We start from the raw sequence: 260884 nt of genomic DNA, 5'->3' as shown, positions 1-260884 counted from the left end.
ATGAAGTTGCTTGTAGGTGGCAGGGGAGAAGAGGGCCTTGGTGGCCCCCAGGCCAGCAAGACCGCTAATAGGGTTCCCATGGACCCACATAGGAGCAAGGAGCCACAACAACTGAAAAAAAGGAGCCACTCTTAGGACGGTGAGTCATCGCAAGGGACCAGAGCTCAGCCCATCCCATGGGAAGTGTTTGCAGCAGGGGTGGTGGGGGAAATGGGCCCACCAGGAGAACACTGGGGCACAGCAGGGACAGCTGATCTGCACCCCAGTCAGTGAAAGACCACTCAGAGGATATTAGTCCATGCAAAGCTAGGGCTAATGTCGAAATCCTGCTGACATAGCCAATTGTAAAGCTACACAACTACGCCAGGTAAGTCAAATCATAACTAAAGCCAAAATGTTTCATTATTTTAGTTATACTAAGTTTTCATTTACATTGTCAGAGCTAGGGCTCAGACCCTTCAAACCCTTTGTACAGACTGGGTCCCCAGAACCCTCACACACATGTCCATGCTAGGTAATTGGGAAAGATCCTGGGAGCCATTGGCAGATGACACAAGCTCAGTCAGCAATGGCAGCTGCAGCTTACAGGTCTGGAGGTGATGGCAGCCTTTTGGAGGGTCCTGGGGTCACTGGGAGCAACAGCCTCCAGCAACAGTAGCGGCTTCCCCATGGCCCCCTGGGGGCATTCCAGGAGGTGGGGGGCGCTGTGGATCAGAGTCACTCATCCTTTATACTTAATTCCACAACCCAGGACACCTGGGTGCACATGCACAATTACATTAGACAATAACCAAGGAACACCTGGGTGCATGTGCATATTTACATCAAATGTCTGGCAAGATTCTGAACATCTGAGGGGCCCTGAACATTTTCCTATATTTTCCCAACAGTCAGGAATACAGAATTGCATGGGGTGCAGTTTGATGAAAAGACTCAGGCCCAGACCAGTGTTTCTACACAACCCAGGTACATTGGATTTCTCGAGAGCTGGAAGTACCTATAAAGTCAACAATTAAAACCTGAACTGCACAAAAAGCCTTTCCTCAGGAAATCAGCTCAAAGCAACAATCTAACTCAACCACACAGCTCAAGTACTGGTCCCCACAGGAAGTTCCCCCATTTTAGAAGTAAGCAAAGGACAACAAATTAGTTCCAGCACAGAGTTTAAATGGTAGGAACAGCAAATAATCCAACACAGAAGTGAAAGAAAAAAGAAAGTACCTGCAACCAGAGACAAAGTTTCATATTAACTAGTAAAGGTCTCATTTCACCAAAGAGCACCTATAACACCTAGAACGACTGGAAGTCCCCTGGGCTGCCAAGCCAGAAAGGGGGAAGGGCCAGGGGCCTCAGCAATTTTGCCCGACACCCACATCCAATCCCGAGGGCGGGGCCTCAGGCCTTGGCCACACCCCCCAACACCCCAGCCAGCCCAGTAGCAACCACCAGGCTGCCGAGGGAGCGCCCTGGGTTCCCAAGCTGGGAGGGGGGGGGCCAGGGCTTTTGCCATACCCCCTGACATCTGCACCCAGCCTGGCGATAACCAAGCCACCTCCAGAAGCCTCTTGGTCTCCCCTGTGGGAATGAGGGGGGCGCCACAGGCCTCAGTCCCGTGCCTCCTCATTCCTCTTCTTTCCATCCATTTCCTTCACATCTCCCCTCTCCCCCACCCTCCCATCTGCTCTGCAACATCCTGGAATGTAAAAAATAATATCAATAAAATTACCTTTTCTTTTAAAAAACCAAAAAAAAAAAAAGACAGACAGGAGACACATCAGACAACTTTTGTAATCCAAGACAAGATGTTGAGCTTTATCCTAAGGGCCATGGGGAATGGAATCAGATCAGACTGCCACTTTTGAAAGGTTATTTTGGCTCTATTGTGGAGAATAGGTGTGCAAGACCAGAGGCAGAGGCACAGAAAATTGTAGGATAGCGCAAGTGAGAGATGATGGGGAACTGCATAAGGGAAGTAGCAGAGAGAGGTGGGTGGATCTGAAACATATTTAACATATTTAAGAGTAAATGTGGGGCCGGCCCATGGCTCCCTTGGGAGAGCGTGGTGCTGACAACACCAAGTCAAGGGTTAAGATCCCCTTACCGGTCACCGTTTTTTTTTTTTTAAAAAAAAAAAGAGTAAATTGGCAGGACTTTATGATTGATTGGATGAAAGAGGAGCCATGACTCTGGTTTGGGCAACTAGATGGATGGTAGTTCATTCACTGTATTGGAATAACAGAAGAGCAGATTTCTAGGGAAGAGGAAGGGGATGAATGTAATCTGAGATTGCTACGAGATATCCATGATGCTGTTCTGTTTGTAGTTCGATGTATGAGTCTGAAGCCCTGAAAAGAGATCTGCCTTAGAGAAATGGATTCAGCCTGAGGGCCAACAAGTGAATTGCGAGAAATGCCCTCACCCATCCAATGCCAAAGGATGGACACGGAGACACGAGGTGCAGCGAAGCAAGACTTTAATGGCTATCTTGCAAGATCAGGGGTCCGATGAACCAGGCACACCCCAAATGGTTACATCGTGCAATTTATTCCTTAGTGCCCAAGTTCCTCCCCCAGTTCCTCACTGGCTGAGTACTACGGAGTGTACAATCTTCCCAATTGTCACTTAAGTTTTATTACTTCCTTATAAGTCATTTATTGTCCCCTTCCCTCTGGTGGAAAGGGGTGGGCTCAGGACAAGCCCGTGAAAAAGGCCTGCAGAAATCCTGAGGAGGAAGAAGAACCAGGAAGTAAAAAGAACAAGGTGACCAGCCACCACCTTGAGAAGTCACCCTTGGGAAAGTGCACTTTCAGGGGCTATCACACCACAAGTTAGTCAAGCAACCCTTGTTAAGCTAGTCTTGAAAATGAATCACTTAGGCTATTTTCACACATGAATGAGATCTCCTAGGAAGCCATGACCTGGTTGGATGAGAAGATACATTTAAGGGATAGGGTGGAAGAGAAGAAACCTATAACAAAGACTGAGAGAAAGAGATGTTGGGGGAAAAAGTCATAGAAAAGTGGAAGAGACCATTGGCACAAAAATGAAGAGAAGAGAATGCTTTATGGAGAGGTGGGACACAGTGACACGTTACTGAGGAGGAAAGTAAGTTGAGGACTGAGAAACGTCCATTGGATCGCATTACAAGGAAAGTGCTGGCGACCTTGACAATAGCATATTCACAGAGTATGGAAGCAGAAGCCATACTCTGGAGGTTTTGAGAGGATCTTTAGGGATTAAGAAGTGGAGACCCAGAAAAGTCCAGCAGTTTGACTATGGTGGGGAGGGAAAGGAGAGGGAAAGAGTGACGAAAAAGGAGAGGAAGGCAGCAAAGGAAAGGAGACAAGGAAGACAAGAGAAAAGAAGAGAGAGGAACTGGCAGAGGATGCAAGGGTTAAGGAAAGAGTGTTTTCCTTGTTTTGCACATGAGAGCTACTTGAGGCTGTTTGAAAGCTGAAAGAAAGGTGCCAGTGGAGTAGGGGAGGAAGATAATGGATAAAGGGTAGTCCCTGAGCAGGAAGGAGGAGATAGGATCCATAGCACGGGGGAGGAATTGGCCTTAGGCGGGCTCGCTTCATGGTAACTGATGGAAAGGGGGAAATGGGCATGGATACAATAATCTCGGAGGGAGGCAGTTGAAGGAGGAAGATCTTATCTAATGTTTCTTGTACTTTCTCTCTGAAATAAGCAGAGGTCAACTGTTGAGAGGGAAGTGGGAAGGAGGAACGAAAAGTTTGAGGAGCAGGAAGAAGGCTTGAAGTGGCTGCTGAGAGAATTGGAGAGACTACTGGGCAGCACTGAGGGCCCAGCTGAGCTTGGAGAACATACGTGATATTAGCACTGACCTGCTTTAGTCTTGTGACTTGACCATCAGCATTTAGAACCCTCAATATCAGGATGGAGAAGCAGTTAGATTGTTGCAATACTGTTATATCGGTTATATTTGGCTGCAAATAAAAGAAAAGCCCAAATAACAGTTGTTTAAACATGAAAGAAGGGATTGCTCTTACATAAAAATCCTGGTAGATGAATAAGGCAAGAATGGAACTCTATGGTGTCAGGAATCCAGATTCTGTCTAGCTCCTTGCTTTGTCATCTTAGGATTTGGCTTCCATGTTGTGGTCCAATATGGTTTCTCCAGCTTCATCTATTTTGTTTGCATTCTAGCTAGCAGGAGGAAGCACCAGAACAAGGGCGTATGCCACTTCTACTAAAATCCATTGACTATAGCTTAGTCCCCTGGCACATCTAGCCATGAGGGAGGCTGATAAATATAGTCTTTATTATGGATGGCCATGTGCCTAGTTAAAGTTCTGAGGTCCTATTTTCAAGGAAATGGGAAGGGGAGCCCTGGGAGATATTAAGAGTTGCTGCCACAATAGGGTTTTTCTGGGTCGGTATAACCGAATGGGGCTAGAAAGTAAATGACACTGTCAAGAGGGTAAAGTCACTGATAATAGCCTTAGTAGGAATTAAAGACAGAGGGAGCCAGTAAAGATTAGCAAGGAGCTCAGTTGGTTAGAGAACAAACATCAAAGTCAAGGGTTTATATCCACTTATTGGCCAGCCTCCAAAAATATATATTTTTTAAAGATTAGAAAGGAGCTAAGTGGTCTAGTCATTTTTGTTCAAGTATCCAACTCACTTCAAGTACCTCACATGGCTTAGGTACTTCAGAGAAAACTGAACCCCAGCTTCAGGGGTGTGCCCCAATGGTCTAGGCCAGTGTTTCTCCACAGGGGCACTATTGGCATTTTGGGCAGGCCAATTCTTCGTTGTATAGGGCCGTCCTGTGCATTGCAAGGCATTTGATGCTCCCAACAGCCCCTCATGCCCCCCACTAAAGCCAGTGGCACTCCCAGTTATACCAACATTGCCAAATACTCCTAAGGAAGTAGTACGGCTCCCAGTCGAGAACCCCTGGTCTAAATTAATCATGGTAATCTCAACTTCCTTGTCACTGTCACTTGCTCAAGGGCAAACAGTTCGGTTCAGAGCTAAGCAAACTAGGACATGGCACTCTTCTAGTCACCAGGATTGACTCAAGCTGTTCCAATGAATGAAAAATGAGGATTTTTGTTGGTTGGTTAAAGACTCGCTCCTTCGCAGTCCCTCGGGACATGATGAAGAAGCATGTAAGCCCAGTTGCTGTAGACATCCAGCCTATGTAACCACTAGGGGAGCCGGTCCCAGAATAAAGCTGACACGGAGGGGTGGAGTGGAGACACGGAAAGAAACAGCATCCTTGGTACGTCTGAACTGCAACCAACCCCAAGGCCTTTGCCACAGCTGAATTTTCAGTTACTTAAGCCAATAAATCCCCTTAATGTTTAAACCAGTTAGGCTTGAGTTTCCTCTTACCTGCAAATGAAAACATGCTAATAAAAGAAGAGAGCAAAGAGAGGTTGAGTGGAGGGAATGACATACAGGGAAGGATGTAAGTGAGAATAAGGGGTGCCATAGATGAATGAAGGGACTTATGTCTTGGATAGAAACTGAGGAAAACAGGGAGAAGAGGTATGCTGAATTTGGCGGGATGCAAGATTTTGCAAAAATTAGTCTCTGTTCTCTTAGACTGGGGGTTGGGGTTCATCAGAACAGTTCTAGCATTGTGCTGGTATATCCAGTGAGGTTTGTGTTCCTCCAATGTGTAGAAGAAGAAACTTAAGACTCACCCAAGGACCTAAAGCTAGTAACTGGCAGAGGGAGCCCTAATAAGTTTGACTCCAGTTCCCAAGTTCTTTCTACTACTTCCACTTTACTGTGTGATGTCAAAGGGGTGGAAATAACCACAGGGGACAAAAACCCCATATCAATCCTTCCCACACTTCAATCCAGGACAGCAGGCAAGACTGATTGGTTCAGTGGGATTGTTTTCCCCTGTAGAAAGTTTGTCTCATTTAGAGGACGTGTGGTACTGTGTTAGGAGTACAAAGCACAAATGGGTCGTGGGCTAGCTGGGAAGTAAGGACAGACAGCTTTCAAAACCAACGTCGACACAAGTGAAAGGAACAACCCCAAGGTGCACTGAGTAGGACAAGTGGCTCAAACATTCTGGTGAGATGAAAAGTATTTAACGTTAATTGTCAAGTACTGAATATCAGATTCTGTGCATCTGCATTTTTTTTTATTACAAAGACTTTTATTTTTCCCATTTTAATTTGTTTTTTGAATAGTTAATGTCTGCACCTGGAACAAATGCAAAAGGTACAGAAGGGGTACAGTGAAAAATATGTCTTTCTCCCTCCTCTGCCCCCCAGTTGCCCTCCCTGGAGGCAACCACTGTTGACAGAATCAATCCCCTTCCTCCCTGCCCTTCCTCCTCTCTCTATTACAGGCAGAGGTACATCAAGCTGAGTTTTCTTCATTTGGTAACAATACTTCCTAACATAGCAGGTTTGAAATGTACCTACTAAAAATCAGATATACCAAAAAAAAAAAAAAAAATAGTAACTTTATTGTCTATAATGAGTTCTCACTGGAAAGCTCCCATTCCTGATGTAGGTGGAAAATGCTTGGTCTTGCCAATTAAAAATATTTCAGCCTCTTGTGTAGATGTACCACATTTTCCGTATCCACTCATCCGATGATGGGCATTTGGGCTGGTTCCAACTCTTGGCTATTGTAAAGAGTGCTGCGATAAACATTGGGAAACAGGTATACCTTCGACTTGATGATTTCCATTCCTCTGGGTATATTCCCAACAGTGGGATAGCTGGGTCGTATGGTAGATCTATCTGCAATTGTTTGAGGAACCTCCATACCATTTTCCATAGAGGCTGCACCATTTTGCAGTCCCACCAACAATGTATGAGAGTTCCTTTTTCTCCGCAGCCTCGCCAGCATTTATCGTTCATAGTCTTTTGGATTTTAGCCATCCTAACTGGGGTTAGATGGTATCTCAATGTGGTTTTGATTTGCATTTCCCGGATGCTGAGTGATGTTGAGCATTTTTTCATATGTCTGTTGGCCATTTGGATATCTTCCTTAGAGAAATGCCTACTTAGCTCTTTTGCCCATTTTTTAATTGGGTTGCTTGTTTTCTTCTTGTACAGTTGTTTGAGTTCCTTATATATTCTGGATATTAATCCTTTGTCAGATATATATTTTGCAAATATTTTCTCCCACTCTGTTGGTTGTCTTTTAACTCTTTTAATTGTTTCTTTTGCTGTGCAGAAGCTTTTTAGTTTGATATAATCCCATTTGTTTATTTTTCCTTTGGTTGCCCGTGCTTTTGGGGTCGTATTCATGAAGTCTGTGCCCAGTCCTATTTCCTGAAGTGTTTCTCCTATGTTTTCTTTAAGAAGTTTTATTGTTTCAGGGTGGAACCAGCCCAAATGCCCATCATCGGATGAGTGGATACGGAAAATGTGGTACATCTACACAATGGAATACTACTCAGCTATAAAAACGAATGAAATACTGCCATTTGCAACAACATGGATGGACCTTGAGAGAATTATATTAAGTGAAACAAGTCAGGCACAGAAAGAGAAATACCACATGTTCTCACTTATTGGTGGGAGCTAAAAATTAATATATAAATTGACACACACACACACACACACACACACAAACCGGGGTGGGGGGGGAAGAAGATATAACAACTACAATTATTTGAAGTTGATACGACAAGCAAACAGAAAGGACATTGTTGGGGGGGGGAGGGAGAAGGGAGGGAGGTTTTGGTGATGGGGAGCAATAATCAGACACAATGTATATCGACAAAATAAAATTTAAAAAAATAAATAAATAAAATAAATAAATTAATTAATTAATTAAATTAAATTAAATTTTAAAAAAAAATATTTCAGCCTCTTTAGGATTAAAACAGTCTCCCTTGGGAAATCACCTCGTCTTTCAAAGTTTCTTCCTTATCCAAGTGGTCTCTTCTCCCCTTCCCTTTCCCAAGATGTCATCCAGGTGCAGAAGTCTGTCTGCCATCTTTCAGGCCCTCCCAGCCTCCCTTGGTGAGGAAACTGTTCTCTTGAGCCTTTGGGCCCACATTGATTTCAGCTGCTGACAGCCGTGGTCCCTGCCATGGCCCCCAGGGGTAAGGACTATAAGCCTTGCACCTTCTTGGCCCAAGACCAGGAATCTTCCAGCCCATTCATCCTGTCAGCCTTCGTCATTCTCTCACTGGGTCTCCTACAGACCATGCACAGGCCCCAAGGAACTGGAAGCTCTATCACAAAGCCTGTCACTGCCTAACCATAGCATTTCCACTTCTCTGTAGTTGCCCTGCTTCCAAATGCAGAGCGTGGTACACACCTCTTCTTCTTTAGGGCTCTCTCTCCCCTTATCTGGGGCGATCTTCTGCTCATGCTCTCTGAATCTCCCAAATTCCTTCCTGCTGCTTAAACTTTTGTCTTCCTTTCCAGTCATGGGAAAATGGCACTGACATCATATCCTGTGTTCTTCTTGGCTCTATCTATGATCTGTTCAGCAGCAGTCCTCCAAGCTCTGCCTTACTGGTGTATACAAATACATTTTTTTCTTTCAACAAAGTCTGGCTTTTGCTAATCAAAAGCACTTGATTTCAAACTATTGTCTTGCTATGAAGTTTTTAAAAGCCTACTTTGAAACTCTAAGCTAAGAGAGACTTACCCATTCTCAGCTGTTTTTTTTTTTGTTTTTTTTTTTCTCCCTGTGACTCAATGCATGCCATTGACTCAAGGGGTGGGGGAGCCATGGGGAAAAGGTTTACTTGGAAGGCAAATACGTTGGTTTAATATCTCATAAATGTTATCTCCATTACATCAGCGCATGGTTTCAAGTGCCAGCTGAAGGGAAGCCAACATCAGTGCAGTAAATGCCACTGAGTTTTCACACTGTAACATGGGTACACCCAGTATATGTGAAAACTCACGGTCCTCAAAGTGAACATGAGCAAAACTGAACTACTGATTCCATCACTATCTACCCAATTATTCAGGTCAAACTTGAGTCATTCTGGATTTCTCTCTTTTCTTCATACTCCGCATTTAATTCATCTGCTATTCAGAGCCCCTAAAGGGAAAAGGAGCCTTTTTCTAATCTTCTCGAAGGCACTGTATGGGCCAGCAGCAGCCTCATAGCTGAAACCCTAGGCCAAGCCATCAATGTCTGTCACTTGGACTGCTGCCATAGGCTCCTCCCTGGTCTCCTCACTTCTATATTTGACCTCCTACAATCCATTCTCCACAACGTAGCCAGAGTTATCTTTTTTAAAGTAGAAATTAGATCATATCGTTTCCCAGCTTCCCTGCTTTAAATCGTCCAACATCTTATCAGTCATTGATCTGCCTCTGCCTCTCTCATCCTGGCTCTTGTTCAGCCTCATCTCCTCATCTCTTTCCTTCCACCTGACTCTGCTCCAGCCACACTGTCCATCTTTCTGCCCTTGAATTCATGAGGTTCATTTCTTCTGCTTTAGGGCTCTCCCTCCACTTTTCTGGGGCAGTCCTTTGCTAGTTTCTTTGCTAGTAGAGCTCTTCCCCAGATTGTCACACTGTTGCCTCCTTCTCAGCCTTCAGGTCTCAACTTAGAAGTCACCAAGTAGCCACATCACACTCCAGGTACTATCTACCACATTACCCCATTTTATCTTCTTCATAGCCATTAGCTCCTGAAATTGTATTATTTATTTGTTTATTTACATATTTATTATCTATCTCCCCCTCACTCAGAATGCAACCTCCTTAGACAGAGACTTGGTTTGTCTTCCTCAGCACTGTATTTCTTGCATTAAACAGTTGTCTGGCACATAGTAAACACTCAGTAAATATTTGTGAACTGAAACCAACTAATTTCAACCAGAGGGGGAAAAGGAGGAAGACAATATTTTTTAACTCCACAAGCAGTAGTGGATACCATTTTATTTCTGTGTTAGGGAATATTAATTTTTATGTAAGGGAATCATAAGATTAATGTGTTTTTTAGTGAGAAACTTGGCTGCAAGACAGAACTAGCATTTATATTTATGCCACAGAAAAGCACTTTTTTCCAATAATCAAGTCAGATCAAAGTATAAATTGTTATCCTTATTTGCCAGGTACAAAATTTGAATGATTTGCATGTGTGTTGTTGTGTGCTTAACCTGCTGCAGATAGCCTGCTATTTTAGAGTCTCCTGATTGCTGAAAGTTGTTTACTTGATTTCTTTCATTTTAAGTACGGATGAGGAGGCAGGGCTGATCAGAGGCAAGAGGTAAAAAGAGAGGCAATGTTAATGATTTTTTAGGCACACAGTAAAACAACCACCAACTACCCTTTGATATTTCTTGTACTTTCAAGACTAAAAACTATGCTGTCCTTGGTATGTGCCTTAAAATTTTGAATAACTGATACACAGGAAAGTCCTGAACAACTGCACAAACACTGGAGCAAGGACTTTAATATTCTGCTCTGGGTGACATGTTTTAGAACAAAGATGTAGGAAACTTAGGCCTCATCTTCCATCCCTGGTGTGACAGTGTCCATAGTTTCTACCATTAGAGCTTCATCTTTTTATACTGAAGTCATCTTTTAAAATGCAAATATTCCTGACAATATACTACACCAATTTATGAAGGCATTGAAACTAATTAGGTCCATGTTCCTCACTGTGGGAGAGATTACTGGTAAGAGAGCCCTTAAAGAGAGAGAGAGAGAGAGAGAGAGAGGCATCAGGGGAGGCTAGAAGTACCAACTCTAACTTTTCCAAACCTAGAAAGGACCCAGTATAGTACAGTACAGCATATGATGAGCCACTTAGGATAATGATATTGTAGAATAAATGATTTTATGGGTGAGTTTTGTGATATGAGTTACTTAATCTGAGATTTTTTTTAACTTCAAGTGTTGCTATGCAATATTAATTTTGACTGATTTTTTTTTTTTTTTTCGAGTTAGGGTGCCAACAGGAAACAGATGTCCCACTTAAATTAAGATAATTTGAGGAGAGGGTATTTTCAAAGGGACTATTTACAAGGGAGTGGGTAGGGTGTACCGGAAACACAAGGGCTAGTCCAGGGACTAAGGATTAGAAGCAGCAGACTGGTTGATACCCTTAGGCCCCCAGGGAGTGATTATTGGAACTTGGAAAGGGAGTGTCATTTGGAGTGGACCACCCTGAGAGGAGCAGTGACCTTTACTGGAGGGACACAGCCAGCCAGAGGCAATATCACTGGGGAAAAAGCTAATGGGATAAAAATCTTTATCTAGTACTTCCCCCTTCCTCTGCTCTTCTGCCAGGGCTCTCCACTGGCCAAACCCAACTGGAAGCCAAAGGGAAAGGGGGCACATTCATATGGGTCAGCCTCCCAGGGCAGAGAGGAAGGTGGGGAAAGGTGGAGCGTGGATCTCGAGGAGCAAATGGAAGATCCCCAGCATAAGAAAACTCCCATTCACTTGACAAAAAGTGCTGAGGAAGAGCCGTCCACACCCCTCCCCTTCCCACCGCAAGCTTTCAGAGTGAAGCTGTCTTGGGCTGGAGTAGAGAGTGTGTCCTGAAAGTCAGATTTGGGGTTTCAATTAATCTCTTAATTGAACATTCTAATCTCTGCATTGAGACTCTTGTTTGTAACTGAAAGTGACAGTCTATGACCTCAAAGTGGCTGGAAAATTTAAGGGCTTGCCAGAATTTTCATAACAGAACAGAGGAAGATGACCACCACCACCCCCAAAACAAACAAACTTTACACACACACACACACACACACACACACGGGACAGTGGGGACAAAAAAAAAGTTGTATTTCTATTGTCAGAGAATTGTGCTTATTCAATGCACCACTTATGTATTTCCCAATTTTCTCATTTTATAGGAAGTGAAACTGAATCCCAGAAAGCTTGATTCATATGCCCCATTTCAGAAAGCTATTTCACACCCAAATCCAGACTAGAAGTATGAATTGAGGCATCTATAGGACATGCAGCTATTGGCTTACACAAGAAATTAGCACTGCGGCAAATTTCAATCAAGGTCAAAGACACTGATTAGCTATCTTTGCTCTGTCCCTTGGCTGCAGTATCCAGTGGTTCAGTATCTGGTGGGTAGGGAAGTCTCACTGGCCAGACCAGACTTCCTTGTTATGGTGACTTATACCTCTGCTCTGAGATTTAGACCTTAGTTTTGTGATTTAGAAATTCATTTTCATCTGTTCACCCAAGAAAAATCAGGTCCTGATGAATTGATGTACTTGCCAGCCTCACAACAGATTTGCTGGTAAATCAAAATGTTCATTGAATTACACCGAGAAATGTTATTGTCAAAGAGACAAGACTGATATCAGCTAGTCAGCACATTCTCTGGCTGAATTTTTTAGAGGGTGAATATAGACAAATCAGACATTCATTTTCACATTCAAGAAAAAACTCCAAATGTAAATCCCACTGATACCGGGTCAAAGGCATAAAATTTACATGTAAATGATGATATATAATAATAATTTGCTTTACTGAACATATGCCCTGAATTTTTACAGATTTCTCAGTGCTTTGAGTATATATATACCACAATGTGGTAAAACCTTGGCATCATAAAACTTTGATTAACCAAAATTTAATTATAACACTTATTCTTTTAAAAAAAAAATGTCCTTGATACATGTTTCAGTTATCAATTATTCCCTCTCAGCTCCAAATCTACCCTTCACTGCTCTGTTCTGTGATGCTGGAACTGGGTCCTGTAAACTTTTCTCCTTTGCAGGTGGCACCATGTTCAGCTTTGTCAGTAAAGAGCACCGGAGGGCCGCTGCGGAAGGAAAGTGTTTCTCTTCCTTGTTCTGAGTTCTTTTCCAGCTAGTGGGTGCTGGAATCCCAACTGCACTCAACCACCCAGTGAGTCCCACAAGTTCCCCAGTTGGCCCTGACTTGCAGCACCACAGTGAACTTCTTTTTTTGTTCTTTCCTTGGGTACTCAGCCTTAACCGTAGAGCAAGCATTCACAGTGAAGGTGAAAATTGGTTCTTGGTGGGAAGTATGTGTGAATAATCTTAGGTTATCCTCCAAAGGGCCAGAGCACATGAACAGACATATAGCGTATCTGTAGTATTAAAGTTTCATAAGTTTTTGAAAACTGTTATGAAATCTGTAGTATAAAGTTTCATAACTTATGGAGCACAGGTGTTAATAGGGAAAAAATGTCTGAAAAGTCTCCTTAGAGGGGCAAGAATGAAAAAAAAGTTGAAGAATATGGCCTAGAGGTAGTAGCTGCTCCCCTTATCTATCATTCCTATGTTCTTTACAGTTCTCTTTACCCCTTAGTAGTTAATCCCTTTTATAATATATTAAAGTTTCCTTGTTCAAATTACTAAGTGATTGTCTTCTGACTGGGTCTTAACTGATACAATGCACTTGACTTCTGTGATAAAAAAAAAAAAAAAAAAAAAGGCAAATAGTAATTGAGAATATGCTAAAATCAAAGGCTGAGTTAAAAAAAAAAAATACATTTTCCTAGCCAGTAGTGATTCATCTCCAGCTACATACATCTTGCATAGTGGGGATATATGTTCAATATGATGACCTTGGGACCATGACAGATGATGAATGTCCAAAGATGGGTTGTTAGTCTGAACTTAGTAAAGCAAAAGATTCATAAAAACCAGAGTTGAAACAATGCAGGTTTTCCAGATAGCCTTTGACTAGTATAAAGCATATGAGTACCACAGCTATTGAAAACATTTGTCATCTATAACTAACTTATAAGGGTCAAGCTCTGTAATAATAATGGTAATTCTGATCATAATAATAAAAATTAACATTTATTGAGCACTTAGTATGTGCCAGCACTGTTCTGAGCTCCATCACTCTGGCCACAGAACTAAGAAAGGATAAGAAAAAGCCAAGAATACAAGCATGGAAGCCAGTTAGGAGGTTACCATAGAAGTCCAAGCCTGAGACGATGGTGGCAGGGCGGTAGAAAGCATGCCATTGAATTGTGAATGCCCAGATCAGAAAGGGCTCTCTAGCCTCTTTACCCGCCAGTCTGCACCAGAGGCATCTTTCAATTCCCTACCAGAGAAACAGGACTAGAGATGGAAATAGAATTTTTATTTATTTAAGTTCCTACAGTGTGGCCAGTACTGTGTTACACAATGTTAGGGGTACCCAATAATAATTACCACATATTTTTGAGTACCTTATGACCTCCTATAAAGCTATAAAATCATAAAGATAAAGCTAAAAGAAGAACATGTAGAATATATTCAAGACTTTGAGATGGGGAAGAACTTTGTAAATCAAACCCAAAGAGCACAAGGCAAAAAATAAAATTTTGAAAGATTTGACTGCATCAAAATTAAGTATTTCTATTCAGTGAAGGCCATCACAGACAAACTTATGTGGACAGAATAAAGACTGTAAGTAAATATCCAAAAGGTATTTTAAACCAACAAGGAATTAAAATCAAGTATATATAAGGAGCTCGTATAAACCAGATAAAGTGCCCAATAGAACCATTGACAAAAAATGTGAATAGCCAGTTCTCTGAAGTAGAAACCCAAATGCCTAAGAAGCGTTGAAGAGAAGTTCAATGTCACTAGTAAACAGGAATGCAAATTAAAACTATTTCAGATACTACCTTATACCCAATACATTTATGAAATTTAGAAAGTTGGGCAATCTTGGCAGTCTTGGCAAAGATGTGGGAAACAAGAACCCTTATGTGCTGCTAGTGGGACTGGGCATAGATACAAGTATTCTAGAGAGCTCTTTGGCAGTATTCCATTGTGTGTGTTTACATGGGTGTGGTGGGTATGACTCAGGAATCCCTCTCCATACAGGTTCATAGATATGTACAACGATGTCTATCCTAGGGTTGTTTGTGGTGCAAGGGAGTTAGAGGCAGTCTGGGGGTTCATCCTTAGGGAAATGTGTATGTTGAAAGTACTAGACACATAATATGGAACATAATGCCGCAGTTAGAAGAAAAGAGCTAGATGTGCATAAAGAAACATGAACAGAACTTAAAAACGGCATTGTGTAAAAATGCAAGAAACAGAATGAGAGCCATTGACTATTACAAAATTCAAGCACATACATTCAGAAAACAACATTAGATAAAAAACACCTTGGGGATACATGCATATCCAAACACATCTTAAATACATTAGAGGGGCTGCCAATGCTGGTAATAAAGTAGGAAAATAATAAAGTAAAATAAAACAAGAAAAGGCCTCACATGGATGATCATATGCCATGATCTGAGGAGGATTATTAACTCAAGTCTTTGTACTTTAAGTCCAAAAGAAAGAAGAGAAAGATCTAAACCCTATCTTTCTTTCCTGAGTTTTTTCATTCCACAAATGAGATGTGATGCCTGCTTTTTGAGATAATCATAAACAGCCGTTGAGCAGCAACTCGAGGCTCATTCACCTAGCCAGTCCTTCCAGGTCTCTGGGGACACTTTAGCAAAGCACACATCCATGAAAAGCCGGAGGGTGGGAATAAAATAGAGCAGAGGATACCCTTGCACACTGAACTCTATAAACCAAAGCCTAAATGCAACCTTATTTATGAAACTAGAAGTGCAGCATGAGACCAAGAATAAACAAACATTGCCGGTGTCCCTAGATTGGCTGTTTCCATCAAGCAAAATGAAAAGTTATTTGAAATAGTACCTAACTATGAAAAGCAGAACAGAGGAGACAAATGGGTAGTTCCGCAACATCTGCAAAGACAATGTAGTTGGAAAGATTGATTACTTTTCATCATCAGGCAATATAAAATGCATATATATATGTGTGTTTATATACATTTTTTTAAGTGAATTGATCTCAGGATTTTATTTGCTTCATATTGATTTCAGCCAAACAGGAAACACAAAGAAGTCTGGTTTGATTCCAGGACTCTTCCTTTTTAAGGCAGCCAGGTCTGTCCTCTTGCAGGGAATGAGAGTGAACAAGGCTGAATATTTCTGTTTCTGAGAAGGGCTTGTCTGACCCAAGTCCTTGCAGCTGCCTACGCTACCTGGGGAATGAGTCTGTTTACCCTTTTTCAGTTCATTCTTTCTTATCTCAAACCGTCCCCATAGATAGATGATTGCTGGGAATTCACATGTCTTTTGTTCTCCTTAGCTTTTAAGACTTTAGCCACCTCACTTAAATTACACTCTCAATTGGCAGGAATTTGTTTTAAAGGGAAGCCTGGATGGTGGGGAAGTGACAGAGGTGGAGGGTGAATTCTTGATTCTTTGGTGCTATATTATCACTTGATTCTTCCTGAGTTATCTTTTGTACTTAAAATCCCTTTCTTTGGTCATTAAAGTAAGTGATTCTGTAAACTGTACTCACTCAGGATACTTAAATATTTGAAAACATTTTGGGGTACCATTTTATTTGGCTATCATTTTGTAGTGGATTCACCCACAGTTTTAACTAAAAGCATATCAAGATATCCTTTAGCAGTACAGCAAATTTAAAGAAAACTAACTTTAAAATGTATACAAAGTTAAAAGTACACAACTTTTAAAAAGTATTTAAAGACATACTATTAAACTAAAACTATCACAAAACCTTAGAATTTTGTAGGAGAAAAGAACCATTGCAGTTACTGACCTGACCAGTTCTCAACCTTTTTTCCTCTTCTGTCTCCAGACGGTTTACCTTTGCAGCATACTCAGTAAGAGCTCTTCTAGTAAGAGTTTCACGTGGGAAGAACAGACATATTATCATTAGAAAACATCCCTTTTCTCTTCCCCGTGCCAAGTTTATTAGCTTTTAGTGACCATTTGGTGCTAATTGATGATAAAAGTAACAGTGTGATTCGCAGACTCCCTGTTTTTTATCTACCAGACTGTTCCTCACTTTGAACTGTGTGACATAAAACAGGGCAATGGACACAAAACAGCTGAGTCCCAATCTGCAGAGAAGCACTGAGTACATGGACATTGTTTAGTGCCCTTTATTTATTTATTTTATTGGCAGCTGGCTGGTATGGGGATTCGAACCCTTGACCCTGGTGTTATCAATACCACACTCTAACCAGCTGAGCTTAGTGCCCTTTTCAACCTTATAATTAAATTCCATACTTCCCCTGCTATTGATTAAAATGTTTAGCACTCAAAAGTATTTTTATTGGCTATTAATATTAAAGTATTTACTATATTATCAAAAGACTATTAACAAAACCCAATTCACAATTTTTATGATGCAGTATCTAGTTTTTTTTTTAACTGAGAAATTTAACATCTATGTTAAAAAATTAACTTTCCAGGTATTACTGAATAATATTTAGCGATGCTTAGTCCACACTAATTACAATCTTCATCAAAGAATGAGTGAGAATGATTGTGTGAAGAAGAAATTTCATGTTCAGTCTAATATTTTTAAAAAATCAAAAGCCCAGTGGATTTTTCTCTAATCTTTTAGATGTCAATTAAAAGTCAAGAGTTGTCTTATATAGCTTTGGATTTTTAAATTTTATTATACAGATTCATGTAGAAAAGTTACAAAACACAGATAAACAGAAAAATTTTTATTATCTCACTACCTAGAGAAACAGCATTTTCTCATATGTATCTCTAGTCTTTGTTTTTGTCTTAAACAAGAATATTTTACTTCAAAATTTTCACCCAAATAAGATTTGTTTCTACAAAGGTGAGTTCCTGAGAAATCAACTTCCCTTGTACAGACAGCAGACTCTGCTCTAGAGGGAAGGAAATCGCTCACATCCTGGCTAACAGGGGATCATTGTTCCTCTATCAGAATTGGCATAAATCCTTTTTCAGCCAGAAAGACAGTTATGTGACAGAGAATCTAAGAGTTTGGACTTCCTAGGGGAAAGTGGCTTAAAAGCAAATTTTATTCACATTTTCCTAGAGCGTACTAGGCATTTTCCTTGCCTTCTTAATTATTACAACCCAGGAAGACATGGGTTTGAATCCCAGCTGTTCCTTAGAAGCCAGGAACTAGGAATAAGTTACTACAGCCCCTCTCTGCCTCAGTTTTCTCATCTGCTAAACAGGAACAATAGTAATACAGACCTCACTGGGTTCTTGCAAAGACCAATGAGTTATTAAGTCAGAGCTTGTAGTGGCTGGCCTGCAGTAAAGATTTCAACAAATGTCGGCAGCATTACGGTGGTTGTGGATTGGCATGAGGATTATGTGAGGTATACTCTATTTGAAACTGCTGCCGTACTTAGGAATTATTGTTACAATAACTAGTGTTACAGGGAAGGTTTGTTCCTAACCACTCACCTTTTCACTTGACAATACTCCCTGGTTTTTTCCCCTAGTCCAGTGCTATGCAGTAGAACTTTCTGTGAGGACAGATATGGCCAATAATCTGTGCAGTCCAATATGATAGCCACATGTGGCTACTGAGCTCTTGAAATGTGGCTAGTGCAACTGGGGAACTGAATTTTTAGTTTTAATTTTATTTAATTAATTTCAATAGCCACAGCTAGTCCCCTGATTTCTGTCTATTCCTATCTCTGTCTAATCACCACCATTGCCTTAGGCACAAGGTACATCCATCTGTAGGGACTTTAGTAAATATCTCCTCATTCACACTGTTTTGAATAATATTTCCTATATAGGACCTTCTTAATAAATAATTATAGTCCTACCATTAAGAAAGCAGAAACAAACTGGATATATTTCCAGTGTCAAGCTTCTCTGCCAAGTTCAACTTTCAAATAAGCACTTTGCAAATTTGAATGCAAATAACTTAATAAACTTAAAAAAATGGGCGGGGGCAGGTTAGTTTAAAAGATTGGTTTACAGATCTGGAACGAAACGGGTGTATTTCTGCTCTCAGACACCCTCCCTAACAATACACAGCAGAGTAATTCTCGATCTGCTTCAGTTCTGTCTTTGAGGCAATTCTGTGCGTGCTCAGAGCCCTGTTCTGAGCCTGAAGCTGATGCCTTCACCAGGTGGTGTCTGAACTTGACTAGACTCCCTGAGGGCAGCCACTGAGTTACTAACAGCCAGCAGTTGTGGGATTGGGCCCCGGCAGTGAGGAAGTGAGCCCACACCCCCTTTTTGCAGGGTCCAGGGTCCCCTCTCCTCTTCCTTGTGTGATAAAGCCAAGCTCAACTTCAGGTCCTAGATAAATCACCTGACACTTAATATCAAGGAAAAGCTATAAAACCAAAAACAATTTTGCATTGTCAGACTAGCTTCTTTCTTCTCTCCCGGGGAAAGGCTGCCACCTGCTGTAGTACATTAGCACTGGGCTATTCCAAGGTAACTGAATAACTACTTCCTCCATACAAAATTAATACATGCACAATCCCACTTGCCCTAATTTCTATGATTCAGGACTGTAATGAGAAGGGCAAACCAGGAGGCACTGATGCAGGACAAAGAGGCAAACTCATCCTTATGAATGGTGCCCAGAAGGAATTGGTGTCACCATAACTCTGAATATAAGAGCATCCTTTCTTTAGCACTCAACAGCAATGTTTTTCAAATTAGCTCATGGTAATCTTCAGAAAATCTCTGCTGTTGACAGACTTATTACTTCCTTGATCCTTCTAGTTCTGTGTATTTTTATTTATTTTCCACAGCCCTGGCAAGTCTTTGGTAGGTAAAAAGATTTGAGAAGAATAAAAATTGATCATTTTCAAGGCAGCTTCCCTAAGCCTTGATCCTGACTTCCTGCAAAAATCCCAGGTTGCTCTTTGGAGGCTGGGCCTAGGTCAGTGTCTATCTTACTGTTTAAAAGCTTTGTTTGTTTGTTCTCAGTCTTCTTGGTGGGGACAGTGTGCCCAAGAATAGGAGGAATATTTGCAATATTCAAAAAACAAAAGAAAAGGTGTTTGGCACATGCCACCCCAAAATATGCCACTTTGGTATATTGATTCTTTTGAGCTATAGGCACTTGAAAAGGGAGAGGCTTTCTCTGAACTTCCCTTATCTCCCAAAAGACAGATCCTCCAAAAGGAACTCAATTGTCATTAATCCCCTCCCCAAAAGTTTCACTCAACCAGGGAAGGTTGACTCATCACAGTAGAGTAGAAGTTGACACCACACCCAGAAAAACCTTGTCACAAACTATTTTATCCCCCATCTGTTCTGAGGGCCCACTCATCTTTCCCCAAAATCATTTACTCTCACCTAAAGTGCCTATATCCCTCCTCTCCTTTCCCTTATGAAGATAATATATCAGCTCCCAAATCTCACCACTTTTTGGATATTTGCCTTTCTTTTTCCTGTGATGCCCCTGTGCACTCAATAAATTTGTATACCTTTTCTCCTGTTTATAATCCTGTTAGTTTATTTCATAGACCTACCTATAGAACCTAGGAGGGTAGAAAGAAAGTCTTTCCCTCCCCTACAAAAGCAAGAATGAGGTGCTCATTCAGGGCCCATCACTTTACTCCCAGAACCCTCTTCTGCACTCTCCACTCCCACCCTGAGGCCATTCATTACCCACTAGCTGCTGTGGTCTACCCTCCCCCCGCCAACAATGTTTAAGAGTAGGTTTTGCTCCCCATTATCGTCCTGCAAAGTGTGCTCACCACTCCCACCCCCTCTCCATAAATTATACCTTTGTATCTGGGAACTTTCCAAACTTAAAGAATCACTCAAGATTCCAATGTTGAATAAATGCAAATATAAACAAGCCGACACCACTAAATATCCGGCATCCGAAAAGTCTGCAATATAAGAAAAATAGGACCAAACACCAATAACTTCTAAGCAGAAACAGCCAAAAGAAGAATGCCTGGCTGCCTGGTTTTAGCCTTGCAGCAGCCATAGCATTGTCATGGCTGATACAATTGTAAAATATCTGCATTACATTTGCCAATCGCTTGAGGAGACTGTTATTTTCTTCACTGTGAACCTCAGGAGAACTTTAAATTGCTACCCCAACATCTCCCACCTGCATTCACAGACAGGAAGAAACAAAAGCAGGAAAGGACAAAAATGTTTTTGTTGGTATGAGAGAAGCCTTTTAAAAAATTTTCATCAATAGCCAAAGAAATGAAAAGAACCCTTATAGTATCTGAGCCTGCTACACATTTGTGTGTGTTTGTGTATGGTTTTTTGAATAAGTTTTTTTTTTTTTTTAAAGATGACCAGTAAGGGGATCTCAGCCCTTGGCTTAGTGTTGTCAGCACCACGCTCAGCCAGTGAGCAAACCGGCCATCCCTATATAGGATCCGAACCCGTGACCTTGGTGTTATCAGCACCACACTCTCCCGAGTGAGCCACGGGCCGGCCCTTGAATAAGTATTTTTAAGGCAACATTTTATTTATAGAAATGTTATAACAATATTAAATGTTTAAAATTCCACCTCCTTATCTTTTATTTCATTTTTCTGCTTCTATGGGTTTTTTTTAAAATTTGCATTCATTTTACACACAATTTTATAATCTACACATTCTTAATGTCTTGACCTATTCCTCTGAGTTCTTATATCAAAATTTACCTAGTTGTTAAAGACTTAATTTCCCAAGTTTTTTATTTTAGTTAATACTGAAAGAAGTATCATTGTGGAAACCCTTTTTTCCTTACTATAAGTTAATCTAACATTCATTACAGTGAGAAGCCTGTGGCAAATGCTCAGCAAATACTTGTTATACAAGTAAATTATTTATAATAAATTGTCAGGAATGAGAATATGGGTTAAACATTAAAACAATTCTGGTGTAAGTCAATAATGTCTCTTGATATGGATTGTTAAATAGCTTTCTAAAAGAATTTTACCTATTTGCTATGTCAATAGATAAGTTGGGGATTTTCTGAAAATTTGAACAGAGAAACTCTGCACCAGTGGCAATGTCAGGGGTGACCTGGAGCATGAAAATCCTGTAGGTTGAGGCCGGGGCAGCCTGATCCTCTTGAAGGCATCTGCAATGCAGAGCCCACAGTGAGAGGTGGATTTTCAGGGAGAATCTGCAGAATGAATCACACACCCAGAGAGGAGAGGAGGTGGAGAGAGACAGAAAGATGTTCTTACCGGCTTCTACCTCATTTCAGTCCTCCAGAGGCCCATGTGTTTCCTGCCCTCCAGTCTCCGAGCTCTGTCCCCTGTGTCCTCCCAACAACCTTCCCTTGACTTCAGCCAGCATGAGTGGAGGCACAGGCTGGGTCCCCTGGAAGCCACAGATGGCTCTAAGCATGCACCATGTTTACTAAGGACTGCCCTTGGGATGGACAGCCACAGAAAGGAAGGGAAGGAAGCAGGTGTGAGCAAGGGAGAAACCAAGCTGGGATGAGGGCCCACAGCCCTGGCCAACCCATGCATGTTGGTTTGCTAGGGCTGCCATAACAGAGGACCACAGCCTGGGTGGCTTCAACAACAGAAATTTATTTTCTTACAATTCTAGGAGTCCTAGAAATCCAGGATCAGAATGTCAGCAGAGTTAGTTTCTTCTGAGTCCTCTCTCCTTGGCTTCTAGATGGCCATCTTCTCCTTGTGTCTTCACATAGTCTTTCTGTGTGTCTCTGTGACCTAATTTCTTCTCCTTATAGGGACGCCTGTCATGTTGGATTAGGGCCCACCCATATGACCTCATTTTACCTAATTACCTCGTTTTAAGGCCCTGTCTCCACATACAGTCACACTCTAAGGTACTGGCGTTTAGGAATTTAACATATGAACTGGTAAGGGTTGGGAGGGGGCACAATTCAGCTCATAACATCACTGTAAGCTCTGGAGTCAGAATGACCCTTCAAAATTGTACCAGTTAGTCCAAAATGGCCAAGTCTGTGAGAACGTGGGACTCTCTGGGAAGTGCATGACCTTGGGCGAGGCCACTCTCTACAGCTAGTCAGTCCCCAAGGAGTTTGACAGCTGAAGGTGGCCTGTGGTCAGTGTCCCCAGCAGCTGGGGCAATGGGTCCTGCATTGAAGGGGCAGTGCAAACAGGGCCCACCACCAGTGGTTCTGTTTCTTACAGTCAAATAAATCTGAAGACAAGGTTGTTGAGAGAGTTAAGCAAGACAATAATTCTCAGCTCACCAAGGGTGGGGACTGTGTGTTGGTCACCAGTTATCCCTCACCCATGATAGACATTGTTGGCTGCTGCCTCACCCAGCCCACCATGGAACAGGAAAGCTCAAGCTTCCTGTCTCAACCTTTCTTCCTGAGAAGGAGATGTTGCTGGGTGGAGTCTAAGAAAGCTTGTGCTCTGGTGACAACAGAGACACATGTGACTGATGCTGCCACCCCCCATGCAGACTTAACATAGAGAACTGAGTCAGCTGTCTTGCATGATGAGGAAAAACCCAGCAGAACTGCAGAGAGGTGAAGGGATAAACCAGGGCTGGTAGCTACCGAACTCCAGACTTCTTGTTAAGTGAGAAGAATAAAGCCCATTTTATTTAAAACGCTGTGTAGTGTGTTGAATGGTGTCTCCCCCATCAGACATGTCCCTGCCCCAGAACCTGTGAATGTGATATTTGGAGAAAGAGTCTTTGCAGATGTAATTAAGCTAAGGATCTAGATTTGAGACCACCCTGGATAAGGGTGGGCCCTAAATCCAATGAAAAGAGCCCTTATAGAAACTACTCTTCTTGAAGAGGAGAGGAAAAGACACAGAAAAGAGGTGTTATAAAGATGGAGGTAGAAATTGAGGTGATCTATCTACAAGCCAAGGATTGTCAGCAGTCCCCAGAAGCTAAGTGAGGGGCACGAAACAGATTGGTCCTGAGAGCCTCCAGAAGGCATCAACCCTACTGATGCCTTGATTTTAGACTTCTGGCCTTTGAGTGAGAGAATAAATTTCTGTTGTTTTGAGCTACCAAGTTTGTGGTACCCTGTCCTGGCAGCCACAGGAAACTAATACACACTGTATGTTAGGTTGCTTTTTGTTTGCAGACCAAATCCTAATTGTTGTAACCTAGCAGTACCCAACATAAAGTAGGAAAGTTAATATTTATTTATTCAATAAAATCTCAAATTAAAAAAAACATAAGTTGTTTAACACATCATTTCCATTGATACATCTTTTTAAATCTTGTTGATTAACAAGAGGTTAAGATATGACAACGATACTGTTCAAATCAAAGGAGAGTGAATCAATATGGAGAGTGTGGGTCACATTTTTAATTGTTTTTAAAGTCTATACTTGACTATATTTCAATTTTTTATTTCTTTAAATCCCCTTTCTAACCTGCAGTGCAGAACATGTAGTTGGATCATTTAACCACCCAGAATTGAACATCTTAAGTGGTTCGGATTTATTGGCTTTAGCCCAAAGGATTAAAGTGAGCAGAATTTGTTACAAGGTGAAGTGTGGGCTAGAGGGAAATGACAAAAGGCTACAGAACTTGACTCCTCAAAGTGTGATCCCCAGACCAGTTGCAGCAGCAGCATCTGGGAGCCTGTTAGAAATGCAGAATCATGGACTTCGGCCCAGACCTACTGAATCTGAATTTCCATTTAAACAAGAGTTTCAGGTGATTCTTATGCACATCAAGTTAGAGAATCAGTGCTCTAGACAGTGAAAATTGCTACTGTCCGTTGTCTAAGGGCTTTGGCAGAAAAGAGAGTCCACCATGAATATTAAAAACATGAATCTAAAGATAGCAAAGAGTACTCACTTCAGCAGCACACACACTAAAATTGGAACAATACGGAGAAGACTAGATGACCCCTGCACAAGGATGACATGCAAGTTTGTGAAGCATTCTATATTTAGTAAAATAAAATAAATAAAGATGGCAGAAAGACTTCTGTAATTTTAATTTGGCTGGATTTTTTTAAAACATTCTCAATAGTATAACCTGGCTTTTTAAAAAGTCAAATGTGTTATGGAGAGTTTTAAATATAAGCTTTAGTGTCTCACAGCAACTCAACCCCATTTCTTTTTCAATTATAGATTTTATTTAAATAATCTAAGCAGATAATGGACTACGTGATTTCTAAAATCCTCTAGAGATGATTTTTCAACACTCTTTGCTAAAATTCCACCTGCCACTAATTTAAAAACTTGCTCTTCTATGAGATTTAAGTTCCTCGAAAGCAAAGAACGTATATTAGTTTTTCATAGTTAGCTCTTTGATTTACTTGCATCAGAATCATTTATCCTTGGGTGACTATTAAAAATATAAACATTTGGGCCTTGACTCAGTCCTGTGAATCAGAATCTCTAGGGGTGGGGCTTAAAACCTGCATTTTAAATAAGCTGACCAGTTGATTCTAATATACAACGAAGTTCATCTTTTGAGATTTAGCAGAAAGCTGAACACCCGAGCAGTGGTTCTTAAGCTTGGATGAAGATGGAATCACCCGGAAAACTTAAAAACGAAACAAAATACTGACACCTAGGTTCTACTCCCCCAAATTTTTTATTTCATTGACGTGAATTTATTTCATTGATGTGAATTTATTTTATTTCATTGAGAACCACTGACTAGGGTGTGTAATAAATACTTACCTCATCCTACCTGTCATCCTTTGTGTGGAAAGAGAAGTCACCTGAGGTTAGAATATACACAGAGTCATAAATAGTGACAAAGGGCTTGGCTGGTTAGTCAGGGTGGAAGAAGAAAGATTGGAAGATCAGGAACAAGGAAGACTGGGGAAGGACGGTGATAACCAAAGAATCTGCTCTGACCAGGTCAGCTAAATTATAGTGCCTTGAGAGATCAAAGTCAGTAATCACATCCACCTGTCCTGGAATATGGTATAATAAGACCATTTTACTTAGAAGAAGTCATAATGGAGTCAGAAAGTCATAAAATAACCAAGATCATTTATTACCCTCACCCTAATCCCTGCAGGTAGGATGCAACCTAATAACAATCCCAAATCTATATGTCCTATACTACCAATAGAAAGCCTGATGAAGTAATTAGATGGGGTGTCTTTCTCTCTCCTTTGACCCTTCCCCCTTCTGGTGATTATAAAATGTTAAGCTCTGTTGGCCCTCTAGGGAACATATTTTCAGAGCTACCTGATCTATGTGTTTCCCTGGTTAAAATCATCATATTGGCTCAATAAATCATTGCTATATGTATTTGATCTCAGTTTCTTTTTAGGTCAACAATGGCCATATGGGAGTGGGTGCAAAGTGGGCATGGAGATTGCATGTTAACACCTACCAGAGAGCAGTCATCACAGAAGAGGCACTAAACAAAAGTGAGACAAAATGACTTGGCTGGTTAACTTCAGCTAGCCTCCATCATAAGCTCCTATTACTAATGTAATAGATATAAACAGCATATCATGATTTCAGAGTGTAGGCCATGCAAGGTCCCCAAAGCACAGGCTCTCCATGGAATCAGATGAAACATTTGTTGATACTGCATTACCACCCATCTTCTACATCTGTCCAGTTGTGCTTCTGCCTTTTCCCTTCCAAAGGTGTTGATCCCAACAGCACCTCCTAATAAATTTCCTGCATGATAATCTTCTTCTCAGAGTCTAATTCCCAGGAAGCCAACTTGCAACAGCTGACAATGCCAAGTGTTGATGATGACACAGGACAATTGTAACTCTAATTTGCTGATTGGTACAACCATTTTAGAAAATTGAAAGCATTTACTAAAACTAAACATAAGCATATCCTATGATCCAGTAATGCAACTCCTAGGTACACACACAACAGAAATGCAGACATATGTGCATCAAAAGACTGTACAAGAATGATCATAGCAGCACTGTTTGCAATAGCCAAAAATTGGAAACAATTCAAATATCCATCAGTAATATAGCTAAAATCCTATGAAATATTCACGCAATGAAATACTCTATAAATTCTATAGTATGTAAATATTCTGTATACTATTGTATGGTAAATACCCTATAGTTTGTATGAATATACTGTTACACATGACAACATGGATGAATCTTACAAATGTAATGTTGAGTGAAGTGACCAGACACCAAACAATATGATTCCATTTATATAAATAAAGTTTGTAACACAATTCTATGTATATAAAGTTCAAAACCATGCAAAACCGATTGAAGCTGATAGAAGTTGTTGACCTAAAAAGAAACTGAGACCAAATACATATAGCAAGGATTTATTGGGGCTAGCCAGTTAGCTCACTTGAGAGAGCATGGTGCTGGTAACACCAGCATCATGGATTTGGATCCCCATACATGCTAGCTCCCCCCGCAAAAGGATTTATTGAACCAATATGGTGATTGCAACAGGAGAGAGACATAAATCAGGTAGCCCTGAAAGTGTGTTCCACAGAGTTTAGTATTAGTAAATGCTTTCAGAGGGCCAGCAGAGTTTAACATTTTATAATCACAAGAAAGAAGAAGAGGTTAAGGACAAAGAGAAAGACGCCTCACCTAATTACTTCATCAAGCCTTCTATTAGTAGCACAAGACATACAGATTTGGGGTTGTTACTAGGTTACATCCCACATGCAGGGATCTAGGGTAGGGGCGTGAACGATTCTAGGTTATCTTATGGCTTTCTGGCACCATTATGACTGCTTCCAAATAAGATACTCTTATGATAATATATTCCAGGACAGGTGGACTCGATTACTGACTTATCCCAGATCTCTGAAGGCACTATAATTTAGCTGACCTGGTCAGAGCAGATTCTTTTGGTTATCAAGGTCAAGATAGTGTTTAACTTTGGGTAGTGACCTGCAGAGAACAAAAAGGGGGCTTCTGGAATGTTGATAATATTCTACTTCTTGATATAGGATGTGGTTACATAAATGTTTTCATTTTGTCAAAATTAATTAAGCTATACTTTTGTGTGTGTGTGTGGCTGGCCAGTATAGGGATCCAAATCCTTAATTTTGGTGTTATAACACTGAGCCATATATTTTAATGTGTTTTTTATACATCAATAAAAAAAGTTCTTACCTGTTAGAGAAACATACTAAAGTTTTAATGAGTGAAGTAATAATACCTGGGATTTTCTTAGAAAACTTTAGAAAAATAATTAGGTATGGGATAGATAAAATAAAAATATAGAAAATAATTTTTTAGCTGTGATAGATACATGAAGTTTCATTATTCTATTCTCTCTACTTCTGTGTATTTGAATGTTTTATAATAACAAGTTAAAAAAACAAACCATGGGTGAAATTTTAGTCTTAGGGTGGAGAAAGACATAAAACCCAAAAGTCACAAGTGAAAAAAATGATCATAGCTTCCACATCCATTCCAGCCACCTTCCCCCGCTCCCCCTCTCCCACCCTGCCTTCCACTGTAAAGGCTGTCGAGTGAAAAATGCTGGCATTGCTAGCCCTGGCACAAAGCCTGTCCATGTGACCTAAAACTGCTTAATGAGGTGTAGGCAGAAGTCATACATTCTGCCCATGCACATAAGCAATGCAACAATGAGGTGCCATCCATTTTTCACCTATTAAATTGATAGAGCTCAAAAAGTTTGTTATTACCAAGTGTTGTTGACAGTTTGAGGACAAAGTCATTCTCCATTCTCCACAATTGGTGGAAATATAAGTTTATATAAAATCCTTTGGAAGGGTAACTTGGAAATATCTATCAAAATTCTCCTGAAAGTGAGAGCAACGTTTGAGTTGTAAGAATGGGAATAGAAAGGAGGTAACAGGTATGAGAGCCTAAGCAAAGTCAAATTTAATTAGATGCCTGACTAAATATGGAGGAAAGGATCAAAAATTAGAGGAGTATTAATGGAAATAGCGAAGTCAAGCGGCACTAGTTTGGGCAAGCAGATAAATAATTCAGTCTGGGATATTTATATTTTTTGTTACTTGCCAATGAAGATGATTTTTTGCATTCTGTAATTTCATCAAGTATTAATTCAGGAACTCAACAGGAAGGGAAGAGAGAAAGCCACTTAGCCTCAGCTACAAGTAGGACCTACTTAAAGAATACACACTTCAAATAATAATGAGAATTTTTTTTTTCTTTTTTTGCTCAGCCAACTCGCAAAGATTTTAAAAAATAAAATAGATTAGCGAAGATATACTGCTGATGGGAGTTTAAGTGCTTACAAGTGTCCTTCTGGACACTATATGGCAAAAACCTAAAAAATGTTAGCCCTTTGATCCATCAATTCCGATTCTATCTGAAAAGTATAGGCAAATATTTTTTCATTAATTTTTAAATCAATGTAGTATATGTACATGGTATTTTAAAAATTAACTATTCTAAAAGACTTGGCTGGGAAAATGATGGACCTCTGCTCCATCTCTTACCCATATTGCTCTCCAGTCTGCCATTTTGATAAACTTTTAGCTGTTTTGTCTACTATTTACCTCTTTGTGTTTAAATAATTTGCTCATTCAGCTTTTTCTTGATTTATCGATTTAAGCCATTGTCTATTGACATCCTATTATGGTAGTTGAGGATTTAGCTCTCTACTCAGTCTACTCCTCCATCTCCCTTCTCCACCTCCTCTCACTGTAGTTCTATCCTAATCTTTAAAAGTCATACGGCAGGACTTTTTGGCAAAAACGTCATAGGGCAAAAATGTTTTGATTAATTCAGTAGTTTAGATTAATTCGTATTTATATAATTATGACTATGTAACCATTTCTAAACATCAAAGGGCTAGAAATACTTTTTCCAAACCTCCAAACACAAAACCATCCAAGACCATTTTTTCTCAAGACCTCCCTCCCATATCACTCTGTCCTCCTGATCTAAACAGGACTGGCTGCTTGGGGTGTGGTTGTTGTTCTAGGACTTCCCTGTCACTGTCCTCTAATTAGCTCCCCCATTTCCTGGACTCCTTTCTTGGTTAACTCTCTTGTATTCTGAAGTGGTAATTTCCTAAAAAAGGGTATATAAAGGTAAAATTTTGAGTCCTTGCATCTCTGAAAATGTCTTTATTAGAACCTTATATTTTATTGGTGGTTTGGTTGGATATAAATTTCTTACTTTTGTAAACATAATTTCACTTCAGAATGCTAAAGATAATACTCCATTATCTTCCAGAATTCAGTGACACTGTTGAGAAGCCTGAAGTTATTGTTTTCTCTTCCTTTTGATATGAATATTTTCCCCCCTTTTTGTAAGTTTCTATGATCTTTATTCCCAGTGCTCTGACATTTCATGATCATGTCCTTGGTATAGGTCTTTTTTCATTCACTGGGCTGGATATTCTGACCTGGAGATTTGTGGTCTTCAGATAAATTTTGTTGAATTTTTTAAATAGTTTTTTTCCCTTTGTTTTATACTTTCTGGAATTCCTATTGTCTGAACAACAGAATTTCTGGTTGATTCTTTAATTCTCTTCCCTTTTTTCTCCAGTTTTCCATTTCTTCGTCTTTTTATTTGACTTCCTGGGAGGTGTCTTCAATGAATGTTCTCTCTCTCTCTTTTTTTTTGGCAGCTGGCCAGTATGGGGATCAAACCCTGAAGCTTGGTGTTATCAGCACCACATTCTAACCAACTGAGCCAACCAGCCAGACCACTCTTTCTCTTCTTTTGAGTCTTTATTTCAGCAATTATATTTTTAATTTCCAAGTGCTTCTTTTAAAAAGTTTTCTTCCATATCCTACGTCATCTTGGTTTCCTCTGAGCACCTTTTGTTTTGTTTTTTACCTCTGATATTGTGAGCTTTTCCCAAGTGTCCAGTGACTCTTGGGTCTTTGTTCTTTTTTCTACATGAGAGAAATCAATTAAAACTGTAAATTGAAAGCCACTGCTGGGGTGAGACAGACAGGTCAAACGGCAGGATTTTTATCGACAGACTACCAAATGTCAGTTTATGAAGGTATTTTTTTCTGAGGCTGTTTAGTTTCTCCTTAGAAGAATTCTTCATTTTCCTATCTTAAGTCCCATTTTGTGAGCACGGTGGAGAGAAGGATCTGCAGGTCTGCTGTTCAGCCAGTAACATTTGATTTATTACCACTTATTGACCTTTTTGTACATTTAGGATGATATAACCAAGGAAATTCAAATGACATGTCTGTAACATGTACACCCACATGAAAAAAATTAATGTGGAAGAATATATACCAAAATGTTAAACTAATTATCTCTTAGTTGTGAATTCATGGGTGATTTTAATTTTCTTCTTTTTCTCATGTGTATTTTCTAATTTTTCTACCAAATTAATTATGTGGTTTTAGAAAGTACTTGAGAGATCTGGGATAAGTCAGTAATCACGTTTACCTGTTCTGGAACATATTATCATAAGACCATTTTACTTAGAAGCAGCCATGATGGGGCCAGAAAGTTATAAACTAACCTGGAATACTCCTTATTACCCTTACCCTAGATCTCTTCATGTAGGTTGTAACCTAGTAATAATCCCAAATCTATAAGACATGTATTACCAATAGAAAGTCTGATGAAGTAAATAGGTGAGGTGTCTTTCTCTCTCACCTTCGACCCTTCCTCCTTCTTGTGATTATAAAATGTTAAGCTCTACTGGCCCTTTGTGGAAAACACTTTCAGGGCTACCTGATTTATGCCTCCCTGGTTGCAATCGTTATATTGGCCCAATAAATCCTTGCTGTGTGTATTTGGTCTCAGTTTCTTTTTAGGTCAACACATCCGATTTAAAAATGAACGAAGTTTGAAATAGAGGTGGTGGTCACACAGCATTGTGAATGTAATTAATTTCACGTAATTGTATGTTTAAAAATGCTTAAAATGGCAATTCTTGTTATATATATTTTACAATTTTTTTCAAAAGTAAGTTTCAATATCAGCTAATTTACTATAAGGTTCTGGAATATGAAAAAAATAAATAAATAAAAATGAACAAAAGATTTCAACAGATATTGTACCAAAGAAGATATATAGACAGCAAATTGTACATAAAAAATGTGCAACATATTTAATCATTAGAGAAATACAAATTAAAACCACAATGAGATACTATTACACACTCAGAACAGCTTTGAAAGGCAAAACTTATACTACTAAGTGCTGCTAAAGTGCAGAGCAATATTCTCATTCATTATTGATGGGGACACAAAATGTTGCAGCCACTTGGGAAAACAGTTGGCAGATTTTAATGAAGTTAAACACACACTTACCATATTACCAAATAATCTTACTCCTAGATTTTTACCCAAGAAAAATGAAAGTATATGTTCACACAAAAACCTGTACAAAAATATTTATAGCAGATTCATTAATAATTGCCCAAAACCTAAAACAACCCAAATATCCTTCAACTGTAGTGCCTCTAAACCACAGAATACTACTCAGCCATTAAAAGGAATAAACAAACTATTGATTCATACAACAACATGGATGAGTCTCAAATGTATTATGCTATGTGAAAGAAGCCAGATTCAAAAGGCAACATATTATGTAATTCCATTTGCATGAAATTCTGGAAAATGCAAAATTATAGGGACAGAAAACATTTTGGTTGCCAGGGTTTGGAGTGAGAAGATGGGCTAACAAACAGCATGAGGGAATTTTGGGGGGTGATGGCACCTTCTGTCTCTTAATTATGTGACCCCATGCATTTGTCAAAATGTACAGTACTAGGCACCCAAAAAAGTGACTTTTACTGTACATAAATAAAAACGTTTAAAAATACAAATAAAAAAATCAAATGGTCCTTGTGTATTAAAATCACAACTTGCAAAATACTTAAATTAGGAGCTAATTTTTTCAGAGGGATCCTATAGATGAATTCTCTAATATAGAAATAAATCATGACTGTTATGCTTAAGGATCTAATAAGGGAAACTAACCACACAATACAAGTATAATCCATATTACTAGGCAGCAAATGACTAGTGCTGTATGAGAGGTATAGAAGAGGGATTCGTAGTAGAAGATTGCTTTTTCTTAGTAGTGAGGTCAGAGAGTACTGCCTGCATTAAACTGCTTTTTAAAAAGAGTCTTTGAAGAACAGGTCAAATCTGAATACACAGAATGGTGGAGGTGGGAAAGGGCCCAGGGAAGGCAATCCAAGCAGAGGAGAAAAACAAAACAAAACAAGATGAAACTCAGATAATTTTTCTTACAAATAATGGGGAAGTAGATGTAAACACACCAGCTATTATCATTAGCATCAACATCATCATTATTTTTTGCACACTATTTGACATGACACTTTGCTCACCAGGCTAATTTGCTACCAACCTTTCTTACCATAATAGCTGTTGTATTCTTCAGCAGGATCTTCAGGATTAACCTGAAAGTCCTTGGGTTCTAATCACCTGAAACTTGATTTCGTTGAGTTTGTCATTAAATGTTAAAATGTGTAATTACTCAGTTAAAAATATATATCTTAACGTCAGCCTTTTCCTCCATGCCCTCTTTGCCATTGTGAATAATATCCTTTTAAAAATGCCACATGAAATCACATTTTTCTGGTATTCTCATTAATATTAAAATTCATTTTAAATTCTCTTGTTCCTATATTGTTCAACCAGATGAAAAGGAGGAACAGATCAATTTTCATGTGCCCTCTGTAATTGCAGTGTTCAGTACCCCAATCATGCCCCTTTGTACTCTTTTCTCTTTTGCAGGCTAAATAATCACTTTGAGTCAGTTGCTGCAGTGAAACTTGAAACCTGATCATTGAAGAAGCCTGCAATTTAGCAGAAAACAAGGCACACTTCTGCTCCAGCTGCATATTGAAGATGGTGGTCTCTCTTTAAAAACACCCTTATACTTCTAGTTATTTTAGTTGCTATAATATAATTCATTTCTTAAACAATTTTTGCAAAGTTGTTTTTTAAAGAGTATACATTCACATTGTCCTACAACTGCTAGGTGGCTCACTATAGTCTTACAACATAACACTGCTTAACCATAATTTGTGGGAAATGACGTGTTGGTTATATGAATTTTCTGGTTAAACCCTTTTATCTTTAGATCTCATTGCATGATTCAGAATTTTGAGTTGCTTAGTTTCTGAAAACGATGCTGTTATTGAGAGCAGGACATGTGCTGCCATTTACTGTTTTGATATTATTTTGCTGCTTTTGTTATTTGTGGTTGTCATTTGTCTCTTTCTACTAAGGACAGATGTCCCCCTCCTCCTACCCTTGCACAATCCTAAGCTCAGACAACAGAGAAAATAGTTGGCATACCGAAAAGGCACCATGCTATGATTTTAATGTGCCCCCTGAATTTCATGTGTTGGGAACTTAATCCCCAAATTCATGTTGATTGGAGGTGGGGCCTTTGGGAGGTAATTAGGATTAGATAAAGTCATCAGGGTGGGGACCCCATGACTGGCACGCTCTTGCCCTCCTTGCCATGTGATGCTGTCTGCCATGTTATGATGCAGCAAGAAGACCCTTGCCAGATGCCAGCACCATGCTCTAGGACTTCCAGTCTCTAGAACCATGAGCCAAATAAACTTCTATTGTGTACAATTTACCCAGTCTGTGGTATTCAGTTATAGCAACAGAAAACAGACTAAGACACACCACTTTCACCATTAATTAATTCAGCAAATTAAAAAAAAAATCTACCACATGCAAATCACCATACTAGGGGCCATGGAGAGAACAGGACATGGTCTAGCAGTCTAATATTAAAACTAAGAAGTCCATTAATAGCTTGAACAGAGCTAGTGTGTCATAAACACCATTTCCATGGTTCAGGAAACAATGATATGACAATTTAGAGAAGGAAAAAGTAACTTCTGGCTACATGATAAGGTAACATTTCATAAAAGAGATGATGTTGATCCTTGAAAAAGGGATCAGATTTTAGTAGGCAGAGTTGACAGAGTCCAGCAAAAACTAAGAGGCAGAAAAGCCCAAGTCTGTTCAGGGGCTGTGAAGAAAGATGCATGAAGGTGAACAATAACAGAAAGGCTTAGAAAGGCAGGTAGGATCCAATTAGAGACAACTTTTGCAAGCTAGAATTTGAACCTTGTTCCGAATATATGAACTTTTTTTGCCAAAGGCAGTGGTCAAGAGCCCAGGCTTTGGCATCAAATAGATTTGAGATCCAATCCTGATTCCACTTAGCTTTCCATCCTCAGGTTGATCATCTCTATCGCACAGGGATGTTATCAGGATTAAATATGACTGGGGTATGAAGTACTTATTCATTCAGAAAGCATTTAGTGACCCTCCACCATGTATGTCTCAGACTCTGAGCTTTGTACTGGTGATACAGAGGTAAAGGCAGAAGCCGTGCCTTGAAGGAATCCATGAGCCAATGGTTAAGACAGATAAGTAAGCAGAAAATTACAGTACAGTGTAAGTAAGCACAGGTTCAGAGGACCTCAAGAACTCAGATCAGGGAAGGGTGTGGTAAAGAAAGCTTACCAGAGTGGGTAGTCCCTGAGGCATCTAAAAGGAGCCTCTAAAGGTAGGTAGAAATAGAATTTATTTTCCGAAGGCTGATTATTAACCCTTATGTTATATTGTAGTTTCTAACAGAAACAAACACTTAAAACTCTAAATGAATTTTTGTTGTTATTATTTTTCATATGTCTGGTTGATAGTTTTTGGCTTATTTCAAAGTCAGAAAAATAGAGATGGAGTAGAAGTAGCCTGTTTCTCAGCTGACCAAAGGGAAGAAGAAAAGAGTCTATTTTCAGTCACGCTAGCAGTGGAAGAAATATGCAAGTCAAATCCTTGAGATGTGTGGTAAAATACAGGGATGAAAGAGAGGTTGGCCTAAAATGAAGTAGCAAATCTGGGTTCCTGTTTGCAAGAAACCTGTTACAGACGTTTATTGTGTGTTCAGCCCACATTTATTTCCTCTTCTGAAAGGGGGCCACGGTTTTGTTTTGTTTTGTTTTGTTTCTGGACAACCATGCCATCTTTCCCCCTTCTCATTTTATGTGTTCTGGTGAAGTTGACTCCATTTGATTCTGGCTTCAGGAGTTGGCTGTAATTCAGGCCTGGCCAGTGAGAGCCTCACACTGGCTGCAGTGATTGGGTCAGGGGTGGCATGACCCAATTAGAGCCAGTGACGGGCAGTCTGGGACTTTAGCTGAGCCTGTAAGACAGGTCTGGTTGGCTCCTGCTGGTTTGAATATGGGAAGCCATAGGCTAGGAGCTGCTAGCAGCCATCTTCCCACCACTTGTCACCACTTGAAGCCTGTGACTGAAGCCAGCCCACATGGAGGAGCAGGGATCCTCATGGTAAAACACAAAGTACATGCAGGCAGGAAGATTGGCTTTATTTTTAAATCTTTTTATTGACACGTCAATCTAATATAGAAAAAATGCAGAAAACAAATGTTTGGGTTAAACATTATTACAAAGTGAATACAATGATTTAACTACCACCCAGATCAGGAAATAGAACATTACCACAATCATGCCCTCCCCCCGCTTCTTACTCTCTCTCCTTTCAACTATTAACACAACAGTTTTAGCAATTTTGGAATTTATAGAAATGGAATTAGATACTATGCATTCTTGTGTGTCTGGCTTCTGTCACTAAACATTATTATATATGTCTTTGGTGCATATACGCTTGCCTTCTATTGGGTATATTTCTACGAGTAGAATTGCTAGGTCATGGAATGTGCTCAGCTTTAGAATATATTGCCAAATTATTTTCCAAAGTGATTGTACCAATTTTCTCTTCTACCCTAGTATGCATCTGTTGCTCCACATCTTAGGCAACATTTGATATTATCACTCATTTAAGTGTGGATGTATAGAATCTTATTGCATTTCCCTAATCACTAATGAGGCTGAATACATTTTCATATGTTTATCGGCCATTTGTATATCTTTTTTTGTGAAGTGCCTATTTAAGTATCTGGACCATTTTTCTATTGAGTTGCCTATTTTTTCTTTTTTGATTTGTAGGAAGTTTATAAATCTTTTGTTTTTTAAAATGTCTTGGATATGGGGCCGGCCCCGTGGCTCACTCGGAAGAGTGCGGTGCTGATAGCGCGGAGGCCGCGGGTTGGGATCCTGTATAGGGATGGCTGGTGCGCTCACGGGCTGAGCGTGGTGCGGACGACACCGTGCGGAGGGTTGTGATCCCCTTACCGATCAAAAATAATAATAATAATAATCCCGGATATGAACCCCTTTTAGTTGCACAGCCTCTCTGTGACTTGCCTTTCCATTCTCTTCGTGATGGCATTTGATGAACAATTGTTCCTAATTTCAATGTGCTTGAATTTGCCCATTTTATCCCTTATGGTGGTTTTTGTACGTGTGTGTTCTAGCCCTAGAGTAAAATATTCTTCTATGCTATCTTCTATAAGCTTTGTTATTTTCCCTTTCACATTTAGGTAAACAAACCACATGGAATTAATTTTTGAAGTCGGGTGTAAGGTAGGAATCAAATTTCATTTTTTTTCTACATGGCTATCCAATTGACCCAATTGTTTATTTGAAAAGACCATTCCTTTTTTACTGCTCTGCATGTCACATTTTTCATAAACCAGGTGCCTATAAATTCATGGGAATGTTTCTGAACTGTCTTTGATGAGTCTATTTGTCTCTCCTTACTTATTAATACCTTACTACACTAATACCATACCACACTATATTGTAGTTTTATAATAAACATTGATAATCCATAGAGTAAGACCTCCTCCTTCATTCTTTTTAAGAGTGTTTTAGCTATTCTTAGCCCTTTGCATTTCCATATACATTTTAGAATCAGGTTGCTCTTTTCCACAAATAAACCTGTTGGGATTTTCATGGGGACTGCATTGAATCTGTAGATTAATTTGGGGAGATTGACATATTTACAATAATAAAACTTCTAATGTATCAACATGGCATATATTTAGGTTATCTTCAATTTCTCTTAATAATGTTCTATGGTTTTCTAAGTAGAGGGGGTCTTGTGCTCTTTCATTACATTTATTCTTTAGGTATTTGAAATTTTTTTGCAACTGTAAATGGTAACTTAAAGTTTTAAAAAAATTTCTGTTTCTTGCTGTTAAACAGAAAAAAATTGATTTTTTGGTATATTGACCTTATACTCATATACTAGTTTTCCATTGCTGCATAACAGATTATCACAAACTTAGCATCTTAAAAACACAAATTTATTATCTCACAGTTTCTATGGTTCAGAAGTCTAGGTACCCATTTGCTGAATTAGATATCTCCTTAGGATCTCACTAGGCTGAAATCAAGGTGTCAGCCAAGGCTGTGATCTCATCTCAGGTGCAGGGTCCTCTTCCAAGTATACAGGTTATTGTCACAATGCAGTTCCTTGCAGTTGTATGACTGAGGTTCCTCTTTCATGCTGGCTGTCATCCAGCAGCTATTCTCAGCTTCTAGAGGCCACTACAATTTCTTATCATGTGACACTCTCCATAACATGACATTTCACTTCTTCAAGACCAGCAGGAAAGCATCTCTTTTGCTTCAAATATCTCTGACTTCTAATGTCTCTGGCCTCTAAACTCTCTTTTAAAAAGTCTCATCTGATTAGGTAAGGGCCACCAGGATGATCACCCTTTTGATTAACTCAAATTTAAATGATCAGGGACTTTCACTACATCTGCAGTATTCCTTCTCCTTTGCCATATACCATAGCCAATCATGGAAGTGAAATCCCATCATGTTCACAAGTCCACTCACATTTAAGAGGAAGTGTGTGTAACAAGAGACTGGAATCTTGGAGGACAACTTACAGTTCTACCTATCACACCTTATATCCAGCAATTTTATTGGTTTTACTTATTAATTACAGTAATATATCTATAGATTAATTTGGATTTTAAAAATATATATTCATATTATCTAAATGTAATAAGTTTTATTTCTTCCCAATTCTTAAATCATAAAAATCTCTTTTTCTTGCTTTGTTGCACTGACTAGAAGCTCTCATACAATGCTGAAAAGAAGTACTGATAGTGGGTGTGCTTGTCTTTTGTACCATTATATATCCAGTGCCTAAAACAGAGCATGAAACATAGTAACTTTTCAATACATACTTTTATTTTATTTATTTTTTGTTAGCTGGCCAGTAAGGGGATCTGAACCCCTAACCTTGGTGTTATCAGCACCACACTCTATGGAGTGGGCTAACTGGCCAGCCCTCAATACGTATTTTTAAATGAATGATAGCAAAGCTGAGAGATGGGGAAAGATTGGTTCCTGCTTGATCATTTGAGCTTCTAAATGCCAGCATGTCTTAAGTCATACCTAACCATTGTCACCTCTCCCCCAGGGTGATGGAGATGCAAAGGATTACTCAAAGCCCATTTCTTCTGAGCAGTGAGAGGCCCCAAAGGGGTTAATTTTCCAGGAACCCTCAAGAGAGAAGCATTCCTTGTAAAAATAACACTGAACTGGGGTCTTCTCTCAGTATTTATTCTCCAGGCCAGATAGTTACAGAAAAGGAACATAGGTGGTTACAAAAGAACAGTAAGATAATTGTCATGGCAACAATCATTAGGTTTAGCTGCACAAAGGACATCTGCCCTTGGAGCCAGCAATTTTGCTGTGTTACAGTTCTTTACCTACAACAGAGACTTTAGCCTGGGGAAAGTTTCCTGTCTTTCGCAAGCTTAACATTTCTATGTGTAATTTTAAAAAGTTAGGCTATACGTGAAACTACAGGGCCTTGGAAGCGAGGCCCTGTAAAATACATTTGCTTTATAAATGTTAGTATCCTCCACATTTGCCCCCTTTTTATTTATTTTTTATTTTTTTAAAGCAAAAGCAAAAGCTATAGATCAAGGTTTCACAGTTAAGACAAAAACATTTTGTTAAAGCAAAGTTAGTATCATTCAGCATGGCAAGTCCTTTTATTTATTCCAGCTGGAGACTGATGATGTCATCATCTCTCATAGCTGTTGCATTGGCATCATTCCTGGTGGTGTAAATTGGGGTGTTATTGTTGAAACTCTGGAATGGGGTTCTGTTCCATGTAATAGTTGATTTTGAGTCCAGAGAGTTTGTTGGTGTTCACCCATCCAGGACATCACTGCTTCCAAAGCATCTAATCTTTGTAAAATTTCTTGATCAATTACAAATCTTTTGTTTAAGAACAAGATGTCTCATCCAAGTCATGAGCACCCCCTTTAAGGCCATGAAACTTTAGAGAACTGTTTTTGAAGACAAGATATTATTTCACCCTTTTATGATCAAAGCATTCCTCATAAAAGCATTGATGATCAATTTTCTGATTGAAACGATTTTACTTTTATTTGTATAGATCCCTTGGGACTGGGAAAGCTCATTCCCAGGTTGTCATGTCCCACGTTGGGGGGAAAGATAAAACAGCAGTTAGGCCAAATTAGGGCAACATGAAGAGGGGTCAGGAACTTAGAAGAGACATGCTATTTTATAACCAAAGTTTTAAATTATATCCTGTTATAAAGAGAGAGTCAATTTTTATTGAACTTATGAAAATAGCCACATTGCCATAATAATTATAAAGATATTCAAAGTTTTTAAATTGGGGGGGATCAAATAGGGAGAAAACAAATGCTTTTATCTGTGTTTTAAATTATATTTTACCTAACTGCTGTTAGTTATAGATAGCTTAAGAGAGTTTTCTTAAATCTGGAAAACAAGACATTAATGGGTGATGTTTCAAAATAAAATTTGTAAAAACCTATAATTCCTTTTAATCAGTTCATTAGCTTTATGTAATTAACTTTTGCTGTTTTGACCTTGGTGTGTAATTTCACAAATCCATCAGTTTTTTCATTAGAATTTTGGAAATTCAGTTCAAAGGTATGAACTCAAAGTTTGTCAGGAAACTGTACCTGTCAGAGTTTTTTTGTGAAATATTTGAAGACATAACATTTTAAAATTATAATTGAACCAAGATTATGACTGGGAGCATTTATATCAAGACACAGATTTCCAAGAAACTTACAAGATTTTGGAACACATATTAATAACATCTTAGTATAACCAAAGAAGGTCAAACATTATTTCTTGTTTTGACAATGTTTTTCATGTAGTCTAATTTATCAAATAAGCCAATTGGTTTTGATACATCTCCTACATATCCTTTGAGAAGATCCAGGGCCCTTGGAACCCCTCAAAGTTAGTTTAATTCAAAAGGTTGAGCTTTCGGAATTTGGTTTTGGAAAGTTTGTCAAATAACAAAGGCTTAAAACACTTAGTTAAATAAGATCACAAGTCACTACAAAAATAAAACCAAAATGACAAAGGATTTCAAAGGTAGAGAGCACAAGAAATTATGATAAAACATGAAATAAGTTTCCAAGGCCAGTTATCTAAAAGATAAAGAAAATTTCTTACAATTTTCTATTAAGAGCAGTTAGTTAAGTGCTTTTAGGAAATCTGGTTGTTCCAATGCAAAAGAACAAACTCTAAACCTGTATCAGAATACTTTTGAAATTGATGTTTAATTTTTAGAAAAACTAATACATAATTTGTTTTTAATTTTAGTCAATTTTTAAAATTTCTTTTACAAATTAAACCATACAAACCATTATCACGACTTATTCAGACTTTCTGTTTTTGTCCTATACTTCCTACTTCCTAAATAGCCAGTCATTTTACTCTAGGACAAAAATACACTGTACCAGAAGTTTTTTTCACATAAAAATATTTTCTTTCCCTTTAGCCTTTTTAATCACAACTACATCTTCACATCCATAGCTTTTTTTATATCACCTCTTTTTTACATACTTGTTTTTTCTCTATTAATGTTAAATTGGCCTAATTTGACTAAAAATTATATATAGAAAGGTTTTTCTGGTTTCAGCAGGGTTTACAACTTAAAAGCCTCTAGCAAAGACAAATGTAATCCTGCTTGATTAGTAAACCCAGGCAAAGATGTGTGCTGGTAAGAACATTTTTATATATTCTGGTTAGTAAATGGGCATCCATTTGTCAGAGCAGATTACACAAAGCCCAGTTTGAGCCTCAGCTATTTTTACCAAATAAATATTTATGGTTTCCCAGCCAAAAACTTGGTGTATTAAATCTATACCCTTATCAGAAAATGTTAACTAGGGCCTATGAGATATTGGGCATAGGTCTCCTTTCACCAGCCATCCTGGGTGCCAAGTACCCACATGGCATTTAGGGCCACGTGGAATCCAGAGAGGCCATGTGGAGCTTAAGGCAAAAGACAGCATTCACAAAGATAATGTCTAAGAGATATTGTTTCTCCTAGCACGGCCAGGAAGCAGAGCTGAGATAAGGATGAGATGTGTTGACCTAAAGACAAATTTAGGCAAAAGGTTTAAATCAAATTTTGAAAATATATTTATTTTATCAAAACTTTAGAAAATTAAAGTCATGTGAACTTGAAAAGTATACTTATTTATTTAATGAGCACACATTAATTATAAGCCAATTTGGTACCATGCAGACAATACAAACACGTATAGACACGAACATTTAAACATAACCTACATTTACGTACATATATATTTAGACATAAACAGAAACAATAAGGATTTTATAAGTTTTGTTTAAAATATAATAAGGAGACAGATAAAACAGAAAACTCACTAGTATAAAAGGATAGTTGGGTTTAAATTGTGTTTCTAAAAAATGTTAAAGCTTATCTGTGAGGCTTCACCCTGTTTTAGAGAAAGCAAGGTAACAAATTTACATTGCAAAGCAAATTATGGGAGGCTTTTCAAGGAGATGAATTTGCATTGCAAAGCAAAGTATACAAGCCTTTTCAAGGAGATGCAGAGAAAGTTTTCTTCTTTTAAAAAAATGGCATAGAACTCTACCATAGGATTTTGTGAAGAAATATATAGATGAGGCTAGAAGAAAATTTAGAAGTCTCTTCAAAATAACCAGCTGGATGCCAGAAAATTTGATACCATGTAGTTAAACAGGTAGATTTTAGTCTAGTTTTTGTTTCTCAAATGGGTTACTGAGCTTAAGGGCTGACCTATTAAACAGAGATAGATGAAGCCATTTGACTTTTTGGGGTTTCAAGAGAAAAGCAGCAGACCCAAAAGGAGGTCTGGTTGGTGCCAGGGCTGCATTTCTCATAAAGCCCCAGAGTCTTTGGAAAAGAAGAGAAGCACATGCAGTTAAGAAAAGAAAACATGCTCAAACAAAACCAAAATTGGAAAGAAATATTAACTTCTTTTACTTTAGTTTGTCCAATTTAAAGTTTTTTCAGTTACTGGCAAAGATTAAGTTTTATCCTTTTTTTGGTGACATAGACATGTCTTTGGTTTTTGTTAAGGTTTAGAATAGGTCTCAAAGGGACTTGACATAGATTCCAAACTGTTACAAGGGACGCCTTGATGAGACTGGTTATAAATTAACCAGTGACCAATTTGTTTCGAAATTTTTATGTAAAACCTTTTTCCGTCAGATACCAAGGACATTGTTGTTTAATAGCCACTAACAGTTTTACAAGCTGCCATTTAGTTACTTTATAGCCAGCTGCTTTAAGGAGACATTGGAGTTGTAATTTATGTTGAGTCTCCCTTTTTGTTCAAGAATTTTCCATATTTTAAAAGTGAAAGAAAAAGAAAAAAACCTTCAGATTGAAAGCTAGCTTGACCTGCCTTAGGCATGAAGTCACTAATTGAAAGCCACCTGTGATTCCCTTACCAGGATGTGCAAATATAAATGTTGGACGTCCTTTACTTTCCAAGCTTGGCAAGTCAGTCTCTGATCCATGGAATGCATCACACGGGGCACCATTTGTCACTTCTCCCCCAGGTGACGGAGATGCAAAGGATTACTCAAAGCCCATTTCTTCTGAGCAGTGAGAAGCCCCAAAGGGGTTTATTTCCCATGAACCTTCAAGAGAGAGGCATTCCTTGGAAAATCAACACTGAACTGGGGTCTTCTCTCAGTGTTTATTCTCCAGGCCAGAAAGTTACAGAAAAAGAACATAGGTGGTTACAAAAGAACAGTAAGATAATTGTCATGGCAGCAATCATTAGGTTTAGCTGCACAAAGGACATCTGCCCTTGGAGCCAGCAATTTTGCTGTGTTACAGTTCTTTATCTACAACAGAGACTTTAGCCTGGGGAAAGTTTCCTGTCTTTCACAAGCTTAACATTTCTATGTGTAATTTTAAAAAGTTAGGCTATACGTGAAACTACAGGGCCTTGGAAGCTACGCCCTGTGAAATACATTTGCTTTATACATGTTAGTATCCTCCACAAACCATGGACTTTTTAATGACATGAAATAATAAATTGTCCTCTCTTTTTTTCTTAAGACAGATTTTTTTGTCATTTTATCAAATAATATTAGATCTCATGTCCCACAGAATAACATGAGCAAAAATATATTTGGGGACAGTTAATTATTACACTCATTTCCAGGTAGGTATTACTTTTTTTTGCTTGACGAGTACTGCTGGTAGTCCAAACTTGTTCAAATATCTACCACACTAAGGCAATCCTCCCTAGACCTAATATCCCCTTCCACCTATCACTCCATCTATCCCCTCTTTTTTCTTATGACTCAGCTTCTAGAAACAGTCTATCCATGCTTTGTTCTTCCCCACATAACAGCTTTCAACAGCAGATCATAATCTGCTCCCAGTTCTACCACCTACCAAACATGTCTTGCTAGGTTCAGCAGCGACCTTCATACCTCTTAATCTGATGAACAGCATACATCTTATTTGCATAGTTGACCATTCCTAGCTTCTTCAAAAAAATTTACTTCCTTTGTCTTCTGTGACCCCGCAAACTTCTGGCTTTCCTCTTAGTTCTCTGGCTTCTCTTTTTAGTCTCTCTGATTTCTTTTCCTCCTCTCAGGACCTAGTCCATTAGCCAGAGGGATATGCTGACCACCTATAATCAAATCAGGACTATTGGCATGTATCACTGAGTCTGGTTTAATTATAAAGACAAAGGCCATTTATACAAACTTTGTGTTTGTTCATTGATTTGATTTATGCTTGTATGGATCTGTGGCCAGTCTCAGGTCCTCTTCTCTCTTTTTCTTTTCTCATCTATCTACACTCTCTCCCTTAGGAATCTCATATACATCCATCCTTCCAATTATTCACTATATTGACAACTTTTGAATTTACTTCATTCAGGTCTTTCCTCGAAGTTCCAGACCATATATCTAACTGCTCTTTAACATTTCCAGGTAGCTATTACCTAGAGATCCCAAATCTGACAGGTCTAGTACTGAACTTATGATGTCAAATCTTTTCCTCCTACGATGTTTCCTACCCCATCAAATGTCTCCACCCTCATCCCAGTTGCTCACATCAGGAATCTAGGAGTCATTTTTGTGTCCCCCCCCCACATTCATATGTTGAAGCCCTAATCCTCAATGAGATGGTATCTGGAGTTCAGGCTTTTAGGAGGTAACTAGGTTTAGATTAGGTTATGAGGGTGGGGATCCCATGAAAAAATTAGTGTCATTAGAAGAGGAAGAGACTGGAGCTCACTGTCTTTCTGCCATTGAGGACGTAGGGAGAAGGTAGCCATATGCTGGGCAGGAAGAGAGCCCTCAGCAGAAATCTGATCATGCTGACACCCTGATCTCAGATTTCCAGCCTCCGGAACTGTGAGAAATAAATTTCTCATGTTTATGCCACTTGGTCTATAGTATTTTATCATGGCAGCCCAAGCTAAGACATCTGTCTACTGCTCTTAGTCTTTACCACCACCACCACCTTACCCTACGACCTGGATCACTTGGATACCCTTCGTACTGCTGATGACACATTAATTCATTCTCCACAAAGTGGTCAAATGGATCTTCTAAGAACATGATTGCTCAAAACCCTATTATAGCTTATAGTAAAGTCCAAACTCCATCATGACCTATAACCTCTTGCATGCACCGAACCTCTCATACAATGCTGAAAGGAAGTAGTGACAGTGGGTTTGCTTGTCTTTTGTATCATTTTATCTCCAGTGCCTAAAATAGAGCTTGGGCCATAGTAACTTTTCAATACATATTTTTTTTTTTTTTTTTTTTTGTCAGCTGGCCAGTAAGGGGATCTGAACTTGTGTCATTGCATGACAGCCACATTGGCCCTTTCTCCATTCTCTCTGCTCACCTAGCTCCTTTGTGCCTCTTTCTGCTGGCTCTTTCCTCTGCCTGGGATTCTTTACCACCACTATGCTGCTTCCTTGGCCAGCTCTGATTCATTTTACAGTTTAAATGCTGCTTCCTTGGGCAAGGATTCTCTATTCACCTGCATTAAATCACAGTTTACAAGCTTTCACAGCTCCTACCTTTCCATGACACACATCCCAACTGTTGTTGAACAATTCCTACAATTGTTTAATAATTCTCTTCTCATCCCAGATTGCAAGTTCTATGACAGCATGAACTGAATCTTACTTACTTGGCTACCACTAGTATATAGGACCCAGAAAGTCCTTGACAAATATAAGTGTGGATGGATGTCAGGACGTCTATGTGAGAAAGAAAATATGTGCAGGGGGTTAAGGAAGATTGGTGTAAGAACATTTTTCCTACCTCTTCATTACAATAAATGATTTAGAATCAGAATCAAAATACTGGTTCCACCACCAAGAGGAATCATAATTTTGATGAAGATTAACCTCATTTTGGGGGCAAGTGGTGAGTAATTGAGGTAGCTTCCAATATACTGGGGCAAAATGTAGGTATCTCAGGCTGGCAGTAAAGAATCAGCAGACAGAGGAGAGAGCAATTTCCTTCTCGGATGCCGTTAAACAGAGAGATGTGCTGACCACCTGGAATCCAAGCAGCACTCACTGGCATGCATCAGTGAGCCAGTTTAATCATAGAGACAAAGCCATTTATACGAGCTTTTTGTTTGCTCATTGATTTGATATATGCTTGTTGTAGAGATTTGCGGGGGGAAAAACTTGTCCGTGGTCTGCCTTTCAATTTGTAATAAACACAGAAATACTTATGCTTTGTAAATGTGTCCTTATCCTCATTTTATCATTTCTTTTGCTGTGCATACTGATCTGCAAAGTAAAGTTAGGATAAACTTAAAAGAATAAAAATAGGCTTTTGCATATTTATAAAGGAGGAACACAAAAATAGGCTATACATTTTCTAAAATACAGGATTCTTGCAAAAAAATATGGGAACTGTCTCTTAGATTTGAGAACTGGTAAAGGATACTTAAAATAATTAATGGATTATTTCGTAAGATATTAAATACTTGCTACAAAACAAAATCTTCCCTACATGATGCTTTTTAAAAATAAGTAATGAGAAGATTTATATTTCATATTTTAGTGAGAGCCTAACTTTTCCTTAAGGGGTGGGAGGAGAATCTGGTATTTTTTGGATTTGAAAAATAAGTAATTCCATTTAACATAATTATTTACTTTTTTGGTATTTTGTTGCTGTAGCATTCCCTCAGTACAGTGTGGGACAAAGAGTACCAGACTGGAAATCCTTAAACCTGGCCTGTAATTGGAAATCGGCTGCCACCACTAAAACACTCTCTGTCTTAGCCCTTTGGACCTCCATTTCCTTGCCTGTCAAATGACAGGCCTCTTCTGCTCTAAGAGTTTGATTTCAATGATGTTTTCTTTCTTTTGAAAGAATTTTCATTTTATACAGAGCCTTAAAAGCTAATAAATGTAAGTATTGAAGGGAAAGATACTTTTCTAAATCTAAAGTTAGATTTTTGGAAGACTTCTAAATTAAAATCAGATTCTGATTGAGAACTTATTTTTCTTAAAGCTCAGAAATTCATAGCAATAAAGAGAATAAGGCTAGAAAACAGATATTTTACTGCTTGGTAGAGTGGAAACCAAAATGACCAGACAGTGGCATGAGAATTAAATGACCTTAATAATGCATTTTGGTATCCAAGGAAAGTCCATTATATAATTACAATCCATTGTTACATTAATTTTTTACTTTTGATTATGTTGTAAAATTTTCCTGCTTTCATGATACTCAATGTTGCTTTGTCCTGTTTATATTGCTTGTAAAATATTTCCTCACTGCTTGATTTTTTTTTTTTCTTCTATTAAAAAATAGTACATAGTGGTGTAAGAATTTGTATTCCAACTGTTTAGGGGGTTCTTTCTGAGGGATGGCTGGTATTGAGTCACTTACTCAATTCATGTATAAGATAGTTCTTGAGGAAATCCCTTGAGAGGCCAACTACGGCTTCTGTTTTTCTGGAAGTGTATGTCTTCTAAATTTCCCATAATGTTCCTAGAGAAGTTTTAAATAAAATTTCTCCTTTTCCTAGGGAAGTTTTAAATGGGGGTAATTTTTTTTTTCCTAATAAATGTTGGACCATTCTGTCCTTATAGTCCTACTCCATTGTAGAATTGCATGTTTAAAAAATAATTTCAAATAATTATTACTTACAATACTCCAATTATAAAATAGGCCAAGACTATCATCTTTATCATAAACCTAATAAATTAATAGTGGCTTACAAAAATCTTGAACCCTATAATATAGTGGCAAGTTGTTTTCAAGACATTAGACTAACTAGTTATTTATTCTGCTTAGTGTATGAAAGAAAGTAGTTTATGTTTATAAGAGCCAGTTTGTCTTTATCATTCATTCATTATTTCAACAAGTATTTATTGCCCTCTTATCTCACACCAGGCACTGTTGTAGGTGATGGGGGATGCTTTAGATTGAATGTCCCTCCCAAACTCATTCCATTGAAGCTTGGTTTCCACTGTGACTGCTGAGGGTGAGAAGTCCTATTATGGTGGTTGAAAGGTGGGGTCTTGAAGAGGCGATTAGATTGTGAGGACCATGCCCAAGTAAATAAATTAATCCATTGATGGTTTAATGATGGTCATGGGCATGGTTTTCAGGGCTATAAAGGAGAAGGAATGAGGAGTTAGTGCTCTTTCTTCTCTCCCATTTTCGCCATGTGACATCCGGCATTGCTGTAGAGTCACCTCACCTGATGAGTTCCCTGAACTTTGCAGTTCCCAGCCTCTGAAACTGTAAGCAATAAATATTGCTTCTTTATAAATCACCCAGTTTCAGGTATTTTATTATAACCAACAGAAATGGACTTATACAGGGGGTAAAGTGCTAAACAGAACAGACACAACTCCCTGACCACATAGAGCTTGTCCTCATGTGGGGACAGACAGACAATAGATAAGTAAAATATATAGTGGGTTAGATGATAATAAGAGCTAAGGAGAAAAGTAAAGTGGAAAAGCAGACAGAGCTTGGTGTTGCAATGAGAAATATGGGTATCAAGGAATGCCTTATTGAGAAGGTGAGATTTGAACAAAGACCTGATGGAGGTCTGAGAGTTAGCCATGTGGACATATGGAGGGATTCCAGGCAGAGGGAAGAGCAACAGCAAATGCTCTGAGGCAGGAGCATGCCTGGCATGTCCCAAGAACAGTGAGGAGCCCAAAGTGACTAGAGCAGAGTGAGAAACGGCGGGGGGGGGGGGGGGGGGAGCAGAAAGAGATAACGTCAGAGAAGTAAGAGAGAGATGAGATTATGTAAGGCCTTTCAGGGACTTTACCTTTTATTCTGAATGGGATGGGAGCTTCTGGAGAGTTTTAAGCAGAGGAATGTCATGATCTGACTTAAGTTTTAACAGGATCAAGCTGACTATTGTGTTAAGAACAGACTAATGGGGCACAAAGGCAGAAATGCAGAGATGGGCTAGGAGTCCTTGCAATAATCTAGGCAAATTGAATCATAGCACTGCACAACTCCAAGCATCATTCATCCTGAAGTTTCTGTGAATGGTGTTTTCTGTAATGAGCAGTGTGTTATAACCCAACAGATGCAATCCAGGGACCCTCAAGCGAGATGGCTTGGACCAGGGTGGCTGCAACATGAGTGGTAAGAAGTGTTTAGTCTGGATATACTTTAAAGTAAAACTAATAGTACTTGTTGACACATTAGATATGGTATATGAAAGAGTCAAGAATGATTTCAGGATCATCCATTAATTTCATAAATTATTAATATTCATTATACCATATACCATTTACTAAGGAGTAATTTATATTTATTTAATTCAATAAGCATATATTGGAAGTCTACTATGTAGTATACTGTTCCAGATTCTATGAGGAAATTTTAAAAAAATATAATAGCAGCAAGAGAAAATTCTGTCCTGCAAGTATTTATAATTTAGTTTGTTAGACAAAGTCTCCATAAAGAACCAAATGAAAGAGTAAAAAACCCAAATACTGCATAAAGCAATGTAAAGCAAAAATACAATACATCCTCTGGAATCTGGGTGGAAGCTGCCACGCCTCCACAGCTTTCATGTCCTGCTGGCCTGCAGACTTAACAAGACGTGGACCCCACCGAGGTTGCAGGCTTCTACTTTCCAGAGCTGCTGTACAAACCACACTTGGGGGCACCATTTGAGGCAGGGCTGCTCTAGCCAGAGCAGCTGGAATGCAGGGAGCAGGTTCCCTAGGGCAGCTGTGCCCCAGGTCTGTCCTCTGGGACAACTCAGTCCTTCTAGGCCTCAGGGCCTGTGATGGGTGGGGCAACCTCCCAGACTTCTCAAATGCCTTTAGGGCATTTTCCTCCATTGTCCTGGTTATTAGTATCTGGCTGCCTCATTGCCAAGATGCCAAGATAATATCTTTAGCAACCAGTTCATCTGCTTCACCATTGCATTTTTCTCCTGCTCTCCACTTCTCTACCTCATGGCCAGGCTGCAAATTTTCCAAATCTTTATGCTCTGCTTCCCTTTTAAATGCTGGCTTTACATCATGCCTTTGCTGCCATAACTCAGAGTAGGCTATTAAAAGTAACCATGCAGCTTTCTTAATGATTTGCTTATTGGAAATTTCTTCTGCCAAGGATTCTGGCTCACAGCTCTTAAGTCCCACCTTCCACAAAGTCCAACGGCATAGACACAATTCAGCCATATTACCTGCTATGGTGTAGCAAGGATGATCTTTTGTTCAATTCCCAATAAGTTCCTCACTTCTGTCTGAGACCTCATCATCCACATGGTCTTTACTGTCCACATTTCTATCAGCATTCTGATCACAACAATTTAACCAGTCTCTAAAATCTCCAAACTTTCCCTCATCTTTTTCTCTTCTTCTCCAAACTCCTCCAACCTTGGTCCATTACCCAGTTACAAAGCTGCATCTACATTTTTAGGTATCTGTATAGCAACACCCCACTCCTCAGTACCAATTTTCTGTCAGTCTGTTTTGTGTTGCTATAACAGAGATACCTGAGACTGGGTAATTTATAAGGAAAAGAGGTTTATTTGGCTTACGATTCTGGGACAGCCGCATCTGGTGCAGGCCTCAGGCTGCTTCTACTCATGGTGGAAAGTGGCAGGCAGCTGGCGGGTACAAGCAGATCACATGGTGAGAGGCAGCAAGAGAGAGAGAGAAGAGGTGCCAGGGTCCTACAAACAACAAGCTCTTGTGGGAACTAACAGAGCGATAACTCACTCATTACTCCCCCCTCCCCCAGGGAGAGCATTAATCCATTCATGAGAGGTCCACCCCATGACTCAATCAGTTTCCAACACTGCCACATTGGAGATCAAGTTTCCACATGAGGTTTGGAGGGGACAACACATCCAAACTCCAGGAGGTACTATCATCATTCCTATGAGGAACTGAGCTTTAGAGAGCTTAACTAACATGCCCAAGGTTACTTAGAAAGTGGCAGAGCTGGGATGCAAACCCAGAGCCCGTGATACTATTATACCATAACATGTTCTTTTGTACCTTATGCATATTGAACATGATTCAGGGGGAGAAAAAAGCCAATCCTACCAAAGTACTCTAAACTCTCAAAGCCTCTATGTATAAAAATTATTTTTCTAATGTTATAGTTTTATCATTTTATTCATTTTGCCAAACTTGAGTGGGAAGTAATATTTGCAATATCATCAATCCTACTTTTAAAGATACTGATACTACAGTTGCTTTTTGTTTTTTTGTTTTTTTTTTTAAAGATGACCAGTAGGGGGATCTTAACCCTTGGCTTGGTGTTGTCAGCACCAGGCTCTCCCAAGTGAGCTAACCGGCCATCCCTATACAGGGATCCGAACTCGTGGCCTTGATGTTATCAGCACCACACTCTCCCAAGGGAGCCACGGGCTGGCCCGACTACTAGAGTTGGTTTTGAATAGCCCTAGATGCTGGTATACACACACACATATATGAACTCTGAACACACGCTATAGAAGTAACAGTTGAAAGGGTAGAAATGCCAATGGGGACTTCTAATAGACCAAGATCAAAATAAAAAGAGAGGAGGAAAAGAGGGGGGGCAAAAGGAAGAAAACTAACACTGTTTATTGAGCATTTAATGTTATCAGTTACTGTATTGAAATGCTCATTTAATGTTTACAATAGTTCTATTATTAGCTTCATTTATGTGGGAGAAAAATAAAGTGTAAAGAGGTCATTGCCTCTATTTGCAGATGAACAAACTAACGGTTAAAGACTGAGATCAAAGTCACATAGCTAAAGTGTTAAAGCCAAGCTGAAAACTCAAGTTTACCCAAACTCCAAAGCCTGAGATATTAATCACTGTAGGTGTTAGAAAGACTCAAGGGTAGCCTCTCCATGATTCCTACCTCCTGCTCTTCACACCTTGTGTAATCCCCTCTCCTTATGTGTGAGTGGAACTTGTAACCTGCTTCCAAACCACCCACTATGGCAAAGTATATCATAGTATATCATTCTGTCTTGCTGGCAGCTTCACTTCAGAGACTTTAGAGACACTCCTCACTGGCTTGATGAAGTAAGCAGCCATGTCAGGAAAACCCACAGGATGAAGTGGCCTGTAGGAGCTGAGGGCAGCCTCTAGCCAGCAAGAAGCCAGGGCTTTCAATCCTGCACCTACAAGAAAATGAATTCTGCCAACAACTTGACTGAACTTAGATGGAGATTCTTCCCCAGTCAAGCTTTCAGATGAGAACACTGCCTAACTAATGCTTTGATTGCAGCCTTGTAAGATCTTAAGCAGAAGACAAGCTAAACTGTGTCCAGATGCTTGACTCACAGAAACTGTGATATAATAAATGTGTGTGTTTTTAAATTGCTAGTTGGTAGTAATTTGTACACACCAATAAAAAACTAATACACCACACTATCTTGGTTTTCTCTGTGCTTGGAGTGTAGTAAATTCTTAGTTAATGGTAGCTGCCATTACTATGATAATAAAAATGGAAATTTGAAATATCACAATCAAAGAGAAAGGTAGCAGAGAAATTTAACAGAGGTTAATAATTGCTTCTAAAATAACCAAGCAGCTGATATAGAAGACAGAAAAAGATGGTGCGTTGAAGACTTGTACATTACTTCCAACAATTATTGAGTGCCTTACTTTCACATGAAATGTTATAAAATTTCTACTGGTGCTTATACCCACATTTAGTTTTAGCATTTTACACCATACTCAAAGTAAATTGGAAAGTTTTCCTACATTAAGATAGTCTTACATTAGATATAAAGAAATAACAAAACATAGCTTCAGGTTAAGAGTTATATTGGTATAAATTATAATTTTTAAACATTGTAACATTTAAAAATAGCTAAAATATGATGTATAAAATAATTCAGGACATTGGATCGAAAAACCAAATCCTGACAAAACAACTGTCAGCATGATACTTTCAGTTCATGAGTGCATGTGGATTTTGCTTACCAAAGATAATTTACTTATACTAAACTCAATGTAATTACACATATCTGGCTGTAGAGTAGGTTAGAGAAGTTGGGTGAGTTTCCATTTGATTGATATCAAGGTTTGCTATTGTGAAAGGAAGAGGGGCTACTTGCTAAATTGCAAAATGATTTTTCTATTTATTCTTTGTACCAGTGCCTCCTTTCCCATCTGTCTTTATATTAGCATGTACGTGTATAGTTTCTGTCAAATGACTTATTAAAAATGGCAGTGGTCATTGATTGAATAGATATGTTAACTTTACTATTGCCACACACACAAATATGCACTGATTATAAAAGGGTACTTCAAAAAGTTTGTGGAAAGGGCCGAGCCTGTGGTGCACTCGGGAGAGTGCGGCGCTGGGAGCGCAGCGACGCTCCCGCCGTGGGTTCGGATCCTATATAGGAATGGCTGGTGCACTCACTGGCTGAGTGCCGGTCATGAAAAAGACAAAAAAAAAAAAAAAAAGTTTGTGGAAAAATAGAATTAAAAGATAATAAGAATCTTTCCATGCATGTTTTTGAAGTACCCTCATATAGTAAACATAAGCATAGGCCTTGCTATAGTTCGAATGCCCTCCCAAAATTCATATTGATGCTTGATTCCCATTGTAACAGTGTTAAGAAGGTGGGAATTGACTACGGTATTTGAAAGGTAGTGCCTTTGGGAGGTGACTGGATCCTGAGACTGCACTCACGAATGTATTCATCCATTCACTGATTAATAGGTTAATAGATAAATGGGTTAGCACGGAAATGGCACTGATGGCTTTATAATGAAAACAAGTGAGCACATTTACGTGCTTTTGCCCCCCTTGCCATGTGATATCCTGCACCACTTTGGTACTCTGCTGAGAGTCCCCACGAGGAATAAGGCCCTCATCAGATGTTCTCCCTTGACTTTGGACTTCTTAGCATCTAGAACTGTAAGAAATAAATTTTGTTTCTTTTTAAATTACCCAGACTAAGGTATTCTGTTATAAAAAACAGAAAACTGACTAAAACAGGCCTTTTATAGGTGTTATAGCATTAGAAATTTTGCCATCCTCTCTCTAATGAGACTATATGATCCTGATGACTGTCACCTTTCATGATTCTTAACAGGTATAGTAAATATGCCAAATACAGTGTTAGTGATATGGTAGCTAAATATTTTCTTTATATTTGCTTCTTTTGAAGGCAATCAATGATGGAATCTTAACTTCTACCAGTTTTTCTTAATTTTTTGTCATCTGTGCTTTCTGGAAATGAACACTAATAATACCTGTACATACTTATTTGTGATTTGCCCTTTCTTTCTAATACTGAACTTGTTCAAGTGATAGCAAGTGAATATATTAATTTGAAATTTATCTACCTTTAAATGAAATTACTTGTCCAGTTCACACAATCTCTCTCTCTCTTTTTTTTTTTTGCCAACCTGATCATCATTATGTATTTCACTGCTTAGATTCAAGATTATGAATTGTTCTGTGAAAAAGTAAAAGTAAACATTGCATTGGATCCCTGAAAAAACTAAGCATAATACTCAATGTGTATTTTCATCCTATGGTATGTTATCAACAGATGGATAATGAGGAAGCAAACCAGTTTGTCTTGTTCTAGTGTCTAGGAGATACACTTTGGCTATCATTTAATCCATGTGCCAACTAGAACAGCTTAGAGTTTTTTTTGGAACAAGGTGGGGTATAAACACAAATATTTTTTAAAAGGCCAAACCAGCCAGACTCAAGGCAATTTTTGAACTGCTGTTGACTTCCTGGTTTCAAAATATAATAACTTGCTAAATCCACTACTTCATATAATCTGTGAACTGATTCTAGACATGAAGTGAAATTATTTTGCTTTCTGGCCTTAGGTGAAATTTGGTTAATCCTTTCCTTAATATTTTCATAATATAAACTCATCTTTTTTGTTTGTTTGCTTTTAAGTTTTAATTAACAAATAATAATTGTATATATTTATGGAGTACAATGGGATTTTTTTTTTTCTCTCTCTTTTTTGACTGGTAAGGGGATCGCAACACTCGGCAGGGTGTTGTCTGTACCACACTCAGCCAGTGAGCGCACCGGCCATCCCTATATAGGATCTGAACCCAGGGCCTCGGTGCTACCAGCACTGCATTCTCCCTAGTGAGCCACGGGGCCGGCCCACAATGGGATGTTTTGATATATGTATATATTGTGGAATAATTAATTCAAGCTAATTGACATACCCATCAACTCACCTTTTTTTTTCTTTTGGCAGCTGGCCAGTAGAGGAGAGTGAGGATCCAAACCTGTGACTTTTGTGTTATAAGGTTGTGCTCTAACCAAATCAGACAACTGGTCAGCCTTCTCACCTACTTATTTTGTATGGTGAGAACATTTAAAATCTACTCCTTTAGCAACTTTAGAAAATATGATACATTATTATCAACTGTGGTCACCATGCTGTGCAGTAGATCACTGAAAGTTATTCTTCCTGCCTAACTGAAACTTTGTACCCTATGACTAACATCTCCCCTTTCTCCCTTCCCTCTCAAACACCCTCACCCCCACTTCTATGTAAACTCATCCGGTTTTATGAGAGATCAGGGATTTACAAAGATTTTATTATTTTATAGTTAAATTTATTTCATACTCAGGATTGATTTTCTCATCCTCCTTATTAAAAATGTTAAACAAAAATTAAAACAGGCCCTTGTTTTGGATTAAGTTCCTGCACTAGGCCCCAAAAGACCAGTCTAAAAATCAAAATGGAGTCACCCTCACTAATTTCCAGGTCACCAAATCTAAGCTAAGTTGTGGTCTGACCTTCCCAGAAATCAAGAGAGCCTATTTCTCAAACAGGTCAGTTTAAATCTTTATTAGGTATGATAATGAAGTTGCCTCAGCTTTAATCATTACATTAAAAGGAGAGCCTAATGTAACCTGATGTTAAATAATCAATTGTTTTTCTATTGCTCTGTCTCCCTGTCCCCACGTTACAAGGAACTTTCCTTTGAAATGACTTTGAAATAACCAATCTCCTTTTTGTTCTTTGTTTCTGCTTTCTTCAGTTTTTTCTGTCTGTAAAACCAATCTCCTCTTGGCTCATTGGAACACTTATTCTATTTTATGGAATGACATGTTGCCTGAATCTAGACTCTCAATAAAGCCGATTAAGTCTTTAAATAAACTTGCTGTAGTGTTGTCCTTTCACACAAAATTGTAGATAATTGAATTTAGAAAAATATAATGTAAGATTTTCCCCTCCACTGTTTTTGTTTCTTTCCCTTTTGTGCTTCCCTTCCCCCAACTTTAGCTCTTTGGTGAGTAAAGTATTATCTCACAAAGAGTTATGCTCACAGTTTTCAAAGAGACTTCTTAGAAGTGAAACTTGCATTAACTTTTTTTTTTCAATCCCCAGTTATAAGTTACATTTTCACTTTTGATTTGTTAAAATATACTGAGTGTCTTGGAAATGCTCGAAACATTTTTAGGCAAAGAAATGTATCAAAATAGAATGAAATCTTCCTAAAATTAAGACATAAGCACTCAAATGGGGACTTTTTTCCTCCTTTTAAAAAATATACTAAGACATTCCCTCTCTTGTGGGTTGTATTTTTAAAACCAGGCTGAATTGGAATACTTTTAAAAATCAGAATTAGGGGGTATTAATAAACGCACGCACACTAAACTTATCTCAAACAGCAAGAATAACAACTGATTTCAGTGCCAGGGAAGCGGGAAAGGTGCCTGGGAGGAAGGCCTGGAACTTGAGGAAGACTTGGAGAAGGACTGGATGGGGGAAAGGCCTCAAAAGAGAGACAATGCACTGTTTTCAGAGTCCAGTTGGCTGCAGGGGAGGGGCGACCTTTAACCTGTGAAGGGCATTTGTTTGGGAACTCCGAACAGCGTTTACTTTAAGGGGGTGAGAGATGGAATCTTGTGGAAGTATCTGCTTTAATAGGTCCCGGGTGATTTAGGGACGTTTGGAATCAGTTGGTGTGGGGGGGGGGGGTGCCAGGGCCACGCTAAGGGATTGCTTCCCCGTCCCAGGGAAGGCGGCAGATGGCACCTGGGTGTTCCTGAGAACGACTGGGGGAGGGGGGAGGGTTGTGGGAAAAGTGTTCAGCGCGGATTTCTGTCTTTGCATGTAGGACTATTAGAGGAGGTGCAGGGAGCCGTGCGACATATTCCCCGCCCGAGTGGAACGCCGGCTGCGCTCGCGGCTAGCGCGCCGGCCAGGGCCGAGGCCCCTCTCCCGAGGCGGCGGGCGCTCCCCCCGGCCAGGGCCGCGGCCCGCCCGCCCCGGCGGAGCCGCGCGGTGGATTGTGGGCTGGGGGCTGCGGCGGCCTCCGGCGCTCTCTCCTCGGACCGACCGGGCCAAGCCGGGCCGGCCGGCGGGGTGAGGGGAGCAGTGGAGCAGGGAACAGAAGCGCCAGGGGCAGTAGTCGCGGCGCGGCGGCGGCGGCGGCTCTCCTGGAGGCCGGGGATGTGGGAGAGGCGGTGGCAGCAGCGGCGGAGGCGGCGCTGCGGACCCGGGGGAAACTGCTGGCTGACAGGACACCCGGGAGAGACGTGAGGGAGCCGCCGCTGCCGCCTCTCACCCCCACGCGGAGCTGGGCTCGAGAGGGCGGCCTGTGCTCCCCGGGCCCACGGGCCAGCCGGAGCGGCGCGGGACGGGGGCGGGAAGCCGGGCTTGGGCTCGGGCCCGGCCGGGCTCCGGGCGCTGGGAGGCGGCGGCCGCGGAGAAGCAGCCTCGGAACGACGTGGAGGGCTGGAGGCGGCGGCGATGCACTAGGCCTCGCTCTGGGGCGGCTGCCCGGGACCCGCAGGTAGGTGTCGGCTCGGTCCCCCGCGCTTCGCGGCCCACCCTGACTCCGACCTACTTCGGAGAGAGGGACCGAAACCCCACCCCCTGTGTCTCCTCCCCAGCCCTAGGCGAACAGAGTTTCGGCCACAACTGACCGGCGCTTGAATCTTCCATTCTCCTCTCCGCCACCTCTTCCTCTTCCTTTTCCTCTTCTCTCCCTCCGGGATCGGGGCCGGCCACCGTGCTCCCCACCTCCTGTCGGCGGCCACAAACGCCGCTCTTGCCCCTCTCGCCTCTCTCCGGGATCCGGGCTCTGGAAATTCCACCACCTTTGGCTGCTGCCCCCAAACTTTGCCTTTCTTTTTCCAGTCCGGCCCTTAGTCCTCTTTGGATGCTTTTAAAAATTTAAAAAAAAATTTTTTTTTTCTCTCCTGGGAAGGCTAACCCAAAGAATAACTCGGTGTTTTGCAGTTTGACAATTTAGCTCACAGTAATTTATTCAGTAATTAATTTTCTTCAGTTCTGCCTCCTTCCATCTCTGCATAGATACACGGGCAGGCCATCCCTGCCCTCCCGTCATAGAGTTGGGAACTTTTGCCTGACCATTGCAATTAGCCACTTGGTCTATGTGCTGAGTTCTGGGTAGCATTTTTAGATTTTTGGCTGATCAGGGTTGCAAAAATTCTTTTTTCATTCCCTTTTAACCAGTTTGCTTTTCGGTTTTTATTGAGGCTCTTTTTACTTTCGAAGAATTAAATGGTTTGGAGTGTTTTTGTTTTTAATTGACTCTGAATTTTCAAACCTAGGGCAGTCTTAACAAGTAAATGCATACAAGACAAGTGATAACATGATAAATTACTTGTAGAATACTGATAAATGTGTTATTGTGGTAACTTAAACTGCAGATTTTGACGAACATTTACTTTTGTAAATCTGATGGGGAGTTCTAATTGGAAAAGTACCTGGAGTACCTAAATGACTTTTAAGCAGTTATGATGGAACCGATAGAATGACAGTATTTGTTTGATTGTATTTGTATTGCAGTCATAGTCTGATTTCCTAGAAATGGATATTGATAGTTCAACAGATAGAAATTGATATTGATAGCATAGTGATCATAATTGCCTCATGATAGGTTTGGGTAAAAATGATCAATATGTGTAATTGATAGTTGTGACTTGAGGGAATAGATGTTGCAATTTTACTGTGATTTGGCTATTTTTAAATTATGTTCTGTAAGTCTAAGAGATGTTACAGTATGAGGATCACTTTTAGAAGAAATGAAATGAAAAATGTTTTAATAGTTTTCTTTATAAAGGCATCACAACAGAACTGCCTATGTTTTGTTGTAAGTATGCATGTATTTTGTTCTTGTAGAAGTATTGTTACTATAGCATTTGGCTTTTTGAAATGTTTTTCATTGTTTTCAAAATTGTGACAGATAAGATTATCCCAAGTTTACTAGGAAAGATGATTAAATTTGCATATGTTTATGTTTTCTGGAAAAGTTAAAATTTATTTCTGGATTAGATAATTAAGTTTTTATGTCAGAATTAAAATCAAGTCTTTTACAACCCTTGAGATGTCAAACTTGCAAAATTTGTTTTTAATCACACTCCTTTTCCTAGCAGTAAAGTTGATTAAGATTCCTTTTCCTGCTCTTAGTTTTTTAAAAACAGCTTTATTGAGATATAATTGACGTACCATAAAGTATACCCATTTAAAGTGTACAATTCAATGGATTATAGAATATTAGCAGAGTTGTGCAACCATCACCATAATCTAATTTTAGAACATTTCATTACCCCCCCAAAAAAACTTTGTACTCATTAGCAGTTGCTCCCCATTCTCCCCACCTCACTGCAGCTCTGGGCAACCAGTAATCTACTTTGTATCTCCATATTTGCCTAATGTCTGCCTTTCAGGTAAATGGTATCAGCTCACAGCTACTTGAAACGTTTTTCTTATAAAATCAATTCACATTTAAAATTTTTAATTTGAGTTAGGGAATAAGCAACTGATGACCGGTATTAAAAGTGATGTTGTAAACAACTGATGAACTGTTTGGTTGAATTCAGCATAAATATAAAGTTTAGAGTAAGAAAAAAGTTAGCATGATGTCTTCAGAGACCTGAAGGGTTGGTTTGGTCAGCTGGGAGTCAATAAGTAAAAGTTGGAGGAGTACTTTTGCCATTGAATATTAGAGTATCAAGTTGTAAAGAATCTTAAAGGTCATTGGCTTACTTCCTGCTTGCCTCACAAATAGTTGGCAGGAACCAAATGAGGAAATCTGGAGTAAAAGCTTTAATGCATGGCTCAAGAACTACAATGTAGCCATGTAAAGCAAGAAAGGGGGGTGGTGGGGGTGAATGGGGGAGTTGGAAGTTAGAATTGTTTAAATTCTCCCATGTATGTATGTACTTGACATTTGCTAGCAGAGCTGGGAAAGAACTGACATTCCTCCAACTTTGGAGAAAAGTGACTATAATGGGTGACTATGATGTATCCACATATATGAAACCTTGTTACAAAATCCTCTAAACATGCTTTAACCTAAAGAAGGATTGCAAATACATTATTTACATATCTTGTACTATTAACATCTCCAAATTTTATTTTATTTTTTTTTTTACTTAGGCTCCGAACCCGAGGCCTTGGTGTTCTTAGCACCGCACTCTCCCGAGTGAGCCACGGGCCGGCCCAACATCTCCAAATTTTAAAAATAAAGTTAATTGTTTTTTGTTTTGTTTTGGTTTTGGGTTTTTTTTTTTTGGTGGCTGGCTGGTACAGGGATCTGAACCCTTAACCTTGGTATTATCAGCACCATATTCTCTGAAGTGAATTTTTAAAAATTATGATTTTTAACCAACAGGGTTGTTTGGAGGCTTCCTTTCTCAAAGATCCGGCACCCTAACATCTAAAACAATAGTTCTACGGGGGCGATTTTGCCCTCCCAGGGACATGTGACATGTGGCAGTGTCACAACTGAAGGTTGGCTGCTATTGGCATCTAGCCAGGGATGTTGCTAAATATCCTGCAATGCATGGGACGTACTCCACCCCGCCACACCCACACAACAAGGGAATTATCCAGCTCAAAATGTCAATAGTACTTTTCTAAACCTATGGTTTACATGATTCTGGTAAGGGCCTGAGCTAGTGTTCTGGTCCCCTACCAGGTGGGGAAATACTCTCAGTGGTCTCTGTTTGTGGATTAGATTAAAACTTTAGATCCTCTAACATCTCTCTTTCTTTGCGGGGGAAGGCAGTTGAGGGAAAAGTAAAAGGAAATCTGTTTATGACATAATGCAAATATTCTTAGTCTGTTAGTTCTCTTCAAGTCTGAAGAGAAAAACCCTTTTTTCTCCCTGAAAATGACAGCCTTATTGAACTGCAAATTTAAACTACTTTTTTTTTTTTTTTTGAGTCTCTTCTGGTTTATTTTTCCTTTGACTATCATATTGTCAAAACAACTACGTAAGCAGTGTCACTGCCCCCTTTCAGTAAAGTCAGCTCTTATGGTTTGCTCATATCTGCCCAGCTGGCTGAGTTTATCACTGTCTTATACTTAACTGTATATTTATGCATCTTTCAGAATCTCAATGTTCTTCTAGTGCCCACTGCAATACATTTTTTCTGACATTTCCTATTGTCTATATTAGAGTTGGCATATAGCGTGGGTGATTTTACCTTCTGTGTGTATTTGTTCATTGTACCTCCTAATCTGGCATTCAGTAGTTATTTTTCATCATTGACAATTGACTGCTCTGTTTTGAATATTAGAGAAAGAAAAAGTGAAAGAAAAGTAGGTGAGAATTGGTGATAACCCAGATTTAGGAGTGGTAACAGTAAAAATTTCTCATTAAAAATAGAAGAGTGAGAAGGATAGCAAAGGTATGCTGGAGGTGGGGGGTTCTGCATTCTTTCTACACATTGTTATTTGGGCTTTCTCATTGAAAATATGTCTCCTATAGTAATTAATACAGAGGAGTACTTTTGGATGGTTTGCTCAGATTTGCTCACCTTTAGAACTATGCAGACGTGACGATTGGCTTTGGTGTAACTAATTTTTTCCAAACTTTCCTTTTCTAGGTCATTTGTCTCCTCTAGAACTTGTTAGATGAATAGCTTTCTTAAACTCTTCAGCTTCACAAAATATTTGCAAACACATGTGCTGTGCACTAGGAGAGCAAGATAGTCACAGGCCGTGGCCTCAGGGAGCTTATGATCCATGCATGTCATGAGAGTGAGTTTGAACTTGATCCTTTCTGGGGATGGCTTGCTTGACTTTACTGGATCACAATTTCATTAGATCATGACTTTGGCAGTGGTGCTTAGGGTTTTCCAGGAGCCGGGAAACCCGTTATACGGAGTTTTGAAGGCTAAGAAGTCCACAGTCCATGGGAGCATCTGGTGAGGTCCTTGTTTTTCATGGGAACGAAAATTCTATAGTGAGGCAGGGTGTCACATGGTGAGAATGGCCTCAGCAAGAGAGAACGACTACTGTTATGTTTTGAATTGTTGGTTATTGTTGCATAGGTTTTTGAAATTGGAAATAAGCATATAGTAGTATCTTCTTTATCCAGAAGTGATTTTTTTACTGGCAGCTTCAACTGCTAAGAATGGAGAAGTAAGCTAAATGTTTTAATTAATCAATTAATTAATATGTGTTGTGAATGTCCAGAAAAATTCAAAGCTTACACATGAATCTAATCTCTTTTTTCCCCTATAGTCCCATTTTTGACTCTTATTTAATGCCTTTAATGGGCAAATTTGGTGATGAAAGATGATTGACAGTTGGGATCACTTTTGCTATTTGTCATCCTTGTGACCTTATACATAAGTTACTAAATCTTTCTGAACCTTGGTGTTCTCATCTATAAAATAGAGATGGTGATAATTCCTGTCTTACAAGGTTATTGTAAGCATTAAATGAGGTAATGTGTATTAATATGCTATGTTAACTATAACATATTGTGTAAGAATTATTTACTTGTTTCAGAAGAATCAAAATGAAAAGGGATATAGAGGTCATCAAAGGCAGAAATATAAATAGCAAGACAGAAGGTGACTGCAGACAGCTTCCCTAGGAAGGAGAGAAATACTACACACACACACACACACACACACACACACACACACACACACACACACACACACACACACGAGGGTACTTCACAAAGTTTGTGGGAAAATACAGTTGAAAGATAGTACTAATCTTTCCATGAACTTTTTGAAGACCCCTTATATTTGAAGGGTTTTTCTACCAGTAGTAATTCTTCAAATGTGAGGATTTAACTGAAGAACTAGGGGTTTTAAACCTACTCGCCATTTGTAAAATCTCATTTCCTTTTAGATTTCTTTTTCTGTTATTTTTCAATATCCTATTATACAAAAGGGGTCACTTTGATTTTTCTATATGTCCAGTAGTCCACAGTTGTGCTGTAGCATTTAGAGTTGAATTAATTGCAATATGTGAAGTGAGTGGGGAAAAATGTAATCCTTTATAATTTTGTTAACTGTTCAGCTTTCCTTCACAGTCATATAAAAGTAAGAGTGGAGGTAGACAGAGTTCCAGCTATTCAGTAAGATTTTTCTGGGGTAGCTTGGAATAGTTGGAGACAATATTCAGAACAAGTCATGTAGTGGTATTGGTAGTTATTTTTAAAAATACAATGAACTTTAAAAAATTGAATTTTAGAAAATGGTGATGGGGGGAGCTGGCTGGTTAGCTCAGTTGGTTAGAATGTAGTGTTATAACACCAAGGTCAGGGGTTCAGATCCCTCAGATCCCTGTACTGGCCAGCTGCCAAAAAGAAAGAAAGAAAAGAAAATGGGAATTTTCATGGCAAAAAATGCTGTGGATATGGAGAATTTTATATTTAAACAGTTGGCTTTTTGACTAAAAGGGATTCAAAGAGTGGATGTTTGTGTGTGAATATTGTGGTGATGCATCATATTTTGTGGTGTTTTTCTTCCATAGAGTGAATAAAGTAAAATTTTGAAATTATAATAATTATATCAAGAAAATCATGCTCTGCCCCCCCCCCCCCGCTCCCCCCAAACAACAGAGATTTATTTTCTCATAGTTTGGTAGTCTGGAAGTCTGAAATCAGTTTCACTGTGCCTAAGGCAAGGTGTCAGTTGACAGGGCCACCATCTTTCAAGAGGCTTTAGGGAAGAATCCATTCCTTGCCTCTCCCAGCTTCTGGTGGCTGTTGGCATTCCTTGGCTTGTAGCCATATCATACCAATCTGTAGTCACATTGCTTTCTCTTCTGTTCCTGGTCATTTTTAATGCCTTTTTGTAATTTGGTTAAACTGAGGGGCAGATTAGGACCAGATTATAAAGGGGTTTTATGAGTTTTTAGACTTGATAGATTTGATATACATTACCATCAAAGAATTCTTAAGGAGAAAAAATAAAGAATTCTTAAGAAGAGTAACCTAGTCAGATTTGAATTTTTGAAAAGATGATTCTGAAGTTGAGTGAGATTAGGACTGAGGAAAGACATTCGGCAGGAGACTCTCACAATAGTCTAATCTACAAATTAAGTTTCGAACCATAGCAGTGGCAGTTGAAAAGTAGAGGGATGGATTTGTAATGTATTTGGAGGTAGAATCCATAGGACAGTCCAAGATGGTATAGAAATTAAAGAATGTAGAGAGATGAAGGAGTAAAGTTGATTCTAGTGTTTTCCCACTACAATTTTATGTAGTGGGAAACTATATAGATAGTGTTGCCATTAACTGAGCTAGAGAAAGAGTAAGTTTTTGGCAGGTGGAGTAGGGGTGTAAACATTGAGTTTAAGTTTTGAATATATGAAACATGTATGTGAAGATGCTTACTTAGTAGGCATTTATCAATTTGGGTGTGGGACACTGAAAAGAAGTTAGGACTGGAGAAAGATCTGGAGTCTATCTGGTTTTCTCCCTCTCCTCTACCATTATCTGAGTTTGGGCTTACTTTCATCTTTCACTTAGATTATTGTGAATTTCCTAGCTGTTCTCTTCTAGTCTTGCTCTTCTTCACTCCATTGTCTGCTACAGTCAATGATCTTTCTAAAGGGTAAACCTAATTATATCATTCCTCTGCTTTATTTCTGACTTTCTTTTATCATCATGATGAAATTCACATTCCTTATTCCTTTAATTGATTTATAAATTCCTTTAATTTCTTTTTCCAGCCTAGTTCTCTAGCCTTAATGACTCTCCCCAACTTTCCCCATCCCCCAAATGTACAGTTTTCTCAGACATGTTGAATTATTTGTGGTTTCTGGCAACAGGCTCACTCTTCGCTTCACACCTTTGCACATACTGTTTCCCATTCTTGGAATGTTCCCCTTATTACCCCCTTCCTCCCCTCCATTTGTCTGGCTTATTTTTACCTGTTCTTCGGTCCTTGGTAAGCCGTCATTGGCTTTTTATTATTTTTTTATTTATTTTTGAAGATTTTTAAACCCACAGACAAGGGGAAAAAATAGTAGAGTGAACACATGCACGCACACTCACACACACATTTCTCTTTTGCCAAACCTAAAACAGGCATCATGATGAATCACTCCTAAATACTTAAGCATGTATCTCCCAATTGCAGGGATATTCTCCTTCACAGTCGCAATACAATTATGACACCTAAGAATATCCACATTTATTCAATAATATTGTTTGACATATAGTTCATACTTAAATTTTCCCAGTTGTCCCCCAAATCTTTATAGCTCCCCCACTGATGCCAAATTCAATCTAGGTTCATGCATTGCATTTGGCTGGTATATCTCTTGTTCTGTTTTGTTTGTTAGTGGGTGGCTGGTACTGGGATCCGAACCTGTGACCTTGGTGTTACCAGCACGATGTTCTCCCAATGGAGCTAACTGGCCAGCCCTTGACATATCTCTTTAAGTCTCTCCCAATCTGCACTAGTCCCAACACCTCCCTCTCTTCTTTAGGTTTATCCTTTGAAAAGTAGAGGCCATTTGTCCTGGAGTATGTTTTACAATCTGAAATAATGTTTCCTCACGATTAGATTCTGGTCAGACATTTCTGGAGAGACCACTACGTGGATGATACGTATATCTACTGCTGTATTACATCATGATGCACATGATGTCAGGCTGTCCCCCTATTGGTAATGCAAGCTTGACCACTTGATAAAGGTGGGACTGACAGATCTCTCTACTATTTAATTAATAAATGATTGATAGGGCGATACTTCATGGCCATATAAATATCCTGTTCCCCAACAACCTTTTAACCAATGGTTTTGGCATCCATTAATAATCCTTGCTTGAATCAATCATCACATTGGAGGATTACAAAAGGTGATTTTCTAACTTTTTAATTTCTTCACGTTTATTACTTTCATTGACTTTTAGGCAGTGAGGTCGGGTTAGATGAAGACAGAATATAAGCCATTGAATCTAGAAATCAGGTCATTCTTAACCTTTTCCAGAGTCAATGAGGGGTGAGTGAAGATGGAAGACATTAACAAAGAGATGGACCAAAGAGAGAATAGAGGTTTGCCAATGAAGGGAAGGCAAGAAGTAGCTAGAATAAACAGGGATGAGGGAAAGAACTTTAATTTGGTGCTTGAACTTTTTGTTGTTGTTGTTGTTCTTGTTGTTGTTGATGGACTGATGAAGAGATTGAAGATAGGAGAGTAGGAGACTCAGAATAATTAATAGAACAAGGTCCCAGATGCAGTGGAAAGAAGTGAGATCAAGAACAGCTGGTCAGGGGATTAACTCTGGAAGAGAGTATGCAACTGTTTACTCTTTCAGAAAATTAGGAGTTGTGTATAGATGACAATTAGGTGTATCTGGATATGAAGGGAAAAAGTCATAGCTGAGGACTTTTTTTTTTAAGACAGTTACTTTTTGAGCATAGGGTTGTAGGTAGGCTAGAGGACATGAGAGTGATGGAAGTATTTCAGATATTGTGTGGAATGGTAACGAGAAGTGTTTAAGATACATAAGCGAAAAGACTGCTCATCTGAGACTGGAACTCATAAATTTGTAATCAGCATGTTTTACAGTTTCCTCTGGCAGTGTTCTGCAGCCAGAAATAAAGCAAAGACATTATGTTGAAGAAGGATGAGGGAGGAGAGAATTCAAGATGTTAGGGATACTGTTGAAGTAATGAGGATGCAGGCTAGGTAAGCCAGCAAAGCAGAACTGGGCAAAGAGACCCAAACAGTGGGGAGGGGCGTAGAGGTAATTCCAAGCCGTTATTAATTAAAATACTAATTTATTGTTGGTTTGAGGTTATTGAGTAATGAACATTATAGTTATTTACTTTTTCCTTAAACTAACATTTAATATTTTCATTCTTGAACCACTTACTGACTAAATGCAGGTGAGTTTCTAGCTATTTTGCTTTATTTTCACTAAAATGAAAATTTCTTGAAAGCATCATCTTTATTGTTACTTAACATTTATTGAGTAGTTGTTTAGATTATTTAAAGTTTCTCCCTTAAAGGACCTACATATTTTATTAACAGAGATAGACTATCAACACTAGATTATTTCTACTCTGGAAAGAAACAAGGCAGGGATAACCCAAAACAGTGCATATATACAAGTGTTGTTTTTGTTCTTCTCAGGAGTATATTAATACATTATTTCTTCTAGCAATTATTTTTAAAGTAGAATAGATTGTATAGATTTATTTTAAATAAGTGTCTAATGGTTTACATAGTTGAAACGTATTTATACTTCACTAACTTGGTATAAGTGATTTTAAGATTTACTTGCTAATCTTTGGCAGGGACACCAAGAACAGAATACCAGTGTTCTAATCTGTTTCATTTTGATTGACAAAAATTTCACTGGTAATACAGTTATATCAATGGCCCAATGGAGTAAAATAAAGCATCCAAACTTTATTTATTTTGGTTTTCATTGATATTTTTACACACTAGAGACAGATTTTATCTCAGTATAGTTTTATCACTCAGATTCCAGGCCTATGACCCTTAGTTAATTTCAATGGCTGCTATAATATTATATATTTCTGATGAATGTTGGGAAAAAAAGACATTGCTTTTATTTTGAATAATATCTAGATTTAAAAATTATATATTATTTTATGAGGATAATTATTATTTTTTATTCCTGATAAGGATGTCACATGCAATGCCACTTGTTTTATAATATTTACATCTAATATTACAAATAGTTATAGTTTTTATCCTTCTAGCCAGGATTCTCTCTCATTGCTTTTTGTTGTCACTAAATCGAAAGTAAATAAGCAACTTCAGGAAGCACATGTGTTCAGAATTTTCTGCAAAGCACAGGGTCTTGTAAGTGTCAAATGGGGATGTAAGGAAAAAGCAAATTACATCACTACAACTTTTCTTATTTTCTGGGCTCCTCTAGTTTCTTCCATACTCCTTTAATGTTCTAGATGAGTATACAAGTACTTATTGATATGACAGCCTTAATTTGTTAGTATTTCTTGAAAATATGTTTAAATTTCAGTTTCATTGTTGATCCTTGTGAGCAATAATGTGTGTGATATTACAAGTTTTAGGTTGAGTATCCCTAATCGGAAAAATCCGAAATCCTCCAAAATTTGAAACCTTTTGAGTGCCGACATGATGCCACAAGTGGCAACTTCCAACACAGATCCCCGAGACATAGTTTATTTAGTGTCTCCAGATATTCTGGTGATGCCACTGCGCTGATTAGTTACCCTGAGCTCGTTTTTCACTGTATTTATGATATGTCATTTTTTACTGTTAAGTACTTATGTGTGAATAAGTGTAAGAAAATGATTGCTTATTGATAACATATACATCAGCATCGAGAATGATAGTGATGTCAAACAACTACAGATTGTCCACATGGGTGGCCAAGATAGTGCCACCTTTACTTTCTGGTGGTTCAGTGTACATAAACTTTGTTTTATGCACACAGTTATTAAAAATATTGTATAAAATTACCTTCAGGCTATGTGTATAAGGTGTATATGAAACAAATAAATTTCGTGTTTAGACTTAGGTCTTATTTTCATTGTGTATGTACAACTATTTCGAAATCCAAAAAAAAAAAACCTGGCCCCTGAAACCCAAACACTTCTGGTCCCAAGCATTTCAGATAAGAGACCTGTGTCTTTTTCCTTGGAGTCCTAGTCTTATAAAATTCTTATCACAATTAGATGTTAATTATTTCTATCATTTAATGAAAGATAGATATAAGTAATTGTTATGAGAGAAAATAATTGTTATTGGATCAGTAATTGATCTGATAAGAAGAAAAAAGAGGAAAGCACTGGGTATCTGAAATGGGTGGGAGGCAGTAGTGAAATAATTCAGATTTTTTTATTTGCAAGGCAGTGTGGCGCAGAGACAGAGGCATGGAATTTAGAATCAGAAAATCTGAATTCAGGGCCGAGCCCGTGGCGCACTCGGGAGAGTGCGGTGCTGGGAGTACAGCGACGCTCCCACCGCGGGTTTGGATCCTATATAGGAATGGCCGGTGCACTCACCGGCTGAGTGCCGGTCACGAAAAACACACACACACACACACACACACACACACACACACACACACACACACACACACACACACACGAAAATCTGAATTCAAATCCCATCCTCACAATTAACTAGCTAAATGTTCTGAAACCAAGTTACTGTATGGGGTACTGAACCCTTGACCTTGGTGTTGTAAAACCATGCTCTATCCAACTGAGCTAAATAGCCAGCACCAACTTACTCTGGAACCTGTTTCTTCATCCATATAATGGAAATCATTGGTTCATTCATTCACTGTTTCATTCAGAAATGTTTTTCTTACTAGGTTGTTTTGAAGACAAACAAAATAATCCGAATAAAAGCAAGAAATTATGAACTGTATAGTGCTCAGTGAAATGTTAGTGCTGTGGTTTGAATGTCCTCCTGAGCTCGTGTTGGAACTTAAACCCAATATGGTATTTGAAAGGTGGGGCTTTTAAGAGGTGATTGGATCATGAGGAGTAGGCCCTCATGAATAGATTAATATCTATTCATGGATTAATGGTTTGATGGATTATCAGGGAGGAGAGAATTGATGGCTTTATAAGGAGAGCAAATTACCATGTAAAACACCCAGCCCTCTTTATATGATACCCTGCATCACCATGGGACTCTGAAGAGTCCACACTGAGAATGTACCCCTGGGCCTCAGACTTTCCAGCCTCCAAAACTGTAAGAAATAAATTTCATTTTCTTATAAATTACTCAGTTTCAGGTATTCTGTTATAAGCAACAGCAAATGGATTAATACAATTAGTGATGTTGTAATTCTTACTGTCTTTTCCTTTCCTGCTATCCTTCCTTTTATCAATAACATATTTTCTCTGTACTTTTTTTTTTAACAGTAAGAAAATTTTATTATCTCTAACTGATAATAATAAGTTCTGAGGTAGGATGGCTCCAGTGTTTAATTTAGCTGCTCAGTAATGTCATCAAGGACCCAAATTCTTTTCATCTTTCTGCTCTGCCATCCTCAGGCTGTCTTTTCACTGTACTCTTGATCTAGCTAGGACTTCAGAGGACCTTCAGGACTGGTGGTGGGAGTGAGGCAATCCAGGTTTGCCCAATTCCTAGCTGATCTCCACCTCCCCAACACCCACACAGATAAAGGGCATTGGGCACAGGAGTAGAATGTGAGGCAACTTCTAGGTCAGCTTACTAATTTTCTTTGCCTGACAAAGTCCTGTCTTTCTCAAGATGTGGCATAAGCCTGAGGTACTTCATTGTCCCTGGGCTTAATATTTTTTTCTCTCTTTGCCTCCCGTTCTGTCCGGTCTCATCCCATTGCCATGATGAGTATATCTAATTCTGCCCATCTCCTTTCTCTACCACTTTTTCTTGCTCTTTAATTTCACCCTTTAGTTTGTTTCTTGCTGTTTGCCTACAAGTATGCTCAGGTCTCCCATAGCCTAAAAAGTTCTTGCTCAACTCTTAGTCTTTTTTCTTTCACCACCAAAGGTGTGTTGATCTTGTTACCTTTATCACTTCATCACTTACTTCTTACCCTTGGTGGTATGGCTTCTATCCCAACCAACCACTGTCCTGAAACTGTTCTTATCCAGTATCTTAAGTTAGTAATTTCCTTGACCTCTTTGCAGCATGTTGATGCTACTGTTCACACTTTCCTTCTTGACACTTCTTCCTTGGCCTCTGTATGGGTAGTATTTCTGATTGTGTTCTTCCTTTCCTCTAAATGTATTTGCCCCACCCCTTGCTCAGAGCTTTCATTAGCCCTCTCCTTCTGCACTTTCTCCCTTTGTAACATCACTTGCCTATGACTACATTTATCTATGCTATTATCATCCCTGTAATGTAATTGAACCTAGGAATAGTGATAGAAAATTCAGGGAGGCAGGATTCTATTCACTACAAGAAATAATTTTTTCCTAAAGCAATTATAATCGTTTTATAGTAGTAATTGCTTTTGAGGTAGTTAATTGTTCATTATTGAGGTTTTCAAGTGGAGGAAGAAAGACCTCTTACAGAAAGGATTCATATATTAGGTAGAAAATTGAGCCAGATAATCTTTTAAAGTACTGTCCAACTCAGAGATTGTAATCTTTATTTCATTCACTCCATTCTCATGGATTCAACTTTGACGTTTATTCAGATGTCTTCCAAAGCATTATTTCCAGCCCCTCCTCAGCCAACTCCTCATCCCTCTTCTCTCCCACAAGCACAGTTTTTGTCATCAAAATTGGTTTTGTTCTAGGCCACCATGTTTTCTAGCTTATTCATCACTTTCTGATGTTCTTTTTTATTTTTTCCTCTTTTACTGGCATGGCAATGAGGACCATAGTTCTATGCCTTGGCTACCTTTCTGATAGTAGATTATATCTGCCCACATTACTTTTCTGCCTCCTGCCACCCGCCCAAGGATTAGGAGTGCTCATACAAAGAAAAGGACACCAAAAGAGGAGGCTCAGGATCCTAATATTTAAACTTGTTTTAAAACTTTGGATGGCACAGTCGAAATGTTAATGCTTATTGACCATTTTAAAAGTAAGATGTTTATAATAATAATAATAGTACTATTATTTATTTATTAGTAGTTGCAATTATTTATTGTCTATTATGTGCAAAGTATTGTGCCATTAGTTCATATAAGTTATTTCATTTAAATGCAACATTCCTTACAACATTCCTGTGAGGTATATACTGCTGCTTTCCCATTTTTACAAATGAGGAAACTGAGACATAGGAAGGTAAGAAATTTGTCAAAGGTCACACAACTAATGAATGACAGAAATCTAACTCACTGTATGGCCAGTACTCTTAACCAGTATGTAATAATGTGTTACAAGAAAGGTAGAGATGTATGATTAAATTTTAGAAAGTCAAATAATATTATACAAACAAGAAAATATATGTTGGACTTTAGGTTTTTAGATTATTTGAATATACATAAACCTGTATGAGACATTGTTAGAGGCTTGTGTATCCTTACCTCCTTTTTCATGATATTCATTCATTTCTTTATTCATTCATTGAACATTCATGCAGTTTATTGAATGCTTAGACTCTGTGCCGGGTGTGGTATAGGAAAGTGAATGAAACAAACATAAGTTTACAGTATAGTGGGGGAGGCAGGAAACAGTCAGGAAAATAAATAATCAGTAACTTGAGAAAGTACTATAAAGTTCACAAACTACAATGTTAGTGGTAGAGAATAATGGGGGGGGTATGTGTATTGGATGGAGGGGATGTTGGGAGGATATGCTTAGAAATGGTAGTCAGGAAAGACATGTTTTCCCTGTTATTTAGGTAGAGATTACCACTGTTAGCATTTTGTTGTTCTCTTTTCCATATATATGTATAGCTATAAAAAGTTTTTATATTAAAATGAGATTGTACTATGTATTCCATTTTGTAATCCCATAATTGAGTCTCTTGAAACAATAGCCGAACATTGTTTTTTAATTTCCTCACCTTCATAACAAATGCTGGCGAGGGTGTGGAGAGAAGAGAGAACACTCCTACACTGTTGGTGGGACTGTAAATTAGTACAACCACTGTGGAAAACAGTATGGAGGTTTCTCAAACAACTACAGATAGATCTTCCATTCAATCCAGCAATCCCTCTTCTGGGTATATACCCAGAGGAATGGAAGTCATCATGTTGAAGGGATACCTGCACTCCCATGTTCATCGCAGCTCTATTTACGATAGCCAGGATATGGAACCAACCTAAATGTCCATCGATGGATGATTGGATAAGGAAAGTGTGGTATGTATATACCATGGAATACTACTGTGCCATAAAAAAGAATGAAATACTCCCATTTGCAACAACATGGATGAACCTTGAGAAACTTATGTTGAGTGAAATAAGCAAAACGCAGAGGGATAAATACTGCATGTGCTCACTCATATGTGGAGCTAAGACAGAAAGGAAGGAAGGCAAGAAAGACCACAGTGGTGCAGTAGTCTTACAGAGGGAGGGAACATTCCTAGGGCTGCAAAGTGGAGTGGGGGGGAGAGGGGTAGGGGGATTGGGGAACAATTGGGTGGGGACATGGGGTATAAAAGCAATTTCTGGTAATTTGTATCTCATGAATATTCATAATAATTAAAAATAAATAAATGTTTTTAAAAAGATTTTTTAAAAAGAAAATAATAATAATAATAATAATAATTTCCTCACCTTCTATTCTACTGTAACCTCTGCAATCTGGTTTTTGCCCCCACTGTTGGAGTTGACATTGCTTTCTGATATGACAGGTGGTTTCCTAATTGTCAAATCTGAAGGAGGTTTTTTCCCAGCAAATTCTGGGCTGATATTTCTCTCCTGCTTTTTCTCTGACCATCTTAGGTGTTCCTTCTTATCTTTTCACAAACTTTTCTTTATTCTTTCTTTTTCTTTATATTGTTTCTTTCTTCAGAATTTTTGGAGTCTTCTTACAGGCTATACGTGGCTCAGAGTGAAGAACACCAGTGTCTTAAGGTCTGTAATGACTCACCACAGTCTTGTGGATAAAGTCCAAATTCCTTTGTAAGATACCACCAAGTTTAAGGAATTTTATTTTTTATTTTAAAAAAAAGGAAGTTGACCTTTATTAACATTTTTATAAGAAATATACCAGCACCTTTAGTCAATAGTCCATATGTCCATATGTCAGATGTTCATATATCCAAATATTTCACATAAGTGAGCAAGCACAAAGGGATTAACAGTGGTTTTCTTCACTTAGTTCATCCTTGTGATATAATGTAGTTTACATAAGTGGTTTAAGTGGCTTTATAGATTATGTTATTTAGTTTTATTTAAACCAACTCTCACAAAATGTCCAATTAACCTAAAATGATTCCTGCAGAGAAACTTTGGATGAAAGATAATACTCATAATGGAAAAACAAGTAAACAATCAAGTACAGAGCTAGGTTCTCCTCTTACTCCTAGTACAAGCTCTTCAATAGCTATACATAAAAGTACTTAAAAGAGTTGTCAGACTTAATTATTTTATGTGGTTGGTTTTCTTTTTTTTAACAAAAAGAAAACATGTTCCAAGTTTGCTGATCTTTTCAGAGATGGCATGTGATTGACAATAATATTTGACCAAACAGTTTAAAAAAAGGACTTAATCTCTTCCTTCCGGGTGTTCTTTCTTTTTGTTTTTATTTTAAACAGTGAGTGAGAAAATAGTTGATTTTCTAGAGCTGCTCATGCTATGGTGAATGTAGTTTGAAAATAGAAGTTTGGAAATATTCCATCATTGTGTGATTTTGTTACTGAAAATGATGAACTCTTAAAAAACCCAGAAGTGAAATTTTCTAACCTGTTTTAAAAACCTCCAGATAGTGGGTTTAGAAAGTGTAATCAGTGATGCAGTGATGTATTTCTTCCATTTGGTTCAATATATACTTCTGAAATATCAGGGTTTTTTTTCCTACAATAGACATTAAAACCAGGTATTAAAATAAATTGAACTTAGAACCAAATCTTTGAATCACCATTTCATAAAGTGTTAAATCAAGATTTTAAATAATAACGAGGCATAGTCAGTCACATTGTTATCAATTAATAAAATAAAGATTAATTAATAAAATTAATAATTAATTAATTAATAAAGATTCTTTTAAAAAGTCTTCCGTCTCATATTTTTAAAGTTTCCATCTAATGTAGTTTTATATTGCTTATAATATATTATACAGAGGTACCCTATATATTTTTTTGGTGGCTGGCCAGGTATCATATATAATTTATAAATGATGTTTGCTTAAATATTTTTAAACTGATTGAGTACATGATCAGAAAAGTTTGTAGACTGCTGATATAGACAGCAAGCATTCAAAGTTCAAAGGAAGGCTAGTTCTATGTGAGTTATAGTCATTAGAAAAGATTCATGGTAGATGTAGGTATAAGGCTGAAGCTAAACTTTTATAATTTAATAATAGCACTTACTATATATTGTTCCTGATTAACAAAGTAATTCATTTTTATAAGAGAACATTTGGAAAATTTTAGCAGAACAAAAATTACAGGGCCCTCCCCCCCCAATTTTCTTGTAATTCTATCATTTGGAGTCAGCCACTGTTAATATTGTGGTATATATCTCTGTAATCTTTTTTGCAAGTATGTTTGCTTATTTTAAGTTAGAACACTGTATGTATTGTTTTGAAACTGTTTCCACTTAACAGTATATGATAAATATTTTTTATGTCATTAAATATTCTGCAATTCTATTTAAAAAGTTTTAATTGAATAAAATACACATAACACAAAATTTATTATCTTAACTATTTTAAATGCTCTGTTCAGTGGTGTTAAATATATTCACATTGTTGTGCAATCTCCAATACTTTTGCACCTTGCAAAACTGAAATTCTATACCCATTAAACAGCCCCTCATATCCCCCTCCTTTTAGCCCCCAGCAAACACCATTCTACTTTCTGTCTCTGAATCTGACTACTTTAGATACCTCATATAAGTGGAATCATACAATATTTGTCTTTTTTTCACTTAGCATAATATTCTCAGGGTTCATCCATGTTGTAGCATTTGTCAGAATATCCTTCCTTTTAAGGGCTGAGTAACATTCCATTGTATGTATACAACACATTTTATTTATACATTCATCAGTGGACACTTCGATTGCCTCAACCTTTTTGGCTGTTGTGAATAATGTTGCTATGAATATGGGTGCACAAATACCTCCTCAATACTCTGCTTTCAGTTCTCTTGAGTATATACTGAGAAATGGAATGGCTGGATTGTATGGTAATTCTATTTTTAATTTTTTTAGGAACTGCTATAATTCTTTTCCATAGTGGCTGCACCATTTTACATTCCCACCAACAGTGCACAAGGGTTTCAGTTTCTCCACATCCTTGCCAACACTTGTTGTTTTTTGTTTTTTGACAGCAGCCATCCTAATCTGTGTGAGGTCTGCAATCCTATTTTTAATGGCAGTATAGTCCATCATTTGTACTATTGCTTATTAAGCAGTTCCTTCTTACTTAAGAATTTGGTTCTTTCAACTTTTTCACTTTTGAAAATAATGCTGGGATTATTTTTATTCATATTTTGAATGTGTATTTTTCTTAGGGTATATAATCTAGAAATGAAATTTAAAATGACCTTTGAAGGGAGAAGAGGTATTAGATAGGTAGAAAGATGATATGAATTTTCCAGGAAGGGCACAGGCTTAACAAAGACAAGGAAGCCTGGATAGCATGATTAATTAGAGGAACAATTAGACCAGCCTGTCTGGAGTAGAGGTTATCTACAGGTAGTAGGAAATAAGGCTAGAAAGAAAGTTAAGTAGTAGGTTGTGAAAAGCCTTGTTTTGTTTGGGAGGTACTAGCTTAAGAAGCTTAGGATTTGTTTGGACGTAATGAATAATTAATCATTAAAGGTTTTTGACAGGATGAAAACTTTCCAGAAGATTAATCCTAAAGCAATGTGCAGAATGGTTTAGACTAGAAGCAGAAGACGAGTTAGCATGAAAAAGGGCAGGCAAGTTTAGATTTTATAAAGTATGATACACTTTTGATAAATAGGAGAAGGGAAATAAAATGTTTAGTTAATATATCTGTGTATATCTGGTAAGATATTTTGTATAGATTGGAATAGTTGGCAAAAAAAAAAAAAAAAAAAAAAGATCTTTTTTATTACCTTACCTATGTTAGGCAATCTCATGGGTAATTCAGAGTTGACTATAAATGGTTTTTTAATATCATTGTTCTTTGTAAGTAGTTACTATTACTGTGAAGAAGTAAGGAAAGAAATTTTTGTACAATATTGGGGAAATGCTTGTGCTAAGTGTTTCTCTGTTTCAGTTGCCTTCTCATTCATACTTTAAGAGATTCCAGTTTTTATATACGGTGTCATTCTTCTGCAAAGTAAAAATTAGATTGAGATCTATTGATAGTTTTTTTGCCCATATTTGAAGTTGTACAATAATGCCATCTTGAGGTAGATTAAGTAACAGTTACAAATTGAATATTTGTCCTTTTCTCAGATACTCATATTTTGCAATATTTATATTATTTAGTATTTGTTAAACATGTGAAGTTTCTTTCCCCCAAATTTTTACTGTGAAAATTTAAAAATATACAGAAAAATATCTTTATTTTAGCCATTTAATTTGATGATTAACAAAAAAGTTAAACAGAGTCAATCTAAAGTTTAGAATTGCCTCTACCAAGCACTTAGGATACAGGATTCTGTGTTATACAGTATTTTCTATCTTTAGATATTTGCTTTCTCCCAAATATGTGTGTGCTTTTATACAGAAACAACCATATACTTAATGTGTACAGGTGTAAATGCAACAAGCCAATGATGCCTTTGAACAAAGGCCCTGATTAATTTTCCCAAATATCATTTTTATGACAGTACTCTTTTGTCCCCTAGCCTCTGATGACTCCTTATTGCTTAGAAAACCAACTACAAACTAACCATTGTGTGTGTGTGTGTGTGTGTGTGTGTGTGTGTGTGTGTAAATATAATTTTATTGTCAGTAATTCTAATATAGACATTTCACTGTAGCCAGGTCAGTTTCCACTATAGTCAGTTCCATAGTCTTATGATTACCCCATGTTCATTAACCTTTGTTCATGTTATTGTAGGCTTTCTGTTTAAAGACCTTTTAGTAAGTTATCTTTGTGCATTTTCTTAGCAGCTTTTTTCTTATCTTATGGTCTCAGTGGATGAAATAATTGCTTGTGTTTCCTTTGCATTGAAAGTACTGAGATAGGTATGCAAGGAAGTCTAGGAAGTGTAATTTTTTGCTTTCCAACAAACCAGAAGGAAGTTAGAGTGAATGGACTATTTGTCACGGGTTCCAGCCTTATATCTCTGCTCCTTATTTCTTACTCTTATTTTTCTGTTTATTAGATTTTTAAAAAATGTTAAGCCAAGTAATCTTTTGGGGCCTTACTATACTTATCTCTAATGTGAGAGAACTTAGACTAGGTGATCTCTAAACATTTCAATAATAAGATAATAAAATATACATGTTCTTCATTATCTAGTTTCAGTATTGCTTCATTTATAAAGTCTATCTGACACTATAGACTATATTATGTTGTCTTGACCCACAAATTCTTTCAGCACTTGCTAAAACATATAGATGTAAGTTAAATTGTATTTTGCTTACATACACTTGTTTCAATTAATTAATGCAGTTGCAATCTCCTTGAAGAATGGTGCTTCTTTTCTCTTAGAATTTAATTACTATTGATTTTATAATCATTATATTACTATGTGGCAGTCACATAGTAATAATAATTACAATAATAATAGCCAAGATCTATGAATACTAACTTTGAGGCAGGCATTATTTTAAATGCTTTCCATATATCTATCCCCATAATTCTTACAAGATATTTATGAGATGGGATCTCTTTTCATCTCCATTTTACAGATGAGGAAAGGCACACAGAGGTTAAGTGAATTTTCTCATAGATGTACTGCTGGTGAGTGAAGGGGGTATGTGAACCCAGGCAGGCAGACTTCAAAAACATGCACTTATCCATTTTGCTGTAAAGCATAATTACTTGTTGAGTGGATGGAGTGTTATCATCTTCAATATATGAGTATATTGGGTAGAACATTGGTAGCTATTTGTACTTTAGATAAAAACCTAAATAAGCATGTTTCAATTTGGGAAGAAATTTTTTTAAAGAAGGGCAAAATACTTTCTTTGGAAACAAAATATGAATATCTTCCACAATTACAGCGAATATTCAAATTGTGTACTTTGAAGGATTTTGAAAGAGAGTTTGTGACATACATAATACTTATAGATGGATTTTGATTTTTATTAAGTGTCTTAATTGTTATTTGTTTCTTACTCATTTTCAGTTGAGTGGTGATTTTATGCAATGGCTTCAAGCCACAGTTCTTCACCAGTGCCTCAAGGAAGCAGCAGTGATGTTTTCTTTATAAAAGAGGTAGATTCGACAAAACACATTCGACCTGTGCAGTCACTGCCAGATGTGTGTCCCAAGGAACCCACAGGTAATGCTATTTGAGGATTTTTTACTGATGATTTATTTGTATTATCTTTAAATGAGTAGTCAGGTTTTATATACTTACTTTAAAAGAGTAAATTTTACAATGTTAAAAATAAAGAGATAAATAATGTGGTAATAAGTTGATTGAGAAATTGGAATATAATTATTTTCATGCATTTCCATAAGATAAGTTACTTATATAATGTGAAAGAGTGTTGAAAATGAAGGTACAGATTGAAAGCTGTTTACTTAAATATAATAGAGTCAGTCCTCATTTTTTGCAGATTCTGTATTTGCAAATTCTCTTACTACCTAAAATGTATTTGTAACCCCCAAATCAATACTTGTAGTACTTTTGTGGTCATTGGCAGGCATGCACTGAGCAGTGAAAAATTTGAGTTGCCTGACACACATTACTGGCTGAGGTCTACAAGGCAATGCTCTGCCTTCTTGTTTCAGCTCTCATATTGTAAATAAATGTTCTTTTTGTTATCTATTTACTGTCACATGTTTGCATTTTTGTGCTTTCTGTTGGTGATTTTACTGTTTAAAATGTCCTCCAAGCATAGTGCTGAAGTGCTGTCTAGTTTTCCTAAGTGCAAGAAGGCTGTGATGTTCCTTACAGAGAAAATACATATATAGCTTCATTCAGGCATGAGCTATAGTGCTGTAAGGCATGAGTTCAATGTTATATAATCAATTGTAATCATATATAATCAATTATATATGTTGAATAAGGTGTCTTATACAGAAACACACACAAAACAAGATTAGGTGTTGAAAATGTTGTGACCAGAGGCTTGCAGGAATCTAACTTTTTATTTCTCTTAGCGGCATTGGTTCAGTATTCCCTAATTAAGTGTTCATGGTGACTTTATAGAACAAAACTACTGCAAATAATGATAATTGACTGTATGTTTTCCTTTAATCTGTGATTAATGCCACAGTGATATTTATATCACCTAATTATTAAACCAAAGGATATTTGAACCAGGAGAGCCTGCCATAATATAATAGAAAAAAGACCTACCTCTAAAAAAAACCTGGGTATTAGAAGATAGAAGGGATATAATAGAAGGTAGCAGAGTTTTGATGCTGAAAATGATAGAGAAATTGTACATTAAGGAAAGGAATTAGTGAAAGACTTTCTTTACCATTCACCCCACTCTGCAACTACAAATCTCAAATTTTGCATAGCCTTTACCTTATGTATGTTTTTCACACTCTTGGCAGTTGATGCTGGAATCTGAAGATTATTTAATGAGATTGATTTTTATTAAATCATTTCCCATGTAAGAAATAGAATTAGGCATTTTTAGTTTTCTAGGATGTACTTTCAAACATAGAACCAACTTTACAAGTTCTCTTGTTTACTTTTTGCAGGTGATTCAAATAGTTTATGTGTTGCCCCATCTCTAGTTACAGATCAACATAGATGGACTATATATCATTCCAAAGTAAATCTCCCAGCAGCATTAAATGATCCTAGATTAGCAAAACGAGAATCTGACTTCTTCACAAAAACATGGGGCTTGGACTTTGTGGACACTGAAGTCATACCTTCATTCTACCTCCCACAGATCAGCAAGGAACATTTTATAATATATCAACAGGAAATCTCTCAGGTAATATCTAATCTTAAAGTTAGTTATAGTTAGATCAAAAGTAATAGAAATATTTTTAGTTCATTGTAGATTATTGACCAATAATCTTTGATGAATTTATCATATTCTTTCTTATTCATACAAATTCTACTGTCCTGAGTTGTATTTCATTCTTTGCTTAAATATATTTTAATACATTTCCTGACTAACTGTAGTGATTTTTCAGAATTACACATTTATAATAGTGTTAAAATTCAACATGAAACCTGTTGTACCAACCAAGGAGAAAATGATTCTGGTAGGCCTGTAAAACTCAGAAGATTGTGAGGTTTAAGAAATTAGCAGAGAGTTACTGTTTCTGTGTCCCTAATCCACTGCAGACAATTTAATATAACATCTTATCTCTAGCAGATAGCCTTAATATCTCCAGACATAATTATAACTCAATATGTTGCTTTAAAATTGGTCTCAGAGCAAGAACTGAGTGTAGTACTGAGTTTGAGGTGGCCTATTATTCATTTTTAGATTCATAGTACATGGCTGTTATGAATGTAATCCTAGTTATCATTTCAGTCCTTTAAAAAAAATCATTAAAATGGTACAAAGGATGGTTATTTATATTTTTGTAATTATTTCTTTTTATTCTTTTTTCATTAGCAAGCCTAATTTGAATTTAGCTGATTTTATTTTACTTGATTACTTTATTTTTTATGATTTGGAGGTAGGTTGAATATGGCTACACTATTGGCATTAATATACATACAGTATCTGGCTCATTTTTAGTACTATCATATATTTTTGTACAGAACCTGTACATTTTATTTACCTTTATATGTGTATTGCCATATACTGTCTAGAGTTTTTGTGTTATGTTTTCAATGATCCAAACTAACATCTGGATGTTAAGTGGATGAGCTTTAATATACCTTCTTTTTGATGATTTCTAACCTTACATTTTGTAACCTGTATTTTGGCTTTTCTATCTATCTGTTTGTTGATCAAATATTTACTGAGTGCCTTCCATGTGTCAGACACTGTTCTAAACACTAGGGATATATGAGGGATCAAAATAGATATCAGTTCCTTCCCTTGCAAAGCTTACATTTCTAGTGGGGATATAAAGAATAAACCCTAACACAAACCACTAAAATAGCAAAACAAATATTACAGCTAATAAGCCAACAGAAGAGAGAAGATGGAATCAAAAAAATTCTCAACCTAAACTAAGGCATAAAAAGAGTAAAATAGGAGCAACGAATTGATGCTCCTATTGATGTAAAGAAAATAAATATTAAGATGATAGGCTTAAACCTAACCATAACCAATAATTACATTAAATGTAAATGGTTTAAGCACCCCAATTAAAAGGCAGAGGTTGTGAGACCTAATGAAAGAACAAAACCCTTCTATATCCTATGTATAAGGAATACACTTTAAATATGAAGATACAAAATATTTAAAACTAAAAGGATAGAAAAAGGTATACTATGCTTCATACTAGTCAAAAGAAAGTAGGTATGACTATATTAATATCAGACAAAGTAGATTTCAGAGACTATTACTAGGGATAGAAAAGGTTATTTTGTAATGATAAAGAGGTCTGTTAATCAAGAGCACATAATAATTTTAAACATTTATGCCCCTAATAACAGACCTTCAAAATAAATGAAGCAAAAACTGATAAATTTCTGGAGAAATAGACATTTACAATTATAGTTGGAGATTTTAATACTTGTCTCTCAGTAAGTGATAGAACAAGCAGATAGAAAATCAGCAAGGATATAGTAGACTTGAACAGCACTGTCAGTGAAACGGGCCTGATTTGAAAGAACGTGTTGAAAGAGCACTGTATGCTGTACAGCAGAATACACACATTCATCTCTGGCCGACCCCGTGGCTCACTGGGAGAGTGTGGCACTGGGAGTGCAGCAGCGCTCCCGCTGCGGGTTCGGATCCTATATGGGGATGGCCAGTGTGCTCACTGGCTAAGCGCAGTGCGGATGACACCAAGCCAAGGGTTACGATCCCCTTACCGGTCACACACACACACAAAAAAAGAATACACATTCATCTCAAGCACTCATGAAGCATTTATTGGATAGACTATATTGTGGGCTGTAAAACAGGTGTTAATACATTTTAAAGGTTTCAAGTCCTACTAAGTATGTTCTCTGACCACAATACAATTTAATTAGCAATTAATAACAGAAAGATCTATGGAAAATTCACAAATATTTGGAAATAAAAAACTTTATACTTCTAAATGTGGGTCAAAGAGGAAAGGGAAATTAGAAAGTAGTTTGAATTGAATGGAAATGAAAACACAATAAATCAAGATTTGTGTGATGCTGCTTAAGCAGTGCTTAAGGAGAAGTTTATAGCACTAAATACATATATTAGAAAACAAAATGGTCTCAAATTAATGACCTTAGCTTTTTTGTGTGTGTGTGTGTGTGACAGGTAAGGGGATCATAACCCTTGGCTTGGTGTTGCCCACACCACGCTCAGCCAGTGAGCGCAACGGCCATCCCTATATAGGATCCAAACCTATGGCCTCGGCGCTCCCAGCGCCGCGCTTCCCGAGTGAGCCACAGGGTCAGCCCAATGACCTTAGCTTTTACATTAAGAAGCTGAAAAAAGAAGAGCAAATTAAAACCAAAGTAAGCACAAGAAATAATAAACAAAGTCAAAATTAATGAAATGGAAATTAGAGAAACAATGAAAAAAAATCAGTGAAACCAGAAGCAGGTTCTTTGAGAAAATCAGTAAAATTGATAAACCTCTAGCAGTACTGATCAGGAAAAAAAGAGAGAAGACACAAATCACCAATAAAGAATGAGAAAGGTGACATCACTACAAATTCTACAGCTGTTAAAAGGCTAATAATGAAATACTATGAACAACTTTATGCTAATAAATTCAACAACTTAAATGAACTGACAGATTCCTTGAATGACACAAAGTACTAAAGCTCTCTCAATACAAAATAGATAATGTGAATAGCCTCATATTTATTAAAGAAGTTGGTGTGTAGTTAATTACCTTCCCACAAAGAAAACTCAGGTTCACATGGTTTTACTGGTGAATTCAACCAAATACTTAAGGAAAAAATAATACCAAGGTTGTACAAATTCTTTCAAGTTTTGGTGAAGATGTGAGGACAGGGCCAGTACTAGGATGAGGCCAGTGAGATCCTAAAGTGGAAAATGTGAGGAGGTACCAGAATCTGAGAATGGGTGACTCTTTAAATATTGCACTTAAATACTTGCTTGGGTACCCTACTGCTGGCTCCTGTGGAGTAACTGGGACTTTCATATACGTTGGTGGGAATTTAAACCTCTTTGGAAAACAGTTTGGCACTTTCTTAAAAAGCTAAACATACTTCTGATCTTGCATATAAGGAGCTTGGAAATTGTCACTCCTGTTTTCACAATAAGAAAAAATCTGAACAAACTGAAAATCAGCAACTCAGAAGCACTTGTGAAGGTCACAGCCCAGGGGCACAGGCTCACAAAGACCAAAGCTTAATCATAAGATCATGGAGTATTTCCCCTACCCTGACACCTTACCACTACATTAGTAGGGTGCTTGAATAAAAACTGGGATACAAATGGAAAGAACTGCATGTTTCAGACCTTATTTAAGAAGTCTGTAGGGAAACCCAAAGATAGCAGGAGAGTTTAAAAAAAACAACACCAGAGGAAATTTTAGCCTCTGACACCTACAGCTAAAGCAGTCAGTAAATACAGCCTAATCCCTAGCCAGATAAACATAAAACCTGACACTAAAGACCTATTTTACCTTAGGTCTTTCTATTTATTATATCATATCTGGCTTTCAACAAAAAATTACTGTGTACACTAAAGAAAAAAACCCCACACTTTAAAGAGACAGAGCAATTATCAGAACTGGACTCAGATATCTCTGTGGTGTTGGAATGAACAGACTGGAAATAAAAAAACAACTATGAAAAATATGCTAAGGACTGTAATGGAAAACATGGATAACATGCAGGAATAAATGGGTAATGTAAGCAGAGAGATGGAAACTCTAGGAAAGAATCAAAAAGGAATGCTACCAATTAAAGACACTGAAACAGAAATGAAGAATGCCTTTGATGGTTTCACCAGTATACTTGAAATGGCAGAGGAAAGGATCAGTGAGCTTAAAGAAATGCTAATAGAGACTTACCAAAATTTGTGGATGAAATGAAAGCAGTGCTTAGAGGAAAGTTTATAGCATTGAATGCATCTATTAAAAAAGAGAAAGATTCTGCTGAGGTTTCAACACAATAAAAAAAAAAGAAACATTTAAAATTAATAATCTTAGCTTCCACCTTAGGAAATTAGAAAAAGAAGAGCAAATTAAATTCAAAGTAAGCAGAAGAATAGCAATAATAAAAATCAGAGCAGAAATCAATGAATTTGATGACAGTAAATCAATAGAGAAAGTCAGCCAAACCAAAAGCTGGTTCTTCGAGATCAGTAAAATTGACAAATGTTTAGCTAGGTTAACTAAAAAAAAGAGAGAGAGGGGATATAAGCTACTAATATCAGAAGAGAAAGAGGGTATTGCTACTGATCTCATGGACATTAAAAGGACAATAAAGGAATACTGTGAACAATTCTGTGCCCACAAATTTGATAACCTAGGTGAAATGGACCAATTCCTTGGAAGACACTATCTACCAAAACTTACGCAATAAGAGATAGATATTCTGAATAGGCCTATATTTATTAAAGAAATTGAATCAATAATAACCACTTGAAATAAAAAGCACTAGGCCCAGATGGGTTCACTGATGAATTCTACTAAACATTTAATGAAGAAATTATATCAGTTCTCTACAGTCTTTTCCAGGAAATAGAAGCAAAGGGGATACTTTCTAACTCATTCTATGAGGCTAGCATTAATCTAATACTAAATTCAGACTAAGATAATTTCAGGAAAAGAAAACTATTGGCCAATATCTCTCATGAACATAAATGCAAAAATCCTTAGCAAAATATTAGAAGATTGAACCCAATAATGTATAAAAAGAATGATATACCATGAACAAGTGGGGTTTATTTCAAGGCTAGTTCAGTATTTAAAAAGCAATTAATATAACACAATCACGTTAAGAGGTTAAGGGAGAAAAGTCATATGATCATATCAATAGATACAAAGAAAACACCTGACAAGACCCCAATACCCATTCATGATAAAAATCTCTCAGCAAACTAGGAATAAGGGGGCACTTCCTCAACTTGATAAAGAACATCTACAAAAACCTTACAGCTAAAGGTGGGAAACCTGATGCTTCCCTGTAAGATCAGGAACAAGGTAAGGACGTTCTCTCTCACCATTCCTCTCAACATTTTTTGGAAGCCCTAACTAATGCAATAAGACAAAAAAAGGAAATAAAGGGTATATCTTGAGAAGAAAGAAGTAAAACTTGCTTGCAGATGACATACTAATGTAGAAAACCTCAAAAAATCAAAAAGAGAAATTGCTGGAACTAATAAGTGATTATAGCAGGTTGCTGGATGCAAGATTAATATACAAAAGTCGATTGCTTTCTTACATACCAGCAATGAATAATTGTAATTTGAAATTAAAAACACAACACCATTTACATTAGTATCAAAGAAAATGAAATATTTAGGTACAAATCTAACTAAATATATGCAAGATCTCTCTGAGGAAAACTATAAGACTGATGAAAGAAATCGAAGTAGATCTAAATAAATGGAGAGATATTCCATATACATGGATAGGAAGACTGAATATTGTCAAGATGTCTCTTCTCAACTTGATCTGTGGATTCAATGTAATCCTAATTAAAATCCCAGCAAATTGTTTTGTGGTTATCGAGAAACTGATTCTAAAGTTTATATGGAAAAGGGAAAGAGTCAGAATAGCTAACACAGTGTTAAAAGAGAGGAACAAAGTTGGAGGACTGTCGCTACCCAACTTTAAGACTTACTGTAAAGGTATAGTAATTAAAACACTGTGGTATTGGTGAAAGAACAGACATATAGATCAATGGAACAGAATAGAGAACCCAAAAAAGACCCACAAAATTATAGGCAACTGACTTTTTGACAAAGGCAAAGGCAGTTTAATAGAGAAAGGATAGTCATAGTTTTTTGAAAAAATGGTACTGAAACAACTAGACAGACATGCAAAAAAAAAAGGAAAAAAGAATACAGACATAGGCCACCTTACGCCTTTCTCAGAAATTAGTTCAAACTTAATTATAGACCTAAATATAAAATGCAAAACTGTAAAATTTCTAGAAGATTGCATAGGAAAAAATCTAGGTGACTTTGGGTTTGGGAATGACTTTTTAGATATGAAACCAAAAACACAATCCATGAAAGAAAAATTTGAAAAGTTGGATTTTGTTAAAATTAAAGTTTTACTCTGTGAAAGACACTGTTAAGAGAATGAAAAACCAAGTCAAGACTGGAAGAAAATACTTGCAAAACACCTATCTGATAAAGGACTGGTACCAAAAATATACAAAGGACTCTTAGAATTCAACAATAAGAAAACAAATAACTGAATTAAAAAATGGACAAAGGACTTGAATAGACATTTCTCCAAAAATATACAAATGTCCAATTAGCACATGAATAGATGGTCAACATCACTAATGATTTTAAAGACAAATTTTATGTATATGTGTATTTTAACAAAATAAAAAAATGGGCAAATGATCTGATCAGACACTTCACTAAAGAAGATATGCAGATGGCAAGTGAGCATATGAAAAGATGCTCAACATCAAATGTCATTAGAGAATTGCAAATAAAAACAACAATGAGATGCCACTACATATCTATTAGAATGGAGAAAATACAAAACAATGACCTCACCAAATGTTGGCAAGGATGTGGAGTAACGGGAACTCTCATTCATTGCTGGTGGGAATGCAAACTAGTACAGCTACTTTGGGAATAGTCCTACAGCAACTGACAGTTGCTACCAGAACTTTGAACACTGTAAGCCTAGTGCTTCTCCTGTTACCACACTCCACTTTCCCAGTTGTCCCTTCAGTGCATCACTGAAAAGATAACAGTGTTTGTTAGTGGTCAGCTAATGTTAAATCAGAGTGAGATTTTTTTTTTTTTGACCCAGAGAGTGTCAATAACTGATTTTTATCTTCTTTCTGACATATATGTTTTTAAATTTTATTTCTTGATTAAAAATAAATTCTCCTAATTGACTTTAGTGATAAAGATTTTCCATTTGCTTTCCCACTTCATTCCACATATGGAGATTTTGCTATAATTGTATAAGATGGGATGAGTATAGGTATACAGGTGTTCATAGAGCTCATTGTGGTATCTGATTTATTAAGTACACTTGTTATTTGTATGTAAGTTCAAGAGGCTAGTGATTTCATATTAAAAATTGTAGAGCTAATGTGGTATTTTCTGATACCCTGTTGTGAAATGTTTTGTTGCTTTAAATACTCATATTTCCATATTATCATTGATCACATTGTTTGTTTCTTCATTAGAGAGAAAAGATTCATGAGAGATGCAAGAATATTTGTCCTCCTAAAGATACCTTTGACAGGACTCTCTTACATACTCATGGTATGAATATGTGCTATTTGTAGATAATAAAGCATAGCGTAAATATCAGTGAACAAAATCTTAATTGTGGGACCTGATTGGCTATCATATCTTTAATTTTTATTTCTAGTAAAATATTTATACCTGATGATTATAATCTTTTCTTAAAGTGTTTGAGAGAAAAATCATGGGTCTGGCAGTAGTGTAATTATATCTTGGTGCTTGGTATTTTGCTTATTGCTTAGAAATAGATGAGTAGGAAATAGTCTCAGTCCTCCAGGAGGTGATGATCTCCTCAGTAAGGTTAAAAAAATAAACCAATAATTGCAGCACTGTTTATTAAACAGTAAGTTCAATGTGGTGAGGTTGTATAGCTTTCCTAACAGCTTTAGAAGGCTTCCTAAAATTGATGACAATTACCTGTTTTTTAAACTAGTTAATGTGAAACATTTATGCACTAAAAGGCATGCCAGGAAAAGGGAACAGTTTACACAAAACTTTAGAGTCAAGAGAGGCATACCTTGGAGTTCAGTTCCAGACCACCACAATAAAATGAATATTGCAATAAAGAAAATCACACGAATTTTTTGGTTTCTCAATGCATATAAAAGTTATGTTTACACTATACTGTGGTCTATTATGTATGCAATAACATTATGTCTAAAATAATGTACCTACCTTAATTATAAAAAATACTTCATTGCTAAAAATTGCAAACAGTCATCTGAGTCTTCAATGAGCAATAATCTTTTTGCTGGTGGAGGTCTTACCTCAATGTTGATGACTGCTAACTGATCAGGGTTGTGGTTGCTAAAGGCTGGGGTGGCTGTAGCAATTTCTTAAAAATAAGACAGCAATGAAGTTTGCCACATCGATTGACTTTCCTTTCACAAAATATTTCTCTGTAGCATCTGATGCTGTTTGATAGCATCTCACCCACAGTAGAACTTCTTTCAAAATTGGTGTCAGTCCTCTCAAACCCTGCCACTGCTTTATCAACTAAGTTTATATAATATTCTAAATCCATTGTTATTTCAACAATATTCATAGCATCTTCACCAGGAGTAGATTCCATCTCAAGAAACCACTTTCTTTGCTCATCCATAAGAAGCAACTTCTCACCCATTAAAGTTTTATTTTGGGTGGGGGGGGAAGAAAAGAAAGCTTTAACATGAGATTGCAACAATTCAGTCATATCTTCAGGCTCCACTTGTAGTTCTTGTTCTCTTGCTATTTTTACCACATCTGTAGTTAATTCCTCCACTGAAGTCTTGAAGCCCTCAAAGTCATCCATGAAGCTGGGAATCAACCTCTCCAATTTCCTGTTAATGTTGATATTTGACCTCCTCACATGAATCAGGAATGTTCTTAATGGCATCTAGAGTGGTGAATCCTTTCCAGAAGGTTTTCTATTTAGTTTGCCCAGATCCATCAGAGGAATCACTATCTGTGGTACCTATAGCCTTACAAAGTGTATTTTTTAAATAATAAGACTTTAAAGTCGAAATTATTCCTTGATCCATGGGCTGCAGAAAGGATGTTGTGTTAGCATGCATGAAAACTGCATTAATCTTGTACATCTCCATCAGAGCTCTTGGGTCACCCAGGTGCCTTATCAATGAGCAGTAATATTCTGAAAGGAATCATTTTTCCTGAGCAATAGGTCTGAACAGTGGGCTCATTAATACTCATTAAACCATGCTGGAAATGGATGTGCTGTTATCAAGGCTTTGTTAGTCCATTTATAGAGCACAGGCAGAGGAGACTTGCCATACTTCTTAAGAGCTCTAGGACTTTTCAGAATGGTAAATGAGTATTAGCTTCAAAGTGAAGTCACCAGCTGCATTAGCCCCTAACAAGAGAGTCAGCCTGTCCTTTGAAGCTTTGAAGCCAGGCATTGACTTGTCCTTTCTGGCTTTGAAAATATTGGATGGAATCTTCTTCCAAATAAGGCTGTTTCATCTACATAGAAAATCTGTTGTTCTGCATAGCCACCTTCATCAATTATCTTGGCTAGATCTTCTGGATAACCTGCTGCAGCTTCTACATCAGCACTCACTGCTTCACTTTGCACTTTTATGTTATGGAGATCGTTTCTTTCCTTAAACCTCATGAACCAACCTTTTGTAGCTTCAGACATCTTCAGCTTCCTTACGTCTCTCAGCCTTAATAGAAGTTAATAGTTAAGGGCTTGCTCTGGATTAGGCTTTGGTTTAAGGGAATGTTGTGGCTGATGTAATCTTCTATCCAGACCACTAAAGCTTTCTCCATATCAGCAAAAAGGTTGTTTCCCTTTCTTAGCATTTGCGTGTAGCACTTTTAATTTTCTTCAACTGCTTTTCCTTTGCGCTCGCAACTTGGCTTACTGGCACAAGAGGGCTAGCTTTCAGCCTATCTCAGCTTTTGACATGCCTTCCTCACTAAGCTTAAGCATTTTTAGCTTTTGATTTAAAGTAAGAGATATGTGGCTCGTCCTTTCACTTGAACACTTACTGGCCATAGTAGGGTTATTAACAGGCCTAATTTCAATATTGTTGTCTCTCAGGGAATCAGGAGGCCTGAGGAGAGGGAGAGAGACAGAGGAATGGCCAGATAGAGGAGCAGTCAGAACACATACAACATTATCAATTAAGTTTGCTGTCTTACCTGGGCATGGTTTGTGATGCCCCCAAAACAATTATAATAGTATTGTCAAAGATCACTGGTCACAGATCACATAACAGATATAATAAACATGAAAAATTTGAAGTATTGGAAGAATTGCCAAAATATGTCATAAAGACACCAAGTGAACACATGCTGCTGGAAAAATGGCACTGATAGAATTGCTTGATGCAGGTTTGCCACAGACCTTCAATTTGTAAAAAAATGCAAGAATGTGCAAAAAAAGTGCAATAAAGCGAAGCACAGTAAAATGAGGTATGCCTGTCACATGTTGAAGGAATGTAAGAGTTTAGTACGTTAGTTCTACTGGGAACAACAGATGAGTCTAATGCAATAGGCAAGGGGTCAGATTATGAAGAGCCTTGTATGCCATGCTCAGGAATTTTACTTTTTCTAAAGGCAGCATAGAGCTATGAAATATTTTTAACCAGACATGATCAGATTCATGATTATATGTTTTCACTGTGAAAACATTTGTGGATAATGAATTATGGAATGATGATAAAACTGGAGGCAAGGAGACAGTTGGAGGGTACTGAAGTAATATGTGAGAAATAATGTAGCTACAATAACAGTTACAATGGAGATGAAGAAGGAGAAGAAATTAGGCCTTTGAGAGATAACTCTGATATTGAGGCACAGGTTTTGATGGCCAGTCATTTGCTGATCATGGAGCAAGATGATTCAAAGATGTCTCCTGGTTTCTTGCTTGGGCTTGTGAGAGGTACAATTCAGTGAAGAGGCAATATAGGAAGAGGAATTTTAAAGGAGATGGAGGCTAGTTTAGTTGCAGAGTTTCAGCGAAGGACATGTCTGTTCGGCAACCCAAAGCTCAAGAAAGAGAGATGTAGGCTTAAGATGTAGGTATGGTAGACATCATAGACAATATGCTAGACAGTAGCATGGTAGTTGAATCCAAGGGCATGAATAGGATCACCTAGGGAGGTTGTGAATAGTGAGAAGAAAAGGACTGATGATAGAACACTATGAAGCTGTCACATCTCCTTAGATAGATGAGATACTTGTGAAGGAGACTAAAAAAGTGGTCAGCGAGGTAAGAAAGTCAACCAAGAGAGAACTCCATCATAGAAATGCAAGGTAGTGAGAGTTTTAGAGAAGTGAGAATGATTAGTCTAAAAGGTTAGAATACTAGATCAATTTGTACGTGGAGAAGTCTCCTTGGATTTGGCAATTAGGAGATCTTAGGGAAAACACACTGGAGTGGTGATTACAGAAACCTCAATACTATATATTAAGGAGTGAATATGAGAGAGAGAGAAATACAGACTATCAGTATGGATGTGACGTGAAAATTTGAGATAGCATATTGACTAGAGGGAACAGAGTAGAAGAATATTTTTTCATGGCCCGGGCTAGATGAGGCAAGAAAGGCATTTACATAACCCTAAGTGTAAGTGTTTCCTTACATTTTGCACTTGAGGTGCCTCCCTTGCCTCCCTGCCCTGGGTTTTATCTTTTCTTTTTGTTCTTTTTTTTTTTTTTTAATTGGAGAGAACTGACTGTGTCTCTATGCAGAAATAAAAGAGCTAGTAAAAGGGAAGCGGTCGAAGATATGGAGAGAGGGTAATTGATGAAGCAGGCTCACAGAAGAGGCAGGAGGGGATGGAGTCCAAGTGCAGAAAGGTTAGCTGTGTAGAGGAGAGTGGTACCTCATCTGAGATTGGATTGGCAGAATAAAGCAGGTTCATTTGCTGATAAGTTTGTAGGTGATACAAACTAAGATGTCCGAGAAGAAAATTAATACAGTTTAAAAAAGCAAAGCAATCTTTGATCATAAATTCTGGATGGGATGGTAGATATTTAAAACAATAAGAATAGTATACCTATTTTAGTATTTAATTCATTTTTTAAAACTATGTAGCATGTTATCCTTAAACTTACCAAAACTTAGTAAGATAGCATCAAGTTTTCTGTCTCCATTTAGAAAAAGAGAGGAAATATATTTACCTGTTTCATTGCTGCTATACAATTTATTAAAATTATTTGAAACAAAAAATTATTTGAAACATGTCTTGTTCAGTGCTTTGCCTACTACTAAGCATACAGTAGGTTCTTGATAGATACTTGTTGAAGGAAGAAACTTAAGTAGTTATCTGGTTGTGACCCAGTACAATATTGAATCTGTCAAAATATATTTGATGGAGGTAAAATGAAAACAAGTTTAAAAAATCATATTTTTCCTTTTCCTTTTTTTCATAGATAAATCCAGGACAGATCTGGAGCAAGTACCTAAGGTAACACAAAGCTTAAAAATGAGACTATTGCTATTTAATATTTGATCTTTAATTTTGCCTTAGAAAGCAGCTTTCATTTCGCTGTCTTTTGACAGTTGGGCCACTTTGCCTCTTCTGGAGCTTGTTGCATCTTTCTCTCTCTTTTTTTTTAAATGGAAAAAAGTTTTAAATTGACACAAATTGTATATATTTACAGTGTTCTTCCTCTTTTGCATCATCAATCTCTTTCTCATCACTGAACCCTACAAATATGTTTAAGTCGCCTCATTCTAAAAAAGAATTTTATCACCTTCAAATTATTGAGAGATACTTTCTTTGTATGAAAAATTTTGTAGAGATGTGTAATAGTTGCATTTTTGGGGGGGGGAAGAGAGTCCATTGCTTCCATCAGATGCTCAAAGAGGTCTGCACCAATTGCTCTTTAGGGTGAGAAAGAAACAAAAATATGAAAGGCAGACACAAAAAGAGAGAGGAAAATCATTCTTATAGTTGTTTGATTCCTTCAAAATGAAATTCAAGCTCTGTAATATGAGGCCCTTTCTTGTTCACTCCCCATCTAATCTTAACACATTCTTTACTTTAGCCAAACTTTTTTTGCTGGCTTCATGCTTTACTTGCACAGTTCCTTCAGCTGGAGGACTTTTCTCTCATCTTCCCATATCTAATCCTTTATAATCTTTTGATAAAATGGCAACTTTACATGAATTCTTTCTTTTTCTTACCAGCTGAAGATAATTGGCCCCATTGCCAAATTCCTATACCATTTTATGTAGGACTTCCCCCACCCCAAGGCATTTGTCACTCTTCTCCTTACAAGTAAGATGTTTATATACATATTTTATCACATCCCTTGGACTGAAGATCCTTGAGATTAGAGCCTGTGTAATGATTTATCTTTGTTTCTCCCCTCAGTGCCTAGTGTAAGAGATAATTAATAAATATTTATTGAATTAATACCTTTAATTATAAAACTAAAGCAAGGATTAGAAAATTTGCTCACGGGCCGACCCCGTGGCTCACTCGGGGCGCTTGGGAGCGCAGTAGCGCTCTGGCCGCGGGTTTGGATCCTATATAGGGATGGCCGGTGCGCTCACTGGCTGAGCGCAGGAGGGTTGCGATCCCCTTACCGGTCACAAAAAAAAAAAAAAAAAGAAAAGAAAATTTGCTCACATTCCTAGTTAGATTTCCCCTATCATATTCATACTAATTTTTGGATACAGGTGAAAAGGATCAGTAAATAAAATATAGCATAGAAATTAATTAATTAATTAATTGACTAAACCATATCTTAGGCCCTATGCTAGGGGCTAGGGATGCAAAGATTAATAAGCTATAAATCCAACCCTGCTGGGACATATGGTCTCCAGGGGCAGATATGCATATTAAATAACTGATTTCTGTGAAGTATGTGATAAATAATTCAGTATACATAGTATATTTGTGTTCAGAGGTTGGGGTGATTAATCTCTTTGTCATATACAAAGGTACATTTGCCCTTTTGATTGGGTTATGTTCTCCAGAAAGATAGGCAAGAAAGGGCATTCTAAGTCAAAAGCATATATAAAGATACCTAAGCATAAGAGGGTATGGAAGATAATCGAGTATTGCTAGAATGTAATGCATAAATAGTGGGAGTGGCAGATACAAGTAGGTAAGTGGAGTCCGTAGAAAAAAATGAAGGGTTTTGGATGCCATTTTAAATTGCTTGGTCTGTGGGTCATGGGAACCCATTGAGAGTTTTAAACAGGGACGTTAATACAGTTATACTTGACATTTTAGAATGGTATCTCTGATAGCAATATAGGGGATAGATTAGGGAAGGACATCATTAAGTAACTGTTTATTGTAATCTAAAGATAATGAAGAGCTGAACTTATGAATACTGTGGAGATAGGAGAGAGGGGATGCAAGGAATATTTAGGAAATATGACAGCTAGTTCTTATTTCCTAGCTGGATGTGATGTGTAAGGGAAAAGGAGTAGGGCAGTCTCTTCATAAAATTGAATTTGTTTTGTTTTTAAAATTTGGTGTGCTGATAACACCAAGGTCCAGGGTTTGATCCCTGTACTGGCCAACCACCACCACCAACAAAAATAATAAAATAAAATTTAGTATATGTTTAAGGTAAAAAAAATTAATTTTGAAAGAATTTTAAGCAGGAGAAAATAGAAATATAAGTTAGAGAAGTTGATATTTGGCATTTAAAAAAAAACTATCAGTGGGAAATAATATGGACATTTTAGGATAAGTGTGATATTTACTTTTGCTATGTGCCTGGTGGGACTGTATTAGTGAGTTTGATCATGAGGTAATGGAATGAACATCTCCATTGGTGAAGGCAAAAAACATTTTTCCATCTTTTATGAGCATTTTGAGTTTGATGAAACGTTGTTTATGTATTTTTCTCATATAGGTTTTTGTGTAAATGACAACTTGTCATTTGCTTTTGCTGTTCATACTCCAGATCTAAGTTAATTTTTGTTTAATAATCTTATGATGTTAGAAATGATAATGGATGTTAAAAAAATGTTTATCTAATTGAGGAAATGCATTTTTTAATAGATTTTTATGAAACCAGATTTTGCCTTGGATGATTCCTTAACTTTTAATTCAGTTTTACCATGGTCTCATTTTAATACTGCTGGTGGAAAAGGAAATCGTGATGCAGCTTCCTCAAAGTTGCTTCAAGAAAAGGTAATTTCTCTGATTTTTTCCATGTAGAAAACTTTATTCTAGTTAAGTGGTACTGTTTGCTTGGGTTTGTATTTAGTTATTAGGTAAGCTCTACTTCTTTTAAGTTCATTTTTGTTTTTACTGATAATTATAAGCCTTCTAATCTTAACTAATAAACTAATAGCATTTTGGTTTAATGGAATACAAATTGTGCTGATGAAAACAGAAAAGCTTATTGTTTGAGTGCTTCTCATCTGAAACAGCAGTTGAGGGAATTTTAATGGAAAGGATATATTAGAGAACACAATGAATTGTTTGCATTTATCCCAAATAGTTCAGTTATATACAGTCGATCATCCTTATCCGTGGTTCCACCTTCTGAGGTCAACCACAGTCTGAAAATAGATGAGTTCAGTACAATAAAATATTTTGAGAGAGAGAGAAACCATGTTCACAAGACTTTTATTACAATATATTTTATAATTGTTTTATTCTGTTATTGGTTATTGTTAATCTCTTACTGGGCCTAATTTATAGATTAAAGTTTATCATAGGTATGTAAGTATAGGAAAAAACATAGTATATACATGGTTCAGTACTATCTGCAGAGTCAGACATCCACTGGGGATCTTGAAATGTATTCCCCATGGAGAAGGAGGGCCTACTGTATTGGCTAATTTTATAAGAATGAATTAAAGCACAGAAAACCAAGTTTTCCTGAGGTACTGTTTTTCCTCATTTTCACATAGTAGGAATGATTATTTTGAGGCAAAAATGTCTTAGTTAAAAAAAATACAATATTCCTATTGTATTTTTAGCTTTGTAAAGCCTAGTGTTTTGCATATTATTAGTCAGTTCTTTACATTTTAAAATGTTCTATATTTCAGAAGTCAACATCTTGAAAGTCATTTGAAATTTAGAATTTTAACCATAGCTTACATATCAAGAATCTTCTAAAACTTTAGTGGTAGTAAACACCTTTGATCTCTGTTCTTTCTCAGCACTCAGTTTAGAGCTTTTCTAAAACTGACTGTGGTTCTTAAAATGAGAAGAAATCATTTGTTTTACTCTAGTGACATACCTTGGCAATCTGAAAGCTTGTCTGAGGAAGACTATTCAGTACATTAGGTTCAGTCCTCCTCAGTGACTGAAGAAAAGACTAGCTTGGGGAGGCAAGGCGAAGAAATGTGGAGAAACAATCATGAATATTCTTTTTATCACAATTTACAGTGAAAATGAGCTCACTTCTCATTTGGCAATATTTTCATCTATAAAAAGGTTTTCCTTGCATAACAGTAAATTCATAAACCTGATGAAAATGATGGATTTATGGACACAGGCTCCCTCTCAGACTGCTTTCTCACATTCTGCGTATATGCCCTAGGAGAATAATACCTTAAAAAAAAGAAAAAAAACAAAAGCTAATTAAAAAAAAAAAGACGATAAATATCTCATCAGCCTATACAGATACTTTCAGGAATCCTTTAAAAATTGTTTTCTTTATAGCTTTTTTTTTTTTTTTTTTTTGGAGCTGGCTAGTACAGAGAGCTGAGCCCTTGACCTTGGTGTTATAACACTATGCTCTAACGAACTGAGTTAAACAGCCAGCCCTCCCCCCCATAGCATTTTAATAGAAAATAAATTATGAAAATATTATGCCTTTGAACAGAGTAGATCAATTATATATTGATAAATTCTGAAAATCTTTTAAATTCAGATGAAATGCTTTTCTCATGCTGAATGTTTAAAGTGACTAACGGATTTTTTTTTAAAAATTGTAAGTTGGAGAATCAGGTTTGCTATATTTACATTCTGACTTTTTTTTTTTTTTTTTTCTGCTCTGTTCTTAGAATAGGAGTGGAAGACATGATTCCAAGAGAGTAATTTTAAACCACCTTTATAATGGCAACAAGTGATTTATCTTGCTAGCTTAATTTGTTTTTTTGAGTCTTTTTTTGGCAGCCGGCCAGTAGGGGATCTGAACCCTTGACCTTAGTGTTAAAAGGCATGCTCTTTCATGAACCGGGCTAACCAGCCAGCCTTATCTTGCTAGCTTTAACAAGAAAGGATGCTACAACTGGAATTAAAGAAATTTGTATCCTATTGTAGTGCTATCCAAACTGCTGGTCTGCAGTGAGATAAGATGTTTGCCCTGGAATGCAACTCATTGTACTGCTTCCTTCATTAAGAAAGTCTTTCTATGAAAAAAAATGCAGTGTGTTTAGTGATATAGTTGATTTACTTTCCCACAAACTTCCTTATTTTATCATGGACCTGTTAAATAGTCTACAGATTGGCAGCAGCATATAAACTGTGTTCTGAGTAGCACTGTCCCAAAGGAGTTATCCATTCTGCACTTACTATTCTGAGAATTAAGCCCACTTTTGCTTGCAATCTATCTTAGCACATTTGTGCCCATGTTGCTTTTCAGATAAATTAGTAAACAGCGGTATTAAAGATGAAAAGAACAAGAACAAAAGGCCATAAACCCAAGAGACTTAAACTATGGAAAAAATCTTGTTTGTAACCTATTAGATATAATAGATTATTCAGAGATCATTATTGAAGATATGAGTGATAATGTATGGTTTTAAGGAAACAGGCTTGATGACCAAATAATCTCATGAGTCCTAAATGTTAACACTATGAATTCTCCTGAGATATTCAGAGATAATGCCTAAAGTTTTGAACTATAAGTTAAAAAATCTAAAAGTAAAAAAATGGGAGGGAAATGAAAAGATAATGCAGCTGAAAAAGGCATATGCAGTTGGAAAGGAAAAAAAGACAAGTCAAGTTTTAGAAGTCCATATTTGAAATTTAGGTAGCATTCTTTAATATTTATTACTATAAGAATTAATCTTGGTAGTATTACAAATAAAATATATGTGAGCTAATTGTTCAAGGCATTTGTCAACCTTTTAAGAAACAAATATGTTGGAAATAAACTGAATTTTACAAATTGATAAAATAATCACTTTTGAAATATAAGCAGCCTTGGGAAAAAAAAATGATCTAAATGAATTCCAGTACTTTCTATAATTTGTGACTGAACCACCAATCTGTCTTTCATGGATTCTTTAGCATTTGAGACAGCATGGTATAGTAGAAAGAGCTTCAGTTTTTGAGGCAGAAAGACCTGGGTTCACATTTAGTTTTGTCACTTTTTAACCATGTGACTTACTCAAGTTATTTAATGTCTCTGAGATTCCTCATCTGTAAAATGAGAATAATAGTACCTGTATTCTGAGATTGTTAAAATTAGAAAAATTTGATGTATATAAAATACATGTACCTAGTACATAGAAGGAGGAGGCCATAATAGAAATTATCATCATCTATTTAGACAGATAAGTGATGTGTGATGTTGGTGGGGGCTTAAGGAGATCATTCTCTCTCCTGGTTTCAGAACTTCTGAAACTAAAATTATAATCTGAGATATCTGTGGGGCACTCTTATCTTTTAGGAAGTAGTTGGTGTTTGGAGAGTAGTAATGACAGGAACAGAGGAAGAAGGTAAATCACCTTCTACTCTTTTGTCTTACATTTATTCATCTACCTTTTAATCTGTTTATCTGCACTTTTCATCTTTCTTCCATTTTGTTGTGCTCAATTCCAAGAACCTCACAGTCAAACAATTGACAAATGGAACTTAAAATATATGTAGAAATATTTTATCATTTTTGTTTTTAGAAAGTATTTGGATAGTCAGGGAAAGTATATTTATTTATCCATGATTTTTTTTCCTTCTCTTTTAAGCTGAGCCATTATCTGGATATTGTGGAAGTAAACATTGCTCATCAGATCTCTCTACGTTCAGAAGCATTTTTCCATGCAATGACCTCTCAACATGAATTGCAGGACTACCTCAAGAAAACTTCCCAGGCTGTAAAAATGCTTCGAGATAAAATTGCACAGATTGATAAAGTAATGTGTGAAGGATCACTACACATTTTAAGACTGGCACTTACCAGAAATAATTGTGTTAAAGTATACAATAAACTGAAGTTAATGGCCACTGTACACCAGACTCAGCCTACAGTACAGGTGTTACTATCTACTTCTGAATTTGTTGGAGCATTGGACTTAATAGCAACAACCCAAGAGGTTCTACAGCAGGAACTTCAGGGCATTCACAGTTTCCGGTATGTCCATTAAATAAGCCATTAGAAATAATGTAAGAAATTTTTAAAGGATAAATTTTAGCATGTAATGTTAAAAGTGTGAATATTCAAAGTTAAATGGGTATTTTTTTTCTTCCAGATTGGTCTGTTTAGTAATGTTATTGTTCTCATATTAGCAAAATATACAAAAACCGTAAAAAATAATATTTACAAAGACATTTGGATGGAGAAGCAAAATTTAAATTTCTAGTAGGTGAAGTAAATGCAAGGCCAGCCACATATTTGAAAATAACATCTGAAAATGTCGAAGTAGCTTTGTGTCAAGATTGTAGATCAGGGTGGAGAGAGGAATACCAATATATTTAAAATTAAATTTATTTAAAAAGCTCTTTAATAGGTTTTATATTGAATAATTATTAAAATTCATTTCTAATTGGCAGTCTGTTTATCACATTGCAAAAAATTATGCATAGTGATGGAAAAGACCCAATTTTTCCTAATTTCTTATTTTTTTTTAATGGAAAGATTTATATTATCTTTTATTTATTTTTAAAATTTTTTTGTTGAAACATATTGATTGTATGTATTTTTGGGGTACAGAGTTATATTTCAATACATGTATGCAGTGTGTGATGATCCATTCAGGGCAATCAGCATACTCATGCTTGCAAAACCCAATCATTTCTTTAAGATGTGTACTTTTGATCTCCTCTCTTCTAGTTCGGTAATGTGCAATAAATCTTTGTTAATTACAGATTCTTTTGATCTCCTCTCTTCTAGTTCGGTAATGTGCAATAAATCTTTGTTAATTACAGATTCTGGGGTCTACTGTACATCAGTAGGACTTATTTTTCCTATCTAACCATAATTTTTTGTCCATTAGCCAGCCCTTCACCATGCTCTCACCCCGCTCCCCTCTCACCTCTAGTAACCACAGTTCTTTCTTCTCCATTGAACAATTCAACTTATTATTATTTGGGGTTTTTTAAAAATTTTGTTTTGTTCTCTTTTTTAGCTCCTGCATGTGGGTGAGAACATATAGTACTTCTCTTTCTGTGCCTGGCTTATTTCACTTAACATAATTTTCTGCATTTGGCAGAATTTCATCCTTTTCTACAGCAGCATAATATTCCATTGTGTATATGTACCACATTTTCTTTATTCAGTCATCTGTTAGTGGACATTTAGGTTGGTTCCATATCTTGGCTATTGTGAATAGAGCTGCAATAAACCTGGGAGTGCAGATATCCTTTCAACATGATGCTTTCCATTCCTTTGGGTGTATACCCAGCAGTGGAATTGCTGGGTCATATGGTAAGTGTATCTGTAGTTGTATGAGAAACCTCCATACTATTTTCCAAAATGGCTGTACTAATTTACAGTCCCACCAACAGTGTGTAAGGGTTCCCCTTTCTCAAAATCCTTGACAAGCATTTGTTATTTTCTATCTTTTTAATAATAGCCAGTCTAACTGGGGTGAAATGATATCTCAATGTGATTTTGATTTGTATTTCCCTGACAATTTGTCATGTTGAGCATTTCTTCACGGACCTGTTGGCCATTTGTATGTCTTCCTTTGAGAGGTGTCTATTCAGCTCCATTGCCCATTTTTTAATTGGGTTATTTGGTTTTTTACTATTGAGTTGTTTAAATTCTTTGTATATTTTGGATATTAGCCCATTATCAGATGCATAGTTTGCAAATATTTTCTCCCATTCCGTAGGTTGTCTCTTTGTTCTGTTGATTGTTTTATTTACTGTGCACAAGCTTTTCAGTTTGATAAAACCCCATTTGTTTATTTTTGCTCTCTTGCTTATGCTTTTAAAGTTTTATTCATAAAATCTTTGCCTAGTCCTATGTCCTGGAGCATTTCCCTGTGTTTTCTTCTAGAAGTATTATAATTTCAGGTCATACATTTAAGTTTTTAATCCATTTTGAGTTGATTTTTTTATATGGTGAGAGACAGGAGTCTAGTTCATTCTTCTACAAATAGATATACAGTTTTCCCAGCACCATTTATTGACAAGACTGCCCTTTCCCCAATGTATGTTGTTAGTGCTTTTGTCAAAGATCAGTTGGCTATAAGTATGGGGTTTTTTTCTGGGTTTTCTATCCTGTTCCATTTGTCCAAGTATCTGCTTTTATGCCAGTACCATGCTGTTTTGATTACTATAGCTTTGTAGTATATTTTGAAGTCAGGTAGTATAATGCCTCCCACTTTACTTTTTTTGCTCAGGATTGCTTTGGCTGTTTGAGGTCTTTTTTTCTTCCATATGAATGGTAGATTATTTTTTCTATTTTTGTGAAGAATGCCATTGATATTTTAATAGAGATTGCATTGAATCTGTAGATCACTTTTGGTAGTATGGTCTTTTTTTTTTTTTTTTTTTTTTTTTTTTCTGGGCAGCTGGCCCGTATGGAGATTCAAACCCAGACATTTTCTCTACATCTACATTAATTCTACTGATCCATGAGCATGGAATGTCTTTCTGTTGCTTGTGTCCTCTAATTTCTTTCATCAGTGTTTTGTATTTTTCATCATAGAGATCTTTTACCTCCTTGGTTAGATTTATTCCTAGGTATTTTTTTTTCTTTTTTTGGTTGCTATTATAATTGGGATTACTTTCTTGATTTTTTTTTTCTGCTAGTTCATTCCTTGTGTCTAGATATGCTACTGACTTTCGTATACCAATTTTATATCCTGCAACTTTACTGAATTTGTTTATCAGCTTTAAGAGTTTTTTGGTAGAGTCTTTGGGTTTTTCTTTACATAAGATCATGTCATCTGCAAACACGGATAATTTGACTTCCTCTTTTCTAATTTGGATGTCCTTTATTCCTTTCTCTTGCCTAATTACTCTGTGTAGAACTTCCAGTACTGTGTTAAATAGGAGTGGTGAGAGTGGACATCCTTGTCTTGTTTCTGTTCTTACAGGAAATTCTTTCAACTTTTCCCCATTCAAAATGAGGTTAGCTATGGGTTTGTTATATATGGCTTCTATTGTGTTGAGACACTTTCCTTCTATACCTGATTTGTTGAGAGTTTTTACATGAAGGTGTGTTGAATATTATCACATGCTTTTTCTGCATGTATTGAGATGATAATATGGTTTTTGTCTTTCATTTTGTTGATGTGGTGTATCACATTTATTGATTTGCATATGTCAAACCACCCTTGCATCCCTCAGATAAATCCCACTTGATCATGGTGTATAATCTTTTTGGTGTGCTATTGGATTCTTTTTGCTAGTACTTTGTTGAGAATTTTTGCATCTAAGTTCATCAAGAATATTGGCCTGTAGTTTTCTTTTTTTGTTTGTGTCTGGTTTGAGTAAGAGGGTGATGCTGGTCTTATAGAATGAGTTTGGAGGAATGCCCTCTGCTTTGATTTTTGGAATAGTTTGAGAAGAATTGGTATTAAATCTTCTTTAAAAGTTTGGTAGAATTCAGCAGTGAAGCTGTCTAGCTGATTACTGTTTCAGTCTCATTGTTCATTATTGATCTGTTGAGGTTTTCCATTTCTTTTTGGTTCAGTCTTGGTAGGTTGTATGTGTCCAGAAATTTATCCATTTCCTCTAGATTTTCAAATTTGTTTCTCTAATAATTCTTCATATTTCTCTGGAATCAGTTGTGTGTGCTCGTAGCAGCGCCCCAAACTGAATTTATTGCCAATGAGGACTGTGCAGTTACCTTGCAGCTTGAATTGTAGGTGTATGCAGTGGGAGTGGTGACTCAGATGCTCCCTGCCTACCTTGACCCACCAGTGTGGGGTCTCTCCAGTGTCTGTGCTGTGCTTGTCAGGTGGTTCCCTTGTTTTATTGTGTTGCTGTCTCGAATTTCCAGATCTTGATGGGATCTTCCTCACTATTTTGTTGGATTCCGTCATTTTCTCTTAGCCACTGTTTTATAGGTGCTTATCTACTTGTTGCTTTGGACTTTCTTTGCATTAAAGGGGAAGTCTGCCTCTAGTCAGCCATCTTGCTGGAAAAAAACCCTAAGTTCTTACTTTGAAAATTCTTTTAATATTTGGGTTTTAGAGACTTTCTGTGAAATCATGCCAAGGTGTTTATTTTATAGATAGACCAAAATTGCAAGCCATTAACATTTCATTCAGTTAAGCAGGCTTGCAGTGTCCTTGTAGAGAAACCTATCCAAACCTTGCACTACTAAGTGACTACAAAGAAGCTTTATGGAAGATGTGCTCTGTAATTTAATATATTCTGGAAAAGTTAGCTTCAGAGTAAGTTTATTTTAATTGAATTATAAATTTTTATTGACTAAGGGTATGTAATTGGCATAGTTGTTTAGAAAGCATTATTTTAAAACTTGGACCAAATTTAGTTAGATAAACAGTTGACTCATTCATTCATTCTTTCATTCAGGATATGGCTATTGAGTACCTATTACATGTCAGGAATCAGGCATGAACATAGCAGAGATGCTCTCTGCTCTATTAGTTTCTACAACTTATTTGGCAGGGAGAGGGAGACATACAAATTACTGGGCACTTATGATACAGTGCAATACAGTATGATGGCGAATGTACAGATTGCTAGAGAGCTCTAATCTTAGGGGACAAACCTAATCCAGACTTGGATGGTTACAGAAAAAGTTTTGTGTCTACCTCTCTGAGAATCTATTGAAAGCTATTGTTGGATCTTCCTTCTATAAAAATATGTCTATGCATAAAATTTTGCAATCAATTTTGGATGATTCATGGTTCTTTAATGTCTACTTTGGATTCTTGAGCATAGAACCCAGGGTGACTAAATGATTTTTAATTTCGCTTGCACCCATGAAATTTTATTTTATTTTATTTTATTTTAATTTTATTTTGTCGATACACATAGTGGCTGATTATTGTTGCCCATCACCAAAACCTCCCTCCCTCCTCCCTCCCCCCCACCCCCCCACCAATGTCCCCTCTGTTTGATTGTTGTATCAACTTCAAGTAATTGTGGTTGTTATATCTTCTTCCCCTCCCACCCCCCGGTTTTTTTTTTTGTGTGTGTGTGTGTGTGTGTGAATTTATATATTAATTTTTAGCTCCCACCGATAAGTGAGAACATGTGGTATTTCTCTTTCTGTGCCTGACTTGTTTCACTTAATATAATTCTCTCAAGGTCCATCCATGTTGTTGCAAATGGCAGTATTTCATTCGTTTTTATAGCTGAGTAGTATTCCATTGTGTAGATGTACCACATTTTCCGTATCCACTCATCTGATGATGGACATTTGGGCTGGTTCCAACTCTTGGCTATCGTAAAGAGTGCTGCGATGAACATTGGGGAACAGGTATACCTTCGACTTGATGATTTCCATTCCTCTGGGTATATTCCCAACAGTGGGATAGCTGGGTCGTATGGTAGATCTATCTGCAATTGTTTGAGGAACCTCCATACCATTTTCCATAGAGGCTGCACCATTTTGCAGTCCCACCAACAATGGATAAGAGTTCCTTTTTCTCCGCAACCTCACCAGCATTTATCGTTCAGAGTCTTTTGGATTTTAGCCATCCTAACTGGGGTGAGATGGTATCTCAGTGTGGTTTTGATTTGCATTTCCCGGATGCTGAGTGATGTTGAGCATTTTTTCATATGTCTGTTGGCCATTTGTATATCTTCCTTAGAGAAATGCCTACTTAGCTCTTTTCCCCATTTTTTAATTGGGTTGCTTGTATTTTTCTTGTAAAGTTGTTTGAGTTCCTTATACATTCTGGATATTAATCGTTTGTCAGATGTATATTTTGCAAATATTTTCTCCCACTCTGTTGGTTGTCTTTTAACTCTATTAATTGTTTCTTTTGCTGTGCAGAAGCTTTTTAGTTTGATATAATCCCATTTGTTTATTTTTCCCTTCGTTGCCTGTGCTTTTGGGGTCGTATTCATGAAGTCTGTGCCTAGTCCTATTTCCTGAAGTGTTTCTCCTATGTTTTCTTTAAGAAGTTTTATTGTTTCAGGGTGTATATTTAAATCCTTAATCCATTTTGAGTTGATTTTAGTATATGGTGAGAGGTATGGATCTAGTTTCATTCTTCTTCTTGTGGATATCCAGTTATCCCAGCACCATTTGCTGAAGAGGCAGTCCCTTCCCCAGTGAATAGGCTTGGTGCCTTTGTCAAAGATCAGATGGCAGTAAGTGTGTGGGTTGATTTCTGGATTCTCTATTCTATTCCATTGATCAGTGTGTCAGTATTTATGCCAGTACCATACTGTTTTTGCCATTATACCTTTGTAGTATAGCTTAAAGTCAGGTAGTGTTATGCCTCCAGCTTTATTTTTTTTGCTCAGCATTGCTTTGGCTATGTGTGGTCTTTTATTATTCCATATAAATGTCTGGATAGTTCTTTCCATTTCTGAGAAAAATGTCTTTGGAATTTTGATGGGGATTGCATTGAATTTGTATATCACTTTGGGGAGTATGGACATTTTCACTATGTTGATTCTTCCAATCCAAGAGCATGGATATCTTTCCATCTTCTTGTATCCTCTCTAATTTCTCTCAGCAGTGGTTTGTAGTTCTCATGATAGAGATTTTTCACCTCCTTGGTTAACTCAGTTCCTAAGTATTTTATTTTTTTGGTGGCTATTGTAAATGGGCAGGCTTTCTTGATTTCTCGTTCTGCATGTTCACTATTGGAGAAAAGAAATGCCACTGATTTTTGTGTGTTGATTTTGTATCCTGCTACTGTGCTGAAATCATTTATCAATTACAAGAGTTTTTTTGTAGAGGTTTTAGGCTGTTCGATATATAGGATCATGTCATCTGCAAACAGGGACAGTTTGACTTCATCTTTTCCAATCTGGATGCCCTTTATTTCCTTCTCTTCTCTGATTGCTCTGGCTAGTACTTCCAACACTATGTTGAATAGGAGTGGTGAGAGTGGGCATCCTTGTCTAGTTGCTATTCTTAAAGGAAAAGCTTTCAGCTTTTCCCCATTCAGGATGATATTGGCAGTGGGTTTATCATTTATGGCTTTAATTATGTTGAGATACTTTCCCTCTATACCTAACTTATAGAGGGTCTTTGTCATGAATGAGTGCTGAACTTTATCAAATGCTTTTTCAGCATCTATAGAGATGATCATATGGTCCTTGTGTTTGACTTTATTAATATGGTGTATCACATTTATTGATTTGCGTACGTTGAACCAACCTTGCATCCCTGGGATGAATCCCACTTGATCGTGGTGAATAATTTTACGTATGTGTTGTTGTATTCTGTTTGCTAGTATTTTAGTGAGGATTTTTGCATCTATATTCATCAAGGATATCGGCCTGTAGTTTTCTTTTTTGGTTATATCCTTACCTGGTTTTGGTATCAGGATGATGTTTGCTTCATAGAATGAGTTTGGGAGATTTGCGTCTGTTTCAATCTTTTGTAATAGTTTGTAAAGAATCGGTGTCAATTCCTCTTTGAATGTTTGGAAAAATTCTGCTGTAAATCCATCTGGTCCTGGGCTTTTCTTTATTGGGAGCCTTCTGATAACAGCTTCAATCTCTTTTATTGTTATTGGTCTGTTCAAATTTTCTACGTCTTCATGGTTCAGTTTTGGGAGCTTGTGTGTGTCCAGAAATTTATCCATTTTCTCCAGATTTTCAAATTTGATGGCATATAGTTGTTTATAGTAGTCTCGAATGATTCCTTGTATTTCAGATGAATCAGTTGTAATATCGCCTTTTTCATTTCTAATTTTTGTTATTTGAGTCTTCTCTCTCCTTTTTTTGGTTAGCCATGCTAATGGTTTGTCAATTTTATTTATCTTTTCAAAAAACCAACTTTTTGATTCATTGATCTTTTGAATTGTTTTTTCGGTTTCAATTTCATTAAGTTCTGCTCTGATCTTAATGATTTCTTTCCGTCTGCTAACTTTAGGTTTGGATTGTTCTTGTTTTTCTAGTTCTTTAAGGTGAAGTGTTAGGTTGTTCACTTGCCATCTTTCCATTCTGAGGTGAGCATTTAATGCAATAAATTTCCCCCTTAATACTGCTTTTGCAGTATCCCACAGGTTTTTGTATGATTTATCATTATTTTCATTAGTTTCAATAAATGTTTCGATTTCCTGCTTGATTTCTTCTTGGACCCATATGTCATTAAGTAGAATGCTGTTTAATTTCCATGTGTTTGTATAGTTTCCAGAGTTTCATTTGTTACTGATTTCTAGTTTTAATCCATTGTGGTCTGAGAAAATACATGGGATAATTCCAATTTTTGTGAATCTGTTGAGACTTGATTTGTGACCTAATATGTTATCTATCCTGGAGAATGATCCATGTGCTGATGAGAACAATGAATATTCTGAGGTTGTTGGATGGAATGTTCTGTAGATATCTGCCAATTCCAATTGGTTTAGAGTATTGTTTAGATCTTGTGTTTCTCTATTGATTCTTTGCCTAGATGATCTGTCCAGTATTGACAGTGGGGTGTTCAGGTCCCCTGCTATTATGGTATTAGTGTCTATTTCCTTCTTTAGGTCTAATAGAGTTTGTTTTATAAACCTGGCTGCTCCAACATTGGGTGCGTACGTATTTATGATTGTTATGTCTTCTTGATGGATCAGTCCTTTTATCATTATGTAGTGTCCCTCATTGTCTCTTTTTATGGTTTTTAGTTTAAAGTCTATTTTGTCAGATATAAGAATAGCTACTCCAGCTCGTTTTTCTTTTCTGTTTGCATGGTAAATCTTTTTCCATCCTTTCACTCTTAGTCTATGTGAATCTTTATTGGGTGAGGTATGTCTCTTGTAGGCAGCATATAGTTGGGTCCTCCTTTTTGATCCAGTTAGCCAGTCTGTGTCTTTTGATTGGGGAATTTAAGACTTTTACATTAAGAGTTGTTATTGAAAGGTGTTGATTTATTCCTAGCATTTTATTGGTTTTTTGGTTGTCTTAGGTGTCTTTTGTTCCTTGCTTTCTGACTTACTGTTTGGTTTCTGTGTTTGTTGGTTCCTTAGGTTGTAGATAGCGTTTTTGTTTGCTTGTTTTCTCTTCATGAATGCCATTTTTATTATACTAGTGGGTTTTGTTTTTTCTTGGGTTTTTATGGCAGTTCTAGTTATTTTTCAGGAACCAAACCCAGTAGTCCCTTGAGGATTTCTTGTAAGGGTGGTTGTGTGGTAGTGAACTCCTGCAGTTTTTTTTTGTCTGAGAAATATACTATTTGCCCTTCATTTCAGAAGGATTGCCTTGCAGGGTAGAGTATTCTTGGCTGGCAAGCTTTGTCTTTTAGTATTTTGAATATATCATCCCATTCCTTTCTAGCTTTTAAGGTTTCTGATGAAAAGTCTGATGTTAGCCTGATTTGGGCTCCCTTATAGGTGATTTGACGCTTCTCTCTTACAGCTTTTAAGATTCTCTCTTTGTCTCTGAGTTTTGCCAATTTGACTATAACATGTCTTGGAGAAGGCATTTTTGGGTTGAATACATTTGGAGATCGTTGAGCTTCCTGGATCTGAAGATCTTTGATTTTTCCTATACCTGAGAAGTTTTCTGCCACTATTTTGTTGAATATGTTTTCAATGCAATCTCCATTTTCCTCCCGTTCTGGAATACCCATGACTCGGATATTTGAGCGCTTAAGGTTGTCTGATATCTCTCTCAGATTTTCTTCAATGTCTTTGATTCTTTTTTCTTTCTTTTTGTCTGCTTGTGTTATTTCAAACAGCCCATCTTCTAGTTCAGAGGTTCTCTCTTCAACTTCGACAAGCCTGCTGGTTAAACCCTCCGTTGTGTTTTTTATTTCGCTGAATAACTTCTTCACTTCAGCAAGTACTGCTACATTTTTTTTTTCAGGACATTGATTTCCTTGTACATTTCCTCGTTCAGGTCCTGTATACTTTTCCCCATTTCATCATGATGTCTAGCTGAGTTTTCTTGTATCTCATTCAGTTTCCTTAGAATTATCACTCGAAATTCCTTGTCAGTCATTTCAAGGGCTTCTTGTTCTATAGGATCTAGAGTTTGAGATTTATTAACTTTTGGTGGTGTACTTTCTTGAATTTTTGTATTTTGTATCTTTTTTTTGATGTTTATTCATTGTGGCAGGGGGTTTCACAGTCCACCGGTTTGAGACTATTGACTAACTAAGATGTTGCTGTGGTTGCCAATTTGGTATGGCTACCTCCGTGACTGCTCAGTTGGCCTTTAGTGCCTTGTGTGTATGGTTGCCTTGGGTCTTGGGCCTCTCCGGGGAGCCACCTCTCTGGTCAGCTTGGACTCTGCTGGGCTGCTGGGTCACGTACCACAGGGTGTGTGATCTCTGCTGAGCTTTCACTTCCCGTGCAGGACTTCTCCCTGTTCCATGTGCTCTGGCCCAGGCTGTTGGATCGTGCAGTGGCGACCCCACAGGATGTGTGGTTTCTGTCGAGTCTCCGCCTCCCTAGCCGGACGTCTCCCCGCTCTGTGCGCACTGGGCTGGGCTGGGACGTATCTTCTGCAACCCTCATCTATCAGCTGGGCCTTCAAGACCCTGCTTGGTACCGCCTCGCCGAGGAAGTCTACCAGGTTTCTGCTAGGCACAGACGACCGGTCGCTCTGGGTGCCTTTGTAGCACTGTGTAGATCTTTCTTGGGACTTATCACCTTCCTCCTGGTATTGCGGTTATTTGTGTACTTGTCTTATCTCCCACACCAGAGCGTGAGCTCCTTGGGGGAGGAGCCTGCAGCACACTGTTCACCTTTGTATCCCCCCGGTGTGGACCGAGTCTGGTGCCCACCCGCAGTCAGGTCTCCGGCAGGTTCAAGCAAACTTGGGAACTCTCCAACCACACGATTCCTAACCAGAAATCAGTTAGGCGTTTTTCTGAACTGGTGGCCGCAGAGATGGTATCTGCCTCCCAGTATCAGGAAGTTTACCGGGGGCCGGAGCCCAGGGTGCAGTGGAGTGACAGTCGGCCCCGCCCGGACTTCCTTGCCCTCCTGACACTGGCCGGGGACGCCCCACGCCACCAGCCCCGCCAGAGAATCGTGGAGGGAGTGGGCGGGGAGGCCAGCCCGCAGGCCCTGGGAAGCTCCGCGCCGGGGCAAGCAAGTGGGAAGGCTCAGTGAGGAGCCGAGCTGAGCGAGGAGGACAGGCTTGGCTGAGCCGGGCCGGAGCTGCCACCACCTGTGAAAATGTGGCAGCCCCGGGGCCAGTGCGTGGCCCAGTGATGCAGGCAGAAGCCAGGCGGGCGTCTGCCCCCCGAGCAGGGCCGGGTCGGGTGTCACTCACAGGGCTGTGCCAGGTCGGGCGCTCCCTCTCTGCCTCTGGTTTGTCACCTTCCCCGTTCTCGGCTCCCACTTCCTCGGGCTGCTCGCTCGGTCCTGCGGCATGGCTCGGGCGCTCCCAGGAATCTTCTTTTATGCCGGCCTGAAAGCTCGAATCATGAATAGGGCAGCTGGCTGCCTTCAGCGCAGCCCCGGCCTCCGGAATCCTGGCTGCATCCACAGCAGCCCTGGCGCCGTGTTCCCTGTTTAGAGACTCGCTTTTGCAGCTAAGAAACAGTTCTTTTCCTGCTCCATACTTCAAAGCTGTTGCCTGTAAATGAGGCAGCCTCTCCTGCCAAGGGCGAAGTGGCGGTCAGCCCCCACGACCGGCCACCAGCAGCGGTTCTCCCTTAAGAGACAGCAAGAGGAAGGTCCACAATTTTCCCGGCTGCCTAAGGCCCAGTGGCCGCCTTTTCCACCTCAGCTACTCCGCGCCAACCGCTGCAGCCACCGCGCCATCTTGAAACTCCCTCTCACCCATGAAATTTTAAATATTCTCTTTTTTGAATTTGTGTGTGTATGTATTTTTGTAATAAATAAGATAAACTTTGTCATTACTTTAGAAAAATGGACTTCTGTGATGACAGAAGCTGTGTTTTTTGCTTCTCACTTACTATATTACGAATGTTGATGAATATTGGATCCTGATATTCTCTAGATAGTATAGTCCTGAGAAATTGAATCAAAGATTGAATGTTTGCTAAACACACATTCTGAAACTGTTATACTTTTTACCTCAAAGGCCATTAGTTTGTTTTATTTTCCTTGACTTACAAGGTTATGCTCAATAATGTTGATGAAAAGTATAGTTAAACAAAGCTGTCTGAAAAAAATTTCAGAACACATTTGGTTATTTATTCCCAATAGTTTTTGGATTAATTGGACTACAGAATGAAAGTTTTATAACTGTGAATTTATTTTGAGCCCAAGGAAGAGCTTACCTATTCTTTTTTTTTTTTTTTTTTTTTTGTACCTTAACTCAAAGGACAAAATTTTGTTTACTAAAAAATGTATATGATTTTTAAAAAGACTGAAATGTTCCAGTTGTCTCATTGTGGCCTAAGAATACATTTGAACATTGATATCTTGCAGGTTTTGATATAGAAAAGCTTCAGCTACCTTGAAATTCAGGGCTGTACTGTTGTTATTTGCTCTTTTTTATTGTAAAGCTTTCTGTGGAAACTTTTTCAATTTTTATTATTATTGTTAATTTTCTTTTCTTACTACTTACTACAACTATAGCTTTACTATCACTACCACTATATAACTGAGGACATTTATTGAGTACTTTGGTACTCTGTACTTTAGGTACTGCACTAAGAATATTGCTATTATTTGACCTCTCCCTCCAAAAATATGATAGGTAATGTTATCCCCATTTTCTTAGATAAGGAAACTGAGGCTTAGAAAGTCTTAGATAGCTTGCTCCAAGTAATGCAGCAAGTTATAAAACAGTAAAGTGGAAATTCAGCCTTAGCTCTCATTGAACCTGAGAGCTATGCTTTTAATATGTTTGATTGAGGATATTGTAGGATCTCAGATCACTCTGAGGATCAATGGTAATTTTGTAGTACTATAAATATTAGAACTGTGGGCAGTTGAGCTATAGGTTTGTTGAGCCAGGAATTACCATAGTAATTAATTTTAGGATAAAAATTACTGAAACTAGCATGTTTTCTTGTTGTAAAGCCTTTTTGGTGAGGGGTGGGAGAAGGAGTGGGGGAAGAAAAGGTGAAAAATATTTAGAGTTAATTATAGCTTCCAGCTTATTATGGTTTTATTCATCAGCAGCCACTTTGGGAGTTCATTTAAGGGATTTTTATTATTGGAAGTATCAAGAGGTGTTTAACATATTATTCGATCCTGAAATAATGTCATATAAGTTAGACTTCAAAACATGGTAAGAAAACATCCATATTGTATGCTTTGGGATGAAACCAAGAAATCAGACTTTCTGCTATTTGATAAACCTAGAATTACTGTAGAGTTTATATAAGTTTCTTTAATAAAAGCAGCACAAAAGTTCAGTGTATTGAATGTACAAATTAGTAGAAAAACTGAATTAATGTACAATTTGAAGCATATGTAAGTAAAAAGTATTGTAATTGTTCCAATTCACTTTCCTGGATATATGGACTTAAGGGCTTTTTCAGAAAGTGATATTTTCATTATTGTCATTTCAATAGATTTCTCTTGCCACTCTAAATTACTGTATGTGTGTATTAGGAAACATACTTTTAAAATGGACTGTTGCCAGGTTTATTTACTATTAAATGTTTTTGATAAGGAAAATAAGGCACAAGCCAGTATTATTGTGTCTATTGTCAAAGTAGTCAAGAATATAAAAAGAACAATTAAAGCAAGGACGAATAGGTAAATCTTGTAGAGCATTGTAGTTCTGGAGATTGTGTTTAAGGCTTTGTTCAGACAATTCCTTGCATATATGTATTACCAGATACCTATGATTACATAATAATTGCTATTTGGTATTAGTATTGAGGTTCATATGTGTTGTTCTTTATTACGTTAATCAGACATTAAAATTTGTTTAGGAATACATAAAAATGAAGCTATTCAAGTTATTTAAGATAATATCTGAGATTAAATAGATCCTTATATTTAAGTTATTATGCTGAAATGACAGATAATTTTATTATTTTGATACCCAAATATCAATATGTGCAATCATATGGACTTCCCATCTTAATTATTTATGGTGATTTGTTGAAAACTATTCATTCTGGGAGATGAGGGAGGTTAACAAACCTGAGTGTTAACCTCTAGTCTGCCTTAAAAAGGAATCTATGATCTTCATAAAAATTGAGAACCGAGCAATGTCAAAATTATATGTAAACTTACATTCTACCCTGTTGCTATTTTTTAAAAAACTTATTAAAAACTCAAACATGCCCAAAATTTAAAAAATATGTATATATGAAAGGAATTATAGGAAGCTAGATAAATTATTACCTATGAGTTATTAACTCATAGCCAACTTTGTTTCATATATACCCCTCCTCCTACTCCTGAATTAATTTGAAACAAATCCCAAGCATCATTTTTTTCATCCAATTATATTTCACTATGTGTCTTTGAAAGATAAGGATTTTTAAAAAACACTAATGTCATTCATATTTTCAAATAGCTAGTCAGAGTTCAGATTTTCCTGTTTATCTCAAAACTTGTTTTTACAGTGTATTTGTTAGAATCAGTATCCAAATAATATCCATACATTGCAATTGATAATATGTCTTGTGTCTTTTGATGTATAGATCCCCATTCCTGTTTTCTCCTTTTCACAGTATTTATTGAAGAAATTGGTTTGCCTTAGTAGTGCTTCTCGCAGTCTGGATTTTGTAAACTGTGTCCCCATGTTTAGCATGTTCTTCTTTCACTTATATTTTCTATAATTGGTGGTTAGATTTAAAGGCTTGATCATATTTAAGTTGTACTCTTTGTCAAGAGCACCTAATAGGTAGTGGTGTGTATTTCAATCAAGAAGCATATGTTTGGTTGTTTCTCTTTTTATGATTAGCAGCCATTTGATGGTCATTGCCTAGATTTATCATTCATTATGGGTTACAAATAATAATACTCTAATTCCATACTACCGTCTTCATTTATTAACTGGAATGTTTCTAAAAGGCTATGTTTCCCTATAACAATTATTTGTTTACCCTGAAGGACAGTTCTTACAGGGCTAGGCAGGATAATGCAAATGCTAGATTCTTTTCCTTTATTTATCAGTTTTCAAAATAATGAATTGGAGATCTAGCATCCTCCAAAAGTGACTGATGAATTTAAATATATAAATACATGTATTTATATGCATTTGAGGTATTTCAGTTCCTTGCTGTTTTTACTTTTATTGATGATCAAGTAAAATTGACTTTTTGTAGAACCTCCTCAAGTTCATTTTTGAATCATTTTGACATGATTCCAAGAGTAGTTGTTGATAGTTTTCTTACTTTGTGTTATGACAAAATAGTCATGTTATACATCTTCTGCCCCAGACCTATAATCTGCCATTTCTCTAAGGAGCTCTAGTTTCTTTTAGTAGGATATGGTATATAGAAATACATCTGGGTACTAGAAGTTTCTCTTGCTACTGGATTGATCATTATTTCTAGGCTTTCGTAGTGGACAGAGCTAAAAAATAATTATCCTTTTTTCAAGAAAAAAATATGAGGCCATACTAACAAATACTTCGAATTTAAAATCAAGTCTGTAGGGTTTTTTTTTCTTCAGTCTACATACGTATGTCCTTTTGACCAGGCTGAAAATTGTGTGTTTCTAATGATACCAACGTAATTTTTCATTTGTTTTATCCCACAATATGCATAGAATGCTCTCAGAACTAACAATATTATTACTACAAACAGTGTAGGATTTTTTTTCTTCTTTTCCTTAAGATATTTATCCCATGGGCTGGCCCCGTGGCTCACTCGGGAGAGTGTGGCACTGGTAGCGCTGAGGCCACGGGTTCGGATCCTATATAGGGATGGCTGGTGCACTCACTGGCTGAGAGTGGTGCAGGGAACACCAAGCCAAGGGTTTTGATCGATCCCCTTACCGGTCCCAAAAAAAAAAAAAAAGGGATATATATCCCATGTGGGATGAACAGTCAAATTACTAAATTTTAAAATCACTTGCAATAATTTCACTTTGCATGTATGGATTGGCAACTTTATATACAGTTAAGTCCATTTGTTTCATTTGCTTTTGATATTTAAGGATTGATTTTTTTTAAATGTAATGATGTTTTATTAACTATGTTAAGTGCTTGCATGGTTCCAAAGTCAAATAAATAAAGGATATTCAGAGAAATTTAGTTTCTATCGTGGTCCCCTTCCTTTTCCCCCAACCCCTGGCCATAAGTCACCATTTTAAAAAAGTTTTACTTATTTATTTTATTTTATTTTTGGCTGTTTTAATAATATTTTATTTATACATATTTAAGAGGTAAAGAGTTGACTACCGGTATTTGTGTACAGTATGTGAAGATCAAATCAATATTAGCACGTTATCATTACAAATCATAATTACTTTTTGTGTCCCTTACCCAATTACTCCCTATCCTTCTCCCCCTCCCTCTTTCCCACCTCTGATACCTATAGGTCTGTTCTCTCCTTCCGAAAGTTCAACATTTTATTATGGTCTTTCTTAAAAAATTTTTTAAATTTATATCTATTCATCCATCGATCTATCTATGTGTCCCTCATCTTAAATAAACATTAGTGTGCTGTACATACTTTTCTCTACCTTGCTCTTTTCACCTAACAATATACCCTGGATATTGTACCATGCTCTATAGGATACATTCTCAATGAAGATATCACCACAAGAGGGCAAAAATTGGTTCTTGAAGGGTGAAAAAAAAATCTTAGATATTATAGTGATTTGTGGCCCTCCAAAGCACCACAGTACATAAACATATACAATATATCTGTGGTATTAAAATTTCATAGGAGGTGTGTATGATTTGGAATGAAAATATCTAGAAATGCTTCTTGGGCAGGTAATAGTGAAAAGATTGAAAAACTGCTTCATAGCAGTAAATATAGGTATTTATCAGTTTTTTAAAAAGTATATATTATCTATTTAAGAATGTATTATGATTTTTTTCAACTAGTCACCTATTTGTCAACATTTAGGTTGTTTTCATTCCTTTACAGTTACTAACAGTACTGCAATGAACATATGCTCTTTTAAATTTTTGCCAGTACAACTTTGAGACATAGTCCAAGAAGTGGTATTCCTTGGTCAAAGTATAATCGCCCATGTAATTTTGCTAGATACTGCTAAAATCCTCTTATGGCAATGTTTTAGTTTGTACTAATGAATATGTTCTAAGTTTCTTGTGAGATGTTGGTGCCATTTATGAGAACCTCTTTAGTCTTCTAATTAGCTATAAGAAATATAATTTTCATATTGTAAAATACAAACTTATATATTATTTTACAGATAAGATTTGTTTCAAAATTATCACTACCCCTACTTACCATGTGTTGTTTATAAAAGATAAAGTATCTGTCTAAAAGGTCAAAAGGTTTTTACTAATTTTTCAAAAATTCTACATCCCATCTTTCTCAGTAAAGACAGTTGCCAACATTAAGGGTTGCTCTTCAGGTAAATGTAGTGTATATATTTTTTAAATGTTTGTTTTTTGCTTGAATTTTATTTTAAATATAAAATATAAATTTAAATATTTTTAAATTGCCCCAAAAGATAGAGCTTAAATTTTTTTTCTCCCTGAGGTATAAAACATTTTCCACTGGCATATTTCATTTAAGATTTGAAATACTCTGACTAGGTTTTCTAGTTTTCTTCAGCCCATTGTTTTATGAAGCTGTTAGATTGTATGGCAAAAATCCATTTGTATATGAAGGCCCTTCATCCTTATATTTTCAGACTTGTGTTCTAATGACTTTTAGTTTAATGACATGAGGGGATGCTATACAGTGACTTAAACTGATCATGCTAGAGACTGAATTGAGCCACTGTGTATCCATGGTCCTTCAGATATTTATTTGCACCCAGAACAGGGCCTGGCACACAGTAGGCACTTGTATTTGTTAAATAAATGAATGGCTGGGAGCTATCACCATTGATATTCAGTAAATGATTAATGAGGAAAGGACTTAGAATATCTAAGTACTTTGTCTATGAAAAGCCGTCAAAAAATTTACCAAGTAACCAGGTTTTCTAGGGCACATTTAACTGTTCGGAGGCTAAAGATATAAAAAGAAAAATAGAATTCAGGAGATGGAGTGAAATTTTTGTAGTTATTTTGGTTAGTTAAAGGACTTTCTCTTACTAAAACATCACATTACTGCATGGGTATCTTCAGCTAGAAAAGTTTTGCCTGCTAATTCCTTTGATTGTGGAGTGAATTTGTGGTTTTTAATGAGTTTATATAACATTTTTCCTCTTCCTTTGTAGGCATTTGGGATCACAGCTTTGTGAATTAGAAAAACTGATTGATAAAATGATGATTGCAGAATTTTCTACTTATTCTCACAGTGACTTAAATAGGCCACTGGAAGATGATTGTCAAGTTTTAGAAGAGGTATGTGTTTTGTACTGCAGAATGAAATTGAAGTCATTGTTTAGTGTTAATAACTAATAGTCTTAGTTTAGAACACATTCTTCTCAGATTATAGTGAGCAAAATTATCTTAAATTTCAAAGTCTATATTAGACTTCTGAAGTCCCTCACTAGCTATGTGACTTTAGCAAGCACCATAATTGTTCACTATTCTGTGAAATTAGAGAATAAAATAATTTTATAGCTTAATTAGAAATTAGAGTTAAAATGAGGTCTTATATACTTTACAAATCAAGTTTAAAATATAGATATAGGATGAATTAATTTATATTTCACATGTGTGAGTGTGTGTGCTGGAGTTTATCTTTTGTAAAAAGTGATCATTATCGTATGGTAATTTATCAGTCATTCAGATTCACTGAGTATTTACTATGAACATGTTTTATGCATATATAAATACATCATATTTAGCCTTCAGATATCTGGTAACTTTTCAATGCTAATCACTGCTAAGAACTAGTAAAGAATCCAAAAAGCCCTGATAATGGCCTAAGTAAGTTAGTTAAAGTAAGTTGAGTAAGTTAAAGAGATTTTTGTACATGTTAGCAGTTGATTTCCCACTGAGAGTCCATGTCTTCATTCCAGTCTTCTAGACCATGAATTAAAAAGCACCAAACTCACAGAGTGTTTATTGGTCACCAGGGTCTGAAAAGAATTTTTTCTAATTATTTGCTGAAGCTAGGCCAAAAATACTCATACATTGTTTTGCTACCAAATTAGCTTCCTTTGATCCACTGTGATGGAGTAGGATTTACTTGTTTTAGAACACTGACTCCAAAAATCTGATGACAAGATTGCTGTGGGAGGGTTTTTTTCAGGCTTCTAGAAAATAGCATGTGCCAGGATAGAGATCTGAGGATCAGACAAACCCTTGATATTGAATACTTCTACCTCATAGTGAGATTATTTCATATTTAAAATGTGAAATTATATAATCTTATTTTATTTTAATAGGAAAGACTAGTATCTCTTGTATTTGGACTTTTAAGACAAAGAAAACTTAATTTTTTAGAAATTTATGGTGAAGAAATGATTATTACAGCAAAGAATATTATTAAACAGGTAATTGTATGTTTTTATTTGAATCTTTTATAAAGTTTATTTTTATGTTTTCCTAGTAATAATATATGTAGCATAATAGTAATATATGCTCATTTACTTAAAAATTATAGGATAATAGAAAAAAGGAAAACAGTTCTACCAACCAAAAGATTATCCCTTTGAGAATATTTCTAAGTGTAGATTGTTACTGATGTTTTTCACTGTTGCTGTCATAACACATGTATGATTTTGATCGTATATTTCAGTGAAAATCATAGCATAACCATTTTCTTTTATATAAGCTTTTAGAAACATCATTCTTAATGTTTACATGGAATGCCATTAACATATTGGTTAAACCAACTTAACCTTTCCAATATGTTGAATATTTAGGCTGTTTTCAGTGTGATATGTAAATAGCACTGTGATAGATATCTTTGGTATGAAGATATTTTGTTTGTTTGTTTTTCATATTTGAGATTATTTTCTTAGAGTGATTCCCAGAAGTGGAATTATTGGTTAGAGAGTGAAAGTATTTTTAAGTTGTTTGATATAGAGAACTGCATTACTGTCTGAAAAGATTTTGTCAGTTTATATTTTCACTAGCAGTAGATAAATGTTCATTTCCTTTTACCCTTATCTCTAAGAAGTTATAAATTAAAATGCATGAGTTTTTCAGTCTTCTGTGATCTTTGTTTTGACTTTGTTTTACTCAGATAAATTTTATCCAGTAAACTTCAGTTTTTCTATATATGAAAAAGATAACATAATTTTAAATGTATTTTTAATGCTTAATTGATCATTGTCATTAGGTTGAATGTGCTCATACATACATGAGTTTTTAATGTTTAAATAAAACAAGCAAAAAAAATTACAGTCATCCTTTTTACCTCTCTCAAACACTGATTAAAACACTATTTTTAAGTTGGTGTGACCACTTTGGGAGATTGTTGGCAGTATCTACTATGTTAAGTATACACATATGTTGTTACCCAGCATTTTTATTCCTAGGTATTCACCCAACAGAAATACATACATAAGTTCACCAAAACACACTAGAAGAATGTTCATGGCAGCATTCTTTATAATAAGACAACTAGAAACAACCCAAACTCCATCATCAGTAGAAAGGATAAATAGAATTGTGATATATTTATACAGTGGAATACTATACAGCAACGAGAATGAGCAAATTACACAGAACAAGATAAATGAATATCACAGACATAATGTGGAGCCTATTCCACTTATGTAAAATTCAAATATAGGAAATTAATTAATTAATTAATCTATTGTTCAGAAATCGAGATAGGAGTGTCTTTGGGGAGGAAGTAGTAACTGAGAGGGGAGCATGAAAGGGACTCTGGGTACTGGCAGTGTTCAGTTTTGTAAGCTGAGTTCTGGTTACACAGATGTACTCCATTCATAAGAAAAAGTATCAAGCTGTAAGCATAATCTGTATGATTTTCTGTGTGTATACTTTTAAATATTTTTTAACTGCTATGATTTAATTCTTAGACTTTTCTTGAAGTGTAAGCACTTTTTAAAAAAAATTTAAACTTTTGCATGTATTGCATGAAAATGTTACCTCCAATATGAGTTTCTTTTGGGATTTTAATATGGTGCTTATACCTTTTTCCTAAGTATTATAGTTCTGTTTATCTGGTGTATGATTTTGAACAGTTTTAAATAGTAGATTTTAATTATTCCAGTTCAAGCATATGCTGAAATAATTATTTAATAGGGTAAAAGTAATACTATAGGTTTCAAACACATTGACGTATGTATAATTGATACAAGAAAAGTCTGGTAAAATGACTTTGGTAGTAAGTGAGGTCATTTTTAATATTCAAATGGAACACGGAGTATTTAGGATTTGTGAACAATTAATTAAATTGTTTTTGTTTTTTCTTAAATTTTACAGTGTGTGATTAATAAAGTTTCACAAATAGAAGAAATAGACACAGATGTTGTTTTGAAGTAAGTATAAATATATAGGTTGGTGGTTATCAGTCAGGGAAAAGATGAACATGCAAATTACAATAATTTAAAGAGGCTTTAGTTATGGAATTATTTACTAAGGTGTGAGCAGGGGGTAGGAGAAATCACAAGTGACAGTGTAGTACCGTTAAGAGACAAGGGAAGAGAGCGTTGACAGAATTCAGGAGAAAGACATGTAGTAGTTGGAAAAAAAGCTCTGACATTGAGTAGAGGGAAGCAGTCATTTTGGGGCAACCATTCAGGGAGGGAGCTGGAGGAGTACCTTTCCTCCTTCCAGTCTTTGTAAGGCCAAGCCCAGGAGGTTGTCCCCTCTGGACAGAGAGCAGGGTAGAGAGCAATAGAATGGAGATATGGAGGGGAAGAATTGAAGATAATTAGTTACAGGGAAATAGCAAGTAATACATTTAAATTAGCTATATGATTTTGAATTGCCCATGTCTGTAATTTTTATTTTTATCCTTGAAATTCCTATTCTTTTATTTTGAGAAGAGTAGTGATAAATATTTTATGACTGAATTTCTCATTCATATAGATATTTAAACTTTATTAACTGGCCTAAGATATGAATAGCAATATGGACAACTGTGAAGCTTCCCTGGGCCAAACCCACAGAATGGAGATTGTGGAGTTTTAATTTCCACACTATTATTTGGGGAAACCCAGTTTCAGAATTAGTTGAAGCAACTATAATAATGGGGGAATTGCTAGTAGTTGGAAAAAATGTCACTACGACTTTGTTAGAAGCCCCATGGGCATGGAGAGTCAGTTACTTTTTAATTTTCTTTTTCCCTTGGGAATTTTCACAACCTAAGTAGAGAAATTCCAGTATATTAAGTATGAGTATCTTCTAAGAATAAACTCCTAGCAGTAGCAGCATTCATTAAAAATTTAGAGTAATATGACATTTTAGTACTATAAAGGATATTAATGGAATTCTATTTTGTATTAATTTTTTTCACCTTGAAGTTATTGATTGTTGTCAACTATCAAAACATAATATTGGCTGATACTTACACGGCACTTTTTTATGCACTACAAATTGTTCTAAGTTCTTTTTATTAACTCATTTAATATATTTACAACAATCATATAAAGTTGGTTCCGTTACCTTCCTTATGTTAAGATGAGAAAATTAGGGCCGGCCCGTGGCTCACTCGGAAGAGTGAGGTGCTAAGATGAGAAAATTAGAGCGCAGAAGGGTTGAGTCACTTGACATAATCACACAGCTAGTAATTCCAGTAAGCTGCTGGAATTTTTTTTTTTTTTTTTTTTTAGTGGTGTGCTGATATGGTGATCTGAACCTGTGACCTTGGTGTTATAAGGGTGTGCTCTAACCAACTGAGCTAACTGGTCATCTGTAGCTGCTGGAATTTTGAACAGAGGCAGTGTGGCTCCAGAGCCCATGCTCTTTGCCACCATGCCCTATCACCTCACATATGTGGAGAAGTACTTTTTAGTTTGTAGTTAGGAAAGTAGGTTATTAAATTTAATGGGAGAGGTGTTATGTTTCTATTTTTATTCCAGAATATATCTTCACCTTTAACCAAAGTTAGTTTATTCCTCTGTGGTTTATTCATTCAATGGTCATAAAGTGTGTTCTCATGGAATTGTTATATGATAAGGTTCATATGTCAGTATACTTGACTAGTCTAGTCTTAGAGAGATTTAAACAAGTAGGAGTTGTTCGGTAATTGACCTCTTCAACTCAAGATTCTATGGTTTAGTTGGGTTTCTAGATAAAATTGCATTTTATTCCTCTGTCACAAGATAATATTTAGTATAATTTCCTCCAATTTGTAAAATGTTATATTAGCCCAGAGACAATCATCATTTTTGTTTGAATTATTTTTTTTCTAGGCTTGCAGATCAGATGAGAATGTTGAATTTTCCCCAGTGGTTTGATCTGCTGAAAGATATTTTCTCTAAGTTTACAATTTTCCTACAGAGAGTTAAGGTAAGCTTATGTATTGATTTTTCCAGAATATCCTTAAAATTAAGTCTGTTTTCTAGGTATATTATATTTGTCTATTATATTCTCTCTATATATTTATTTTATTCTAGTTTGATTCTATATATACGCATGTACACAAATATACATACACATACACACACGTGCATGTGTATATATACGTATATATGATTGTATATGTACATATTTGTTTTTGTGATTTTACTAAAGAGGCTTGGTTTTAAAATAAGAATTTAAGTGCCTCAGCATTTTGGTGATTTTTATAATTTTGGATGATTTGTTTTACTTGGCATTAAATATTGTTTAGTATTTTCTCTTGTGATTTTGTGGTGCTTGAATCCTTGTAGATTATCTAAAGATACAGTATTGTGAAACACTCAAAAGTCCATCCCAAACCACTGATTTTTCTAGAAATTTAATGTGGACATAATGGTATTTTTTAACATAGTGTTCATATTCAAATTATCCAACTACTGCCCTCTGTTGCAGGCTTTTATTTCATTTGGGGGCAGGGATTCAATCAAGGATTGTGCATTAAATTTAATTATTCTGTCTTTTCAGTCAAACCACTTAATTTTAATCCACTTAGTATAAGAAAAAGAACATATGCCATGTAACATTTTTCAGAAGAGAAAATGTCACAGAGTCTAATACATATTGGTTGGAATCAACAATATGTCACAGCTGTGTTTTAAAGAAGACAGTGGTGGGAGCACATAGGCTTGACAAAGAACAGGGAGTGCGCGTGTTTTCAGCACTTAGGTTCTGCATAAGTGCATTTAGGACTTTTACCCTTGGTGCATTCCCTGTTCTTTGTCAAGCCTATGTGCTCCCAAAGAGAGTCATTAGGAATTACTGAATATAATAGTTAAAAGGGGCCACTTGTGATATTTGATATTCTTTGAGTTATCAAGTGTTAGCATTATGGTGAATGTGCTAGTTAACAAACCCAGCATCTCTTGAGTACCATGTTAAATGATCTGGGGGATTTTTGGTACTTGTTTATGACATCACTTTTCCTTACTGACTTGGGCACAATGCTAAGTCACATGCATAAGTACCACAATCAGGGAAGGAAAAGTCTTATAGAATGTGATTCACTCCGCTTAATTTAGACTGCTTCCAAAATGTTGATCCAAAACATTGATCCCACCCATTGATAGTAACAGACAGTAAACCTGTGTATATGTATTATTCAATATCTAGGCCACATTTTTACTTTTTTCTTATTCTTCAACCATGACCTCATCAATCACACACTTCTATTAGCGTATGTTTAGATATATAGAACTCTTACATTGCCTAGTGTAGAATTGGCCAACTTTTTGCCAGTAATTTTTTAAGTGGCTATTCTACTTTTAGGCTCTGTATCAGTTAAACTAAGTAGAATTATTATTTCATGTATACATAATACAGGAACAGTAATTTGTCATAGTTGTAATTTCTCATTTTCACTTCTGGGCCACTAAACTAGTAACTTAGAACATTTTTGAAGATGCCATATAACCTTCAAATATGATTCTTTTCTCTTTGAAAAAAGTTTGATTCTATAAGGGTATGATTTCACAAAAAATAATGTTAATTACAAGCTGTTTGTTTTTAATCAAGATTTTTTTTACATAAGTAGAAATTGGAAAGAACCTAGATTTCTAACAACAGAGGAATGGTAAAATAAATTATGCCTGATATATTTTATATTAGTCCATTTTCTGTTGCTTATAACAGAGTACCTGAAATTAGGTAATTTATAAAGAAATGCAATCTATTTCTTAACAGTTTTGGAGGCTGGGAATCCCAAGGTCTGGGGGCATATCTGGTGAGGGTCTTCTTGGTGGCAACTCTCTACAGAGTCCTGTGGCAACAAAGGCAATCATACGGCGAGAACGGCAAGAATGTTTTCATGTGCTCTTCTTATGAAGCTGCCACTTCACACCCATGATAACCCATTAATTCATTAACCGATTAGTAGTTTAATTTATTCATGAGGGCAGGGCCCTCACAATCCACTCACCTTCTAAAGGCTCCACCTTCCAACACTGCCACATTGGAGATTAATCTTCCACATGAACTTTGGAGGTGACATTCAACCCATATCATATTTTTTACCATGGAATATCATGCAGCCAAGGATTTTTAATGGTAGAAAAAAATGCATACCTATAATATTAAATGAAAAGGCAAGATATAGATCTACTTATATTGTATGGTCCCAGCTATGTTAAAATACTTATTTTTTTAAATTTATTTTTTATTAGCATATTCATTGTTACAAATTATGCTTATTCTTTATGCCCCTTCTCCAATCTCCTCCTCCTCCCATTTCCTTCCCCCTTTTGGCATGTCTTTTTGGTAGTTATCTTTAGGTGGTTGGATTATATGTTATTTAAATTTTTTATTCTTTTTTGTTTTTTCCTAAATTTTGCTTTTTAATAGTATTTACTACGTTACAGGAATAAATTATTTTAATGTCTTGTTTAATTTACCTGGGTTAACAATTTACTATCCTACATTTTTGCATTCAGTTCTCAAAAACAAAGGATATTCTACATGTCACTTTAGTATTAAAGTAAATTATACTTATTTAAAAAATGGAAGCATAAAATTTCAGCCAGAACATTTCAATAATATTTCCTTATTTTGAATGGATAAATAATAAAAAGATTGGGGTTTTATATTTCAGTGATTACGAATATCTTGAGGATCTATATTGCTTTTAATTGTATGTTTTTTATTATGTATTTTCCTTTTTAATTTACTATTGCAGTGAAATAAACATAACATGAAATTTACCATCTGAACTATTTTTAAGCACTCAGTGCAGTGGCATTAATTTCATTCATGCTGTTGTGCTACCATCACCACCATTCATCCACAGAACTCTTTCCATCTTATAAAACTGAAACTTTGTACCTGTTAGAGAATAGCTCCCCATTCTCTCTTTCCCCCAGCCTCTGGCCACCACCATTCTACTTGCTGTTTCTATGAGTTTGACTAATCTAGAAATGTCATGTAAGTGGGATTATATCATATTTGTCCTTTTGTGACAGGCTTATTTCACTTAGTCTGATGCCTTCAAGGTAATATCCATGTTGTAGCACATGTTAGAATTTCCTTCCTCTTTAAAGGCAGAATAATATTCCATTCTATGTGTATACTACATTTTGCCTGTCCACTCAATGCCAATGGACACTTGAGTTGCTTCTACCTTTTGGCTATTGTGAATAGTGCTGCCATGACCTTTGGTATACAGATATCTCTTTGAGTCTCTGCTTTCAATGTTTTGGGGTATATACACCCAGAAGTGGAGTTGCTGAATCATATGATAGTTCTATTTCTAATTTTTGGAGGAATCTCCATACTATTTTCCATAGCAGCTGCAGCATTTTACATTCCCACCAACAGTGTACAAGGGTTCCAATTTCTCCACATCCTTACCAACACTTGTTATTTTCTGTTTTTGTTTTTTTTGAGAGTAGCCATTCTAGTGAGTATGAGGTGATATTTCACTGTGGTTTTAATTTGCATTTCTCTAATGATTACTGATGTTGAACATCTTTTTGTGTGCTTTTTGGCCATTATATGCCATTTGTATGACTTCTTTGGAGAAATGTCTTCTTTGCCTATTATTTTTTTTTTTTTTTTTTTTTTTTTAAATTTTATTTTGTCGATATACATTGTAGCTGATTAATGCTCCCCATCACGAAAACCTCCCTCCCTTCTCCCTCCCCCCCTCCCCCCCAACCATGTCCTTTCTGTTTGTTTGTTGTATCAACTTCAAATAATTGTGGTTGTTATATCTTCTTACCCCCCCCCCCGTTTGTGTGTGTATGTGTGTATGTGTGTGTGTGAATTTATATATTAATTGTTAGCTCCCACCAATAAGTGAGAACATGTGGTATTTCTCTTTCTGTGCCTGACTTGTTTCACTTAATATAATTCTCTCGAGGTCCATCCATGTTGTTGCAAATGGCAGTATTTCATTCGTTTTTATAGCTGAGTAGTATTCCATTGTGTAGATGTACCACATTTTCCGTATCCACTCATCTGATGATGGGCATTTGGGCTGGTTCCAACTCTTGGCTATTGTAAAGAGTGCTGCGATGAACATTGGGGAACAGGTATACCTTCGACTTGATGATTTCCATTCCTCTGGGTATATTCCCAACAGTGGGATGGCTGGGTCGTATGGTAGATCTATTTGCAATTGTTTGAGGAACCTCCATACCATTTTCCATAGAGGCTGCACCATTTTGCAGTCCCACCAACAATGTATGAGAGTTCCTTTTTCTCCGCAGCCTCGCCAGCATTTATCGTTCATAGTCTTTTGGATTTTAGCCATCCTAACTGGGGTTAGATGGTATCTCAATGTGGTTTTGATTTGCATTTCCCGGATGCTGAGTGATGTTGAGCATTTTTTCATATGTCTGTTGGCCATTTGGATATCTTCCTTAGAGAAATGCCTACTTAGCTCTTTTGCCCATTTTTTAATTGGGTTGCTTGTTTTCTTCTTGTAAAGTTGTTTGAGTTCCTTATATATTCTGGATATTAATCCTTTGTCAGATGTATATTTTGCAAATATTTTCTCCCACTCTGTTGGTTGTCTTTTAACTCTTTTAATTGTTTCTTTTGCTGTGCAGAAGCTTTTTAGTTTGATATAATCCCATTTGTTTATTTTTCCTTTGGTTGCCCGTGCTTTTGGGGTCGTATTCATGAAGTCTGTGCCCAGTCCTATTTCCTGAAGTGTTTCCCCTATGTTTTCTTTAAGAAGTTTTATTGTCTCAGGGTGTATATTTAAATCCTTAATCCATTTTGAGTTGATTTTAGTATATGGTGAGAGGTATGGATCTAGTTTCATTCTCCTGCATAACGATATCCAGTTATCCCAGCACCACTTGCTGAAGAGGCAGTCCCTTCCCCAGTGAATAGGCTTGGTGCCTTTGTCAAAGATCAGATGGCAGTAAGTGTGAGGGTTGATTTCTGGATTCTCTATTCTATTCCATTGGTCAGTGTGTCTGTTTTTATGCCAGTACCATACTGTTTTGGTTATTATAGCTTTGTAGTATAGCTTAAAGTCAGGTAGTGTTATGCCTCCAGCTTTATTTTTTTTGCTGAGCATTGCTTTGGCTATTCGTGGTCTTTTATTGTTCCATATAAATGTCTGAATAGTTTTTTCCATTTCTGAGAGAAATGTCTTTGGAATTTTGATGGGGATTGCATTGAATTTGTATATCACTTTGGGTAGTATGGACATTTTCACTATGTTGATTCTTCCAATCCAAGAGCATGGGATATCTTTCCATCTTCTTGTATCCTCTCTAATTTCTCTCAGCAGTGGTTTGTAGTTCTCATTATAGAGATTTTTCACCTCCTTGGTTAACTCAATTCCTAAGTATTTTATTTTTTTGGTGGCTATTGTAAATGGGCAAGCTTTCTTGATTTCTCCTTCTGCATGTTCACTATTGGAGAAAAGAAATGCTACTGATTTTTGTGTGTTGATTTTGTATCCTGCTACTGTGCTGAAATCATTTATCAATTCCAACAGTTTTTTTGTAGAGGTTTTAGGCTGTTCGATATATAGGATCATGTCATCTGCAAACAGGGACAGTTTGACTTCATCTTTTCCAATCTGGATGCCCTTTATTTCCTTCTCTTCTCTGATTGCTCTGGCTAGTACTTCCAACACTATGTTGAATAGGAGTGGTGAGAGTGGGCATCCTTGTCTAGTTCCTGTTCTTAAAGGAAAAGCTTTCAGCTTTTCCCCATTCAGGATGATATTGGCAGTGGGTTTGGCATATATGGCTTTAATTATGTTGAGATACTTTCCCTCTATACCTAACTTATAGAGGGTCTTTGTCATGAATGAGTGCTGAACTTTATCAAATGCTTTTTCAGCATCTATAGAGATGATCATATGGTCCTTGTGTTTGAGTTTATTAATATGGTGTATCACATTTATTGATTTGCGTATGTTGAACCAACCTTGCATCCCTGGGATGAATCCCACTTGATCGTGATGAATAATTTTTCGTATGTGTTGCTGTATTCTGTTTGCTAGTATTTTAGTGAGGATTTTTGCATCTATATTCATCAAGGATATCGGCCTGTAGTTTTCTTTTTTGGTTATATCTTTACCTGGTTTTGGTATCAGGATGATGTTTGCTTCATAGAATGAGTTTGGGAGATTTGCGTCCGTTTCAATCTTTTGGAATAGTTTGTAAAGAATCGGTGTCAATTCCTCTTTGAATGTTTGGTAAAATTCTGCTGTGAATCCATCTGGTCCTGGGCTTTTCTTTGTTGGGAGCCTTCTGATAACAGCTTCAGTCTCCTTTATTGTTATTGGTCTGTTCAAATTTTCTACGTCTTCACGGTTCAGTTTTGGGAGCTTGTGTGTGTCCAGAAATTTATCCATTTCCTCCAGATTTTCAAATTTGTTGGCGTATAGTTGTTTATAGTAGTCTCGAATGATTCCTTGTATTTCAGATGAATCAGTTGTAATATCGCCTTTTTCATTTCTAATTTTTGTTATTTGAGTCTTCTCTCTTCTTTTTTTTGTTAGCCATGCTAATGGTTTGTCAATTTTATTTATCTTTTCAAAAAACCAACTTTTTGATTCGTTGATCTTTTGAATTGTTTTTTGGTTTTCAATTTCATTCAGTTCTGCTCTGATCTTAATGATTTCTTTCCGTCTGCTAACTTTAGGATTGGATTGTTCTTGTTTTTCTATTTCTTTAAGGTGAAGTGTTAGGTTGTTCACTTGCCATCTTTCCATTCTTCTGAAGTGAGCATTTAATGCAATAAATTTTCCCCTCAATACTGCTTTTGCAGTATCCCACAGGTTTTGGTATGATGTATCATTGTTTTCATTAGTTTCAATAAACTTTTTGATTTCCTGCTTGATTTCTTCTTGGACCCATATGTCATTAAGTAGAATGCTGTTTAATTTCCATGTGTTTGTATAGTTTCCAGAGTTTTGTTTGTTATTAATTTCTAGTTTTAATCCATTGTGGTCTGAGAAGATACATGGGATAATTCCAATTTTTTTGAATTTATTGAGACTTGATTTGTGACCTAATATGTGATCTATCTTGGAGAATGATCCATGTGCTGATGAGAAGAATGAATATTCTGAGGTTGTTGGGTGGAATGTTCTGTAGATATCTGCCAATTCCAATTGGTCTAGAGTCTTGTTTAGATCTTGTGTTTCTCTACTGATTCTTTGCCTAGATGATCTGTCTAATATTGACAGTGGAGTGTTCAGGTCCCCTGCTATTATGGTATTAGTGTCTATTTCCTTCTTTAGGTCTAATAGAGTTTGTTTTATAAATCTGGCTGCTCCAACATTGGGTGCGTACATATTTATGATTGTTATGTCTTCTTGATGGATCAGTCCTTTTATCATTAAGTAGTGTCCCTCATTGTCTCTTTTTATGGTTTTTAGTTTAAAGTCTATTTTGTCAGATATAAGAATAGCCACTCCAGCTCGTTTTTCTTTTCTGTTTGCATGGTAAATCTTTTTCCATCCTTTTACTCTTAGTCTGTGTGAATCTTTATGGGTGAGGTGGGTCTCTTGTAGGCAGCATATAGTTGGGTCCTGCTTTTTGATCCAGTCAGCCAGTCTGTGTCTTTTAATTGGGGAATTTAAGCCTTTAACATTAAGAGTTGTTATTGAAAGGTGTTGATTTATTCCTAGCATTTTATTGGTTGTTTGGTTGTCTTAGGTGTCTTTTGTTCCTTGCTTTCTGATTTACTGTTTGGTTTCTTTGTTTGTTGGTTCCTTAGGTTGTAGATAGTGTTTTTGTTAGCTTGTTTTCTCTTCATGAATGCCATTTTTATTGTACTAGCAGGTTTAGATTTTTCTTAGGTTTTTATGGCAGTGGTAGTTATTTTTCAGGAACCAAACCCAGTACTCCCTTGAGGATTTCTTGTAAGGGTGGTCTTGTGGTAGTGAACTCCCGCAGTTTTTGTTTGTCTGAGAAATATACTATTTGCCCCTCATTTCGGAAGGATAGCCTTGCAGGGTAGAGTATTCTTGGCTGGCAATCTTTGTCTTTTAGTATTTTGAAAATATCATCCCATTCCTTTCTAGCTTTTAGGGTTTGTGATGAAAAGTCTGATGTTAACCTGATTGGGGCTCCCTTATAGGTGATTTGACGCTTCTCTCTTGCAGCTTTTAAGATTCTCTCTTTGTCTCTGAGTTTTGCCAATTTGACTATGACATGTCTTGGAGAAGGCCTTTTTGGGTTGAATACGTTTGGAGATCGTTGAGCTTCCTGGATGTGAAGATCTGTGATTTTTCCTATACCTGGGAAGTTTTCTGCCACTATTTTGTTGAATATGTTTTCAATGGAATCTCCATTTTCCTCCCCTTCTGGAATACCCATGACTCGGATATTTGAGCGCTTGAGGTTGTCTGATATCTCTCTCAGATTTTCTTCCATGTCCTTAATTCTTTTTTCTTTCTTTTTGTCTGCTTGTGTTATTTCAAACAGCCCATCTTCAAGTTCAGAGGTTCTCTCTTCAACTTCGACAAGCCTGCTGGTTAAACTCTCCGTTGTGTTTTTTATTTCGCTGAATAACTTCTTCAGTTCAGCAAGTTCTGCTACATTTTTTTTCAGGACATTGATTTCCTTGTATATTTCCTCTTTCAGATCCTGTATACTTTTCCTCATTTCATCATGATGTCTAGCTGAGTTTTCTTGTATCTCATTCAGTTTCCTTAGAATTATCACTCGAAATTCCTTATCAGTTATTTCAAGGGCTTCTTGTTCTATAGGATCTAGAGTATGAGATTTATTAACTTTTGGTGGTGTACTTTCTTGATTTTTTGTATTTCTGGTGTCTTTTTTTTGGTGTTTATTCATTGTGGCAGGGGGTTTCACAGTCCACCGGTTTAAGACTAATGACTAACTAGGATGTTGCTGTGGTTGCCAATTTGGTATGGCTCCCGCCGTGGCTGCTCAGTTGGCCTCTAGTGTCTTGTGTGTGTGGTTGCCTCGGGTCTTGGGCTTCTCCGGGGATCCACCTTTCTGGTCAGCTTGTACTCTGCTGGGCTGGTGGATCACGTACCACAGGGTGTGTGATCTCTGTTGAGCTTTCACTTTCTGTACAGGACTTCTCCCCGTTCAGTGTGCTCTGGCCCAGGCTGTTAGATCGTGCAGTGGCGACCCCACCGGGTGTGTGGTTTCTGTCCAGTCTCCGCCTCCCTGGCCGCACGTCTCCCCCCTCTGTGCACACTGTGCTGGGTTGGGGCGTGTCTTCTGCACCCCTCGTCTATCAGCTGGGCCTTCAAGACCCTGCTCAGCACCGCCTCGCCCAGGAAGTCTACCAGGTTTCTGCTAGGCACAGACGACCAGTCTCTCTGGGTGCCTTTGTAGCACTGTGTAGATCTTTCTCGGGTCTTGTTCACCTTTGTATCCCCCCGGTATAAACCGAGTCTAGTGCCCGCCTGCAGCCTGCTCTCCGGCAGGTTCAAGCAGACCTGGGAACTCTCCTACCACACTATTCCCAACCAGAAATTCGTTAGGCTTTTTTCCAAACTGGTGGTCGCAGAGATGGTATCTGCCTCCCAGTAACAGGAAGTTTACCGGGGCAGAGTCCAGGGTGTGGTGGAGTGACAGTCGGCCCGCCAGTACTTCCTAGCCCTCCCAAAACTGGTCGGGACGCCCCACACCCCCAGCCCTGCCAGAGAACCGTGGAGGGAGTGGGAGAGGAGGTCGGCCCGCAGGGTCCGGAAAGCCCCGCGCCAGGCCAAGCACATGGGCTCAGTGATGGCCGAGCAGGGCGGAGCTGCCCGCACCTGGGAAAATGGAGGCAGCACCGGGGCAATGAGTGGCCTGGTGGTGCAGGCGGGGAGCCGCGTGGGCATCCACCCCCCGAACAGAGCTTTGCCAGGGATCACTCACAGTGCTGTGCCAGGTCGGGCGCTCGCTCTGTCTCTGGTTTGTTGCCTTCCGTGTTCTCGGCGCTGCCGCCTCGGGCTGTTCAGTCGCGGCGCCGCTCGGGCGCTCCCAGGAGTCTTCTTTAATGCCGGCCTGAAACCTCGAATCCTGGATAGGGCAGCTGGCCGCCTTCAGTGCGGCCCCAGCCTCCGGGATCCTGGCTGCATCCACAGCAGCCCTGGCGCCGTGTTCCCTGTTTCAAGACTCGCTTTTGCAGCTAAGAATCAGTTCTTTTCCTGCTCCACACTTCAAAGCTGTTGCCTGTAAATGAGGCAGCCTCTCCTGCCGGGGGCAAAGTGGCGTTGAGCCCCCACGACCGGCCAGCAGCAGCAGTCCTCCCTTAAGAGATGGCCAGAGAAAGGTCCACAAGTTTCCCGGCTGCCTGAGGCCCAGTGGCCACCTTTTCCACCTCAGCTACTCCGCGCCAGCCGCCGCAGCCGCCGCCATCTTGAAACTCTATTTATTTGGGTTGTTTGTTTTTTGTTGTTGACTTTTAGGAGTTCTTTATATATTCTGGATATTAACTCCTTATTACATACATGATTTACAAATATTTTCTCTCATTCTGTGGATTGCCTTTCTAGTAATTGTGTCTAATTTATCTATATTTTCTTTTGTTGCCTGTACTTTTGATTTCATATCCAAGAAATCAGTGCCAAATCCAGTGTCATGAAGGCTTTTATCTATTTTGAGTTGATTTTTTAACGTGGTATAAGATAAGATTCTATCTTCGTTCTTTGGCATGTGGATGTCCAGTTTTTCCAGCACCGTTTATTGAAAAGACTGTCTCTTCTCCATCGAGTGGTCTTGGCACCCTTGTCAAAAATCATTTTACCATATATATGAGGGTTCATTTCTGGGCTCTCTGTTCTGTTTCATTGATCTATATGTCTGTCTTTATTCCAGTACCATTCTGTTTTGATTACTGTAGGCTTGTAGTAAGTTTTGAAATCAGGAAGTATGAGACCTTTAGACTTTGTTCTTCTTTACTGTTAATTGTATTTTGAATTTTTATCAAAATTCTTGTTTGTTGTATGCACCCCATAGATCAGGCTGATTTGTGTAGCTAAAAGGAAAAAAGTTGTTAAATGCAGCCTTACGTTATTTTCATGAAAGTTTTAGTTCTTTAATTTTCATTTTGGTGTGTGGATAAATAATCCTACTCTGTCATTTCCGAGTCACAGCAATATGGTTACCAGAGGATTTCATTCACTCAATTCTCAAGATTGGGAAATTACATTTGGTTTAGCTGTCCTGATTTTTTTGAAATATGAACTTGTCTACAGACTGCTGGAATAGATAGTTTAGAAAGGAAGTTATATATCTACCATTGATCCTATTCTACATTATAAAATCTTATTTTTTGGAGACCAGTCTGCTGGCATCCTTAAGCAAGAATGGCTCTGGACTTGGAAAAAATAATCAGCAAATCTTCAAAAGTGTAGATATGGTAAAAAACAGCAAAGAAGAATCTCTAAGAGAACAACTGATATACTGTATATGGGAAATTTATTATTGTATCAGCTAAGATGCTGTCAGTTAAAAGAGACAGTATTTAAATCAAACTAATTTAAACAATAAAAGGAGTGTATTGGCTCAGGTAACTAAAAATAGTACAAGACTAGGATGGGCTTTATGCCTGGTTTTGTCTTGACTCTCCAGCTTAGTTTCTCTGTTTTTAATTCAGTTCTGCCTTCCTTTTTGTTGGCTTCATCAGTTCCAGGTCTGCCACATTTGTACACTACACCACCTAGAACAAGAGTTTTTTTCTTCTCCAGTTATCAAATGAAAGTCCTTGGCTTTAATTGATTGAACCAATTTATATCACATGCCCAGTCACTGTGGTAAGGAAAATGCCATGCTCTAATTGGTTTAAGTCTGGATTTTCTTCTCATCTCTGAACTAATCATGAGGCAAGGAGGTTGGGAGTACAGAGGGGGCTCTTCAGGACTGACTCCTGAAGTTGGAAGGTGAGCTCAGTTCCACCCAAATTACATGGCTGCTGTGCCACGGGGGAGGTGCAGATAGATGCTGAGGAGGAAGACCAGTCCATTATCATGGTCTTTTTATTTAAAAAAAAAAAAAAAAAAAAGTTAAGGAAAATCAGCAAGGCAGAAGAGACAAGGAATAAGAAAGGCAAAACGAAGATGGGGGAAGTAAGCACATCAAAAATAGTAGTGGGGATTAGAAGCAGCAGTGATGGAGTGTAGCAAGCAGCAAATTTGTGACAGCACAGAAGTTAATGATCAATGAAGAAAGAAAGAAAGGCAGTGTCCACAGATACTTTGGTGCTAAAGCTCTTGAAGCCTCAATCTGCTATATACTGTATAAATATTGTATAACTTAGAATGCTTTCAGTTCCAAACAACAGGAAACACAACTCAGAGTGTCACAAACAATTAAGAGGATTTATTAGCTCAAATAACTAAAAAATATCCAGCCTTTAGATGCTTGATAAAGAGGTTGGTAATGTCATCAGGCTTTGGCTTTGTTTCTCTGCAATTTTCTTAGTCTGTCTTCTATATATCTTCTTTAGTTTTAAGCTCAGACCATGGTGGTCCCATGTTGTGACTGGACTACCTTAGATCCTTATCTTGATTTTAGAGACCTGAAGTTGGAGTCTGCTTCCCTAGAACCATGTAGATTCCAAGAAAGAAATCAAAAGTTTTGAGAAAGGGAGCAACAAATTATGAGAATGCAACCATGAATGTTAAAGTAAGCAAGTAGCCCCTTATTTTTTAACAGTCCATAAAAATATTAATTTATGTAACTTTACACCTCATTTATCTAGCTTTCAATATTTATTGAGCTGCTCCTATTTGCCAGGCTCTATTCTAGGCATTAAGATTACAGTATTTCATGGAGCTAACATTCTAGTGGAAGGAGTCCTAGAATAGACAAAGTTAATTTTAGATAATTTTTTTTTCTTTTTTTAACTGGATAATGGGATGGAGTTGCTGGGAGGAGAGTCAGTAAGGAAGTGCATTTGTACCAGAACCTGAGCAATAAGAAGGATGCAAAGTTCAAGGTGAAGAGCATTACAGGTAGTGGAAACAACAAAGGCACTGAGGTAGGAACAGTCTTGGAAAGATAGAAAAACAGAAAGAGAACCAGGATGTTTGGAGAGTAATGAATAAAAGAAGTTATAAGATGAGGAGAGGCAGGGGCTAGGCATGGTTAGGAAAATGGATTATTTTTCTTTTAAGCAGGCATATCAACTAATATGATTCTCTGGCAGGCAAATTATATTTAGTATTACCTGTTTAAAAGGTTGTAGAAATATGTAATATATTTTAGAGAGATTTCCATTTTAAAAATCAGTTAAAATACAGGAACTCTATTTTTAAGCTTTAGCAAGCCCATTTCTGTTGAGCAGTTCTTTTTCACAAGTCACTTTTAACTGTGTAACAAAATTGGTAGAAGTTCTGATATACATGACCTTGACTTGTTTATGATCATAGATGTTCAAAATTATATGCACAGAACTCATTTTTGGGAACTTTAGGTACAACATGTATTCTGTTAACAATGTATTCTGTTTTCTTGTAGGCAACGTTAAATATCATTCACAGTGTTGTTCTCTCAGTTCTTGACAAAAACCAAAGAACTAGAGAATTAGAGGAGATTTCACAACAGAAAAATGCTGCAAAAGATAATTCACTGGACACAGAGGTGGCTTATTTAATCCATGAAGGGATGTTTATTAGTGATGCATTCAGTGAGGGTGAATTAACACCTGTAGCAGTTGACACTACCTCTCAAAGAAATGCATCTCCAAACAGTGAGCCCTGCAGCAGTGATTCAGTATCTGAACCAGAATGTACTACTGATTCTTCATCCAGCAAAGAGCAGACATCATCATCTGCTACTCCAGGAGGTGTGGATATTATGTGAGTATAGTGGCTACTGCCAAATTGATGAGATTTTGAGTCATTTTATTAATGGTTTCAGTAAGATTGATTATTCAACTTATTGAAAAATCATGTAAACTTTGGTCTTAGAATTTAACAAAATATATTAATTTTATGAAACATATCTATTTTTGAAAATGTATGAGAGGAAAGGAGGTGAGCAATGAAAGTAATTGAGAATTGTCTTGTTTTAAGTCTGGAAAGGACCTTTAAAGACCATTTAGTTAAACGCCCCTCATTTCAGTGACCTGATACCCAGAGAACTTAGATGACTTACTCAATGGCAGAATTTGTATTGTAACCCAGGTCAGTTATTGCTTTGGTCATTTTTCTTTCTTCCTCTATTTCACCTTTGTGTTTTAAATATAATGAAGATCTGTTTGATTCACAATTTTTTTCAAAGACACGAATTTCCATGTGGGTCACACTATCTGTAAAACGTTATTTTTTTGAACTTCTTATTTTGAAATAATTTCAAATTTACAGAAAAGTTGCCAGAATAGAACAAAAAACTCATATGTCTTTCATCTAGATTCACCAGTTAACAATTTACCACATTGCCCTCTCCCTTCCTCCCCTTTTCTGTTTCTCCCTCCTGTCCTCTCTGTCTCTTTTCTTTGTTTTGGTAGCTGGCTGGCGGCTGGTACCCGGTACCCAGTATGGGATCCAAACCCATGACCTTGGTGTTATAAGGCTGTACTGTAACCAACTGAGGCCTGCCTTTTTTTTTTTCTTTTTTATGTCTGGCTGGTACAGGGATCTAAACAACTGAGCTAACCAGCCAGCCCCTTGTCTCTTATGTTAGTGTTTTTTCTGAATCATTTGATATTAGGTTGCAGACATGATGTCCCATTATCCCCAGATACTTTGGTGTGTATTTCCTAAATACAAGAACACTCTCCTACATAACCATGGTATACCAATTAAATACAAGAAAGTATTAATACATTGTTACCATCTAACCCACAGACCCCATTCAAAGTTTACCAATTGTCCCAATAATCTCTGGTATCTAAAAAAAAAAAGCAAAACCAATAAAATCTTTCTGGGCCAGGAGTGTAGTTTGGATTTAGTTATTTTTAAGAATAACAAGAACTTAATACTTTTGTTCATCTTTACATAAATCAGCTTACGGTCTAGGAGCTTATAAAGGTCACATATACAGCATAAAGTCAGCTATAACACTTCCCCTCCCTATCAAAAAAAGATGAAGAAGAAAAGAAAACCAATCAAAGAAAACCCTGAACTATGTATTAGTGAAAAAAATTTTTTTTCTGTGTTCAGGCTAATATCTTCAATTCGCTAGTTAGGGTGCAGTATAAAAGTGCTATAAAAAGAGATGTAGGTTTGATTCCTGTATTGGCCAGCCACCAAACAAACAAAAAAATAGATGTAAAAATTCTGTAGCTTAAACAACATAGAATTTTATTTCTCTCATGTAACATCTCAGAGGCAAAAGGTCCTCAGATGAGTAGGTACCTCTACCATCCTCAGTGTATAGCTTCCATCTGTGTCTAAGGTGGCTGCTCCAGCTTTAATCATTTCCTCTGCATCCCTAGCAGTAGGAAGGAGAGGACTCCAGCCCTTCAGCCCTTTGTTTTGCTCTTTTAACTTTTTAATTGGAATATAATGCACATATAGGAAAACACACCAGTTATAAATGTTTGGCTCACTTATCACGAAGTGAACACATTGGTGTAATCACTGCCCAGTTCAAGAAATAGAACATTACCAGCTCTCCAGCAGTCCCCCTTGACACTATGCTACTACTCTACTCCTTCCCAAAGGAACCATTAAACCTATTGGTTTTTCCAGATTTTAAACTGCGTGTAAATGGAATCATACATTTGTTCTTTTGTCTCTGATTTCTTTCATTCCACATTGTTTGTGATATTTGTCTAAGCTGTTGCCTTTAGCAGTAGTTTTATTTTTATTTGTATATAAAAACTCCATTTTATGGCTACACCACAATGTATTTATTCATTCTACTGGTGGTAAGATTTGGGTTATTTCCATGTTAGATTGTTATGCATATGTTACAACATTTTGATGTAGATATCTTTGATGCATATGTTACAACGTTTCTGTTGACTATATACCTAGGAATGAATAAGGTATGTGAATGGTCAATTTGGCTAATGTCAAACAATTTCTCAAAGTGGTCGTACTTATTTCTAATCCCATCAGCAGTGTGGAAGAGTTCCTCTCACTCCACACCTTCATTCACTCTTGGTATTGTCAGTCTTTTACATTTTAGCCATTCTGGTGGGTATGTTGCATCTGTAGTAGTTTTAATTTTTATTTCCCTGATGATTGGTAAGAACACTTTTTCATATATAGTCATGCATTGCTTAATGATGGGGATAATGTTCTGAGAAATGCTTTGTCAGGTCATCATGCAAAATTCATGGAGTTTACTTACATAAACCTAGATGGTATAGCCTACTACACACTTGGCTATATGGTATAGCCATTATAGTCTTATAGGACCACCACTGTATATGCAGTCTGTCGTTGACTGAAATGTTCTGCGGCACATGACTGTATTCATTGGCTGTTTGGGTGTCCTCTTCTGTGAAGTGCCTAGTCAAGGCCTTTGCCCATTTGTCCTATTGGTTTCTTTTATTTCTTATTGAGTTCTTTACATAATCTCAATACAAGCCCTTTGTCAGTTATCCATATTGCAGATATCCTCTCCCACTCTGTGAATTGATTTTTCACTCTTTTATTGAGGTCTTTAGTGAACAAAAGTTCTTAATTTCAATATCATCCTATGATTTCATTATTTTCCTTTATGGTTAGTGCTTTTTTTGTATCCTATTTGTGTCCTACTTAAGAAATCTTTTCTTACCCTAAGGACTTGTAGATATTCTCTTATGTTATCTTCTAGAAGCTTTGTTGCTATCCCTTTTACATTTAGATCTAAAGTCCATCTGGAATTGATGTTTGTATATCGTATGAGGTTTTCATTTTCCCATATGGATATGCTTTTGACCTAGCACCATTTATTGAAAAGACTGTCTTACACACTGCTCTGTAGTGCCACCATTGCCATAAATCAAATATTCAGATACATGTGTGTCTATTTCTATATTCTATATTGTTCATTTTTCTGTCTTTACATCGGTACCACTAAGTAAAACTGTCATAGTTACCATAGTTACTACAGCTTTTTTATAAGTTTGGGAGAATAATTTTTCTTACCTTTTCTTCTTTAATATTGCCTTGACAATTCTTGGTCTTTTGCAAATCCATATACATTTTAGATTTGTTAGTTCTCTGTTGTCTTCACATAGACTTGTTTATATTTTATTCCTTTTAAGAGCACAATCTAGAATTTGCACTTATTACTTCCACCTACGTCCAAGTGGCCAGAATATTATCACATGACTATATCTATCTATAAAGGAGGCTTAATAAATAGAGTCTTTAGCTTGTTGGCTATTGGTCCGGCTAAAACTATTACTGTGGCAGAAGAGAGAGTGGAAATTGAAAGATAGCTAGCAGTTTGCTATAACATTTGAGATTCTTTTGAACCAAAAGCAGTCTCATAGTTTTTAACCCTCCTCTCCCATCTCCATTGTGGCTCACTTTGTACTTTGAAACTTCCCTGGCTTTCCTCAGTCACATGATCCCACAGTATGAAACATAGTCTCTATAGATGGTTCCTTCTATGTTCAATAGGTGCATAAATGTCTGGGGACTACCCAGCCGACAGGGGTAATGAATTAATTGAGTACATTTATATGTGTGGCCCTAAATAGTTATTTCACACAAGGACTCTGACTGTTCCTGTATGAAGTGTTTTTGCAATATGTAATTGTGTCGTGGATACAGAACATGCAAAAATGATGTCTGACATTTTAACTTTGTCAGTAGTAGATTTTCTCTATTTTCGTACTTTGTCAAAATAATCTACAGATTTCTAAGTTTATTGCAATACACATATGGGCACAAAAGAGTAAATACTTTTCCAGGCAGGAAATGGGAAAGGAAAAATGTGGAAAAGATTAGGGTCATGGGTTTAATTTTTTTCATTTTTTATTGTGATTAAAAACAACATATCGGGCCGAGCCCGTGGCGCACTTGGTAGAGTGCTGCGCTGGGAGCGCAGCGACCCTCCCGCCGCGGGTTCGGATCCTATATAGGACTGACCGGTGCACTCACTGGCTGAGTGCCGGTCACGAAAAAACGACAAAAAAAAAAAAAAAAAACCCCATAAAATTTGCCATCTTAGCCATTTCTAAGTGTATAGTTCAGTAGCGTGAAATATATTCACATTGTTTTGCAACCAGTCTCAAGAACTTTTTCATCTTTCAAAACTTCCCCCCACCCCTCCCGCCACTGGCAACCACAGTTCTGGGGTAGGTAGATAAATATCTGTCTCTATGAGTTGAACTATTCTAGGAACCTCATATAAGTGGAATCATACAGTATTTGTCTTTTCGTGACTGGCTTATTTCACATAGCATGTCTTCAAGGTTTGTCCAAGTTGTAATATGTGTTATAATTTCCTTCCTTTTTTAGGCTGAATAATATTCCATTTTATGTGTATACCTTATTTTGTTTATCCGTTTGTCTATCAGTGGACTCTTGGGTTGCTTTCACCTCTTGGCTCTTTTGAATAGTGCTGTTATGAACATGGGTATGCACATATATTTTTGAGATCCTACTTCCAATTATTTTGTATATATACCCAGAAGTGGAATTGTTGGATTATGTCTGGGTTTGTTTGCTTTTTTCCCATTGACATGGAAGATCGAGATCTAATTGAACTTAAAAAATAAAAAATATTTTTAAAAGAAAAATTATAATTAGTTAAATAAATGATTAAAAAAATAACTTCCCAGCTTTTTGGGTTAAGTCACCCAACTTTTTAAAGACTTGAGTTGTTTTTATTTGCTATTTTCTGTTTATATCTTTGTAATTTAGATTAGCATGTTGCCAAAGTTCCAACTTCCTCAATCATTCTGTTACATGGGAGCAAATTTTAGTAATCCTTCAGAAAATAAAACTTTATTTTCATAGTAAATTTTAACTTTAAAATTTAAGCAGACATTTTTATGGGAGCTGGTACAATATTGGAATACTGCTGGACTGTTTACATAGAAATAAATGTTGGAGCAGAGGAAACTTATCTGGTTAGAGGGAGACTAGTCCTAGAGACTGGTTCTAGTCCTACCCTCTTAACCTTGTGATCTTGGGTAGGTCACTTAAATTTTCTAAAATTTAGTGTCCTAATCTGTAAGTAGATATTTATCTACCTACCTCAGACTGTGAGAGTCAAACAAGATAATATTTCTGAGAGTACTTTAAGAATATTAATCCCTCTATTATTTTAAAGCATTAGTGGATAAATTTAGTGATATAATTTTGAAGGATGGCCGGTAATATCTTTCTTTAATACCTTAACCTAGTAAGAGTGGTGGTGTGCCTCAAATTAATGTACATCAGATCCTCTTTGTAATATCTTTGAAAATTATTTTAATTCAACTGAAAGGGAGAAAAATTATGTTAAGACACTTAACTTGGTTCATGGTAACACTAAACAGAATTGTTGACATAGAATCAGTGGTCCTTTGCTTGTTTGTTTTTTGGTGGGTGGCTGGTACAGGGAACCGAACTCTTGACCTTGGTGTTACAAGGCTCTTTTCTAAGCAACTGAGCTAAGCCAGCTGGAATCAGTGGTCTTTATATATGCCCCTAGGGGAAAATGTTCAAAAACAGAAAGTTTTACATTTCCGTTTAGAATTGAAAAAAGTACATTACATCTTACGAATTCTCCTGTTTGATTGTAAGTTGCGAGCACCAACCTACTTTTTCCCCTCCAGTGCCTAGCACTGTATGAAACAAAGTAAATATATTAATTCAGTTGAATTGAATATCAACAGTCATTTATAATTATAAGTAAAAAAGGGCGTCTTTGTCATGAAATAATAATCCTTCCTTCTTCCTCTTTCCACTGTGTCATGCTAGATGCCTATACATAATCCCTCCCCTGCCACAGCTTCCCTCTTTTACCTAAATTAAAAACTTTTTTTGCTATAGTTTCTGTAGACTTTCCAATCGGAGTCTGAACTAAATGTTAAAAATACTATAATGGAGAAAAAAAATTATTCTTAAATAAAGTTAGAATAAAATGTATTTGTATTATCTGAGAATGTTAAAGTGATACTTCACCATAAAAACTATAAAGTGTTTGGTATGTCACAGAATTTTTTCTCAAATGTAAATTTTACAGGCTTTTATTCTTTTTGTTGATATGTCACCTGTGGAGAATACTGTGTTTACAACTTTCCCTGACTAAATCTGATTTTCTCATTTTCAGGGTCAGTGAAGACATGAAATTAACTGACTTAGAGTTAGGAAAGCTGGCAGTTAATATCCAGGAGTTATTGTGTAGTGCGTCAGATATATGCCATGATCGAGCTGTCAAATTTCTCATGTCAAGGGCAAAGGTAGTTATTTTATAAAGCTTTATATATTTTATGTTTTATACATAGTATAGTTATTTTGGAGATCTGGAATTATGTCTTTACTTTTGTCCCTGTGTTCCACATAATGCATATTATATTTTTAACACTTAATAAAGTTAATGGTACTACTGGTGTGATCTATTACGGAGATGTAGAGATGTAAAATAATTTAAATAAAAGATGTGGGAAAAATTATTAAAACATTTTTTTCAAATAAATGATTAAAAGGACTTATTTTGAAAAATAACTTAATAATTTGAAATTAATATGCTTTTTAATATATGTATATAGACATTTACATATATATATGGATATATATAGTCAAACAAGTTATTAGTAAAATTAGTTAAACTCCAATATTGTGAAAATTTTATATGACCTGAACTCATTTGAGCTATTATATTAGTTATAAAGAATCAAATTTAGACATATTAAGGTTTTTATGTTCAATTTCTGAGTCTGATGGTTTATCATTTAAAATGATAAAAATAATGTTATTAATATAATTATATATTGTACTAATAATATAATGTTGACATTTGTTAAACTAAGTTGGTTTCATAGTTTATCCATATTTGGTGTTGTGCTAACTCTCATGATTTTTCTGTTATCTTTAAAATTTAGGATGGTTTTCTTGAAAAGTTAAATTCCATGGAATTCATAACACTTTCGAGATTAATGGAAACATTCATTTTAGACACTGAACAGATCTGTGGAAGAAAAAGCATGTCATTACTTGGAGCACTTCAGAGCCAAGCTAATAAATTTGTAAATAGATTTCATGAAGAGAGAAAAACCAAGCTCAGGTACCATCACCATGTCCATTCTGTTCTTCAGGGTTTTTTTTCTTTTTCTTTACAAAACATAATTATATTTAAAAGAAGAAACTTAATTGACTGGGCAGCCAAATCCCTGATACATTTTTTTTTAATTGAAGATAAATTATGGAATTAAAATCACATTTCTTGGCTTTTCAAGTGGAGTTAGAGTGTTTACTTCTATTCAAGTACTTATCAGGAAGATTCTCAATAGGTTGACTTTTCTTTCCCACTCAAACAAGTTAGTTATGTTTCGTTGCTCTTCTTGGTTATGCTAAGATATATAAAAAGGGAAGTATTTTCTGAAACTATTGGTCCTGTTTATGAATGATTCCAATTTATTAAGGTGTTCAGCACTTTTATAATCTTATATACTTACTCAGCTCCTCTTTTCTTTTCAACCAGGGAAGATGGTGATGAAAAATGATTAAAGTTTACCTTCCTTTCTTTTTACTTTTCAATAGCCTTCTCTTAGACAATGAGCGCTGGAAGCAAGCTGATGTTCCTGCAGAATTTCAGGATCTTGTTGATTCTATATCAGATGGAAAGATTGCTTTACCTGAAAAAAAATCAGGGGGTATGTGCATTCTTTCACACATTCTCTTCCAATTTTATATTGTTTATTTATTTTGTATGGATGCTTAATATTTCTTTAGATGACAATGTCTATTGAAAAGCCTAGAATGAGTACTCCCAGCTTAGTTAGTAAATAATTGGCAGGAAAAGTATCTATGGTAATTCATAATAATAATTCCAAATCTTTATTGAGTGTTAACCATATGCCACATACTGGACCATGTGCTTTGCATGTATTACTCCACTTTATCCTCACGACAGCCTACTATGAAGGTACTATTATTGCCTTGTTTAACAGTGAGGAGGCTTGAGGCTTGGAGGGCTTAAGAAATTTTGTACAAATGATGAGCTGGGATTTGAAACCAGCTTTATATAATTTCATAGCTATATTCTTAACTACTGTACCATATTATTTAGAGATGTATTCATTCAGTGAACACCAGTTAAGCTTCTACTTTGAGTCATATATTGAGAGATAACAGTTATTCCTACTTTAAAAAACTAAGTCTAATGAACAAAACCAAAAAATATATAAGAAATCACAGGTAATGCAGTTATATAATAGAGAAGACCAAAATGTAAGGAACTGTAGAGAAAGAAAATGATGAAGGAAGGGACAGGGAGGTAGTAAAAAGTCTGGAAGAACACAGAAGTAAAAAATTAGAGTTTCAATGAGAGAATTGGCATTGGTATGAAATACAGGTTGGTTCTCATATGAAAAGGATGAAATGGCTGGGAGTTATTTTTGTAAACAAGTTAAAGCTGAGTTATCATGTGATGATAATATAAATTGATTTACAACACCTCCTGTAATACCAGATTTGAAATTATGAAGTTCTTGAATATTTTTAATGGAGGAGGCAGTTGCACTATTTCAAATTTTCTGCATTTAATGAAAGTTTAAATCTCTACATAGAAGTATTTTTAAATTGTGTACTTCACATTTGCACAAAATGCGACTACACTACAAGAGAAAGACAAAGTAAAATACAGATAGTGACCATTAGTTTGACATGTAGGAGATAACTGCAATCCCAGTGGAGTAATTCAGTGGAGTCAGATTGCAGTTTGGTGCTAAGTAACTAGAAAGGTGAGGAAGGGTAGACAGCTTTTTTTCAACAAGTTTAGCTGTGAAGGAAAAGTGAGTGATGAAGTGATAGCTAGAGAGATATGAGAAATTAGAGAGATTATTACCTTAATCCACTCAGGGAGTCAGGAGGAATTTTTTTTAAGGTAGGAGAAGTTGAATTATATGTTTATGCTTAACAGAAAGAGGAAGAAGATTGATTTAGAATAAGAATGAGAGAGGGGGACTTACAGGGGAAGGCACCTGGAATTGAATCTAGAGTTCTAGGTGTTGAGGAACAATACACAAGGGGAGATGGTAGAGAATTAATGAGGAGTCACGTTTATGGGATCAGGAGGGCTTCCCAAGCTGCTGACCTATGAAGCACCTTAGTTTATTTTAGGTTCTTTTTATAAGCCAGTAAAAATAACATGTTATATTGATTAAGCCAGTTATGTCTGGTACAAAGCTGTTTATAGAACACTTTCTGTTGCCATGGCGCTTGAAGGTTCATGGCTGACTACTTATCAGCAAAATAAGAGATAAATTCCTCCTGTACAAAAGTTCTCAGGATCCCGGGTTCATTCAAAGGTCAGATCTCAAGGAGAGGGAGAAGGGGGAGACAGGCAAATGGGAAGCCAGCATTGCTGGCGTAATTCCAAAATAACAAGGCCTCTGTCAACTTGTTATTTACTGCCTCACATCTAGGAAAAGGCTACCTCTTCTACCACTATGACAAGAGGGAAGGGGTTAAGGACAGGTATAAAACAGATTTGTTCATATGGGGCAGAGGGAGGAATTGAAGGAATTAAGTAAATTTCTGTTATATAGTGACCATTTTTAGTAGGGAATAGTGTTGAGTGGCAGTTACAGTTTTTTAATTGATTATATGATATTAGCAAAACAAAAGCATTCAAGTAGCAAAAGCTGAAGGAAAAATAAAACACTGACCATTCTAAATCACTAGTTTAAAGTTATATGAGGGTACTTCAGAAAGTTTGTCAAAATGGAATTAAAAGATAATATGAATCTTTCCATGAACTTTTTGAAGACTTCTGGTAAGACTTAATCACTCATCTACTCTTTCAAGCTATATTTGATTGACTTCCCACTATGTGAGATGCTATGCTGGATGACTAGGACATGTTCTCCGTCTATTCCACTGTTGTACAAACAAATGAATTTTTAATTAAAATTATAAATGTAGAGTGATTGAATTAACCATGTGTTTTTTTTCCTGCAAAGTGATTGCATATTTTCACTTTCTCTTTGAGGATACTGATGGTCCGATGGTAGGAGGTTTTTCTTACATACTTGTTTTTGCCTCAGTCTTTTTTTCTCCCCCCCTTTTTGGATAGCATAGGTGTATGCTGTTAGAAGTCCATTAACATTACTAGTTTTTATCAAGTTAAGGATTCTAGGTTATTATTCATTCATCCATCATACATTTCTTTTAGTGCTTGCTTAGTGCTACACAGTTTGTTCTTAGTACTCTAGAATCTCATCTACAGGTCCATGAGCTAGATACTGTCACTATTATCATTTGACAGATATGGAAACTGAGGCGCAAAGAGGTTAAAAGCAACTTGCTTAACGTTACATACCTAGTTAGAGGTAGAGCTGGGATTCAAACGCAGGCAGATTGACTTAGGGCCCTTTCTCTTATCTACCATGCTATGCTGCTTCTCTGCAATATAGAAAATTGGTTAAGACACAGACCTTGCCCTCAAAAAATTCACAGTCTGACTTACATAGTGAATTGTGATTAAAATATATATCACACTGGACTTCTTTGCTTGAAAGAAAAGAGGAAGTAGACATTTCATGTCTTAGAGTTCTAAGGGACTTAAAGCTTAGGGAAGCATAATGACTTGCCCATGGTAATTTAATTAATTTGGCTGGTCCTGGACAGTAATCTAGTCTACTATTCTTTTCATGTCAACATGATTAATTTTGTTTTATAATGATTAGAAATAGCACATGCTGAAAATAAAGTAACTTCTGGGTTTAAATTTTGAGAATTAAACATATAATCTCTCTACTGAATTTAGAAATTAACTTGTATTCTAAAAATAATAAAAATAAAGACAGCCAGTTGAAATGCTAGTTCTGCCTTTCCAAACTAATAACAACTTTTTTTTTTTTTAGACTACTTACTGATCATCTACCATGTGCCAGGCCTAGGGGATAGGTGATTTGCAATCATTATCTCTACCATTAACAACAACCCTGAAAGACAGATATTGTTATCTGCATTTAATAGATAATACATATTGAGACTCAAAGAAGTTAAGTAATTGGCCCAAGGTCATGCATCCAGTAATTGGCATATTGGGACTCAAATCCAAATCTTTCTAACTCCAAACCCCATATACATTATTTACTCTGTGCCAAATTGCTTTCCAAGAAGTAGGTACTTATTTTCAGAAATGAGATAGTTCCAGGCCCTAAATAGCAACTGTTTTCTTCAGCTTTTTCTCCAGTGTTTTGTTTCATCTTGTACCCTTGTCTCTCTTGTTTGTTTGCTTTACTCTCTAGCTACAGAAGAAAGGAAACCAGCTGAAGTTCTCATTGTTGAGGGACAACAGTATGCTGTTGTTGGGTGAGTGACACATTTTTCTTTATTAGTTGAGTCAATTATTTAAAACATTAAGTTTTCTAGTTCCCCATTAAAGTGAATTGGAAATTTTGGATTAACAATTTTAAATCCTACAAAGAATGTAAAGGAAAATTTATGGATTCCTTTTCATTTTCTATATTCTAGTGCATGCTTTATCCATTAGGGACTGTATTGGCTTAACAAAGAGGACTTGATTTTTCTCAGATAACAAGAAATCTAGATAGTCCAATGGTGATGTAGTGGCTTCATGATGTTATTATACCATCCCAGGCTCTGTCTTTTTTTCTATAGCTTTCTCAGTGTATAGTATAACATAGCAGTTTGAATTGTGGGCTCTGAAGACCACGAAATGTGGGAAATAGTGCTATACATAGAATTATTGGGAAAATTAAACAGGTAATACATGTAAAGAATTTTATTAGGTTCTAGCACCTAATAAGAAGTTGATAGTTGTTGGAAGTTATTTTCATGGTTATCATTTGAGTCATTAGGTCTTTACTCTTTTACCAATAAATGTACCTCAAATTCAAGTTAACTAAAAAACAAATTCCGGCATTGTTTGTCTGGTACTATACGTCTTTTAATAACTTGGTATTAAAATAATATCTTCTTTTTTAAAAAAAACTTTAACAGTACTTCGTAATATAAGTATTTTCATATACATGATCTCATTTGATCTTTACAACCACTTTATGAAATAGACACATCAGGGATTATTGTTTTCTTTCTACAGTTAGGAGAGTTGAAATTTAGAAGGTTAAGGAGATAACATAAAGTGACCCAAATGGAGGCAGAATTAGAATCTAGGTCTAACTCCCAATATCTAGACCAACATTCCTTTTCACTTTTCTTCTTTGATTCATGTCACTGAGTCTTTTGTGAAAAAGCCACCCACACCAGGAAGAATGTAACTCTATGTGCCTTTGTCATGGCACTTACCATACTATAATAGAATTATTTATTTATGTATATGTTGTATATGTCTCCCTGGTTAGACTCTGAATTCCTCAAAGGTGGGGATCATGTCTTACCATTTTAGTTTTTTGGGGTACCACTATAAGCACTCAAAAAATGTGTATAGAATTGATTCTTTTTCTCAATGTGTGTTCAAGTCTGAATTACACATGTTCTAAACTTAAATCTTTGTTCCTTTATTTTCTGGAGTCCTTCCCTGTTTCTGGTAGGGCATAGCTTTTTTTAACCTCCCTATAATCTCATCTCTTCAATCTAATTATGATTTCCCTCTTTAACTACCCTTTGTCTGGTTGCTCTTCATGTACTTGATGGAAATGGTCCCCTCTGGCTTATCTGGCTTTCTGGCTGTTTAGGCAAAGAGGCTACTTGCCAAAGAACTGAACTACCTGGCTAAAGGGTATCTTCTGAGAGATTACAAAATACAAGCAATGGACTCATGCCCAGTAAAGCAGACTCTGGGAGTATGCGTAGGGAATAAATATATTGTCTGATAAGCTGTTATAAAGGCCAGACACTATCCTTCTTGAATTGCTGTTCCTGATATCTTTCAGATTTTTATAAACCATTATTTTACATAGATCTCTCATTTCTGAGCATCTCATTGAATTTAGATGTTCTACAACGAATTACTCTTTCCCTCTTATTTTCAGTTTTATTTAATCTTCCAGTGGTATGTCTTTTCAACTTGTGACATGTCCTTCTATTAAGCTGATAACTTTATCATTTTTGGAGAACCTTTTGTGATCTACCAATAAACTTCTTGGTGGTTTTTGTTTTTTGTTTGTTTGTTTGTTTGGCAGCTAGCTAATACAGGGATTGAACCCTGGACCTTGGTGTTATCAGCCAAAAAACTTAAGAGATATGTTGTCCTTAGAAGCTATGATAGCTTCTTTTTCATCTTGCCAAGACAATCTGGACTAGTTTCCCTTCATGAATTCAATTATTATGATTGAGAATCTACTACACAGGTAACCAGAAACACTGGGTAGGCTCTTTGTCAGTGTTTCTGAATTGACAAGGAATGGAATATCTGCCTTACTGAAAAGACTTTCATAATAAGAATGCCATACGGACAGTGCTATACTTATAGTGCAAAATTTTAGGAGCCACTCATCAGTGTTGTGCAAGTGCTGATACTGCAATTGCACAACTCTAAGAGTAAGTGCTTCCTTAAATTTCGCACCTTAGACTTCTCTCTTGCCTCACATTAGTCCAGAACCTGCTGCACTTATAGGTAAAACACATAATTTCAACAGTTACCAATATCAGTATATCCTCAGAGATCCATTGTACTGGTAATTTGATTTTTATGTATTGAATCATTTTGATTTTTCTTGTTTTGATTGCCTATTGGGTCATCATTTTTTTCTTATAGAACCGTATTACTGTTAATAAGAATTATCCTTGAATATTGCCAGTGTGTGGATAACGTCCCATCTGTTACTACTGACATGCTTACTCGTCTGTCAGATTTATTGAAGGTATGTATGACTTCACCCCATTAAGGAAAAATAGTTGGAAGATTTATTTCATTAGGGTGTTACTAGTCTTTCAACTCTAAGGTCAAATTTATCTTTAAGACTGTAGTTTTGTGACATTTGATTGTGGTTGAATCACAACATATTACTGCAAAAAGGCTACCTGCTTCCTTCTCACTCCACATTTAGTGATTTCCTCATTACACCAATAGAGTTGTTAATGACATTGGAGACAGGAGATGATTTGTTCGTTAGGTGCTGAACATGACTGAGGCCACTTAGGTCAAAAAACCTGGACTGGTTTCAAATGTGCATGGAAGGAATTCACTGAACTTTACAAAATTCATCTCACTAAGGTTAGAGATTTTTCTTACATCATTCTTTCAGACCATTGATGTACAGTGAAAATGTGATGATAATTTTATTCAGCCATTTCATATTAACATATTTTTACTTGCTAGTAGAGAGGAAAGGCTTTATTTTTTTCAGACCTCTAATCTATCAATTATTTCTGTCTTGAAATTGAATTGGTATGTTTTAATTGGGGAAGATTTTTGTTACTCTTTTGAAAATGGGACTTTCCAATAAGAATGACTGAAACAGAACTAGTTTTGTGAATGCAAATAAAAGATTTAATTTCTGAAAACCGATTTTTAGAATTTCTCAACTTTTTTCTTACCAGACAGTAAATATCATTTAGAATCTCCCTCCCTTTTATTTGTTATTACATATAGATAGTTGATTCCACTAGAAAATTCACTTGGTTCTTGAATGAGAGGAAAAAAGAATGTATTTTTAGAACAGTTAACACACTGCCGACATGTAAATAACAGTTTTAATAAATTGTTGGGTTTTTTTCCTCCTTCCTTTGTTAGTACTTCAATTCAAGAAGTTGCCAGTTGGTTCTTGGAGCTGGGGCGCTGCAAGTTGTTGGACTAAAAACGATAACCACAAAAAATTTGGGTATGGATTCTTGCATTTAATTCACATGCTGAGGTGTTACAATGATGTCACTGTATTTATTGTGTTTTTATTAGACCTCATGTTTTCATGACTCTAACCAAAGGATCTAAAAGTGATAAATGCTACCTCACTCTTTTATGTATCATCATAATTGAAAAAGTAACCTCTGGGGAAAAATGAGGGATTTCCACTATAAGATGTATTAGTTATTTGGAAGTTGTAGCACTCTAGAAAATGTTAAAATGTAATTAATGTGTGTGAACTGCATTAGGGTGAAAGATATCTGAATGTCAGAAGAGAATCAATTGTCTTAGTAGCATCCTCCTACTAGTAGGTAATGCTAACAACTTGAGTCCATTAGGAAGGCATCACTTTCATGACATTATTCAATACCACCTTATTTTCCTAAGCAAAATGAAGTATGTTGTCTTCTGCCAAGGTGCTCTTAATTTATAAAATAAACTGCGATCTGTATAAAATTAATTGACATTCTTTATTTGATATGCAATTAAAATCAACTAATATCTTTTTCTGTTTTTCCATTATATACCTGTTTCCTGGATCTTCAGCTCTTTCTTCACGTTGTTTGCAGTTAATTGTACACTACATTCCTGTGATCCGGGCTCATTTTGAAGCTCGACTACCATCTAAGCAATATAGCATGCTTAGGCATTTTGATCATATCACTAAGGTAATTTTTCATATATTTTCTATTGGAGTTTCATAAATTTAGTTGCTTAATTGTTAGGTATTTTTTAGATGTTTCCTGAGGACTATAAAATACAATATCGTTTCTCATTACAGGACTACCATGACCACATAGCTGAAATATCAGCTAAGCTTGTAGCGATAATGGATAGCCTATTTGACAAGCTATTATCTAAGGTAATGATTTATCGAAATTATTAGGCTTTGCTTAAAGGCATTGTAACTTTTCATTTTATAGATAATAAGTTAAGATGTGATGAGAATCTAAATTTTCAGAAGGTATTTACTAATTGGTAGAATTTTTTTTTTCTTTAGGAAAGTGTGACCATTTGCTGTGGCCAAGGCCAACCATAGTAGTCTAACCCACAGTTGTCTAAAAATTCAAATTATTCAGGGTCTAGAAACCAACTGAATAAAAATTTCAGATTTCCCAGATAGTTGATATTCATCTTCTAAGGGGCTGGAGGGAGTAGGGGAGATAATTCTAAGGATGATATAAACCCTACACAGAAGTATGTTTTAGCTACATTGACAAATGTGTGTGTACTTTCTTCAAAACAGATTTTAGTTTGAAGGCCTTCAAGAGACAGAATCAAAATGACAAAGATCAAAATAGAAAAAAAAGTAAATAAATTATTTGAAATAAAATGTGTTATTTTATTTTCTAGGTCAAAAGTGCAGAGTCTGAGGTGCTCTTATTGTTTCACTCAGAGATTAGTCAATTTCAATATTCGTTTCTTGTTTGCTTTTCATTCCCATTAGGTCACTAAATGAAGCAATGTTCCCTAAAGAATTCTCAAATATATTGGGAGGGTATCTTCAGAATAATGTTAATCAGCCCCAATTGCTTTTGCCCTATCCCTTACTCTTTCCTTTCCCTAAGTTCTTCAATCCATGTTTTCAGAAGAAAGCAGAAATTTTATAACTTGAAAGTTTGAAGGTTTGTTTGGTGTATACTTTTTGCCCAAGATCATATTTAGAGTATCCTTACAAGAAACTTTATAAGCAAGGAACTTTGATTTGCTTTTCCTCCTAATTGCATCCTTCAGATTCTGAAATGGCAGGAGCAGCAGGCACATAAGAATCATAAAAGGGCAAGATGACGTGGTGGCCATTCACAACATAGACATGTGCCTAAACCTTTGAAGATGACAGTGAGAAAGAAGTGCTCGGAAAGTAGTACTGCATTTGTTTTAGAGTTCTCAAGTTTTAGTCACAGGATCCCTTCACATTCTTAAAAATAATTGAGGACCCCAAAGAGCTTTTGTGTAGGCAATTTGTACCTATCAGTAAGTATCATATTAGAAATTAAAAGTAAGAAATTTTTAAAACACTAGAATACACAAACACATTCTATTAGCCTTTAGAATGTTGACGTTATTACAAGTCATCTAAAAATCTCCACTGTTCAATCATGAGAATGAATGTAAAAAAGAAAAATGGCATCTTAGTATTATTATGAAAATAGTTTTTACTTCCCAGAATCCCTGAAAGGGTTTCTAACTCCCAGGAGTCCCCAAACCACACTTTAAGAACCTTTGGTGTAGTTGACAAAACAGATATTTTATGTTTCACTTTTAAGAAGCTTAAGGAAGTTATAGTTACATGCAAACCAGCCAGCCACCCCCCCGAAAAAGAGGTGAAAAAACATGCAAAGATATCTATACAACATTAATGCCTGTTAAATTAGTTTCTAGTTTTGTATGGAGAAAAAGTATTATTGTTTAGAAATTCTCTATTTTCTTCATGGGTGCCAAGTACAAGCTAAATTGAAAAGTAAATCTATTCCACCAGTTTCCTTTTTGATATACAGCATTCTTCTGTGTAAGAAAAATCAATAACACGTGCCTGCCCTCAAGAAGTTTAATATCTAACAAGGCAGAAGACTGTAAACAGCTAACAGTGCAGAATAAAGTAAATGTTAAATAGTGGAACTAAGTAATAGACCCTGGAATATAATGCAGCAAAGCTAAAAATGTGCCAGTACTCTTAATACCCTGACTTTAATCTTTCATTTTGGTCAGCCACAGAGTTTTTGAACCAGAACTACAACTGTGGCTAGACCTTTCCCTGTGACAATTTATTTTCTTCTTTTTTTTCCTGTAGAAAGAGAATTATATAATGAGTTTCCCATATATTCATTACCTATATTTAACAGTAATCAACAATTTTTTTTGCTAAAATGTTTTATAATAAATTTGAGGCAATATATTTCATCCCTAAACACTCAAGTATGTGTTTTTAAAAACTAAGAACACATTCTTACATAACCATACTGCCATTATCACACCTAACAAAATTAACAATAATTCTTCCATAATATCTATCTCCTATTTGAAACTTACCAATTGTCCCAAAATATCTTTTACAATAATTTGTTTGGACAAAGGTTTCTACATGGTCCACACATTGCATTTGGTGATTGTGTATCTTAAGTCTTTTATAAACTAGAACACCGCACTCCCCCACCACCATTATTTTTTAAAATATCATTGACTTGTTGAAGAATGTGGCCAGGCTTTTATAACATATTTTCTGTACTATCCTCGACGTTGATGGCTTCTCCTGTTACCCTTTGCCACTCCTTGTTCTGTTTGCTTTCATGTGTTGCCCAGGAGTTTGGCCCTGTTTTTATTTTGTTATTGTTGCTGTTGGGTTTTTGGCAGCTGATCAGTACGGGAATTCAAACCCTTGACATTGGTGTTATAATACTGTGCTCTAACCATCTGAGCTAACTAGCCAGTCCCTGACTCTGTTTTTATTTATTTATTTATTTATTTAAATCGAATCATAATTGATTATACATATTTTGGGGGTTCAACGTTGACGTATGTTGATCAAATCAATATTACTAGCATATATATTATTACAAATCATACTTATTCTTTATGCCCCTTATCCAATCTCTCCCCATCTCTCTTTTCCTTCCCCCTCCCACCTCTTATAACCCTAAATTTCTTCTCTCCTTCCAAAAGAGTAACGGTTAAACTGTAGGTTTATTGCCTAGATGATCTGTCCAGTGCTGAGAGGTATGTTCATGTCCCCCACTATTATCGTAGAGTAGGTGCTCCTTCTAGCACTCTGGAATGGGCTTTCTGGAGAGAGATATCCTCTTCTTTTCTTTGGTCTCCGCTAGTGACTCTCCTCGTGTCAGTGCACTCGAGTGGCTGGCAGGCCATGTGCACAGTGGTTGTGGCATCTAGCCGCTTTTGTGGCAGCCGTGGCTATTGGGGTGGCTGTGGTCACATGGAAGGATGTTTTTGGCGTGCTCCTTGCCTGGCTGCAGGAGGAGGCGTTGGTCCCTGGCTACATGCCTCAGAACCCCAGGCAGACCCTGTGGCAACGGTGTCGTGGCTGGTTATGGGAGGAGGCCTGGCACTGTTTTTAAGTCATACCAAAACAGCCAACAGTGTTTGGTTTGGGTTTGCCTTTCAGTTTTTAGCTTTCATTTTCTTATCTGAAATTTTAATTTTGGGAAAGAAGGATGACCCAGTAATATAATATAAGCAGATTCTAAGAAGCTAATAAGTAAGGGTACCATTGTTTGGGTAGAATGAAACATTAATTGTACTAATAGCTAGACTAATGTCCTAGCCACTATTCATTTATTCATTCATTCAGTAAGTAATATGTAAACCATTGTGTTCACAAGGATGCATAAGCCTTTGATCTTGTTCTCAAATATGAGCAAAATATCTAGTACAGGAAGTATGTCGGTAACTACCACAGGAGGTAGAATATATAAAGTGTTATAAAGAATTGATGTAGTGCATTGTAGCTTCTAATGTTTTGGAAGAGATAGTTCCAGCTGGGGAGGAAGATCTGGGAAAGCTTTATAGATGAGGCATGCATGTAAGTTTTGCTTTTTTTTTTTTTTTTTCTTTTCTTTTTTCGTGGCCGGCACTCAGCCAGTGAGTGAACCGGCCAGTCCTATATAGGATCCAAACCCGCGGCGGGAGCGTCGCTGTGCTCCCAGCGCAGCACTCTCCCGAGTGCGCCACGGCTCGGCCCGTAAGTTTTGCTTTTAAAAATAGATAAGATTAGGGCAAATGAAGTTGAGTTGCAGTGATCTCTGAGATAACAGCATGAGCAGACATCTTGGTAGAAATCATAAGAAGGCAATTCAGAGTTTTGGAGTCAGTTAGACCTAAATTCAAATCCCATATTTGTCACATATTAGCCATGGAAGAACCTTGGAGAAATTTTTAATCTCCTTAAGCCTCAGTTTCTATCTGTAAATGGGGATAATAGTAGAGCCTACTTCATAAGGTTGTAGTGAGATAATATATGTACAGCACTTCTCTTGTATCATATGTCTGACTGTAACAAGTTGTGTTAGTCTGTTTCTGTTGCTTATAACAGAATACCTGAAACTGGGTAATTTATAAGGTAATAAAAATTTATTTCTTACAGTTTCAGAGACTGGGAAGTCCAAAGTCCAGGGAACACATCTGGTGAGGGCCACAGGATGTCACATGGTGAAAATGGCAGGAGCAAGAGAGAACAATCTCTTCACTTGTTCTCATTTTAAAACCGTTAAAACCATGCCCTTAGTTACATGAGTGGATCAATCCATTCACAAAGGCATAGCAGTCCTCACAATCGAATCAATTCTTAAAGTCCCCACCTTTCAATTAACATAATAGGATTTCCCACCTTCTTAACACTGTCACCATGGGGATTAAGTTTCAATGAGCTTTGGGAGGACATTCAATCCACAGTACAAGTTTTAGTAAATGTTGACTGCTAAGGCTTTTGCTGTTGTTAATAACAGAGCTCATAGTTCCACTTAGCTTATGCATTAGGGTGGGCAAACAGAGGAATGGGAGATATGTTGGAAAGATAGTGGAGAGCTGTGAGTTCCAATAGAAAGCTAAGCAATTTTAATCAGGTTTATTGAGGGATAATTTACATTCAGTAAAATTCACCCTTTCTGAGTATATGGTTTGATGACTTTAACAAATATATGTAGTAGTGGAAATACCACAATCAAGATGTCTTTATCATCGACAAACTTTCTCTTGGGCATTTTTGCAGTTAATCCTCTCTCTGCACTTGTAAGCCCTGACAACAACTGCTCTGATTTTTGTCCATATAGTTTTGTCTTTTCCAGAATGTCCTCTGAATGGAATCATACAGAAAGTAGCCTACTGTGCTATGCTCCTTTCATTTAGCATAATGCTTTTGTAATTCATGGATGTTATAGCATGTGTCAGTGGTTTGTTCCCTTACAGAGTAGTATCCATTGTATGGGTGTACTGCTATTTGTTTAGCCATTCACCAGTTGATAGACGTTTGGGTTTTCTCCAGTTTTTGGCTGTTATGAATAAAGCTGTTATAAACATTCATGTACAGTCTTAGTGTGGGGATGTGTTTTCATTTCTTTAGTGTAAATACCTTGGAATAGGATTGATGATTGTGGATTATGGAAAGGTAAAACTTCATGGTAACTTTATGAAAAACTGCCAAGTTATTTTCTAAAGTGCACCATTTTGTCTTCCTACTTGCCGTGTATAAGAGTTCTAGGGGCTCTTCATCTTCACCATCACTCTATGTCTTCTAGTCCTCCAGTGGGTGTTTATGGAGTGATACTTCATTGTGGCTTTAATTTGCATAATGATTAGTATGTTGAGCATCTCTTCATGTGCTTGATAGCCATCCATATCTTTTATTTGGTAAAGTATCTGTTCAAATTTTTTGCTCATTTTTAAAATTAGATTTTCTTATTGAGTTATGAGTTCTTTATGTATCTTGGATACAAGTCCTTTATCAGATATGTGGTTTGTAGGTATTTTCTTCCAGTCTGTGGCTTGTCTTTTCATTTTATTAACAGTGTCTTACAACAAGCAGTTTTTAATTTTGATGAAGTTCAGTGTATCATTTTTTTTTATTGTTCATACTTCTTATGTCCTATCCTAAGAAATCTTTGTATAACCCAAGTTACAAAGATATTCTGTAAAGTTTTCTTCCTAGACATTTTATTGTTTTAAATGGTTTTGTATTTAAGTCTTTGATCCATTTCTAGTTGATTTTTGTACAGTGTTGAGTAGAAGTGGTAAGAGCAGACATGCTTGGTTTCTCCATTCTTGATGGGAAATGTTTAGTCTTTAACCATTAAGTGTAATATTAGCTAAAAGTTTTTGTAGATGCCCTTATCAGATTGAGGAAGTTCCCTTCTGTTTCTAATTTGCTGAGAGGTTTTGTATTATGAACAGATGTTAAATTTTGTCAAATACTGTGCATCTGTTGAGATGATCATATGGTCTTTCTTTCTTAGTCTGATGTGGTGAATTGCATTTATTGATTTTTTGAACCAATCTTGTATTCCTGGGATAAACACACTTAAGGATTTTTTTTTTTTTTTTTTTTTTGGTGGGTTATTGTGAGGACTGTTAGTCTTTAGGATGTTTTGAGTTTTTTTGTTTGTTTTGAAGTGCCTGTCTGATTTTGGTATCAAGGTAATGCTGGACTTAAAGTGCCTTGAAGTATTCCTCTTTTTCTATTTTTAGAAGAATTTGTGTGTAATTGGGGTTTTTTAAATTTTTTTTGTTGTTGTTTTTTTTAATGTTTAGTAGAATTTACCAATAAAGGCTTCTAGTCCTTTGCTTGCTTTGCATGCAGGTTTTTAACTCTAATTTCAATTTTTTTAGTACATTTAGGACTATGTGGGTAATCTAATTCTTCTTGAGTTTACTTTGGAAGCTCATTTCTTTCAATGAATTTATCTATTTAATCTATATTATTGAATTTATATGCATTAACTTGTTCATAATATTTATTCCTTTATTATCCTTTTAATGTCTGTGAGGATCTGTAGTACTAACTGCTTGTTCATTGGGGATTGATAATATTGTTATTGGTGATATTGTTAATATTGGGGATATTGGTAATATTGTTAATTTATGGTGTCTCTTCTCTCTCTCTCTCTCTGGCTTCAAGTTTATCATCACACTTTGATCTTTCCAAGAACCAACATTTCATTTCACTGATATTTCCCCCACCTCTGTTTTTTTCCCCCCTACTCTTGTCTGTGCTATTTTTTTTTTTTTTTTTAACTTTCTTTTGGTTTAATTTGCTCTTTGTTTTCTGGCCCAGATTATTGATTTGAGACCTTTTTAAAAAAATATATAAGTATTTGATACTCTAAATTTAATCTTTATGCACTACTTTAGCTGTCTCCTACAAATTTTGATACTTTTTGCTTTTATTTTCATTTCATTCAAAATATTTTCTAATTTCCTTTCTGATTTCTTCTTTGTCTATAGGTTATTTGGAAGTGTACTAACTTAATTTCTAAGTATTTGACGATTTTCCAGCAATCTTTCTTTTACTCGAGTTTAATTCTGTTTGGGCAGAGAACGTACTTTGTATGGTTTCAGTTCTTTTAAGTCTGTTGAGATTTATTTTCCAGAATATGATCTAAGAATACCTTGGTTAATGTTTTGCACACCCATGAAAAGAATGAGTATTTTGCTGTTGGGTTCTGTGTATATCAACTAGGTGATGTTGGTTGGTAGTGTTATTTAGGTCTTCACTATCCTTACTGATTTTCTGTCTCTACTTGTTCTATCAGTTACTAAGAGATGAGCACTGAGGTCTGTAACTGTAATTGTAAATTTGTCTGTTTTTCTGTTCAGTTCTACCAGTTCTTCATTTATATATCTTGAAGTTGTATTGCTGGACACATGCACATTTAGGATTATTATGTCATCTTAATATTTATTATTGTGATATCCTTCTTTACCCCTGGTTATCTTCCCTTTTTTAAAGTGCATATTGTCTGATCCAAATGTAACCACTCCAACTTTTATTTTCAATAGTGTTTATATAGTATTTCTTTTACCATCCTTTTGCTTTTAATGTATCTGTATCTTAATATTTAAAGTTAGTTTCTTATGAAGTCAGTTCTTTCTTTTTTTTCCTTCGTAGTCTCACAATTGCTATCTTTTATTGACCTACTAAATCATTTAAGTTTACTATAATTTTTATATAGTTGGATTTAAATCTGCCATCTTACTAGTTGTTTGCTATTTTCCCTTCTGTTCTTTGTGCTATTTTTGCTTCTTTTTTCATCTTCTTTTGGATTAAATTTTTTTTTTTTGATTCATTTCATTTAATCTCCACAGTTGGCTTACTAGCTATACTTCTGCATTTGTTTGGTTTTAGTGGCTATGCCAGCTGCCAAACAAAACAAAGTCAAGAGTTCAGATCTCCATACTGGCCAGCCACCAAAAAAATAATTAAAAATAAATAAACAAATGGGTAAGTAAATAAGTAAATAAATAGAATTGAAAGACAATACATATCTTTCCGTGAAAACTTTTTTTGTTTGTTTTGGCGGCTGGCAAGTATGGGAATCTGAACCCTTGACTTTGGTGTTACCAACAGTGCACTCTAACCGACTGAGTAACCAGTCAGCCCTCTGTGAGCTTTTTAAAGTATGCTCATACATTGCCCCTATTTTTGGTTTAGACTGTCAGTTATCTTATAAAGTGATAAAAATGAGGAAAACAATGTCTTTTGTATTTATCCTCATTTTTACTGATTTGGTGCTCTTTATTATTTTTTGTAGATCCATTTGGTATTATACTCCTTCTGCCTGAAGAACTTCTTTTAATATTTCTTGTAATGTAGGTCTGCAGGAAATGAATCCCCTCAGTTTTCTCTGAAAAAGTCTGTATTTCCTCTTCATTTTTCAAAGATATTTTTGCTAGATTTAGAATTCCATTTATTGTCTTCTGGCTTGCATAGTTTCCAGCAAAGAAGTCTGCTGTAATTCTTTGTTCCTCAGACATTAATTTGTAATGACATTTTTTTCCCTCTGATTACCTTCAAGATTTTGTCTTTGATTTACAGCAGTATACTGTGTTGTGTCTAAGTTTTGTTTGTTTTTGATCATGCTTGGGTATCCTCTGAGCTTCTTCTATCTGTTGAGAGTTTTCTTTTTTACAGTTTCCATTTCTCTGCTGAAATTTCTGTTCCAATAGATCCTTTAACATGTCAATCAGTTATTTTTAAATCTCCCTGTAATAGTTTTAACATTTGGATCATCTCTGAGTTTGGTTCTATTGATTGCTTTGTTTATTGTTAGTGAGATGTTGTTTGCTTTTTTGTATATTTTGTAATTTTTAAATTAAATGCTCAACATTGTATGTAGAAGAACAGAGACTGAGGTAAATAGTATTTATGCATGGAAATAGACATGCCTCTTCTGTTAGGTCCTTATTGTTAGGGGTTGAATCAAATTATTCAATAACTGAGCTTGGTTTCAGTTGTATTGTTGCTTTTGTTATCCTCAGTGCACCACAGGCTTTCAGTTCCTCCAGTGGTAGTCTGCTACTACCTTGTGTTTAGTGTAGAACCTGATGTGTTAGAAGGTTTTTTTCAGTGTTTCTATTCCACCTCATCTTTCAGTTATCCCGATACACCTATACCACAGAGCTGGGGTCTTTCTCTAGACTCTCAGTGCTCGGCTCTTAATGGTGACAGGGGAAATCTTTGTTCTTCTCATCTAGTCCCCATCTGAGGTAGAGCCTGTATACCTGGACTGTGGATGTGGGGCCTTACTAAAAGTCTCTGCCCCTCCTCCAGCAGTAGGCAACCTCTGCTTTGATTGGTGCAGGATCCTGGGCTTAAGGTATTTTCCTCCCTTCCCTTAGGAGCAGCCATATTTTGTTTCTGCCCTCACACAGTGGCTCCAGTAGTAAGAGTTTGGTGCTCCTTCTTAGTAACTTAAGGCCTTTGCTTTGTATGAGAAGAGGGTTCAGGGAAATGGTGTTTGTTCCTTTTGCCTCATGGCAGCCAATCACCTCCTGTAGACCTCTGCTACCAAAAGTGGTTTTATATGGTCTCCTGCCCTGCCCCTCATGTTTCTTGTGAGCACCTGCTGGAGGCTATGGAGAACTTATGTGTGAGTGCAAACTCTCCTCATAGCTAGGGTTCTCAATTATCCTACATATCCTAGCCCATATTTGGCTTTGGGAATTTATTAAAATGTTAGTTGTTTACTTTCTTATTTGCTTCTATGGTGATCACCTCTTTCTTTCTATACTCTGCCAAGAGTGAGACAGTTCCTGTGTCCCATCACTTCTCAGAGGGCCTTTCACTCTTTAGAATTAGTTATTTTGGTTCCCATGACTTCTGTTCTCTGGCAGATTCAAAAGATATGATCTCATAGATTATCCCAGTTTTTTCTTGTAGTTAGAGTAAGAGCAATGTTCTCTTGCAGCTTTCTAAATTTTAAACAGAAGCAGAACACACAATTTTTTTTAACTAATAATTCACATGATTAGAATTTATACTTTAGAAGGATTCATCAGATAGTATGTAAAATGAATTTGAGGTGATATGACATGTCCTATATTTGAAATACTGTCACCTATTTTTTTCCTTTGAACACTCAGCAGCTCTGGTGTGCTGTTCAGGAAGCTACCCCTGACATTCTCTAAATGTCTTTCACCTGTGTTTCTGTAGCATGCAATGTCTACTTTTTGGAACACCAACCAACTTTTAGACAGTCATGTCCCTAAAAGAACTGTCTCTGATTCATCTTTTTTTTTTTTTTTTTTTTGTCTTTTTGTGACCGGTAAGGGGATGGCAACCCTTGGCTTGGTGTCGCCCGCACTGCGCTCAGCCAGTGAGCGCACCAGCCATTCCTATATAGGATCCGAACCCGCGGCGGGAGCGCTGGTGTGCTCCCAAGTGCTGCACTCTCCCGAGTGCGCCACGGGGCCATCCCTCTGATTCATCTTTATACACACTCCAGCTAGTCTAGTATCTGATGTGTTCATTCAAGTGTACATACATACACATACATATGCATATACACACAAACATACCTATATATGTATATACATACATGCATTGACATCAAAGAAAATATTCAGGGCTTACTATGTACTAGGCCATTTTATTAAATATTTGTTGAACTGTTATCTGGACTAGTTTAAATGCTATGACATTCGTTCAGGTGGTAAGAAGTATTAAAGGCTCACCTAGAGTGGTGCTTCTCAACTGAGGTGATTTTGCCCCCCAGAGGACATTCAGAAATGTTAGGCACTTTTTTGGTTGTAACAACTTGGAGGGTGAGGTGCTAGAGGTCAGGGATGCTGCTAAACATCCTATAATAAACAGGACAGTCCCATAACAAAGAATTAGCCAACCCAAAATATCAATAGTGTGGAGGCAGAGAAACTCTGACCTAGAATACAAACTAATGTGCAAAATAATTTGAAAGTACAGTGGATGGTACTTAATCACTGATTCAATCAAGGAAACCAGAAAAGGCAGGAATAAAAACTGAGTTGGAGATTTCAAGTCAATGTGACCAGGAGGATTGTAGACCCAGCAACAGTAATGGAAACAGGGAAGAGGAGCAGCTTTGGGAAAGCTCATGGCAAATTCAGTTTTGGAATTCAGAAAATGTGGGACACATATACATACATACACATGCATACAAACCTAAAAAAGTGGCTCAGGACTAGAGATAAATAGAAGTCATGAAATTGGGTGAAATCAAAGAGAGAGAAGAGAGGACAGCAAGGGGGATTAATGATGAAGAAGCCTTGACTTAGCTGACAGGAGACAGAAGAAGAGGAAGGGCAAGAGGGGAAGAGCCAGGAAAGCAATGTGCTACATGAGGATAGTGCATGTTGTGTGGATGTGTGTAAAGTACTGCAGAGCACTGAGGAAGGCGGACTAGAAAAGTTACTGAATTTGGAAGTTAGAATATCTTTAGTGATTTTTCCAAGGAGAAATTTCAGAAGAGTCTTACAGTAGGGGAAGGTAGTTTGACTGGTGGCAGGAACCAGGTGTTAAGAGTTGAGATTAAAAAGTACAGTCTCAAGTTTAGGTGACTGGAGAAATGTGATGGTGAAGGTAAGATGGAAAGAATATATCTTTAGGTAAAGCAGGGGTGAGGGAAGATTTTGGAAGTTTGTATTAGTTTTTTAGGGCTGCTGTAACAAGTTACCACAAACTCAGTAACTTAAAACAATAGAAATTTGTCTTTTTTTTTCAGTTCTGGAGCCTATAAGTCCCAAATCAAGGTGTCAGTCAGGCCCTGCTCTCTCTGGAGGATCTAGGGAAGAATCTTTCCCTGTCTGTCTCTGCTTCTGGTGGTTGCTGTCAGTCCTTGGCATTCCTTGGCTTGTATTTTCATCATGCCTCTGTCTTCACATGGCTTTCTTTCCTCTGTGTGTCTCCTTGTTTGAATTTCCCTCTTTCTCTTCTAAATTCACCAGTCAGTGGATTTAGGTTCCACTCTAATACAGTATGATCTCATGAGGTACCAGGTGGATGTGAATTTGGGGGAGATACCATTCAACCCAGTATAGGGGAATAGTTAAGAGAAATGTTACCACAATAAAATAACACTTCATACACACTAGGATGACTAAAATAAAAAAGACTATAACAAGTGTTAGTGAGGATGTGGAGAAATTGGAACCCTCATACATTGCTAGTGGTATTGTAAAATGGTGCAGCCACTTTGGAAAACAGTTTGGCATTTTCTCAGAAGGTTAAACATGGAGTTACCATATGACACAGTAATCCCACTACTAGGTCGGTATACTAGGAAATAATTGTATTTTTCTACGAACTTCTTGAAGTACTCTTGTATACCCAAGAGAATTGAAAACATTTGTCCACACAAAAACCTGTACATGGGGCCAGCTGGTTAGCTGAGTTTGGTTAGAGTGCTGCATGAAGGTCAAGAATTTGAATCCTTGAACGAGCCAGCCACCAAAAACAAAACAAAACATCTGTACGCAAATGTTCATAGCAGCAATATTCATAATAAGCAAAAAGTTGAAACAACCCAAATGTCCATCAACTGATAAATGGATAAACAAATGTGGTATGTCCATATAATGGAATATTATTCAGCCATAAAAAAGAAATGAAGTACTGATGCATGTTACAACATGAATGAACCTTGAAAAGATTATGCTAAATCAAAGAAGCCAATCACAAAAAGCCACATGTATAATTTCATTTATATGAAATGTCCAGAATAAGCAAATCCATAGAGACAGTAAGTAGACCAGTGGTTGCCAGAGGCTGAGGGGAGGGGGTAATGTGGAGTGACTACTAATGGGTTTGGGGTTTCTTTTTAGGGTTATGAAATGTTTGTAAATTAATGGTGATAGTTGTATAACTGTGAATTTACTAAAAACTGGTGAATTGTACACTTTAAAAGAATGGAATTTTATGGTATGTGAATTATATCAATCAATCTGTTATTAATAAAAAAGATACAGGGATGTTTGATGTATTTCTAGTCTGAAGAGAGAAAAACCCTTGGGTGTTCACAGCTTTGCTTATCTGAGTCCAGTGACTTCTACATGGTTCTTCTACAGCAGTATATTGGAACTTATCACATTTTAATGAAGTATATAAGATTAGCATGTTTAAAATATAGTTGTTTAGCCCAAGTTTGTCTTATAAATAAAAATGGTATATAATTTAAGCTGTGTGAATTCTGAAATGTAAGCCAAAACATGATTATTTAAATTAAACCAGTATATTGTTCCAGATATAAGAATAATAAAATGAATTTATCACAGTTAAAATTTTCAGTATAGAATGTTGCTGAAAAAGTTTTCCTTTTCTTTAGTTATAACACCAAGGTCAATGGCTCACATCTCTGTATTGGCCAGCTGCCAAAAAAGAGTCTTCCTTTACTTTAGTGTTAGGGTAAATATGATTACTATAATGGCCCACCTACAAACAAAAAATCATTTTAATTCTACCAGATTTGTGTTGATTTCAGATATGATCATGTTGACACATTCCTAAAATCATGTTTAAAAAATAATCTGGGCCTGGCAGTTAACTCAGTTGGTTAGAGTGTGGTGCTAATACCGAGGTCCAGGATCCGATCCCTGTGAGCTTGAGCACTACACACAGATATGTGGAGGGGAAGAAAACATGTGTAAACACAGTGAAGATAATATGCAATCCAGAGGACACGAACATCATTCTTATTATTTTTCCTTGCCAGTATGAGGTGAAAGCTCCCGTTCCTTCTGCCTGTTTCAGGAATATTTGTAAACAAATGGCAAAAATGCACGAAGCTATATTTGATCTCCTTCCAGAAGAACAAACACAGGTGAGCGGTAATTCCTAAAACTACTTTTGTGTATATAACATATAATATCCATGCAGAATTGGGGTGTTTCTCTATGCTTTTGGCATAATTAAGCTTAGTTCATGTTTCAATATGATTGTTATTTTGGGGGGTTGTTATATTGACTAGTGAAACATGGATAAAAATTTCTAATTTCGAAGTGCCCCTTACACTGACAGGCCAGAGCTGTAGCTTTACTACATAGTAATTCTAAAAAGTAGGTTTTCCATTTGTTCATTATAACATGTTCCAAATTCTAGTTATATCATTCATTCCATTATTAGTTTGAAAATCAGAGTTGACATTATTGATGAAAAGTAAGTTATGTTACTCACTGTGATTGTAATCCAAATTGGATATGGGAGGAATTAGTGATTGAGTTAAAAAGATTAACACAGATAACTAACTTAATCTGGTTTAGGTAATATTTATGAGATCAGCATAAGTGATCTTCTGTAGTAGGCACAAACCAAAAAAAAAAAAAAAAAATAGCAAAATGGGTAGTTTTGGCACTTCTCACCTATGAAATATCCATCCTCTATTCCTGCTATATTCCCCTATGAAAGTATTATCAGAGTTTTCTTTATTCTTCAGTGAAACCCCTACCCCCATACCATTTTTCTTCATGCTTCCCTAGGTTTTCATTAATTATACCATCCTCATGATTAAATATCATCCAGCTCCTTTGGGGCTCACTGAGGACTGAGGGGGAGCCATTAACAAGGGTTCGGATCTCTGTACTGGCCACTAATTTCTTCCTAGCCAAGCCATCCTATTCATTCCACATGTAAGATCACTCACCTCTGACATTCTGACCTTTTGGATTTACAATGTGAGTTCTAATTCTAGAGCAAGACTTAGCCAGGTCAGGGAGCTGGGTATACACGTATACTTCATGTGTTTTTATGTGCATTATAGTTTAAAGGGTACTCTTGTCGAAGCGGGGCAAAGATATAGGTTTTATGTCAGTATTACCAGTTGAATACCAGTAGTTCCATAAAACTTTCATAGATTATATTTTTTTTCCCATAGAAAATATAATGTTATTCCACAAAATCATTTCCATATAGATTATATATCGTTTTAGATCCAGTATTTTCCAAAGAAATATTTGGTAATTGCCTTAAAATTCTGCATGCAGGAACAATAAAATACTTTGAAGTGATTTTACTAATTTAGAAATACAACAGTATCTTTGCGTTTGTCATTGGGATTTCCCCCCATCTGTCCAGTTCCTAGTTAATATATTATAAAAGTCTGTACTACTTTTCATTCCTTTTACCTGTCACAGTTGATTCCACTTATACCACAGGAATTCTTCCACGGGGCAGAAAGGCAGTCTTTGCACTAAAAGAAGTACTGCTGAGAATGGAAAAACAAGCCTTAATCCATCTAAGGAAAACAAAAGTGTAGTGAAATAGCAATTAAATACTTTTAGAGGAACATTTAAAAAATATATGCCAAAGCAAAGGATTTTTGTTTTTGTTTTTAATACTTTCTCCAAATAATTGTAAGTCAGATACTTCTATTTCAGTAGAACTTTAAGAAACTTCATTTTACTTTTTTCCAGATGTTATTTTTAAGAATTAATGCAAGTTACAAACTCCACTTGAAAAGGCAATTATCTCACTTAAATGTGATAAATGATGGAGGACCTCAAAATGGGTATGTTTAACATATTTTTACCACAGTCCCATATCAAATTGTTTTAATGATTGGTTTTTTATTCTTTATGCTATCCTTCTGCTGTAATCATGCCAGGGACCAAAGTTGTAGAGTCAGCAATGTTTTGCATTTTTTCCACCCTGTAGAGATGATATCTATCTATCTGTGTCTGTCTGTCTATGTTAAAGTGGTTTATAAATGGTCAATACTTACTTGGCCTTATAGATCCATTTTTTCAGGCAGTGTGGATTAGTAATACTTCCTTAGATACCCAGCAGTCTTCCCCTGTCCAAACAGGACTCAAAGTCCTACTTAGTAGCTATGTGACCATGTGAAAGTGACTTAACCTCTGTGCCTCCTTTATAAAATGACAAGGATAAAATCAGTCTTAATTCCTTCATAGGGTTATGAAAAATAATGTGTAAATGTATATATGTGTATATTTTTTTGTAAGCACTTGAACAAATTGCATGTGTAACTGTTGAAATAGTGTAGTATATAAAAAACATAGGATTTACAGTCTGAAAATTTGGGTTAAGTCCTAGTTCTGCCATTTAATAGCTATGTAACTTTGAGCAAATCACTTATTCTCTCTGAACTTTAATTTTCTTATATCTAAAAATAAGGATGATGCTAGAAGTTCCCTCACAGGATTTGTTTGAAAGCAACATAGATAACGATATGGAAAAAGATTTTATAGAATCTAAAGCACTGATCATTTATACCTTAAAATGAATTCCTTAGTGTGTTACCTGTCTCATGGATTTTTAGGAATAAAATTTTATTTCCTGTTAAAAGAATTTCAGGTTTAAATTTCAAATCTATAGGAACAAATGAAAAAATGTATTTTGGGGTCAGAAGTTGGCCCTACCGTTTAAAAGAAATACAGTCAGCCCTCCATATCCATGGGCTTCACATCTGTGGATTCAACCAACTACGGATAGAAAAGTCACACACAAGAAAATTGAGTCTATATTAACATGTACAGACTATTTTTTCTTGTCTTTATTCTCCAAAGAATACAGCGTAACAACTATTTACATAACATTTATATTAAATTAGGTATCATAAGTGATTTAGAGATGTTTTAAAGTATATGAGAGGATGTGCATAGGTTATATTCAAATACTACATCATTTTACATAAGGGACTTGAGCATCCTCAGATTTTGGTATCTGTAGCAGGTCCTGGAACCAGTCCCCCATAGATACTGAGGGACAACTGTACACTGAATTGATTTTTGCAAAAAACTATTTGGAAGCTTCAGTCTGCTAAATCTGCCAGCCGAGCCAAATTTAAGTTTCATGCAAAAATATATTCTCCCTTGATTATTACCTGTTTCTTTTTCTTTTTCTTTTTAAAGAATTACTTGGTTTAAAAAATTTCAAAGCCACAGAAAAGTTAAGGGACAGGATAATGAACACTGAATACTTCTCACCTAGATTTACCAACTGTTAACATTTTGCTATATTCTCCCTGCTGCTCTCTCTCTCCCTCCCTCACCTCCTGATCTCTTTTGCCAAACATCCAAAAAAGTAGGCTGCAGTCATCATGAAATTTACTAAATCTAAATACTTTGGCATGCATCTCTAAAAACAAGGACATTTTAATAAACCATAATACCATAACTCCTTCTAAGAAAATCAACATTAATTTAATAGCATCACACCAATATACAGTCAGATATTTTCAATAAGAACACCACATGGGTGACACTGTGTATGTTGCCCACTTGATGTCTAGTGGTATAAATGGTACATACATATGGTACCTGCTATTGAACTTCCATCTTCTAAAAAGATAATAGCATATTAGGAACTTAGAGATTCCCAATACAGGTGTATACTGTGCCCTAAGGAGAATGTTCAAAAAAAGCTTATAGTATTTTTAAGGCTCATCCCATTTGTATCCTTTTACTTTTATTCCCATAACTAAATCTGGGTTGGTTGATTGGTTTTTCTCAGATGAATAGTTCTGAAGCATCCAAGCTAATTCATTGGCTATTATTTTCTTTGTTAATATACCTATGTGAGGATCGGTATGACCTTAAAAGATTGTCACTGTCACATTCTCACATATACTAATCCTGAGTAAGTCAATTCATGTCTTTGAATTATCCTTTAAAAGACAGGATTCCCTGAAACTTAACCTCTCCACTTTATCCAAGGATATAACTGCCTGCACAAAAGGAATTTTTGTTCCTGTAATTGCTCTAAAAATGTACCTTTTCTTTTCCTTTTTTGTTTTTTTGAGGTGAAATCCACATAATATAAAATTAACTGTTTTAAAGTGAACAGTTCAGTGGCACTTAGTGCATTCAGTGTTGTGCATTCACCACCTCTAACTAGTTCTAAAACATTTTCACCTACCCCAAAAGAAAATCTCGTACCCATTAGGCAGTTATTCCCTATTCAACCCTCCCCTAGCCCTGTACATTTTCTTCTTAACATTACTTTCTTTTTCTCTATTTTAGGATATTTTTTAAATACAGTGACATACAGTCATGCACCACATAATATTTTGGTCAATGACAGACCGTATATGCAATAGTGATCCATAAGATTATTATGGCTATATCATGTAGCTTAGGTATATAGCAGGCTATTATATCATCTAGGTTTGAGTAAGTACTCTATGATGTTCACACAATAGCAAAATCACTTAATGATGGATTTCTCAGAACATATCCCTATTGTTAAGTGACACATAACTATAAATAAGAAAATATTTATAATCCTGCTATCCAGAATTGATCATTATTAACATTTGTCATTTTTACTTTAAAAAATGCTTATCACATAAAAAATGGCATTCACAGAAAAATGGCATTCCAAATGAAGCCAAAGTATACCTTGACACCCCATCTCCAGTACCATTCCCTTTTCCTTCCAACCTTTAGACTGCATTTCTAGAGAATTTGGTCTATATTCTTTCAGTTCTCTCACTTATTATCTCTATATCTATGAAAAATATGTAGTGTTGTTTTGTAAATTTAACTTACTTATATGGTATATTGCAAATATGTAGCTTGCTTTTTTTCCACTCAGCATTGTTACTGATTTATCTATGTTGATATATGGAAGTAGTCCATTTTGACTGCTGTATAGTATTCCATCACATGAATCAACCATATTTAAATTATCCATTTCCCCTAATAGTAGATTTCTAAGTCATTACTCTTTTCCATTACTGTCATGCCATAGTGAATATCCTTATACATGTCTAATGGTGCAACTGATTCCTTAGGGTATATACCTGCAAGTGGATCAGAGCACATGCACATTTTTATTCCACTAGGTATTGCCAATGGCTGTATCATGTTTATACTCCCACTAGTAGTTTGTGAGAGTTTGTTTCCCACATCTTACCAACATTTGCTGCTGTTAGATTTCTTATTATTGCCAGTCTCATGGGGGATAATGGTTTCTTGTTTTGATTTGTATTTTCCTGATGCATACTATCTTTTCATAGTTTAGTGGTCATTCAGGTGTTCTCATCTCTGTGACTTTGTCTTGCTTTTCTCTTGGGTTTTTTTTTGGGGGGGGGTGTCTTTTTCTTGATCTTAGATTTTTATATTCTCTCGTACTAGTCCTTTGTTGGCTTTATGTAACAAATATCCACTTTTATGTTCTTATATCAAACAAAATTTTTCAACTTTGTAAAACATTTCCTATACACTTTTCTGTACAGGCTGGAAATAGTTGTGTTTACTAAACAGATTTTGATAGTATTAAAAATGTTTATTTAAAAATTATGTTTAAAAAAAAAATTATGTTAATTTTTTGTTTTATTTTTGATATGGGACTTTACCTAGATTTTCTTTTTTGAGCCATTGCTTTCAGTATTGATATACTGTTATCCCAAGAACCATGGTAATTTAGAATCTTTTTTATAGGTTTTGAAACACCCTGAATTAGATGAGTTTCAAACAAAAAAACTGGTCCTTACTGCATTCTGCCATGTACCTTTTCTTAATATTTGCTCCCATGTAGTACAGCAAATGCAGAACTTACATATTCATTAAAATGAGCCTAACCTGATTTTCCTCTTAAGATCTCCTATTTGTTTTTTCATGGGCCACATCTGTCAAAATATACATCCGATCGAATCAGTACCTATTTTTTATGCATGGAGCATTGACATTTCTGTTTACCTGTGAGTCCATAGAATACATAAAAGTTTTATCAGACTGAGGTCAGACATCTGAAAAATGACACTCACCTTCACAGGAATGATATAAAATATTTAGATTACAGGTAGTCTATTGGCATAACTAAGTTAAAACAGGAGAAATATATTCTGTTAGAAATCAGTGGTACCTAATCACTTAATGATTGGACTAAGGTCCACTTTGGCTCCCTGCTCTTTTTTGCCTTAATTGAACCTATCCATCCATTCAGCTAACAGCTTGAAAGCTGAAAACCGCTGAGACCAAGACCGAGAGCCCTGCCCGTCACACACATCTGCTCCAGGCCCACAGGAGCAGCCATCTGTGACTCAGTCACTCTAAGCCTCAACTTTTCCATTTGTAAGATGGAGTAATAATAATACCTCCCAGGGTTATTGTGGAATAAAGTAAAATATTATAAATGAAAGCACTTTAAAATGTATGAGGTGCTCTCTAAATGCTGTTCATTACCTGTTTTCTTCTGCAGCTGTAAAGGCTATTTACAGACTGTTTGGTAGGCACAGATTTGGAATCTTAGGTTTTAGATCATTGATTTCCTCCTAAAGAATCAAGATTATGAGTGGTTTAGAGAGAACTGTTTTCCTAGCAATTAATTCAATTAAATTATCACTTTGGCCTGCCATAAGAAAGACTGGGATAGGTAAGACTTCTTATTTTAAATGTACCCATTCAGTGATTTCTTAAGTGATGTCTTCCTTGTGGGTCACTTCAGTGTCAGTAGATGAGTTGCTCCAGGGACTGGACTCGTGAGGTAACAGCCTCTTTTTCTTAGTAAATGAGGACACTTGTGTGCTGTGTGCCAGGCAGCAGGCCATGTACTTTGTGAGCATTTTCTTATTTCTAACCTTAGAAGACTGTTGATTGCTAGAATATTAATTCATGATTGAAAATGTATCATTCTACATTTATTTGAATTTCAGACTGTATTTCTATATAATATTAGGATCTTCATTTATTCTACCAACATATTATATACACTATTTGCAAGGCAAAGTTACCTATACCCCAAACTAAACTATTAATGAGTTATATTGAGACTATGTTGAAAGCTGAACATTCCATATGGAGTAGTACTTTATTCATTTTTCACAATAAAGAGTCCTGTTCTATATTGATAAGCTATTAAGAAATGTAAACTCAGTACTTCACAGCTGCATTTTAATTGTCTATTTATAAAGTGCAAAAATATTTATTTTCAGATGAACTACATTGGCTATATCACCCATTTGTCCTAAGAGTCCGATTGCTAAACTGGGAAATAATTGTGTATAAAGCTCCTTTGGTGTCTTGCCTCTGAGCTATTTTATGGGGGACAGCATCCTTGCCCTACAGACATTAATTTTAAAAAATAGCTCTCCTCTTTCACAATTAGAAATCTGCTGTTCATGTATTAAACTCTTCTTCTATATACTTATATTTTATCCTATTTTAATTATTTCAAAATTAGACTCAGCAGCACTCTACATAGCCTCACCAATTTTATAACAATTTTTCATTTTTCTAAATTTTTTCTGAACTTTAGAATATACTTGCATTAAAGAAAAAGTGACATTGCAGTTGAACAAACTATTAACATCAAATTAGAACTTATATGACATTTTTAAAAAGGCATGTTTCATTTTTTTTGGTGAGTCAAAGGATAAACAATTACTGTTTATTAAGTCAGTGTCTAAAGTAAGTATTCTTTCAGTTATAGGTGTTAAGGTGACAGCTCAGTACTCAAAGTGTAATTCTTTTCTTTTTCATCATGTCATTGTAGTGATTATAAGTATCAAGTTTTATATAATAGGGGGGGAAGGAGGAAGGGGAGAAAAGGAACAGGGAAAGGGTCATGAAAATCGACTACAATGTATATTGAGAAGTTAATTTTTTTTTTAATTCCTTTTTTTTTTTTTAAAGTATCAAGTTTCATATCCAGTAGGAGTTATATACATGAGTCCTAGCCTTCATTTAATTCCTTAGATGGCGCTCAGGGAACCTGGCCTTTCTTTCAAGTTTACTATTAATCACACACACATATACTCTAGTGCCAACCAATTAAAAACATTGTAGTTTAGCCTGTTTTTTTCCCCTGTATTTTACTCAATGCTCTTTTAAAATAAATCTGATTTTACTGGGTAGAATTTATTACAAAACTAACTCCAACATGCATTAGTTTGTTCCCTTTCCAAACATTTATTACTGAAATACGTAGAGCATTAAATGGTCTAAGTATATGATAGCAGGAATCCTGCTAAGAGAAATATGTTGATATTTGGTCCCTAGGAAATCAGAATTTTAAATACCGTAGGAACTAGGATGGGACTCTGACTCCATGAGCATTTTTACTTTAATTATCCAAATAGAAAGTGTGAGATTTAAGAATAATTTTCTCTCTAATGTTTAGGTTGGTCACAGCAGATGTAGCTTTTTACACTGGAAATCTTCAAGCCTTAAAAGGCCTTAAAGATTTGGACCTAAATATGGCCGAGATCTGGGAACAGAAGAGGTGATGACATACTGGAAAAACTGGGCAGTTCGTCTGACCATGGGATGTGTATGTTTATGAAGAAAATCTGGATGCCTGTGATTCAAGAACTGAACCTGGAACCCGAAGTGACCTGGGGTGGGGGAGGGGGAAAGTGAAGTATCAGTGTCGGGAAACTGGATTCAGTGGGATCTACAAGAAATGCCATTTTTTGCATCCTTCAGTGAGGAGTGACCGATCAGGTGTCTATAACATTTTTCATTCTCTCTGGAAACAGACTCAGGTTTCTTTGGACCAAATCCAAAAGAACACACATAGCTGTAACACAGCTGTAGTTGACTAGAATGCTCTGTATACTTTATATTAAAAAAATGCTTTGCATTTCTTCCAGTGCAATGAAATTCATATGGTGTCCCACCTTATTTAATGATGGTACAATTTAAAATATTAAAATCTTAGTCAACCTCTGTAGAAAGTTTTCTCTATGAAAGTAAAGCTGTTTGAAAAATTATTTTTTTACAGATCTTTCTATAAAAAATAAACATCTTTTGATTGCTTGGATTTAGGAATTCAATTTTTGTTTTAGTGACTAATGTCAAGTTTCAGGTTTTGTGTGTTGCACATTTAATCTTTCTACTGCCACGGTATGTCAACTGGGTAAAGCCTTCCAGAACAGTCTAAATACTTGAAAGGCTGATTACAAGTAATAATTAAAGAATAAGATATTGGCACTTATTTATGTAACTAACTACTAATTAATTTAAATACTTTTCAGAAGTGGTATACAAAAGGCTACCATTTACCATCTGTACTTTTATAGAAGTATCTATGAAGGGTTTTGGGTTTTTCTGGGGTTTTTTTCCTTTTTATTTCTAGGAGAGGTAGAATACATGAATATATATAATCTGCCTGCTTATGAGTTCTCATTTTAATATTTAGATAACACATGAAGTATGACCCCCTTGGATTGTTTTTAAGTTACTTTCAATGTGTATATGAACAAAGACCAGGGAGAAACAGAATTTTTAAAATATAGGCTGCCATGTTGGGGCCAGAAATATAAAGTGATGAGTAAGTTATTTAAAGACTTTTTTATAATACCTACCTTCAAAATTAGACTCAGCAGCACTCTACATATGAAAGTGCCTGTGCCTCACCTCACACCAAGAATCTTGCCTAACCCTGTCAGAGTGCCTAATCTTGTGATTATGTACAATGAAATCATCTTATTTTGTGCTCTTCGGTTTCTTAAAAGGAAAGCCTGTTTTCTTTCCTATATCATTACAGAAGTATGTCATCGGTTCTTAAACTGTATGTCAAAAATAAAGTTGTAAAAAATTACCAGACTATAAAAAGACAACTTCTTTTTTAATAGTATACAGTGACCTTCAAACAGGCAGCCTACTCAAAACAAGTATGGACGAAACGCAATTGATTCTTAGAGAAAAGGCATAAATTAAACAACCAGCAGACCTGACTTGAAAGGTCATTCATGAACATTTTTCAGTGACAACAAGCAAGCTTCAAGAAATGAAGCTTGAAGGAAAGGGAAAACTTTTTATGAAGTTACACTCCCAGCCCACTATACAAGAGTACAAGGATGTCAAAGAAATGCCTCCTCCTGCCCACTGCAACCCCTTCAGCTGGGAATAGAAATGCCACTTTGTTTCAATAAATGGAGAGTCCGTGGAAAGTATGGCAGGCACCCCAGCTTTAGAACAAGATGAAAGGTACTAGATACCTACATGTTTATTTCCTATGGAAATAATGAAGTGGTTCAGATTCTTAGAAATGCAAAAAACTGGATGTGCTAGTTAACTAGCCAGTAACTACTGAAATATTCCAAGAGCAAATCTTCCAACTTAGATGGTAACTATTCAATAAGAGTAAACCATTTTCTTTTTCCATTTATAAAGTTAGCATTAAAAAGTACAAGTGTACACATGTATTGCTTCTCCGCTTTATTTTTGAAATCACAAGCAATTAAAAGTGACCGTCATCGAGGCTTCTGTTAAAAGATCTTCCAGCAGAGCTGCCCCAGTTTTAAGATTAAACAATATTGCACTTTAAGATGAATTAACTTTTGGGGTCCTCTTCAAAGAAACAAAGTATTTGCTCCATCTGTGCTTTTCTTACACTGAAAGCATACTGCAGAAAACTCTAAAAATCAACACTGCAGTGTACAGTAACATAGTAAAAGTACCTGCCTATTTTAGAATCCTAGAGAATATTTTATTGTAAGAAACTATTTAGGTCATAATTAGTATAAAGTGTACACAATATTTTTCATTTCAGTGGTCCAAAATGCGAAGGTTTCCAGATACAATCTTGTTCTCTAATATTGCTCCAGGTGGGATGTCAATTCTGTCACCATGATTTGCAATGATGATAACCGTTCCCTAAGTGACAGGGAAAACAAAAAGCAAGAGTGTACTTGGCAACTGCAACAAAATGCAATTGATTGTCTTACAATTATCAAGTTTATGTACAACTCTTTTTACGATGGAGTAATTATATTTATAAACAATATTAAATATGAAAAACAACATGTTAAGGAAAATTGTAATGTGTCCTTATGTAACAATCCCCGCAGTAGTTCTGGATTCCTTGCCTCCTTTTCAGAGGTGGTACTAAGAGTGGGAAGTAGATCCAGTGCCACAGCATGACCGGGACGTCTGAAGGCCTACTTACAAGGCCACCAGCATTATCCAACTTCATAAAGATATTAAAAGGTTTATATTACATACAGGCTTTTTTTGTTCTAAAGAACAGTTTACTGATAATATTTTTCACGTCTTAAGTGTGAGACTTTAGGCAGTATCAGTAATAAAGATCAATACATTTAATTTTTTTGTTTTTTCAAGATCTTCATTTCAGTAAGTAGCTTTAATGGAATAGCACATGAAATCTGAGTATGGGATTTTTTAAAAAATTACTTGATTAGGAAAAAGCTGTTGTATCTTTGTGAACTTTAATACTTATTCCTCTATTTTCCTCCTATTTCTTATGCTAAGCTAGAATGATACTCATCAAAGTATCCAAGTACTACAGTACTGCAGTCCCCCCATCCGTGGTTTCAGTTACTTGCGGTTTCAGTTACGCATAGTCAACTATGGTCTGAAAATGTTAAGTGGAAATTCCAGAAATAAGCAATTCATAAGTTTTAAATTACCTGCCATTCTGAGTAGTGTAATGAAATCTCATGCCATCCAGCTCTGTCCCACCTGGTACATGAATCATCCTTTTACCCAGCATATCCACTCTGTATAAGCTACATGCCCGTTAGTCACTTAATAGCTGTCTTGGTTATCACATTGACTGCTGCGGTATAACAGTGCTTGTGTTCAAGTAACCTTTATTTTATTTAATAATGGCCCCAAAACACAAGATGCTAGCAATTCGGATATGCCAAAAAGAAGCCATAAAGTGCTTCCTTTTAAGTGCAAAAGTAAAGTTTGACTAAAGAAGGAAAGAAAAAAATCATATGCTAAGGTTGCTAAGAGCTATGGTAAGAATGAATCTTCTATCCGTGAAACTGTGAACAGTATATTATTATAACTGTTCTATTTTATTATTAGTTATTGTTGTTAATCTCTTACTGTGCCTAATTTATAAATTAAGCTTTATCATAGGTATGCGTTTATAGGAAAAAACATAGCCTATATAGGGTTTGGTACTGTCCAATGTTTCAGGCATTCACTGGGGGTCTTGGAAGTATCCCCTGTGGATAAAAGGGTACTACTGTAATGTAAACAAGTATCTTTGTACTGATAACAGATTCCTTTAACAGGAACAGACTATATGCAGCATAAATGAAGTTGTCATTTTTCTACTTTCATTCAAATAGTCATCTTTAGTGAGCTAATGCTAATAGTAATCCTATTTTAATTATTATCACACTTCATTAAGATAGTACCACTTCTGTTACTAATTAGTGTTCATTTTCCATTTGAATGCTATATTCTACAAAATTCACATATACAACAATTATGCTTTTATTTTAACTAAGTTGTATATCTATGGAAGGCCATATTTATACTAAATGTGGTGTGACCTATTTCATGTCTGTACCCACTCATTTTAAAAAGTGTATCTATCTTATACACATCTGGTATGGACTAAGAAGTATTCCTTAAAAGTAAATTTAGGAATAGAAAATGAAATGTTTTGTAAAGCTGTAAGAATGTAATTTTCTTTATAACAACATACCTTTAAAGAAACATTCTTGCCAAATGTCACATCTCCTGAAACTGTGAGGTGATCCAATTCAAGCATATCTGGTATACTTTCAAATCTTCTTAGATAATCTTGAACCTTAAAGAAAAGTAGAAACAAAAGTTGTTTCAAAAATGGGTTTACAGAAAAAGAATTATATTAACAAAATAACAAAATAACTACACTGTAAATACAGTTTATGGCCAATCTCAGGTCCTATATAGGAAGAACCTATTTACTAAGCACTCCTATATGCTAGATCCTGTGTAGGAGAGACAAGAAGATAGGGACATTGTCTTCACAATCAAGCAATTTACAATACAGTTGAGCAAATTAGACATTAAAAAAAAAGAAAAAGATAACCAACCAACATTCTGAGAGCCAGAGTAGTTCACATAATCTGGGTTTAGCTGGAAAAAGAGGGAGAGATCATGATGGTTTGAAGGAGGCTAGACTGAAGCTGGCCTTTAGGGGACAGGTAGGATTCAGAAGACATAGCGCACATTTTAGGAAGAGCAACAGCACAGGTTATCACTATCTTTGCCTCTTATTTCCTCAAATTTACAAGCACTAGAGATTATCCTATACAGCCACGTTTCCTATTTTGCTGAGAAAATAGAAGCAATCAGAAAACTTCACTGGCTTCCATGACTACCACCACCACCATGCCCCCTAGCCCATTACTCTACCTTCCCTTGCAGTACCGGAGTAGGACAGTTTCTACTCCTACTTAACACCAAACTCTCCACTTGTGCATTAGATCCCTTCTTATGGCCTATTCAAGGATATTGTTCCAGCAGTTCTCCCTCTTCAATGCTTTGTCCCTCTTGACTGCATCGGTTCCCATCAATGTATAAACATGCTGTACATTCTCCCATATTTAAAAAACAAAACCTCTCAAATCTTATATCTCTTTCTACCTATCGCCCCATTTCTCTGTTTCACTTTTAAGGTCAAACTCTTAAATGAGTTGTCTACATTCGTATCTCTGATTCCTCTTCACCCATTTTCTTTTAAATCCATTCCAGTCAGGCTCCAAAACCTCCATATTGATCAATCTAATGTTGAATTCTCATTCATCTTACTTGAATCAGCAGCAGCATTTGACACACAATCACTCCTTTCTTGACACATTTTCTTCATTTGACTTTCAGGACATACGCCTTCAGTTTTCCACCCCATTCCTCATCTGCAATCCACACCAGATGGCAATAAACCACACCCAGCCTAGAATGGACTTGGATGGCATAGCAGGTCCCTAGCCAGCCACAAAGCCTCACCCTATCACTTCACTGCCTCACAACATTTTATGTGACTGAATTTTGGGGGATCCACTTATTATGTTAGGATGGGGTTTTGCTAGACAGATGCTCTTGGACTTAGCGATGGGAGGTTACATTCTCATAGACCCGTCCTAAGTTGAAAATATAAGTTGAAAATGCATTTAACACACCTAACCTACTGAACGGCATAGCTTAGCCTAGCCTACCTTAAACATGCTCAGAACACTTGTATTAGTCTATAGTTGGGCAAAACATCTAACACAAGGCCTATTTTATAATAAAGTATTGAACATCTCATGTAATTTACTGATTACTGAAAGTGAAAAACAAAATGGTTGTTTGAGTACTTGAAGTATGGCTTCTACCAAATGCGTACTGCTTTTGCCCCATCGTAATGTCAAAAATTCATTAAGTTGAACTATCATAAATTGGGGACTGTCTATACTTGCTATTACCCCTACCTGAAACACTCTTTGCCACAGATACTCAGCTTCTCAGGGAGGCTGTCTTTGGCCACCCAATGTAAAATTACACCACCAACACCCCACCACATGTTCCCTATACTCCATCCCTGCTTTATTTTTGTGTACAGCATTTTCCACCACCTGATATACGATACATTTACTTACTTATTTGTTATCATCCTACCCCACTAGAATGTCAATTCCATGAATATAAGGATTTTAGTCTGTTTTGTTTACTGCTAAATCCCCAGCACCTAGAACACTGCCCAGCACACAGTAGGAACTCAATAAGCATCTGTTAAAAAAGAATTAACCTTTCCCCATTGATAAATGTAGTACTTGTCTTGGGAAAGACATAAGATAAAATGTCCCAAAATTTAAACATTCCCTATAGCAATCAAATTTCAAAAGTGAGATACATCTTTACCTTCCACAATCAATTCCCCTTCAAAGACATCAAAGATGGAGGCATACAACAGGTCAGCAGTGGAGACTAATTAGTTTCCAATGCACATGTATATCATATCTTCACAATTACATACCTTTGTAAAAGAACTGCCTAATTTAACCAGGGGCACTGTAGGAAACTCCCGCTTTTCACTCATCGTCAAAGATCCTGCATTAAGGCTATACAGGTTTGACATCACAAGCAAGAGATCTGATGTGGTTTTGACAGGCAGAAAACGGCTCCTTGGAACATTAATACCTAGAGAATTCTCAAAACTTTTAATGGCAGCCCCTACTGCAGTTTCTAACTGAATGACATTCAGGCCTCCATCCAAAGTCTGTAAGAAATGGCAGGGGAGGAGGGAGAGAGAAACAGGTTTTAGGCAATTACAATTTAGTTCCATTTGGGAAGTGGTTTCAGTGACCCATTGAAGGAAAACAGAATTTTGAGAACTGACATTTACCAAGCACTGAGCACAGGCCAAGCACTTACATGTGAACTTTTTTCAGTCATAACTCTTCTATTCAGTACTATTTCAATTTTAAAGACCCAAAGCTTCAGAAAACTCATTCAAGGTGCCTATGGCCAAATGACCTGTGTGAGCACAACTACTAAGACAGGCAGGTCCTCTACTTTTGAGCCCGGTGCTCTTGCTACTACCACAGCCCAGGGTCAAATAAGGGGCACCACAGATTGGCACACTACAGGGATGAGAGCAGACTCTGGAAGACAGGGCCAGGAACTGGAGAGTCTGAATAGGCAAAAAGGAGTGACCGAGGGAAAAGACAGGCCAGAGGGAGTGGGTAGTGGTGTCTGTGTGTAGCCTACTGTGTACGATGTTAGGAACCAGGAAGCTGAATGGGCCATGACCTTGGCTTACCTTTGGATTCACAATGATTTCCATGTCAATGGCATTCTGCTCCTGCAGTCTTTTAACTGCTGCAAGAGAAATCCATAGGTTGTTTGTGTTAAATATTTTGAATTTTGATACAGACTTGAACTCATCAACATGTGCTTTTGGCACTTGAGCCATTTCCACCAGTCTCAGTTTGCCTTCATACTGAGTGAGTGTCCCACCCTAGAAAAGCAGAAAATAGTGAGCACTTCCACATCTCTCCCAGTCACAACCATACCACACTGTTTCTAGTCTATGAATTTTATAAAAAAGACACCGATAATAGACTCTACCAGAATACAAAGCAACATATGTTTGAAGGTAGAACTGAAGAAAATAATTCAGGTGATCAGTCATTTTACACTGTATACTTGCCATCTTTTTTTGTGTGTGTGTGACCTTGGCTTGGTGTCGCCCGCACTGTGCTCAGCCAGTGAGCGCACCAGCCATCCCTATATAGGATCTGACCCGCAGCCACGGAGCTCCCAGTGCTGCACTTTCCCGAGTGAGCCACCAGGTCAGCCCTACACTTGCCATCTTGTCCATAATAAAAGCCCTGGGAGTGCATCAGGGTCTTTCTCACTTCCCTAACGTTGATACAGGAACAGCCTGTTCCTTTTATTCCCAAACCACTGCATCACCAAACAGCTAGTCCTACCACCTCAAACCCTGCTCTGATTGGCTCTAGGATAAAGGGAGAAAGGAGGAAACAGATGCACAAGTGGGCAAGAAGTGATCCATGAATGGCTTCAGGCTAAAGATGTCCTTATAGTCACTAGGCCATGACAGCATGGGAAGAGGGAGACACTTGCAAAAGACATAGAATCCAGACCAGGAACTGACTGCTTTAGTATTCACACACTGCCCACTTTTCTTACTTGCTGTGGGTAAGTAGTAAAACCCTGTGTTCAAAGGCCAAGTGTCACGACCACCAAATATGCAAGGTTAAAAAAATTTGCGCCTTGCACCAAAACAACTCTTTTTTTTTTTTTTGCAAGTACAGAGATATTAAAGTGATAACACAAAAAATATACATAAATTTTCATAAAAGGGACATGAAATAAAAACACTTAACTACAAAACTAGAAGAATATTAGAGGTCTAAACAAACTTATCGAAAGTGCTTCACATACAAGGGTACTTTAAAAAGTTCATGGAAAAATAAAATTAAAAGATAATACAAATGAACCTTATGAAGTACCCTCATATGTTCCAAATTTATTTCATACATATATATGGGACTGTTTTCAGTTAAAATTATTAACACAGATTATCCAAAAAATAAAGATGATTTTAATACTATCAATTCTGGATTTATAATATACACTGTATGTCAAACAGAACTGAAGATACTCCACAGAATACCATCTCATTCATGTGTCCTGCATAAAATAGAAACTTTCAAATTTGAAAAAAAAAAAAGGGTTTAACTATACAATCTGCGAAATGTGAAAACAAGAATCTCCCATCTGCTTCTTCTCAGTATTTACCTTTACATCTGCACGCGTTTTATTTGTGACTTCCATGACAAATTCACAGCGTTTTCCATTGGGTGGATTCATTAGATGATTAAGAATATAAAGGTCTACTGTGGCACCCAGGTTATCTATGTTAGATACAAAAATATATTCTTTGCCTTCTCCTATAAAGGTATCGAGCAAACCAGAGTTGTAGAAACTGGCATAGATATCACCATGACCTGGAGGGTACCAAGCTTCTGTATTCTCCCCTGAGTAAGATACATCCTTTGCTACAGGAAGTAAAGATTCTTTATTAATCCTCGGGTACCTTAAAAAAAAAAAAAGTTTTTAAATATCAACTCTGTACAGCATTCCAGACCTTCAAGTAAAACAGTGCATTACAGTTAAATAAAATTTCCCTTCTTTTCAGAGTCTATCAATAGCAAGTAATTTAATTACAGGTGAATCTATTTTTTAAAAATCTCTCATTATTTGTGTTGTCCAAAATCTGTGTTGTCTAAAAAGATAGTAATAGTTGCTGCAAAACAAAGTTTTCCATGGCCACACAGCTGGAAGGACACCTCATATTTTTAAGATATTAATATGTTTTATGACTCTCCAAGAGGAGTGATTAAGTAATTAAGAAGGTTAAGTAAATTTTCTTCAACTTATTTGGTTGTGGGATTGTTCTGTGCTCTGAACATCTATCTGGGAAAAGCTGACCATTCTTAAACACAGATATATTCAGAGTGGTTCTCTTTCTTTCCCAGAAAATCAGCAGCAGGTTAGTATTCCAGGATGTATGCTTTCCATCACTAGTAAGAATACAGGTAAGGGCTTGTATGGGGGAAGAGGAAAGCAGCAGAGCTAATGCTGCAACAGACTGAAGACCAACCAGAAAATGGAGGCAAAGCATCTGTGACATAAGAAATGTCTATGGGAAAATAGATTTTAAAAAAAACCAACCAAACTAATGGTACAATTTGAGAAATATCCTTCCGTGTAAGTTCACGTAGACTGATGTCCATCCTTATATGGAAGCCTTATTTCCCTAATCGCTGGACTTTATCACAATTCATCATCTGAATTCCTTTTTACCTGGTTCTCCCTTCCTCAAAGTAAGATTTTCTTAAGAATTTATTTAATTACCCCCAACCCTATTCAGGATGTTGAAGAAATTCCTTTCTACAGAAAAGAAGATTATCAATACTGGAAAAATATAGAAAGACTTTTCACAGACCCACTTGGAGACCAAATATGCCCTCAAAAAGCAAAGATCTCAGTTATCATCAAATATTCTAGACATGGAACAGAATATCTCAAGCAGTTTCTCTTTTAAGAATTGGAAGTTATAGAACCAAAGAGTGATTATAACAACCACATATCTATTAACAAATGTTCAGCTTTTAAATGCCTCAAACACTTGCAAACATTAATCTTTGGCACATACACATCTTAAGGCTGCTCTGTTATAAATAAGATAAAGTCCTTTCCCAGGAGTAACACACCCAGAGTTCATTTTTTTACTCCTTGTACCTGCTTTGATTAAAAGTGTAGATTTTCACACGACAGTGATTGTACTTCTGCAGTATTTTTTTGGTATCTTCATCCGTGTTAAAAGAATTCATTAAAACAAGAGGAACATCTGTATTGTAGGTTTTGTTCAAATGCTAGGAGGAAAATGACAATCAGATTACCCACGCTTACTTTTCTTCTGCTTAAAAATATAAAACTAACTCTTAATGGTTAATCACAAAATATCTAAAACATCAACAATATGTAGCCATATATATAAGTTGGACATAAATAACTGCTTTGCAGAAGCCAGACTTTTTTTTAAGCAATTCACTGGGTACTTGCTCATTAAATCACAACTCTTTGAAACAGAAACTACTGTCTACATCTTACAGATGACTAAACTGTGGCCCTGACTGGTGGTGGGTCAGTGGCAGAGGTAGTCCGCCTTCCTGCCCCAGGAGGTTCAGCTGTAGAGCTGTGTGCACAGCCACAGTGCTCTGCGGCCTGACTGGGTAGGCAAATGCTGATTAAAAATTTACTGGGTTCAGAGCTCTTTGGGGTTGAAAGTACAAATGTTACAAAGACATGGCTCCCTGTTCTCAGGACTACTGGTCAAGAATTCTAAATCACACCCCAACTGAAATCTTTTCAATCTTGTAGAAGAGCTAAGAGGCAACACAGAGCAGGAAGAAAATGGGCTTAGAAGTCAGACTGTCCTATGTTTAAATTTTGATTCTGCACTTACTAATTAGCTAGAGAAACTTGGGCAAATAATTCAAACTCTCTGTGTCTTGTTTTTCTCATCTGTAAAATGAGATGATAACAGTGCTTACCTTACAGAATTGTTGAGAGAACAAATGAGTCAATTCATGTAAAAACATAGAATAATATTTGGTTCACGGTAAGAGCTGGATTAATGTTAGCCATGCTACTGCTAGTGTTGTGATTGTACTCGTCAGCATCATACTACACAATAGGGATAAAGAGAGAGAAGAGACAGGACCACTGCCCCTGAAGAGCTTATGGTCTATGAGAAATGAATATGTCATAAGAGAGAAGCCGAGAACAGCTCTTAGCATACATGGCATCCAATCAGAAACGTGACATCCTCCCCACCTTCCCAAAAGGGGTTAATAAAGCCAGATCATCCCAGCCTTGATGAAGGATGCCACTAAAAAGAAAGTGGGTGAGGGGATAGGGAGATCAAAGGAGAATCTGAATAAACCCAGAGATTTCAGCAACCACATATGCTATTTAAGATCAAAAGCTTTTACATCACCCTAAGGATTTGCCTATGATTAGCTCAAATTCACATCTGCTCCATTTTATAACATAACATTTATGATAACCTAAAAACGAAAACTATTTTAGTATACCAGGAGAAAGGCTAAACGTTACTCACTTCAATTTGCTGAACAGTCAGATCCAAAAAGGTATTCTCATTCCTCACACCTATCAGACTTTTAGGGCCTTTGCAGCCCATGCTGGTTCCCAAACCGCCATTGAGTTTTACCACCACTAGCTTGTTCAACACCGAAGATATATTATCAGGCAAGCCCCTGGCCTTTATCTTTTCATAAGGTTGAATCTGAAAGAAAAATAAAATTACAGGAGTAATTCAAACAGCTTTATGAGAAGTTGAAGCAAATAAATCCCACGGTTATTGCCATGCTTCCTTAAAGAGTTTTGGTTTCTCTGTGAAAAGTTTCAACTGCATTTCCTTTAATGACATGAGCCCTTCTGGTTCAAACACAAGTACTTACAGGTAACTTCCCTTGTACACAGAAGTAGTTCAGTGGTTTCTTTACATTACAATGGGGTACAAGAAGGGAGAAAAGCTGCAGTCTACAAACACTTGGCTGGCTGGTGAGAACACTCAAGTCTCTTGGACTATCTTCAAAAACTCAGAATTCCCAATTTGCATCAACATAGCAAATGAGATACACAAAACTCATCTAGTCTACATATTTCTGGTGCACTATGGATCTACTTAAATTCTGGAGAAGTATTTATATAATCATACTTTATTCTTTCTACTGGAGGCAAAAACCAAAACACACTTGTTCCTCCTTATTCCCCTCTGTTCAGTCATAAGTTTGCTCTTCAGAGGAAGGTGGCATAAGCTTTTTGTCACACGTCCAGTTACGCACAAGGAAGAATTCCTTCCACGAGAACTTAACTTTCGGGTGTCATTGTATAAAAGCCCATACTGGAAAATTAAGTGTTCTCACTGTTCCAAGAAATGCCCTGGAAGGGAGGAGAGGTTAAGAGCTGGAGCTGGAGAAAATCCTAACTCAGTCTCCTCCCTAGCAACCTCATCTATTTCTGTGAGCAGAGAAATCTTTCCTATAGGGGAGAAATCTTCAATTTCTCCCCTATAGGAAAGGAACAACGACACTTACAGCTGAGGCCTAAATTACCTTGTTCAAGGCAGAGACACAAGCAAGTCTACACATTGTACAGCAAGAATGAAAGCTTTAAAATATATATATATATATATATATATATTTTTTTTTTTTCCCTATCCATTTCTGTGACATTTTTATTGTTGTTACTTTGCTTTAATGGAAGAGGCCTTCAAATGGACTCTTCAGTTATATCATGGTGTAGGACAGAAAACATGAGTGGACCAATGCTCTGTGAACATTAGCTGTTGTTTGTTCTGCTACCTGTAGGGGTAGGAGAGAGAGAGAGAGAGAGACTGTGTGTGTGTGTGTGTGTGTGTGTGTGTGTGTGTGTGTGTGTGTGTGTGTGTGTGTGTGTGTGTGTGTGTGTGTGTGTGTGTGTGTGTGTGTGTGTGTGTGTGTGTGTGTGTGTGTGTGAGTGATGGGTGACATTTGTGATTGGTAGGAGAGAGAGAGAGAGAGAGACTGTGTGTGTGTGTGTGTGTGTGTGTGTGTGTGTGTGTGTGTGTGTGTGTGTGTGTGTGTGTGTGTGTGTGTGTGTGTGTGTGTGTGTGTGTGAGTGATGGGTGACATTTGTGATTGGGAAAAGACATGATGGGCTCACATTCCAGTAATCTAGGCCAGTGGAGTCAGAGAGAGAGAGAGAGAGACTGTGTGTGTGTGTGTGTGTGTGTGTGTGTGTGTGTGTGTGTGTGTGTGTGTGTGTGTGTGTGTGTGTGTGTGTGTGTGTGTGTGTGTGTGTGTGTGTGTGAGTGATGGGTGACATTTGTGATTGGGAAAAGACATGATGGGCTCACATTCCAGTAATCTAGGCCAGTGGAGTCAAAAATCTCTTTATGCTTGGTCAGACAAATATACATACATATATCATATGTAGATTCCTGACCACACAATCCTTGCTAACAGTTCTTTCCACAAAAAAAAACTAGTCTGTGACTTATTTCTTCTACACTGCAATTTACTATATTAACTGCCAAGTGCAGATTAATACACTTTCTTGCCTGCTGTAAATACTGAAGAACATGGAGCACTCTTCTCCAAGGCTCTCTACTGGTTATCACCCCAATTAGCACTCATTCTGAATTATTTCCTACTGTGGTAGGACTGTCAATCTTCCTGGTAAGTGCTGCTTAGTAGCCTTCTGCAGTCACTCATATTCATGAACCAAAAGAAGGGCTGGTATCTGAAAAGACTAGAGGAGGGGACAGGCCTACTGGGCACTCCAGGGGATGCCACCTAAACAATGGGATGGTAAATGCCAAGGAAAGGAGGAGAGGGAGGTGGGAAAGAACACAAACCACATTGAGCGCTAACCCTTCAGCGCTTGATCCACATGAGGACAACCTAGGGGTGATAACAACCTAGACCCCCCAAAACACACAGAGAGTTCTCATGGCCCAGTTGATATTCCTTTGAAGATGGTTTGATTTAACTCTACTGCCATGAACATCATTTGTTTAGCATTTCAAAGAAACTAGTAATACTGCTTGGGAGAAAAGGTCCCAATTTAAGTGCCATACTATTAGAAAAGTAAGAGTAGATAACAGAGTTGGAACCTTTTGTCACTTTGCTACAACAGGGAAGCTTATAATCCTTTCTAGCCCAGCTGCTGAAATCAAAGTCAGTAAAAGGAATGCCACTGTGATACCACAGCTTCAAGTAGTCCATTATTAGGCTAGAAGAATTACTTGGACACATTTACTCAAAAAGTTTAACAAATGGAACCAAGCCAATTATTTTCCAATTATTTTATAAAAGCCAAGAATTTCCATTTAGCAGTTACTTTTCACTTCCCAGCAAGAATCTAATATTTACAGAGGTTTCACAAAGGTGTGAAAATGAATTTAACTGTAAACTCCTAGTTCATGCATTCAGTTTAGGTAAAACTGTTAGTTCAGAAATATTCTTCCTATTTAATGCTTTGAATATACTTTTTTTAAAAAATAGAATACATGGACAATTTTTTTTCTATACATGGTGAGACAGGCCTATTTTCCAATTCCACCTAAAATTTTTAATTGTGAAACATCATACATATAAAACTTTATAAAATATACATAAACAATTGAAAGGGTAACATAAAAAATGGAATACTGCTGCAACTTAGAAGCCTCCATGCATCTGTCCCTGATCACATTCCTCTTCCACCCCTAGGGGTAAACCCACTGTCTGGACTTTTACTCTACAGTTTTACCACCTTTACCATTTACGTGTATATCCTTAATAACAATATTTTACTTAATCTTATTTGTCTCTAAACTTCTAAATAAATCAAATCATACTACCTTATCATTGTAACAACATCAACAATTCAAACAAGGTATATCATTGGGATTTGTTGTCGATATTTGAATATTCTGTTTCAAATAGAGGTAAATATTGCCTAGATGTAATTGGTGTGAAAAATTTCATGTAACATTAATATCCTATCAGGTGAAGTATAAAGGCTTCTTATTACAAGAGTAAAAATGCTATAATAATTAATGATTTTGAAAACTATTAATTTTATGTCAACAATTAATGTTTTCAAATATTTGTCAGTTAAACAAATTGGGAAGCAGAATGACAGTAAACATAAGAACTCATATATTAGTTAGATATCTTTAGGAAAATAAGTTTTTGCTCTTGAGTCAACAAAAGTTTATAGAGGGCCGGCCCGTGGCTCACTCGGTAGAGTGCGGTGCTGATAACACCAAGGCCCCGGGTTCGGATCCCATATACGGATGGCCGGTTCGCTCACTGGCTGAGCGTGGTGCTGACAACACCAAGTCGAGGGTTAAGATCCCCTTACCGGTCATCTTTTAAAAAAAAAAAAAAAAAAAAAAAAAAGTTTATAGAAATTTAATAATGCCAGGCAGAATAATCTAAATTAAATTACATCCTACTTCTAATCTTTGAAAAATTGTTTGGTATACTAACATTGATAGCATCAGCTTTTAAAATTTTTAGATTCATAGCATGAATCATGTTTAATTTTTAGATATTCAGTTCTGTTTAGGTCATGAGTCTTCAAGGAAAAGTACTAAAAGGAATTTTTCACCCCCAGTGAAGATGAAATAAAAACCAACTGTCAACCTTGCTCCTTTAAAATTTCACCAGAAAAGAACTCCAAAATCATGTATATTCATGACAAACCATCCTTGATCTATAACCATAAAGAATATAAAGTTCATGAAGAAAAGTAGAGATAAAGAGTTATCTAAATACATTTTGTTCTCAGTAATCAAACTTCAAAACATGCATTTATTAGAATGCATTAAGAAGGCAATTTCTTATAATTGAGTCTATGGAGTCTAAACAAATAAATGAAAAGCATGTAAAAACGATTTCTATAGACCATCAACATTTTTAAGTAGTTGAAAACATGGGATTTTTAATATTTGCCCAAGTTCTGAGTCCCAAGTATAATGTTCCTTACAGAAACACATTACTAGAAAGCTTTATTCTAAATTTTAGTTACTGAAATTAAAGTGCTTCTTCTTCCTGTGCTTAGTCATGAAGACACAATCAGAGCCCTTTTTAAGTCTGAAAGCACAATATATTGATTAATCAACACTGAAAAAAAACCATGGTTGAGGAAATGTTCATAGAATGACACAATAAAAAAAAGTGTTATGCAACTGTCAGTGACAAATAGGGTGAGAGAATGATTTAAGAATCACCAACATTCAATGTTTCATTCACACTTTTCAGCTACTGGCTGTGAGCTGACAGATGGTGGGCCACTCTCATTCTGCTTTAAAGACAAGCTACCAGAGAACATTTACTTATACAAGATATTCACACAAAACGGAATGGCAATTATTACGTTTTTTTGTTTCTTTTTGGTTTTTTTGACCAGTAAGGGGATCGCAACCCTCGGCACAGTGTGGTCAGCACCACACTCAACCAGTGAGCGCACCGGCCATCCCTATATAGGATCCGAACCCGCGGTCTTGGGGCCTGCCACACTCTCCCAAGTGAGCCACGGGGCCGGCCCAATTATTATGTTTTACACAGGTTACTTGAACAAAAAGATAGTTCAAAAATTATGTTTTGAAAGTAACAAAACCAAAATAGCAGGACTTACTAACAGTGTTAGGCTTTGTTCATTTGCCAGAACCTGATATGAAGTAAACAACCCATGTGTCAAGTATGCAAAGACTTCTTACAAGATACAGCTGTGAAGATCTTCCACTCACTCTGCTCTAGGGAAGATGCTGAAATTGGTGTACAAGCTGAATACAGATGGAAATTCAGAGACACACTTTTGTTGTCTTGAAAGCCATTACTCCATCGCCAAATTTCCTAGATTCAAAATCTAAGCTCTCAAGTGACTGTATGACGCAACAAGTCCATAAAGAAACTTTTTAAACACACACAAGATAAAGCGACATACATGAGAAAATATTCAGAAATCATCTGCAAACAAGCACAGAACTTCAGTTTGTGAGATAACTTCAAGGAAATGGCATGTCTCCATTAATGAAACTTACAAGTTCAGGATACTAAGAGGACTGAGCTTCATTTCAGTCAGTTACTTTTAGAGAGGAAGGAAAACTTGACATCCTGGAAGCTACACCACAATCGGCACATCCAATACTAGCAAAAATAGTTGGAAAATATCTTGCTCCTCCATCAACCTCAGTTGACTAAAGTAAGTCTATTTACTGTTGCAGGTATCTATCGTAGTACCCACAAAAGCAATCTATCAGATGACCATGACCATGCTGAGGAATTATTGTTCTTGCACTGTAATATCAACATTTTAAAGTTTGATTACTAAATTTCTAAATAAAACTATAATGACTGCAATTTGTTCTTATATCCCCAAAACTTATTTGGTGATGTTGATTTATAAGGCCAGCCTCATAATGACTTTAACAGTAGGCCATTTGGCCTTCAGCCAAAAAGTATATTCAATATACTTCTAGTTCTAAGTCAAATCTTCCCAAGGTTGCCACCTTATGAATCTGAGTTTGAATTTAAAATGTAATTCTGAATATTTTTCAAATATTTCGTGTGAAATAAAAAGAGCTAATCCACACATAGCATTAAAATTCCAAAACTGAGTTAATAAAGACTCTTGGGCCCAGGCCCTGGCAATTCACAGTAGAAAGACTTATTTACCATTTAGGTAAGTGCCCAGATTTCTCTGCGGAGTGCTATATTTAGAACCTTGCTTCCTAAGAGAGCTGAGAGTCAACCCACCACTACAAATTCCAAGGAACCACGGTTCTTTATGCCGTGTTTTCAACAATACCTACTTGTCTGGCTATACTTAACCCTTAAAGCAGCTAATTAAATACAGGTCCTGCTAAGGAATTTGTTAACAAGAAAAGGACTCAGAATTATGGAAGGAAAAGGAAGAAGCAAGTAACAAGTATAAAGAGGGGAGAGATGTCCAGAGCAGTCAGGTTAATGTTGCTGTTGGAAACCTCCAGAGGTCTTTAACTTATGTTTCATGACTTATACCCGCTTCCACCCTCTCACACCCCCTGACAGACTCTCATGCAAGTGCAAAGAAAGATACCAATTGTTTAATTCCAGGATTTAAACATAAGTCACCCTCTATGTCAACATAGGTTCTCTCTGTTGGTGATGCTGTCTACACCCTCCACCAGGGGACCTCACAAAGCAGTCCCACAGAGCTTAGTTTTGTTCAACAAGCCAAGGAGATCTGTGTTAGAAAGTTGCTTAGCAACAGCTAAAGTTACACTGGACACACCTAGTTAGAGAAATTTTTAGACCTGCCCTCCACTTTCCCTTCTCAGCTCCCCCAGGAGAATGCACAAAGACATTTACACAGGCAAAGATGGATGGTGTTCAGAGACAACAGGAAGTGTCATGCACTGCCAGATACAGCCTCAAGGCTACTCTGACTGAATCACTTAATTCAGTCTCTAGTGCGATCTTTGTGCTTTCAGTCCTAGTCACCCTGTTTCTCTTTTCCTCCAGACATGAACAGAATTCAGTGTTCTAAGAAGACCTCCAACTGCAATTAAATACGCAGCAGAGCAACCTCCACAGGTGAGGTGGGGCAATCCCCATGAGGCTGCTGGCAAAATGTCCAGGGGAGCCCGGGCCACTCACATTCTCTTCTCACTGGTAGAAAAGAACTGGTAAAATACCTAACTTCCTCTGGGGAATGAACGAATGAGGAAGCACTTGGCAATCTACTAAACCATCTGATTTAAACAACATTCTCCCCTCTAGGATGTCAATCTAATTTTTCTGCAGAAACCCAAAAATTTTTTCAAAGATCTTTTAAAAACTGTCTACCATGATCTGTATCTTGCCAAGTCTGTTCACAACTTAGTTTCCAGTTAGAAGAAAAGCCAAATTCATCACACTGTCATGGACACACTGTTCCCATCAGTAATAGCATAACCCAGTTCTCGGTAGCATATTTATGCTATTCCTGGAGGCAATGCCAAATATCCAAAGCAAGCTAACAGTACCTGCCCTGTTATGGTTCACAAGAGTATGGTTACTGCAATTGAAAAGAATTCTTTGTCAACAAAAGCAAGTTTGCCTAAAAGAAAATGAGCTGTGTAAACAGTAAAACAAATTAGAAATCATGCTCCATATGTACAGAAAGTGTTCCAAGAACATTGGCTTATTCATTAAACCCTTACTACGCAGTGTGTATGTGCCAAATTCTGTGCTGGGACTTTCACATATTGTGAAATTTCACATTTCTAAAGTTAATAACCAAAATCTGGGTCATTTGAAAGATCCTACAGATTAATTTAATAACAGAAAAACCATACCTAGACCCGAGATTTTTCACTAAGGAAGAGCTGGGAAATCATGTACATGCAACATTATCATATGGTCCACCAACAAGTTCATCAACACTCGCTCAGCCACCAAGATGAGCTCAACTCTTCCTGCACAGAGTGAATAAAAGCCATCATCATATATGGGAATGCCCTTGATTTTGTGCCACCAGATCCTCAAACCCTTCCTGTACCTCCATCCTTGTCTCCTCCCGATCCTTCTGGTTATAGGTAAAGCTGTCACCATCCTAAGGTAATCCTTCTATCAGTGCCCATCTCAAGGACCCCATTTCATCATTCAGTCTTTCCTCTTATCTTCAGCCTATCCCTCTCTATTCTTTTCCATTGGCATGAACATAGTCTAGCATTTGCCATCTAAAAAACAAAAAAAGCAACAACACATCCCCTTTTTTTCCATCTTCTTAAAGGGGAAACTTCTTGAAAGAGTTGCTACACTCACCTCTACCTCCTCACCCACTCCCTCACCCACTGCAATCTGGTTTTCTCCCCCCTCATTTGATGAACTTCTCTTAACAAAGTCATCAACAACCTCCTAATTCTGAAATACTATCAATAACATCAATACTTCCTTACCTGTGTTTTCAGGTGCATTCAACACAACTGACCACTCCCTAAATCTTGATATGCTTTATTTTCCTTGACTTCTGAAATACCACACTCTATTTTCCTCCTCTTTTTGTCTGCTCCTTGTAAAGCTCATTCTGAGTAGACCTCCTCTTCCCAGACTGTTGCTTCAGTCACTCCTGTCTTTATGGCATGAAGACACACCTAGCTGCTAAGCCAGGAGCCTGCTCATATCCGATCAATGGCAAGCCCTAAATCCTGTCAGTCTCATGAAACTGTCTCTGCTGCCACAGTCAGTACCCTGCTCACCTCTGACATGTGTTACTGCAGTGGTCTCTATGGTCTCCTTACCTCCCCCTTCCAATCCACCTGCTCAGGTGGTGATCTTATCATGTTTTTCACAAAATAAAACGCTGATATGGCATGGCAAAGATTATTAGCTGCCTACCCCAATATCATTTTTCACCTTCTACTTTAGAACCGTGACTTTCAGCTGGGCACACCATCACCCAGATTAAAAGGCTATATTTTCCAGCTGCCCTGGCAACTATTTGTGCCCAAGTTCTGCTCAATGTGATTAACTGGAAATGAATTGAAAGACTTCCAGGAAGTATCTGTGAAAGGGCAGGAGGCATGCCTGTCTTCCTCCTTCCTCCTACTTGGAATAGAAACATGATGACTGGAGTTCATTCTGGTGGCCATCTGGGACCATAAGGAGATAAGAACCTTAGGACAATAGAGCAGCAAGATAGAGAAGGCCAGATTCCTGATGACACCAAGCTGCCATAATAACTCTGGATTGCCTCTCTCTAGATTTGTTATTTTTCTCTACTATATGTAGCTGAATATAATCCTTACTGGAAGACATGGTTTGCAAGGTCCATAACGATTTGGCCCTTTTTACCTTCTACTCTCTCCTCTCCTACTCCCCCCAACACACTGTGCTCCAGGAACACAGAGTACCAGGTTCTCTAATGTAGCACATCACCTGCTTGTGGGTCTCTGTGCTTTTCCTCTTCATGCTACTTTATTTCAACTACCTTATCTTCATCCTCCATATTTCAGCTCAGATCAGTGATCTGCAGGCTTTATGAGCCATCAGGTACTTGTGAAGATCAGAAGTTAATGGACCCTCTTTCAGAAAAGTTCACCACCACTCCCCCAAACCCAAAACTTTTTGCATACAATTTACTTCACTACATTGGTAATTTCAATCACAGACTATAAAAATAATCTTTGTAAGAGATGTTTATTTCTCAGTGAAAATTAATGTGCAAATAAAGCAAAACATAAACTTTAACTCTTTCCAAACTAAATTTTAGCAAGAAGCCTTTGTTTGGCCTGAATAAGAAGTTGATGCCATGATGTGATTTGAGATGGTTACATGCATGCCATCTTTAATTGCCATTCCATTCTGACTTTTGTTTTTGACGGTCACAAGTGCTGAAAACTCTAACTCTCTCATATGCAAGCTCCCACAGCTTGCTCTGACAGTCGAATGCAGGCTTGTGCTAAGGACACCAGAATTCTCCAAGACTTTGACAGCTAAATGGCTCGTGCATTTCCTATGTCTTCAAAAGTCAATAAGGTCATCTCTGTACAAGTTTGCACCACTCATGTAGGATTGCGCCATCTTTGATGCAAGGCTTGCAGATGCAGAAAAGGATGAATTACAGTAACATGTGGAGCTCACTCTCCCCTGCAGCAGCAGGACAAGCAGTGCTGGCTGGCAACATAGACGCTCTGTTGATATACAGAGCACCAACACTTCTATTCCAACACAAAGAGAAGTCTCTTCTTGCTTGGCTTAGAAATTTTACCACTATAAAAACATTTTCAGAAGAGGTTCATAAATAGTAATTCTTCTTTGAGGGCACCAACAATAATGGGTGAAAAGCAGTAGCTGCCTGCACTGAAAAAAGTCTGAAATTGCAAGGACATGCTAAAGAGAAATGATGTAGCTGCTGTTTCCTCCATGACCTGATTCAGTAAACTACATCAATTCCAGCATGAATGGTATCATTTGACAAAAAGACTGCTCTAAAACAGAATAAGGCAGTACAGTGCAGCAGCTGAGAGAGAACACAGGCTTTACTGCCAGGCTGCCTGGGTTTGAATCTTAGACTGCACTGCTTATTATATGGCAAATTACCTAATTGCTCTAAGCCTTTTTCATTTACTTCATTGATTTGTTAGGAGGATAAACGAGATAATGCATGTAAAGTACTTAGCAAAGTTCCTGGCCCATAATAAGCACTCAAATGTCGGCTGGTGTTATTACTACATCATTGATTCAGACACACGCCCCCACCCCTACCTCACATTTTAACATTTCTGAAACCAGGATGCATCATACAATCAATAGGCTCTTACAATTAACTGGTTACATTTTCTTCTTTATTTGTATTTATTTTATTTTTATTTTTTCGGCAGCTGGCTGGTATGGGGATCTGAACCCTGGACCTTGGTGTTAAAACACCATACTCTAACCAACTAAGCTAAACAGACAGCCTCATCTTTTTCTTTATTAGTGGTACATAAAAAGTGCAAATTATAATCAATGACCCAAATTTGATGAAATATGGTATTGAATTTCTCTCTCTGCTCGAAGTCACAAACCAGCTCACTGATCTTCCACACATGGGCTTGACCCAAAGTCTTTCTCCAGTCATGCACAGCTTGAAGATATTATGACAGGAGTGAACAAACTATGGTCTGTGGAACAAGCAGGCCTGCTGCCTGTTTTCATAAAATTTTTTTGGAACACAACCATACTCATTAGTTTACATATAGTCTATATCTACTTTCATGCTACTGAGGCAGAGGTGAGTAATCATGACAGAGAATGAATGCATGGCCTGTAAAGCCTAAAATATTTACTATCTGGCCCTTTACAGAAAAGGTTGGCCACCTCTGTTTTACGATGTTCTTCTGAGAACACTGCAAATTTTGATAATATTTCTGCCTTTTCAACCCATGCTTCTTCTCCTAAAATGGCTCCATACTGCCTGAGACTTCTTAGAATGGCCAGAGAGAACAGGATCTCCCTTAGGATATACAAGGGTACTTCAAAAAGTTCATGGAAAGATTCCTATTATCTTTTAATTCTATTTTCCCACAACTTTTTGAAGTACCCTCATATGTTGGTTTCATGCTTCCACTGGCAAGAACACTGCCATATAACAATCTCCTAGGCTTTTGTATCTTTCCATATTTGTCCAGGAAAGAAAAAGCAAGGATATGTAGTTGGTAACTGACATCAGGCAATTTTCAAAACAGAAAGAAATCCTGAGACAAAAAAGTCTTTTGTCCATTTATATGGGTTATCTAGGGTAGTCAAATCCATAGAGACAGGAAGCAGAATGGTGGCTGCCAAGGGATAGGGGAAGAAAGGACTGGGGAGCTGTTCTTCAGTGGATGTACAGTTTCAGTATGCTGAGGAGGTTCTGAGGACTGGTTGCCCAACAATGTGAAAATACTTAACATTACTGAAGTGTACACTAAAAAATAGTTAAGATGGCAAATTTTATCTGTATTTTACCACAATTTTAAAAGAAAAAATTTTAAAGTCTTTTGTATAAATGTGTATGTGCAGGTACATATGTATGACCCATCAAGGATTGTAAGAACCACATAGCAAAAATATCACTTCCTTTAGAAGCTATTGGTTACCCTCAGCTGTAGGAGCTAATCTGGTGCAGCCAGTCCTCCTGCTTCAGGTAACACCAGCTCCTATCATATCAATTATTATACTGTATCCAAATTGCCTGTTAAAGTGTTCATATCTGTTACATGACTGTAAACTCCATGAGGGCAGTAACTGTCATGATACTCTCTGCCACATTCATCGCTTTTAACTACGGGGTTAGCTCACTGGAAGCACTCAAATATTTGATAAGTGAATAAATGAATGACCAATATGAGCGGTCTTCAAAAAGTTCATGGAAGGATTCACATTATCTTTTAAGTCTATTTTCCACAAACTTTCTACAGTATCCTCCTAGAGTTATTAAATGAAACCTATACTCTGGAAATTATTTTTGTCCTAGTCTTACATTCTAAGTCTAAAACAAAAGTGGTTTGATCACTGATTAAAAACCAGACTACAACCACTCATTATTTTAATTCAAGAAATAAAGTATTGGATTAGCATGCATTATACACAAGTTTGATATAAAAAAAAGTAAATCTAAGACTTTGCTCCACATAAGAAATAATTTTTATAGGCTATAACATTAGTTTAGTAATCACAAAACAATCCCTCTGTGATAAGTAAACAAATAGAATGAACAATTACATAATAAATATTATAAGCCTGGAAAAGTACATTATCTAAGAAAGTTATTTTGTCTTCTTCCATTTATAAGAATACAGGGCAAACTCTCAAATCAAGTACATATTTCAATTTTGCCAGCTATTAATTCCAACATCTTTGGGGTTTTTAAAAAATTAATCTTAATTATTCTAAAGTAAATGTTACTAACCTATGGAAAGGAAAACATAAAGGCAATTTTTCCAGTGGTGAAGGGAATCAGCTGACCTATACATACACTGGGTCCACACATGCCCAAAGAGAAAAATTAAGAGGGGGGTAAATAAACAAGTCCTTTCAAAGAGCTAGTCAGAAATCTTGGCACAAACACTGTCCTCTAAACAATTACACTCATCAACACCAACCCAATAACTCAGCCTAATATCCTTTAATACAATCAGCTGCCTTAGTCACTAAAGTCAGCCTTAGTAAAAATCTCAGCAAACCTATTACTGGGAGTCAGAATCATGAAAATCACTTATTTTCAACCTAATTTTTGCATTGCCCTCTCTAGGGAGCCAAACTTGAACACTGTGCCTTTTTGTTATATAAAGGCATCACAGCAATTCAAAGTCTAATAACCAATTACTACAAATAAAAGAGTAGTTCTATATTGAATATTTCAAACAGCAATTAATACAAATAGTCAGTGAAAGAAATTCAACCTACTAATAATCAAATAAATAAAAATTTAAATTAAAAATTTTAAATATTTTTCATCTAAACTGGCAAATATTTTTAAAGTAATAATAGTCAATACTTTAATAAACACGGTGAGATCAACAATAAAACAGATTGTAGGTCTCTCTCAAATGTCAACTCAGAGAGGCGTTCTCCACTCCTGTGAGCTGAATATGTCCCCCAAAGTTTCACATATTAGAAACTTAATCCCCACTAAGACAGTGTTGAAAGTGGGAAATCGTCTCTCTTTTGCTCAGCCATTTCACCATGTGACACTCTGTGTTGCTGTGAAGAGTCACCACATACCAATAAGGCCCTTACCAGATGTTTTGCCTGGACTTTGAACTTCCCAGACTCTGAAACTATAAGAAATTTTATTTATTTCTAAATTACTCAGTTTCGGGTATTCTGTTATAAGCAAGAGAAACAGACTAATACATCTAAACTAGCCTATCTAAAATATTACCCTCTGAGAAAGAGGATTCAGTAAAGGGACATGAAAATCAAATACATTGTATATTGATAAAATAAAATAAAATAAACAAATAAAATAAAATAATAAAATTAAATTAAATTAAAAAGAGATGTATTTATGTACAGTGACCTGGAAATATTCCCACAATAAAAAATAAAATATTACCTCTACCTCCTCATTATCTGTGCCTTTACCTTTATTTTTGTTCATGTCATTCATCACTACTTGAAATTACATTATATATTTTTTATTGTCCACTCTTCCAGTAGATTGCAAACTAGAAACTAGATAAGGATAGGGCTTTATCAGTATGGTTCTCTCCTATTATACATTTGATGCTCAAAAAATAGCTGTTGAACCAATAAATTAATATAATTGGGAGTGCAAACTGGTATATTTTTTCTGGAAAGCAATTTGAAATATGTAAAAAGAACCCTTAAAAAGTCCATATTCCCTGAATGAAATGCCATCTCTGAAAATTTATTCTTAGAAAATAATTCAGAGATGTAAAGACTTATGAATAACTACATACACCACAGTGTGCTGTGGACTGGCTGAACTGTGTCCTCTGAAGTTCATATATTAGAAGCTTAAATCCCCACTGTAACTGTTGAAGGTGGGAAATCCTATTATAGTAATTGCAAGGTGGGGCTTTGAAGAGGATTAGATTGTTGGACCATGCAGTAGTGATGGAGTAATAATAGTGGTTAGGGGCGTGGTTCTGAGGGCTTTAAAAGGAGAGCGCATGAGGAACTTTCTCTCTCTCTGCTCCACCATTTTCTACCACATGAGATTCCTCTGTTGCTCACCATAAGTGTTCCCTGGACTTTGGACTTCCCAGCCTCTGAAACTGTAGGCAATAAATTTCATTTCTTTATCAATTATCCAGTTCCAAGTATTCTGTTAAGAGCAACGGAAACAGACTAATACACAGGGTTTTTATAATAGCACAAAATCAGAACTGACCTACATGACCAAATATAGGAAAGTCCACAGAAGTAACTCACACTGATATACTTGTACAACCCCCAACCCTCACACTACTGTCATCTAAAACATTTCCTTAAAGTGATGAATTGAATTCACTGCCTTATTTTCTGCTATCAAGAAATTAAGAAAAAACACTTTATTTTCAAAGTTTTGCCATGCTCAATGACAGTTGATCAAAGCACTAATCCTATCATGGTCATCAGCCATCTTTTCAACAACTTCACCTAAGCTTTTTTTTTTTTTAAATCAATTAATATTTTATTGGAGTTGCAACAAGTTTAAATACTCATTTAGAGAGAATTGATAGTCTTACAATATTAGCTTTTACTTTTCCAATGAAAGGAATAGTTCTCCATTTATATTCCAGCTGGTTTTCTTTTCAATGCCTCTTAGAAGAGTTTTATTTATTTTTTAATTTTAATTTATCAATATACAATGTAGTTGGTTTTTGTCCCTTTACCAATTCCTCCTTTTCCTCCCTCCTCCTCCCCCCTCCCCTCCCATTAACACCCTATCCATTCACTTGTCTTAACAAGTTCAAGGAATTGTTGTGATTGTTGTATCTTCTTCCCTACCCCCACCCCTCATATGTTTGTATATTTATTTACTTATTTTTATTAGTTCCCACAAGTAAGTGAGAACATGCAGTATTTCTCTTTCTGTGCCTGGCTTATTTCACTTAATATAATTTTCTCTAAGTCCATTCATGTTGCTGCAAATAACAGTATTTCACTTTTTTTTTATAGCAGAGTAGTATTCCATTGTGTAGATATACCACATTTTCTGTATCCACTCATCAAGTGATGGGCATTTAGGCTGGTTCCAACTCTTGACTATTGTAAATAGTGCTGTGCTAAACTTGGGAGTACAGTACATTTCTTCAACATGATGATTTCCGTTCTTCTGGTTATATACCCAGCAGTGGAATAGCTGGGTCATATGGTACATTTATCTGTAATTGTTTGAGGAACCTCCATACCATTTTCCACAAGGGCTGCACCATTTTGAAGTCCCACCAATGGTGTAGAAGAGTTCCTTTTTCTCCACATCCTCACCAGCATTTGTTATTCTCAGTCTTTTGTATATTAGCCATTCTAACTGGAGTGAGATGGTATCTCAAAGTGGTTTTGATTTGCATTTCCCAAATGCTGAGTGATGCTGAACGTTTTTTCATGTGTCTGTTGGCCTTTTGTGTATCCTCCTTTGAGAAATGCCTATTCAGTTCCTTTGCCCATTTCTTAATTGTGTTACTTGTTTTTTTGCTGTTAAGTTGTTTCAGTTCCTTGTGTATTCTGGATATTAATCCTATGTCAGATGAATATTTTGCAAATATTTTCTCCCACTCTGTTGGTTGTCTTTTCACTCTCTCTGTTAATTGTTTCTCTTGCTCTGCAGAAGCTTTTTAGTTTGATATAATCCCATTTGTTTATTTTTCCTTTGGTTGCCTGTGCTTTGGGGGTTGTATTCATGAAGTCTGTAACCAGTCCTACTTCCTGGAGTGTTTCCCCTACGTTTTATTTCAGTTTTACTGTTTCAGACATATATTAATTCTTTAATCCATTTTGAGTTTATTTTTGTATATGATGAGAGGTACAGGTCTGGTTTCATTCTCCCACGTATGAATGTCCAATTTTCCCAGCACCCTTTACTGAAGAGGCAGTCTGTTCACTAGTGTGTAGTCTTGGTGCCTTTGTCAAAGATCAGATGGCTGTGGGTGCATGGGTTGATTTCTGGATTCTCTATTCTGTTCCATTGGTCTGTGTATCTGTTTTTATGCCAGTACAATTCTGTTTTGGTTACTATAGCTTTGTAGTATAGTTTAAAGTCAGGTAGTGTTATGCCTCCAGCTTTACTTTTTTTGCTCAGGATTGCTTTGGCTATTCATGGTCTTTTGTTCTTCCATATGAATGTTAGGATTGTTTTTTCCAATTCTGAGAAAAATGTCATTGGAATTTTGATGGGGATTGTGCTGAATCTATAGATTATTTTGGGTAGTATGGACATTTTCAGTGTCAATTTTTCCAATCCAAGAGCATGGGATATCTTCCCATCTTCTTGTGTCCTCTTTAATTTCTCTCAACAGTAGTTTGTAGTTCTCATTGTAGAGATTTTTCACATCTTTGGTTAAATTTATTCCTAGGTTTTGGTTTTTTTTTTTTTTTTTTGGTAATTATTGTAAATGAGCTAGCTTTCTTGATGTCTTTTTCTGCTAGTTCACTGTTGGAGTATAGAAATGCTACTGATTTTTGTGTGTTGATTGTGTATCCTGCAACTTTGCTGAAATTTATTAATTCTAAGAGTTTTTTTGTAGAGTCTTCAGGCTGTTCTATATATAGGATCATATCATCTGCAAACAAGGACAGTTTGACTTCATCTTTTCCAATCTGGATGCCCTTTATTTCCTTCTCTTCCCTTGCTCTGGCTAGTACTTCCAACACTATGTTGAATAAGAGTGGCGAGAGAGGGCATCCTTATCTTGTTCCTATTCTTAAGAGAAAAGCTTTCAATTTTTCCCCATTCAGGATGATATTGGCAGTGGATTTGTCATACACGGCTTTAATTGTGCTGAGATGCTTTCCTTCTATACCCAATCTACACAGAGTCTTAATCATGAACAAATGCTGAATTTTATCAAATGCTTTTTCAGCATCTACATGGTTTTTGTCTCTGATTTTATTGATGTGGTGTATTTATTGATTTGCATATGCTGAACCAAACTTGCATCCCTGGGATAAATCCCACTTGATAATGGTATATAATGTTATGTATGTGTTCCTGTATTCTATTAGCTAGTATTTCATTGAGGATTTTTGCATCGATATCCATCAAAGATATTGGCCTATAGTTTTATTTTTGTTGTATTCTTTTCTGGTTTTGATATCAGGGTGATGTTTGCCTCATAGAATGAGTCTGGGAGAATGGCCTCTGTTTCAGTTTTTTTGAATAATTTGTAGAGAATTGGTATTAATTCTTCTTTAAAGATTTGGTAGAATTTTGCAGTGAAGCCATCCAGATCTGGGCTTTTCTTTGTTGAGAGACTGCTAATAACAGCTTCAATCTCTTTGATTGTTACTGGTCTGTTCAGATTCTCTGTCTCCCTGGCTCAGTCTTGGGAGTTTGTGTGTGTCCAAAAGTTTATCCATTTCTTCCAGATTTTCAAATTTGTTAGCTTATAGCTGTTTATAGTCTCTAATGATTCCTTGTATTTCTGAGATATCAGTTGTAATATCACCTTTTTCATTTCTAATTCTTGTTATTTGTGTCTTCTCTCTTTTTTTAGTTAGCCATGCTAATGGCTTGTTAATTATACTTATCTTCTCAAAAAGCCAACTTTTTGTTTCATTAATCTTTTGTATCATTTTTTGGGTTTCTATTTCATTTAGTTCTACTCTGATCTTAATTATTTCTTTCCCTCTACTAACTATGGGTTTGGATTGTTCTTGTTTTTCTAATTCTTTAAGGTGAAATGTTAGGTTGTTTACTTGCCGTTTTTCCATTCTTCTGAAGTAAGCATTTAATGCAATAAATTTCCTCCTTAGTATTGCTTTTGCACTAGTATCCCTCAGGTTTTGGTATGATGTGTCATTATTTTCATTAGTTTCAATAAATGTTTTGACTTCCTGTTTAATTTCTTCTTGGACCCATATGTCATTAAACAGAATGTTGTTTAATTTCCATGTATTTGTATAGTTTCCAGAGTTTCATTTGTTATTGATTTCTAGTTTTAATCCACTGTGGTCTGAACAAAATACATGGAATAATTCCAATTTTTTAAACTTTTTAAGACTTGATTTGTGACCTAACATATGGTCTATCCTGGAGAATGTTCCATGTGCTGATGAGAAGAATGAATATTCTGAGGTTGTTGGATGAAATGTTCTGTAGATATCTGCCAAGTCCAATTGGTCTAAAGTGTTGTTTAGATCTTGTGTTTTTCTGTTGATTTTTTGCTTAGATGATCTGTCCAATGTTGAGAGTGGGGTGTCAGGTCCCCTACTATTTTGGTATTAGTGTCCTTCTCTTTCTGTAGGTCTAATAGTGTTTGCTTCATAAATCTGGCTGCTCCAATGTTGGGTGCATATATATTTTTGATCGTTATGTCTTCTGTTGGACAGATCCTTTTATCATTATATAGTGGCCTTGTTTATCTTGTTTATGGCTTTTGGTTTAGTCTATTTTATCTGATATAAGAATAGCTACTCCAGCTCATTTTTCATTTCTATTTGCTTGGTATATCTTTTTCCATCCTTTCACTCTTAGTCTATGTGTGTTTTTTACAGGTGAGGTGAGTCTCTTGAAGGAAGCATATAGTTGGGTCCAGATTTTTAATCTAGTCAGTCAGTCTGTGTCTTTTGAGTGGGGAATTCAATCCTTTTACATTAAGAGTTATTATTGAAGGTGTTGATTTACTCCTGACATTTTATTGATTTTTGTTTGAGTGTTTTAAATATCATTTGTTCCTTTCTTTCTGATTTACTGTTTGTCTTCTGTGTTTGTTGGTATCTTGGGATGGTAGATAAACTTTTTTTATTTCTCTTTATTGTTAGCATTTTTATTTTCCTAATGGGTTTTATTCTTTCTTGAGTATTCACGGTAGTGATGATTGATTTTCAGGCACCAGACCCAGTATCTCCTTGAGAATTTCTTGTAAGGCTAGTTGTGTGGTAGTGAACTCCTACAGTTTTTGTTTGTCTGGGAAATATACTTTTTGACCTTCATTTTGGAAAGATAGTCTTGTGGGTAAAGTATTCTTGGCTGGCAATTTTTGTCTTTTAGTATTTTGAATGTATCATCCCATTCTCCTCTGACTTTACAGGTTCCTGGTGAAAAGTCTGATGTTAGTCTGATAGGGGCTCCCTGATAGATGACTTGACACTTCTCTCTTGCAGCTTAAAATTCTCTCTTTGTCTTTGAGTTTTGCCAATTTGACTATAACACGTCTTGGAGAGGACCTTTTTGGGTTGAATATGTTTGGGGATCTTTAAGCCTCCTGAATCTGAAGAACAGTCTGTATCTCTCCCTATACCTGGGAAGTTTTCTGCTATTATTTCATTGAATATGTTTTCAATGCCATCTCCTTTTTCCTTCCCTTCTGCAATACCCATGATTTGGATATTTGAGTGCTTAAGTTTGTCTGTTATCTCTCTTAGATTTTCTTCAATTTTTTATTTTTTATTTTTTCATCTGCCTGTGTTATTTTGAATAGGCTGTCTTCATGGCCAGAAATTCTCTCTTCTGCTTGTTCTAGCCTGATGGTTAAGCTCTCTGTTGTGTTTTTTATTTCACTGGATAAATTCTTCAGCTCCACAAACTCTGCTACATTCTTTTTCAGGGCATTGATTTCTTTGTGCATTTCCTCTTTCAGGTCCTGTATACTTTTTCTCATTTTGTTGTGTTGTCTGAGTTTTTTTGTATCTCATTTAGTTTCCTTAGAATTGTTGCTCAAAATTCCTTTCCAGTCATTTCAAGGACTTCCTGTTCTATAGGATCTAGAAGTTGAGAGTTGTTATATTCTTTAGATGGTGTCATACATTCTTGGTTTTTTATATTTCTAGTATCTCTCTGTTGGTGTTTAGTCATTGTGGCAGAGGCTTTCATGGACTGGACCACTTGTTCCACCCTGGTGTCTGCAGCAGTGGCAGGGAGTTTTGCTGTCACTCAGCTGCCTGTTGCTGCCTCAGGGCCTGGGGGTCATCAGTTCGGGCCTCTCGGCGGTGGGTACTCGACTGGCCTGAATCCTGCAGGTGCTGCCAGGTCACAGCGTTGGGGCCTGGGGGTCGTCGGTTCTTCTCAGAAGAATTTTAAAGTTTTCTGAAAGTCTTTATATAGTTCCTGCATGTTTCTTATGTTTATTTCTATTTCCCTTCCTTCCTTTTTCCCTCTCTCCTCCTCCTCCTCCAGTAAATGGCACCAATTACTTCAGTCTTTCACCTACCCTTTGACAATCTAATGCCATGGAATTCTACAAAGCTTCCTCATCCCACTAAACCTTATACCACACAATCAACATACACCAATCCTTTAAATACCTAAACTTCTACACAGTATGAAAAATGTGTACCCAATTCTTTTAACAGCTACAATAGTCCTCTAAGACAAAGCTTACCCCTTACATCTACCTTGAGTTTAATAGATATAAAACCTATGAACATGGATGATTAAAGATAATTTTACATACATCCTAGGGCTTTCACTATGTGGATCTAGATACTCTTCAATAAAACTCATCAAACAGAATAGTACAGCTAAGCATTTTCATAACAGAGGGCATTATATTGTTTATCCTCATTGATCTGACAGAGTACAGGCCTCCTGCAATCCTGAAGGTTAAAGAATTAACTAAATTTTATCTTTGCAATAAGGGAAATTTGTTTGTATAGATGAGTATCTCACACAATGAAAATTACAGACTAGCAACATATCTAAGAGAATTTTAGGGATGTAACTTATGGTTCATCTACTTGATAGAATATTTTGCTAAAAAATATAAACAAAAAATATTGAACTATTCATGATTATAAATGAAATTTATATCATATTAAGGATACTGATAACATAGTAGGAATATATTTATAACCAAAGACAAAGAATACATAAATATGAAAGTTATAGAATTTTAAAAAGAAACACCATCTGTAATCTTAATATAATTCTATTGTTTTTACTGTGCTCAGCATAATACCTGACATCTAGGATTTACTTAATAAATGTTTGTTGAATATGTAACAAGAATAGCAAACATTTGTTGAGCCTTTATCAGAGTACCTGGCACATAGTTAAGGCTTTTATGTGCATTCTCAATAATCCTCACTAAAATCCTATAAGGTAGGTTCTTTTATTATATTTACTTTTTATGAGTGAGAAACTGAGACTTAAAGCAGTTAAATAACTTGCCTAATGTGACATGGCTAAGGAAGGAGTAATGAAAAGATTTAAATCTCTGGAGTCTGTGTTTTTGACCTATCTGCCATCACTACCAAACTTAAAAAAAAGTGTTAAATACACTGAAGGCAGAATGAATTCTGCCTTATGTACGTGGTCTTTGTAATGGTAAATATTTTGGTGATTTACACTGAACATTTCTCAGATTCCTGTTGACTAAGCATATTGGGAATATTATAATTCACTATCATGAGCTTAGGTATTTTAAAATTATAAAAATTTGTACAATACACATCATAATGTATAGAAATTAAAATGTAAGAAGGCTAGTTAGCCCTAAAAAAGGAAGTTAAAAAAGAACACCATGGAAAATCAAATGTAGCCATTTCTCCAATGGCTATGGGGTTTCCTATGTAGTTTGGGGTACAGAATTTAAGAACTTAAACACAGCCACTCCCCACTTGTTTCCTAAAAATATATCCCATCTAGCCTGCTACTCACTTCCCATTTCCATTCTTTGGTTTTTTTTTTTTTTTTGGTCCTTTTTTTTTTGGCAGTTGGCTGGTAAAGGGATCGAACCCTGGACCTCAGTTTATCAGTACCATGCTCTAACCAACTGAGCTAACTGGCCAGCCCCCATTTCCATTCTTATTCTCCAGTAGTACCAGAAAAACTATAATTCTTAGAGCACTTTCTGCTCTCATGTCTTTGGGCCTTTGCATACTATGTTCCTTTAAACCCAGAATGTCTACCTCTGTTTTTTTGCACAAACTCTTATTCATACTTCAAGTCTCAGCTCTAATGTCATCTTTCATAATGTGCTTAACTAGACTTTTGCAACTCCCCAGCTGCTCCTTCTCCTGCTAAACTTAGCATATATACCTGAAACCCAATTACTTATAACATTCTGGACAGGTAGACAGTTAATTTAAAAAATAAGTTCAAGCATAGAATCATGAAAAAGTTTTAGATACATTAAGTATTTTAACTTTTTACAAATAAATGTACATTCATTCACTCTCTAAGGTTTTTTCCTTAGGTATGGTATGAATCTGCTGACCAGAATTCTGTCATTTTTTTAAAATGTAAACTACACCAAGAATATACATTCTGTGATTTGCAGTTTCAGTTTCTTCCAACTGGGCTAAGAACTTAGACATATGGGAAACAATCTACATGCAGAAGAATCATTCTAGATTTATGCAATTTCCCCAATCTTTCATAGTTGTCTAGCCAATAGTTAATTTAACGCTTTATTTTTTATTTTTTTGCTATTCAAAAATCAAATTTTCCCAAAGCACTCAACTCACTTTTCCTAGAAATAACTTTTTTAAACCCATTTCTCTGGTTTACATAAAATTTTATCACAGTATGTCAATACAACAAAGATAATTGACATGAGCAGGTTTAGGAACAAACACAATGGACTTTTAATATGTAAGCCACTCACTTTGGTGAGAAAACTTATGCATAACAGAGTACACCCAAGCATTCAAAGAGAATGGAGAACACCATTTAATCTCTCTAGGTAGAAGCCAGTTAGTGAAATGTCTCCTGAACCAGTTTCATAGCTATTACCCACTATTGTATAACAAACGAATCTTTGTGCAAAAATCTCCTCACTAAACCAAAAGTGCAAAACTGGTTTACTATTGCATGCCTGTGTTATTGGATTCCTTCAGCCCTCTAAGCAGTTGGGCAGAGGTTGGGGCAGCAACAGCCTACTTCCCAGCTAACCTGCCTCTTGTATTTACCCTATTCATTTTCTATGAATGTCACTAGATGGGAAAGACTGGGAAGCATTGTACAAAATAGTATGCTCTTTAAGAGCAATAACTGTCTTTATTTTTAATTAAAATAAAATAGTAGGTATTTGATAGATTTGTAGAATAAAAGTAATGAATGAATCAAGATTTCCATAGCCTCAGAGCTGGGGACCAGACCGCCCCCCCACCACAAAACCAGGCACACTGCCAGCGCCAAGGAGCATGCCAAAAACATCACCTCCGTGTGGGTGGCCCACCACAGCCACCACAATAACTATGGCTGCCACGAAAGTGGCTAGACACCACAACCACCATGTGGATGGTCCGCCAGCCACTGGAATGCATTGACACAGGAGAGTCACCAGCAGAGACCAAAGAAAAGAAGAGGATGTCTCTCTCCAAAAATCCCATTCCAGAGTGACAGAAGAAGCATCTGCTCTACGATAATACTGGGGGACCTGAACACACCTCTCAGCATTGGACAGATCATCTAAGCAGCAAATCAACAGAGTAACCTTTACTCTTTCAGAAGGAGAGAAGAAATCTAGGGTTATCAGAGTGGGGAGGAGGGAGGGAAAGGGGGATGGAGAGAGATTGGACAGGTGGCATTAAGAATAAGTACCATTTGTAACAATATATATGCTAGTAATATTGATTTGATCAACATATGTCAATGTTGAACCCAAAAAATATGTATAATCAATTATAATTCAATAAAAATTAAAATAAATCTTAAAAAAAAAAAAAAAAAGATTCCCATAGCCTCATGTTGTGACTACAAATAAACCAGAAAAAAAGACTTCAACCAGGGAGATGTGGCTGTTGAGGGAAAGCCTGGGCCAGGAGAGCAGCAATTAGTCTTTAAAATTACCTTATTTATTTAAACATTTATATTTTATCTCTCCCACTAGAATGAGGCTCCACGAGTGTTAGACCCTTGACTATCTTGTTCATTTGTGTCTCAGAGCCTAGTTAAATGCCTAGCACACATTAGCTATTTAATAAATATTTGTCAAATGCATTGCTGGAAGAACTTCCAAGAGAAGTGAGAGTATTTTAGGCTCTAAGGCAAGGAGTGGAGCCTACTCAATGGTTCTACTCAAGGAAAGATGGAGACATGATGGGAAGGCCATGCTTTAAAGACTTTCAAGTTCCTTTCAAACACTGATGGCAACTGGTAATACTGTTCTACAACATACCATAGTGGTTAAGAGTCTGGACTTAGGCAGATCTGGGCCTAAATTCTGGCTTACTAGCTATTGTGTAGATAACTCAATCCCCCACAGCTTCAGAGTCTTCTATTGTAAAACAAGGTAACAGCAAGCTACTAGAGTTGTTTAAGGATCATGAAAGCAAATACATGTAAAGAGCTGAGAACAATGCTTGGCACATTAGTGCTGAATAAATGTTTGCTGTTATTGTTATTATTACCATGTTGATAAGCACATAAAGTATGCCACACTTTCTGAAGTAGAGATAAAGTTAAGACTGTACTCATATAGCTCCTGGTCTCTGGAGCCTAACTACCTACTAGGTTCATATCAGGGCTCCACTCCTTCCTTAGGCAAATTGCTTTGAACTTTGGTTGCCTCTTTTGTAAAACAAACATCATAATAGTGCGTATCTTCCAGGTCTTTTGTGAATATTAAATAAGATCACCAGCATAAAGGATTCAGTATAATGCCTGTATAAGCACCCAAACATTAGTAATAATCATTAACTATATAATATAAAGCTTGCATTCATAAATTTTTACAAATTTTTTAAAAATTAAAAAATGCTTAAAGCTCTGCTTTACTAACAAACAAACAAGCAAAACCTCTGAAAAGGTGTTTCATGATCTTTTGAAACAACAGAAAATACTTTCCAGTTTCCCAAGGACTTTAAATACAATGAAGACACCTGTCTTAAGCCCATCTACAAGTAGAAAGCTGTATTTAATGGCCTACTTACACCGTTTAGTCTAGTCATAGGTACCCTTCTGGCACTTCCATGTTCTTCTCAGTTGTCTTTTATGTATTTTCACTTTTGAGCTTGGAAGAAGAATTCCATCAATACATTCAGTAATTATCTAGTTATTCCTTTGACTCAGCAGAAAATTTTAAAATGGTATATAAGTAACAAAAATTAGTTCGGATGGTTTTATAACATTTCTAGTTAAAAACAGTATATTTTGCAACTTTTCTGTAAATCAAACTATTGTAAAATCGAAAGGTTTTTTTAAAATACATATTGTAAATTGCTTCTCCCTTATTCATTTCTCGTATTTTAACCTATTTATAGCATTTTGTTTTTTACTCTTGATATTTTTGCCTCTCAAACTCCCGTACCTCCCACCCTCCCATTAAAAATTGTAGCAATTTCCAAGATTCCCCTACCAGTGTACTTTTTAAAACCCGATAAACTAGAGAAGAGATGACAATAAAAGAACTGGCAGAAAACCCAGATGACAAAAACAAGAAATAAACAGGAAGCACTGTTGTTACAGATGGCATATGATCCTACAAAGTAGAAAGTAACTATAGAAATTCCAAGAAGTTCAAAACATTTATGGGTATTTTTTTAATTGGAAAAGGCAAAAATAATATAGTACATACAGATGGTAAAAATAAAAAATTCAAACACTACAAGCAGGTATATGTATATTTATCAACTTTTTATTGGAGTCATAAAATAAGTCTACCCTGCGAGGCATTTGGCCTATATCTTTATCAGCTAAGGTAGTAGTTTTCAAAGAACATTCCACTTTAGTATGATGGATTAAAAAAGGACAAAGGTAGATGACCCATGAAGTTAAAATAGGATCCTAACAGAAGAAATGGGAGGTCCAAACACCAAACTGCTTCAGTGACTAGGACTAGAGCTTTACTAAAATCACCTTGCATCTCCCCATAAGTCAACCCTCCTATAAACCTACCTGTGGACAACAGAGGCTTAGAATAACTGTAATAAACCTAAATGCCCTAAAAAATAAAACTGAAGCCTCTGACATCATCCCATATATGCTGTATACTAGCTTTAAACTCTGAGGTATTGAATAGCCAGTGATTAAAGCAATGTAAAATGTCATTAGTTTAATTACATAATTCACATTGTTGAAACAGCCCTGGAGAAATGAAGGTGGGAGGGGGAAAAGGCCAGAATCTGTAAAGAGAAAGTTCCATGTAAGACTAAAGGGCAAGTATGGTGGGTGAACCAAAGACTAAGTGAAAGGCCAGGTAACATAAAACTGAGGATGGAGGCTAGGCTAACTGCTTCCTTAGGAGAAATCTGAATGAAAGAAAAGGCAATGTTTTAGAAAGATACATATCTGCTTAGCTTGTATGTTAAAGGGCAGAGACCTGTAAAGAAGCAGCACATTTTAAAAGGGCACAAGGGAACTGCTGCGTAATGAAAAAGTTCTGTATATTGATCATGTGGTAGTTATATGACTACAGGCATTTGCCAAAACTCATGTAAATTATACCTCAATAAATCTGACATTAAAAAAAAAAAGCTACTGAAAGCCAAAATGCTGACTAACCTTATAAGGTTTGTTTATCACAACTAAAAACAAAAACAATAATAAGTATCTTTTAAATAACTAATTTTGGGTTAATATTTTAAGATGTTGAAAAATCTAAACCAATTGTTTAAGGTACACAAAGAATCATAGTTTTCAAATTTTGTTCCGATCTCCCACCATCAGTATCTCTCTGAAATGGAAATTGCAGTGTCTGACATCTCTCCAGTACAACCCACCCAGAGAAGAGGTAGGTTCTCAGCCAAGGAACAGGAGCTACAATGGCAAGCAAAGAGACTCATCATCTGGCCCTCTCGGGCCTTTCCTCTGGCTGTAGAAATGAGGAAGTAGACAGATCCATCATATGCTCCACCACCAGAGAACAAGCTACATGCTGTAAACCTATTATTCTTAGACTCCTACTGTTCTCAAAGCTTTTTTCTCCCCTCAGCCGAGCCTAGAGGAGAGGGGCCAGGTGTCCTTCCCTAGGCCAGAGATGTTTAAGTAGGGAGCCTCGCCTGGACAGTCCAAGCCTCACATTTGAAGGAAGAAAGAAAAAAACAAACAAAAAGCATTTTTCTCTTTGATTATCCTTCCATCCTCAGAGAAGTTTTTTGGCAAGGTCACCCCAGGAGTCTTCCTTAATGCCAGGAAGTCTTCCTGAGCCACATGCCAATTAGATGTTTCCACAGCATCCTATGAATTGCTTATACATTGTTCTGTAATTAGCTGGGGCTACAAATACACGTCTTAGGTCTCTTTTCAGCATTTTGGCTCCATGTTTGTTCAATTCATCATGGAATCAAAAGATAGAGAATTAGAGCTCTGACAATATTTGCTAAATTGGTATTAATATATTAGCTTACATTATTTCTATATATTATCACTTTAAAACTTTATGTTAAGGAAAAAGTGAGACTTTGTATCCAGCCATGTCCTCAGGGCCATTTCCTTATATACCACTATTTCTTTTTTGTGGAATACTTCCATATTTGGAATCTAATTTTATCTCTACATACATACAAAACAAGTCTCTAATAACTTTACCACTAGCTAGCTGCAGTTTGGAAATCTTCACATGCTCAAAGCAAACCATCCTGTGTCATATCATGTCAGATTCTTGGCCAAACTGTCTCTAGAAAGTCTTTCCAAAAAAATGAATGTCTGTCCTAGAGAGCACTCTCAAAGCCTCTCTAGGAAATAATGAACATTTTTTTGCTGTTTTGTGCATCAAACTTTAGATGCACAATGGTACTGTGGTTCACCTTCAGAAAAAAATTCCTGTGTATTTGTACTCTGTACATGTACGCTGTAACTTTGTCAGAATACTTATCATTTAAACTTACACATTTTAATGTACTGATAGATTAAAAGTAAGAAAATTCTCAGTTATTTTATGGAACAACAGCAAAAATATGTTGGAGCTAAACTCCACATTCATATGCACAATATTCTCTTCATGCCAGTTCTCTACTCTATGACCCTGTATAACTCCTTCCCATTCACAAATACACCCTCACTCCTTTGATCCTATCTAAGTGAAAAATCCTTCTTTAGATAATATTTTTCACAGAAATGAGAATATATCATCAACAAAGATTAGTGCCAGCCAGGTGCTAAGAGGTTTTAAGTTAGGTTTCTGGAGAACCTGTCAGCCCCAGTACCTTCTTGAGCAGGATCTGTATATTTGCTCTCTTCCTTATCCCTCTCCATCCCCAACAAGTAAGCTTGGCCAAAACCAAGGCACTCTCATAGACTCTCTAGGAAATAATGAAATGGTTGAATAAAGCTGCATATGCTGGTTGGTCCTTCGCTGCTCTTATTTAAAACATTAACCTTAATACATTTTAAAAAATTTTTTTCTTTTATTTATGTAGCTAAATACCAAGATAATCTTGATTATAACATTCATTTAGTTAACTTTCACAAAGTTGGGGCACAGCATTATTCATAACTCCATAAATTAGATTATTCTTCTTAGCCATAATTCAATATAATATGAACTCAAAAAACTTTTCAAAAAACATCTATGTGCTCACTTAGAACTAAAATGAAGTATTCAACACAGTAGGCAAGACTGAGTGAGTAAAACTTGACAGCATAAAATTTCAATTGCCTATCTATGAGTAGGTACTTCAAGCTAATATTTATAAAAACACTTTATCTAAAACGTGATAATTATAAATTGCCAAAAGACATTTGAGGTCAGTTTTGTGGGGGCCAAAGAATTAAAGAAATCTACTGAAGATCTTCTGAAAATAAATACACTAAAACGGGGTCAGCAAACTTTTTCAGTGAGGGCCAGATAGTAAATATTTTAGGTTTTACAGGCTGTAGTGTCTCCATCACAACTATTCAACTCTGCCATTGTAGCACAACAGCAGCTATAGAAAATATTTAAATGAATGATTGTGGCTGTGTTCCAATAAAACTTTATTTATGAACCAGGTGGAGGACTCTGGTAATTTGCCAACCCATGTACAAAAATATAAATCCTCTGTTATGACAATGTGTATGTGCACACCTTTGATGTAAGGCTGACTTTAGAAATGTCATTCTAAATGGCTATTCTCCCACAATAATTTCTTTATTGTTAGGATAAAATATCACCTGTATTAAAAAAAAAAAACAAAAAACCTATATTCACTAAATAAAATTATATTTTGAAAGGAACAATGATCTCTAAATAATCTCTAAGACCTGAGAAAGAAAACTTGAGGGGGAGGAGGAAGGGAGAGAGAAGGCTTGGGGAGGTGGTAGGTGAAGCAAGGTGAATGGACATTAACCCATTATTTGTATTCTTACAACTATTTGCAAAAGCTGGCATCATATAGACTATTTATAAGACACATTTGTGCCCTCCAGAAGTTTATGACATAAGAGAAGAGCAAACATTTTTGCTTCTGCATTCCAAAACCTTCAAACATTAAGGACATATGGGATTACAAGTACATTTTTTTTTAAATGCTTAATACCTAGGCTTCAAAATAACGACATTTTATATGAAGTCCTAACACTTTCATAAACAGAAAGACAAAAGGCTGCAAAAAATCATATTACATCCAGAATTTATTTTCTATTTCTATTCTTTTTCCTACATCAATTCTGCATTCCCACCAGAAACTATGGCTCACTTCATGGGCATACCCAGCCTCCTGAAAGGATTTATCAAACTTTGTTGGGGATGGGGGAGGGCAGTACTGAATTGGAAAAACTCCAAGGTGATTCTGATCCCTCTACTCCTTCCTTCCTCCTCACCCTCCAATTCCCACTTCAAGAATTCCCACTATATATCATGATCTCTCAAAATACGCAGACAGATTTCTCCACCAGTGAAGCAGAACCTTGAAGCTTAAAATATACTGAAAGTAATCTGTCTGTTTCCTTCAAGGTAGGCTCTGTCTTCAAAAGGCTAATTTTGTACAGGAGAAAACAAAAAACTCCCAGGACTGCAAGCAAAAATTAAGTGAAAAAAACCCCACACTTTTAGAACTAGGTCCATCATTAATTAGATAAGTGAGGCTACTTCATTTAGGGAATAATTCCTAAGCAAAAATTCTAAGTTTTTAGAGGGGGAAAATAAATAAATGCCTAAATTTATTATATTATAATCTTAGGCCTACTCCCAAACATTTTTAAAAATCTGATCAAATTTATATCCAGTTCCTTTTTTAAACAACATATCTATTCAGGAGAATTCTCTTATTACTCTTTTTATGGGAGAAAATATTATTAATTCTACTACTTAAAAGCAGAAAAATAAATCACAATTTATTCACTAGGGTCAAGGAAATCAAAAAAGTAGACCCTAAAAAAAGCATCCATACTTTAATTATCAAGCATTACAGGCAAGAGTAATTTTAACTTCAACATCAAAAATGAGAGACTCCTCAAAGTGAACATATTAGGTAGGATTTTAATTTTTTTAGCTTGTTTATTTTCTTTTTTACAATGAGCATGTCACTTATAATTTTTAAAAGTTTAAGAACTGAAAGACATTTTCCACACCTGGGAATAAAAGTACTCCCAACTGGGAACTATACTCATATATAAGATTTTCTCATTAGGAAAAAAATAAAAGAGGGACTCCAATAGCTTAAACTACCACAGACAGTATATAAATGAATGAGTGGAGCTGTGTTCCAATCAAACTTTACAAACACAGGCAGTGGGGCAGCTTTCAGACAGCAGTTTGCCAATCCCCTGCTCTAAACAGCCCTGTTTTTTTATTTTAACCGGTAAGGGGATCGTAACCCCTGGCTCGGTATCGTCTGTACCACGCTCAGCCAGTGAGCCCACCGGCCATCTCTATACAGGATCCAAACCCGCAGCCTCGGCGCTCCTAGCGCCGCACTCTCCCAAGTGAGCCACGGGGCCTATGGGACAGCACCCTTTTTCTAAGCAAAAACAACAGATGGCCTAAACGGATAAAAGGTGGTGCCCAAGGGAAGTTAAGGGGGAAGGCTAAGCATAGAGACGCAAGGTACGTGCACATTTGACCTTTTCAAGGATTGGCCTAAGCTTGGAAATCCCTGCCTGCTAAGCACATAAATATGATCTTTTGTGTTACAATAAACAGAACTGGCTGACAGAACCCCCGCTGCGCGTGTGTGTGTTTGTTCCCTATCTGGGAGAGCAACAGTGTGCTCACCCAGCTCTTGGAATCTCTTTTCGCCCTGCGTCCTGGGGGGGAGAAAAGGGCAACCCCTTTGGCCCCAACCCTCTAGGGAAAGGAAAAAAACCTGTTGGGGTCCCCTGCGGCCGCTAGAGACGCCCAACAGCTGGTGCCCCATGTGAGGACGGCGCCTCATACCACTTTCACCTTTTCCTTTCCACTGGGATGGCCAAAAATGCCGCACGATCCTGAAAGATAGATGATGAAGAGGCCCTGACCTACAGTGCGGAGCTTCAGAAAGAAGGACAACGTTCAAGAGAAATCTGTTATCAGGGTGAGTACCAACGGCCTCAAGGTCGTATCTTTCCTTTTACTTTCGTTTCTTTCTCTGTCTTCTCCTTTTTAGGTTTTGGCCATGGGGAATTCTCAAGAGAAACCCAGAGATCCAGCCCTTAAGGCTCTAAAGTATTTGTTAAAAAGTCGGGAGTTAGAGCTTTCAGATGCTACTGTTGCCACAACGTGGGCGGCTGTTCTATCTATAGCACCTTGGGTGCTCTCGGCTGATTTGTTCTCATATGATACCTGGGATCATATTCAGGCCCTGGCTCAGAAGAGGGAGGTCCACCAGAGAGTCGAGCCACTCTTAGGCTTTTATCCCACTGTATCCGCCCTTAAACTATGTTTTAAGTCTAGCACTAAAGACAACTCAGACTCCCCGTGTACAGAGTGCATTTGGACAGCTTTTGCTGAGGAGTGAGCACAGGACAATACAGTTAGTGAAAAGGGTTATTAACAGCCCAAACCAACGGCCGATGGGGCCCCTTGTGCAAAGCTCTATCCCAACCTTTCCCCTTTTGGTGATTAGGTAGAAGAAAAGCAGGGTCATAAGACTCTGCTCCAAAATACCAATTGGGCTAAATTTGAAAGCCCACCCCCGCCTTTTTCCGAACCCCAAGCCTTCCCGGTTTCAGCTCCTCTTTTCAGTAAACCCGAACCACTTGAAGATACATGGGGAAATCCCATAGATCAACTAAAACTTTCATTTCAAGCCTACCCTGTTAATGTTAATCCGGGGGGCAACAGACCAGCCCCTTGGTATCCTTGGGAAGCCCAGGATTTAAAAGAACTAAAAAAGGCTGTTGCCGAGGATGGCCCTAATTCTCCATGGGCAGAAACTATCCTTCAGGGACTAGCCCATCAGCCCTGCACCACTCAGGACTGGAAGATGTTATGTAAGGCAGTCCTCCCCCCAAATTTGTTTATTAAGTTCTGTGCCTTTTATAAGGAGGAGTGCCATGCCCAAGTGGAAAGGAATCAAGCAGCCAATCCTGTCACCCCAGTTACCTTTGGCATGTTGTCCTGGAACTGCAGATCAATATAGTACAGGAATCCAACAGGCAGCAATCCCGCCTCCTTACCAAGACCAAGTCAGGGCTGCCACCTTAGCTTCCTGGGCAAAGCTCGCAGAGGGCCCCACAGAGCCCCCAATTACTGGAATAAACCAGAGGCCCAATGAAGACCTCCCTTCCTTTATTGTTAGGGTAAAGCAAAATATACAAAGAAAATTTCCCCCTGGCCTACTCCGAGATCAGTTTGTTAAGATGCTTGTATGGGATGGAATGACCACTGATCATAAGTTGGCTTGCGCAGGCTTAAGGGACCGATCCATGGAGAAGTGGGTTATCGATCCATGGAGAAGTGGGTTATCGGGAGTCAACATTTTCAAGCTAGGACTTTATCCACAGCCTTGCAGGCTCAGACACAAAACTTAACCAAAGGCTTCAAGGTGTTTACTGCCCTGATCCCCTCAGGAAACCATACTTCCCCACCCTTCAAGGGACAATGTTTTAGTTGCAGAAGACAAGGTCATTTTAAAAGCCAATGTCCCAAGGCTAAAGGCAAAAAAACCCCTACCAAACCTTGCCCCCCATGTGAAAAAGGATTACATTGGAAAAAGGACTGTAGGTCCAAATTTGACAAAGATGGCAATCCTTTAAACTAAGCCAGGGGCAACCCCTAGCCCCGTCACCCCAAGGGGGTCATAAAAGTAACCAGCCAAAAGGGGACATCACCATCGAGGGTAAAAGGTTCTGATGCTTAATTGATACAGGGGCAGATCGAACTGTCCTCCGCCAAGAGTAAGTGCCTCCTAGCTGGGATGTTGTCCCTGTGCCTCAAATCCTCGGGGTAGGAGGTGAAACACCATCTTTTGAAACAAAAGGATGGTTAAAATGGAGAGATGCAGATGGCACCACTGGGGAGGTGAAGCCTCTCATTGCTTCCAGACTTAATGCTAATCTTTTAGGACAAGACGTCCTTGGCCAGGCAGATGCTTACATCACCACCGATCATAAGGGCTTTTATGATGAGCTTTTAGATAAGGAAGAATACCAACAACATTTCAACACCTGCTGTCACCCTAATTACAAAATGCGAGCTCAACACCCCCTCCCCAGAATCAGGGTTCACCCCCAATTCTAGAGGCCACTGTTCCCCTGGTCCCCCAGATTAAATGGAAAGACGGACCTCCAATATGGGTGGAGCAGTGGCCACTCCCTTCTCACAAACTACAGGCTTTAAGAGATATTATCCAAGAACAACTTAGGTTGGGACACATTCGACCCTCTGTCAGCCCTTGGAACACACCCGTTTTTGTAATAAAAAAGGCTTCAAGAAAATGGAGAATGCTCCAAGATCTTAGAGAGATAAACAAAAGGATTATTATGGGGACTCCTTTGCAGGGCCTACCTTGGGCCCCTGCCATCCCCAGCCACTTGCATCTCATGATCATTGATCTCAAGGACTGCTTTTTTCCCATTCCTCTCATCCACTTGATTGCGATATGTTGTAAATTTATTGCCTGGGTTGCTCAATCATATCCGACTGGACAACAACCCTATCACACCACTAATGATCCTATTTACAACAAAGAAACCAACCTATTTACATGCACCATTTAAGGGGGCACCAAGGGCTGCCCGGGTTCCTTTCTTCAGGAAATGCCCTGGCAGACAAAATATCACAGTGTGCATCTGATTTTCATGCCTTAACTCATGTTAACTGGAGAGGGCTTCAAGCCCTATTCCCACAAATCCCAGTTTCACAGTTTAAAAGATTTGTTCATACCTGTAAATCTTGCATCCCGTGTTTACAGGTACCACCTTTACAACCCCCCCCCCCCCCCCCCCCCGCGTAAACCCTAGGGGGCTTAAATCTAATGTTTTATGGCAAACTGATGTCACTCACTTTCCAGCATTTGGAAAATTAAAATATATTTTCATATCTATTGACACTTATTCTCATGCCTGTTGGGCTACAGCCCACACTGGGGAAAAGGCTAAACATGCACAAAGTCATTTACTACAATGTTTTGCCACACTCGGCCTCCCCAGTCAACTTAAAACAGATAATGGCCCTTGCTTTGTTAGCAAAGCCTTCCAAGATATCCACTTGGAACATACGCCACTCCACTGGCATCCCTTACAATCCTCAGGGACAATCCATAATAGAATGTCAGCATCAAAATCTAAAGAACCAACTTTTAAAACAAAAAGGGGGAATTATTAGCCCCCACCAACAGTTAGGAATGGCATTATTTACCTTAAATATTTTAAATTTTCCAAAACATGAGCCAATAACTGCTTTCCAAAAACACTGGTCAACCCAATCCCCACGTCCTGCCATTCAGGTGCGATGGAAAGATCCCCTTTCAGGACAATGGAAGGCCCTGACCCGCTCTTAACTATAGGCAGAGGATTTGGATGTATTTTTCCTTTCAACGAGCCCAACCCTATATGGTTGCCAGCCAGAAATCTCAAGTTCTCACCCACTGCCCAGGGTGATAACAACCCTGAGGAAAACCTTTCTTATGTTTTCCAGGAAAGTCCACAATGAAGCAAGCTTATCTTCTGCTAGGGGTCTTCTCCATGATTGGTGAAGCAAGTCCACCCTCTTCTCCACACACTCTGGCTAACCAAACATGAACAGAAGGGGCTTGGACTTGCTGTTTCTGCAACAAGGAGGATTATGTGCAGCCCTCAAAGAAGAATGTTGTTTTTACGCAGCTAAATTAAGAGAAGGATTAGAAAAACGTAGGAGGGAAAGCAAGGCCAATTCCAGCTGGTTTGAAGGCTGGTTTAGAACTTCCCCTTGGCTCACCACTCTAATATCCGCCTTAGCAGGCCCTCCATGCATGTGGGGTTGGCTAACGGCCCTTATAAGGCACAACCTAGGGTCCCTCACCATGCTCACCCAGGTGGTGGAAAAGGTAGCTAATGAACAACACCCCCAAGACCCTTGGGTCAATTTGGCCCGTCAAAAAATTAACACCAAGGTGTAATCTCCTGTTTGGCTTCAGCTTGGTTGGATAGCCAATGACGGGTAAGATCCCCTAAGGGGGGGGGGGGGGGGACGACAACCTAAAACAGGCACAACAACACAAGGCTTCCATTAAAACAAAAAGGGGGAACTATGGGACCACGCCCTTTTTCTAAGCAAAGACAACAGATGGCCTAAATGGATAAAAGGTGGTGCCCAAGGGAAGTTAAGGGGGAGGGCTAAGCATAGAGAGGCAAGGCACGTGCACACTTGACCTTTTCAAGGACTGGCCTAAGCTTGGAAATCCCCGCCTGCTAAGCACATAAATATGATCTTTTGTGTTACAATAAACGGAATTGCCTGACAGAACCTGCGCTGTGTGTGTATGTGTTTGTTCCCTATCTGGGAGACCAGCTGCGTGCTCACCCATCTCTTGGAATCTCTTTTCGCCCCACGTCCTGGAGGGGAAAAAAGGGCAATCCCTTTGGCCCCAACACTCTAGGGAAAGGAAAAACCTGTTGGGGTCCCGTGCAGCCGCCAGAGATGCCCAACAGGGGCCAGCCCTAAACAGCCCTGTTTTTAAACCAATGTTAGATTATGTAAAACTATAAACACACAAGAGATAAACTATCTACACACAATTATTCCACTCTATCTAGTCTTTTCTACCTGCAGTGAAAAGTGCAACAAGCAGCAAAGGTCAAAAGAGCTGACAGGAAAGGGAAAAAAGGCCACTATGTTAACAAAAACTGTTCCTTAGACAATCACTTCATTTAGATCATCCATTCAACAAAACATTTGCTCAGGACACACAGCCCCCTGGCCTCAATATCTAGCATGGAAGACAAAAACATTCACGAACACCTACTCCTAATTAGGCTGGCTAAGTGTCACATGATCATAGAAATAACCACTAACATCTGCAAAATCCTTCATGGTTTGACATATTTCCATATATATTATCTTAATAAACCCTCATAACAACGCTGTGAAGTACATAAAGCACTTGGCATTATTCTCATTTTATACAAAATTCAAATTCATAAGCAGCAGAGCTAGGATTTGAACTCCAATACTATACCTGTACACCTCCTCAGCACAGCTTTTCGCTAGGGGCTGATGACAGAAGTACAGGCATTTGGACTGAGCCTCCAAGAATAAGCAAGATTTGAATAGATGAAGAGACCATGGTGTTCCAGGAAAACAGCACACATAGAAGTCCAGAAGCAGGGGAATACCATGTATGTAAAGGGAATGCTAGGTTGGTTCACATAAGGCAGACAGGGGAAATATGGCTGTAAAGAAGGGTCGAAAGCATAGGAGAGCTTTAAGATCTGACTAAGTGTCTATCCATGACCCTATGGGAAATCAGAAATCAAATGGCTTCATTTCTCATTGCCCATGGAGAGAAGGAAGAAACGAAGGTAAATGAAGCTCTTACAGTGTGTTCAGTACTTTGCAAAAGAATACCTCGATACAGAGATATTAATTTACGAGGTAGTGCTACAGGGAAGTTCTCAGCAGGATTCTGAAATGTCTAAAAGAAGGGAAAGAGGTAGAAGGCTATATATACGTAATTTCAGCATGAGGGGTCAGAGAATGCAAAGCAATTCTTGTCTGTGTCTGATGTGAGGGTTCTCACAAATCCTGTACATTACTCCAACCCCAAAGTTCAACCGATGTCCAAAATTACCTTAAATTTTCCTACATTTTAACTAAAATTTACCGAATCTTCTGGAGGTCTCTGGATTTTCCCCCAATCCACAGAAGGTCCCTTTTCTTGCAGAAATCTATGAAATAGCTTCCGAAATCCATCGAGGTCTTTTTTAGTGTGCTATGAAAATAGAAGGCATTGTTACAATCAGCAGAATGCTTAATATTTAATAAAAACATAAAAACAGATACAAACTATAAAATACCTTTAAATGAAATTAAATACCTTTAAATACCTTTATATTTAGATGTAAGTATATTTAAATACCTTTAAATGAAACTCATACTATTAGAACATGGAGTACAGCAGAGACTTTTTACACCCTAATTTAAAACTAAAGAGGAACAAAAGCTAATAGGAACCTCATTTATAGGAATAAAAGCAAATAATCCTCCCATCTCCCAGGAGTATCATGTAATCTGAACACCACTTGGTTTTTGGGAACTCCAACTGGTTCTCTCCATTTACTCACCAATATCTCTCTCTGCTTCTAAGTGGAAATTAATCTTCACCAAAAGGAGAAAAAAGAACAAAATATGGCTAACCTGAAAAGGTTAAGTGCAAACTGAAATTTGAAAATGAAAAGGATAATCTATTGATATTTAAGTAGAAAAGTAAATACTTTTCCAATTCTAAGAAACTTCTATTATAGTTGTCAAAGTAGCATGGTTCTATTAGAGTTGGCTCTTTGGAAAAGGCGTGTAGAATATATGGCTGATAAACTACTTTCTCACAATTCCAACTGAACACTGATATCCATTTTTCCACCTAGTGATATCAAAACATAGAACAAATAAAGTATAATTTTGTCCTGATTCTTTTAGTGACTTTGGAAACTTTCTAACTCAAAAAAAAAAAAAAAAAAAGACATAATGGTTTACAATGTTAAAAATCTTTATTATTAAGCAATACTAATTTTTTGTTTTCGATGTTGTCATACATCCTGTGCTTATTTGAGGCTAGACAATCATCCTCATTGGCAGCAATTCAGTATGTAGACAGGTGAAGTAAAAAACAGTGTAGAGTCCTTACCTCAAACTCATGTGATGGTGCTGTGTTAAGTATTTTTTCTAGTTCTTTCTTCACAGATAATTCTAGCTCTTGTCGAATGACTTCTTGGAACTGTGAAGCACCATCCTGAGACATGGCTTTGCTGAGATCTTAAAACAAAAACATAAAACCACCAACTAAAATCTCAGACAGCCACTCAAACAACTGGTAAGCTACAACGAATCAATTTCCAGCAAATTAAAAGGATCCAATCCCATGATATCATCATCCTCTAGGAGAATTTCAGCAGTGTCAACTAGTTAGGACCATTTAATCATATGGGCTCAAATTTGACTGGTACATCTACATGCTTTACCAGTGTACATGGGACACTAAGCACTTCTGGGTAGGTGGGACAGGTGAAAGCAAAAGGATTACTTTTCATTTAAGCATACAGCTCCACCTCTACTACTGAAAGGGCCTGGCAATTTCATAGAAGCACGATTCCTCACTCCTCTTCTCCAGGCCAGATGAAAAATATAAGAAATCCTTTCCATTTTAGAAGGGAAGCCACTTCAGTTTCATATTCCCCGCTAAAGAAGAACCTCTTGAGAGGTACCGGCAATTCCAAGGTCCCTCTGCTTCCCTGAATCAACATCTTCATTTTAAAAGAAGGGCACAGGGCTCCCTGTATTGTTCTGGTCCGATTTCAACTAAGATTTTTTACTGATTATCTGTGTTAGACTAGACTATTAGGGCTTTTGGCATAGCTGGCCACCTCTGTCACAGATGGATCTCACTAAAGGTGAAATGCCTGTTGAATGAATACAAATAAAAATAGAAAAATACAGAAAAAGAAACACCCCAGGCCCAAATACCTTGGGAGAAAAATGCCAACACAGGTTGTTTTACATACTTTACTATCTAGAGAGTAATCACCCTGTCTACTTCTCATAAAATAAGGAACAATCAGATTATTGTCCACCACCCCTTTCATCCTCAATATGTAATTCAATCTTATTTTATAAATGTACTTTTTAAAGTTTATATTCAACACTTTATGTGATAACCAGTGATTTCTACAAATCCTGGTTAATTTAGCAGAATCATATTTCAATAAGGCTAAAAACTCTGTCCCCTTATACACCCCCACACAATATAAACTCTTTCATTTACTACCTAGACAGGAGAAACATTTATATAAACAGAATTAAAGCCAACATAATCAATATTTTAAAGATAGTTTTGAGAACAAAAATTAGTAAACTATGCAACTCCTGGTTAATTTATTTAATATAAACAGCCTCTCCCTCCCCCAAATATCTAAAAATGTTAACAAGTGAGATATTTAACAAAGCTCTTCAAAAATTTTCTTATACACACTTTCTGTCATTAAAATCCAAGAGGAAAAAAATCCAAGGAAATTTGGTGAGAACACACAATTCAACCCTAAAATAACCATGTTCAAACTGTGCTCTTTTACAGGCATAAACCAAAACACAACTAAGTTTATATTCTCTAGTAAAACTCCCAAAGTGACCCAAGACTGTGGCTCATAAACAACTTCTCTGTGAGCTAAGAAGCACGGTACATCCTGAGCGTTCTATAAACAGCCTAAAGATACGTCTTGATTGTAAGTAGCAATTTGATTATAATCTATAAAAACCTATGGCAATCGATAGCACATTTGCATAAACTATGGCAGGTAATTAAAAGCTATTGCAGAATAATTTAAACTAGAGTTACATGACATCATCCATACATGATCATTCTTTGGCAGACTCAGTTGTAATTTAAAATTTGTCACAGGTTAAGTCTCCAACCCTGACACATCTTGTGTACCTGGGATGTCTTTCCCCCAGTCTTTAAGCCAATTCTCATGTTAATGTTTGGGAAATAATTTGGAAGAAAAACTTCTATATTAAAGAATACAGGACTTTAATTCTGTACCACAGATCAATTAAAACAGATCAAGAAGCAACTATACAATGATTTTTAAAATAAGTTTTGTTAGACTCAAAGACATCTACAGACTTGCTTCTTTGTTGCTGAAGTTAGATCCTGAAGGCCAGTATTCAGTGTAACATTCCTAAAAAATATAGTGATGGAAACATTTAACATATTTTGGGCAAATGCCAAAATGAGATAAAACTAAATGTAACTGCAAAGTTTAAAAATAACTAAAGTAGCTCTTTGAGATTTGCCTAAATGAGAACAGAAAACAAAAACAAAATAAAACCCACCATATTTTAGAAGCTCTCTCTGCAGAACAAGTCTATCAATTTAAATGGTTTAAGGTCAAAACACACAAAAAGCGCATCACTATCCTCCCTACCAAGCCAAGCTAAGGAAGACTGGCTGAAAGACTCACATTCCATACTATATGTGATCTTTGCCAACCGTAGCGGGTCCAACCTTCAGACACAGATTCAAAAAATATCCCAGACATAGATCAAACTTGAGTTGTGAGAAACATCCCTAATCTTTATTTCCATTTGTTTGATACAGCACCAATGCACACAAAGAACAATTAGTATTCTTTCTACCCCTTTTCCAAGTACAATCAGCTTAAACAACAGAAGAATATTAACAAGCCTGTCGCCTCTTCTGCCCCACCCCACTGCTGTTTCATTCCCCCTCTCCTGAGCAAAGCACGACTATGAACTTCCATTTTTAGTGATTAAAGAATAAGAAAGGGCTTTTAAGGAATAAAGAATATTCAAAAATGAAGAATAAGGAAGAGTGCTTAAGCAAGAAGAGTAGCTATCTTAAGTACCTAGGAACAGACCAGGAGGCACAGAGCTAGAAACCATTTCACTTTGCAGTGACCTCCTTATCCATCCTGAATTTTTTAAGAAAGGTCTGGAATTTCTGGCAGGAAAAGAAGTACAGACCTTAATGCTTAGAAGCTTTCTTGAATTTAACATTCTCAGGTCACACTTCTAGTAATGACAGTTGTGCTTCTAAGGGAAGGTCAATTAAAGAATCCCCTGCATAATGTAATATTTCTAAACTCATCCTCAGGCCTTTAGACAGAGAGTGGATTGGGAGTCAAACATTTCATTACCTTGGTGATAAATCAAAACATTTTTAGAGATGGGAGGGAGCATTTAATCTACCTTTATCATTTTACAGATGAGGAAACTGACGTTGAAAATAGTTAAATGACTTATTCAAGGTCACAAGCAGGCTAATGCTGGAGCCCAGAAGCAAAGCCATTTTTTTCTGAGTCCTATGCCCACAGTGAGGTTAGTCTAGCTCTCTTTAATCCTTGGAGTAAAATCCCTAAATACTACTCTCCTCCAAAAGCATTTCTACTAGAATCTCTTCTTACATCTAATCAACAGGATAACTACCCACCACATAAAACTGGTCTTATATCAGAACTGTCTAGGTTGATTTCATTACACTTTGGTCAATTTTGAATAGAACAGTACATTGTTTTTTTTTTTTAGAAGCTCTCCCACCCCCCTCAATTTCCTAATTCTTCCTTGTTTTCAAGAACTATAATTTCAAAATCATGGACTTTCCCCTATCCAGTTGGAGCCAGAGAGAGTGAAACACACACATACACACATTCAATCTGACAAGTGACTGCTTTTCTTTCTTAATTCAAATAGTTCATTACATACATTTCAGCAACTAAAAGGTATACATAATACCCTTCCCTGATACCCTGATACTGGGACAAACAAAATAACTTCACTTTCTAAAGTATAAAGCTAGTTTCATAATGAACAGGCCATAAAAAGGTCACCAGGAGAATATCAAAAGCAATTAAGAGGTTGAAGAGCCAAGCCACATCCCAACCATCCCAGGAAGCCAACATAGAGAGGTACAGTAGTTCCCCCTTATCCCCAGGGGATACATTCTAAGTCCCCCTGTGAATGCCTGAAACAGTGGATTGTACCACACCCTATATATATTATGTCCTTTCCTATACATACATACCACTGATAAAACTTAATTTATAAATTAGGCACAGTAATCTTGCACTTTGGGGCCATTATTAAGTAAAGTAAGGGTTACTTACCATGACAACTCCCATCATATCACTTTTCTTCCTCATTTGATGGGATTCTCATTGCGTACTGAAATAAATACAAATTCCTTATCCAGGCATGTCTCATTGCGTACTGAAATAAATACAAATTCCTTATCCAGGCATGTCTTAAAAGCCAAGCTGAAATACCTTTTTGAGTTGCCAAAGCTAATGAAAGTGCTAAAGCAGAATGCCTAACAGCAAAAATCTACTCCTTTTGAGACACCTAGAATAGTACTTCATAATCTTTAATGTGCATACAAATCATGTGGAGGGCTTGCTAAAACACAGATTCCTGGGCAGGTTCCCAGAGATTATTATGACTCAGTAGGTTAGGGGTGGGGATAATACTCATTTCTAATAAGCAAATGCTGCAGTATCACTTTGAGTAGCTCTCATATAGATTATACACAATTTACCTTACTATGTTTGTAGCAGCCATGTTCCTCGTCCTTCTTCCTACCCCAATGCTATTCTGTCACCTATTCTCTGCCCCAAGGCCATGTGCTTCAGAGATGGCACAAGCCCAGATTGGTCAAAAGCCTTCTCAGCGATTGGTTTAAGCAAAAAACATAATATGATTCTGGCCAGTAAGCCACAAAGGTACAGTTTGCCAAAGGACTTTGGAGAAAGGCGTTCCCCACTGAAAAAAGAGATACATGAGAAAAGATACTTTTTCCATTCATGGACATATAAGGATGTGTCCACCCCTCACCCCCAGTTTCTTCTGCCATTCAGTAGCACCAAGGAAGCCTACCCAAGAGTGAGCAGATATGTCAAATATAGCACAGAAGGAAGGAAAGACTGATGAGCCTTTGCAATAAATTAACCAACCCTGAAATATCCTACTTCAAAATGTATGTGATAAAAGTCTCCCATTTTTAAAGCCAATAGAGTTGGTATTTTTCTGCTCCATGGAATTAAAAGTGTACTATTATAACATTGTTCCAAAATATGCATCTCAAGTGCCACTCAACACTTTCAGAAAAGGGGAAGCAGAATGAGGGGAAAAAATAAGAAAGTGAATGACCCAGTGTGAATACCAAAATCATGAGAATCATCCCATCCTTTTAGAAACCTCCCTGATCCCTCAGCCCCCAAAAATTCAAACTTTGTGACTTCTGTATTTCAGCCTATAATGTATAGCTTCTGCCATTTTGGTGGTGGCATTCCTAGTGTTCTAGGTGGTGGCTTCTGAACATTCAAAGAGGTCTTCCTTTCTATCACATCTCTTTTATGTAGGGGTTTTAATCGTTCCTGCCTCTGCATTATATCAAACGCCCCCAAAACTCCAATTTTTTACTTAGATGTCTATCTACAACCCTAAAACATATTCTCTTTATGGGCACAAACCATATTACATTATAAACTTTGTTTTCCCAACACCTACCTCAGCACCTGGCACAGTATAGGCACCCAACAATGGTATATGACTAAACTGGAAATCAAAACTTAAATCCCAAGACACCGAAGACAACCAAACAACCAATAAAATGCTAGGAATAAATCAACACCTTTCAATAACAACTCTTAATGTAAAAGGCTTAAATTCCCCAATCAAAAGACACAGACTGGCTGACTGCATTAAAAAGGAGGACCCAACTATATGCTGCCTACAAGAGACCCACCTCACCCATAAAGACTCACATAGACTAAGAGTGAAAGGATGGAAAAAGATTTACCATGCAAACAGAAAAGAAAAACGAGCTGGAGTAGCTATTCTTATATCTGACAAAATAGACTTTAAACTAAAAACCATAAAAAGAGACAATGAGGGACACTACGTAATGATAAAAGGACTGATGCATCAAGAAGACGTAACAATCATAAATATGTATGCACCCAATGTTGGAGCAGCCAGATGTATAAAACAAACTCTGTTAGACCTAAAGAAGGAAATAGACAATAATACCATAATAGCAGGGGACATGAACACCCCACTGTCAATATTGGACAGATCATCTAGGCAAAGAATCAGCAGAGAAACACAAGATCTAAACAATACTCTAGACCAATTGGAATTGGCAGATATCTACAGAACATTCCATCTAATAACCTCAGAATATTCATTCTTCTCATCAGCACATGGATCATTCTCCAGGATAGATCACATATTAGGTCACAAATCAAGTCTCAACAAATTCAAAAAAATTGGAATTATCCCATGTATTTTCTCAGACCACGATGGATTAAAACTAGAAATCAGTAACAAATGAAACTCTGGAAACTATACAAACACATGGAAATTAAACAGCATTCTACTTAATGACATATGGGTCCAAGAAGAAATCAAGCAGGAAATCAAACATTTATTGAAACTAATGAAAATAATGATACATCATACCAAAACCTGTGGGATACCGCAAAAGCAGTATTAAGGGGGAAATTTATTGCATTAAATGCTCACCTCAGAAAAATGGAAAGATGGCAAGTGAACAACCTAACACTTCACCTTAAAGAACCAGAAAAACAAGAACAATCCAAATCTAAAGTTAGCAGACGGAAAGAAATCATTAAGATCAGAGCAGAACTTAATGAAATTGAAACCCAAAAAAACAATACAAAAGATCAATGAATCAAAAAGTTGGTTTTTTGAAAAGATAAATAAAATTGACAAACCATTAGCATGGCTAACAAAAAAAAGAAGAGAGAAGACTCAAATAACAAAAATTAGAAATGAAAAAGGCGATATTACAACTGATCCATCTGAAATACAAGGAATCATTCGAGACTACTATAAACAACTATACGCCAACAAATTTGAAAATCTGGAGGAAATGAATAAATTTCTGGACACACACAAGCTCCCAAAACTGAACCATGAAGACGTAGAAAATTTGAACAGACTAATAACAATAAAGGAGATTGAAGCTGTTATCAGAAGGCTCCCAACAAAGAAAAGCCCAGGACCAGATGGATTCACAGCAGAATTTTACCAAACATTCAAACAGGAATTGACACCGATTCTTTACAAACTATTCCAAAATATTGAAACAGACGCACATCTCCCAAACTCATTCTATGAAGCAAACATCATCCTGATACCAAAACCAGGTAAGGATATAACCAAAAAAGAAAACTACAGGGCGATATCCTTGATGAATATAGATGCAAAAATCCTCACTAAAATACTAGCAAACAGAATACAGCAACACATACGTAAAATTATTCACCACAATCAAGTGGCATTCATCCCAGGGATGCAAGGTTGGTTCAACATACGCAAATCAATAAATGTGATACACCATATTAATAAACTCAAACACAAGGACCATATGATCATCTCTATAGATGCTGAAAAAGCATTTGATAAAGTTCAGCACTCATTCATGACAAAGACCCTCTATAAGTAGGGTACAGATGGAAAGTATCTCAACATAATTAAAGCTATATATGACAAACCCATTGCCAATATCATCCTGAATGGGGAAAAGCTGAAAGCTTTTCCTTTAAGAACAGGAACTAGACAAGGATGCCCACTCTCACCACTCCTATTCAACATAGTGTTGGAAGTACTAGCCAGAGCAATCAGAGAAGAGAAGGAAATAAAGGACATCCAGATTGGAAAAGAAGAAGTCAAACTGTCCCTGTGTGCAGATGACATGATCCTATATATCGAACAGCCTAAAGCCTCTACAAAAAAACTCTTGGAGTTGATAAATGATTTCAGCACAGTAGCAGGATACAAAATCAACACACAAAAAACAGTGGCATTTCTTTTCTCCAATAGTGAACGTGCACAACGAGAAATCAAGAAAGCCTGCCCATTTACAATAGCCACCAAAGAAATAAAATACTTAGGAATTGAGTTAACCAAGGACGTGAAAAATCTCTAAAATGAGAACAAAGCACTGCTAAGAGAAATTAGAGAGGATACAAGAAGATGGAAAGATATCCTATGCTCTTAGATTAGAAGAATCAACATAGTGAAAATATCCATACTACCCAAAGTGATATACAAATTCAATGCAATCCCCATCAAAATTCCAATGACATTTTTCTCAGAAATGGAAAGAACTATCCAGACATTTATGCAGAATAATAAAAGACCACGCATAACCAAAGCAATGCTGAGTAAAAAAAATAAAACTGGAGGCATAACACTACCTGACTTTAAGCTATACTACAAAGCTATAATAACCAAAACAGTATGGTACTGGCATAAAAACAGACACACTGATCAATGGAATAGAATAGAGAATCCAGAATCAACCCACACACTTACTGCCATCTGATCTTTGACAAAGGCACCAAGCCTATTCACTGGGGAAGGGACTGCCTCTTCAGCAAATGGTGCTGGGATAACTGGATATCCATATGCAGGAGAATGAAACTAGACCCATACCTCTCACCATATACTAAAATCAACTCAAAATGGATTAAGGATTTAAATATACACCCTGAAACAATAAAATTTCTTAAAGAAAACATAGGAGAAACACTTCAGGAAATAGGACTGGACACAGATTTCATGAATATGACCCCAAAAGCACGGGCAACCAAAGGAAAAATAAACAAATGGGATTATGTCAAACTAAAAAGCTTCTGCACAGCAAAAGAAACAATTAACAGAGTTAAAAAACAACCAACAGAGAGTGGGAGAAAATATTTGCAAAATATACATCTGACAAAGGATTAATATCCAGAATATACAAGGAACTCAAACAACTTTACAAGAAAAAAACAAGCAACCCAATTAAAAAATGGGCAAAAGAGCTAAGTAGGCATTTCTCTTAGGAAGATATACAAATGGCCAAAACACATATGAAAAAATGCTCAACATCACTCAGCATCTGGGAAATGCAAATCAAAACCACACTGAGATACCATCTCACCCCAGTTAGGATGGCTAAAATCCAAAAGACTCTGAATGATAAATGCTGGTGAGGTTGTGGAGAAAAAGGAACTCTCATACATTGTTGGTGGGACTGCAAAATGGTGCAGCCTCTATGGAAAATGGTATGGAGGTTCCTCAAACAATTGCAGATAGATCTGCCATATGACCCAGCTATCCCACTGTTGGGAATATACCCAGAGGAATGGAAATCATCAAGTCGAAGGTATACCTGTTCCCCAATGTTCATCGCAGCACTCTTTACAATAGCCAAGAGTTGGAACCAGCCTAAATGTCCATCATCAGATGAGTGGATACGGAAAATGTGGTACAACTACACAATGGAATACTACTCAGCTATAAAAACGAATGAAATACTGCCATTTGCAACAACATGGATGGACCTTGAGAGAATTATATTAAGTGAAACAAGTCAGGCACAGAAAGAGAAATATCACATGTTCTCACTTATTTGTGGGAGCTAAAAATAAATAAATAAATTCACACACACACACACACACACACACACACAAAAAACTGGGGGGAGGGGGGAAGAAGATATAACAACTACAATTCCTTGAAGTTGATACGACAAGCAAACAGAAAGGACATTGTTGGGTGGGAGGGAGGTGAGGGAGGAGGGAGGGAGGTTTCGGTGATGGGCCACAATAATCAACCACATTGTATATCGACAAAATAAAAATTTAAAAAAAAATTTTTTTTTAAACTGAAATCCTCATATATCAGTGGCTTGACCACCTCCTATTCATTTTGTCAAAGTACAGTTTCAATATGAATAGAGATTTTCCTCCTAGAAAGCAAGGTTGCCCATTATATGCTCTTATGGTAGATCCTAGAACCTCTTCTTTATAACATCATACTTCTAAAATTTTATTCAATATTTATCTTACCCAACGGATTATAAACTCTGTGAGAATATACCATGTCTGTTTTGTTCACACCTGTATTCCCACTGCCTAACACAGAGCTTGAGATATACTCAAGTAATACTCAAGTAATGTTTATTAAATAAATGGGTAAGAGCTTATTGTGATCCAGCTATGCACTGAGTATAAAGAAGGCAAAGTCCAGTATCGTGTAGGTAGTCCCTGATAAGGCTAAACGGAAAGTTTGCAAGAGCCATGAATCCCAGTCACACAAAGCAGGGCTAAGAAAAGTATGGACTGTCTTCAGTACTTGAAGTCCCAGTCCCAAAGGCTTCTCAAGCAGAGGGTGATTTGTTAGTCAAGTATCAGGGATGTTGTCAAAGAAATTTCAGAGTGGCAGGGAGCCTTGATAAAATGACATCTAAATTTCCTTTCAATTTTTAATTAACCTATATAAATGTCAATATAATTTTGTCACAAACTTTGGAGATTAAAAAAAATTGGGCAATCTATATATTTAGGTTTAGCTTAACTTAGGAAAAAATGTAAAAAAAATATATTCCATGTCATTCAGTCATTAAGAAAAATAAGTTCAATTAGTTGCATCTCATACGATTTTATATGATCTTTTACTATTAAAGTCAATATTAATTATTTTATATTATATAGTATGACTACATTTAGAAAGATTTTTTTAATGACTCAGCTTTACAGACATATGAATGCTTAATAAATCCTTTCTGATAACAAAAACAAAAAGATATCAGGCTTTCGAGAACTATTCCAGCACCAAATGTGCAGAGCTACTGGCTAATCAAGACTTTTACTAATCACGCACAGCTTATTTTTTTAAAAAACTCTTAACAATTTATACATAAGCCAGACTTCTCTTCAATAATTAAGATTAACCATGCTCTCACACAATAGAGTAGCTCTTAAAATCTCAAAGAAAAAAAGAAAATGTTATCTCTGGAAAACAGAACATTCAGAAGAGATTTGTTAAATAAAATCTCTTTGCTTTAAGTTTAATGAATGATAAGAAAGTCATGCCAAGGGGCCTATCACACTCATTTGCTGAGAAGAGGCGAAAAGGACTCAACATAAAATCACCACCAGGGACCAAAAAATTATCTGGCAGCCCTGCCCCATAACTTGATATATGTACGTTTAGGTAAAACTTTTAGGCAGGGAAGGGCTTTAAAGACAATGACTCCAATTCCTTATCTTGGAGATGAAGAAACAGGGGCCCCGATTTGCTGACTTGCCTAAGGACACAGTAATGGTGCCAAGCTGGAATCTGAGCCCTGTTGCCTGGTGCCCAGCTTCTCCTTCGACTACAGAAAGGTCTCTCCTTTCTCATTTACAGTGTATTTGCATGGTTTACCACCTCCAGGTGTACGCCACCAAATCTGAATGAAAATCAGCAACTCAACTATGTAATAACATGTTATTATGTGAGGTTAAACTACAAATTAGAATAAGCATTGTCTTACTGCATCTTATACTCTTCAACTTCTCCTTATGTATTGTTTGTTTTCTGAGCAATAAAATTAATTTTAAAAAATTGAAGAAAGTTTTTATGGACTTTATAAATATTTTATTACCAAGGCTAAGCATTTCACCATTGGCACAAATGAACCCCAAACAGTGCATATGTTATTCCATTTTCCTGTACTCTTTAGAAGTTTTAAAATTCTAGGCAGGGGTATAATACAAATGAAATAACACATCAGGATTTGCCAGGGCAACAACTGAAAGAAAATACAAACTCCAATCCCCTTGTCTTCAGCCAAGGAACAAGTGGAGCTATTGTCAAAGAAAGTGCCCCCTAAAATAGTATTTTTACAATTTGATGACTAGCAAGTAAAAAGTAGACTAAGTATAATACGACGATTTCAGCTCCATGAGAACAATGAATGACTTTGTTTTTAAAAAGACACAGTGAAATCACAAAGAAACAGGGAACTCTCTTGATTACGTAGGAAAAACTAACAAACATCTAGAAAGTTTTTGGAAAATGAAACATTTTGTTGATTATGTAAGTTAACTAAAACCACATAGCCAATTTCTCCATAGTTCTCAAAAACAATCCTTTATTGTCAAAAGGGTTTGGGGGCACAATCAATTTTATCTGGCAATGACTGAGAAAAATAAACAGTGAAACTGCTGGCTGAGGCAGAATTTAAGTCCTAGACGGTTAAGAGAACAGGGGAACAGCTTTCAAAAGGAATATTATACCTTTTCTCACAAATAAGCTACCCAATCAAAAAACACATAAAGCTATCAAAAGGAAATTAAACTTTAACAAGCCAATTTTCAAAGAATTTAATAAGTTATTAATAGAAAGATACAGGCCTGGTAGTAGAATTTTAGAAATCTAAGAAATATGCTTTCAATTAATAGTCATCGTGCTTGGGACAGTCTACCAAATTACCAAAATCAACATTGCCAACACTATTATTCCAAGTTCAAAATATCTTATGTTAGAAAAGAAATCGTAGGTTGTGTCAAAAGGGCAACTGTCTTCAGAAAAACTCCAGCTTGTAAAGAGATCCCAAGCAATTAAAAGATGGTAAGTGATTCATTATTTCTTTATCATTAAATCCCAAACTCTCAGATGACCTCCTCCACAAATTCATTCTACTACTGCTGGAATCTTCTTTGACAGTATAAATGCTGGATATCAGGATGAATAGCAATACAGAAAGTTAGTACATCTAACTCTTTTCACAGATAATCATTTTCACAGATAATCTAGAGTTAGTTTGACTTTCAAATATTTGTTTATATTAACTTTTCAGTAATGAATATGTCTGACTTCCTAAGAACTCATAATAACTGCACTTCTGCAAAAAGTATCAAATACAACTTGGTAGGAACTAGATAACTATAGTATACTGTTGTTTCATCCAGAACATTTTCATTATTAGGCCAACTAATGTCCGTCACAAAAACTATCTCATTATTTTAATTAAAGTTGCTACAATTCATCTGTGAAGAAAAAAATAATACACACACGCACACAGAGAATGGTCTCTGTGAAGTGGTATTATAAGAAAATACCTACTGTTCAAAATAATACCTTAGAGAAATTACCTTTTAAAGTTACTTATCAATTTATCTTCAGAATATCAAAATGGCACTTCTAAGAAGTATACCACAGTTAATATATCTTATTTCTTTAATGTTCTTTGTCAATTCTTTTTTCCTCAGTAGTCTTTCACAAATGAAAATCGCCCATTTTATTACAAGAAAAGCTGAGTTAGCAAGAAAAGGGCAATTTAACTACAGAGATTACAAGATCCATGTTGGAAAACAGTCAATAGTTTTCATCAGTTGAACTCTTCATTTTGAATTTCTTTTAATTTTACATTTATAAATTTTACTCTGAATTTAACTAAATTCCCCTCTCTCTAGTAACATAATAAATCCTAAGCCACATCTTTAAATAATGAGGGGTGTGCCTTAGTCGTTACTTTGCTGCCTCTAGTCCTGATTCAAATCCATGCCAATCACCCTGGGCTAAAAACATCCTAGTCATCTAAAATGATTAGCAAAAGGCTAAATTTGGTCTTAGGATTTGAGAACAACCAGGTCCCAGAATGATTCTCATCCTTGTATTCATCTGAGACCCCTCCAGTTATAATTAGCTCAGTTACTTTCTCTGGCTAGCTGCCATCTACCAAATAGGAATCACCAAAAAAGTCACAAAATGAATTCAACAAATGGGAAACTTGACAGGTCTTGAATATTTTTTAAGTGACACAGAAGTACTTAAATGGCTTTCCCTGAAATATAAGTACCTCAATTTAACAACATTAAGGGACACTTAATTTAGATAGATAATGGCATATTAAAAACAGTGTCTCTAATATCACACTATAAGCACATACCATGGCCTTAGCTGGCTAGCCAAAATTAGTCTCTCCACCATTTATAAGTTTCAAAATATTTAGGGAGATCACCCCATATCCCTCAGAACTTAAAAAGAAGTCCAAATGACATCCATTGGCAATCCTGGCAAAAAGCCATAGCTGCTGATGAACCTCAGCACTTCCAACTGTGATAAGGAGCCACTTCTCACTCAATTAGAAAAGAGATGGTCCTCATATTTGTTTAGAATAACTGAGGACCCCACAAAAAGCCATGGAGCAGAGAAAACTATCAGCTGAAGAAGAAATTTCACAAGTAGGCAAAAGATGACCTGAGGGCAGAATACACCACCTAGGAAATATGCCACAGATCCAGTAAAGAAGGAACCTTAAGCGTGTGAGGAACACAGACTTAGGGAGATGGCTAAAGAAGTTTGAACCTTATTTTTGCCAAGGAATATACACTAAAAAACTCTCTTGTCTATCGACTAAGCACATTGCCTAGATTTGGGGAAAAAGATTCAAGCAAAGTGTAGCAACCCCATGTTCTGTGATGTTCAAAAACACATGTATACAACACACAGGTATAATAATAATACCCAGATCTGCTGAACTCTACCACAAGAGATACACCAGAAATCCCAACACAGTGTACTGCACACAGTAAGTGCTCGAAAACTTTTTGTTGACTGGACTCAAACAAAAACTGTCACCAACTTGTGTTCATCCCCACACTGACCAAGCTTCGCTCCAACCCATTCTCCCACCCCTGCACTTTTTTTCCCCCCTTAAACATATCATTCCTAAGTGCCTGGGCTTGAACACCAAACCTGGAACAGGAAAATAAAGAACTCTCATACTGCCTTGTTTCTGTTTATTTCTGTTGATGACATGTGGTATATATATACTTCTGGTGATAGTGCTATCTGAAAGGCCATCATCATCTTTAAAAAGGAAAGTAAAATTTAGTGGCCACATAATATGTGCCTAGCACACAATTCATTTCATTTCATCTTCTCAATAACCCTCAGGCATAAGCATTAACTGATTTATATGTAGAAACTGAGGTTCAAAAAAGTTGTGTGTCTAAGATCACCTGTTAGTAACAGGATTCAAACCTAAGTCCATACCCTTCTATCTTTCTCAACATTTATGTGACCTGAGAGGTATTATAAAAACTACAACCAAAAATGTAGGTTAACCTACTAAAAAGTACAGAGAAAGTAGAGTTGTGGGTTTCTCATTAGGCATCCATGACAAATTCTTTTAGAGCACCCACCATGTACAAGACCTTGTATTTCCCCCAGGAATAAGAGGGTATTTCAAAAAGTTCATGGAAAAATAGAATTAAAAGATAATACAAATCTTTCCATGAACTTTTTGAAGTACCCTCATATAATATCTTTGCCCATAGGGAACTGACAGTCTATTTGGAAAAACAGGCCATTTCCATAGATTTTAACACAAGAAGCAACAAAAGGTGTTGGAAAGAACAAAGGCTTTAGACATATTCACATACGAATTCCAGTGCAACACTTTCCTCAGTTGTAAGATCATGATAAAAATCTACTACCTTTTAGGGCTCTTACGAAGCTTCAATGAGACAACGTATAAAAATGGTTAGGGGCCTTATTGGCCTTACATGTGTTAACTTTTTCCCCTATGAAGTATCATGAGTTAAGTGCCAATGAGTGGAAATATCAGTAAGTTCTGCAGCAAAGATCAAAGAATCTGATTTGCTTAAAAATCAAAAACAAAAATTCCAACCCTTCCGTTTGAAAATTGGTCTGGGGAGAGAGCTGTCTTAGCCAATTAGGTTTATCATTTATAACAGCAGTAGAATTAAACATACAGAGGGCTCACACTCAAACTACAAAGTTTGAACAAGGATAAACAGGAGCACAATCACGTTAAAAAAAATTGGGTGTGTAATCTTGTGCAAAACTGCCAGTTTAAAAGGAAAACTACGATTTAAAGTAAAAGTGCATAGCAACTAAATGCAATGTGGTATCTTGGATTTGAATCATGGGAACAGTAATCTGAGAGAAGTATGGAGTTTAGTTAATAGTAATGTCCCCATGTTAATTTCTGAATTTCAACAAATGTGCAACTCCTATTAATCTAGAAATAGAAAGCTTTTTTTTTTTTTAAGTAGATGACAAAGTAATGACAAATATCCACAGCAACTCTTAGGTATTGCCACTTGATTTAGAATCCCCTGAGGACAGTAAACTTTAACAGCAAAGGCTGTGAAATCAGTCAATGCAAAAAACTAACTCTACAAGCTATTTGAAAGCATAACTACATGGAACACCTTGAGTTCAACTAATAATATTCCTAACTTTTAAAGAAAACCCATTTGTCCACTTTTCCCTAGCACATTCTTGCAAAATACTAGCTTTATGGTAACAATATTGCTGTGGTTGTTACAAAACCAGTAAGTTTCTAACAGTTACCTCTGACTTTCTATTCCTGAATAAGACATTTACTCAATCGGAATGTAAGTGTCTCTTACCACATATAAGCTATAACATGAATTTGAAAATCTAATGACAAATGACGTTTCTGAGCTTAGTGTTAAAGGCAGGCATAAGCGTCCCATCTGTTTCCATAATAACACAGGCACTCAAATTCTCTTACTTTAGTATTATATAAAACTTAAAGAAGAGTTAATAAAGTAATGCAGAACTCACTAGGGCATTTTTATTCCCAGGGTCAAATGACGGCCATTACTGACACAACTTTTTTTTTTTTTTTAAGGTACATCTACTTTTTTAAAAAAATTGAATCAAAATTGATTACACAAATTTTGGGGGTTCAACACTGAGATATGTTGATCAAATCAATATTACTAGCATATATATTGTTACAAATCGTACTTATTCTTTATGCCCCTTGTCCAATGTCTCCCCATCCCCCTACATCTACATTTATTAAGAATCACATTTAAGTGGTTGTGAACTTTACTAGCTGTATGTTCAACAAGATGGCTGAAGTTTTCACTCGCTGGAGTCAACAAGGAGAGGGCTTTACTTGCATTACCAGAAGGCAAATCCTATGCTACAAACTGGTGACAAGAGTAAACTTCTGGCAGCACCAAATTCAATGTGTACACCGTACACACGTACATTCACACATACACGCAATGTTACTGCTTAGCTCAGTTGATAGGCATTCCCTAACCCTTTTTTTTAAATACACGCGGAATTTAGAAGGCAATTTTCAACTTTCAACCTTAATCATCTTTTCCTATCTCAAAGAAGGAAAAAAATTAATACAGCAATGCAGCGAAGTCATTTCTTCCGGTGAAATGACCTCCAGCTTCTACGGGCTACTCCCGGTTTCACAATAAATTAATCTGAGACTCAAACCACGTACACACAAACGGAGAAGAAGCGGAGAATACTAAAGCTTCCCCAGTAGCTCCCGGCAAAACCCACCTGCCTTCCCCTAGCCGCCGCCCTTCCCCCGTTGCCTTTCCCGTCCCCATGCACACACAGGTACCTTGACACGGACCAAGAAGAGAACAGGGATTAATCAGCAATCAAAATCCTGTTTTATCATCATTTACAGCCACTATCCAGGGGATCCAGAGTACTACTAACCTGATTTCAGGAAGGCAGAACTAAACCCAGTAGGGCACAGGGGCATAAATTATACGTATCTGAAACACCAACCTAGCAGCTTAAGGCAGCTCAGATGTCAACTTAAAGAAAAGGGTTTCGCAAATGGTATCTCAAATGAACATTTCCACTTCCAAACCACCCACCAACCTTTCGACTGCCAGCACCCAAATTCAGCTGAAGCAACCCGGGAGATAAATAGAAGCATTTCTTACCTTGTACAAATCTCGACATTTTAGGGCTTTATTAAAATTCTCTGGCTTATATGTATTTTTTTAATTTCTAGAAGAACCACGCTATAGGGCAGGTCCCTCTTCCTCCCCTACTTTTCAGCCGACGTGTTCTTTCTCCTCCTATGTTTAGCTATTTAAGGGAGTATTTATTCAAAGCGATTAAAACTGGCCCCCCAAAAGAAAAAAATACATAAAACTAGGAAAACCTCTCTCGATTCCAAGACGGAAACTTGGTGCGACTGAGTCTGCTTGGGAACTCCTGGCTACACTGCGCTCCCGACGGCCAGCTGGAGACTCCCGGAAAAGGTACAGCCACACGAACTTAAATTCCATCAAGGACAGAGGCGGACCTACAGCGGTTATTTCACCGCCCCCCGGGGCCGGACTGCAGCGGGCACTGGAGGGCCGCACCCCCGTCTGCCCCCTCCCCGACCCCGCCGTCCAGCCTCTGGCCGGTTACCCAGAAAACCCCAGTCAACAACGGCTCCTGACCAAGCAGGAGTCAGGGAGACTGGGGAAGCCCGCAGAGGCGGGCAGAACAACCATTTTACCGGCCCCTAAATATAAGGGCACTAAGAGGCGCTACGAATCCCGCGCTCGGATGGGCCGACCGCTCGGGGCCTCCAACTCTCCGCCTCCCCGCTGCGGGAGGCGAAACCCGGCCGCAGCTTCTTCCCGGGAGGGGCCGAGGGCTGTGTCGCCCCTCCCCCGCAGCGGACACTAAGGGGCCACCAGCGAGGGGTGGACCCATGCGCCGCCCCGGAGTCCCGGGGGAGGGCCCGACCCTTCCCACAAGTATGCTTGTCCCTCCTACCCTGCGCTCTTCCGAATCTCAAATTCAGTCTCCAGGGTCACACAGCGGGTCGGGGAGAGGGGTTCTGCACCTCAGAGAAGGAAACACATCCACCCAGGGGGTCGCCAGAAGCCCGACCCCGTCCCTCCCGTACCCGCCAGCGAGACCCACCTTCCTCCTCTTCCTTTAGCTGTTGGGAAATTGGAAGCGTTTATGGCGCCCCAGGAAGAAGGTTCGCAGGCTGAATGTCACCTCTGAGGCACCCTCCTCTCTCTCCGTATCCCCTCACACATGCACACCCTGAGTCCCTCTCTTGCGGTCGCAGCCCAGCTGGTGACCCCCTCTGCCCACTCGTTTGCCGGCTCCCGACACCAAAACCCCCCCTTTCTCCTAAACACCTCCCCTCCCCCTCCATTCGGAGCAGCACCCCCTCAATGCGGAAATGTCCCAGCCACGCAGACCGGCAGGCGCAGCCTCCAATGAGGAGCCAAGGCTGACACAGGCCCTGGCCAATGAGACGTGCGGAGGTGGCAGGGGGCGGGGCGTCTGCCGCAAGAGGGAAGCCAGCGGAGGCAGAGCTGAACCTGACGCTGGGATTCCCGCGCGTGGGCGCCACACGTGCGGCGGCGGCGGGGCTAGGGACTACTCTCCAATCACACTCCCAGACTTCTTAAGCTACTTCAGCAAGGGAGAGAACCTAAACAAGGGTGGTTATTTTTGCAGTCCATAAAAATGTTCCTGCGTACCAGGGACTGAAGAAACCTCTGCGGATGGAGCCGGAGCTCACCACAGCAGCTGCCCCGAGAAACCCCAGGCTCTTCTCAGTGGACACTAACTGCTCGCCACACTGGTTTGAGGAGGCTGGAGATGCATTTAGGACTAAGCAGTGGGATGTGTGGAGGGATTTAGAGGAAGGAAGAGCAGAGATTTAGGGCACTGAAAAAAGTGCTGAGAATGAAAGCTCCCTCACCAGAACCACCACCAACCCCATTGCCCTTGAAACAGAGTAAGGCTAGGCCTGTGAACCAAACTGACTCCATTTTCCCTGCAGAGGACGTTTTGTTACTTTTCCACTCCTCAGTTATGAGACCCCCAGGGCAAATGATTACCCCTTGGGCTGCCCTGACAAAATAGACTGAGATAAGGGAGGAAATATACTTACTGAGTTGCAAAACCCCTCCCCAAGGCTTGTTTTACCATAATTGTAAAAGTTACAGATTAACCTTAAGGCCCCATTAGGAATTCCCACTTGTGCACAAAGCATCAAGGTGTCTGCTACAATGACCCTCCTGGGGTGACAGTGATGAACACCACCACTGCCATTTTGGACCTACTGGGCATGCGCCCATGATGCAACCAGGAAGAACAGAAGGGACCACCTCCAGTGACGCTATCCTGCCACCCCTTAACTCCTTTCCCTATAAAAGACTCTGAACAGCTGGGGGGGGTGGGGCTAGCTTTGCTGTCGCCACCTGCCTTTGCATAAGTCTATCTCCTCTTTTAATAAAGCTTTGCTTGCTTTACTGCTGGGTACATTCTTCATTTCTAAGACTTTGAAATACAAGAGCCTAATTTAATCACTGGCAAAAATTGGAAAGCTTTGGGCACCAGAGAAGACTTTAGCTACAAGAGGCAAGTGGCCACTGGGACTATTTTCCTCCCATATCTCTGCTGCTGGTAGATCTTTCTTGGAGTCCGTGGCCGAAATTCTGACAAAGCAATGCTTTATTATTTTTACCTTTCTCTGATTTTCTGATTGGTTGGATTGTATCTACTACTATGTAGGTGCACCCTGGAGGGCTCCCAGCTACACTTTGTTTCTGATTTTCCAACCCTCTTCTGCTTTTTGTATAGGTGCACCCTGGAGGGCTCCTGGCTATGCTTTGTTTCTCTGATTTAAATCTGGTCGGTACTTTTCTTCGTTATGCTGACAACAGTGGGGAGAACTGCTCTTATCAATTACTGTCAGTGGAATAGCTTGGCCCCACTGATTGGGACTAGGATAAACTGGACCCCACTGCTGCTCTTTTCTCTTTGTTTGCTTGCTTAGACATTTAGTCGAGTATCGGTGATCTGAATAAACCTTCCAATCCTTGCACCAACTTTTGGACTTTCAGGTCATTTGTGTAATGCGAGAGGGCAAGCCGAGCCTGGTATGTCGGTAACACCCTGATTCCTGTTCGTGTCAAGATTTCTGCTGTGATAGGCATTTACTTTTCTGATCAAAGTGGAAACAGCTTATTACCCTTCAAAAAAATGCTTTCGTTTTGATAGATTCTTGAAGTCCTCAAAGAGAGAGATATTAAAAGATAGCACGTTGAGACTAGCCTGGAAATTGCCAGAGGCCAGCCCACCCCCCCACCCCCCCCACCCCCGTCAAGTCACACTTGCTGTTGCCAACCCCACCTACATGTAGTACTCACTGTGCCTGTCAGTGGGTGTGTCTCAGACTTTGCATTTACGCTCCAAACTTCAAACTGCGTGCATCAGAACAGATAGCTTGTCAGCGGTCTCTCTTAATTGCCTCCAATAGACCAAGTAATTCCAGAAGAGTTTGAGGCTTTGGGCAATAGTAATCAACCAAGGTAAAGTGAGAATTTTTAAATGACTCATTCTCTAAATGAAGGAATTTTTTTAGTTCACACATTCATGTAGAAGTATTATTAGAACAAATAACAAAAGACTAGTGGTCATTTTGTCATACTAGAGAATAACAATCATTGGTACTGTAATTCTTGTGTGAAATCCAAAAAGCCTATACCCCAAAACCTCTCAGCTATAATACTAATTTTTCCCAAATAAAACCGAAGAAATGTCTAAATTCCAGATGTCTACAGCTTAACAACAATATTTGGAGACTGAAGATCTTAATGAGAAGCTCTACATCCTTTGTGTACAGCACAGAAATTCTTACAGTACTGAATAAGCAGTATTTATCAATCAGCATTAGCACCAAAATAAAACACCACCAAAAGATTTAGGCCTCATAGGATTACTAAGGCTGCAAAAGAGAAAGTTAAAGGGCAATGAAGAGTCTTTAATTATACCGGGTTTATTATAAGAAAGGATTATCAGTCATTTTCTACCTTCACAGAAGATAAAGAGAGAGGAAATGGGTTTTAATTGCAGCAAGAGCATTGGGTAATACCTGCAAATGACATCTTGATTTATGAGTGATTAAATATTGAGATATAGGATCCAAGAATGTTGTGAATTAGCTGCCTCAGGAAATCTCCAAAAAGTAACAAACTACCCATCTACAGTGGTGAAATCGATAACCATTCAGAGGCTAGTTCTTAAGAGAAGTATCACTCAAGAAGACAAATTCTCAAATATTATTTCCAAATAGTGCCCTATAAAATGGAATTTCTTTATATAGAGGCTTACCTTAAAATTCTGATTCCCCAAACACTTTGTAAAAGAGCTTCCAACTCTCTCAGAGCCACTAGGAACCACCTTGATAGATTACGTGGGAATGGAGGAGAAAGATGAGATTCGTCTTGACCATGGAGCTTAGATGGCAATTGCCTAATTCTATATTTATACATTTTAATCTCTGAAAAATCACTTTCTCTGGGTGTGTGTATATATGTGTGTGTGTGCATACGTGTGTGTGTCAGTGTCTGTCTTTAATCTTTTTTTTTTTTCATAATATACTACTATGGCATATCCCTTCAAGTTGCATGATGTTGATATCTGTATCAGTAAAAATCTATAACATGGATAGGTTTACAAATTAAACCTTTGCAGCAACTTGAGGTGGAGGATCTAAAAGAGAATGAAGATGGGGGGCTGGGAAGGAATATATGTGCAGGGATAAAGTGTTGGAATGAGATGGATTGCAAACTGAAAAGAAGACTGGAAGCCAATTTTCCTCTGGTGCCATATGCTACCATCTAAGGATAATATAAATTCTGCCTATAATTTTTCTTCATTCCTTCTTTCTACTTCCCCATAGAAACATGAGAAAATTCAATTTGGTTTACCCAGTCCTATGTCCTGAGATGTATAACAATCTCACCATATCTTTTTCCTTTTCTTTAGACAGAAACCTTCTATCAACAACAAGGAAACAATGTCTGCTGCACTATTCCTAAGCATCCTTTTTGGTGCCTTTTTAGTTTTAGTGCTTGGCACAGTGTCTGGTACATAGCAAGCACTCCTTAGGTATATTGAATGACCAGTTTAGTTGCCACTAAATCTTTTTAATTCACAGTGTTGTAGTCTGTTCCCTTCTCTTTGAGAGCCATAATTAAGAAGTTTACTTTATATTTAGTGGTAAAAACTTTTAAGTTTCAGTTATTTCCACCTAGAATGTGAACCTGGGCCAAACTGTAAGAATAATAGCAGCAAATGTGACACCCCCATGACTTTATAGGAAGCTATGCTAACTACCCACCATGAGCATTATCTAATAAAAGGTGGTTTAGAAGTTGCTAAAGTAAAGGGGGTATAGCCCAGGGGTAGAGTATTTGACTGCAGAAATTGCTAAAGGATGAAGTAGATATACAGATCAGCAATGTGTGTGGTCTTTTTTTTTTTTTTCTTTTGTATCTCACCCCATCCAGTACACTCGAGAAAATAAAGCAGTACAGTATGAGGGAACATGTGATAGACATAAAAATTTCTGTGACGTGCCCAAAGTGTTTAGCCAAGAGACCAGGCAACAATTATACACTGGACTGTTGGCCACACTCAATATTGGCTCCCATCTGTACCCATCTAACTCCTACGCCACCCACATGAAAGAGGAAAGAGGGGCTACTGTTAGTCAGTCGTTGCCAATTACTGACTAGTTCTAACAATAGAGCATTTCATTTCAGTCAAAAGGTAACCAAACAGGGTTAACTAGAAAAAGATCAAATTATATCTATGAGACAAACTACAAATGAATGAATAGTCTAAAAATGAATGGAGTTTCCAAATATTTGAGGAGGAGAAAGGCTTCATTCTTTCCTGTTGCCAACACTTCACTGTTAGTGAATCAGGAAGTTTGCTGAAACAAGTTGTGAATTAAAATTATGACATATCCTTCCGTTTGTTCACAATATGATTTTTAAATTATATTCATAGGTTATATAACTTCTGTATCAGAACAGCAGCAATTATTTTGAATAACAGAGTTGCTTTAAAAAACAAGGTTTCTCTCATTACAGATAGTTATCTAAGGAATTGATAAACCAATCTCCTAAGTGGTTTTAAAAGTCACTAGGCTCAGAAGAATGTCGTTTAACCACACATTTATCAATAATTCTCCTCTAGGTTCTCCTTTGACAGTTGAAGGAGGCAGGTCCTTACTATGCCATCTCCTGTTTCTCCTGTTCTGCATGTTCCCCGGAGGAGAGTGGTGTGAGAAATGGTGAAGCCCAAGAAATTGTTGTAACTCTATTATGTGCCAAACTGTGTCTCCAGACTGCCCTTGGTTATAGAGGCAGAGGAGTTATTCCCTTTAGTGAGTAGGCCCAGGAATAAACATAAAGAAACACCATATTTTCTTAAAGGGTTTTTAATAAACACAGATTGGTATGTGCCTATAATAAGTAGCAGTACTCTCCTGCCCTACTCTCTTTACTCCAACCCTGCACCCCAGAGGCAACCATTTTTATTCTGATAATTCCTTCATATTTCTAAATTCTTATATCGCTATTTCTTTGGTTTCTGGATTTTAGGCGTTATGTTTTGACTTCCTGTTATAATAGTTTGAAAATACAAAGAAACTGAGTAAGAAATAACACAACTCTTACTAAATTCTTAGAATAAATATTATTCTGCTTTTCTGTAGTGATGTATGTGTAGATGATGGGGTTATTTATTCTTATGGACTTTGAATTCCTCATAGAGAAGAGCTGTGAAGATCAAAAGCATTCAGTTTAATCCTATTTTGTCTTCCTCTTTCAACCATAGTAAAGATTCCCTGTTGTGCATCCCATCCAATGATTTTTGATGGTTTTCCAAACATCTCTGCCTCTGGTCTAGCTTATTAAATTTCCTGCCAGTACCACCACTGGAAAGGAAAAGATAAAGAACTTCTGTTTTCTAACTTAGTCTCAGGAAATTTATTTTAAGCACGTTACACCCACCACCTAAACTAAATATTAAAGAGAAGATCCTCAGGATTACTCTGGATGAGGCTGAAATAATTGGGAAATTATATGTCACTAAAAAGGTCATTTGATTAGAAAATAAAAAGCAACAGTGTTTTTCCTCTCTAGAATGAAAAAGAGGAGGAATGTCATATTTAGAGAAAAGTCCACAGGAAAAATGTAGAATATTGAATGTTAAGTTCTGGTACCATTTTAAATTGAATTTTAATTTTTTTATTTCAGTAAGGATGCACATTTTTTTAAAAAAATCAAAATAGTACTAAAATGTCAATAATGAATAGCAGTACTCTCCTGCCCTACCTCCCTTTACTCCAACTCTGCATCCCAGCGGCAACTATGTTTATTCTAACAGTTACTTCCATATTTCTAAATTGTTATATTGCTATTCCTTTGCTTTCTTGATTTTAGGTGCTATGTTTTGACTTCCTATTATAATAGATATGAACTTAGTTCACTTACACCCCTAGGCCATCTTTTCTCCATGGCGGTATTGGTTTCCTAAACTTTGTAGAGTTGTGTTTCCCAATCTTCCTCCTCATCATGACTCAGAGAGAAAATGATAATACTTGTATGGCATCCTCGGGTAATCTAGAGGAAATATGTGGACATCTGTATTGAACTTGGTGAAGAATTAATTGTTCTTAAAATACATATAAAATTATGAAAATTAAAATGAGTGCAAAGTTATAGATGAAATATTAAATATCAAATGTATATAAAACTCTGAGATAAAATCTTTTCAAATATTTAAATGAGAAATTTGAACTTGCCTGCATGAGCATAAACTTTTTGAATCAGGTTTTATGCCTGAATAGTTACACGCAGTTTGTGATCAAGACTTTCAAATGATAATCTTTTCAAATTCTTGACAGTCACTGTGGCAGGGTAGATAATGGTCCCCAAAGATATCCAGGTCCTAATCCATGGAACCTGTGGATGTTACCCTGTATGGTAACAGGGATTTTGCAAATGTGATTAAGTCAAAGATTTTCATATGAGGAGATTATTTTAGATTACCTGGGTGGGCCCTAAATGTAATCACAAGTACTGTATCCTTACAAAATGTAGGCAGAGGGAGATTTGAGGACAGAGGAAGAAAGCAGCGTGATGATGGAAGCAGAAGGAGAAGTGATGTCATGGGGGGACATGAACCAGAGAATGAGGACAGCTTCCAGAAGCTGGAAAAGGCGGTGAAATAGATTCTTCCCTAGAGCCTCCAGAGGTAGTGTAGCCCTGTTGACACTAGATTTCCACCCAGAGAAACTCATTTTGGATTTATAAGAGAATGAATGTATGTCTTTATAAGCCGCCCAATTTGTGGTAATTAGTTTCGGCAGCTGTTGGAAACTAATACAGTCACCATTCATGAGAAACTTTGCACAAATACGTGATAAAATTTTCTAAAAATCATTTCTTTTGCAATCATTCAAAAACATATAATGGTCAAAATTATATTCAGAGTCTAAAAGCTCTTTCTTTGTTTATGAGCAAATGCAATGATGAAATTTGATGTGATAAGGCCAATATTAATTTTGAATCCAATTGGACTTATTTCTAGTAAGTATTTTAGAACAATGACGAAGCTTTAATTTATAAAACATGAAGGCATTATTGGATCAGTCAAACCAAAACTACTTTGGGTGCCATTAAAAGGTGTTGGGAAAATAGAGTGGTTTGGTCAGGGCCCTCGCCTTGGGTCCAGTTGGGTGTGGTTCAGCATTCTTTGTAAGCAAAGTGTGTGTGTGTGTGTGTGTGTGTGTGTGTGTGTGTGTGTGTGTGTGTGTGTGTGTGTGGAGTTAGTGTGCATGTGCGCCAGTGTATCTTTTTAGTTTTGTTGCTGTTCTTGTGTTCTTCAGAGAGGGGTGGAGAGAGAAAGAGAGAGGAGATGGAGAGAGAGAGCTTCAGAGAGGTAGAGAGAGAGAGGGAGAGAGGAATTTTAGTGAAGCAGGCGGGCGGACATCTGCCCCATGCAGCCATGCTTTCCAACCTATGGCTCCAAGAACCTTTTGGCTGGTTACCTAGCTCATAGACCTGAGTGAAGTGGTCTGGTGACCCAGCCTGTCGTGTGAGGGGCCTGGGAACCAGCCTGGCATGTAAAGGGTTTGTGACCCAGTCTGTGAATGGGCTTAAGGGGTCCGTGGGCTCCAGACCCAGCCTTAGCTCAACAATCGGCCCAGTCGGTGCAGGATTACCAGCAGGTAAAAGAGCCCGACAACTAGTGTAGTTGCGGTCAAGTAGCTTTACAATTGGCATCATGAACATTGTTAAGAGCCAGACAAAAGGGCACATCGGCTGCAAACAATCAGAAGAATTTGATGTCTGTGAAGTCAGAGTTTCAGAGCCACCAGAGCTGCACCATCCAGGAGCTGCATGCTGTCTGCAATGTGCTGAGTACAGCCAAGGAAGTATTCCACCATCTGGACTTCTGCTTCAGGACTCTGCTGCCAAGCATACTGCTATTCACCTTAGATAAGAGGCTCGTGGAGCTACTGGATGTTTTTCATTGTCTCCTCCATGTGTAGAGACTGCTCCTCTTGAGCCACCCTTCAAGAAGCTCTGGTAAAGGCTGCTAACAGCTGGAGGCAGCCAGACCAAACACTCCCAACTTGCCTGCACCAAGGCCTGAAACGATCAATATTATGCTTCACAACTATAAGCCATTCAAAACATACGATTAGAAAATTCTTGTCTATATTAACCCTCCCATCACTGCTGGGCAGCACATCGAAAAAATGAGAATTTGGAGCAGAGAGCAGTGCTGGGAATGAGAGGCTATTCTTAATTTTCAATGAGAGTTTTACAGAGAAAACATTAGAAGTCAACCTACTGAAGTTCTAGCTTTGCATGGATCTGTACAGTAACAAATGAAAAGTTATAACAAATTTTAAAAGTCAAAAAATTTGAATAATAGAAATATATTAATTAAAGACTACTGTTTAGTTTTGGAGCATCACAGACAGATTCGGAGACTTTCAGCTGTTTGCCTTTCCAACACAGACTACCATGGGATGGAGACCAGACAAAGCCAAATGGAGTAATAGGATAATGAAAGAAAAAAGGATCCAGATAGACCAAACCTTTCCTTAAGCTATATTAGGTAGTGACTTGTACCATTTTCCTAAGGAGAAGGAATAAAACAATTCAATAAAGCCACACTGATAATTATTTGAAATTTTTGTATGCATATATTTATATATAGGTATGTTGACATATATTTACACATGCCCATATATTTATTTATTATTTATATCCTTTCTTATTCCCAAAAGAATTTGAGGCCAAGATGTGTATATTCCCGATTAAGCTCATTGTTTAGTAAACTGAGTATAGTACAGTTCATTGTACAGAGAAAATTCAGTTTAGTCATTCTCATCTAATCCTTTTTGTTCACTTTAGATAGTCATGTTAAAGAATCTCTTCATGTATTATTTTTAAAATCACTTTTTCTCAGCCAAGTGAACTCAAATGATAACAGTCTAGATTCTGGGTCCAGAGAGATTTAGCAAGTAAGCAAAATTCGTTGTTGCTATAGATGATGTTCTAGATTAGGTATGCTATGCATGACATTGTCAACATCTAAGGCCGTAAACACTGTAGTCCCTTCAGAAGAATCCCCACAGAATATGTGTCATCATCTAAGGGTTTCTTTGTTCATTTTAATTTATTAGTATTTTTTCTGTTTCAGGTTTTCATAACAATATTGGTGTCTACAGAGTTAGAAGAGTATATTGGAAAAAGCAGAGTTTGGAAAATAGGACTGTTTTTTATTTTGAGTTCTGAACCTGAGTAACCTTGGATAAATTATTTGGCTAACTTTATGAACCTCAGTTTCCTCACCTAAAGATGAGAATAACAACTATTAACCTGTCTTGCCTCTTACAGAGTTATAAAGATCATCTCACTCTGTGTTGGCAAACAGTATGTGCCCAACTAATGATGACTTCTTGTATTGCCCTGTTGTAATATCAATCTCAAGTTATTTTTATTACTTGATTTATTGTTATTCCTTATTAAATACCTAGTTTCCTTCCATACACTGTAAGTTCTTTAAGATCAAGGACCATATCTATCTTGTATCGCCATAGCATATCACAGTGGTTGGCACGTAATAGGTATCCAAAAGATATTTGTAGAATGAATTATCAAATGAGATATTTATGAATGAATTTTTAAAACTGTAGAATAATATATAGTTGTATGATATTAGAGTTTTCTCAATACTTCTATCGGAAACATGTTTTGGGTGGCAAATAATCAACTTATAAGTTTACTTTTATAACACAAAAAGGGGGATTTCTAAACAAGTCCTGCTGTAATAGATTGTTTGCAAAGATGGCCATAATTCTTCCCATTCTAGTGCCCCTGCTCCTTTGCAATGTGACTTTGTTTATTCCTCCCATTAAGAGATACAGTCTTTTTCCCCACACCTTGAATCTGGGTTGGCCTGGTGACATTTTTTGACCAATAGATGCAGAAGTGATATTGTGCGACTTCCAAGCCTTGACTTCAAGAAGCTTTTTAGTTTTCAGCCTCACCCCATGGAATACTGCCCTGAGACCACTGCTGAAGAAGATCATCTTAACCTACTGGAAAATGACAAGACGTATGAAGTAGAGATGAGTTTTTCCAGTTGTGGCTCCCTTAATCAAACAGTATGAACTGCCAGACATGAATTGGAGCCCATCTCTTAGGCTATCTGGCTCTAGTCAAATTGCCTAATGAATCAGACTGGCCACATGAATGACCCAGGTAAGACCAGTAGAAGAATTGTCCAGTTCAGCTTTATCCCACTCTATGTACTGTTATACAGTAAAAGATAACTGATACATCATAATTGTGTTGTCAAAGAAAAACCACACTCGTTTACTCTTTGCTTCGCCTCAGAACTGCCCTTAATCCTTTCACACTGGGACTATTTTTCAGCCCACACATTTCTCCCCTCTATACTCTATTCTTCAAACACTTCTGAGGAAGAGATTTCCTTTTATCACCTTCCTTGTCAAATCAGTGCCCCTAAACTTAAAGATTTGCTTTTCAGCTAGAGCTTTTGAGATTCTTTAAGTGGAAGAAGACAGGTTTTTATTTTTAAATATATGTTTTACTCAGAACTTAAAATATGTTGCTTTGAATATGCACTATATATATATAGTGCATATTTCATGCAGTGTTTTAACAGTAAAAACAAAGATACAACTCAAATGCCACTAGTAGGGGAGTAGTTAAATTATGATAAATACATTTAGAATCAATATAAAAGGATATTATCAATCTTTAAAAGATACGGTGGCAGTATATATTGACAATAAATCTTTTACAACCTAAGTGGAAAAAAATCAGACTAAAAATATAAATAATAGGACCCAATCTTTGTAATAATGTGTGCTTGTTTTCACCCTACCTCAGCTCTTACAGCTGGCAATAAATCCCACAAACCCTTGCTACTGGGTCCTTTTACCCAAACACTGCTCTGTTACATAGAACATTAGCAAAATGGCTTAAGACCTGCTACCTTCAAAGGAGTCATTCGGCTAATGAGAAATTCCTACTTCCTTTCTGCACCAAATGTTCTGAACACATACTGCACCTTTGCTTCCCATTCTCCACCCTGCCATCTCTTTTCTTCTTTTTTTTTTTTTTTTTTGGCAGCTGGACAATACAGGGAACCAAACACTTGACCTTGATGTTATAAGGCCATGCTCTAACCAACTGAGCTAAACAGTCAGCCACCATCTCTTTTCATTTCTGCTTTCCCTACCTAAAGTTGTACTGGGCAGGTCAACAAACAGGTCGGCTATCTAAAAAATGTCCAGCAGCTGAGGTTAAAGTTGTTCTTCCCATCTTGTAAGGAGAGATTTTTAGTCTTCATATCTAACCTGATTTGGGAGGGAGGAAACATACTCCCTTGCTCCCCATGGAAAAGATGCTGAACTATAGCTTACAATAATGTTTACAATTTCTTTTTTTACTACCCTTCCTCAATCTTCTGTTCATAGACACTGGGAAACAATGGGGAGGGGGATTAGGGTACTGGTTGGGAGTAGCAAAACTTCTTCAATTGTTGAGGCTCTCTCTTTAAAATAAGAGATACTTAACACCTCTTTGTACTAAGCTTGACATAGCACCAATTCTGGGCAATGGGATAAGTCCCACTCAAATCCTATAATCTGTCAAATAGGGGTCCCAGGAAGCAGAGAACAGAAAAATTCAAGGGGTGGGAATAATTAAATAAATAGTAAAAGAAAATGGGAAGAAAAACATAAGTTTTCAGATTAAATGTGCCTGTGAAAAACTAAACTGGGTGACTGAAGCTATTGTCCTTTCCATATTCTTATGAAATTCAGAGGACAGTTTTGCTCATTTATTCATTAAACAAATATTTATTAAGCACCTACCATATACCAGGCATTGTGCCAAGACCTAAGTTTATAATAGTCAGCTTGACAGAGAATTCCTGCCCTACATGGGGGTGGCAGACTAAAACAAGTAAATAAAATAATAATTAAATAATTGCAGATTGAATGAAAAGCTATGAAAGAAACAGACTGCTGTGATCTCGGATAATAGGGAGCATTAATGTGGGAAGGTGGTCAGGAATAGCTTATCTGAGAAGTGGCATTTAGACTGCTGCCTGGGGAGCTAAAACCCAACCCATACAGTGCTCTTCAGAAGGCTACCTTTTTCTAACTCACATTAAATCCCTGTGTGAGTTAACATGGAAGCCCTAAACTTTTAAGCTAGAACCCGAAAGATGAAAGAGAACCAGCCATATAAAGACCTGTGAGAAAAGTATGACAGGTAGAATAACAAGAACACAGGCTCTGAGGCAGAAAGGGCATTGTGTATTCTAGGAGATGACAGGAGGCTAGAGTGGGGAAATGAGTGAGTGGAGAATGGAAAGAGGCCAGAAATGAGCTTGGAGAGGTAGGAAGAAATCAGACACAGAAGGCTGGCTGTTCAGGCTTTGGATTTTATCCTAAATATAGTGGAAAGCAATCTAATCATTTTAAGCAGGGAACTGACATGATCTGATTTACATTTTTAAAAGAATATAGGGATATATTTTGAACGTGGAAATAACAGGAATTGGTGGCAAATTGGATGAGGAGGGAGGAATCATGAGAAGTGAATAAAGGAGATGAGTCAAAGAAGGCAATTAATCATAAGGCCATTTATTGAGATGGTAAAGGCTGAAGGAGATCCAGATTTAGAGAGAGATATCCATTTTGGTCATTTTAAGTGTGAAATGCCTAGGAGGCATACGAGAGAGATGTCAAGTAGATATTAAAAGATGTGAATCTGGAGCTCAGAAAGGAAGCCTAGCCTACCAATATAAATTTAGGAATTTAGTTTTTAAAGCAAGAGAATGGATACAATCACATGGGGAGAAGACATAGGGAATAGAAAAGAGGGTACAGAAACTCCAACATTTAGAGGTCACATAGAAAGAGGAAAAACATGAAGAAAAATGAGGAAGACTATCCAATTATTTAAGAAAACCAGGATAGTTTGTGATAGAGAGCCTATGGAGGAGAGCATCAGATATGGCAAATTATGAGAGTTGAGGACAACTGAGGACAGTAAAGAGCCAAATAGAAGTTGTCAGTTATCTTTACAAGAGCAGTAGAGTGATAAGGGGATTGAAGTAGATTGAGCTTTGTCATTTATCAGCAATCAATTATTAGATGACTATTATTAGAACAGCAATATCTTTGGAATTCTGAGAGAAAATTATTCTGAAACTTGAATTCTATAGACAGACAAATCATCCAAGGATGAGAACACATTAGGGACTTTTTCACTTTTTTGACCTCTTCTGCACTTTTTCAGGGAAAACAAGTTGCTTAAGAAAATGTTCCAGCAGAATGAAAAGAGAACTCCAGAAAGAACTGAGATCCCAGTAAGGGATTGCCCTAGGAGTGCAATGAAAAGATATTTCATTAAAGAAGGACATTACAACTGAAACCACAGAAATACGAAAGATCATAAGAAACTGCTATGAAAAACTATATGCAAACAAACTAGGAAATGTAGAAGAAATGGATAAATTCCTGGAGACATACAACTTACCACGGTTGAATCGTGAAGAACCAGAAAACTTACTAATTACAAGTGATGAGATTGAAGGAGTAATAAAAAGTCTCCCAACAAAGAAAACCCCAGGAGCAGATGACTTTACTGCCAACTTCTACCAAACATTTAAAGAAGAACTAATACCAATTCTTCTCAAACTCTCTCAAAAAATTGAAGTGGAGGGAATACTCATTCTATGAGGCCAACACTAACCTTATACCAAAACCAGAAAAAGATACAACCAAAAAAGAAAACTACAGACTTGTATCCCTAATGAACACAGATGTGAAGATTCTCAACAAAACAGATTAGCAAACAGAATGCAACAGCACATTAAAAAGATCATTCACCATTATCCACTGGGATTCATCCCAGGGATGCAAGGATGTTTCAACATATCCAAATCAAGAGACTTGATTCATCAGATCAACAGAATGAAGGGGAAAAAACCATATGATCATTTCAATACATGCAGAAAAAGCATTGATAAAATTCAACACCTCTTTGTGGTAAAAACACTCAACAAATGATGTATAGAAGGAATGTACCTCAACACAATAAAGGCCATATATGACAACCCATAGCTAATGTCATACTGAATAGACAAAAATTGGAGGCTTTTCCTCTAAGATCTGGAACAAGACAAGGATGCTCACTTTCCCCACTCTTATTCAACATAGTAGTGGAAGTTCTAGCCAGTGTGGTAAGGCAAGAGAAAGCAATAAAAGGCATCCAAATTGGAAAGGAGGAAGTCAAACTATCCCTACATGGAGATAACATGATTGTATACATAGAAAACCCTAAAGACTCCACCAAAATATTACTAGAACTCAGTATAGTGGCCATATACAAAATCAACACACAAAAAATTGCAGCCTTCCTATACACCAGTAATGAAATTGCTGAAGAAGAAATAAGGAAGTAATCCCATTCACAATAGCTATCAAAAAAATGAAATACTTAGGAATAAATTTATTGAAGGAAGTAAAATGCCTCTACAATGAAAACTATTAAACATTGGCTAAAAAAATTGAAGCGGACACAAATAAATGGAAACCCATGTTTATGGGCTGGAAGAATTAACATCATCAAAATGTCTATATTACCCAAAGTAACCTACACATTCAATGCAATCCCTATCAAAATACCAATGAAATTCTACACAGAAATAGAGAAAAAAATCTTAAACTTTGTATGGAACAACAAAAGACCCAATTTTGAACAAAAAGAACAAAGTTGGAGGCATCACACTTCCTGACTTCAAAATATACTATAAAGCTATAGTAACCAAAACAGTATAGCACTGGCATAAAAATAGACACTCAAACCAATGGAACAGAGTAGAAAGCCCAAAACAAACCCATACACGTACAGCCAATTTATTTTTGACAAAGGTGCCAAGAATATACATAGGAGAAAGGACAGCCTCTTTAACAAGAGGTGCTAAGAAAACTAGATATCCACATGCAGAAGATTGAAACTAGACCCGTATCTCTCAACATACACAAAGTCATCTAAAAATTGTTTAAAAACCTATATTTAAGACCCAAAATTGTGAAACTACTAGAAGAAAACGTAGGGGAAATATTACACAAAATGGGAGTAGGCAGTGCTTTTTTGAACAAGACTATAAAGTCACAGGCAACTAAAGCAAAAATACACAAATGGGACTACATCAAACTAAAAAGCTTCTGCACAGTGAAGTGCACAGACAAACAAAGTGAAGCAACAACCTGCAGAATGCAAGAAAGTGTGTATATAAGGAAGTCAAACAACTCAACAGCAAAAAATTAAATAACCCAGTTAAAAAATGGGCAAAAGACCGAACAGACTTTTCTCAAAAGAAGACATACAAATGGCCAACAAGCACATGAAAAAAATGCTCAACATCACTAATTATCATGGCAATACAAATTAAAATCACAATGAGAGATCATCTCACCCCAGTTAGAATAGCTATTACGAAAAAGACAGAAAATAACAAATACTGGTGAGAGTGTGAAGAAAAGGGAACCCTCCTCTATTGTTGGTGGGAGTGTAAGTTGGTACAGCCATTGTGGAAAACAGTATGGAGGTTCCTTAGAGAACGAAAAATAGATCTACTTTATGATACAGCTATCCCACTATTGGGTATATACCCAAAGAAAATGATATCAATATATCAAAAAGACACCTGAACTCGCATGTTCATTACAATACTATTCACAATAGCCAAGAGATAGAATCAACCTAAATGCCCATCAATGGATGAACAGATAAAAAACTGTGGTATACATATAGAATAGAATACTATTCAGCTATAAAAAGAAATAATATCCTGTCATTTGCAGCAACATGGATGGAACTGGAAACCATCACATTAATTAGAGTGTGTCAGGCACAGAAAGACAAATACCACATGGTCTCACTCATACGTAGAATCTAAAAAAAAAGTGGTCCTCATAGACGTAGAGAG

At 37.0% G+C, this 260884-nt stretch overlaps 2 protein-coding genes and 2 non-coding genes across 7 annotated transcripts; 3 read left to right on the top strand and 1 right to left on the bottom strand.

The window, feature by feature from the left end:
- Positions 1-24454: 24454 nt before the first annotated feature.
- LOC134363519 (U6 spliceosomal RNA) lies at positions 24455-24560 on the top strand. The gene has a single exon (XR_010021751.1). It is a non-coding gene; the product is annotated as a U6 spliceosomal RNA (small nuclear RNA).
- A 32942-nt stretch (positions 24561-57502) lies between these two features.
- On the top strand, positions 57503-178195 carry VPS54 (VPS54 subunit of GARP complex). 3 transcript variants are annotated; one of them, XM_063077607.1, is made up of 23 exons: positions 57503-58017; positions 79317-79472; positions 80888-81093; positions 88583-88661; positions 93525-93559; positions 96122-96253; positions 99988-100373; positions 118537-118663; positions 119656-119763; positions 121667-121722; positions 123601-123697; positions 137200-137540; positions 143890-144019; positions 144662-144843; positions 145320-145432; positions 149036-149099; positions 151468-151573; positions 152446-152533; positions 153103-153224; positions 153338-153418; positions 167247-167354; positions 168943-169037; positions 175613-178195. In XM_063077607.1, exons 2-23 carry the CDS (start codon positions 79337-79339, stop codon positions 175716-175718), a joined length of 2898 nt encoding a protein of 965 aa, XP_062933677.1. In that variant the 5' UTR covers positions 57503-58017; positions 79317-79336; the 3' UTR covers positions 175719-178195. The 3 variants fall into 3 exon arrangements, with proteins under 3 accessions (XP_062933677.1, XP_062933676.1, XP_062933678.1); XM_063077606.1 differs by having other exon boundaries at positions 80852-81093; XM_063077608.1 differs by lacking the exons at positions 57503-58017; positions 79317-79472; positions 93525-93559 and having other exon boundaries at positions 81007-81093.
- Positions 177642-244631, bottom strand: UGP2 (UDP-glucose pyrophosphorylase 2). 2 transcript variants are annotated; one of them, XM_063077610.1, is made up of 10 exons: positions 244427-244631; positions 226014-226141; positions 224994-225101; positions 187379-187564; positions 185995-186128; positions 184489-184786; positions 182984-183181; positions 182198-182440; positions 179903-180007; positions 177642-178092 (listed from the first exon to the last, which is right to left on the bottom strand). In XM_063077610.1, the coding sequence occupies exons 2-10, from the start codon at positions 226125-226127 to the stop codon at positions 177985-177987; spliced, it is 1494 nt and encodes a 497-aa protein (XP_062933680.1). In that variant the 5' UTR covers positions 226128-226141; positions 244427-244631; the 3' UTR covers positions 177642-177984. The 2 variants fall into 2 exon arrangements, with proteins under 2 accessions (XP_062933680.1, XP_062933679.1); XM_063077609.1 differs by lacking the exon at positions 244427-244631 and adding an exon at positions 243445-243823.
- Positions 214767-214877, top strand: LOC134363477 (small Cajal body-specific RNA 21). The gene has a single exon (XR_010021728.1). It is a non-coding gene; the product is annotated as a small Cajal body-specific RNA 21 (non-coding RNA).
- Positions 244632-260884: the final 16253 nt, after the last annotated feature.

This window comes from Cynocephalus volans, chromosome 14, assembly GCF_027409185.1.
Source record: "Cynocephalus volans isolate mCynVol1 chromosome 14, mCynVol1.pri, whole genome shotgun sequence".
Lineage (NCBI taxonomy): Eukaryota > Metazoa > Chordata > Mammalia > Dermoptera > Cynocephalidae > Cynocephalus > Cynocephalus volans.
The sequence above is the reverse complement of the archived record's forward strand: the minus strand, read 5'-3'. Positions and strand labels throughout refer to the sequence as shown.

Excerpts from the sequence above, each read along its gene's own strand:
- VPS54 (XM_063077606.1), top strand. The coding sequence starts at position 79,337 with ATGGCTTCAAGCCACAGTTCTTCACCAGTGCCTCAAGGAAGCAGCAGT. Across the intron at positions 145,433-149,035 it reads ACCTGAAAAAAAATCAGGGG|CTACAGAAGAAAGGAAACCA; the intron begins GTATGTGCATTC and ends TTTACTCTCTAG. Across the intron at positions 151,574-152,445 it reads GTCTGTCAGATTTATTGAAG|TACTTCAATTCAAGAAGTTG; the intron begins GTATGTATGACT and ends TTCCTTTGTTAG.
- UGP2 (XM_063077609.1), bottom strand. Across the intron at positions 186,129-187,378 it reads TGACTGTTCAGCAAATTGAA|CATTTGAACAAAACCTACAA; the intron begins GTGAGTAACGTT and ends TTTTCCTCCTAG. Across the intron at positions 180,008-182,197 it reads TAGGCAGTTCTTTTACAAAG|GTTCAAGATTATCTAAGAAG; the intron begins GTATGTAATTGT and ends CTTTTCTTTAAG.